At 35.5% G+C, this 288,358-nt stretch overlaps 1 protein-coding gene across 1 annotated transcript; it reads left to right on the top strand.

Moving 5' to 3' along the window:
* The first annotated feature begins 96,540 nt into the window (after positions 1-96,540).
* LOC149804167 (uncharacterized) lies at positions 96,541-273,879 on the top strand. Its single transcript, XM_089954054.1, has 29 exons — positions 96,541-96,761; positions 123,870-124,862; positions 147,835-148,023; positions 149,336-149,464; positions 149,820-149,920; positions 160,913-161,057; positions 165,791-165,962; positions 168,697-169,023; positions 173,630-173,720; positions 179,973-180,063; positions 181,148-181,270; positions 183,385-183,489; positions 185,449-185,548; positions 192,618-192,787; positions 194,735-194,880; positions 197,902-198,007; positions 205,723-205,859; positions 210,505-210,672; positions 216,083-216,176; positions 218,366-218,635; positions 225,610-225,765; positions 229,691-229,982; positions 241,700-241,819; positions 248,503-248,586; positions 252,933-253,117; positions 254,756-254,865; positions 257,935-258,097; positions 258,652-258,788; positions 260,309-273,879. Exons 2-29 carry the CDS (start codon positions 123,879-123,881, stop codon positions 260,481-260,483), a joined length of 5,070 nt encoding a protein of 1,689 aa, XP_089810180.1. The 5' UTR covers positions 96,541-96,761; positions 123,870-123,878; the 3' UTR covers positions 260,484-273,879.
* The last annotated feature ends 14,479 nt before the right edge of the window (positions 273,880-288,358 follow it).

Genomic DNA, 288,358 nt, shown 5'->3' with positions numbered 1-288,358 from the left:
TTTTGGCTTTCACATCACTTGTTCTTTGGTGAACAAGTTTATTTTTGCTGTTAAAAAGTATCTGTAAAATTAGAATATACAGTCCAGTCCCTAGACCGACCACATATCTTAATAAAATAATTATGTGGGGTATATTTCAAAAGAATCTAATTTATGTCTTGTAATATGGTCAAGTATTGTAAAGTAAAAGGAAACTAAACAAACAAACAAAACAAAACAGTTGGCATGATGTTTTAACTGATGTTGTAAAGGAAGCAACTCTTACTGTTACAATTCATACACAATTAGTTTTTCCCAGGAGTTGTCTCTCTTTGTGTTAAGCATTTAAGGGCATGTGACATTCCTGCCTTGAACTATCATTGGTTTTAAATAATAAAATTGACAAAATTTTCCCAAGTTTTTATGTCATATAATCTTTGGACATGTATTTCTACCTGAGTCTTTTTCCAGATTTTATGGCAACACTAAATGGTTTTGCTGTGAATATTCAGCTTCCATATCTTCTACAATTAATGAAATGTATATACATGTATTTATTTGGATTAACTGTGGTGTAGCCATAGAATTGAGCTTACTTGAGTTTGTAATATGTGTTCAGTATGGTGTAAATCATAGAATGCTATGCAGGTGTAAATCATGATATTTTCTGCAGGTATAAATTATGATATTTTGCACAGGTGTAAATCATAGCATGCTGTGCAGGTGTAAATCATGATATTTTGTGCAGGTGTAAATCATAGCATGATGTGCAGGTGTAAATCATGATATTTTGTGCAGGTTTAAATTATAGCATGATGTGCAGGTGACACACTGTATTTTCATGAAACCTTGGTAGGTATCATACAATTTGATTACAAGGGATCATTTATTCTGAAGTATTGTTTTTACTTCAAATCATATTTTTGGTTCAGGCTTTATCAGGCTGGATAAAAGATTGGACCTACCTTGTAAGCGATTTCGTTGTTGTGACTGACAATTCCATTTCATACCAAGAGTTCTAAAAGCCAATAATTGACATTGCCAAGTAAGTCATATATTCTTTAGAATAGACAGTACCTCATTTCTTTAAAAATTTATATTGTTATGGCTTAAATTGTAGCTCTTAAAAATAGAATTAGTGCATACACAGTAAAATAGAATTAATGCATACACAGTAAAATAGAATCATGCCTGTTATTTACAAGACTTAAAAATTATAAAACAAAATGTACTATATGGAAAAGTAAAATAATTTTGAAAAGTTAATCCTATCCTCCCAATTATTACAATTTATAATAATAATAATAGTACTACTACTACTACTACTACTACTACTGTTAATAATAATAATAATGTCTGTTGGGCAGCACTGCAGTTTTAAACATCGAGAATGTTGCAAAATCTGAAGCACAAAATTTTGGCACATGCGGCAAAAATAACTCAGTATAATGGGATGTATGGTACTCAGTTTTTATGGTACTCGTCAGATTTTTGGATTTATGGTATTCATGGATTTATGCTGTTGATGGTACTTGTGGAATTTATGGTATTCATGGGATTTATGGATTTATGCTGCTGATGGTAATTGTGGGATTTATGGTATTCATGGGATTTATGGATTTATGCTATTGATGGTACTTGTGGGATTTATGAATTTATGGGATTTGTGGTATTTATTGGGCTTGTGGAATTTATGGTGCTTGTGGAATTTATGGATTTAAGCTGTTTATGGTACTCATGAGATTTATGGATTTATGCTGTTGATGGTTCTTGTGGGGTTTATGGATTTATGTTTGTTTATAGTACTTATGGGATTTAAGGATTTATAGTATTTGTGGTATTTATGGATTTATGCTGTTGATGGTACTTGTGGGATTTATGGATTTATGGCACTTATTTGATTCATGAATTTATGCTGTTGATGGTTCTTGTGGGGTTTATGGATTTATATTGTTTATATTACTTATGGGATTTAAGGATTTATTGATTTATGGTATTCATAGGATTTATGGATTTATGCTTTTGATGGTACTTGTGGGATTTATGAATTTATGGTACTTGTGGGATTTCTGAATTTATGGTACTTGTGGGATTTATGAATTTATGGTACTTGTTGGATTTATTAATTTATGGTATTTATGATGCTTGTGGGATTGATGGATTTATGCTGCTTATGGTACTTATGGGATTTATGGTGTTTGTGGTATTCATGGTGCTCGTGGGATTTATGGTACTTGTGGGGTTTATGGATTTATGGTGCTTGTGGCATTTATGGATTTATTATATTTATGGTATATTGTATTATGGTACTTACAAGTTTTATGGATTTGTGCTATTTTTGGTATTTATGGATGTTTTGGTATTTATGTTACTCATGGGGTTTATGGTATTTATGGTACTCATGGGATTTATGGATTATGATACTTGTTGGATTTATGGTATTTATGGTACTCATGGGATTTATGGATTATGATACTTGTTGGATTTATGCATTTATGATATTTATGGTACTCGTGGGATTTATGGATTATGATACTTGTTGGATTTATGCATTTGTGGTATTTATGGCATTCATGGGATTTATGGATTATGATACTTGTTGGATTTATGGTATTTATGGTACTCATGGGATTTATGGATTATGGTACTTGTGGGATTTATGGTATTTATGGTACTCATGAGATTTATGGATTATGGTACTTGTGGGATTTATGGTATTTATGGTACTCATGGGATTTATGGTATTCATGGGATTTATGGATTATGGTACTTGTGGGATTTATGGGATTTATGATACTCATTGGATTTATGGATTATGATACTTGTGGGATTTATGGTATTTATGGTACTCATGGGATTTATGGTATTCATTGGATTTATGGATTATGGTACTTGTGGGATTTATGGTATTTATGATACTCATTGGATTTATGGATTATGATACTTGTGGGATTTATGGTATTTATGGTACTCATTGGATTTATGGATTATGATACTTGTGGGATTTATGGTATTTATGATACTCATTGGATTTATGGATTATGATACTTGTGGGATTTATGGTATTTATGGTACTCATGGGATTTATGTATTTATGGTACTCATCGGATTTATGGATTTATGGGTGTAAGGTTATGAATCTCATTGTTATGATGAGTGTTATGTGATCACCAAAAATAAAATAAAAAATCACATGAATGTATGTAGGGCAGTCCAGACTCTTTCCTTTCCTTATGCATATATAAATATGAGTTACATTTGTTTTTGTCATATCATTCAGTAACATTTCTCTCTTCCTCTTCTTTCTGTATTTCATTATTTTCCATTTTAATTGAATTTTCTTAATCCTTTATGTACACATGTAAGCATATATTTGTAGTAGGCAACACTGCAGATATGGAGTAGAGGGATTTTATAGGGGTAAGGTAGGGTTGGTGTTTTTGATATAATAGATAGATATGGAATAGTGGGATTTTATTTGGGTAAGGTCAGATTTGGTGTTTTTAATGTAATATATAGATATGGAGTAGTGGGATTTTATTGGGGTATGGTAGGATTAGATGTTTTTAATGTAATGCATCGATATGACATAATGGAATTTTATTGGGGTAAGGTCAGATTTGGTGTTTTTAATGTAATATATTGATATGATGTAGTGGGATTTTATTGGGGTAAGGTTGGGTTAGGTGTTTTTGATGTACAAATGTACAAATTACAAGTTATATTTGTCTTTTCTCAACTTGTTTTCACTTATTTTACACTTCATTGAAGATAAGGGAAGAGGAGTTTCAGCTTTGGCAACAATGAGGATATCATTTTGTAGGATATAAATCTTTACAATCATTGATGGTTGGGAAATCGGTTGGTCAGAACAGATATAAAACTGCAGAAACTAGTATGGCAGAATTATCTCCAACATAAAATAGAGATCTGTTGACCCAGTAAATGCATTATTTTTATTTTGTGGACAGCCCTACATACCTGTATCACATAATGACAATTAACATATCTGTATCACACAATGACAATCAACATACCTGTATCACACAATGACAATTAACATACCTGTATCACACAATGACAATTAACATACCTGTATCACACAATGACAATTAATACTGACATTAATGGAACCGTCCATAACATCCCTATTGCTGCACAGGATGGGTTCTTGCTTTATCTGTATTGAAAGTAAAATTACAGACTTGCGAGTCCACAATCTTAAACTGTACATATCCACATTATAAAACTGTACATATCCACAATATAAAACTGTACATATCCACATTCTAAAACTGTACATATCCACAATCTAAAACTGTACATATCTTATTTAATGGCTGTAAACAAAATGTATTATTTGCTGTATTGAACCTTACAAATAAAAAGTTTATTGTGATATGGTGCATTCATACATCTGTCAGTTACCAATTACATTTCCACATAATTACTCAAGTTGTCCAATATCTACAGCTGTCGAACTTTATGGCTGGCTTGCACTTAGGGTTAAGAACAAATCTTTTGCTCTCAGGGTCAAAAGGTCGAATATAGAGGTCATTGTGGCTGAAAGAAATAAAATGGTTTCTGCATATATATCTAGCATTCTTTACCATCAACAGGTACAAAAGTTTGTAGATGGATTGCACTTGGAGTAAGAGAAGGGACAGTTGATTTTTTTGTTAAAGTTATACAAGGACCTCTGATACAAAGAAGACAAATAGCTTCTTTAGAATGACATCAGTTTTACATCACAGACCTCATCTAAACTTTATTGTTGGCTTGCACTTGGGGTAAGGAGGAATCTAGTAGATTTGGGGGTCAAAAGGTCATATATCAAGGTCACTGTGACTGAAAGAAGAAACTAGTTTTGTACAAAATGGTCAGTTCTTGACTAGGTACCTTCACTAAAGTTTGTGGATATCTTACAGCTTGGTTAAGAAAGAAACCTATTCATCTTTGGATCAAAAGTCAAGGTCAGTTTAACTGAAGGAAAAAAAGCTCCTTTGTTTGCATTACTTCTTTAGTTTAGTGCAAGACTGCAATCCTTGACCAAAAGTCAGGTCATTCAAAATTCCTTGATCAGTAATCTCCCAAGTCAACCATACTGTACCAGTGTTTACATAAAAGGCTATTATATATGGGACATACTGTGTAATTTTCATTGTAATGAGCTGGGTTACCTTTGAGGAACAAAATGTCATATCTAGTACTCTTGCTATGATGTTATCTGTTACCAAATTTTCCTACACCTATTTATGGTTTAGTTATGGCACAAATATACAATTGTGATGTCAACTAATAAAAACTTCATTCAAAATTCATCCAATCAGAATACTGGGTTTACCTTCTTGTTTTGAAATGGGCTACTAACATATTTTAGGCCTAACAGGCTTTTGGGACATGACACCAGTCTGGTATGTGTATTTACAGGGAGGGGGGCAAATAAGAGGGACATGATACCAGTCTGGTATGTGTATTTACAGGGAGGGGGCAAAGAAGAGGGACATGATACCAGTCTGGTATGTGTAATTATGGGGGGGGGGGCATATAAGAGGACATGACACCAGTCTGGTATGTGTATTTACAGGGAGGGGGGAATATAAGAGGGGGCATGTGGTAAGAGAGCAATAAAATTTGAGGAAGATGTTTTTCTCCAGGCTTCTGAGTTACATCAGCTGATGTCTACTGAAAAGTTAGAGAAGCAATTAACATCCAAAGCAGATCTAACAGTTCCACAGTCTGTTGGGAAACTGGGGTTACAAGTGGGGGATGATGCACTGTTTGTTATGAGAGTGGAATGTTTTTGTTGAGAAATTGTTTTTATCATTGAATGTATCTAAATCAAGTTAGATCTATCAAGTCTCAGACCTAATATAATACTTAAAGAATCAGTTTTTATATAATGGGAGTTGGTGATGAAGGTGAACAGAATTCTCTCTCTCTCTCTCTCTCTCTCTCTCTCTCTCTCTCTCTCTCTCTCTCTCATTGTATGTTTGTTCTTTATCAGTTGTGTAGGAGGGTCCTATTGTAATATCCTTGTAGGGATTAGATTGGGGTGGGAAACCTTTGCTGCCATGGCATGCATCTAGAATAGACAGGAATCATCAACCCTTACACACGATGTTAGAGGCAACCAGCAACCCTTACACATGATGCTGCATGTAACCAGAAAGCAATACATATGATGTTACAAGGAACATGCAATTCATACACATGATGTTACAAACAACCAGTAACCCGTATGCATGATGTTGCAGGCAAACAGGAACCTTGACACATGATGTCACAGGGAACCAGAAATCTTTAATTATGATTTTACATGCAACCATCAGCCCTTACACATGATTTTGCATGGAACCAGCAACCCTTACACATGATGTTGCATGGAACCAGCAACCCTTACACATGATGTTACATGGAACAAGCAACCCTTACACATGATGTTACATGGAACCAGCAACCCTTACACATGATGTTACATGAAACCAACAAACCTTACACAGGATGTTACAAGCAATCATATGATATTACATGCAAGCCACAACCCTTACACATGATGATAACTGCAACCAGCAACCCTTACACATGATGCTAAATGCAGCCAGCAACCTTTATATGTGATGTTTTAGGCAATCAGCAACCTTTATACATTTTGTTACAAACAACCAGCAACCCTTATATATGATGTTATGGGAAACCAGCAACCATTATGCATAATGTTACAGTGAAATAAATCTTCAAGTAACCAGTAATGCAAAGCAAGCTCTTCACTTTTTCCCGTGTAATGTTAAAACTTTATGTTTAAAATGGTAAGATGGATACAGGTGTTTGATTCATTTTGTGACCTCAGCATTGATGTGTTTGTAATCCACCATCAGGCTTCATTTCTGATCAGATTTGGTCAGATTTGATATGCTATCATCTACATCTTGACTGAGCTTGATTATGAATGACATCCATGCTTACTAACAAAGTGACCTAGTATTGGCTGGGTTTTAAATTTTACCATCAATACCTTTGAATTTTGATTATCAATGGTATATACAGCATATTAATGAGGTGATCTAGCATCTGATTGCTAGTAAACACACCTGAGGCCATATTTCTGATTTTATTTGTGATCTTACCTTATCAAGATTTCTGTATAATAAGGAGGTGGTCATGAATCCAAGTGACTGAAATGTTATGTGTGATAAGGAGGTGGTCATGAATCCGAATGACTGAAATGTTATGTGTGATAAGGAGGTGGTCATGAATCCGAATGACTGAAATATTGTGTGATAAGGAGGTGGTCATGAATCCGAGTGACTGAAATGTTATGTGTGATAAGGAGGTGGTCATGAATCCGAGTGATTGAAATGTTATGTGTGATAAGGAGGTGGTCATGAATCCGAATGACTGAAATGTTGTGTGATAAGGAGGTGGTCATGAATCTGAGTGACTGAAATGTTATGTGAGATAAGGAGGTGGTCATGAATCCAAGTGATTGAAATGTTATGTGTGATAAGGAGGTGGTCATGAATCCGAATGACTGAAATGTTATGTGAGATAAGGAGGTGGTCATGAATCCGAATGACTGAAATGTTATGTGAGATAAGGAGGTGGTCATGAATCCGAGTGACTGAAATGTTATGTGAGATAAGGAGGTGGTCATGAATCTGAATGACTGAAATGTTATGTGAGATAAGGAGGTGGTCATGAATCCGAGTGATTGAAATGTTATGTGTGATAAGGAGGTGGTCATGAATCCGAATGACTGAAATGTTATGTGAGATAAGGAGGTGGTCATGAATCCGAATGACTGAAATGTTATGTGTGATAAGGAGGTGGTCATGAATCTGAATGACTGAAATGTTATGTGTGATAAGGAGGTGGTCATGAATCTGAATGACTGAAATTTTGGACAGCCATTTATCTGTTTTGATTTTGATTGGATTTGTTATGTAAGATTATATCAGCAAGACCAATGTGGAGTTCAGTTATGATTGACATCCACCCATATTAATGAGGTGGTATTGTATATGATTGACATCCAGTCATATTAATGAGGTGGTGTTGTATATGATTGACATCCAGCCATATTAATGAGGTGGTGTTGTATACAATTGACATCCAGCCATATTAATGAGGTGGTGTGGTATATGATTGACATCCAGCCATATTAATGAGTTGGTGTTGTAGACGATTGACATCCAGCCATATTAATGAGGTGGTGTTGTATAGGATTGACATCCAGCCATATTAATGAGGTGGTGTTGTATACGATTGACATACAGTAATATTAATGAGGTGGTATTGTATAGGATTGACATCCAGCCATATTAATGAGGTGGTGTTGTATATGATTGACATCCAGCCATATTAATGAGGTGGTGTTGTATAGGATTGACATCCAGCCATATTAATGAGGTGGTGTTGTATAGGATTGGCTGAAAACTCTAAAGGTCATGCTATGTAAGCTTATCCCATCAAGATCTTGGATGACTTCAGTTATGAGTAACATCCACTCATCAAGATCTTGGATGACTTCAGTTATGAGTAACATCCACTCATCAAGATCTTGGATGACTTCAGTTATGAGTAACATCCACTCATCAAGATCTTGGATGACTTCAGTTATGAGTAACATCCACTCATCAAGATCTTGGATGACTTTAGTTATGAGTAACATCCACTCAGATTAATGAAGTGATTTTGCATCTGGTTCACTAACATCATGAGCACTGTAGAGACCATGTTTCTGTTCAGATTTTGATGAGACTTGATGTATAAGAGGACCATGTTTCTCTTCAGATTTTGATCAGACTTGATATATAAGAGGACCATGTTTCTGTTCAGATTTTGATCAGACTTGATATATAAGAGGACCATGTTTCTGTTCAGATTTTGATCAGACTTGATATATAAGAGGACCATGTTTCTGTTCAGATTTTGATCAGACTTGATATATAAGAGGACCATGTTTCTGGTCAGATTTTGATCAGACTTGATATCTAAGATTTTCATATACACAGTGTAGAGACCATATTTCAGCTCACAGGTCAAATGTTCCCTTAGGTGGGTATCTCACTCACTTCTTAATGATGACTTCTGTGATTGGACTGAAAGGGATAAATGGAGACCCTGTAATCCATATTGACTGCTCAGATTAACTCCCTTTGTAATGCCAGGTAGGTTGGATATCCTTTAAGGATGTATTGAACAGCTTCTAAGCTATTAATTGGGGCCATGTCCCCAGGGGCAGGGTGAGACCTCTGGAACAATGTTGGTATTATAAATGGATTGTCCTTTGTATACCAGTACAGTGATCATATATATATATGTTCAAGCTTTTCTTCTTTTCTTCCCCACTACAGTTTGAAACATGAATTTGCATTCACAACAATACATGTCACCTAAGTGAACAATATCATGTCCACTAATGCCTCTTGTTTCAACATTTCTTCTGAATAGTTTGTTTCAGTTAGTGTAAAAGGAACATTTGGGCAAATTTTCATGTTTAATTGAAATAAATTTGTTATTTGCTGGTTCAAATTTCTTGTTTAATTGAAATAAATTTGTTATTTGCTGGTTCAAATTTTCATGTTTAATTGAAATAAATTTGTTACTTGCTGGTTCAAATTCTTTCCCTACATACAATGTCTGTGAGATTTAAATTGTCGTTTTTTTCACTGAACCACAAAAGAAGTTCAACATTTGTCAGTTGCTTGTATAAACGTATCAAAGGAATACATTAACTTTAGATGTATTATAAGCGACAATTAAAATGCAACTTGAACATAAAATATAAATGTGTTTGATTTACTAGGTTGAGTTTCTTTGTCAGACATCATCAAAGTTACACCCCACACTATTGCATGATTCAGTATTTGAGTTTTACTTTGTTCTGCTGTAGTCTTCAGTTTTACTGCCCCATAACACATAAAAGCTGTCTTTTTCAAAGTGAGGCATTGGAGAATTAGAGTTTTATCATGGTTGAGTTGGGCTTTCAAGCAGGCCAATACAAGCAGTTGTTACAAGGCTTTAAAATATGTTTTCATTAGCTTTGCTTGGTCCTTGTTGTAAAGTGATATCATATTGCATTCAAAACATTTAACTTGTGCATGTCTTTCATGTTGCACTTAATTGTGCAAATCCTATGAAAATAGGAAACTGTATGCATGAAAGATTCAGTGCACTTGATGCATTAATGTCACTACATTCTCATAAATAAGTTCTTAGTAACATGGCTGCAGCTTATGCAATGCAATTGATGAAATAATAATTTAAGTATAAAATCATACACAAGCTCTTAGTAATATGACTCTAGCTTATGCCAAATTGTTACTGTGCAGTTCTGTCAAGGGGATGTTCAGTTTGACAAGTTCTAAAATTATGGTGTCATAAGTTGACCCAGTCTCTACAGTGAACATTATCTGGTTGATTAATTGAGTGATTTCTGTTTAATTGCACATCAACACACACTAGGCTATATATTATTAAGGCAATTGGAGTAAAGTGTTTTGCTCAGAGACACCATGGTGTCTCTCCCAGCCAGGTCAGTGCAGGAAACCATAGTGTCTCTCCCAGCCAGGTCAGTGCAGGAAGTTCAGATTCTCTCTCTCTGTCTCTCTCTCTCTCTCTCTCTGTTCTCAGATTATGTGTTTGTTTTGTATCAATTGTGAAGGAGGGTCCTGTTGCCCCAATTCAATACCCATTTTGGGAGTAGAATGGGATGTGAAACCTTTGCTGCCAGTGCTAGTTGTGAGGCTGGCATGCAAGCCACTGCAGGTCAATCATACCCACAAAGAACACTGGCAGATCCAAGTGATATTATTCCAGGCTGACAGTCAGGTGTCATATATATATATATATATATATATATATATATATATATATATATATATATATATATATATATATATATATATATATATGGCAATTCTTCATTTCAACATTTTTTACACCCATAAAGTTATTATAGTGCTTATGTGTACAGCACTACTGCAGTTATATTTTCATACATTTTTCACTGAAAACAGCAATGCAGAATTATGACATCAGCATCTTGAAATTCAAGAATTGTAATTTGCAATTTAATGAAAATATTTTGCTGATAAATAATAATATACAGTGAAATATTGATTAATGAAAAAGTCTTCAGGTAGCAAATACTGAAGAAATTAAAGAAGGTTTGTCGAATTAAATTTGTGTTTTCATTTTTTTATTTCTAATTTGGTTTCAGTGTAATCATCATAAATGTTTTGGTCCCTCTTCTATTCTGATGTGAAAAAGTCATTTGGCTTCTATAGTGATGGCAAGGAGTCTTTTGGCTGCCATGGCGATGATGAGTCATTTGGCTGCCACAGTGATGGCAAGGAGTCATTTGGCTACCATGGTGATGGCAAGGAGTCATTTGGCTGCCATAGTGATGATGAGGAGTGCTTACATGAGAACCTAATTATTCAGTGACTAAGCTGGATACATTTTGTAAAAAGAATGTAATGGTCTTTTTGCCTGATGACACTAGCAAATTAACTTGTTTATCATCTCACTGTAATATCTGATTATTAGGGTCAGCCTTGTTCAAGCCACACTTTAGACTACTCCCAAGTTCTTGCCATTGGTTTATTTGTGGATTTTGTTTTTAAATGTGCTGTGACACTTTGATCTATACTGTAATTTGCAAGTTGTGATAAAACTCCTACATCTTTGTCTTTTCTCGTTTTTTCAATCAGCATGTAGTGTTCCAAGACATTGTAACTGTTGTGTTCCAAGACATTATAATTGCTGTGTTCCAAGATATTGTAACTGTTGTATTCCAAGACATTGTAACTGTTGTGTTCCAAGACATTGTAATTGCTGTGTTCCAAGACATTATAATTGCTGTGTTCTAAGACATTTTACAAGACATTGTAACTTCTTTGTTCCAAGACTGTTTTTATTTGTTCATATAACTTAAGGTTGAACTCATGTGCTGTTGATAAAGAATTGTGTGGTAATATTTAGAACCACTATATCGAGGAATTACCCAATCCATTGCATGAATATTTGTGTAGGACAGTGGAGATTAAAATCCATTACATGAATATTTGTGTAGGACAGTGGAGACTAAAATCTATTGCATGAATATTTGTGTAGGATGGTGGAGATTAAAATCCATTACATGAATATTTGTGTAGGACAGTGGAGATTAAAATCCATTGCATGAATATTTGTGTAGGATGGTGGAGATTAAAATCCATTACATGAATACTTGTGTAGGACGGTGGAGATTAAAATCCATTACATGAATATTTGTGTAGGATGGTGGAGATTAAAATCCATTACATGAATATTTGTGTAGGACAGTGGAGACTAAAATCCATTACATGAATATTTGTGTAGGATGGTGGAGACTAAAATCCATTACATGAATATTTGTGTAGGATGGTGGAGATTAAAATCCATTACATGAATATTTGTGTAGGATGGTGGAGATTAAAATCCATTACATGAATATTTGTGTAGGACAGTGGAGACTAAAATCCATTGCATGAATATTTATGTAGGATGGTGGAGATTAAAATCCATTACATGAATATTTGTGTAGGATGGTGGAGACTAAAATCCATTGCATGAATATTTGTGTAGGACGGTGGAGATTAAAATCCATTAGATGAATATTTGTGTAGGACAGTGGAGATTAAAATCCATTACATGAATATTTGTGTAGGACGGTGGAGACTAAAATCCATTACATGAATATTTGTGTAGGACGGTGGAGATTAAAATCCATTACATGAATATTTGTGTAGGACAGTGGAGACTAAAATCCTTTACATGAATATTTGTGTAGGACAGTGGAGACTAAAATCCATTACATGAATATTTGTGTAGGACAGTGGAGATTAAAATCCATTACATGAATATTTGTGTAGGACAGTGGAGACTAAAATCCATTCATTGAATATTTGTGTAGGATGGTGGAGATTAAAATCCATTACATGAATATTTGTGTAGGACAGTGGAGACTAAAATCCATTACATGAATATTTGTGTAGGACAGTGGAGACTAAAATCCATTACATGAATATTTGTGTAGGACAGTGGAGACTAAAATCCATTACATGAATATTTGTGTAGGACAGTGGAGATTAAAATCCATTACATGAATATTTGTGTAGGATGGTGGAGATTAAAATCCATTACATGAATATTTGTGTAGGACAGTGGAGACTAAAATCCATTACATGAATATTTGTGTAGGATGGTGGAGATTAAAATCCATTACATGAATATTTGTGTAGGACAGTGGAGATTAAAATCCATTGCATGAATATTTGTGTAGGATGGTGGAGATTAAAATCCATTACATGAATATTTGTGTAGGACAGTGAAGACTAAAATCCATTACATGAATATTTGTGTAGGACAGTGGAGATTAAAATCCATTACATGAATATTTGTGTAGGACAGTGGAGATAAAAATCCATTACATGAATATTTGTGTAGGATGGTGGAGATTAAAATCCATTACATGAATATTTGTGTAGGACAGTGGAGATTAAAATCCATTGCATGAATATTTGTGTAGGATGGTGGAGATTAAAATCCATTACATGAATATTTGTGTATGACAGTGAAGACTAAAATCCATTACATGAATATTTGTGTAGGACAGTGGAGATTAAAATCCATTACATGAATATTTGTGTAGGACAGTGGAGATAAAAATCCATTACATGAATATTTGTGTAGGATGGTGGAGATTAAAATCCATTACATGAATATTTGTGTAGGATGGTGGAGATTAAAATCCATTGCATGAATATTTGTGTAGGACAGTGGAGACTAAAATCCATTGCATGAATATTTGTGTAGGACGGTGGAGATTAAAATCCATTAGATGAATATTTGTGTAGGACAGTGGAGATTAAAATCCATTACATGAATATTTGTGTAGGACGGTGGAGACTAAAATCCATTACATGAATATTTGTGTAGGATGGTGGAGATTAAAATCCATTACATGAATATTTGTGTAGGACAGTGGAGACTAAAATCCTTTACATGAATATTTGTGTAGGACAGTGGAGACTAAAATCCATTACATGAATATTTGTGTAGGACAGTGGAGATTAAAATCCATTACATGAATATTTGTGTAGGACAGTGGAGACTAAAATCCATTCATTGAATATTTGTGTAGGATGGTGGAGATTAAAATCCATTACATGAATATTTGTGTAGGACAGTGGAGACTAAAATCCATTACATGAATATTTGTGTAGGACAGTGGAGACTAAAATCCATTACATGAATATTTGTGTAGGACAGTGGAGACTAAAATCCATTACATGAATATTTGTGTAGGGCAGTGGAGATTAAAATCCATTACATGAATATTTGTGTAGGATGGTGGAGATTAAAATCCATTACATGAATATTTGTGTAGGACAGTGGAGACTAAAATCCATTACATGAATATTTGTGTAGGACAGTGGAGATTAAAATCCATTACATGAATATTTGTGTAGGATGGTGGAGATTAAAATCCATTGCATGAATATTTGTGTAGGACAGTGGAGATTAAAATCCATTACATGAATATTTGTGTAGGACAGTGGAGACTAAAATCCATTACATGAATATTTGTGTAGGACAGTGGAGATTAAAATCCATTGCATGAATATTTGTGTAGTATGGTGGAGATTAAAATCCATTACATGAATATTTGTGTAGGACAGTGAAGACTAAAATCCATTACATGAATATTTGTGTAGGACAGTGGAGATTAAAATCCATTACATGAATATTTGTGTAGGACAGTGGAGATAAAAATCCATTACATGAATATTTGTGTAGGATGATGGAGATTAAAATCCATTGCATGAATATTTGTGTAGGATGGTGGAGACTAAAATCCATTACATGAATATTTGTGTAGGACGGTGGAGATTAAAATCCATTGCATGAATATTTGTGTAGGACAATGGAGACTAAAATCCATTACATGAATATTTGTGTAGGACAGTGGAGATTAAAATCCATTACATGAATATTTGTGTAGGATGGTGGAGATTAAAATCCATTGCATGAATATTTGTGTAGGACAGTGGAGATTAAAATCCATTACCTGAATATTTGTGTAGGATGGTGGAGATTAAAATCCATTGCATGAATATTTGTGTAGGACAGTGGAGACTAAAATCCATTACATGAATATTTGTGTAGGATGGTGGAGACTAAAATCCATTACATGAATATTTGTGTAGGATGGTGGAGATTAAAATCCATTACATGAATATTTGTGTAGGATGGTAGAGATTAAAATCCATTACATGAATATTTGTGTAGGATGGTGGAGACTAAAATCCATTGCATGAATATTTGTGTAGGTTGGTGGAGATTAAAATCCATTGCATGAATATTTGTGTAGGATGGTGGAGATTAAAATCCATTACATGAATATTTGTGTAGGACAGTGAAGACTAAAATCCATTACATGAATATTTGTGTAGGAGAGTGGGGATTAAAATCCATTACATGAATATTTGTGTAGGACAGTGGAGACTAAAATCCATTACATGAATATTTGTGTAGGACAGTGGAGATTAAAATCCATTGCATGAATATTTGTGTAGTATGGTGGAGATTAAAATCCATTACATGAATATTTGTGTAGGACAGTGAAGACTAAAATCCATTACATGAATATTTGTGTAGGACAGTGGAGACTAAAATCCATTACATGAATATTTGTGTAGGACAGTGGAGATTAAAATCCATTGCATGAATATTTGTGTAGGATGGTGGAGATTAAAATCCATTACATGAATATTTGTGTAGGACAGTGAAGACTAAAATCCATTACATGAATATTTGTGTAGGACAGTGGAGATTAAAATCCATTACATGAATATTTGTGTAGGACAGTGGAGATAAAAATCCATTACATGAATATTTGTGTAGGATGGTGGAGATTAAAGTCCATTGCATGAATATTTGTGTAGGATGGTGGAGACTAAAATCCATTACATGAATATTTGTGTAGGATGGTGGAGATTAAAATCCATTGCATGAATATTTGTGTAGGACAGTGGAGACTAAAATCCATTACATGAATATTTGTGTAGGACAGTGGAGATTAAAATCCATTACATGAATATTTGTGTAGGATGGTGGAGATTAAAATCCATTGCATGAATATTTGTGTAGGACAGTGGAGATTAAAATCCATTACATGAATATTTGTGTAGGATGGTGGAGATTAAAATCCATTGCATGAATATTTGTGTAGGACAGTGGAGATTAAAATCCATTACATGAATATTTGTGTAGGATGGTGGAGATTAAAATCCATTACATGAATATTTGTGTAGGACAGTGGAGACTAAAATCCATTACATGAATATTTGTGTAGGATGGTGGAGACTAAAATCCATTACATGAATATTTGTGTAGGATGGTGGAGATTAAAATCCATTACATGAATATTTGTGTAGGATGGTAGAGATTAAAATCCATTACATGAATATTTGTGTAGGATGGTGGAGACTAAAATCCATTGCATGAATATTTGTGTAGGATGGTGGAGATTAAAATCCATTGCATGAATATTTGTGTAGGATGGTGGAGATTAAAATCCATTACATGAATATTTGTGTAGGACAGTGAAGACTAAAATCCATTACATGAATATTTGTGTAGGAGAGTGGGGATTAAAATCCATTACATGAATATTTGTGTAGGACAGTGGGGATTAAAATCCATTGCATGAATATTTGTGTAGGACAGTGGAGACTAAAATCCATTGCATGAATATTTGTGTAGGACGGTGGAGATTAAAATCCATTACATGAATATTTGTGTAGGATGGTGGAGATTAAAATCCATTGCATGAATATTTGTGTAGGACAGTGGAGATTAAAATCCATTACATGAATATTTGTGTAGGATGGTGGAGACTAAAATCCATTGCATGAATATTTGTGTAGGACAATGGAGACTAAAATCCATTGCATGAATATTTGTGTAGGACGGTGGAGGTTAAAATCCATTACATGAATATTTGTGTAGGATGGTGGAGGTTAAAATCCATTGCATGAATATTTGTGTAGGATGGTGGAGATTAAAATCCATTACATGAATATTTGTGTAGGACAGTGGAGACTAAAATCCATTACATGAATATTTGTGTAGGATGGTGGAGATTAAAATCCATTGCATGAATATTTGTGTAGGACAGTGGAGATTAAAATCCATTACATGAATATTTGTGTAGGACAGTGGAGATTAAAATCCATTGCATGAATATTTGTGTAGGACAGTGGAGATTAAAATCCATTACATGAATATTTGTGTAGGACAGTGGAGATTAAAATCCATTACATGAATATTTGTGTAGGACAGTGAAGACTAAAATCCATTACATGAATATTTGTGTAGGACGGTGGAGACTAAAATCCATTACATGAATATTTGTGTAGGACGGTGGAGATTAAAATCCATTACATGAATATTTGTGTAGGATGGTGGAGATTAAAATCCATTACATGAATATTTGTGTAGGATGGTGGAGATTAAAATCCATTGCATGAATATTTGTGTAGGACAGTGGAGATCAAAATCCATTACATGAATATTTGTGTAGGACGGTGGAGACTAAAATCCATTGCATGAATATTTGTGTAGGACAGTGGAGACTAAAATCCATTGCATGAATATTTGTGTAGGACGGTGGAGATTAAAATCCATTACATGAATATTTGTGTAGGATGGTGGAGATTAAAATCCATTGCATGAATATTTGTGTAGGACAGTGGAGATTAAAATCCATTACATGAATATTTGTGTAGGATGGTGGAGACTAAAATCCATTGCATGAATATTTGTGTAGGACAATGGAGACTAAAATCCATTGCATGAATATTTGTGTAGGACGGTGGAGGTTAAAATCCATTACATGAATATTTGTGTAGGATGGTGGAGGTTAAAATCCGTTGCATGAATATTTGTGTAGGATGGTGGAGATTAAAATCCATTACATGAATATTTGTGTAGGACAGTGGAGACTAAAATCCATTACATGAATATTTGTGTAGGATGGTGGAGATTAAAATCCATTGCATGAATATTTGTGTAGGACAGTGGAGATTAAAATCCATTACATGAATATTTGTGTAGGACAGTGGAGATTAAAATCCATTGCATGAATATTTGTGTAGGACAGTGGAGATTAAAATCCATTACATTAATATTTGTGTAGGACAGTGGAGATTAAAATCCATTACATGAATATTTGTGTAGGACAGTGAAGACTAAAATCCATTACATGAATATTTGTGTAGGACGGTGGAGACTAAAATCCATTACATGAATATTTGTGTAGGACGGTGGAGATTAAAATCCATTACATGAATATTTGTGTAGGATGGTGGAGATTAAAATCCATTACATGAATATTTGTGTAGGATGGTGGAGATTAAAATCCATTGCATGAATATTTGTGTAGGACAGTGGAGATCAAAATCCATTACATGAATATTTGTGTAGGACGGTGGAGACTAAAATCCATTGCATGAATATTTGTGTAGGACAGTGGAGATTAAAATCCATTGCATGAATATTTGTGTAGGACAGTGGAGACTAAAATCCATTGCATGAATATTTGTGTAGGACGGTGGAGACTAAAATCCATTACATGAATATTTGTGTAGGACGGTGGAGATTAAAATCCATTGCATGAATATTTGTATAGGACAGTGGAGACTAAAATCCATTACATGAATATTTGTGTAGGATGGTGGAGATTAAAATCCATTGCATGATTATTTGTGTAGGACAGTGGAGACTAAAATCCATTAGATGAATATTTGTGTAGGACAGTGGAGATTAAAATCCATTGCATGAATATTTGTGTAGGACGGTGGAGATTAAAATCAATTGCATGAATATTTGTGTAGGACAGTGGAGATTAAAATCCATTACATGAATATTTGTGTAGGATGGTGGAGATTAAAATCCATTGCATGAATATTTGTGTAGGACAGTGGAGATTAAAATCCATTGCATGAATATTTGTGTAGGACGGTGGAGATTAAAATCCATTACATGAATATTTGTGTAGGACGGTGGAGATTAAAATCCATTGCATGAATATTTGTGTAGGATGGTGGAGATTAAAATCCATTGCATGAATATTTGTGTAGGACAGTGGAGATTAAAATCCATTGCATGAATAATTGTGTAGGACAGTGGAAATTAAAATCCATTACATGAATATTTGTGTGGAAGAGTGGAAATTAAAATCCATTACATGAATATTTGTGTAGGAGGGTGGAGATTAAAATCCATTACATGAATATTTGTGTAGGACGGTGGGGATTAAAATCCATTGCATGAATATTTGTGTAGGAGAGTGGGGATTAAAATCCATTACATGAATATTTGTGTAGGAGAGTGGGGATTAAAATCCATTGCATGAATATTTGTGTAGGAGAGTGGGGATTAAAATCCATTGCATGAATATTTGTGTAGGAGAGTGGGGATTAAAATCCATTACAGGAATATTTGTGTAGGAGGGTGGGGATTAAAATCCATTACATGAATATTTGTGTAAGACAAAGGGGATGGCAAGTCTCATATAAAGAAAAAGTTGCTACTACCCACTGCCCCTTTTATGCAACTGTTAGCCAAAGTTTAATAAATGAAATTGATAAAAGAGTTCATAACATGTATATCATCTTTTATAAGCAGGTGTCTGTTTATATGAAGGTGTCGACTTAATTTGTAAGTATTAATAATAAGTCTGAATAGTGATTTGGGTAAGTGTTGGAGTATTTCTTTTGAATAAATGACAAATCAGGTAAATATGTTAACACTTTGTCAGTACACTATTAATTTTTCTTACATATTTGTGTAGTCTGAAGTGGGTCCCCAAGTGGCTGAGTGTTCTAAAGTGCTTACCATTACAGATCACTGCCATCTCATCTCTTTCTGCATGGGTTCGAGTCTCAGATTTGGCCAGTATTTGTATGTGAGAAAGCTTCCAGTAGCTTCTCATGGGTCGGTGGTTCTTTCCGGGGTTTTCCCAGCTTTTTCCTCCACCATTTATACTGGCCGCCTTGTATAGCCTATATTGTGCTGAAAAATTGTGTTAAACCCTACAACAACAGCAACATAGGCTAAAGTGATGATAACTTTGTCAGTATTTTATTTTGTGTTTCTTACATTTATTGTATAGTCTACAGTAATTGTTAACTATATTGTCACTAGCAACAGAAGATACATATTTGAAATGCGTAAATCAATATTTTTCATCATAAATTTGCCAAACAAAGTAGCACATGCCACAGATGTACCTTTGAGGGACTCCTGTTACTTACTGGTCTAAAATTAAACATGTAAAAATTATTTCTGTCGAATTCTATGGGATGTCTATGACTGTATTTCTAATATTTTTGGGAAAAAATTCCACTCACAGGTAACAGAGAAAGAAAATATTGTGCTGAAACTCGCTGGTTTTGTAAGGTAACTTGTTAGATTGATACATGATGAAAAAAATGTTTAAATTGGTATATATAATTAATTTTTTTTTTAAATTACAAATTAATCTTGTAAATAGTTATCAAATATTAAATGAATGAAATCAACATTATTCATCATAGATTTTCCAAACAATGTAGGATATGCCACAGTTGTATCCATTTGCATTAAAATTAATTTTTAAATATTATTCTCAGTTTAAACATACCGGTGTCTTTTTCAAAATGTTCCTCACTGTCTCTGAATTGTGGCAGTTTGCAGTAATATATATTTTAAATAGCTTTTAAAAACAATTCCATTTACACAACAAAAGAATGTTGGGTTGGGGTGGGGGTGTTTTGGGTTGTTGAGTTTAGCCATGCTTTAATACATTATTATGTCATGCAGAGAAAATGAAAGCTTAAGTGCCTTTGCCAAAGATACACTGACCTGTGTTGGCTTTTGGCGGGTATCGAACCCACCACTCTTGAACTGAGTTTGACATTCAACCAACTGAGCCACTTTGTTTCCATAAAGAGAGCATTGTATTCATTAATGCCTTATTAAAACAATGTTTTGGGGGTATTTATATTAAAAAATTGTATATATTTTATATAAGAAAAATAAGTATTATTCATCAAAAATTTGTCAAAGAAGGTAATGCATGCTGCATGTTTATCTTTATGGTTTCTAAATCATTTTTTTTAATTGGTCAAATATTAAACACTGCAGAGTTGTTTTAAAAATTCTCTGAAGAGCATTCAATTAAGTACATCATTATTAATGCTATAAATTGCTGAAAGAAAGTCATTGATCGGCATCTTTCCTTTCAGGATCTAGCTTTGATATTTTTTTCCTGTTTACGCCTTTTAAAAAGTTCGACAGAGGGTCTCTGACATTTGTATTGCCATAATCAACAGATGCTTTTCATAAAGTATTGATCTTTATTGCAGTTTGTAGGATGTCGGTAGCCACCTGTGCAATCCCTTTGATGTATTTCACCATTTCATACAAGTTTTATTTCAAACATCTCTCCATTTTTTAGAAGCCTTTATTATCCTGATGGGACTATCCCATCCATTCCTAAAACTTTTGAACACCCCCCCCCCAACAAAAGACTGCCATCATTGGTACATCTCTTGTCATACAAAGGTCTTTTGTGCATTAACTCTATTTAATAATCTTGTATGCAGTTGTGCCATCACAAATAAAAAATCAGTTTTAGCTTTGAAGCTGCAAGTTGAATAGAGTCCATTTGTAAATAGCATCTCTTTTTTCAAAATTTTATTGTATATTAATGGATCAAAGAAGAATTACAGAATTATAAAAAAGAAATAAAAGCACTCTGCAAGTTAATGACATTATGCAATCCCAGAAATAATAAAACAAGTTTTTAAAAGCGTGATTCAGCTGTTGTGTTTGGAATTCTTTATTCATATGATGAACAGCTAATCTACTCTTTGCAGGGCAATTAAATATAAGGCATTGAAAGTTGACTGTGTTCACTGTATTGTACACTGCCAGATCTAGGTTAATGTTATTTGGGTAGCTTGATGTGGTGTTGCACACTGCCAGATCTAGAATGATGTTACTTGGTTACTTTGATGTGGCATTATACACTGCCATATCTAGGTTAATGTTATTTGGGTAGCTTGATGTGGCATTATACACTGCCATATCTAGGTTAATGCTGTTTTGGTAGTTAAATGTGGCATTATACACTGCCATATCTAGGTTAATGCTATTTTGGTAGTTAAATGTGGCATTATACACTGCCATATCTAGGTTAATGTTATTTTGGTAGTTAAATGTGGCATTATACATTGCCATATCTAGGTTAATGTTATTTTGGTAGTTAAATGTGGCATTATACACTGCCATATCTAGGTTAATGCTATTTTGGTAGTTAAATGTGGCATTATACACTGCCATATCTAGGTTAATGTTATTTTGGTAGTTAAATGTGGCATTATACATTGCCATATCTAGGTTAATGTTATTTTGGTAGTTAAATGTGGCATTATACACTGCCATATCTAGGTTAATGCTATTTGGGTATTTTGATGCCCCATTGTGCACTGCCATATCTAGGTTAATGTTATTTGGGTAGCTTGATGTGGCATTATACACTGCCATATCTAGGTTAATGCTATTTGGATAGTTTGATGTGGCACAATTTTTTTAACCTTTTCTCCTGAGTTCATTTAACTTTTATTTTGATGATGTGTAAAACATGTCTAGTAGTGGACACTGATTGTAGACCCAGACCTGTCATTGTATAATGGCAGCAGGTAATGATCAGTGGCATTTATTCTTATGATTTCTATCAATATATAGATTTTTGTTTTGAATAAAGATTAGCTGTACTACATGAACTTTTTCAACTTTAGATATTATTTGTATCGAATAATAAACACAAAAGTCTAGGAGTAACTTCTGTTACTTCCACTGAAGCTGTTGGAGCTGAACTGTGTGTAGTACAGCTGTCCCATTGGTGATGTTTGGCTTCTTTAATTCTCCCAGTCTTTGAGCCTTTCTCTTTCTCTGATCAGTTGAAAGCTATGACACATGGACTGAATCAATAAGGCTGACTCATAACAGTGGGTTTTCAATTCTGCATCCATCCCTTGATCTGCCTTATCATCGGATATCAACTTTACATAGTTAAAGAACACCCAACATCATAATTTGCTTACAGATTAAAGGAATCCAAGGTAAGTTTCTTCATTACTATAGGTACATGAATACTTTTTCAGTTCTTTGTGCTCTTTAAGAATTTTGAAAATTTTGCATGACCTGTAAAACTCAAAGACAAAGAATTAATATCAAAGGACTTCCTTAATTTAGTGCCATTCATTATAACACAATTCCTGTTATAATGGGCATGTAGTCAAGGGATCTCATTTCAGTATTCTGTAGCAGAATTATATCTATCATGTACTTAACATAAGGTAGTCTCATTATAAGGTGGTACATTATGGCTTCTATGGACAGCATTACAGTCAGGGAGAAATGTATCAGGCCCTTCATTATAAGGTGCACTCACTATCAAGTGGTACACTGTATGGCTTCCATGCACAGCATTATAGTCAGGGAGAACTTCATTATAAGGTGCACTCACTATCAAGCGGTACACTGTATGGCTTCTATGGACAGCATTATAGGCAGGGAGAAATGTATCAGGCCCTTCATTATAAGGTGCATTCACTATCAAGTGGTACACTGGATGGCTTCTATGGACAGCATTGTAATGAGGGAGTACTGTTTCATGTACTATAGTAGACAGTCTCACTGAAAGATGGTAAACTCTGGCTCCCTTGTATGGCATTATATTAAGGGAGTACTGTATCATGTACTATAGTAGACAGTCTCACTGAAAGATGGTAAACTCTGGCTCCCTTGTATGGCATTATAATAAGGGATTACTGTATCTCTTTTTTTTTTTTTTTTTTTTAAATTTTTTTTTATTAACTCTGTAATAGGTTGACCAATGGGTCGGGGAACCATCCCAGGGTCACCTTACAATCAAACATTTCTGGTTATCGGATAATCTAGGGATAATAAATATAATCTACAGAGAAAGTAAAAAAGAAAACACACACACACACACACACACACACGCATATACACATGCATATGGCACACAATCTAGGTGACATGGCCTTTGTGATATTACAATATTTTGTTCCTGTTTACCATCAAGACAGAGACAAGTTAAATGTTCATTGTTGAGGTCCATTTTTGAAGAAATTGGTCCTCTTTTTTATTTACCTTAGCATTGTATTTTTCAATGTTCTTATGCATTGCAACTATTTGCTTAAAGGCAAAAATAGAAGGATTTTTCATATTGAATCTGCAAGTATAAATATAATATTTTGCCAAAATAAGCAGAAAATTACCCAAACTGTCCAGTTGTTCACTTCCTAAAAATGTTTCTTTTTTGGACAGATGTACAATATTTGGGCAAAAAGGTGTAAAATCTTCAATAAAACGGTACCAAAACTGTGAAGTAATACTGCAGTCATAAAAGAGATGCTGAATACTTTCAGTTTCACTCTTACAGAAAGTACATTTGTTGTCATCAAATATGTTAATTCTTTTAAGAAAATCATTAGTAGCGATTATTCTATGGATTAATTTAAAGTTAAAAGAGATCAACTTGGTATCCTTGGTACAGCGTTTTGCCCGGCTGTAAACTCTGGCTCCCTTGTATGGCATTATAATAAGGGATTACTGTATCATGTACTATTGTAGACAATATCACTGAAAGATGGTAAACTCTGGCTCCCTTGTATGGCATTATAATGAGAGATCACTAGATAATGAAACATCTTTTTCTTCTTGGATTTTGTAATTGTATCTTCTCATTTGACATTACATTTTACAATGTTACATTTGTAGACTTTTTATAAATGTTATATGATCTACAATCAGTAGGAGAAACATTATTCATTACAAGCAGGAACATATATATATATATATATATATATATATATATATATATATATATATATATATATATATATATAAGTAAGTAAGTATATGTGTGTGTGTGTGTGTGTGTAATGTATATATGTACCTTTCCTTTGATTATCAGAATGCCTTATGGGAGAATAGCATTTATCTGTATTACTCTCTTTAAATAAAAGATTAATTATCATTATTAATTGAGATTAGCATCATTATTAATTGAGATTAGCATCACATCATTATTAATTGAGATTAGCATCATTATTAATGTAGAGTTCCGTAATGAGTATAAAATGGAACTCACATGTCAGTTTTACTGACACACCTGTCATTCAGGGTCAGTGTTTAATTTCTTCACAGTTATACTGACACACCTGTCATTCAGGGTCAGTGTTTAATTTCTTCACAGTTATACTGACACACCTGTCATTCAGGGTCAGTGTTTAATATCTTCACAGTTATACTGACTCACCTGTCATTCAAGGTCAGTGTTTAACTGCTTCACAGTTATACTGACACACCTGTCATTCAGGGTCAGTGTTTAATTTCTTTTCAGTTATACTGACACACCTGTCATTCAGGGTCAGTGTTTAATTGTTTCAAAGTAAATGAGTTACACAGCCAATCTTTTACTGCTAACTTGTGTGTGTGTGGGGGGGGGGAGAAGTGGAAGTTTATTCAAGAATAAACAGGATGTGTCAGATCACATCTGAACATGAACCCCACTACTTCTCTTTTTGATTTAATGTTTCACATTTTAGACTTTTCCAGATGTATGTTGCTACTGGGAGAACACTAAACAGCCTCTAGCTTTGAAACAGCTGTAGTTTGCCTGGTGATATTGCAATGGCAATCAAACATTACTAAAGATACAACAAAATTTTGGGGGACTGGCAGAGTTGTTTGTATATCTTGATGATTTCAAAATCTAACAGATACACTAAAGACCTACTTTACAGTTTTACAGATCATATTTTATGGATTTCTAATTATTGAAAGAAATTTATGGTGTTACATTGGGTCTGTGTCAAAAAAGGAATTTGTGGTGTTACATAGGGTCAGTGTCAAAAAAGGAATTTGTGGTGTTACATAGGGTCAGTGTCAAAAAAGGAATTTGTGGTGTTACATAGGGTCAGTGTCAAAAAAGGAATTTGTGGTGTTACATAGGGTCAGTGTCAAAAAAAGAATTTGTGGTGTTACATAGGGTCAGTGTCAAAAAAGGAATTTGAGGTGTTAGGTCGACCTTATCTGGAACAGCTTCAGCACATGCAGCAGTAAACTAATTAAGTCCAAATATTTCTTAGGTTTATTTTTCCACATAATTTTGATTTCATGGACAGTAAACTAGATTAAGTCCAAATAGTTTATAGGTTTATTTTTCCACATAATTTTGATTTTATGGACAGTAAACTAGATTAAGTCCAAATATTTTGTAGGTTTATTTTTCCACATAATTTTGATTTCATGGACAGTAAACTAGATCTAAAATGGTTTTTTTTATAGGTACATGTCTATTTTTTCATTGACAAGACATATTTGTGACCTTAAAAGTGAACTTAATTAGACAAAAAGAATGATGTAAAGATTAGACAAACAGAATGATGTAAAGGTTAGACAAATAGAATGATGTAACGATTAGACATATAGAATGATGTAAAGATTAGACAAATAGAATGATGTAAAGACTAGACAAATAGAATGATGTTAAGATTGAATTACAGCTTTGACTTGATCCTTTTTTAACTTCTTTAAGTTTTCATTTTTTACTTTAATGCATGGCTGTGATATTGTAATATGGTCATTTTTTTCAGGTGGAAATTACTAAGGTACATCTCATGTAATAACAAAGGTACATCTCGTGTAATAACAAAGGTACATCTCATGTAATAACAAAGGTACATCTCATGTAATAACAAAGGTACATCTCATGTAATTACAAAGGTACATCTCATGTAATAACAAAGGTACATCTCATGTAATAACAAAGGTACATCTCATATAATTGTAAGAAGGCGAAAATTTTGACTACATATAATTGTTATCTTTCATTAAATAAAATTGAAATTCAGAATTATCCACTGATAACCATTACTGCCCTGTTATATATCTAATTAGTGAACTTCACATAAGATATGCTGTTGTCAAAGTGTACTGAATGTTTCTGTTGTAGAAATTTGTGTTAAACTAAACCTTTAATATCTTAAATAATGATTTATCTAGATGTTGATTAGCATGTAAATGATTACTACATCTCTGATCACATTAACACTCAACCTGATCACATTCACACTCAACCTGATCACATTCACACTCAACCTGATCACATTCACATTCAGCCTGATCACATTCACACTCTACAAGAAAATATAAATTTGAAATAAATATGCTTAATAAGGTGTAGAGACCTGCAAAGATTTTCGGAGTTTAGGTATACAATTTCAGTTTCCTTTAAAATGTTTTATAAATTAATTTGTAAATAGACTTTTATTAATTTACATAAACATGCATACCTAATTTCTCTACTAAAAACAAATAAAAACCTGGAAACAGTTAAATCACATCAAATATAGCATGGCATCAATGCATGTAAGACACTAGATGATATATGGGTCACTTATTTCCAGACTCCTACTAATTAATGTCTTAATTTTGAGATGATGTGGGTCTTTGGAATTGACATTTAATATTGTATGTGTACAGTGAAATGTAGATCTTTTTAAAACAAAAAAACAATGGATTTCACAATTTGGTTGATGGGGTAACAACAACTTGCTCAGAGTAAAAGTGTATTTGAGATACACTCATTGGCTATATATATATGCATGTAATGTGAATGTCTGATCTAGGGGTTCAGATTAAACAAAACCATCTGGCCTTGGTGTCTTCTAAACATGTTTCTAAAACAAACATTATTACTAATTGCCCAAACAAAGGCTTTCCTCATTTTCCCTTTGACTTGACACACTTTGCCTAACACAGTGTCTGACACTCTAATAATGTTCTCATACATCCATTTGTTTAATCCAAACTTTTGCCTAACACAGAGTGTCCGACACTTTGAAAGTGATCTCATGCATCCATTTGTTTAATCCAAACTTTTGCCTAACACAGAGTGTCCGACACTCTGAAAGTCATCTCATGCATCCATTTGTTTAATCCAAACTTTTGCCTAACACAGAGTGTCCGACACTCAGAAAGTGATCTCATGCATCCATTTGTTTAATCCAAACTTTTGCCTAACACAGAGTGTCCGACACTCTGAAAGTCATCTCATGCATCCATTTGTTTAGTCCAAACCTTTGCCTAACACAGAGTGCCCGACACTCTGAAAGTGATCTCATGCATCCATTTGTTTAATCCAAACTTTTGCCTAACACAGTGTCCGACACTCTGAAAGTGATCTCATGCATCCATTTGTTTAATCCAAACTTTTGCCTAACACAGAGTGTCCGACACTCTGAAAGTGATCTCATGCATCCATTTGTTTAATCCAAACTTTTGCCTAACACAGTGTCCAACACTCTGAAAGTGATCTCATGCATCCATTTGTATATATCCACGCTTTGCCTAACACAGAGTGTCTGAAACACTGACAGTGATCGTAGCCATCCATTTATATAAGTACCATCAGGGTGGGACACAAAAGCAAAGCATGAAAGCATAGGACAAATTGACTATCGAGGACTATCAAATTATTGCAAAAGAGTGGCCATGAGGGGTCATCCTTGCTACAGGTGTTTGAATGACTGGTCACATGAGCTAATCCATTATACCTGAAATGTGTATTTATAGCATGGCTGGTCATATGACCTAATCCATTATACCTGGAATGCCTATTTATAGCTTTATTTACCGGCAAGCATGCAGTAAGATTTTATTTCACTTTGAGACAAAACATCCACTGTACCATTCGTAGTCTTACATGTATCATTTTGTTCAGATAAAAGATACTGAAATAACTGATTGTTTATTGCGACAGGTTAAAAATAAATGAAGAAAATAAGAACTTCACTGAGATTTGAACTAAATCATTTTCATATAATGTCCATTCACTCCATCCGTTGAGCTAATCAAAGCACACTGGAATTTTGCAAATTTGATAAATCATCAGAAATTTTCCAATTGTGTATTTGATTTACTTAATAAATAACTAATGCACAGCACAGATTGCTTCTCTAATTTATCTTGAAAATATAAAAACAATTGCTAAAAGATTCTAAAGGGCAAAAATTTGTCTTGGTACTCACTTGTACTCTTTAATAAATATTATGTTAAAGTCACAAAAAACTTTTAAAAACAAAGATTGAAGAAAGTTGCATATTTCCTCCTTAATTTTGGCTCAGATTAATGTTGCATTTTGAAAAATTTAACATTGTTGCAAAATATTCATAACAATTTTGTCTGTGTGAAATAACGTTTTGAGCTTCAAAACCTGGCCTCTTTTAGGATGAGTTGCCATTAAGTTCAGCCATGTCATTTAAGGAAGATGCGTATTTCAGAAAGTGAAACTTATGACACATTTGTGAAAATAGCATCATATTTAGCAATTGAAACTTTTTTATATAAAAAGACATGCAAGCATTGTAAAGACCGAAAGTTATGTTTGATTTTAATTCATGCAAGCATTGTAAATAAAGACAGAAAGTTATGTTTGACTGATTTTAATTCATGCAAGCATTGTTAACACAGAAAGTTACGTTTGACTGATTTTAATTCATGCAAGCATTGTAAACACAGAAAGTTATGTTTGACTGATTTTAATTTAAAAAAGTGCATGCAGCATAAACACAGACCTGCCATCTCTTATTGCAGATGCTGACATGCCCCTCACTATTAAGTATTTAATTATACCACTGTCTTCACTATAAATCCCCTGTTTGTATCATTGTCCCTCAATGTAAAGCCTCTGATTATATCATGGTTATCACTATAAATCCTTTTTGTAGCATTGTCCTTCACTTTATAGCCCCAGATTATATCACTGTCCCTCACTGTATAGCCCCTGATTATATCACTGACATCATTATAATACCACTGTTTGTAGCATTGTCCTTCACTATATAGCATCTGATTATATCACTTTCCCTCACTGTATAGCCCCTGATTATATCACTGCCATCACTATAAATCCCGTTTGTATCATTGTCCATCACTATAAAGCCCGTGATTATATCACTGTCCCTCACTATAAAGCCCCTGATTATCACTTTCCCTCACTGTATAGCCCCTGATTATAACACCGCCATTGCAATAAGTCATGTTTGTATCATTGTCCATCACTATAAAGCCCATGATTATATCACTGTCCCTCACTATAAAGCCCCTGATTATATCACTGTCCCTCACTGTATAGCCCCTGATTATATCACTGCCATCACAATAAATCCTGTTTGTATCATTGTCCACCACTATAAAGCCCGTGATTATATCACTGTCCCTCACTATAAAGCCCCTGATTATATCACTGTCCCTCACTGTATAGCCCCTGATTATATCACTGCCATCACAATAAATCCTGTTTGTATCATTGTCCATCGCTATAAAGCCTGTGATTATATCACTGTCCATCACTGTAAAACTCTTAGTACATTGCTGTCACTCACTATTTGTTTTTATGCACTATTATATGTCCTTGCTGAATCATACCTCATTATATGGTTCTCTCAATTGTAATGCAGACATTATAAAGAGGGAACACTGCAACATTATATGTGGGAGCTACAGTAGTTTATTTGATAGCATGTTGGACTCTTAATCCAAGGTTCAGTAGTTAAACATATGATCAGGTCACCTGCCTCGTTGTGTCCTTGGGATTGGCTTATACCATAATCCCCACTTCCTCAGCATCGTGTTGCCAGTAATGTATTAAAAGTGTCATTAGCAACCACAAAAACCCAAACCATTACAAGTTGTGTCCTCTTAGCATCAAAGGTTCTTGACAGTTTGTCATTCATTTCCTTTTAGCTGTAAGATTTTAGTGTCAATTTAATTAGAAAGGTGTTTCTCATAAAGGCCAACAGAATAAATTGATAAAGAAAGGAATATCTCACAAATATTTTTTTTTATGATTGTGCATAAGTGATGTAGTCCTGTAATTTTTTCTTACAATTGTGTTTTTTTATAATTGTGCATAAGTGATGTAGTCCTGTAATTTTTTCTTACAAATGTGTTTTTTTATGATTGTGCATAAGTGATGTAGTCCTGTAATTTTTTCTTACAAATGTGTTTTTTTTTATGATTGTGCATCAGTGATGTGGTCTTATCATATACTTATGTGTGGTATGTATATATCATGTTGACACCTTTTTAATGTATGAAATGTTTCTTTTCTTGAGCAAATCAAAATCAGAAAAAGAAAAGAGTCCCTTACATGCAGATATCTGATTTATGAAAATTTGTTTCATTTATTGAATTCAAGGACTTTAAATGTCCCAGGCAGCCAGGATTATTGAATTCAAGGACTTTAAATATCCCAGGCAGCTCGGATTATTGAATTATTTATAGGAGTCAACTTTTGTAAAGTCTGTACTTACTGCACAACTTATAATGATGTAATGACTACAGTATGACATACCTTTTGGCAGAGTGCATTATTCTATGACCCTGTCAACCTGTTCATTCATTTTTCTACATGATTACTAATTATAACTCTCCCTAATATGATTCTGCATTGCTTTATCAGATAGGATACTAAAAATAAATGGTCTGGAAACTCCAAAGGTCACCGTAACATGAACTTTTATTGGTGTCTGTTAGATTTACGCATTGGAATGATTCTATCAGATTGAAGGTCAAGGTCACAGTAACTGAGAGAAAAAATATGCTTTATGCACCAAAGTTTCAGTTTTTAGCAGCATATCTTCACCAAAGTTTGTTGATTTGCATGTAGGTCAAGGTGATTTAGGGGTCAAAAGGTAACATTTCAAGTCCACTGTGACTGAAAGAAGAAAAATGGTTTTTGCATATTAACTGCATAGTGTTGTATTGTAATGTTGTGGTACTTTTCCAGAGTTTTATATATATATATATATATATATATATATATATATATATATATATATATATATATATATATATATATATATATAACTTCAGAGATATATTGATATCAGGCAAACATCTTGTCACCACAATTTAATTCTTTTAGAGTTACCTTTTCGTATGACCACTCCAGTGGCCTAAGTAGTTAAAGCATGTGCCTCAGATGCAGGAGGTTGCAGGTTCAATCCAAGGCCAAGTCATACCAAGGACTTATAAAAATGGTACTCACAACTACCTCGCTTGGTGCTTAGCATTAAGAGGTTAGTGTTAGGACTGGTCGGCCTGGTATTAGGATAATGTGACTGGGTGGGACATGATGCTACATGTCTGTGGCATGATGCCCCTATGCTAGACATTGTTATAAACTGCCACAATACAGACATTGTAGCTTTATAACTGAAAAATTGTTAAAGCTACATTTTTTTTCTAAATCACACACATACACCTTTTCGTCCAATCTATCTTGAATGTTCTTATATGCATGTTTGTATAGTAACATGCATGCCAGCATTATCACTCTTTTCTATTTGTACCAATGATTCAAGTGTAGTGTTGGTGTTGGGATGAAGTATGATGGAACATGGGCATCCATGTCTTCTGAGCACATTTATTTCATATTGTTAGCTTTTAGTGGTGATGACATATTTCATAGGTTCCTGTATTAAAAGTATCCCCTCCACTCCCACCCCCCAAATTTAAACAAAACATACAAAATCTTGTACTATAATGTTAGGTCTGAGTCATCATTTTAAACATTTCTTCTTTTTTCTGTGAGTTAGAATGATGTCAAATTAGGTTGCTTTCCTTGATCATTTAGAAAATATGTAATATTTTTGCAAATCTAATGCAGATATTTTGAAGTCAATGTAATAGTACAGATATTTTGAAGTCAATGTAATAGTACAGACCGTATGAAGTCAATGTGATAGTCAGATAGTATGAAGTCAGTGTAATAGTACAGATAATTTGAAGTCAGTGTAATAGTACAGATAGTATGAAGTCAGTGTAATAGTACAGATAGTATGAAGTCAGTGTAATAGTACAGATAGTATGAAGTCAATGTAATAGTACAGATAGTATGAAGTCGATGTAATAGTACAGATAGTATGAAGTCAGTGTGATAGTACAGATAGTATGAAGTCAATGTAATAGTATAGATAGTATGAAGTCATTGTAATAGTACAGATAGTTTGAAGTCAGTGTAATAGTACAGATAGTATGAAGTCAGTGTAATAGTTCAGATAGTATGAAGTCAGTGTAATAGTACAGATAGTATGAAGTCAGTGTAATAGTTCAGATAGTATGAAGTCAGTATAATAGTACAGATAGTTTGAAGTCAATGTAATAGTACAGATAGTATGAAGTCAATGTGATAGATAGTATGAAGTCAGTGTAATAGTACAGATAATTTGAAGTCAGTGTAATAGTACAGATAGTATGAAGTCAGTGTAATATAGTATGAAGTCAGTGTAATAGGACAGATATTATGAAGTCAGTGTAATAGTACAGATAGTATGAAGTCAGTGTAATATAGTATGAAGTCAGTGTCATAGGACAGATAGTATGAAGTCAGTGTAATAGTACAGATAGTATGAAGTCATTGTAATAGTACAGATAGTATGAAGTCAGTGTAATAGTTCAGATAGTATGAAGTCAGTGTAATAGTTCAGATAGTATGAAGTCAGTGTAATAGTACAGATAGTATGAAGTCAGTATAATAGTTCAGATAGTATGAAGTCAGTGTAATAGTACAGATAGTTTGAAGTCAATGTAACAGTACAGATAGTATGAAGTCAATGTGATAGATAGTATGAAGTCAGTGTAATAGTACAGATAATTTGAAGTCAGTGTAATAGTACAGATAGTATGAAGTCAGTGTAATATAGTATGAAGTCAGTGTAATAGGACAGATATTATGAAGTCAGTGTAATAGTACAGATAGTATGAAGTCAGTGTAATATAGTATGAAGTCAGTGTCATAGGACAGATAGTATGAAGTCAGTGTAATAGTACAGATAGTATGAAGTCAGTGTAATAGTTCAGATAGTATGAAGTCAGTGTAATAGTACAGATAGTTTGAAGTCAATGTAATAGTACAGATAGTATGAAGTCAATGTGATAGTCAGATAGTATGAAGTTAGTGTAATAGTACAGATAATTTGAAGTCAGTGTAATAGTACAGATAGTATGAAGTCAGTGTAATAGTACAGATAGTATGAAGTCAGTGTGATAGTACAGATAGTATGAAGTTGATGTAATAGTACAGATAGTATGAAGTCAGTGTAATAGTACAGATAGTATGAAGTCGATGTAATAGTACAGATAGTATGAAGTCAATGTAATAGTACAGATAGTATGAAGTCAGTGTAATAGTACAGATAGTATGAAGTCGATGTAATAGTACAGATAGTATGTAGTCAGTGTAATAGTACAGATAGTATGAAGTCAGTGTAATGGTACAGATAGTATGAAGTCGGTGTAATAGTACAGATAGTATGAAGTGGATGTAATAGTACAGATAGTATGAAGTCAATGTGATAGTACAGATAGTATGAAGTCAGTGTAATAGTACAGATAGTATGAAGTCAATGTAATAGTACAGATAGTATGAAGTCAGTGTAATAGTACAGATAGTTTGAAGTCAGTGTAATAGTACAGATAGTATGAAGTCAGTGTAATAGTACAGATAGTATGAAGTCAGTGTAATATAGTATGAAGTCAGTGTAATAGGACAGATAGTTTGAAGTTAGTGTAATAGTACAGATAGTATGAAGTCAGTGTTATAGTACAGATAGTATGAAGTCAATACAATAGTACATATGTTTTGAAGTCAGTGTAATAGTACAGATAGTATGAAGTCGATGTGAACTGTTAGTAACCAGGAACTGAACCTATGATTTGTGGAATCTGTACAGATATCATCCCTTTGGTTGGGAGATATCTCTGGGATGTTGCAGAAAAGGCCTCAGCAATCAAAATCCAATTTGTATTTCTAGCCTTGCATGAATGATAGCTTCTGTTATCTTGCCTTGTTGCTTTAGCTGTTGGCTTCTGCCAGAAAGATTTGTGTTTGGATGGGAACTCTTCACCCCCTATCATAGATTGAGGGAATATTCAGAGTGTAAAATCAAATTAATATTCCTGTCAAAGGCTGCCATTCTGTTTCTCCCTCAGTATCTCAGCTACCAGTCTCTCATGGATTGTGAAATAGCATTATCAATAAAACCATAGTAGGTACTTCTTGGTTATGCATTGTGCAATGGCATTGCAATTAAACCATAGTAGGTACTTCTTGGTTATGCAATTAAACCCTAAGAAGTACATCTAGGTTATGCATTGTGCAATGGCATTGCAATTAAACCATAGTAGGTACTTCTTGGTTATGCATTGTGCAATGGCATTGCCAATTAAACCCTAAGAAGTACATCTAGGTTATGCATTATGCAATGGCATTGCCAATTAAACCATAACAGGTACTTCTTGGTTATTCAGAATATGGACCATGATTCCAACAGTAACATTTTTGAGGTGCCCATCCCTAGAATAGGGTAGTTTAAAAATTAGGTTGATGTGATGCAATGTGTAAATGTGTGAAAACCTAATGTCTAAATATAGCCCACATGGACAGTGTCATAAACTCTAAGGATAAACATTTGTAACACAGCAACTGAGTTTCAATATATAGAGTTAACTGTTCCAGGGTCAAACTTACCTTACAGCCTAATAAAAAGGTTACAATATCATCTCCCTACATTTCTGGAAATCTAAGTAAATTTGTATTTTTTCTTTCAGTAATTTAGGTGGTGCTCTAGAGCTTTGTATTTTGCATAGAGAAAGGATTTCCCCAGTTTTCCTCACAGGTTATTCTGGTTATTTAAAAAAAAAGACCTTATATACTTTAGGTTTTGTTCAAAGAACTTTTAACTCCCTTTAAGTTGGTGTATGATTGATGTGTGTAATATGTGTTATAGAGTATACTTACTTCAGATGTGCATCTTTCAAAAACTGCTAGCTCTGCTTGGTCATTTTCACTTTCTGGATTCCAGAAGTAAAGTCTAAAAGAAGGAGCTGTTATCTTTTTACATTTTACATATTTGGTAATTCATTAATTGCATTTTCAGAAGCTGGTTTTATCCAGACAAGCAAAATTCATTTTCCCTATTTTAATAACTGCTAAAAATAATGTACATTAGACTAATTCAGGCTGATGTTTTCAGCACAGGGGAGCAGTCATTTTAGTTAGCTGTGTGATTAGATCATTTACAAATTCCACAAGTACAATATCCAAGGACATTTCAGCCACAGTTCATGAAAGTAACATTGAGGTATGCCAACATTCTCTCCATAGTGTCTGTTGCAAATATAAGCAACTATACCATACACCTGCCACTCTTTCAGAAGTTCATAATATCTGTAGAGTGCCACTTTAGTCTACCATCCTATACATACCACAAAAAAATCACAGTGCACCTTGTATAATATAACTGTCAGACGTTAAGTACTATTTTTTGTCCAGCTAATAAATGGAATATAAACTGTTGACTTTGAGAAGAAATGAAGCCATAGAATTTGCCTAAAGGATGGACTGGAACTCCAATCTTTATTGTTATATTTTGCTATCTCTAATGTCTTTGTAAATTAAAAAATGCATAGTGTTTATAAACTAAAAGTACATTCCATGATGACCTATAGTCTGTATTGTGGATTTAGTTAACTTATTTATTTATTGATTTCAATGTTTGAAGAAGTTGTCACATGAAAAGTATTAAATCTCTCATATTTTTCAGTTAATACAATTTCAAATAATCTTCAGGAATTCATCCAAAATTTAGTTTTAATTATGTGCCTTACAATTTTTATGGCAATTTCTTTTTTCTAATAATTAATTTTCAGAAAAAAAATCCAATTTATTTAAGTTTTAATTGTACCAGTCAGTTTTACATTTCATAGGAATGCACAGTAAAATGGACACAGTGGCAGGTGAATATAAGTTGGCAAGTAAAAGAATAGACATTAAAACAAAATGAATGAACAATTGAATAAATGAACAATAAATAAGTCATAGAAAATGTTGACAAAAATAATTTTTTGATTTATGAATTTAAACACAAATAAAAATAAACAATAATAAAGAAACAACATTTCACAAAATGGACATTATAATTTTAGTGAAACTAGGAATGGAAATACACTATATGATGCAAATTACAACAATGATTTTTTTATTTTTTATTTCCTGTTTTTATTAGACTGAACAATTAAATAATTATCTTATTAGCCGATAAATCACTGATCCCCACCCCCCAAATTAGAGGACTTCAAGACTCTAAAACAAGACAATTGTTTGTTTTATATGCCAAATTTGGTTAATGTTTTATCTTTGGTGTTATTTTCTACATATTATTATGAGCAGAGTTCACACATCGTGTATAGTCCTGACTAATCAACACATTGAGTACACTCACTTGTGTTCAGTCTCTCTGAAACCAATATGGCAGTACACACCAGGTCTTGTGGGTAAATGACATCAATCCTATTTACAACAACAAAGTGAATTAGTAGGGTTCCAGTTGCTAACCTCCTATCCCTCACCTATTTATTTTCAGATGTTCATGTGTGATTGTGTGTGTGTGATTTGGATTTTTAAAGTAGCTTTGTACAATTTTTCAGTCTTTTTACTCGATGTCTGCAGTGTGGCAGTTCATAGTGATGTCTAGCACTGGGGCATCATGCCACAGACATGTAGCATGATGTCCCACCCAGTCATGTTATCCTGACACCAGGCCAACCAGTCCTAACACTAACCTCTTAACCGATTCGGTCCCGATCCCATCTGTAGGCGTGATGAGGCTGTACCCTATTTCAAAGCTCTGCAGCATCAAGGCCATTTAAGATACACCAACGTGGGTGGTATTAAAAAAAAAGCAGACAGATATAGCTCTAAAATGATATCAAATAATCTGGAAGTTCTGGTTGCACTACAAAATACAGAGAGAAAATCCTCATTTTTTGGACCCGGTTTGTTTTCAACCAAAATTTGCTCGAGATGGGAATGCAATTTGGGTCTGGATTTTAGACCTTTTGGCCGCAGATCTAAGGCATACCAGTCTTAACTGCACACAGACAGGTGAACCTTTGCAAAAACTAGGATAAGGTGGGCATTTGGAATAAATTGCAGTCTCCATACAAAAATGATGGGTCCATTAAGCAAAAAAAAAAAAAAAACTCCAACTTTTACCCTCCTGCTCAAGCAAAATAACCAATGGAAAATGATGTTTCTAATACAACTAGGCATTATTCTCATGGAAAATCTGTTGAAAACTGCTGTATTACGATGTATTCAGAAATAGCCCCCCAAATGTCTTTCCTGCACACATTTCAGGCAAAAACGACAAAAACCTCTGGTGCCAAATGAGTTAATGCTGAGCACCAAGCAAGGCAGCTGTTAGTACCATTCTTATGTCTTTGGTATGACTCGGCCGGGTTTCAAACCTGCGACCTCCTGCATCCAAGGCAGATGCTCTAACCACTAGACCACTGGAGCAGTCTTCAGATGTACATTTATTGCAGATGAAGAAGTTACAAGGGTTTATGTTTAGTGTATACCAAACTTAGTGTTCCAAGGGTTTATGTATAGTGTATACCAAGCTTAAACTTCCAAGGATTTATGTATAGTGTATACCAAACTTAGAGTTCCAAGGGTTTATGTATAGTGTATACCAAACATAGAGTTCCAAGGGTTTATGTATAGTGTATACCAAACTTAGACTTCCAAGGGTTTATGTAAAGTGCATACCAAACTTACAGTTCCAAGGGTTTTCTAAGAAACATTGGGTTCCATTTGCTAACCTCCTATCCCTCATCTATTTATTTTCAGATGTTCATGTGTGATTGTGTGTGTGTGATTTGGATTTTTAAAGTAGCTTTTTACATTTTTTCAATCATGTCACTCGATGTCTGCAGTGTGGCAGTCTAAAGTGATGTCTAGCACTGGGGCATCATGCCGCAGACATGTAGCATGATGTCCCACCCAGTCACATTATCCTGACACCAGGCCAACCAGTCCTAACACTAACCTCTTAATGCTGAGCACCAAGCAAGGCAACTGTTAGTACCATTCTTATGTCTTTGGTATGACAAGGCCAGGGTTTGAACCTGCGACCTCCCGCATCGGAGACAGATGCTCTAACCACTAGACCACTGGAGCAGTCTTCAGATGTACATTTATTGCAGATGAAGAAGTTACAAGGGTTTATGTATAGTGTATACCAAACTTAGTGTTCCAAGAGTTTATGTACAGTGTCTACCAAACTTAGTGTTTCAAGGGTTTATGTATAGTGTCTACCAAACTTAGTGTTCCAATGGCTTATGTATAGTGTATACCAAACTCTGAGATCCAAAGGTTAGTGTATACCAAACTTAGAGTTCCAAGGGTTTATGTATAGTGTATACTAAACTTAGTGTTCCAATGGTTTAAATATAGTGTATACCAAGCTTAGAGTTCCAAGGGTTTATGTATAGTGTATACCAGACTTAGTCACACAGTAATGAAGTTGCCTTATTGGTGATTAATATTAATAGCAGAGTCAAGTTGTTGCTGTTGTTGTTGTGCTGCTATTGTTATTATTGTCTTTGAGATCTTTGATAAAAAAACAGCTTTATTTATAAGACAGGACCAAGTATCTGCATCCCACATATTTATCTGTTTATCTAACATTATATCAATTTAGGCTGCATTGTAATACTTATGTTGATTACCTACATGTATACCTGTAATTAGAACAAAGTGCTTAATGAGCATATGGCACCTTTAGTTAGTTTCACAGCAAATTAAACTTTTTTTTCTGTTGGAAATGAATGTTCTGCAGCTTCTTCACCAAGTAAGTCAACAAACCTGACTTGAGCTTTGAACACTATTAAATCGTATATTCCCTTTACAGTAGAAAAGAGAGAAATAATATGTCATCAAACACATCATTCAGTCCATTAGAAGTAAAGTCCTCAGAAAAGTAATTTAGCATTCCAGGCTAGTCCACATGACTTCAAGCATTAGTCTACATGACTTCAAGCATTAGTCCACATGACTTCAAGCATACTTTAGCAGACAGATCTTAAGCAGTGTGTGCAATTAAATCACTTCAAAGTACAAAATGTGTGCCTCATTCATTATTGATGGGTACTATCAGCCATCAAATCAGTTGGTCCAAAATAAATGTTCAAATTTAAGAAAGAATCCATTGCTGTGATACTCCAGTTGTATGCTTCCTTGTCAGCTTTTGAAGCATCCTCAATGCACAGATGTTTGAGAATCTAAATGCTTGTTATGCATATATGCAAATAAAAAAGCAATGCCAAGCTTTTGTATGATGAAGATGATTTCAGGTTAGGAGAAAGGTAAAAGTAGGGTTCTGATTAGTGACATACATTGAGTATATGCATGGAATGAGAGTCAAGTTCTGGCAAGCAGGATTTACAAACTTTCACTGGCGCTTTATACTGAATTCTCATTTTTTCTAAAAATAGACCATGACATCACTTTGCCCGCCTGCCACCATGTTGTTTTTAGACAAAGCACAGAGAGTTGCTTAGAAACACGTAGTAATTCACGATATATAGGCAAAAATAAAGTTGTTTTTATTTGCTCTTCCCTCACTATTTAATGTTTTAATATATTCTGCTATAATACGAGTGTGTACAGTAATAATTTTGTGTATTTTATTTCTTTCACATCCTTTTGTATTGTTTTCAATCTACGTTGAGTGAAGCTCTTGTATGTACACATTAAAGGAATATATATGTGTGTGTGTGTGTGTGTGTCCTATATGAATGTGTTGAAACCAGTAATATTCATTTATATCTGCTTTGTTTCCTTTTCAGTTAGTTTTTGTGTGTAAAATGTGCATCATTTCAAGGGTGGCTGTTGTCATTAGGGACAGCAGTTTTTGTATTGCTGTTTCCATCAATACATGCATACAATTATACTTCCCGACAAAATGTAATTGTATACATCTTTTAATTAATTAAATGTATTATCCACATAGTATAAATATAATCAACCAGTACTGCTCTTTTCAACACCATAACTCTATTGAACATAATGTATTGTTATACGTTCTAAACTGTCATTCAAAATTACGATTTGTTTGTAAAACAAACATTGAAATAATCATACATTTTCTCTCTTTTGTTAACTTTTTTTTTACTGATTAACACATCACAATCAGAAAAGGTTTATAAAATCACTAATGCATAATACAAAAAACCCAAAACAAATTAAAAAAACCCAAACAAACATTGATACATTGTTTTTAAACTTATGGAATATATATGCAACATTTCTAGATTCTACATGCATAGTATCACATCAACTAAGCAGAATGTAATTTTATGGGCTAAACAAAATGTAAGAAATAGTCACTTTCCTACACACACCCCTCTCTGTTTATATGTTAAAACATGAATCACATATAAGAATATTTTATTGACATCATTTAAGGGGGGCGGGGCAGGCAGTTGCCCTGGAATTTTCATCTCAAAATATTCAGGGTATATCTATCGGTGATGAAATCCAGGCAATTTGTGTTTCATAGTAATCTAGAAAGATTCATCAAATTTGATTATATGTTTTATACAGTCTGCAGGCTTAAGCACCACTGTAACTAAATATTGGAATGTACATTTATATTCAGATGAACAAATTTAACGCCTGGTACATGCTTTTCAGTAACAACAATAATAAGAACAATAACACGGAAAAGAAGACTGAGCACCATTACGCAGGTTCGCCTTATCTGAATGGCTATTTTTAGAAAATTATCACTGCGTGTGACATTTCACAGAGGTAAAAAGTACAAGCGACATTTCTGGTTTTTGTTTTCTTGTTTTGATACCTTGAATATATTTTTGGTTTTCATTGTAAAGCTGTCAACATCAGGGCACATTGTTGGGTCATAGTGCTAAGTGAGTTTAGGTACAGGCCTGGCCCTATGATGTGTGTGGTCCAAGACAGCAAAAGCAATGAGCGGGGCCCCAAGCAAACAAATTGCATTGCGAGAAAGCGTGGGGCCCAAGACAGTTGCCTCATCTGCCTTACCCTAGGGCCAAGCCTGTTTAGGTATCACCAAAAAGGCATACAGTGACAAATAAGGTAAATACTTAAAATACAAAATAACATTTTTAGCTTAACCATGCCTTTCTGAAACATCTAAACCTTTTTCAGCATGTACATCATTATGGGACACATCCCAGGGCGTGAAAAGGTTGCCTCCAGTTCTTGCATTATTGCATCCTGTAGGATGGGCCTGATGCCCTGTGGGGTCATCTTTGTAGGATGGGCCTGATGCCTGTGGGGTCATCATTGTAGGATGGGCCTGATGCCCTGTGGGGTCAAGGTTGTAGGATGGGCCTGATGCCCTGTGGGGTCAATGTTGTAGGATGGGCCTGATGCCCTGTGGGGTCAAGGTTGTAGGATGGGCCTGATGCCTGTAGGGTCATGGTTGTAGAATGGACCTGATGCCAGTGGGGTCATCATTGTAGGATGGGTCTGATGCCCTGATGCACTCTACTGCAACTTGGGAGAGGCAACAACTAGGGGCAACCTTCTTATACCCTGGGATGTGTCCCGTAATGCAGCATCTAGAGGCATTTGTCATTGTAAGCCTTTTTTGGTGACACTTAAACTCACTTAGCTCTATATATAAACAGGATTATCCTGATGTCATTCAACTCTATACATACATGCCTACCTACCTACCTACTACCCACCTACCTACCTACCTACCTATATACATACATACATACATACATACATACATACATGGGTCAACAGTTCTAACATTGTTCATTTTCAGTTCATAATATAACACAAACAATAGAATATGTCTAAGTGAACACCTCAATATAAAGAAAATCTTCCTTCAGATGATAGTTTTTTAAAATCAATCCCATACTTCAAAAATGAGGGACAGCTATCTATTGAGGACAAAGTTGTATGGATACTTTGGGTGTCCTTTATAGACAGGTATCATTTCAATTGCATAGGCAACATGAGTTTCCTTTTCAAGCACATACTAAGAGTCTCCAGTTGCAATTCTCATTTGCATGCTTACATTTTTATGAGTCACCCCTGTATCACCAAGTAGATGCCAAATCAACTGCCATTAGTCACAATGCACAACTGCAGATAACATTCAACAAAGGTAAAAGGCGACAATACATCACCCGATGGCTTAGTCAACAAATCAATTAGCAAACAACTTACGTTACAGCTTTTGATAATTGAACAGTTTTTGCAGCCTAATTGACGCGGTTGTTTCATCATTTGAAACAGAAAATCTATAATTAATTCTCATAAATGCAACCAACTGTTTGCAGTTTCTGTATGCAAACTTTGGATGGGCTTTGATGATTAATTAAAGCTTCTCAATGGTCAGAATACTTGGAATAATTTATTAGGAATGATAAGGAATATTGGAGAACATTTATTTCTCTTCTCTCTTTTGATTGTTAAACATGTTAAACAGTGCCATAGTGTTCTTATCAATCCTCAAGTAATTACCTACTTAAAGACACTAAGTTCATCTTTAGGCAAAAGTTATTAAACAGTTGTATAGTGTTCTTATCAATCCTCAATTACCTACTTAAGGAAAATAAATACTTCTTCAGGCAAAAGTTATTAAGCAGTTTTCTAGTATTCTTATCATTTCTCAAGTAATTACCTACTTAAGGAAAATAAATATATCTTTAGGCAAAAGTTATTAAGCAGTTTTCTAGTGTTCTTATCAATCCTCAAGTAATTACCTACTTAAAGACACAAAGTGCATCTTTAGGCAAAAGTTATTAAGCAGTTTTCTGGTATTCTTATCAATCCTCAAGTAATTACCTACTTAAAGACACAAAGTGCATCTTTAGGCAAAAGTTATTAAACAGTTTTCTAGTGTTCTTATCAATCCTCAAGTAATTACCTACTTAAAGACACAAAGTGCATCTTTAGGTAAAAGTTATTAAGCAGTTTTCTAGTATTCTTATCATTCCTCAAGTAATTACCTACTTAAGGAAAATAAATACATATTTAGACAAAAGTTATTAAACAATTTTCTACTATTGTTATTAATCCTAAGTAATTACCTACTTATGGACAATACATACATCTTTAGACAAAAGTTATTAAGCAGTTTTCTAGTGTTCGTATCACACATAAAACAATTTACTAATTAAGGATAGTAAAGACATTTTTAGACAAAAATTTTTAAAAAGTGTCATAATTTTCGTATTACACCAGAAGTATTATTTGCCATTCAGGTAAATATAGACATCATTTTAGTTATTTTTCCTACTTTGTTTTCAACTCCATCAAGGATTTGTCAGTATTTCCTTAAATTTAGGCACAAAATAACAGTTTGGTAAATCCTGCAACTGTGCATATATACCAATTGCTTACTTTCAAAATGTGTCAAGTTTTCTTCATCTTTACAGGTTAGAATTAATTAAACTGGAACCTTGTAAATCCCAAAGTGAACATGCCAAGTTTTCTCATTAGAGTAGTATACAGTTAGAGTAGTATACAGTTGGAATATTATGTGGTTAGAATAGTATACTGTTAGAGTAGTATACAGGTAGAGTAGTATACAGTTGGAATATTATGTGGTTAGAATAGTATACTGTTAGAGTAGTATACAGTTAGAGTAGTATACAATTAGAGTAGTATACAGTTAGAGTAGGATACAGTTAGAGTAGTATACAGTTGGAATATTTTGTGGTTAGAATAGTATACTGTTAGAGTAGTATACAGTTGGAATATTATGTGGTTAGAATAGTATACAGATAGAGTAGTATACAGTTAGAGTAGTATACAGTTGGAATATTATGTGGTTAGAATAGTATACAGATATAGTAGTATACAGATAGAATAGTAGAGTAGTGTACATATAGAGTAGTATACAGTTAGAGTAGTATACAGTTGGAATATTATGTGGTTAGAATAGTATGCAGATAGAGTAGTATACAGATAGAATATTAGAGTAGTGTACATATAGAGTAGTATACAGTTAGAGTAATGTATCGTTAGAGTAGTATATGGTTAGAGTAGTGCACAGTTAAAATAGTATACAGTTAGAGTAGTATGCAGTTCTAGAAGTATACAGTTCTAGTAGTATACAGTTAGATTTGTATATACTTCAATTATTATACAGTTCAAGTAGTGTACACTTCAAGTAGTATACAGTTTGAATACACTCCTTTTAGAGAGACTTGGCTTGTTGTATATTTCTAGAGATTATGCTTGTTCTATATTTCTAGAGACTTGGCTTGTTTTATATTTCTAGATATTAGGCTTGTTCTATATTTCTAGAGACTTGGCTTGTTGTATATTTCTAGAGATTAGGCTTGTTCTATATTTCTAGAGACTTGGCTTTTTGTATATTTCTAGAGACTTGGCTTGTTCCATATTTCAGGAGAATTGACTTGTTGCATATTTCAAGAGACTTGTATATTTCTAGAGACTTGACTTGTATATTTCTAGAGACTTGGCTTGTTATATATTTCTAGAGATTTGGCTTGTTATATATTTCTAGAGGCTAGGTTAGTTGTATATTTCTAAAGACTTGACTGGTTGTATATTCCTAGAGACTAGACAAATTGTATATTTCTAGAGACTAGGCTAGTTGTATATTTCTAGAGACTAGGCTAGCTGTATATTCCTAGAGACTAGACAAGTTGTATATTTCTAGAGACTATCCTCTATTTCAAAATTCTGGTTTTACTGGAATTGCACAGAAGTCAGATTTAGTAGTGATGTATTGAGAGATAATCTCAGTTGGGCTTGTAAAATACTTAGATGTCAAGGTGTCTGTTTTTTGCTGTGACCAGTTTGAGTTTAAATTCTATTTTATGGCATTATTAATTCTTTCCCTTGGAATATTTAAGTGCTCATACAGACTCCTTGGACAAAGACATTTATTGAAATTTTATTTGGAATTCAAAACTGGAATATTATTTTCGATGGTTCAGCAAAGAACTGTAGATACATGAGTAATGTACTGGCTATAACATATGTCATTGCCTTCCATTTTGGATTTCATTGGGACTCAAACTCAATTTCATTAGAACATTTTATTACTAGGACTTCTAATTTGTAACTCTTGTTGGATTTTTTTTTTAATTCTTAAAACCATAAGTTCTTTTTCTCATTTGTATATTGTTTTTCTAGAGAAATACATTATTTGTTAAATTTTACAAAACTTGTTGTCTTCACTTTTTTCTTGTTACTGTTTACGAGAGCCTAAACATGTATCAGTAGTGTTAGTCCATTACATGGATAGTTATATTCCTTTACATGGATAGTGTTATTCCATTAAATGAGTTGTGTTAGCCCATTATATGGGTAGTGTTAGCCCATTACATGGATAGTGTTATTCCTTAACATGGATAGTGTTATTCCATTAAATCAGTTTTGTTAGCCCATTATATGGGTAATGTTAGTCCATTACATAGGTAGTGTTAGTCCATTAAATGAGTTGTGTTAGTCCATTACATGGGTAGTGTTAGTCCATTATATGTGTAATTTTAGTCCATTATATGGGTAGTATTAGTCCATTATATGGGTAATTTTAGTCCATTATATGGGTAGTGTTAGTCCATTATGTGGGTATGTTAGCCAATTACATGGGTAGTGTTAGTCCATTATATGGGTAATTTTAGTCCATTATATGGGTAGTGTTAGTCCATTATATGGGTAATTTTAGTCCATTATATGGGTAGTGTTAGTCCATTATATGTGTAATTTTAGTCCATTAAATGGGTAGTGTTAGTCCATTACATGGGTAGTGTTATCCCATTACATGGGTAGTGTTAGTCCATTATATGGGTAATTTTAATCCATTATATGGGTAGAGTTAGTCCATTATATGGGTAATTTTAGTCCATTATATGGGTAGTGTTAGCCCATTATATGTGTAATTTTAGTCCATTATATGGGTAGTGTTAGTCCATTAAATGGGTAATGTTAGCCCATTACATGGGTAGTGTTAGTCCATTATATGGGTAATTTTAGTCCATTATATGGGTAATTTTAGTCCATTACATGGGTAGTGTTAGTCCATTACATGGGTAGTGTTAGTCCATTAAATGGGTAGTGTTAGCCCATTACATGGGTAGTGTTAGTCCATTATATGGGTAATTTTAGTCCATTACATATGTAGTGTTAGCCCATTCCATGGGTAATGTTAGTCCATTATATGGGTAATTTTAGTCCATTACATAGGCAGTGTTAGCCCATTACATGGGTAGTGTTAGCCCATTACATGGGTAGTGTTAGTCCATTATATGGGTAATTTTAGTCCATTACATAAGTAGTGTTAGCCCATTACATGGGTAGTGTTAGTCCATTATATGGGTAATGTTAGTCCATTACATTGGTAGTGTAAGCCCATTACATAGGTAGTGTTAGTCCATTACATGGGTAGTGTTAGTCCATTACATAGGTAGTGTTAGCCCATTACATGGGTAGTGTTAGTCCATTAAATGGGTAGTGTTAGTCCATTACATGGGTAGTGTTAGTCCATTATATGGGTAATTTTAGTCCATTACATAGGTAGTATTAGCCCATTATATGGGTAGTGTTAGTCCATTACATAGGTAGTGTTAGTCCATTAAATGGGTAGTGTTAGTCCATTACATTTTTAGTGTTAGTCCATTATATGGCTAATTTTAGTCCATTATATGGGTAGTGTTAGTCCATTACATAGGTGGTGTTAGCCCATTACATTGGTAGTGTTAGTCCATTATATGGTTAATTTTAGTCCATTATATGGGTAATTTTAGTCCATTATATGGGTAATTTTAGTCCATTACATGGGTAGTGTTAGTCCATTATATGGGTAATTTTAGTCCATTACATGGGTAGTGTTAGCCCATTACATGGATAGTGTTAGTCCATTAAATGGGTAGTGGTAGTCCATTACATAGATAGTGTTAGCACATAACATGGGTAGTGTTAGTCCATTAAATGAGTTGTGTTAGTCCATTACATAGGTAGTGTTAGTCCATTACATGGGTAGCGTTAGTCCATTACATAACTAGTGTTAGTCCATTATATGGGTAATTTTAGTCCATTATATGGGTAATTTTAGTCCATTATATGGGTAATTTTAGTCCATTACATGAGTAGTGTTAGCCCATTGCATAGGTAGTGTTAGTCCATTATATGGGTAATTTTAGTCCATTAAATGGGTAGTGTTAGTCCATTAAATGGGTAATTTTAGTCCATTACATCGGTAGTGTTAGCCCATTACGTGGGTAGTGTTAGTCCATTATATGGGTAGTGTTAGTCCATTATATGCGTAATTTTAGTCCATTATATGGGTAGTGTTAGTCCATTAAATGAGTTGTGTTAGCCCATTACATGGGTAGTGCTAGTCCATTACATGGGTAGCATTAGTCCATTACATGGGTAGTGTTAGCCCATTACATGGGTAGTATTAGTCCATTACATGTGTAGTGTTAGTCCATTAAATGAGTTGTGTTAGCCCATTATATGGGTAGTGTTAGTCCATTAAATGGGTAGTGTTAGCCCATTACATGGGTAGTGTTAGTCCATTATATGGGTAACACTGGTCAACAGTGAAATCATTACTGACTTGAAAAGGCCCTAATCTGTAGTATTTTGGTGTGCCGAACACGAATATAACCGTGAAAAATTTGTATTGGCTCTCGTTTTGAAGATATTCATATACCTCATTTTCTATGTTTCACTGTGTAAATTTCTCCAGTAGGACTGCAGCAACATCCGGAATAATGATGTAACATTGCATAATACCATCATGCTCACATCATCCACAGTTGATTGCATCATTTTCTGATGCAATGCAATACTAATGCCATGCGGCTGCTGAAGTAAGTTGACGTCAGCAGTGTACTATACATGTGTAGGCCTATTATACTAATGCCAGGCGGCTGCTGAAGCTGACGTAAGCAGTGTACTATATAAAGCCCAATCAGATAGGTTCAGCATTTAAAATATTTTAGACGTTGTGCGAGACAGTTCAAGCTACTGTTACATAAAACTTATTATTTTATCCATTTACGTACAATAAAGAACAGTAATGCCTCGAAAGTGTGTTAATACCGCGGACAATTTTTGCTATATTTGTGGGGAAGTGACATTTGCCAACCAGAAGAAAAGTATCAATTCTCAAGTGAAGAAGGCATATCATCTTTACTTCGGATGCAAGGTTGGTGACCAAGACAAGCCTTGGGCTCCGCATATATGCTGTGCTACATGTACAACACAGCTTTCACAGTGGTTGAATTGCAAAAGTTCATCAATGCCGTTTGTAGTCCCAATGGTGTGGAGAGAGCCAAGCAACCACCTAAATGACTGTTACTTCTGCTTGGTTCCTCCTCTTTCCGGTGGAATAACGAAGCGAAAGAAGTCGAGAATAGTCTACCCAAACATTCCGTCTGCATTGAGACCAGTTCCACATGGTGAGGGACTTCCTATTCCAGAACCTCCAGCAGAATATTCTCTTGATTCATCTGACGAAGACAAAGGTGAGTCGACCTGTTCTTCTCCTGGTCCATCAGCATGCAGTGATCCAGATTTTCACTGTGGTGCATCATCAACCCCACACAGAATAACACAGGAAGAACTAAATGACCTGATTCGTGATTTGGACTTATCAAAGAACAAGGCAGAATTGCTAGGATCAAGACTCCAACAATGGAATCTTCTAGAAGAAGATGTCACAATTACTGCATATCGAAAGCGCCACCAGCAATTGGAGCCTTTCTTCAGAAAGGAAAGTAATCTGATATTCTGTTCCGATATTGAGGGCCTCATGAATGCTTTAAAAATCACTCATGACCCACAAGAATGGAGACTATTTGTGGACTCTTCGAAACTGAGTCTCAAGGCTGTGCTTTTGCACAATGGAAACATTCTTCCATCTATTCCAGTAGCGTATGCTGTCCACATGAAAGAGACATACGATAACTTAAGGCAGCTACTGAATTCCATTGAGTATAACAAGTACAGCTGGCACCTCTGTGGTGATTTGAAGGTAGTTGCCCTTTTAATGGGACTGCAGCAAGGATATACAAAATACATGTGTTTCTTATGCGAGTGGGATAGCCGAGCAAGAGAAATGCACTACATGAGGAAGGAATGGACTCACAGGCAGAATGTAGCCATTGGAGAGAAGAATATCCAACACCCAGCTCTGGTTGAGGCTCAGAAAATCTTGCTACCACCCCTTCACATCAAACTAGGTTTGATGAAGAACTTCGTGAAAGCCATTGACCGGACTTTGCCAGCATTCCGATACCTGCATGAAAAATTCCCTCGACTCAGCGAAGCAAAGATTAAAGAGGGAGTTTTTGTGGGTCCTCAGATTCGAGAGCTTTTCAAAGATGACCGGTTCAACAACTTGCTGGAAGGTGACGCGAAACAAGCATGGAATGCTTTTCGCCTAGTTTCTACAAACTTCCTCGGAAATGTTAGGGCAGAAAACTATAAGGAACTAGTAGAAGACATGTTGATGAAGTATAAGAAACTTGGCTGCAATATGTCTCTAAAGATTCACTTCCTTCATTCCCATTTGGATTTCTTTCCTAGCAACTGTGGTGTTGTTAGTGATGAACACGGCGAACGTTTTCATCAAGATATCGCAACAATGGAACAAAGATACCAGGGAAAATGGTCCACTACAATGCTGGCTGACTACTGCTGGACACTCCTCAGAGATGCTCCCGAACAGCTGTACAAGAGACAGGCGAAGAAATCTAAGATGTAGTCAATGACTTGATTTTTTATAGGTAGGCTATTACAGTTGACCTTTTACTATTGGAATGCATTTCGTTATGTAAACATTAATTTCTTGCAGATTACAAAAAAACTAGAGCCAATTTTGCAATTTGACTGTCATATTCGTGTTCAGCACATAAAAATTGATAAGAATTGACTAATTTTATTTCAGTAACATGACTTTTGTAAAAATTTGTTGTCCAGTGTAATTTTAGTCCATTACATGGGTAATATTAGTCCATTACATGGGTAATGTTAGTCCATTACATAGGTAGTGTTAGTCTATTACATGGGTAGTGTTAGTCCATTATATGGGTAATTTTAGTCCATTACATGGGTAGTGTTAACCCATTACATGGGTAGTGTTAGTCCATTATATGGGTAATTTTAGTCCATTACATGGGTAGTGTTAACCCATTACATGGGTAGTGTTAGTCCATTATATGGGTAATTTTAGTCCATTACATGAGTAGTGTTAGCCCATTGCATAGGTAGTGTTAGTCCATTATATGGGTAATTTTAGTCCATTACATGGGTAGTGTTAGTCCATTATATGGGTAGTGTTAGTCCATTATATGCGTAATTTTAGTCCATTATATGGGTAGTGTTAGTCCATTAAATGAGTTGTGTTAGCCCATTACATGGGTAGTGCTAGTCCATTACATGGGTAGCATTAGTCCATTACATGGGTAGTGTTAGCCCATTACATGGGTAGTATTAGTCCATTACATGTGTAGTGTTAGTCCATTAAATGAGTTGTGTTAGCCCATTATATGGGTAGTGTTAGTCCATTAAATGGGTAGTGTTAGCCCATTACATGGGTAGTGTTAGTCCATTATATGGGTAATTTTAGTCCATTACATGGGTAATATTAGTCCATTACATGGGTAATGTTAGTCCATTACATAGGTAGTGTTAGTCTATTACATGGGTAGTGTTAGTCCATTATATGGGTAATTTTAGTCCATTACATGGGTAGTGTTAACCCATTACATGGGTAGTGTTAGTCCATTATATGGGTAATTTTAGTCCATTACATGGGTAGTGTTAACCCATTACATGGGTAGTGTTAGTCCATTATATGGGTAATTTTAGTCCATTACATGAGTAGTGTTAGCCCATTGCATAGGTAGTGTTAGTCCATTATATGGGTAATTTTAGTCCATTACATGGGTAGTGTTAGTCCATTATATGGGTAGTGTTAGTCCATTACATAGGTAGTGTTAGCCCATTACATGGGTAGTGTTAGTCCATTATATGGGTAGTGTTAGTCCATTATATGCATAATTTTAGTCCATTATATGGGTAGTGTTAGTCCATTAAATGAGTTGTGTTAGCCCATTACATGGGTAATGTTAGTCCATTACATGGGTAATGTTAGTCCATTACATAGGTAGTGTTAGTCTATTACATGGGTAGTGTTAGTCCATTACATGGGTAGTGTTAGCCCATTACATAGGTAGTGCTAGTCCATTATATTGGTAATTTTAGTCCATTACATGGGTAGCGTTAGTTCATTACATAGGTAGTGTTAGCCCATTACATGGGTAGTGTTAGTCCATTACATGTGTAGTGTTAGTCCATTAAATGAGTTGTGTTAGCCCATTACATGGGTAGTGTTAGTCTGTTACATGGGTAGTGTTAGCCCATTGCATAGGTAGTGTTAGTCCATTATATGGGTAATTTTAGTCCATTACATGGGTAGTGTTAGTCCATTATATGGGTAGTGTTAGTCCATTACATAGGTAGTGTTAGCCCATTACATGGGTAGTGTTAGTCCATTATATGGGTAGTGTTAGTCCATTATATGCGTAATTTTAGTCCATTATATGGGTAGTGTTAGTCCATTAAATGAGTTGTGTTAGCCCATTACATGGGTAATGTTAGTCCATTACATGGGTAATGTTAGTCCATTACATAGGTAGTGTTAGTCTATTACATGGGTAGTGTTAGTCCATTACATGGGTAGTGTTAGTCCATTAAATGGGTAGTGTTAGCCCATTACATAGGTAGTGCTAGTCCATTATATTGGTAATTTTAGTCCATTACATGGGTAGCGTTAGTCCATTACATAGGTAGTGTTAGCCCATTACATGGGTAGTGTTAGTCCATTACATGTGTAGTGTTAGTCCATTAAATGAGTTGTGTTAGCCCATTACATGGGTAGTGTTAGTCTATTACATGGGTAGTGTTAGCCCATTACATGGGTAGTGTTAGTCTATTACATGGGTAGTGTTAGCCCATTACATGGGTAGTGTTAGCCCATTACATGGGTAGTGTTAGTCGATTATATGAAATATTACTTGGAAATAAGTAGCTACATTTACCAATACAACAGTTTGAATTCATTGTGTTAAACATGTATTATTTTTTATAATAATTTGAATTAATTGTCCTAGACAGGTCATAACTTTTATAACAATTTAAATTGATTGTTTCAGTCATGTCATAAATTGTATAATGATTTAAATTCATTGTGTTAGACATGTTATAATTTTCCTTAATTACCATATTCAGTGAAGATGCAAAACTTGCATAGGCAATATTGTACATGTACTGATTCTGTAATATTTTAGTATAATTAAATTTTCAGGAATTTAAAAAATTTCACATATCTTTAAAATGAATTATATCAAATAATGTTACAAAGATCAAGTGGAAGGAACATTTTTCTGCAGTGCTGTTAATTTTCCATTGGTACCACAGTACTATTTTTTATCAGATTGTAGTGAATAATGCCAGATAATCCAGAATATCAGATGCCAGTAAATGGGTTTTACTGCAACTCCTGTTACATTATTTCTGCAATCTTGTTGTATTCTAGTTCATTTATGCAATATTGAACCTGGATTAATCAGGGTTGACTGTACTCTTTTTCCCATGTGTCTGTGAATTCATGTACCATTGAGTTATGCATGGTAACTGGTCTGAAATACTATTTTGATTTAATTTAAATTGGAGAGCCATCTTAGCTCAGTTTTTATAGCAACAGAGTCGCTGGATTAATACTCACTCAAGTCAGCCAGGGTCACTTGCCTTAATATGTCCCTGGGAACGGTCTCACCTAAGCCAGCCATGCAGGGTCAGTTGCCTTCATGTGTCTCTTGGAACGGTCTCACCTAAGCCAGCCATGCAGGGTCAGTTGCCTTCATGTGTCCCTGGGAACGGTCTCACCTGAGCCAGCCATGCAGGGTCAGTTGCCTTCATGTGTCCCTGGGAACGGTCTCACCTAAGCCAGCCATGCAGGGTCACTTGCTTTAATGTTTCCTTGGGAATGGTGCTTAGGTCCCATTTTCTTGGCATGATATAGCCAATAATGTCTCAAAACTGCCTTTAAAACAAACATGTACATACTTTTTGGGGTATCCTTAACTTAAATATACGACATATTTTTTTTGGGGGGTATCCTTAACTAAATATACGGCATATTTGTTTGGGGGTATCCTTAACTAAATATACAGCATATTTTTTGGGGGGTATCCTTAACTTAAATATACGGTATATTTGGAATCAAATCTGACATTTTGTACACTAATTTTATTTTAAACCATGAATCATCCAAATTTTTGGAAGAACTAGATCAATGCTTGCAAATTTGATAAAAGAGAAATAAATGGATTGTGTTCCATGCAGGATGTGGGAGTCAAGGAAAATACATTCAGGCTCCAGTAAGGTTTTCAGTCTGCTAATTTCAGTCGGTGTTGGTCTGTTCTGAATTCCACCTTCAGCAAAAGAAGTGTAAAAGCTAATGTATTCTGCCCATAATAAATGGTTTGGAATCATTTCTCAAGAGAAATCAGTACAAGTTTTTGCATTATCTTATATTCTACTAAAATGTCATGATGATTCACTTTGCTATATCAGTCAAGTACTTTGCTTATTTTTTCCCCATTTGGGTCTCAGTTGTACATATATATATATATATATATATATATATATATATATATATATATATATATATATATATATATATATATATATATATTCATTCATTCAAATTTCCCATTTAGGCCTCAATTGTAGAGATAGGTGTTTGAAATTTATATTGTCTGTTTTAGAAATCAAGGTAAAATATCCATTGGTTAAGAGTGATTAACCAGAGGTGGGGGGTCGTCTCTGTTGAATTTACTTTTGTGTTATGAACAAATTGAAAGGGCAAATTTTTTAAATTTTAAGACTTGAACCTTTTGATTCACGTATCATATTAATGTTTTTGATATTGAATAAAAAGGAAGAAAGTTACAATTAAACTGATACTGCTTTGGATATATATAGCCACCACCATCTTGAAAATCTCGTTAACTGTACAGGTCCTGAATAGATGGTCCTAACAAAATGAGGTTTTCGCTAAAAGACTTGCTGTAATGAAAATCTGATAGTTAACATGACTGTAACAGCAGCCATTATTAAAATCTTGTTATTACTTCTTCTGAACAAAAGGTCATACTAACATGGTTTTCACTATATAATGTGCTATGCCATCTAGCTTAAGTTCTAAAGGAAAAAGCCAATTTGCTGATAATGGAGTCTCATTCAATAAAGCAATGATGTACAAATTGAGATAATGTTCTCATTCAGCAAAGCATTGATGTACAAATTGAGACAATGTTCTCATTCAATAAAGCAATGATGTACAAATCGAGACAATGTTCTCATTCAGTAAAGTAATGATGTACAAATTGAGACAGTGTTCTCATTCAGCAAAGCAATGATGTACAAATCAAGACAATGTTCTCATTCAAGAAAGCAATGATGTACAAATCGAGACAATGTTCTCATTCAGTAAAGCAATGATGTACAAATTGAGACAGTGTTCTCATTCAGCAAAGCAATGATGTACAAATCAAGACAATGTTCTCATTCAATAAAGCAATGATGTACAAATTGAGACTGTTCTCATTCAGCAAAGCAATGATGTACAAATCAAGACAATGTTCTCATTCAATAAAGCAATGATGTACAAATTGAGACAATGTTCTCATTCAGCAAAGCAATGATGTACAAATTGACACAATGTTCTCATTCAATAAAGCAATAATGTACAAATCGAGACAATGTTCTCATTCAGCAAAGCAATGATGTACAAATTGAGACAATGTTCTCATTCAATAAAGCAATGATGTACAGATTGAGAAAATGTTCTCATTCAATAAAGCAGTGATGTACAAATCAGGACAATGTTCTCATTCAATAAAGCAATGATGTACAAATTGAGGCAATGTTCTCATTCAATAAAGCAATGATGTACAAATCAAGACAATGTTCTCATTCAGCAAAGCAATGATATACAAATTGAGACAATGTTCTCATTCAGCAAAGCAATGATGTACAAATTGAGACAATGTTCTCATTCAATAAAGCAATGATGTACAAATTGTGACAATGTTCTCATTCAGCAAAGCAATGACGTACAAATTGAGACAATGTTCTCATTCAGTAAAGCAATGATGTACAAATTGAGACAATGTTCTCATTCAATAAAGCAATGATGTACAAATTGAGATGAATTCTCATTCAGCAGAGCAATGATGTCCAAAATTGAGACAATGTTCAAACATAAGAAGCTTTCATACACATCAAGTTTTGAGTTAAAACAGATTCCATCTTTTTTCTTTATCTTCTTCCTCTTCCAGTAATGTGCTGGGTTCCTCTGGAACATACTCGCACATGGTGTGAACTATGAATATGTGGTGGGAGGTCCAAGTGCAGCTAAGAGCAGGTTAAAGATATCCTTAATCTGGAGCTAAGCGATCCCCATGCCAACCCCTGCTCTGAAAGCATTGTTGGAATTGGCATTGACTAGGGTGGCCTGGAGCTAAGCGATCCCCATGCCAACCCCTGCTCAGAAATCATTGATGGAATTGGCATTGACTAGGGTGGCCTGGAGCTAAGCGATCCCCATGCCAACCCCTGCTCAGAAAGCATTGATGGAATTGGCATTGCTTAGGGTGGCCTGGAGTTAAGAGATCCCCATGTCAACCCCTGCTCAGAAAGCATTGATGGAATTGGTATTGACTAGGGTGGTCTGGATCTAAGCGATCCCCATGCCAACCCCTGCTCAGAAAGCATTGATGGAATTGGCATTGCTTAGGATGGCCTGGAGCTAAGTGATCCCCATGCCAACCCCTGCTCAGAAAGCATTGATGGAATTGGTATTGACTAGGGTGGCCTGGAACTAAGCGATCCCCATGCCAACTCCTGCTCAGAAAGCATTGATGAAATTGGCATTGCTTAGGGTGGCCTGGAGCTAAGCAATCCCCATGCCAACCCCTGCTCTGAAAGCATTGATGGAATTGGCATTGACTAGGGTGGCCTGGAGCTAAGCAATTCCCGTGCCAATCCCTGCTCAGAAAGCATTGATGGATATGGTATTGACTAGGGTGGCCTGGATCTAAGCGATCCCCATGCCAACCCCTGCTCTGAAAGCGTAGATGGAATTGGCATTGACTAGGGTGGCCTGGAGCTAAGCGATCCCCATGCCAGCCCCTGCTCAGAAAGCATTGATGGAATTGGCATTGACTAGGGTAGCCTGGAGCTAAGCGATCCCCATGCCAACCCCTGCTCTGAAAGCATTGATGGAATTGGCATTGCTTAGGGTGGCCTGGAGCTAAGCAATCCCCATGCCAACCCCTGCTCTGAAAGCATTGATATAATTGGTATTGACTAGGGTGGCTGGTAAGGAGATCCACAGGCAAATTCCTGATTAGAAGAAGGAGTCTTTGTATGCTTTGACTCTGATGAAGGGGATGAGAAATCTGCATAAATGTCCTCTAGTGTAAGATCCCATCTGTTGGTGGTATGGTGCTGATGGGATGTAAACTACAATCCGGTATATCAAAACAGCATTTGCTTGCTCGTGTTGAGCTTGAAGCTTTTCCCATCCCAAATGTTGGAGCATGGTGGAGACACTACTGGTTCATTGATAATCCCCAACAGTAAACTGTGCTGCCCTTTGCCATACTGCTTCAGGTTTTTTGATGTTTGTTTTGGTAGATGCATCCCAAACAGTATGTTAGCATGCAATTCTTAATCGAGTAGGAAACGCATTTTGAAAGCTATTTTTGAATAGACTCGAAAACACCAAATATCCGGTCATCTTTCAATAACACACTGCCTCATTGTGTTAGAAACATTGTTTTTCGTTGGCTATTTGACTCGAGCATTAGCAGAAGGGTAAAAGTTGGAGTTATTTTTTTTTAATTTTTTTTTTTTGCTAAACGGAGCCATTATTTTTGTATGGAGACCACTCTTTATTCCAAATGTCCATCTTATCCTACTTTTTTGGAAAGGCTCATCTGTCTGTTTGCAGTTCATACTGGTTTGCCTTAGATCTGAGACCAAAAAGTCTAAAATCCGGACACAAAATTAGATTCCGACCACGGGCGAATTTTGGTTTAAAAAAATGAGGTTTTTCTATCTGTATGTTTGTAGTGCAACTAGATATTCCAGATTATTTGGTATCATTGTAGAGCTAAATCTGTCTACCTTTCTATAATACCACCCACTTTAGTGTATCTTGCATGACCATGATGCTACAGAGCTTGGCAGTAGGCTGCAACCTCCTGCCCCGTAAAAAGTCGTCGCTAGGGGTTGATGTGTTAAGAGGTTAATATTAGGACTGGATATCTTGATAACAGGATAATGAGACTGGGACATGATGCTACATGTCTGTGGCATGATGCCCAGTGCTAGACATCACTTTAAACTTCCACACTGCAGACATCATAACAATATGACTGAAAAATTGTTAAAGCTACATTAAAAATCCAAATCACAAACACACACACACACACACACACACACACACACACACTAATTGGTTAGTAACAATGATATTATCATAGAACATACTGTATGCATTGTAGGATTTAGAATTTTCATTAAAGGAGTCTTGTCTTATCTCTGAGGGCATTTTGTGGATTTCCTCATATTTTAGTCATTCCAGTTTAGTTTTTTTTTTCAAGATTAAAAAGGTTTCCATGTGTTAAATTTGAAGCTAAAATGTGATTTGTATCCTCTCCACAATCTCCCCTCTTACAAAATGACTGATATTGTCTGAACTCTGATGATAAGCCAGATCAGGTACAGTCTCAATTAGAGAAGAAATGCTGAGAATTTCAGTGAAATCAGGACCGGGTTTTTTTCTCTGTCTGATTTTAAAAGTTGAACCCAGTATTTGTAAATAGTGTTGACCAAGATCTTTCATGACATAAATATACCAGCAGATCCAGGTGTTTACAGTTTGCTTGAAATAATATGAAGCAGTAACTTTAGAGACCCCGATCTGCCAAGCTCATTGAGAATGGTACATCTGAGTCATTGATGTTTTTTTAATGGAAAACACTGTACATAACAAATTAGGTAATATCGCTCCTTTAGCATTTGTTGCTGTTTTTACTGGCACATACACACATTATTGAGTGGTATTTTATTTTCCTCAGCAGACAAATATCTTTTTCCAAATTATGAGTGTGACAGTCTGGAAATTTTGAGCCAGATAAATTAATGGTTTGGAAAATGAGTCATATAGGAATGAACTGCATGCATTGTTTACACAAAATATACCTTTGAATTTAGAAAGAAGTATTTATTTCTTTTTTTCTGCAACATGTGTGAAAAAATACAAAATTATTTATTTCTTTCTCAGCAGACTTGTAGTTCCTTGTAACTGGCATAAAAATGACATATAATAAGGAAATAATTTAGAAAATTGCTACTTCTCTGTTCCTCTGCTTGTCTGTCTTTATGTAAATATTGTCATTTCCAGAGCATAAATCTCAAACCATTCAAGATATGAAAGTTGATATACATATCAGGCCAGTGGTCAAGATATCTCAATGAAACTTGATATACACTTCAGACCAGTGGTCAAAATATCTTAATTAAATTTGATGTATATATCAGACCAGAGGTCAACATATCTCTGTGAAATGTAATAAACATATTTGATCCATGGTCAGTATATCTCTATAAAAATTTTTGCACACACACGCAGGCACACACACACAGAGGGGCCCCGAGTGTCCAAGTGGAGTAAAGCGTTCACTGTTATGGATCCCTGCCAACTCGCCTCTGTCTGCGTGGGTTCGTGTCATGGATTAGGCTAATGTGGTTATGTGAGAAAGCTTGCCAATAGCTTCTCGTGGGTTGGTGTTCTTTCCGGGGTTTTCCCAGATTCTTCCTCCACCATTTATACTGTCCGCCATGTATAGCCTATCTTGTGCTGCAAAATGGCATTAAACCCTACAATAATATAACATAACATAACATAACATAACACACAGAGAAAAACTACTCATCCTCTCTTGGTCTAAGATAGGGTACAAAGTTGGTTTGCCTGAGTTAAACTGTACTACACACACTGAGTTAAACTTTACTATGCACAGAATTAAACTTTACTAAACTCGGAGTCAAGCTTTACTACACACTGAGTTAAACATTACAAAACATTGAGTCAAACTTTACTACACACTAAGTCAAACATTACTACACATTGAGTCAAACTTTACTACACACAAAGTCAAACTTTACTATACACTGAGTCAAACTTTACTACACACTAAGTCAAACTTTACTATACACTGAGTCAAACTTTACTATACACTGAGTCAAACTTTACTATACACTGAGTCAAACTTTACTATACACTGAGTCAAACTGTACTACCTATTCATCCCTGGCCAAGTAAATACAGATTTTCCCCTTTAGAAAAATTACAAGCAACAAAATTCAGCATTGCTTAATATAAATGATAAATATATCCTATGTCTAATTTGCCAACTTGTCAGTGTAGAACACATTGCAAAGAAGATGACTAGAGTTGCTATTTATGAGGCTTTTTCACACACATACCTATTATAGCTTGATACTAAAATCTGCAGATATTCAGACCATATTATGTTGCAGTTAACCATTGATTTCTTAATGGTGTTTGCCTTTTCAGGGACACTTTTCAGTAATTTAGGTGTCATTGTAATGTGGAGAAAGATTTCCTCTCAATGAGCTATCACACATCTTTATAGGTCAAACCTCAGAGAGACAGTGTGTCAACACATTGTTATAAGTCAGACCTCAGAGAGACAGTGTGGCAACACAATCTTTATAAGTCAGGCCTCAGAGAGACATTGTGTCAAAATGTATGTGATGTTCAGGCATTGTTACTTTCCCCAGGTCACCAGTATTTTCTAGACTGATGCTGTATTGATACATTGTCATGCCAAACTGAAGACTGATGCTGTATTGATACATTGTCATGCCAAACTGAAGACTGATGCTGTATTGATACATTGTCATGCAAAACAGAAGACTGATGCTGTATTGATACATTGTCATGCCAAATTAAAGACTGATACTGTATTGATACATTGTCCTGCCAATGGAAGACTGATACTGTATTTATACATTGTCCTCTCAAATGAAAGATTGCTTCGGGTAGATGGGACTCGTAAACCTTGGATGGTAGCTCATCTAGGAGAAGGAAAACTCCGATTCCAAACCTCTGCTGCCTTGTGGCTATACCCACTCATGGGAAAGGCTAAGGGAGTAAACCCCGACAGAAAATCCGGAGATGGAGTCCCTAAGGCGGTATGACATTGACTTCAACGTCATTCCGGCAACTCCTGCGACGCCGTTGGTGCCAAGCTGTATCGGCATTCGTCGTTCCCTTGGGCACACCAGCTGCATGGAGAGGGGGGATCTGCTGCATGGGCAACAGCTGATTCTCCATACCACCCTGCCCAGGCTTCATAGCTCCACTGGAGAGGACACTCCAGCGTCGTCGTACGGCGTCGGCACAACACGAGAAGTAGCAGTTTACCGGTTCTAAGTCAAAGCTCGATTGGCGTAGAGCTTGGCGCCAGGGGTTACTTCTGACGGTGGGAGAGATCATCAGGTCTCACTGGACAGCTACCGCCCGCCTCAAGCTGGGCAGCCCCCAGTCAGTAAGGTGCTGCCCGCCATGGCCTGCCTGCTTCACTGGGTGCGTGGAGCTTAGAGAACCATCTCGACAAGTGGGCCACAAAACTCTGCACCAGGAAAGACTAAAAGAAGAAATAAACAGACTCCAACTCTTCGTTTTGCAACCTGGAACATCAGGACCATGTGTCCTGGATTGACCACTGACCTACAGCAGATCGACGATGCACGGAAGACTGCCGTCATTGACAGAGAACTCTCCCGACTGAACATCGACATTGCCTGCCTCCAGGAGACCCGACTGGCTGACAGCGGCACCATCAGGGAAGCCAATTACACATTCTTTTGGCAGGGGAAGCCCTTGGATGAACCTAGGCAGCATGGTGTAGGCTTTGCCGTCAAGAACACGCTAATCGCCTTCATTGAACCTCCATCATCAGGTACTGAGAGAATCCTTGCCCTCCGGCTGTCAACATCCTTAGGCCCGGTCAACATCTTCAGTGTGTATGCCCCAACCCTCTACTCCACCTACGAGGAGAAAGACAAGTTTTATGAGGCTCTGGATCAGGCAATATCCAGTATCCCCAACAATGAAAGCCTTTACTTACTAGGAGACTTCAATGCTAGAGTGGGAGCTGACCATGAGGCCTGGTCCACCTGTCTCGGTTTTTACGGAAGGGGCAAGATCAACGAGAATGGTCAGCGACTGCTGGAGATGTGCTGCTCCCACAGCCTATGTGTGACAAACACTTTCTTCAAATGCAAGGAGATCCACCAGGTGTCGTGGAGACACCCACGTTCACGCCACTGGCACCAGCTAGACCTCGTCATCACCAGGCGTGCAGAACTGGCCAGTGTCCTCCTTACCCGCAGCTACCACAATGCCGATTGTGACACGGACCATTCCCTGGTGGCCAGCAAGGTGCGAATATTACCCAAGAAGCTGCACCACGCCAAGAAGAAGGGTCACCCACGTATCAACACCTACTGTGCAAGCAACCCAGAGAAAACACAGCAGTTCATCAGCAAACTGAAGGAAGCCCTCACCAAAGTGACACCTGATGACACCATTGATTCCAAGTGGTCCCATATCCGTGACTCTGTGTACAAATCAGCCATCACAGCTTACGGGAAGAGGGAGCGAAAGAATGTCGACTGGTATGAGGCAAACTGGGAGGAGATGGAGCCCGTGACTGAGGCAAAGAGGAAAGCCCTTCTGGCATACAAGGCTGCACCTAGCCCCAGAACACTACAAGCCATCAGGATTGCAAGGAATAACGCCCAGAAGACCGCCCGCCGCTGTGCCAACACCTACTGGCTGAACCTTTGCAACAGTATACAGACAGCTGCTGACACCGGGGATACAAGAGGAATGTATGAGGGTATCAAAAAAGCGACAGGCCCCCCCAGCTACAAGACCGCCCCCCTCAAGTCCAAGACGGGCGAAGTCATCACAGACCAGGGGAAACAACTGCAGCGATGGGTTGAGCACTATCTTGAGCTATATGCAACCCAAAACAATGTCACTGGAACTGCCCTGGACGCCATTCCAGACCTGCCTGTCATGGAGGAGCTAGACACACAGCCCACCCTGGAAGAGCTCGGAAAAGCCATCGATTGCCTTGCCTGTGGGAAGGCTCCTGGAAGCGACGGCATTCCGCCTGAAGTCCTCAAGAGCGGAAAACCAGCACTGCTCCAGCCCCTACACACACTCCTCTGCCTTTGCTGGGAACAGGGATACATCCCACAGGACATGCGTGATGCCAACATCGTCACTTTGTACAAAAACAAAGGAGACCGTAGCGACTGTAACAACTATCGGGGCATCTCCCTCCTCAGCATCGTCGGAAAGGCCTTCGCCCGTGTTGCCTTGGCACGCTTGCAGATCCTAGCCTCCCGCGTCTACCCAGAATCCCAGTGTGGATTTCGAGCCGGCAGGTCAACTGTAGACATGATCTTCTCACTACGTCAGCTGCAGGAGAAGTGTCGCGAGCAGCGGATGCCCCTCTACATTGCCTTCATAGACCTGACGAAGGCGTTTGACATGGTTAGTCGGAGTGGACTCTTCAGACTCCTGCAGAAGATCGGCTGCCCCCCACGTCTGCTTGCTGTCATTATGTCGTTCCACGAGAACATGCACAGCACAGTGTGCTTCAATGGCGCAACATCTGAAGCATTCCCAGTCGTTAGCGGAGTCAAACAAGGCTGTGTCCTTGCACCGACGCTCTTTGCCATCTTCTTCTCCATGCTTCTCCAGTACGCATTCAAGGACTGCAGCGAGGGAGTGTACATCCATACCAGGGCTGACGGCAAGCTGTTCAACATCGCCCGTCTCCGTGCTAAGACTAAAGTCACAGAGGTACTCATCCGTGAATTGCTCTTTGCCGACGATGCAGCCTTGACATCACACACGGAAGATGGACTCCAGCAGCTGGTATGCTGCCTCTCCCATGCATGTAAGGAATTTGGACTGACCATCAGTTTGAAGAAAACAAATGTCATGGCACAGGACACAGACTCCCCTCCCTCTGTCTCCATCGATGGGTACAATTTGGAAGTTGTCGAGAACTTCACATACCTCGGGTCTAACATCTCCAGCTCACTCTCCGTTGATTCTGAGGTGGGCAGCAGGATTGCCAAGGCAGCAGCAGTGATGGCCAGACTTAACCAGAGGGTCTGGAACAACCCCAACCTCACAGAGAAGACCAAACTGCGTGTCTACCAAGCGTGCGTGCTCAGCTCACTTCTCTACAGCAGCGAAACATGGACCACCTATGCAAGACACGAGAGGAAACTCAACAGCTTCCACCTGAGATGTCTGAGGCGCATTCTGCACATCCAGTGGCAGGACAAAGTACCCAACACAGAGGTTCTAGAACGCGCCAACATGAACAGCATGTTCTCCATACTCAGCGAGAGGCGCCTTCGCTGGCTCGGCCATGTCAAGAGAATGGACCCAGGTCGCATTCCCAAGGACCTGTTATATGGGGAGTTAGCAGAAGGTGCACGACCAACTGGACGACCACATCTGCGCTACAAAGATGTTTGCAAGAAGGATATGAAGACAGCAAACATCAATGTCAACGACTGGGAGAGCTGTGCAAACAACCGTTCCAGCTGGCATCTAGCTGTCAGGCAGGGAGTTCAAAACACAGAGGAAAAGAGAAGAATAAAGCAAGCTGAAAAGAGAGCTAAAAAGAAGGATAAGCAAAAGCGTACTTTGGAGCTATGCCATCGTCTCTCGTAGATGGACGGATGCCAAGAGACTGTATTTATACATTGTCCTCTCAAATGAAAGATTGATGCTGTATTGATACGTTGTCCTGCCAAACTGAAGACTGATGCTGTATTGATGCATTGTCATGTCAGTGAAAGACTGATACAGTATTGATATGTTGTCCTGCCAGTGGAAGACTGACACTGTATTAATACATTGTCCTGCCAATGGAAGACTGACACTGTATTGATACATTGTCCTGCCAATGGAAGACTGATGCTGAATTGATACATTGTCCTGCCAATGGAAGACTGATACAGTATTGATACATTGTTCCTGCCAATGGAAGACTGATGCTGTATTAATACATTGTTATGCCAAATCTAAGACTGATGCTGTATTGATACATTGTCCTGCCAATGGAAGACTGATATTGTATTGATACATTGTCCTGCCAATGGAAGACTGATGCTGTATTGATACATTGTCCTGCCAATGGAAGACTGGTGCTGTATTGATACATTATCATGCCAAATGGAAGACTCATGCTGTATTGATACATGGTCATACCAAATGGAAGACTCATGCTGTATTGATATTTTGTCATGCCAACTGGAAGACACTATCATATATTCTGTAAGGACTAGACTACTTTTCACAAGAAAGGTGTTGATTGGTCACAATGTAGTTGAGGTAATTACCTAGAAATTTTCCAAGTCTTTTGACCAATCAGCAATCTTCCTTTTTACAAAACCTGTCTGTAGCTGTTTAAAATGTGGGTTTGACTGAAATGAAGGTTTGAAGGTTTGGTATGAAACATAATGTTTTTGTGGTTTTTACCCACTTTTGTATCAAGTTTGCATCAGGTACTGACCATGCAGGTGGCCTAAGTGGTTAGAGCATCTGCCTCAGATATGGAAGGTTGCAAGATCAGACCTCAACCGGGTCATACCAAAGACATATAAAAAATGGTACTAACAGCTGCCTTACTAAGTGTTTAGCATTAAGAGGTTAGTGTTAGGACTGGCCGGCCTGGTGTCAGGATAATGGGACTGGGTGGGGCATGATGCTACATGTCTACTGCATGATGTCCCTTTGCTAGACATCTCTATAAACTGCCACACTGCAGACATCTTAGTGATATAACTGAATTTTTTAAAAAGCTACAGGGGCCCCGAGTGGCCGAGTGGCCTAAAGCACTCTCCGTTACATATCACTGCCATCTCACCTCTGTCTGCGTGGGTTCGAGTCTAGGATTCGGCCAATGTGGGTATGTGAGAAAGCTTGCCAGTAGCTTCTCGTGGGTCGGTGGTTCTTCCCGGGGTTTTCCCGGGTTCTTCCTCCACCATTAATACTGGCTGCCATGCATAGCCTATCGTGTGCTGAAAAATGGCGTTAAACCCAACAACAACAACAACAACAATAGAAAGCTACATTAAAAAGCCAAATCACACACAATTACACACACACACACACAAACACACACACACACACACACACACACACTGTGATCCTTTAATAAAAACATAAGCTTAGTGTAAAAATGTATTATGTTGAGTATAATGAGAACAGGGGAAAGTAACTCTTGCAACACACTCATCCCAGGAACTATAGCACTCCAGAAATGTTTTTCCAGAGTACTGCTTATATTCCAGGGACTATAGTCTTTGAGAAAATCTTTTCCTGGTCCAGATTTTGTCACATTACAAATCTTGATGCACCTTTTGGCATTGAAAAATAGCCTGTTTCAATAATATTTTGGTGGGGGCATACAGATTACACTTACAAGTCTATGATAATGGATGGAACTACACTGTGATGAAGTACAATAGAAATATCAAAAGTTTATTAAGACAATCCAACAAGTTTAATTGAAACATTATAGCTATCAGTAACGATAGTTGGCGTTAGCATTGAAAACCCTATTACAATCTGGCAGTTAAGGTTTATTAATGTATCATTGGAAGAGTGTCATATATTTGGATCCTAGATATGTAATGCAAGGGGATATAGTTAACACTATGCCCATCTGTCTTATAGTTACCATTATGATCATCTGTCTTATAGTTAGCACTATGCCCATCTGTCTTATAGTTACCAATCTGCCCATCTGTCTTATAGTTACCAATCTGCCCATCTGCCATATAGTTACCAATCTGCCCATCTGTCTTATAGTTAGCACCATGCCTATCTGTCTTATAGTTACCACTATGCCCAACTGTCTTATAGTTACCACTATGCCCATCTGTCTTATAGTTACCATTATGCCAGTCTGTCTTTTTGTAAACATAGTCATGTGGAACATAATTTTCAAACTATTTAAAGCCTTTCAACAAAAGTTGGTCCACATGTCAAGCAAGTTGCATAGAAGTTTGATTGCATATTTTGAATGTTCCATGTTCATTTTTTGTTGTTGTGTTTTGTCACCATGGAAACAAAGTGTTGCATATGTAAAATAAAAATTGAAGTTGGTGGACTGTAGGATTCTTTTCAGTTGGAACAGAGTTTACATCAGTTGAGGGGGGAAGAAAGAAAAATTACTGTTCAGACTCAGCTCTTCTATGCTTATAATGCAGGTCATGGGTCAGGATAACAGTGACTCTGATTTCCACATTATGTCTTAGGTCAGGATAACAGTGACTGATTTCCACACTAGATTATAGGTCAGGATAACAGTGGCAATGATATCAACACTAGGTCATAGGTCAGGATAACAGTGACTGTGATATCAACACTAGGTCATAGGTCAGGATAACAGTGACCATCATATCAACACTAGGTCATAGGTCAGGATAACAGTGGCAGTGATATCAACACTAGGTCATAGGTCAGGATAACAGTGACTGTGATATCAACACTAGGTCATAGGTCAGGATAACAGTGGCAATTATATCAACACTAGACCATAGGTCAGGATAACAGTGGCTTTATATGAACACTAGGTCTTAGGTCAGGATAACAGTGACTCAGATTTCCACACTAGGTCATAGGTCAGGATAACAGTGGCTATGATATCAACACTAGGTCATAAGTCAGGATGACAGTGACTGTGATTTTTATGCTATAATTTTATTTCTAGACGACATACCTTTGCCAGACATTTTATTTGCCATGTACATTGGTCAAACATTTTATTTGCCTTGTACTTTGGTCAAACATTTTATTTGCCTTGTGCTTTGGTCAAACATTTTATTTGCCATGTACATTGGTCAAACATTTTATTTGCCTTCTACTTTGGTCAAACATTTTATTTGCCTTGTGCTTTGGTCAAACATTTTATTTGCCTTGTACTTTGGTCAAACATTTTATTTGCCTTGTGCTTTGGTCAAACATTTTATTTGCCTTGTACTTTGGTCAAACATTGTATTTGCCTTGTGCTTTGGTCAAACATTTTATTTGCCTTGTGCTTTGGTCAAACATTTTGTTTGCCTTGTACTTTGGTCAAACATTGTATTTGCCTTGTGCTTTGGTCAAACATTTTATTTGCCTTGTGCTTTGGTCAAACATTTTGTTTGCCTTGTACTTTGGTCAAACATTTTGTTTGCCTTGTACTTTGGTCAAACATTTTATTTGACTTGTACTTTGGTCAAACATTTTATTTGACTTGTACTTTGGTCAGCGGGATACTGATGAATTTCATGACCCATCACTATTTTGTAGCAGATTTTTTTGTGTGATTAAAAAATCTCAGTTTGATGTGAATACATCCACCAAATAAAAAACCTCATTGATTTGATGCAGATCTATCTTCCTGGTGAAAACCCTCATTGATCTGATGTGAACAGAACTTCCTGATGAAAAACCTCATTCATTTGATGTGAATAGATCTTCCTGATGAGAAACCTCATTGATCTGATGTGAATAGATCTTCCTGGTGAAAATCCTCATTGATCTGATGTAAATAGGTCTTCCTGATGAGAAACCTCATTGATCTGATGTCAGTAGATCTTCCTAGTGAAAAACTTCATTGATCTGAGGTAAATAGATCTTCCTGGTAAAAACCTCACTGATCTGATGTAAATAGATCTTCCTGATGAAAAACCTCATTGATTTGATGTAAATAGATCTTCCTGATGAAAAACCTCATTCATTTGATGTGAACAGATCTTCCTGATGAAAAACCTCACTTTTTATGTGAATAGATCTTCCTGATGAGAAACCTCATTCATTTGATGTAAATAGATCTTGCTGGTGAAAAATCTCATTGATCTGATATAAATAGATCTTCCTGGTGAAAAACCTCATTGATCTGATGTAAATAGATCTTCCTGATGAAAAACCTCATTCATCTGACGTAAATAGATCTTCGTGATGAAAAACCTCATTCATTTGATTTGAATACTGTTATGTATATTTAATTTGCATTGTTTGTTAGTTTCTTTATATTTTTTATTTCATTATATGCCGTTGATAATGTAACATTGTATGTTAGACCATCTCCAAATTAATTTCGTTTTCTAATGGACCTGAATCATTGATTTTTTAAAATTAATTCTCTAAACAACATAGCTAAATAGTTCATGTATGAATATGATTTAACTAGGTGTATGAAGATTATTATTTTTGCCTGTGTCAGGGACATTGTGTTTACTACATTTTGTAATCTAATTATAACCACACCACTCCCTTGATAACTCACACCCTGATAACTTGCGGATCCACTTATGTCAAGTGTGGATTCCATTTTTTAAACCCGAAAATATCCTTAAAATTGATCTCTTTTTGTTGAACTTGAAGAAAATTGCAATCAAAATTTGTAAAGGAAACTTTTGATGTATCGTTCATTTTATTGTCGAAAATGGTTGATAGGACATGGAAATTTTAATCAACACTATGAAATATCAAATTTAAAAATAGGTCATACAATTTTGTACATTTTCTTTCCAAATGACATTCCTAGTACACCACAATTAACATATGTAAGAAAATTTTTATCAATGAAAATGTCACTTACGCAGAGTGGAGGCAGTACTTTTATAAATACAAATTAAATTTAAAAAATGCTATCAATTGAAATTTGTGTTATAGTTCTATCTTTTAGTTCCTTTTAAGCCTAATTGCCATAAATGCAATGTGTCCTCTTGTAATTAAACGTAAAATGCGTCAAAATGCAGTAAAAGCTATGTCGCAAGCATTTCTCTGAGAACCTAATTAAATGCTGACCATGTTTTGATAACTGACTTGCAGAAGTATTTGTTCTATTGTTGCACTGAATCAAAAGCTGGCCTCCTTTGTATTACTACGTTAATTATGTCTTTTGAATAAAAATGGAGGTGGAACAAAAGAAAAGTTAAAAGGCATGAAAATCCTACAAACTTAAAATCTAGCATCCCAGGTCATATGTCGGATGAACTCACTTCATTTGATCAATCAAACATTGTAAAAATGTTATTTTGTATGTAACATAAACTACCTTAAATTAACTGACTCTTGGATAACTGTGATCAAACATAACATGGCAGCCAAGCGAAAGGAATACTTCATAAAATAAAGAGCTTGATTTCACAGATACGGACCATTGTGGGCAAGCAAGTTTCAGAGAATTCTTGAAATGGTACTTAGAGATCTCCTTGGGGGTGATAAGAAATTTCATTATTACTTCCAGTGAAATCACAACATCAGTATTGTACTAATTGAATAATACAAAAAATTGAGTTTTGACGTAGACGATTTCTCATGAAATAAATCTTGCATGTTTATGAAAAAAGGAATCTTGTTTGGTGGTGTATCAACAGTTAGTCTAGTTCCCTGATTGTAGACTCCCGATTTGGCTGGATATTTATTAAACACCATTACAGGAACCAGACTTATCAAGAAAACAAAAAGCAGTGACGTAATACATAGATTTTTCTCGTACACGTGACGGTTGTTCAAACCAGTTGGAATGATCTTTCATATGTTGGATATTTTGAAAATAAATGTTACTTAAACATGATAACGAACAGCTTCTTTAGAAAAAGCACGTTATTAAGAATTATTATCGACGTGATTGTAAAATGAGGATTCAGTCATTAAACAGCCCAGTTCCCTAATGCCGCTCCCACCCCTAATGGTTTTTTCGATGTCAAAGCCATTTTTTAAAATTTTTGGAGGTCCCTTGGTAACTTGCGCCTCGCTTATTGTGCTGTCTGTGTTTGTGGACCCAGTTGTGAGCGAGTTATCAACTGAAATGTGTATCTTATAAACATTAGGAAACTTCTAGAAGGTAATTTTCCATTAGGTAATAGTTTTTATTTGAAACTATTAATTGTAACCTGAGGTCAAGTAGAGGACTATATAGCTTTGTTTTTCTAGAAAATATTCATTGCTTTGAGATCTGACAGAATTGGTTGTATTATTGGGTGTGTCAAGTAGTGCATTTTGACTGGAATTTTTTAATTAATTCACTGGAAATACAAAGTGCTCATCAAAAATAACATTGTTGTAAATAGAGACTTGAATTTATGGAAGATAATTCAATAAGGATGTCTTCTTAGATTGTTTTTTTGTGATCCAGCAAAAAGACTGTTGGTACATCACCACTACACAGGTCACCTCTATAACATCAACACTTTGGATTTCCACTAATGTTTATTGAGAACTTTAATCAGAGTCTGTCATATACAGTCTTACTGCCGACATAGTGTTGCCTGTGTCTGCCATATACTCTCCTACTGCCTACATACAAAGTTGTCTGGGGGGCCCCGAGTGGCCGAGTGGTCTAAAGCATTTTCAGTTACAGATCACAGCCATCTCACCTCTGTCTGCGTGGGTTCGAGTCTTGGATTCTGCTAATGTGGGTATTTGAGAAAGCTTGCCAGTAGCTTCTTGAGGGTCAGTGGTTCTTTCTGGAGATTTCCCAGGTTCTCCTCCACCATTAATACTGGCCACCATGAATAGCCTATCGTGTGCTGAAAAATGGTGTTAAACCCTACAACAACAACAACAACAGAGTTGTCTGGAGTCTGCCATATACTGTCTTACTGCCTACATAGTATTGCCAAGAGTCTGCCTATACTGTCCTACTGCCTACATACAGTGTTGCCAGAGTCTGCCATATACTGTCTTACTGCCTACATACAGTGTTGCCCAGAGTCTGCCATATACTGTCTTACTGCCTACATAGTATTGCCAAGAGTCTGCCTATACTGTCCTACTGCCTACATACAGTGTTGCCAGAGTCTGCCATATACTGTCTTACTGCCTACATACAGTGTTGCCCAGAGTCTGCCATATACTGTCTTACTGCCTACATAGTATTGCCAAGAGTCTGCCTATACTGTCCTACTGCCTACATACAGTGTTGCCAGAGTCTGCCATATACTGTCTTACTGCCTACATACAGTGTTGCCAAGAGTCTGCCTATACTGTCCTACTGCCTACATACAGTGTTGCCAGAGTCTGCCATATACTGTCTTACTGCCTACATACAGTGTTGCCCAGAGTCTGCCATATACTGTCTTAATGCCTACGTACAGTGTTTCCCAGTGTGCCATATACTATTTTACTGCCTACGTACAGTGTTGCCCAGTGTGCCATATACTGTCATACTGCCTTAACATACAGTGTTGCTAGAGTCTGCCATGTAATGTCATACTGCCTACATACAGTGTTGCCAGAGTCTGCCATATACTGTCTTACTGCCTTCATACAGAAGTGGTAAACAGTAATGTGAGCGTAATGTACAATAATTGATACTTTTGTTTTTCTTTGAAATCCACATGAAATTCTGTATACATGTATATACAGTGAAATGTATCCGTAATTATATATACATGCATATACAGTGAAACATGTTAACTGTATAAAACAAAAATCTCACAAAGGCAAGTTTTCATTTGCAGTGCAGCAGTACAAATTAATTTGAATTTATATATACTGATGGGATTTATTGGTTTTTTAAAATTAATATATACCCATTATAAGCATTAGTATATACTTATTAAATATATTTATTAATAAGCATTAGTTTTGAATTAATATGTACCCAATATAAGAATTAGTTTGAATTAATACATACTCATTATTAGCATTAGCTTTAATTGATATATACTTGTTAACAGGGGCCCCGAGTGGTCTAAGGCGCTATCCGTTACGGACCACTGCCATCTCGCCTCTATCTGTATGGGTTTGAGTCTTGGATTCGGCCAATGTTAGTATGTGGGAAAGCTTGCCAGTAGCTTCTCATGGGTTATGGTTCTTTCCAGGGGTTTTCTGGGTTTTCCTCCACCATTAATACTGACCGCCATGTATAGCCTATCATGTGCTGAAAACTGGCGTTAATAACAACAACAACAACATATTAACAAGCATTAGTTTGAATTTATATATAATAATTGTTTACTTTTTGTATCTATGCATTATTTTGAATTAAATAATATACTGGTTACATTTTTTTAAATAAATATATACATTGGTTTAATTAATATATACTAATTGCATTTATTATAATTATTGTATAATAATTTCATATTATTTTTATATGTGCATTATTTTGAATTAATATATACTCATTGTATTTATTTTTTATTTATGCATTATTTTGAATTAATATTTATTTCAGCAATATATAAATAAGTAACTGGATCATTTTGGACTTGCTTTATACAGTATTCATTGAACTGATTTGATATTTTAGTAATGGAAATATTGTTTTGAACAAAATATATATATTTTTTTACACATGTTCCATCTTCATTACTGCATTAAAATATGTGGATACTATAAAAGAAGAAGAAAAAAAAGTATTTTATTTTATTTTTAAACAAATTGTAGCAAAACATGCTGGAGACATAACACCTGTCAGGCTACCTAGGATACTCAGCAGGAACTGACAGGTGACTTCTTTAATCTACCCATCTTTTAGATTTCCCTGACAACAGGCATCGCCAGGGGACTTCTTTAATCTACCCATCTTTTAGATTTCCCTGACAACAGGCATTGACAGGTGACTTCTTTAATCTACCCATCTTTTAGATTTCCCTGACAACAGGCATCAGGTGTGTGTTTGCACATGAATCATGGACTTTATGAGTTATCTGAGTGCACAAAACAGCTGCACACCATTAACACAATAAATGTTCCATTGCAGCATTTAATGGGAAATAAAAATCATTAAGATTTTGCAGGGAACTTGATGGATACTTGTTTGCTCAGATTTTTCTACCCCCCCCCCTTGGTTTATGAGGTACCAGTGTAGCTGAGACTGCCTGGAGAATTTCTGTAATAAAAGTCAGTGGAATAGAAAATTGTGGTTATGCTCAGATAAGTTTGAATTTCCATGCAACACAAACTTCAATCATTTCAAATTATCAAATAATTGTAATGGCAGAGAAATTAGTCTCACTGACAGAGTTAATGGTAGCTAGCTGTGTGTTGAAACCGTTCAGAATAACTGAATGTTGTAATTAGAGACTGTAAGTTTATAATTAAATAATTATCTAATATCCAAATCTACCAGGCGGATTTCATAAAATGAAGTTTACCATTTAAAGTCATCTGGATTAGGAGACAGATATAAGGTTGTACTTAAGATGAGCAAGATCATCGGAGGGGGTTAGGGTTAGCAATATCATCGGAGGGGGTTAGGGTTAGCAATATCATTGGAGGGGGTTAGGGTTAGCAATATCATCGGAGGGGGTTAGGGTTAGCAATATCATCGGAGGGGGTTAAAAATGAATTATACAATGAATATGAGTTTGTTGTTGAGTGTATTCTTTCATCATTGTTCCTAAGCATCCACTTTAATTTTGTAAGCATACAATTTTTATAATGATGGCTTGATGATCTTTTAAAAGGACAAAGTATGACTCAGTTAATGCATATGATTTTGTAATATAGCTCGTCTGATGTATTGTCCAAATTAAGTACTCGAGCATGGCTGTTCTATGTAATGAGGATAATTATTGCATTGTTGCACTTAATGACACAGTATACAATCAATATTCACAGCTTTATAATCAAGCTTTAAGAAGGAAGCAATTTTCCATGATTTTCCTAATACAAAATATGGAAGCATGCTTTTGTGCAGTGGGATTATTGTAGGTTTACAATACATAATTTTGACATTAACATCGTTCTGACATAATTTTGGTTAATTTGATCAGGCAGTTTTCTTTAATCTATTTCACTTAGAACCAAACAACCTGCTTGTGTTGCGTTGTTGTCAAATACAGAACTAATAAAATAAACTACAATACTGACACAAAGCTGTAGCATATGTGTTTTGTTCTGTGGAAAGAATGAACTTGATATAGCCTAAACCTAGATGGCCTTGACCTCTCAGTGTAGTTTTTTAATTATTACACCCCATTCTTGATGGCCTTTTCCTATTTCATATGCCATCTCAATGTGGTTTTTAATTATTACACTCCATTCTTGATGACATTGACCTATATCATATGCCATCTCAATAGGGTTTTGTAATTATTACACCCAATTCTTAATGGCCTTGACCTGTTCATATGCCATCTCAATGTGGTTTTGTAATTATTACACCTCATTCTTGATGACCTTGACCTATTTCATATGCCATTTCAGTGTGGTTTTGTAATTATTGCACCCCATTCTTGATGGCCTTGACATATTCATATGCCATCTCAATCTGGTTTTGTAATTATTACACCCCATTCTTGATGGCCTTGACCTATTTCATATGCCATATCAATGCGTTTTTATAATTATTACACCCCATTCTTGATGACTTTGACCAATTCATATGCAGTATGAATATGTGTGATTTTTGTATTTATTACATTACCCATCTTTGATGTTTTTAAACTATTGCTATACAGTATGAATGGAATTTTTAAAAATTACAATACATAAAGTTTATTATCACCACAATGATATCAGTGAAAAGATCTAAACAGATGCTTTTTATGTTTTGTTTTTTGTTTGTTTTAACAGCATGTTCAACACATTATGAATGTATCTTGCTTTGGAGAGCTAAGTGCCTTTCTCAAGGACACACCAAGGCAGTTGTGATCCAGCCTGGCCATTGGGGATCAAACCTGCAACCAGTTGATAAAGAGTACAACACTCTGTCAACTTAGCTTCCATAGTTCCCCCAAATTAATGCATTGGTTGTGTTATATGAAATTGGGGATTAAACGTCCACATCAAATACCAGATTAACCATGCATGACTAATTGGACACGTAATACAATACAGAAACAGTATTATATTGCTCAAAGAAAAATCTATCATTAGAAAAGTATGATTGTATTTATTCTCTTAGTTTTTTAAACCTTGTTTTGAAAATGCTTACAGCTATTTTAAGTTTGAAGTTTAAAATCAGACAGGATAATTACTGAATAAACTGAATGTTCTTACCTACCAAAAAACCAGTTTCTCTTTTACCTGTATATTATTACCTATCAAACAAACAGGATTCTTTTATACCTGTATGTTATTACATACAAAAAAAAACCCATTTCTCTTTTACCTGTATGTTATTACATACCAAAAAAAACATTTCTCTTTTACCTGAATGTTATTACCTACCAAAAAACCAGTTTTTCTTTTACCTGTATGTTATTACCTACCAAAAAAGTTTTTCTTTTGCCTGTATGTTATTACCTACCAAACAACCGGTTTCTCTTTTACCTGTATGTTATTACCTACCAAAACGCCATTTTTTCTTTTACCTGTATGTTATTACCTATCAAAGAAACAAGATTATTTTATACCTGTACGTTATTACCTATCAAAAAACCAGTTCTCTTTTACCTGTATGTTATTACCTACCAAAAAAACATTTTTTCTTTTACCTGTATCTTATTACCTATCAAAGAAACAGGATTCTTTTATACTTTATGTTATTACCTATCAAAAAACCAGTTTCTCTTTTACCTGTATGTTATTACCTATCAAAACACCAGTTTCTTTTTTACCTGTATTTTATTTCCTATCAAACAAATGGGATTCTTTTATACCAGTGTGTAATATTACCTACCAAAGAAACAGGATTCCTTTTTGTCTATATGTTATCATGAATACAGGTTCCTTTCACACTTTTCATATAAAAAAATTGAAGCTAATGATTACCATGCCTACTGTTAATTGCTAGCCCTATGATTACCAGGCCTATTGCTAATTACTAGCCCTATGGTTACCAGGCCTACTGTTAATTACTAGCCCTATGGTTACCATGCCTATTGCTAATTTCCAGGCCTACTGTTAATTACTAGCCATATGGTTACCAGGCCTATTGCTAATTTCCAGGCCTATTGTTAATTACTAGCCCTATGGTTACCAGGCCTATTGCTAATTTCCAGGCCTACTGTTAATTACTAGGCCTATGGTTACCAGGCCTATGGTTAACTGCTAGTTACTGTTAATTGCTAGGCCTACTGTTACCAGGCATACTGTTAATTACTAGGCTTATGGTTACCAGGCTTACTGTTACTTACCAGGCCTGTGGCTACCAAGTCTATAATGTCACCCACCTATGATTACCAGCATGGTATTTTCTTGAATTCCAGGAAATTCATTTCAGCCAGGAGAGTGCCAGGACTCTAGATATTTTTAAGAATTTGTTTTGAATTTTATCTCAGTGGCAAACCACTGAAGAAAGTTGTCTTTCTTTCCAATAGTCAAGATTCCTCCTATAATAGTCAAATGGAAGAAAGTCTGCCATTACGTGTGCACATCATTGAATAAATTACATTTTATATTCAGTATTTGGTAGCAATTTTATAGCTTTCTGGCCAGAGGCAACTAATTTATTTTAGTTTTATTTCAAATACATGTACTTAGAACAAATATTAAACAGATGGAAACCATATACCAGTGAGTGATTTTCATTTCAAAAGCAAAATATTTTTTCATTTATTTATAGGGATTGCCCCATCCATTATGCCATCAGAAGCCTATGTTTTGTCTTTGCCTCATGAGAGAGGTAATAGGAGTTATCCTTTTATCATTTTGTCTTTGCCTCATGAGAGAGGTAATAGGAGTTACCCTTTTATCATTTTGTCTTTGCCTCATGAGAGAGGTAATAGGAGTTACCCTTTTATCATTTTGTCTTTGTCTCATGAGAGAGGTAATAGGAGTTATCCTTTTGTCATTTTGTCTTTGCCTCATGAGAGAGGTAATAGGAGTTACCCTTTTATCATTTTCTCTGCCTCATGAGAGAGGTAATATGAGTTATCCTTTTATCATTTTGTCTTTGCCTCATGAGAGAGGTAATAGGAGTTAACCTTTTATCATTTTGTCTTTGCCTCATGAGAGAGGTAATAGGAGTTATCCTTCTATCATTTTGTCTTTGCCTCATGAGAGAGGTAATAAGAGTTATCCTTTTATCATTTTGTCTTTGCCTCATGAGAGAGGTAATAAGAGTTATCCTTTTATCATTTTGTCTGTGCCTCATGAGAGAGGTAATAGGAGTTACCCTTTTGTCATTTTGTCTTTGCCTCATGAGAGAAGTAATATGAGTTACCCTTTTGTCATTTTGTCTTTGCCTCTTGAGAGAGGTAATAGGAGTTAACCTTTTGTCATTTTGTCTTTGCCTCATGAGAGAGGTAATAGGAGTTACCCTTTTATCATTTTGTCTTTGCCTCATGAGAGAGGTAATATGAGTTATCCTTTTATCATTTTGTCTTTGCCTCATGAGAGAGGTAATAGGAGTTAACCTTTTATCATGTTGTCTTTGCCTCATGAGAGAGGTAATAGGTGTTCCCCTTTTGTCATTGCCTCATGAGAGGTAATAGGAGTTTCCCTTTTGTCATTTTGTCTTTGCCTCATGAGAGAGGTAATATGAGTTATCCTTTTATCATTTTGTCTTTGCCTGATGAGAGTGGTAATAGGAGTTACCCTTTTATCATTTTGTCTTTGCCTCATGAGAGAGGTAATAAGAGTTATCCTTTTATCATTTTGTCTTTGCCTCATGAGAGAGGTAATAGGAGTTACCCTTTTATCATTTTGTCTTTGCCTCATGAGAGAGGTAATAGGAGTTACCCTTTTGTCATTTTGTCTTTGCCTCATGAGCGAGGTAATAGGAGTTATCCTTTTGTCATTTTGTCTTTGCCTCATGAGAGAGGTAATAGGAGTTACCCTTTTATCATTTTGTCTTTGCCTCATGAGAGAGGTAATAGGAGTTACCCTTTTATCATTTTGTCTTTGCCTCATGAGAGAGGTAATAGGAGTTATCATTTTGTCTTTGCCTCATGAGAGAGGTAATAGGAGTTATCATTTTATCATTCTGTCTTTGCCTCATGAGAGAGGTAATAGGAATTATTCTTTTATCATTTTGTTTTGCCTCATGAGAGAGGTAATATGAGTTACCCTTTTATCATTTTGTCTTTGCCTCATGAGAGAGGTAATAGGTGTTACCCTTTTATCATTTTGACTTTGTGTTATGAGAGAGACAATAGGAGTTACCCTTTTATCATATTTTCTTTGCCTCATGAGAGAAGTAATGGTTGGTTACCCCTTTGCCATCAGAAGCACTAGCTTTGTCATTTCTGCTATCAGAAATATTGACTTGTCTTACCTCATCAGAGAGGTAATGGAGCTTACCCAGTTAGCATCAGAGGTATTTGTTTTCATTATGAAAGTGATCCATACTTTGTACTGGGGAAATATGGCTCTTGCCTGCAAAAAATTGATATTTTTATTTACACTTAAAAATTACTAAAGATCAGCAATAAGTTTTTTAAAATATTCTAAAAAGTTAATGCCAGCATCATTTTTTTCAGATTGAAAATATGTAGAGTTTGTATTGCCTAATGTTGTAGGAAAGTGCATTCAATACATAACTAGGTAAACACCTTTTCAGTACTTTCACTTGATAGAGACCCTTTTAATGGAAAGCACAGAAATTATTGTAACAGACTGAGAATCAGACAGCTGTGAGTGAGTGTACTACTATGAAACTAAATGGGAAACCTATGAAAGAAAGATTTAATGCTGGATTAATTGATTTATAACTATAACATGTGGAAACTGTGGTCTTTTTTGCTATGGAAACCAATTTAGAATTCACTGTCCCAAATGTTGATGTCAGAAGTATAATTCATGTACACATGTGTAAGGTAATGCTAATTCCAGTGTATGGGTTTAATTCATGTACACAAGTAAAGTGTAAGGTAATGATAACTCAAGAGTAGGGGTTTAATTCATGTACACAAGTGTAAGGTAATGATAACTCAAGAGTAGGGGTATAATTCATGTACACAAGTGTAATGTAATGATAACTCAAGAGTGGGGGTATAATTCATGTACACATGTATAAGGTAATAATAACTCGAGAGTAAGGGTATAGTTCATGTACACAAGTGTAAGGTAATGATAACTCAAGAGTAGGGGTTTAATTCATGTACACAAGTGTAATGTAATGATAACTCAAGAGTAGGGGTATAATTCAGGTACACAAGTGTAATGTAATGATAACTCAAGAGTAGGGGTTTAATTCATGTACACAAGTGTAAGGTAATGATAACTCAAGAGTAGGGGTATAATTCATGTACACAAGTGTAATGTAATGATAACTCAAGAGTAGGGGTATAGTTCATGTACACAAGTGTAAGGTAATGATAACTCAAGAGTAGGGGTTTAATTCATGTACACAAGTGTAATGTAATGATAACTCAAGAGTAGGGGTATAATTCAGGTACACAAGTGTAATGTAATGATAACTCAAGAGTAGGGGTTTAATTCATGTACACAAGTGTAAGGTAATGATAACTCAAGAGTAGGGGTATAATTCATGTACACAAGTGTAATGTAATGATAACTCAAGAGTAGGGGTATAGTTCATGTACACAAGTGTAAGGTAATGATAACTCAAGAGTAAGGGTATAGTTCATGTACACAAGTGTAAGGTAATGATAACTCAAGAGTAGGGGTTTAATTCATGTACACAAGTGTAAGGTAATGATAACTCAAGAGTAAGGGTATAGTTCATGTACACAAGTGTAAGGTAATGATAACTCAAGAGTAGGGGTATAATTCATGTACACAAGTGTAAGGTAATGATAACTCAAGAGTAGGAGTATAGTTCATATACACAAGTGTAAGGTAATGATAACTCAAGAGTAGGGGTATAATTCAGGTACACAAGTGTAATGTAATGATAACTCAAGAGTAAGGGTATAATTCATGTACACAAGTGTAATGTAATGATAACTCAAGAGTAAGGGTATAGTTCATGTACACAAGTGTAAGGTAATGATAACTCAAGAGTAGGGGTATAATTCATGTACACAAGTGTAATGTAATGATAACTCAAGGGTAAGGGTTTAATTCATGTACACAAGTGTAAGGTAATGATAACTCAAGTATTTTGTTCAAAGACTTAGTGGATAATATTTGTCATTAATTAGAGGCAGTTGTAGAATGTTGCAGCTGGGCAATAATTTGTCTTTAATAAGTTCTAAGATATTAGGTTTAATTAAACTTTTTTGAAGAAATACTTAGCTGAAATTAAGGATAACAATATCACCTTGCCATGGTTATTTTGATGTCTAATGTACCAAAGTGAAGTAGACCTAAGCTCAGGCTATACTCACAAGGGACATTACTCCTGATAGAACTTGGAACTCGTGCTGATTCCATGTTTATTTCATAAATAATTTAGCTTTACCTTGGAAGAACCAGTCACAAAATAGCAGTCCGTCAGATATTTAGTAGCACACAGTAGCAGGTAGAGAGACACATAGCAATCCCTATTCTTGACACTGGCATCATCAGAAGTGTCATTCTTGATGGTGGCATCATCAGAAGTGTCATTCTTGAAACTGGTATCATCAGAAGTGTCATTCTTGATGGTGGCATCATCAGAAGTGTCATTCTTGATGGTGGCATCATCAGAAGTGTCATTCTTGATAGTGGCATCATCAGAAGTGTCAGTCTTGATGGTGGCATCATCAGAAGTGTCAATCTTGACAATTTGTTATGGTTTTGGTTAAAAATTGTCATTGATGCTTAGATCATGGACTCAACATACAGGCCCTGGCAGTGTTGTTCTACTTTTTTCATGGACTAACCTACAGGACCTGGCAGTGTTGTTCTACTTTTTTCATGGACTAATATATAGGCCCTGGCAGTGTTGTTCTACTTTTTTCATGGACTAACATACAGGCCCTGGCAATGTTGTTCTACTTTTTTCATGGACTAACATATAGGCCCTGGCAATGTTGTTCTACTTTTTTCATGGACTAACATACAGGCCCTTGCAATGTTGTTCTACTTTTGTGATGGACTAACATACAGGCCCTGGCAATCTTGTTCAGCATTTGGGCTAAAATTTTAGGCTCTTTTCATCTTGTTATATTTTTATTATGGACTCAGCATACAGGCCTTGTCCATCTTGTTCTACTTTTATCATGGAATCAGCATGCAGGCCCTGCCCATCTTGTTCTACTTTTATCATGGACTTGGAATGTAGGCCTTGCTAATCTAGTTCTAATCAACATGCAGGCCTCACCCATCTTGTTCTACTTTTATTATGGACTCAGCATGCAGGCCCTGCCATCTTGTACTACTTTTATCATGGACTCGGGATGTAGGCCTCACCCATCTTGTTCTAATCAACATGCAGGCCTTGCCTATCTTGTTCTAATTTTATCATGAACTCAGGATGCAGGCCCTGCCAATCTTGTTCTACTGTTATCATGGACTGAGCATGCAGGCCCTGCCAATCTTGTTCTACTTTTATCATGGACTCTGCACATAGGCCATGCCCATCTTGTTCTACTTTTATCATGGAATCAGCATATAGGCCCTGCCCATCTTGTTCTACCTTTATCATGGACTGAGCATGCAGGCCTTGCAATCTTGTTCTACTTGTATCATGGAATCAGCATATAGACCCTGCCCATCTTGTTCTACCTTTATCATGGACTGAGCATGCAGGCCCTGCAATCTTGTTCTACTTTTATCATGGACTGAGCATGCAGGCCCTGCCAATCTTGTTCTACTTTTATCACGGACTCAGCACATAGGCCATGCCCATCTTGTTCTACTTTTATCATGGAATCAGCATATAGGCCCTGCCCATCTTGTTCTACCTTTATCATGGACTGAGCATGCAGGCCCTGCAATCTTGTTCTACTTGTATCATGGAATCAGCATATAGACCCTGCCCATCTTGTTCTACTTTTATCATGGAATCAGCATATAGGCCCTGCCCATCTTGTTCTACCTTTATCATGGACTGAACATGCAGGCCCTGCAATCTTGTTCTACTTTTATCATGGACTGAGCATGCAGGCCCTGCCAATCTTGTTCTACTTTTATCACGGACTCAGCACATAGGCCATGCCCATCTTGTTCTACTTTTATCATGGAATCAGCATATAGGCCCTGCCCATCTTGTTCTACCTTTATCATGGACTGAGCATGCAGGCCCTGCAATCTTGTTCTACTTGTATCATGGAATCAGCATATAGACCCTGCCCATCTTGTTCTACTTTTATCATGGAATCAGCATATAGGCCCTGCCCATCTTCTTCTACCTTTATCATGGACTGAGCATGCAGGCCCTGCAATCTTTTTCTACTTGTATCATGGAATCAGCATATTGACCCTGCCCATCTTGTTCTACTTTTATCTTGGAATCAGCATATAGGCCCTGCGCATTTTGTTCTACCTTTATCATGGACTGAGCATGCAGGCCCTGCAGTCTTGTTCTACCTTTACCATAGACTGAGCATGCAGGCCCTGCCCATCTTGTTCTACTTTTATCATGGACTCAGGATGTATGCCATGCCCATACTTTTGGACTCAACATGCAGGCCTTGCCTACCTTGTTCAGTTTTTATTAGCCATGCATAACATGCACACAGAATACATGTTTGTCTAGAATTTTAGGGCAACAATGTATATTAACTTATAGCTGGAATTATTCTACCATGAACACACCATAGTGTGATACTGTTTGTATGTTAGAGTTAGGTTATTCAGTATATCATTAAAGCACTGGCCAAGGGAGAATTACTCAAGACATTATATTACTAGGTTTATTTTTAAATTTATTTTTTTAATTATTCCCCATGGGTAACAGATCTAGGGACCTTGATTACTGCAAACACACCCAAGTGCTGAACAAGCAAATCAATAATTTGTTCCATGTTAGAATTTAAACCTGTGTTCTCTTAGGTGAGATATTGCAACTACCTCCTTCCTGTAGGTTCCAAAACTACAGAGATATCACCAAAGAATGATGTTCTATAGCCGTTCATATAGGCTTTAGAATGTGACAGACACTCTTAAAACTCAGATATGTTTGTCATAAAACCTTGGCACTGGCTCGGTTAGGTTATTATTATTATTAAGAGAGTAAGATATCATTACTCTAAGCACTGATCCTGAGGATTGCTATGATAACAAACATCAGCCAATACTCCATACATGCACCATAGGAAGTGGATATGAAGTATATGGGCATAATAGTTGAGTAGATTTAAGTACTGACCTAAATTGGGGTCAAAAGCAAAGCTGTGAATGCATGAAGCTTGGCAATGGCAATAACATTAAGTGAGGGGAGCCCTTTGACTATGGCACAGTGCGACTGTAACAAAGGCACCCAGTTACAATTTTGAGGTAGAGCAAGGTTCCCATGACTGTCATTAGCTTGAGGTAGAGCAGGGTTACCATGACTTTCATTAGCTTGAGGAAGAGCAGGGTTACCATAACTTTCATTAGCTTGAGGTTAAGCAGGGTTCCCATGACTGTCATTAGCTTGAGGTAGAAGTAGGATTCCATGATGGCTGACATTAACTTGAGGTAGAAGTAGGATTCCCATGACTGTCATTAACTTGAGGTAGAAGTAGGATTTCCATGATTGACATTAACTTGAGGTAGAAGTAGGATTCCATGATGGCTGACATTAACTTGAGGTAGAAGTAGGATTCCCATGACTGTCATTAACTTGAGGTATAAGTAGGATTTCCATGATTGACATTAACTTGAGGTAGAAGTAGGATTCCCATGATTGATATTAACTTGAGGTAGAAGTAGGATTCCCATGGCTGACATTAACTTGAGGTAGAAGTAGGACTCCCATGGCTGACATTAACTTGAGATAGAAGTAGGATTCCCATGACAGTCATTAACTTGAGGTAGAAGTAGGATTCCCATGATTGACATTAACTTGAGGTAGAAGTAGGATTCCCATGGCTGACATTAACTTAAGGTAAAACAGGAGTCCCATGACTGTTATTAACTTGAGGTAGAAGTAGGATTCCCATGGCTGACATTAACTTGACTTAAAGGCAGGATTCCCAGATAATGACTTTAACTTGAGTGCAAGTCTTAGCTATCATAGGAGTCTGAGTTTACTCTGTGCATTAAGCAGTGTGTGCCAAAGACATATATGTTTTAGATCACTTGATTTCCCCAAATAATGTTTTTGAAATGCTTGCTTTGCATGTGAAACTTCATAAATTTGCGTACAGAAACTTGTGTTATTAAGTGAATCATATGTCAGATTCCTGGACTGCCTTTGTAGCTAAATTTTAAAGAGACTTCCAGGATGAAAGCATATTTTAATACAAGAAGATTATTATATAAAAACTATTGCTTGAGGCAGATGTTATGATCCAACATCTCTCTTTATTCAGAATCTTTATGGAAGTGAACTTGTTAGAGTTGGCTGGAGAACAGAGACGTTTAGTAAGAAACTAACAGCAATGTTTCAGTTATCAGTATTTCATGGTAAAAAAAACCCAGTATTAGTTGTTAGGTCTGTGCCAGACATTCTATTTTAACATGGAATAAATGTTTGACATAAAAATGTAAAGTACATACCTGCATCAGGAGGAGAGATCTAAGATACAGTAGAATGTTTAATCTGGCTCTTGGGTAACCTGGATCCCTTTCCACTTCCTGTTGCAATTTTGTATCAGACTCTTGGGTAACCTGGATCCCTTTCCACTTCCTGTTGCACATTTGTATCAGGCTCATGGCTAAACTGGATCCCTTTCCAGTTCCTGTTGCAAATTTGTATCAGGCTCATGGGTAAACTGGATCCCTTTCCACTTCCTGTTGCAATTTTGTATCAGGCTGATGAGTAAACTGGATCCCTTTCCAGTTCCTGTTGCAAATTTGTATCAGGCTCATGGGTAAACTGGATCCCTTTCCACTTCCTGTTGCAAATTTGTATCAGGCTCATGGGTAACATAGATCCCTTTCCACTTCCTGTTGCACATTTGTATCAGGCTCATGGATAAACTGGATCCCTTTCCAGTTCCTGTTGCAAATTTGTATCAGGCTCATGGGTAAACTGGATCCCTTTCCACTTCCTGTTGCAAATTTGAATTTATTTTGTTTATAATTACCCTGTCACCTCATGTCACTTTTATAACACACATGTCCAGTGATGAACTGCTGGCCAGTAGTAATGTTGGACAATGTAAGGCAGAACCAGGTGCATTGTGATGGACTATTGGCCTGTAGTAATGCTGGACGACATGAGGCAGACCAAGGTGCATTGTGATGGGCTGTTGTCCAGTAGTAATGTTGGACAATGTAAGGCAATCCCAGGCATATTTTGATGGACTATTGGCCAGTAGTAATGCTGAATGATGTGAGGCAGTCCCAGGCATATTGTGATGGACTATTGTCCAGTAGTAATGTTGGACAATGTAAGGCAATCCCAGGCATATTTTGATGGACTATTGGCCAGTAGCCAGTAGTAATGCTGAATGATGTGAGGCAGACCCAGGTGCATTGTGATGGACTGTTGGCCAGTAGTAATGCTGGACAAGGTGAGACAGTCCCAGGCACATTGTGATGGACTGCTGGACAAAATGCAGCTGAGTCCCAGGCATATTGAATTCCTGTTGTACATTCCCATTTGATGCTTCAACACATGCAGTTTAGCCGACTCTCACTGTAAATCATGTTGAGATTCATAGCTTCAACATTATTCAACAATTGAAAAATAATGTTGAGCATGTAATCTAACTTTATATTATTTTGTATGGGTGTAATTGTCACATGAAAATGAAAGGTCACAAGTATTACACCATATGACAGAAGTGAAAAAATGAAAATATAGTTTTTTATGTTATCTTTGGTCCATACTGGGGAATGGCTAATAGATTTTGGTAGGTCTTTGTTGGTCCATAGTGGGAATGTCTCTATAGGTTTTGGTAGGTCTTTGTTGATCTATAGTGGGAATGTCTAATAGATTTTGGTAGGTCTTTGTTGGTCCATAGTGGGAATGTCTAATAGACTTTGGTAGGTCTTTGTTGGTCCATAGTGGGAATGTCTCTATAGGTTTTGGTAGGTCTTTGTTGATCTATAGTGGGAATGTCTAATAGATTTTGGTAGGTCTTTGTTGGTCCATAGTGGGAATGTCTAATAGACTTTGGTAGGTCTTTGTTGGTCCATAGTGGGAATGTCTAATAGATTTTGGTAGGTCTTTGTTGGTCCATAGTGGGAATGTCTAATAGGTTTTGGTAGGTCTTTGTTGGTCCATAGTGGGAATGTCTAATAGGTTTTGGTAGGTCTTTGTTGGTCCATACTGGGGTATGGCTAATAGATTTTGGTAGGTCTTTGTTGGTCCATAGTGGGAGTGTCTAATAGATTTTGGTAGGTCTTTGTTGGTCCATAGTGGGAATGTCTAATAGGTTTTGGTAGGTCTTTGTTGGTCCATAGTGGGAATGTCTAATAGATTTTGGTAGGTCTTTGTTGGTCCATAGTGGGAATGTCTAATAGATTTTGGTAGGTCTTTGTTGGTCCATAGTGGGAATGTCTAATAGACTTTGGTAGGTCTTTATTGGTCCATACTGGGATATGGCTAATATATTTTGGTAGGTCTTTGTTGGTCCATAGTGGGAATGTCTAATAGATTTTGGTAGGTATTTGTTGGTCCACAGTGGGAATGTCTTAATAGATTTTGGTAGGTCTTTGTTGGTCCACAGTGGGAATGTCTAATAGATTTTGGTAGGTCTTTGTTGGTCCATAGTGGGAATGTCTCTGTAGGTTTTGGTAGGCCTTTGTTGGTCCATACTGGGGTATGGCTAATAGATTTTGGTAGGTCTTTGTTGGTCCATAGTGGGACTGTCTAATAGGTTTTGGTAGGTGTTTGTTGTTCCATAGTGGGAATGTCTAATAGATTTTGGTAGGTCTTTGTTGGTCCATACTGGGGTATGGCTAATAGATTTTGGTAGGTCATTGTTGGTCCATAGTGGGAGTGTCTAATAGATTTTGGTAGGTCTTTGTTGGTCCATAGTGGTAATGTCTAATAGATTTTGGTAGGTCTTTATTGGTCCATAGTGGGACTGTCTAATAGGTTTTGGTAGGTCTTTGTTGTTCCATAGTGGGAATGTCTAATAGATTTTGGTAGGTCTTTGTTGGTCTATAGTGGGAATGTCTAATAGGTTTTGGTAGGTGTTTGTTGGTCCATAGTGGGAATGTCTAATAGATTTTGGTAGGTCTTTGTTGGTCCATAGTGGGAATGTCTGATAGACTTTGGTAGGTCTTTGTTGGTCCATACTGGGGTATGGCTAATAGATTTTGGTAGGTGTTTGTTGGTCCATAGTGGGAATGTCTTAATATATTTTGGTAGGTCTTTGTTGGTCCATAGTGGGAATGTCTTTATAGATTTTGGTAGGTCTTTGTTGGTCCACAGTGGGAATGTCTAATAGATATTGGTAGGTCTTTGTTGGTCCATAGTGTGAATGTCTCTATAGGTTTTGGTAGGTCTTTGTTGGTCCATAGTGGGAATGTCTAATAGATTTTGATAGGTCTTTGTTGGTCCATAGTGGGAATGTCTAATAGGTTTTGGTAGGTCTTTGTTGGTCCATAGTGGGAATGTCTAATAGATTTTGGTAGGTGTTTGTTGTTCCATAGTGGGAATGTCTAATAGATTTTGGTAGGTATTTGTTGGTCCATACTGGGGTATGGCTAATAGATTTTGGTAGGTCATTGTTGGTCCATATTGGGAGTGTCTAATAGATTTTGGTAGGTCTTTGTTGGTCCATAGTGGTAATGTCTAATAGATTTTGGTAGGTCTTTATTGGTCCATAGTGGGACTGTCTAATAGGTTTTGGTAGGTCTTTGTTGTTCCATAGTGGGAATGTCTAATAGATTTTGGTAGGTCTTTGTTGGTCTATAGTGGGAATGTCTAATAGGTTTTGGTAGGTGTTTGTTGGTCCATAGTGGGAATGTCTAATAGATTTTGGTAGGTCTTTGTTGGTCCATAGTGGGAATGTCTGATAGACTTTGGTAGGTCTTTGTTGGTCCATACTGGGGTATGGCTAATAGATTTTGGTAGGTCTTTGTTGGTCCATAGTGGGAATGTCTTAATAGATTTTGGTAGGTCTTTGTTGGTCCATAGTGGGAATGTCTTTATAGATTTTGGTAGGTCTTTGTTGGTCCACAGTGGGAATGTCTAATAGATATTGGTAGGTCTTTGTTGGTCCATAGTGTGAATGTCTCTATAGGTTTTGGTAGGTCTTTGTTGGTCCATAGTGGGAATGTCTAATAGATTTTGATAGGTCTTTGTTGGTCCATAGTGGGAATGTCTAATAGGTTTTGGTAGGTCTTTGTTGGTCCATAGTGGGAATGTCTAATAGATTTTGGTAGGTGTTTGTTGGTCCACAGTGGGAATGTCTAATAGATTTTGGTAGGTCTTTGTTGGTCCATATTGGGAATGTCTAATAGGTTTTGGTAGGTCTTTGTTGGTCCGTAGTGGGAATGTCTAATAGATTTTGGTAGGTGTTTGTTGGTCCATAGTGAGAATGTCTAATAGATTTTGGTAGGTCATCAGTTGTTCATCCTGGTGGACATCTGATATATTTTGTATATCATCAGTGATCCACACAGGGGGTGGGGGACATCTACTAAATTTTGTTATGTCCTCAGTGGTCCATTCTGGGGATGTCTCAAAGGTTTTGGTATGTCATCAGTGGTCTATACTGCAGAATGTCAAATAGAATTTGGTATATCATTGGTGATCCATACTGCGGAATGTCAAATAGATTTTGGTATATCATTGGTGATCCATACTGCGGAATGTCAAATAGATTTTGGTATATCACTGGTGATCCATACTGGGACAAATCTATTAGATTTTGGTATGTCATTGGTGATTCATACTGGGACAAATCTATTAGATTTTGGTATATCATTGGTGATCCATACTGGGACAAATCTATTAGATTTTGGTATATCATTGGTGATCCATACTGGGACAAATCTATTAGATTTTAATGATGGTTATTTATAGTATTCGATAATTGAAAGAAAAAATTTGAATCTCAGAAAAAATGAAACATTTTTGTATACCAGGGCCCAGCAACGTGGAATGAATTGCCCACTGAACTTAGACACAAAAACACAGTGATCCCATTCAAGAGGGCTCTCAAAACTCACTTATTTCGACTGCAAGAACAAATATAAAGACCTAATAATGTTTCCTACCTTAAATATTTTCAGCATGTTTTTTTTGTGTTCTAATTTCATGGTGTTTTCTTTTGTAATCATATCATTATATGTTTTTTATCTTATAGGTGTTGTCTAATGTTGTAAAGCGCTTAGAGCTTCTAAAGATTAGGCACTATACAAAGTCCTCATTCACTATTATTATTATTATTATTATTATATAATGCAATAAAGGCACATGCTCATAGGTATATAATGTAATACTGACACATGATCATAGGCATATACTGTAATACAGACATGCTCATAGGTATAGTATGTAATACTGACATGTACTCATAGATATATTATGTAAAACTGACATGTACTCATAGATGTATTATGTAATACAGACACATATTCATAGGTATATAATGTAATACTGACACATGATCATAGGCATATACTGTAATACAGACACCTGTTCATAGGTATATTATGTAATACTGACATGTACTCATAGATATATTGTGTAAAACAGACACATGTTCATAGGTATATTATGTATTACAGACACATGTTCATATATATATGTAATACAGACACATGTTCATATATATATATGTAATAGATACATGCTTGTAGGTATATTATGTAATACAGACACATGTTCATATATATATGTATGTAATACAGACACATGTTCATATATATATATATGTATGTAATACAGACACATGTTCATATATATATGTATGTAATACAGACACATGTTCATATATATATATATATGTAATACAGACATGCTTGTAGGTAAATAATGTAATGCAGACACAGGCTCATAGGTACAAATTATAATAATGTACTGCTCATAGGTGTATAACACCTGTTTATTACCAACATGTTGCAAGATAAGTAATCTGCATCCATCAAAGTAAAATTTCATATATCAAGGACTGCATGAGCACAGTTTGTCAAACAAGTGTGTTGATATTCTGTTCTTTTGAAAGTTTTTTAAACCTGAACATTACTGTTTTGAACACAAGGCATTACCTGTACATTACTGTTTTGACTACACTGCATTACTTGTACATTACTGTTTTGACTAGATGGCATTACCTGTACATTACTCTTTTGACTACATCACATTACCTGTACATTACTCTTTTGACTATATGGTATTACCTGTACATTACTCTTTTGACCACATGGTATTACCTGTACATTATTATTTTGACTACATGACATTACCTGTACATTACTCTTTTGACTACATGGCATTACCTGTACATTACTCTTTTGACCACATGGTATTACCTGTACATTATTATTTTGACTACATGACATTACCTGTACATTACTCTTTTGACTACATGGTATTACCTGTACATTATTATTTTGACTACATGACATTACCTGTACATTACTCTTTTGACTACATGGTATTACCTGTACATTACTCTTTTGACTACATGGTATTACCTGTACATCACTCTTTTGACTACATGACATTACCTGTACATTACTATTTTGACTACATGACATTATCTGTACATTACTCTTTTGACTACATGGTATTACCTGTACATTACTCTTTTGACCACATGGTATTACCTGTACATTATTATTTTGACTACATGACATTACCTGTACATTACTCTTTTGACTACATGGTATTACCTGTACATTACTCTTTTGACTACATGACATTACCTGTACATTACTCTTTTGACTACATGGTATTACCTGTACATTACTCTTTTGACTACATGGTATTACCTGTACATTACTTTTTTGACTACATGGTATTACCTGTACATCACTCTTTTGACTACATGACATTACCTGTACATTACTCTTTTGACTACATGACATTACCTGTACATTACTCTTTTGACTACATGGTATTACCTGTACATCACTCTTTTGACTACATGACATTACCTGTACATTACTCTTTTGACTACATGACATTACCTGTACATTACTCTTTTGACTACATGGTATTACCTGTACATTACTCTTTTGGCTACATGACATTACCTGTACATTACTCTTTTGACTACATGGTATTACCTGTACATTACTCTTTTGACTATATGACATTACCTGTACATTACTCTTTTGACTACATGACATTACTTGTACATTACTCTTTTGACTACATGACATTACCTGTACATTACTCTTTTGACTATATGACATTACCTGTACATTACTCTTTTGACTACATGACATTACTTGTACATTACTCTTTTGACTACATGACATTACCTGTACATTACTCTTTTGACTATATGGTATTACCTGTACATTACTCTTTTGACTACATGGTATTACCTGTACATTACTCTTTTGACTACATGGCATTACCTGTACATTACTCTTTTGACTACATGGCATTACCTGTACATTACTCTTTTGACTACATGGCATTACCTGTACATTACTCTTTTGACTACATGGTATTACCTGTACATTACTCTTTTGACTACATGGCATTACCTGTACATTACTCTTTTGACTACATGGCATTACCTGTACATTACTCTTTTGACTACATGGTATTACCTGTACATCACTCTTTTGACTACATGGTATTACCTGTACATTACTCTTTTGACTACATGGTATTAACTGTACATCACTCTTTTGATTACATGGTATTACCTGTACATTACTCTTTAGACTAAATGGTATTACCTGTACATTACTCTTTTGACTACATGGTATTACCTGTACATTACTCTTTTGACTACATGACATTACCTGTACATTACTCTTTTGACTACATGGCATTACCTGTACATTACTCTTTTGACTACATGGCATTACCTGTACATTACTCTTTTGACTACATGGTATTACCTGTATATTACTCTTTTGACTACATGGTATTACCTGTACATTACTCTTTTGACTACATGGTATTACCTGTACATTACTCTTTTGACTACATGGTATTACTTGTACATTACTCTTTTGACTACATGGCATTACCTGTACATTACTCTTTTGACTACATGGTATTACTTGTACATTACTCTTTTGACTACATGGCATTACCTGTACATTACTCTTTTGACTACATGACATTACCTGTACATTAAACATGTAGATGCCTAGGAGCAATACAGAGAAATTGAATTCCTACTCATTGTAGAATTAAACATTTTATGTGTTCTTGGAGCTGATAATACCTGAGGTGATCAAGTGATCAAGTAAATAGGACCAGCCTGTCATCTAGCAATCATTGTATGTACTCAGATGTTAAAGTCATCGACTTAAAAGCATTGAAAAGTACATCTTTAGTGATTAAGGTTATATTGATAAGGGTTGTATACATTTCTGAAAGTGATTTACAGTTTAGAGTAAGGTTTGATATTGCACAATTTATTACACAACTTTATTTCATGACATCATAAAGTCATGCATGTTATGTTGTGATAGAACAGTTAGATACATTATATGACATTGCCAAGTTATCACACTGTAACAGAACACTTAACAATATTGCATGGCACTGAAAAGTCATGCACATCACACTGTAAAAGAACACTTAGCAGTATCTCATGGCACTGAAAAGTCATGCATATCACATTGTTATGGAACACTTAGCAATATCTCATGGCACTGAAAAGTCATGCATATCATGTTGTTATGGAACACTTAGCAATATCTCATGGCACTGAAAAGTCATGCATATCACATTGTTATGGAACGCTTAGCAATATCTCATGGCACTGAAAAGTCATGCATATCATATTGTTTTGGAACACTTGGCAGTATTTCATGACATTGAACAGTCATGCATATCACATTGTTATGGAACACTTAGCAATATCTCATGGCACTGAAAAGTCGTGCATATCACATTGTTATGGAACACTTAGCAATATCTCATGGCACTGAAAAGTCATGCATATCACATTGTTATGGAACACTTAGCAATATCTCATGGCACTGAAAAGTCATGCATATCACATTGTTATGGAACACTTAGCAATATCTCATGGCACTGAAAAGTCATGCATATCATATTGTTTTGGAACACTTGGCAGTATTTCATGACATTGAACAGTCATGCATGTCAGACTGTGATAATACACCTAACAACATTTAATGGATAGAAAGGTCATGTATGCCATGCTGTGATAAAATGCTTAGCAACCTTTCATGGCATTGAAAACTCATGCAGGTGACACTGTAATAGAACACTTAGCAATACTTCATGGCATGGAAAAGTCATACATTTCACATTGTGATATAACACTTAGCAACAGTTGATGGCATTGAAAAGTCATGCATGTTACATTGTGATAGAACACTTAGCAATAGTTCTTGGCATTAAAATTCATTATGTCACTCTTTCATAGAACACTTAACTACATTGCATAACATCAAAAAGTCATGTATATCACATTGTGATAGAACACCTGGCTGTATTTAATGGCATTAACAACTCATGCATGTCATGCTGAAAGAACATGCTAACGTCACATGGTATCAAAAAGTCACATGTCATATTGGTAAAACACTTAAGAACATTCATGTCATCAAAAAGTCAAGTATGTCACAGTGTGATAGAACATAAGCAACATTTTATGGAAAAACTCATCCACGTTGCACTGTGGTAGAATACTTAGCAACATCAATGAGTTCTAGAAATGTTTTTTTTTTTAATTATGTGATATATGAATGCAAAGTTATATTTGGTTTTTGGTGGTTTAATCCCATTTTTCAACACTTGATAAGCTACAAATTGCAGCCTTTATATTTGGTGGAGAAACAAAACACCTACGCTGGTTGAGCCAAGAGTCAAACCCACATGGACAGAGATGAGTTGTGAGTGATTTATAATGGCATTCACCTTGGACAACTCAGCCACCCAGAGCCCTGCAAATTATGGACCAATCAGCCACCCAGAGCCCTGCAAAGTATGGACGACTCCGCCACCCAGAGCCCTGCAAAGTATGGACGACTCAGCCACCCAGAATCCTGCAAAGTATGGATGACTCAGCCACCCAGAGCCCTGCAAAGTATGGACGACTCAGCCACCCAGAGCCCTGCAAAGTAATTTGTATCAGGCCTCTACCACTACACATATAAAAAATTGATAAATAATATTGTATGTGATTATCATTTTATCTTGCACTGATTTTTCTCCAGCTTTGAAAAATAAAATACATAGAGTAGAGCAGTTCAATGAGTGTTGACCAAAATTGACCAGTACATAGTAGACCAGTTCACCAAGTGTTGACCAAAATTGACCAGTACATAGTAGACCAGTTCACCGAGTGTTGACCAGAATTGACCAGTACATAATAGTCCAGCAGATCTCTTTTCAGATTAGTTTTTTTTTTTTTCTCCAGTTTGTAAGTTGGTTGTATAGTAGTATAAAGTGAAAACCTATTTTGCCAATCTGAGAAATATTAACGGTAGTTTTTACAGCAGTGGTAGACCAAGATAATCCTGTTTTATCTTATTTAGTACTGCAGTTGAACAGGTCTTATAATTGGACAGATACGGTATTAACTCAGTCATAAATGGTGAGATGCAAAATGTATTGTTCCCTCCCCATGTTTAACTCCACTTAAGGAATGTTTCCAGGTAGTAATGTACAATTCCTGCAAATTTAATTCAGCACTGCATCCACACTTTGCTTACATATAAATAGATAAGGTATCAGATGATTCCTTCTGTTTCAGTAGGTCCATGGAATGTGATCATTACCCATTGATCCTAGTCCTACAGTATTGATAGACCCTGATGTGACGTCTTAATTGTACTGCAAATCTCAGTTAGCATTGCATAAATGTGTTAGCTATTGGTCCCACACACCCCTTCATCAGATACAAAGATTGTTTTGGTGTCTTAATTATTTGTCATAGACCCTGATGCACACTCTTAATTGTACTGCAAATCTCAGCATTGCAGTAAGAGGCTGTGATATAAACATAAATGTGTTAGCTACTGGCCCCATTCATCAGATTCAAAAAATTGTACAGTCTTAATCTGTTGTCATAGACCCTGATCACTGCTTCAGTAGATCTGTTAATCCTATCCCAGTTACTAGGATAGGCTGTATATATGATGAAATATGGTAACCCCTTCAACTCATCTAATGAATTCAATCATAACCCAAGGACCTTTTTTTAGTCATACTGCAGCAGAAGTATAAGCTGATCTACAGTTTGATTTTCCTGCAATCTCAGTCACCATGTAAAAGGGGACTAGTGGTAATACAAGAATAAATACGGTACCCAATGATCCCTCCCCTTCAACAGATCCAAGTATGTGATAATAAATCACAGGTCTCAGTTTTATGCTGTCTGCAGAAGATGTTAGCTTTGTGTTCAGTAGAACCAACCAATAGAATACTGCTGTCTGCTTCAATATTCAAGCATGAGGCGGGGATTTTTCTACCATTGTTGCTGACCTAAACCTGCCTGCAGTTAGTACTGTGTGGTGATGGTGTGGGAATAACAGACCAGGCACTAGGATATCTTGCACTGGACTTTAACTTCCCTCATTTCACCTGTCTGGAGTGAACAAAAGAAGGTAACAGTGCATGAAACCCAATGACACCATTAGGTATTACCATACATTTTATTTTCTTTGTTTAGTTTACTTGGTAAACATCATGGTTAGTTTTCGATACATGCATCACTTTATGGTGAGCTTGTAGGTATTATGCCATATCTTGAATATCAAAGTCATTAAATATGTTTGCTTTCTTGCAAAAGGGTCTTAAATACTTTATATTTCTCAAAAATGTAAAGTAATTTTGTTTTCAGTTTTAAAAATAAAAATAAATTAAATTGTAAGTATGTGGGACACAAGACAGAATTTACTTTGTTGTCAAGATAGTAGTGCCAGACAAAGTACACACTGATATTGTATACACAAAGGCTGCAGTGTATCAGGATAAGGTTTGTCAGATAACATTTTTTGTGTGGAAATTTCTCACCTTTGCCAGCTCTCCTTACAGCTTTCTTTTGTTCCATTTTCACCTCTGGCACACACTGAACTGTATTTGTCAGTATTAAAGAACCATCTTTGAAATGTAGAAAACTAGTCTTTCCAAGTCATTTTTGTCCAGTACACACTCTCTCTCTCTCTCTCTCTCTCTCTCTCTCTCTCTCTCTCTCTCTCTCTCTCTCTCTCTCTCTGTGATTGTTATTACTGTATGTGGAGGGGGGTGGGGAGAAGAGAGAAAACAAATTTGTATGGCATAATGGATAGTTGAATAATGTAATATGTAATTCCATGTGTAAATCTAAATCCTTCCACATGCTGACCAATCTAATTACTGGCCATGTGCAAATTTAAATCCTTCCACATGCTGACCAATCTAATTACTGGCAATGGGTGTCAGGCACCACATTTTGTATAGATGCATTGGTCATTGGAACAAATTGTTATATTAAGATTCTTTGTTTCGCTATATCTTGTGAAAAAAAGACCAAGCTTTTGCCTTTGTCAGATTATAGATCACTTCAAAATGTCAAAATTGACCTATATATTATGTACAAATTCAGATCATCGTAATTTCAACATTATTTCAACATCTTTATCAAATTTTCAGTTTGCTCGAAAAATTTATCTATATTAATATGATTTATATGATATTGTACTTTGCTTCTAAGTAGATGTGGCACTCTGGCAGTCAGCCATTTTAAAGGGATGTTTTCAGTTATCCATTTAAAAAGACACCTCTTTTAATGACATTTATAAAACTAATTTCTAAATCTTACTTGTGTGTGATCACCAATATGTTAATGAAATGTATAATTAAAGGACAAAGTTTAATTGTCCCTGGAGGGGCCATTATTATGCAAGTTTCACTAGGATTGCATTGATCTAAAGTATTATGTTTAATATTTTATTTTTAATAATGTTTCCATGTTGTACTGTATTGTTTCTTCTTCTTGTTTATAATTTTACAAGTTTAACTTGTCTTACTCAGATAGATGTATTGCAGTTTTTCTGTTGTTGTCCTAAGCTTTACATTTGTTAGTGACGAACTGAGTTTCTTACAGCATTTGTTTTTAAAATCATCAAATTAGTCAAATAATTACATTTGTTTCCTGTAACCTGACCAACCCATCTTTTCCTACCTTGTATTTTTAAGTGAACATTTTTCTTGAAATTTTCACATCTAGTCTGTTCTGAATTTTTGTATCACTTTGGTATAAAGTACTGACCATTTGGAATATGTTGTAGTTCTTCAGTATGATTATAGGAAGTAACCAAAAATATACAATTTATATATGAAAAAAGATTCATTTAAAAAAAAATACCTACCATCCAATTGAACATTTTACAACCCAAGTATAGGAAAGAATTTTTGGACTTGATCTCATGCTACTTATGTGGGTAATTTGCTGTGGTACGTGATGGGTTAAAGTTAGGGACCCTGAGCTGCAAAGGCCTATCCACAAGTCTATCGGATTCTCTAGATACCCTCTCCTCCAGCCCTTCCTGCCATCTTGATGAGCTATGGTATCTCAGCTGGCCAAGTGCCAGACTTACAATGCACTGGTCTTTGGTTTGATACCTACCCAGGCCAACCAAGGTCTGCTGCCTCCATGTGTCCTTGGCTCCCATTTTCTCAGCATGATGTAGCAAATAATGTGTTAACAGTGCCATTAAAATTACGACACACACGCACACACATAGCTTTTATTGTATGAACACTCATGTAAGTCTTACCAAAGAGTACAGTGTGTTATCATTGGTATGCCATAATAAAGGATTATGGTTTCTTTGTATAATTGACTTAACACCTTGACCCCCAAGGAGATAAGACTTTTTCTTGGATATAGTTAGAAAATAGAGTTAACCCTCTGCAATTGTACTACACTTCTATTATTATTTGATGGATTTATGGTCCTTTGTATCTATTTTATGTTTTATTGCAGGTGTTCTTTCATTGGCTGGTATTTCAGTCCAACTGTGAATAAAATATTATTTGCTAATAGTGAATTTTCCTCTAAAAACAAGATTGATACAAAAGAATGTACCTTCAAAGTAATCAGCCATATTGAAATCACTGACCTCAGATTGATACAGAGCTGTGTATCCTGGCAGTAGTCAGACACAGTGATGTTAATAGGGGCCTTGATTTTTTGTTCATTCAAGCCTGTCCATTCAGTTTTCTAAGCATATATTGTTTGACTTTTTCTGTGATCTTAATTCATTTATCAGTTGGTCTTGACAGTCAAGTGCAACCAGTCTTTGTACAGTATTGCAGGGGTAGGGCAACCTTTTAAGATTCTTTAATATGGCGTCTGCTTCTTTTGAGTGGGACCAGACATCTTTAGCATTTGCATGTTCCAAGCAACTGTGTCTTATGAATTAGATAAATTTTCTGCTGGGGTTCTCCATTATAAGCCTCATTGCAGATGCTAATGTCTGGAGGTGGATTTTGTAGGCATTCACTTAAGTCTGGAGTTGGATTTTTATTGTTTATGGCCCAGCAAGTATGCAGAAGTTGATTAGTTCTAGGTCTGGATTATAGTGCAAAAACTTTAAAACCCTAAGTGCCTTACAAAAAAAAAGAATAACAGGGTTTTAGAAATTTGCCCAATATACATTTCAGTAAAGTTAGACAAGCTGAAATATTTGTATTTGCCAAGCTACTCCCATTGCCTGCTTTACCAACTAAATTCTCTTATTCAGGATATTTGGCCTAATGGACCAATAACACCTTCTGTATATTAAATTCCCAGTCTGTTTCCCTGGCAATTGCTTCAAGGAGTTGTAAATTAAAAAGTGAATATTTGTCTGATTTTCTCCATGGAGACATCCTTTCCTGTTTTTACTTTCCTATAGAATCTAATCCGGGAAATATTCCATTCCTGGCTCAAAAGACATTTAGAGGGAGACAACAAGGTAGTTTTATTTTGTAGATTTCATAGATGATAGATTATTTTTCAAGACTATGGGCCTTGAAGGCACAAAGGTAACATATTTGCTTTACCCCTCTAGAGCCTTGGGTTAGATTCCCAGCTGTTCAGTGGTTTTCCATGCAAGCAACTTACAGGTTTTCTTTATATAATGATGATATAGCCTTTGCTTTTGGTCATCCTTGTTTTGAAAAATGTAGTTTCTGCTAACTTCTATGATAGTATTTATCTTTGCCAAAAATTGTATGCAGTTTGCAGTTTTTAAGTCAAGACATGCTTTTGTTCACAATTTTTTTTTATGAGGGTGAACATTTTGCTTTCAAACCTTGTGTATATCTCAAATTTTTTTAAACCCTAACCCTAACCGTGTGTATATCCAACTAAAAAATAAGTAAAAGAAAATGTATGTATGAATGTAGTGTTTTATGGCACATCAGCACATTAGTGATTACATGGTGCCAACTAAAGGAAATTTAAAAATTAAGAATTGCTGAAAACCTTAAGGAATATAAAGTCTTTCAAATAATTGAATACATAAAGTACAGCAATATGAATGTTAAATGTAAAGTCAATAAATTATGACACATATATATATATATATATATATATATATATATATATATATATATATATATATATATATATGTAAAATGCATTCTCTCAAAAAGTTGATTTTCTTGGGTGAAACTTCATCCTACAATCTGAGGTTTGTTTTGTGGAGGTTTCATTTCATATATTTTTCAAAGCAGGATGAGCATGCTACTGGGCATAGAGTATTCAAAGTCAGCGTGTGCACTGTTGATTCACAGATTGTATGCACTGTTGAATAAGGTTGATCCACAGATACTATGCACTGTTGAATAAGGTTGATCCACAGATACTATGCACTGTTGAATAAGGTTGATCCACAGATTGTATGCACTGTTGAATAAGGTTGATCCACAGATTGTATGCACTCTTGTTTAAGGTTGATTCACAGATTGTATTCACTGTTGTATAAGGTTAATCCACAGATTGTATGCACTGTTGAATAAGGTTGATCCACAGATTGTATGCACTGTTGAATAAGGTTGATCCACAGATTGTATGCACTGTTGAGGAAGAGCTGATTCACAGAATGTATACATTGTTGAGGAAGGGTTGATCCACATAATGTGTGCACTATTGAGAAAGTGTCAATCCACAGGATGTATGCACTGTTGAGAAAGGGTTGATCCCCAAAATGTATGTACTGTTTGCGCCACATTAATAATGTTTAAGCATTTACACTGGTACAGGATTTTACATGGATTATGGGTACTGTTTGTACCACATTAATTATCTACAAGCATTAACACTGGTACAAGATTTTACATGGATTATGGGTACTGTTTGTAGAGATTTTACATGGATTATGGGTACTGATTGTACCACATTAATTATCTACAAGCATTAACACTGGTACGAGATTTTACATGGATTATGGGTACTGTTTGTACCACATTAATTATCTACAAGCATTTACACTGGTATGAGATTTTACATGGATTATGGGTACTGTTTGTACCACATTAATTAACTACAAGCATTAACACTGGTACGAGATTTTACATGGATTATGGGTACTGTTTGTACCACATTAATTATCTACAAGCATTAACACTGGTATGAGATTTTACATGGATTATGGGTACTGTTTGTACCACATTAATTATCTACAAGCATTTACACTGGTACCACGCTTTTTCGATTTGTTACGGGTACTGTTTGTGGCATATTTATCTTCAACTCGAATTACCTACAGATTATTCTTATTCAGGTAGATAATTAGTCTGGTCAATAGTAATTCAGGTAGATATTTTGTGGATATATTGCATTTAAAATTATTACTATTCATTTAAATTTTATTAACTTTGAAATTGTACTCTGCTCGCATGGGCTTACATTAATTCATTTTTTTAGTTCTTTGGCAGGTACTTTGTAACAATAAATTGGATATGCTGTTTTTAAGGTTGATATATTTTTTAAATAAGTCACAAGTTAAATGGGATTTTAAGTGTCTGGGGATTATGTAACCTTCATCTCATTTACAAAATTTTAGAATTTTAGTTGACTCACTGCTATTGTAATATAATGGTTTTTAAAGTATCAAATGCACAGGTATTAATTGAAATGGCCAGGGGTTCTGTTACATCAATTGTACATCTATCAACAATAGCTACTTGTATTTAGAAGTTTTCTAACAAGCCGATGAACCAGTTTTAAAGCAAACTGTGCAGAGAGCATCCTGGAATGAAGGCCTTTCAGTGGTGTACAAATGATACCAGTTGGCCATTAAATATGACATTTAAATAGCTTTTCAAACATAGCTCAATATAATTTCAAAACAATTTGACCAAAAGCATTTTTGTTTGAAGGCAGACCAAGCAAAAGTGGGTCTCTTGTACAATGATAACCAGGTAATATGGAATCCTTGTACAATGATAACCAGGTAATATGAAATCCTTGTACAATGATAACCAGGTAATATGGAATCCTTGTACAATAATAACCAGGTAATATGGAATCCTTGTACAATGATAACCAGGTAATATGGAATCCTTGTACAATGATAACCAGGTAATATGAAATCCTTGTACAATGATAACTAGGTAATATGAAATCCTTGTACAATGATAACCAGGTAATATGAAATCCTTGTACAATGAAAACCAGGTAATATGGAATCCTTGTACAATGATAACCAAGTAATATGGAATCCTTGTACAATGATAACCAGGTAATATGGAATCCTTGTACAATGATAACCAGGTAATATGGAATCCTTGTACAATGATAACCAGGTAATATGAAATCCTTGTACAATGATAACCAGGTAATATGGAATCCTTGTACAATGATAACCAGGTAATATGGAATCCTTGTACAATGATAACCAGGTAATATGAAATCCTTGTACAATGATAACCAGGTAATATGGAATCCTTGTACAATGAAAACCAGGTAATATGAAATCCTTGTACAATGAAAACCAGGTAATATGAAATCCTTGTACAATGATAACCAGGTAATATGGAATCCTTGTACAATGATAACCAGGTAATATGGAATCCTTGTACAATGATAACCAGGTAATATGAAATCCTTGTACAATGATAACCAGGTAATATGGAATCCTTGTACAATGATAACCAGGTAATATGGAATCCTTGTACAATGATAACCAGGTAATATGAAATCCTTGTACAATGATAACCAGGTAATATGAAATCCTTGTACAATGATAACCAGGTAATATGGAATCCTTGTACAATGATAACCAGGTAATATGAAATCCTTGTACAATGATAACCAGGTAATATGAAATCCTTGTACAATGATAACCAGGTAATATGAAATCCTCATTATATCAAACCACATGGTTGCCATAGTGATACCATTTGAACTGGTTTAGCTATTGTCTTTTTTGCATTAGCAAATGGTGCAACAATGGACATACAGTACTCCCTCAGTGTAACACTATGGGGGCCATAGAGTATACTGTGTTATAGTGGGACTACCTTATTGTGAAGTACATGATACGGTACTCACTGATTATAATACATTGTATGGAAGCAATAGAGTATACTGTGTTATAGTGGGACTACCTTATTATGAAGTACATGATACAGTACTCACTGATTATAATGCATCCATAGGAACCATGGAGTATAATGTGTTATAGTGAGACCACCTTATAACGAAGTACACACATGTAACTGTGCACAATGCTTTCAATGTTAAATAATAAAAAGGCTTTACAGCCATACCTTGTAACAGAAAATGTGTTGTAATAAAGATCACTATAATGAAGGAGTGGTATAACTCTTTTCTGGCAACTACAGCAGTGTCCTCAGCATGAAGGCAATTAGAGTGTTTGTACAGTGGTATAACTCTATTCTGGCAACCAAGTTAGTCAGCTTGAAGATAATCAGAGTGTTTGTATAGTAGTATAACTCTATTCTGGCAACTATAACAGTGTCCTGAGCTTCAAGATAGAGTGTTTGTATAGTGGTATAACTCTCTTCTGGCAACCACAGCAGTGTCCACAGCTTGAAGATAGAGTATTTGTATAGTGGTATAACTCTATTCTGGCAACAATAACAGTGTCCTGGGCTTTAAGATAATTAGAGTGTTTGTATAGTGGTATAACTCTCTTCTGGCAACCACAGCAGTGTCCACAGCTTGAAGATAGAGTATTTGTATAGTGGTATAACTCTATTCTGGCAACAATAACAGTGTCCTGGGCTTTAGGATAATTAGAGTGTTTGTATAGTGGTATAACTCTCTTCTGGCAACTCAGTGTCCTCAGCTTTAAGATAAATAGACTACAGTTGGATAGCAAAGTTAGTTACCAGATGACTTTATTAACATTACTATAAGGGTAAAACTTTAATTATTCAAATAATTAACCTGTTTTTGTTTCTTCACTCAACTGTATTCATAATTTCATTTATAATGCACGTGAAAATATATCAGTGTGATGAATGAAGCCATATAAAACATTGTTTGATGTCATAATGACATGATGTTTGTCCCTATCAGTGATTTTTTTTCTCCACTTGATTATATTCATGTACACAGGAGGTCCAAGAATTGTATATAAATATACTCATCTCATACAATTAATGTATGCAGGAAGTCCAACACGGGTACATAAATATACTCATACAGTTAATTGATGCAGGAAGTCCAACATGGGTACATAAATATACTCATCTCATACAATTAATTTATGCAGAAAGTCCAACACGAGTACATAAATATACTCATCTCATACAATTAATGTATGCTGGAAGTCCAATGTGGGTACATAAATATACTCATCTCATACAATTAATGTATGCAGGAAGTCCAACACGGGTACATAAATATACTCATCTCATACAATTAATTGATGCAGGAAGTCCAACACAGGTACATAAATATACTCGTCTCATACAATTAATTTATGCAGGAAGTCCAACACGGGTACATAAATATACTCATCTCATATAATTAATGTATGCAGGAAGTCCAACACGGGTACATAAATATACTCATCTCATACAATTAATTTATGCAGGAAGTCCATCATGGGTACATAAATATAGTCATCTCATACAATTAATGTATGCAGGAAGTCCAACACGGGTACATAAATATACTCATCTCATACAATTAATTTATGCAGGAAGTCCAACACGGGTACATAAATATACTCATCTCATACAACTAATTTATGCAGGAAGTCCAATACATGTATGGGTATATGAAAAATAAATATTTTATTTTTGTTTAGAGGTCTTTGCATGTTAAATACAGCAGTTAGAATCCCAGAATTATGTGTCTGTGCCACAACCTTTTCCATGGCACTCACTCAGCTTACAAATGGTGTCTGATTCCCTCTGACCTGCAGTAAGATGGTCATAATATTGTGCCATTCTAATTTCTCTTCAAGTTTAAAAGTTAGTCCAAGTTTAAAAGTTAGTCACAAGTTTGTTACAAAGACTTTGTTTGGCAGACCCTGACTAATTATCTCTTAGTGCTATCAGTTGGTTCCTCACTTTTCCAGGTCAGGATGTCTTACCTTCAATGCTAATTATGTGAAGTTGAAACCTAACCTTTTACAAAAGGGGGTGTAATTTTGTAAGTTCCAGCAGGTGCTAGTCATGGCTAATTTAACAAGTCATAAATTTCTCCTTAGATATTTCCAATTGGACAACAGTTCACCTCAGTGATAAATAATGCGGGAGTGCAAGCATGAAAAACGTTCTTGGCATCAGTTATTGCCAAAAAAAATCCAAGTTTATACATTATGTGTCTGTTCATTTGGCTAATTTTATTAGAAGTCTTCTTGCAAGGACATCTTTTTACAGGAATTAGTACACTTTCCATTCACTCTTATGTCGCTATTGATATTTGTTTCACTGGACATGTTGCTAAATTAGGTGTGGTGTTTGATGGCACAGCAACACAAGTGGTTTATTTAGTACTGAGTCAGTTGGAGTAAAGTGCCTTACTCAAGAACACAGGTAGTCAAACTGGGCTGATTCAAAGAAAAACTGTTCTCATATGATTGCACCAAGTATTACAGCTGCAAAGAAAATAAGCTTTTTCTTTAAAGCAAATTACAGTACATACAAATTTATGAAGTTGGGGACTGACCATTTTAATTTTATGGGGATGTCTGAGAGTTTCTTTCAAGCCTGGATATTTTTGTCTTTATTTTTTTTTAACTAGTGTAATGGACATATTTAGTTCTTCTTTTTTCACTACAATTCAGTGCAAGAATAGTTGTATGTAAGCTGTTTTGGGAACTGGAGTCGTAAAAAAAATCTGTGGCTTGCCCTCAACACACGTACAATGATCAGTCACAAAAGACCTGGGAAGTAACTTGACACTTCATCACAAACTTTTTACAGGAAACAGCATTTAGGAGATTCAAATATGAATAAGAATATTATTTCAAACCAAGCCTCCATAATTGGTTTTAATTAATTACCATAATTAAAATAGTTTATTTAAAAGCTAGTGTTATTAATACAACATTGTCATGTTAATGATGATACAACAGAAATAATATTGTACAGGTAAATAAAATCTCATTTACATAGAAATAATTTTTGTACAGGTAAATAAAATCTCATTTACATAGAAATAATTTTTGTACAGATAAATAAAATCTCATTTACATAGAAATAATTTTTGTACAGGTAAATAAAATCTCATTTACATAGAAATAATTTTTGTACAGGAAAATAAAATCTCATTTGTGTATCTAACATTTGGTTTAATGCTCATTGTGAAATAGCTTTAATAAAATGAACAAGATTAGACTGTACATTTTTTGTATTAATTAGTATCAATTAGGTAAACATGGGGTAATTAAGAACACCTCACCCCATTCAGATATGATAAATTATGATTGACAGGGGAACTGTTCCTCTGTAATTTATACAGGAAACAGCATCAGCAGCAGGAGGTAAGGAGATTTCACACTTCATTGACTCAGATATGAAAGCAAGCATTACCATGATGTGATCATTTTCTGCATAAAGATATAGCCAAATGGAGACCATATGTTGGGATTGGGATTTTTCCTGCTCCCTACTGTTTAAACTCTCTCTGTAGTCAATGTTGTTTTTTAAAAACTCCTTTGAACTGTATAACATGAACTTCGTTTTATTCAGCAAAAAATAAAGACCTTCACAGGCAGAAATATTAAGAGCAAGCTTTATTAAGTCCATCAGGATAACAGTTCTTGTTTTGTATTAGACCTGATTTAGAATCACCAAGATAAGCACTATACAATGTTCCCTCATTTTACAGTATTTCTCCTTGATAAGACCATTGTACCAGCCAAGAACATTTCCAGGGATGAGTTTATTATCAGTAAAAAGTCAGGGAATTTTATCAGTTTTCAGGACAGTCAGACAAAAGTCTGAGAATTTTATCAGTTTTCACAAAAGTCTGGGAATTTTATCAGTTTTCACAAAAGTCGGGGAATTATATCAGTTTTCAGGACAGTCAGACAAAAGTATGCAAAATTTTATCAGTTTTCACAAAAGTCAGGGAATTTTATTAATTTTCAGGACAGTCAGACAAAAGTCTGAGAATTTTATCAGTTTTCACAAAAGTCTGGCAATTTTATCAGTTTTCACAAAAGTCTGGGAGTTTTATCAGTTTTCACAAAAGTCTGGGAGTTTTATCAGTTTTCACAAAAGTCAGGGAATTATACAAGTTTTCAGGACAGTCAGACAAAAGTCTGCAAAATTTTATCAGTTTTCACAAAAGTCAGGGAATTTTATTAATTTTCAGGACAATCAGACAAAAGTCCAGGAATTTTATCCGTTTTTTGGACAGTCAGACAAAAGTCCAGGAATTTTATCCATTTTTTGGACAGTAACAAAAATCAGGGAATATTATCAGTTTTCAGGAAAGTCAGAATTTTATCAGTTTTCACAAAGGTCAGACAAAAATCGGAATTTTTTAATTTGTCTCAAAAGTCATTTTATCAGTTTTCAAGAAAGTCAGACAGAAGTCAGAGAATTTAATAAGTTTTCAGGAAAGTCGTACAAAAATCAGGGAATTTTATTCTGAGAATTTTGTTATTGCTACTCCTGAATGGATGGGGGAGCTATGGTGGCTCAGTGGTCTGTGTGCCATACTTAAGACCGAAGGAGTGCTGGTGTGAATCCTACCATCAGAATAGCCTGGGTCAGGTACAGTGGTTTACCCTTTGGCAAGTCACTAACTAACCACTGTCAACTTGCACCACAGTGACTGCAAACCAGCACTTCAAAAACCAACAACACTGGACCACTACAGCAATGGTAATATTGATACAGGCATATTAAAATAAATGATAATATTGATATAGAGCCACATTAAAATAAAGGGTGATATCACTATGGCAGCACGTTAAAATAAAGGGTGATATCAATATCGAGGCACATTAAAATAAAGAGGTGATATCAGTATGGAGGTACATTAAAATAAAGGGTGATATCACTATGGAGGCACATTAAAATAAAGGGTGATATCAATATGGCAGCACATTAAAATAAAAGGTGATATCAATATCGAGGCACATTAAAATAAAGAGGTGATATCAGTATGGAGGTACATTAAAATAAAGGGTAATATCACTATGGAGGCACATTAAAATAAAGGGATGATATCAATATGGAGGCACATTAAAAAAAGAGGTGATATCAATATGGAGGCACATTCAAATAAAGAGGTGATATCAATATGGAGGCACATTCAGATAAAGAGGTGATATCAATATGGAGGCACATTCAAATAAAGGGGTAATATTGACATAGAGGCACATTACAATTTCTTTCCACATTTATAAATGGTGTTCTTTGCTCTTGTTGTAAATGACATTTTATAAATTCATACATTTTCACGAAAACAAAGCTTCATCATTTTGAAGGGAAAAAAAAGACATTTTTGCTGGCACAGTACTCTGTTTGAACTTTTTGCTGGTACAGTACTCCATTTAAAATGTTTGCTAGCACAGTACTCTGCTCTCATAACACTATTCATGGGAACAATAAGAATGCCTGCCTTTCATGCCAGGTTACTGTTTATTAAGGATCTCTGTTTAATAAGGTATTTAACACTTAGTGTTAACATTAAAATAATGATATGGAATCCATCACCATACATTCCTTATCGAAGTTACTGTTTTTCCTGAGATGCATGAAAGTGAGGGAGTATTTTACTTGTGGATTTGAGATTTGGTTCTGTTATTTTCATAAAATGAGAAGGTTCAGTGTTCACTGACTCTGTAAGCAATCACAAAATGAATGTCTATGAGTCCGTTGTGAACAAATTGTAAATTCACTTTTTTCCCAGTAGTAAATCACATGTATAAAAGAATGATACTCTTTCAAATGTCTTTAAATACATCTGATCTATGTATAGACTTGTGAAGAGTATGAAAGGTTGTTGTTTACTGGTAATTTTGGTGTTTGGAACCCTAACACAAGTTTTCTGTCAGCTATGTATCTAAATCATTTCTTTCTCCTAATACCAGACTGAGCTTTTGTGTTATCACACTTTCATCTGTGACATAATCTCTGTATAACATCTGACTTGCACTTAGAACATTTTGATGAACCAGCTAGTATCACTGATACTTTTACCAATTGGGGATGTAGACTTCAAGATTGGATCTTTTTCTTCAAGGGGGGGCTTCAATTCTCAGTTCCCTATGGTCAAAGAAAAGAACTCCTTCTATGTTGGTACGTTTATTTTCAAACTGGAAGCTCTTTGATGATGTTGGCCAACAAATACATTCCTCATCGTACTATCTGAGGAATGTATTTCATACAATGTTTGCACAGATACAATTTTGGGATTAATGATATTTTGTTGTGCAAAATTTGCTTGTGACATGAAAATGGTTTGGATAATCAGTAACCAGGATAAAAGAGACATGACTATACAACCTTGAAGTATTAGTCATCAAATTACTATTGGTATATTTTGCTTTCATTTAAAAAAATATTTTACTCATTAACTAAAATAAACATTCTTTAGCTTTTTATTTATTCTGCAACACTGCTGTTAGTGTTTGTAAGTACATGTGGTATTAAATATTAGGACAGTATGAAATTTTGGAACAAACGACTCAATGTAAACAAATGAATCCATATATGCAGACAATTTAATGTAAGTAAATAAGGTGATATAAAGAGATGACTCAATATAAACAATTGATTCAGTGTGAACAAATTACCTGTACACCTAATGCAAACAAAGAGTGTATTTCAGCTCCTCAGACTTGTGCCACTGTTATGCATTGTGGTGATGCAATAGATGGCACCAATGGCAACCTATCCAGACCATAACTTGGAAACATTTGCAATCTTGAGGCTTAATTATACAAACTAAATAGAATTAATCATAAGTCACATATCAATCACACAATTTCTATAACTCAATTACTGATCTCTTTGTTACATATAGTTGAGTTCTCCACTTTGCATATTCGAATTCAAAGCATAATGGAGAGTCCCAATTTTGTGTTATAGACATAAAAAAATATCTTCTAATAACTTTGACCACTAAGGTGGCCTGGTGGGTAGAGTGGTTGCCTTGGATTCAGGAGGTCGTGGGGTAGATCCCCTGCCGAGTCATACCAAAGACTTATCAAAATGGTACTAACAGCTGCCTCACCTGGCGCTCAGCGTTAAGAGGTTAGTGTTAGGACTGGTCGGCCTGGTGTCAGGATAATGTGACTGGGTGGCATGATGCCCCAGTGCTAGACATCACTATAAACTGCCACATTGCAGACATCATAGCGATATGACTGAAAAATTGTTAAAGCTACGTTAAAAATCCGAATCACACACAAAAACTCTGATTAGTTCTCTTCAGTTTGTGTTAACAATCCTCAAGATCACAATGTATTTCAACATTATGGCCCTGATGGCTTGCCATAAACATAATTCATCAATACATGATAGAAGACACATTATGATTAGAGCACAAAAAGAAAGCATATCTTTCATAATCCTGCGATGTTAACAACCAGTCTAGCAATTCAAAATAACACAGTGTATTCCATGACCAAAATTAAACGATTGTATTTGAAATGATTTATCAGATTTATTATACTGTGGGCTGAATGAAAACAATGACAAAGATTATTTGAAATGAAAACAATGACAAAGATTATTTGACATGAAAACAATGACAAAGATTTTTTGACATGAAAACAGTGACAAAGATTATTTGACATGAAAACAATGACAAAGATTATTTGACATGAAAACAATGACAAAGATTATTTGGCATGAAAATAACTTTTTAGAGTTTATTTGGCATGAAAATACATGTACACAGTTTATTTGGCATGAAAATCAGGAACTATTTACTTATAAGGTATCAGTAAGTTGTCACTTCAACTTTAATGTTTTATTTACTGTCGGTTGCTGATATTAATGTACAAAAGCATTTCTTGACACCAAAAAATATAAAGTATTGTTAAACATCAGAAAGAGTAAAATCCAGTGTTCGGTCACAAATTTGTGATGTAATAATTTGTGATATAATTCTACAATTGTCCAAAAATAATTGTTTTGTCATAATAATTTGTGGGAGTTAATATCTTGACTGGCAAAGGGGCCATGAGTGGTCGAATGCACTCACCATTACTGATCACTGCCATCTCACTTCTGTCTGCGTGGGTTCGAGTCTTGGGGTTCTGCCAATGTGGGTATATGTAAAAGCTCGCCTGTAGCTTCTTGTGGGTCAGTGGTTCTTTCTGGGGTTTTCCTGGGTTCTTTCTCCACCATTTATACTGGCTGCTATGTATAGCCTGTCTTGTGCTGAAAAATGGCATTAAACTTACAACAACAACAACATATATTGGCTAACCTTTCATAAATATGTTTGAGATAACCATCTTGAATTATACTGTTTATTGTTGAAAATTTTAGGACATTAAAAGGCAGTTTTTCTATCCCATACTTAGTTTTACAGAGACATCCTAATTTAAAAATCCACATATCAGTAATTATTATGGTCTGTAACAATACCCTGCACTGCTTTATATGGATTGTCTGAACTCCCAAAGTGATTCAGCTACAATCCATGTGAAAGAAACAATTTAGGGCTGTTTTTGGTAGCATGTAAATTGCAAATTTCAATTTCACTTTGGTTTTTTTCCATTGCAGCATGTAAATCAGTAAATAAAGGTGCAGAATCCATTATTTTCTTTTTAGCATATGACCAAGAACATCGATTTAAAGAAACAAAATGTCCAGTCGAGTGTCATGCAAAATGCAAATTTCAGTTTCAGCAATTTCATCTCCATAACTTCAGAAAATCAGTAATGACAGAAAGAGATAGTATTTGTTAGTGAATTTCCATGGAGAATATCAGTACTATAAGAATTCTGTATGAAACCTTGCTTTTAGGCTTGGATCCACCTTCAGTTTACATGACAGATTATACCACTTTAATTGCACCATCAGCATAATTTTGTATGTTCATTGCTCAGTTAGTGCTTGGTAAGTTGTACATTGTAGTCAATGTACATTTTAAGTTGTTTTCCACTGTCTGTTCTTGATCATAAACTGCTGTCTTAATCAAACACTGGTATCTAGTCTTAATTATACACTGATATATAGTCTTAATCATAAACTGATATCTAGTCTTAATCATAGACTGATATCTAGTCTTAATCATAAACTACTGCCTAGTTTTAATAATAAACTGATATCTGGTCTTAATCATCAGCTGATATCCAGTCTTAATCATACACTGGTATCTAGTCTTAATCATAAACTGATATCTAGTCTTAACCATAAACTGATATATAGTGTAAGCGGTTGCTACTGGTGGTGTGGTATAATGAGGTTGTACCTTCTTACAAGGTGTTTGCTTTATTTGGCTATCATTATCTAGAGGGTGATCACCCTTGATATTGTTACTGACTGGATCGAGTAAATATTAAAATGAAGTGTGACATTTATATATGGAATAAATAGAGATCTGAGCAGATAAATAGAACAGAATGACACGAGCCACCATACATGGAAAAACAAAAATTTGATCAGTTACATAAACAACTGGGATAATACATTATGTTAGGAAGAAACACTTCTTTGGGAATAAATCTTTCACTGAATTTCAAACACAAATATATTTATCTAAATAACTGATCTGTTTTAAATGATATAATCATATAATCGAGTGAACGATCGAAGTCATTGCCTTGTACAACTTATTAACCTGCTTATTCCAGTCCTCTCCGACTTCACTATCATGATTCCTCCAGGTCCTTTCGCTTTTTCCCTTTTCTGACCTCCCTACTGTCTCACCTCTTTTTGGCCCTCAAACTTTGTGTGGGTAGTTGGATATGTAAGTAGGTTCGTCAGTGGATACGTCTGTGGATACTTCTCTGGATACATCCATGGATCTATTTCCTCTTTTGCTTTCAAGCTTTGTTCACTTCTACTGCCAAAATTGTGTCCATTGACTTTCCATACATCTGGTCCCTTTGACCAATTTCTTATGAGAGAATTTCTTCCAAATTCAGTCTCAGAGTCCCTTGTATTTTCACTCTTGCAGGAAAATTGCAGACTGACTAGATTTCTTTCGATGAGGGCAATTTAACCCCAAGGATTTTTCCTGTGGGAACCATGACCTTTATTTAGCATAACAAATCAGGATTAGATATATTTAATGCCAAAATTGCAATCAGCATGACTTATAGAATTCCAAACAACAGATCTGGAAAATTTCAAATCTGACAGTTCCGATACAAGGTCAAAGTTAACTGTTCCCTTTCTAGTCGTCTAACGGCTAAGTAAACAAAGGCTTAATTAAGAATCACTTCCTCTCCCGACACAGACATTAGAAATCATTGCAGTATAGCAATTTAGCAAGCACCATTAATTGTTCTGTGACCCAAATTAATGTGTTCTGCTTAGATCGACAGAAATTTGCATCCTTACATATAGTCTTAATCATAAACTGATATCTAGTCTTAATCATAAACTGCTGCCTAGTCTTAATCATAAACTGATATCTAGTCTTAATCATAAACTGTTGCCATGTCTTAATCATGCTCTACTGCAACCATAATATTATAATTTTATGTTTTGAAAAATGTCTTTGTATGTGGAGTGTTGGGTTCAAATACTACAGTATTAAATAGGGGTTAGGGGGATATTATGATACTATCCTTTTGAACGTCCATCCATCTGTCTGTAATTATTTTCTCCACCTACACTGCTGGTGTGAAATTCACCGAACTTCACCAGAAGTGTGGTATTATATGTGGTAATCATGTGCATGTAAGCAATTAACTTCTGAACTCGAGGAAAAATTGAAGATGAATTTAGAAGGAATGAATTCAACAAATGATTAATAAACTTTCATCAGTGAATATATACTGTATGCAGTTTAGACTAACCTTGTGCATTATTGAAGACTCACACCTTCTGTGAAGTTGAATCTCTTTCCCCACGCTCCACACTTCGTGACACGTGTCCTTTGACAATTTAATGAGAAATATTTATATTTCCCAGAGCTAAATTCAGTCTTGCCTCAGAATCTTGGACTGACTAATTTAATGAGTTTGATTTCTTAAAACACTGATTCCTTTCTGGGAACACACACACCCTGTTTTAGCATAGCCAGCCAGGATTACTTTTTTAACCACCAAAATTTTTATCACTCCCATCGAAGTCAGAATAATCCTCTCTAGACTCGTTTTTTTTTAATTATCATTTTATGACACCTGTTTCAAACGGCCCATGACTTCCAAAAAATGTTCCACTAGTTTGTCTCAGCTCTTGACATTTACTGCTATTGTCCTTGCATTAACATTGCACTCGATCTGTCTCTGACAGTTAACTGAGTGAGTCTTAATTAAAACTCATTTCATGCCCCAAATGTATGGTGAGCCTAACCCATACATCAAACTTAATGGGTAAGTTTTAATCATGCTGACCCCAACAGAATGTACTGCAAATTTATCCAAGAGAAAACACTTAGATTCCAAAATGTGTGTGTGTGATTTGGATTTTACGATGTCTGCAATGTGGCAGTTTATAGTGATGTCTAGCAATGGGGCATCATGCCGCAGACATGTAGCATGATGTCCCACCCAGTCACATTATCCTGACACCAGGCTGACCAGTCCTAACACTAACCTCTTGATGCTCAGTGCCGAGCATGGCAGCTGTTAGTACCATTTTTGTAAGTCTTTGGTATGACTCGACCGGGGATCAAACCCACAACCTCCCACATCCAAGGCGAACGCTCTCACCACTTGGCCACCGGAGTGGTCCAGAATGTGTAACAAGAAAGACAGGATAACCTGAAAAGGAACTTTAAATTCCTACTTTATAAAAAGAATGATGTTATTAATAAATCCTGATTACATCGTATATATTTCTTAAAGAGGCAAAGAGTAGGATATAAATATTTGCACCCTCTGACATATTAGCCTTTTCAGCCAATTGACCTATTAGCCTTTTCAGCCAATTGACCTATTAGCCTCTTCAGCCAATTGACCTATTAGCCTTTTCAGCCAATTGACCTATTGGCCTTTTCAGCCAATTGACCTAGTAACCTTTTCAGCCAATTGACCTATTAACCTTTTAGCTAATCAACTCATTAGAGTTGGCTCATCAATACTTGCTTCACTCATACTATATTTGGTTTTGAGCAGGTGTTGTAGGTTCTGATATTTTATTTGGTTTTGAGCAGTTATTATAGGTTATAATATTTTATTTGGCATTGAGCAGGCATTATAAGTTCCTTAAACATTTCTTCAGATTTTCAGGGTCATCTAGGAACAATAAAAGATGTGAACAGTTTGGTTTTTAAATATAAGATATTCAGGTATGTCAAGGTGTGCAAGTCTCCTATGATGTATACATGCTACATATTCACCTGGCATTTACCTTGATTTGCTAGAACACCATGAAACAAGTATGTCATGGTGTGTAAGTCTCCTATGATGTATACATATTCACCTGGCATTTACCTTAATTTGCCTGAACATCATGGAACAGGTATGTCATGGTATGCAAGTCTCCAGTGATTTATATATTCACCTGGCATTTACCTTGATTTGGCTGTAAATCATGGAACAGGTATGTCATGGTGTGTAAGTGTCCTGTGATGTGTATATTCACCTGGCATTCACCTTGATTTGCTAGAACACCATGGAACAAGTATTTCAGGGTGTGCATATCTTCAATGATCTGTCTTATTCACCAGGCATTTACCTTGAATTAGGATGTGCAAGTCTCCTTTGGTGTACATATTCACCTGGCATTAACCTGGATTTGCTAGAACATCATGGAACTGGTATGTCAGGGTGTGAAATCTCCTGTGATGAACATATTCACCTGGCATTTACCTTGATTTGCTCCAACATCATGGAACAGGTATGTCATGATGTGCAAGTTCCTGTGACGTACATATTCACCTGGCACTGACCTTGATTTGCTAGAACATGGAACAGAGCTTTGAAGCTATCTGTATGTAGGCTTTATCATTTTCAAAACCAGTCTGTAAATACGTGTACATCTATCCCAAAAAATAAATAAAAATTAGAGTGTAATACCAAGTTTTGAGATTGTTGGTATGTACATAGGGATAATTTTCTCCACATGTAGTACAAGATAGTTTCACATTGTGATCTATCCTGTGTCCATACAATCAGTCTGTTTGTCAATTATACAGGTAACATGATGTAATACCTGCATGTTCGCTGTAGTCAGATATGATGAATAGAAAAACAGGTTTGTACAACAAAATAATGTCTGAGAAGTTTTTACAAAATAATTTCTTTGTAAGGTTGCAAACTTTTGGACTAAATTTGCATGGAAGGAGTTATATCAAACTAGAGTGTGAAGTGAGACATACATGGAGCAGTCACTTTTCTGTCAGTATCAAGAATTTAAGGTTTTGCTTAAAGTTTTCATTTGCATATTTTCCTAAATACCTTAATCATTACTCATCATATTTGTCATGAATCGTTATGAAGCTAAGACTTATCTTTCATTGTCATGCTGTCTCGCACATTTGCTTTGTCATTGAAGCTTGCATAATGAAGGTTTTGGTTAAAGATTTTTCATTGGCTGTATTAGAATATTATATTTCTAAACTCCTTGACAGATTGTCTTCTTACCTACCATTATGAAGCTAAGACAATTCATTTTACAACATGCCACTCTACTTAAAGTCAGTCATAGAGCATTTGCATTATTGCTTTGATTACATTTTTTTATTTGCTTACATTTTTTTGAGGGATTTTCTTTATACTTGAGATGAATCATTATGTTGCCACGGTAATTAATTCTGCAACATGTACTCACTCCTTTGATGATGGGGACAGTGTCACATCCATTGGTTAAAGTTTTTTCATTGTCTTACCTTTGCTAAAACCCTTGATGGATTTTATTCATACCTTGGATGAATCGTTATGAAGCTGGGATAATTAATTCTAGGATTTACAAACTCGACCTTTTGACATTGAGATTAAGGTCACATATTTTACAGCAGTGCGGTAAGTTTGGACATACATGCCATGGACTTTTTGTCATGATGGTTCCATGTTCATGTAATGATGTTGGTGGATGAGAGTACATTTTCTTGGTCATATCCCACAGCTGACATTAGGAATAGTTTTGGGATGTTTGTGTGTTGTATGGCACAACAACTCAAGTAGGTTATTTTGTCCCAAGGCAATTGGAGTCAAACGCTGTGACCAAGGACGCACTACAGTAACCAGACTGTGCTGATCCAGTGATAGGATTTGAACCCACTCCCATTTGGTAATGAGTCTAGCTTGCTAACCACATACCTACTTTGGTTCTTGCCTCATCCCTAAAGCTGCAGGTGGTTGCCCTTTTGAAAAAAATAATAGACTGTCCTTTGGAACATGCATTTTCTTACAATGGAGTAGACTGCATAATTCATGTCATTTGAAACACTTTTGGTTGTTGAACACTTTCATGTTTTGTTCCTTTTTAATATAACATGGCTCAATGTTCACTTGTCTGTCAAGTTACTTACCTTTCAGTCTGTAAATAAATTAGAAGTTTCTCAAACCTGTGCTTGTAATCTATAGCAATTAATTATCCATTTGTCTTTCTCTACCAAAAGGTGACTTTATTTTAAATGCAAAGTTTTTATAATCTTTTTATTGCTATTGATAATTTTTTTAATAATAAGAGGTTATTGAAATGAGGTTTTACTTTTAATGCTTGACCAGTCCGGTCACCTAGTGGTTAGGAATGGTACTAGCAGCTGCCATGCTAGGTGCTCATCATTAAGAGGCTAGTGTTAGGACTGGTTGGCCCGGTGTCAGGATAGTGTGACTGGGTGAGACATGCTTCATTTCTGATTCATGATGCCCCAGTGCTAGACATCACTATAAACTGCCACACTGCAGAAATAAAATTGTTAAAGCTAGGTTAAAAATCCAGATCACACACACACTCACACACACACTTTGTAAGCTTAGATTTCTTCCAGACAAGTTGAGATTTGTTATCTTTTGATGATGTATCTTGAATTAGTCTCAAAACAAACAAGTCAACTGGATTGCTGTTACAATTCCTGAAAAGATGATAGAATTGATTACTTAGAAAGTTTGACAGCTGGTAGGGAATGTATCTGACACTCATTAGAATTGCTTCTAATGCAGAGAGTTGCATATGTTCAAAGTATCTTTATCACTGTGAGCTTCGCAACTGCAAACAAATTAAAGAATTTAAATGTTTGTACGCAGCTGGGCAGATCGCCACATCTAGTTGTATGTGTATGCTGATAGGAATATAACCCAAAATAATCACAGATAAGTTTCATTTGATCCTGTTAAGTAGGAAAGGAAACTTTTGATAAAACAGTAAGTTTGTGTATTTTGATTCCACTTATGAGACTGGAGGAAACTAATCAGTTTCACCAAACTGTAATAATATGAGGGCTTGCTGCCTTGCACTTTCTAGATATCATCATTAAGACTGGTCTTCTACCTAGCATCTGAGGGAGTGATGTCTGTTTGGTAAATAAATGGAACCAGTCAAGGCCCATTTTAATTTTCATCCCACTTAACATATTTGAGAAATGTATGGAAGGAGACTGAAGAAGGGGTATCTTTCAGGTTTTTTGCCAAGTACTCAGATATAATCAGAAAGGCTTGTCTTCTGTCTGGCATTCGAGGGAATAATGAGTGGGATAAAAAAAAAAAACATCTAACCAGTTGAGGCCCAGTTTAATTTTCATTCATTCTTACTTCACCTGTTTAAGTAATTCATGTAAGAATGAACCATCATTTTGTGCATTTAGAGTTCATAAATACAATCATCAAAAATGGTTTTCTCTCCAGGATCAGAGAAATAATTGCTGTGGTTAAAAGCATGGAGCTAGTGAATTCCCAATTTAATTTTGAACCCAATTAGCATGTTTTAGAATTTCATGTAAGAAGGGGCATCATTTGGGGATTTGTAGAGCTGACATGGAATTGTATTACTGTCTAAGCTGTGTTTCAATCATGCTTTTCGTTCAAGGTGATGCATATTACAAGAGCTGAAAATGCATAGACTACACAATGCAAGATGGATGCACAGTGCAAGATTGATACACAAGCCAAAGCTATTTCCTGTTCCGATCATCTTGTGCCAATTTTTAAGTTTTGTCTTTTGCCTGAAAAATATAAGGCTGTGAATCAGTTCGAAAACTCTTGTAATCATTTACTGCAGGAGTTTATAGCTAAGACATGAAAACCTTTAATGTTGGAAAGAAGACTCTCAGTTATTTGAACTCCCATTAAACAAATACCCTGTTTTATCCGAACTTTTCATCTGATAAATTTGTTCTTGTTTATATCTTTCTTAAATCTATTATTGGAACATCAATTATTTAAGTACACCCCTTAATGAAAGAATTGTAGCAATCAGAAATTCTCCAGTCCTACTGAAATCACCATGCATTATCTAAAGTATGAAAATTGTCACGAGCGGCATGTTTGATTTATTGAATTGTGACACCTGTTGGTCCAAACTGTGAGTACTGATTAATCAAAATGTTTGTTATGTTTATTGTTTGTCACTAATCCAGTAATTCACTCACCTTTTCATGACTCTTATTAATTCAATTAATGGTAGACTAAAGTTGCTATAATTGTGAATGCTTTAGATGCATTTGGCATTCTCAGCTCATCCCTGGAGTCATTGGAAAACACCAGTGAGCTCTTGGAAGGGCTAAGCAGAAAAGTGATTATGCATTGAAAGATGATTTCAATAAAAAATGGGCATAACAAACAAGATGATTTCAGTAAAAAATGGGCATAACAAACAATGTTGAAAGTTTCTTTGGGCATGTTGTTTAACAATGAGAAATATGGTTAAAGTGAAATGAAAAAGTAGCTTATCTAGTGAAATGAAAAAGTAGCTTATCTAGTGAAATGAAAAAAGTAGCTTATCTAGTGAATTGAAAAAGTAGCTTATCAAGTGAAATGAAAAAGTAGCTTATCAAGTGAAATGAAAAAGTAGCTTATCAAGTGAAATGAAAAAGTAGCTTATCTAGTGAAATGAAAAAGTAGCTTATCTAGTGAAATGAAAAAAGTAGCTTATCAAGTGAAATGAAAAAGTAGCTTATCAAGTGAAATGAAAAAGTAGCTTATCAAGTGAAATGAAAAAGTAGCTTATCTAGTGAAATGAAAAAGTAGCTTATCAAGTGAAATGAAAAAGTAGCTTATCAAGTGATCCATTGATTCATCCGATCTAAAATTTGTTAGATGTTGATCATTTTCATGCATATTGAAACGATGATGGCTTTTTTCTTTGTTGTATGCCATGCAGATTATTATAATGATAACAATGATAATTTTCACTATTGTTTTTTTCTTTGTTTTATGCTGTGCCAATGAAATGGTTTCCTAGATACATTTTGAGAAAAGAGAGTGCATGAATAACTGAGACATTGTTTTATTTCTGTGGATTGATGTACACTTGCAGTTATCTGAACCAGTTTTCTTCTAGTCTCCCAGACTTTGGATAATCCTGAGTCTAATGTATATATTTCTTCCAAATTGTTCCAATGACTGGGGTTCAGAACTATATAAGTAGGTTTTAAAATGAATAATCCTTTTCAAGGTAAATATTAAGGTAGGTTTTGAAAAGAACAGTTCATTTCAAGGTAGATATTCTGGTAGGATTTGAAAAGATCGGTCTTTTCAAGGTAGATATTCTGGTAGGATTTGAAAAGATCGGTCTTTTCAAGGTAGATATTAAGGTAGGTTTTGGAAAACGCATTCCTTTTCAAGGTAGATATTAGGGTAAGTTTTGGAAAATGTAGTCCTTTCCAAAATTATTATATAGATAGGTTTTTGAAAGAGCAGTCTTTTTCAAGTTAGGATATTTATTTAGATTTTGAGTAGAGCAGTTCTTTTCAAAGTACATATTTTCTCAATAAAATTCAAGATTGCAGTAATTTGATTAAAAGCGATAAGAAAATTTAATGAAGTTAGTCTAATCAGTCTAGGTTAAATTGAACCAATTGAATCTTTTTGTGTAATTAAGGCTTTTTGTGTAATTAAGGCATTTTGTGTAATTAAGGCATTGCTAATGACTTTTCATAGTAAATGTTGAACATATTTTTTTGGTCTTTTTTTAATTAAGGCATTAATAGCGATTTTTCATAGTAAATGTTGAACATGGTTTTTTGGTCTTTTTTTTTAAATTAAGGCATTACTGGCAGTTTTTCATAGTAAATGTTGAACATGGATTGTTTGATCTGTTTGTTCAATATATGCTTCTTCAATCTTTTGCCTCCACACAAAAAAGAAAATGGTAGAGAATCAAGGGCAGGTGATAAATCAAGGTTAATTCACAAGTAATGTATCAGTTCCATGCATTGTGAAAATGTGGGTGACTTCATAATTGCTTTGCGCAAAATGAAAATTAAAAACATGCTGAACTTTCAGGAAATTCTTACTCTGCACAGAGATTATGGAATAATACATGTACAATTTAAGAATTGGGTTGATTTTGGAATTTTCAAACTGCACAGCTTCATTTGTGCATGGTATGAGGATTTGATTGTTTAGGTATTTATGCATTAAACAGTCACCATATTTAATTGTAATATGAAACAGTCAGTTTCTATAGTATGAGGCAAGATAATTTAGGAATTGTTGGGCAGTTTGAGAATTCTCATTTTGTATAAGATGGTTCTGGAATTTTATGTACCCAAAATAGATATAATGACTGGGACAAGAACCGTACAGTTCCATTACTTGGATAATTTAGATATAGGAGTGCATACATATTAAATTGAATGCAGTATTTTAAAACTATATTATTTATGTTATTAAGGCTCAGTATTTGTGTTTTTAAGAGTAAATATTTTTTATCCTCCTAAATATGTATAACAATGACAAATAACACCAAATAAATGAAAGGAGAATTGAAAATTTATTTCTGGTCATTTTTCTTTCCTTCACATTTACTGTGCAGAATATAAAAATGTTTTTTTTTTCTACAAGATGACAAGAATGTTTGTCCCATATTTGAAAAGTTCACAAGGTTATATTAAAAGTAATTATACACGACTGTTCTTATCCATTTACACATAAAATGGAGAAATACACTTGTGCAAAGTAAAATAAAACATGTGACAAATAAATTCCCAAACTCTATTTAGGAATGAGGTGAGATAATTTAGGAAAGGCTGGGCAGTATGAGAATTCTTATTTTGTGCAAGATGATTCTGGAATTGTGCTTATTCTTATTTTGCACTGAAGATGCATATAATGACTGGGGCAAGAGACCTGGTAGTAAGCAAAAGCCATGAAAAACTGAGGGACCACTTTGTCGTAATTGTCACTGGGAAATTTATACATCACTGGTCGGAATGTAAGCATATCGGGACAGAATTCATCATTATGAAATACATATATATATAGCATAACAAGTTTCTCATTTTTTATGCCCACCGAAAGGTAGAACATATAATGTTTTGAGTTTGTCCAAATCCATTGTGACTAAAAGAAAGATGGCTTTTGAATAATAATTTTTGTCCTTGAGGTAAGTTCATTCACCAACGATGGTTTGCCCTGTAATAAAGAAATATTTAGCTTTTTAGGTCTAAAGGTCACAGGTCATCATCGTGGTAGGTGTATTAATACCAATTTAGTCAAGAACTACATGCCCTAACTAACCAAAAGCCATTGGACAGCAATCTTCTGAGTCATACACCCCTACTGTCTACATGGAGGATTCTTAAACATGGGACAGAAATATAATGTATCATGCAGAGTACTCTGGTTTATGTTTGTTTTTTTGCCATCCATATATAAACCATTCTGTTTGTGACTAAAAAAGTATGCCTATCTTTTCATGAAAGTACATCTTTTTCATGGCCTTTTCATGAGATTACATCAATTTCATGGCCTTTTCATGAGATTACATCAATTTCATGGCCCTTTGAAGCTTTGCCAATTTATTAAAATATTTTAATAAAAAATTAATTATGTGAACTTAGACATTTTTGGATCATTGCTTTAAAAATAAAATTGTTTTGGTTTAAAAATACCACAACGAGAAGTTTATATTCCTTGACGGTCATAAAATACATAAAAATCAGATGGATAACTGACATGGGAAATAACTCACAAGGTAATCATGTCAAAATGCCTTTATTGATGGCAACTGTTTAGTGACTTTTATTTTATATATGATATTGATTCACACTTCCTTTCTGATTTCAGACATTGAAGATGAAGTGTGGTACCTTTATTCAACTTGGAGTTTGTGTCATTGCTTTGTGTCTGACTCCGACAATCTCTGTAATGCACATCAGACGAACTTATATGGACCCAGTAGGTGCCAAATTACAACATTTTACAATGCACCCTGAAACAGGACAGATTTTCATTGGTGCAACAGATTCTATAGCAAAATTATCTTCAGACCTCAATCCTTTGGAGAGTGCTGTCATAAAGGGAGATAATTCTGATGTGTTCATTAAAAGTCTTCTCATCAACAACCACAGTGGTGATTTGATACTTTGCAGCACTCTAAACAAAGGATCTTGCCAAATCAGATCTTCTAGAAATATTCATATCATCCTGAAATCCAGTTCAGAGTCCATTGTGCCAAACAGTCATCATGATGACAACTTTGCATTCATTGGACCAAGTCTCGGTCAAAGGGATGCATTGTATTTTGCCAATACATTCATAAACAATAATTCAACAGTGTATTATCCGAGTATCAGCAGTCGTAACCTTGATGACCTTGACCTTATGAATATGGACTCACTTGGAAGCACCGCTAAGAGCATTCTTCCTAATGTTCCATTTGGATTTAATGTGCAATACATTTACGGATTTTCGTATGGCAAATTTATCTACATTATCACAACTCAGCACAAATCAATTGAGGACCCTAATGCAGGGTACACATCAAGGATTATACGCCTCTGTAGTGAGGACAAATATTTCAGATCTTATGTTGAACTTCCATTGGAATGTCTGACAAGCTCATTAGTTCCGCATAATGAAGCTCATTCAGTACACATGGAACAGCAGACAGCTATGTTGTTTGTCACATTCTCTGGAAGACACGGGGATTCAGCTATCTGTATATACAGTATTCATGATATTGATAGTCATTTTAATGATGCTGTCCAAGATTGTTACCATGGCAATGGCCTTATTGGACCACCGCATATTCACAGGAGGCAGTCGTGTGTAACCACGGTAAGTTTTCACCTTTTCTTGCAGAGAATGCGGTGTCAAAATGATTCCATTCTTATTGTCATAAATGTATATTCCATTCTTTTATTCATAACCGTATATTCCATTAATATCTTCATAACTTATAGTCTATTCTTATCGTCATAACCTTTTATTCCATTCTTATCTGCATAACGTTATATTCCATTCTTATCTTCATAACGTTATATTCCATTCTTATCTTCATAACGTTATGTTCCATTCTTATCTTCATAACGTTATATTCCATTCTTATCTGCATAACATTATATTCCATTCTTATCTTCATAACCTTATAATCCAGTCTTATCTCCATAATCTTTTTATTCCATTCTATCATCATAACCTTTTGTTCCATTCTTATTGTCATAATGTTACATTCCATTCTTATCGTCATAACGTTATATTCCATTCTTATCTGCAGAACGTTATATTCCATTCTTATCTTCATAACGTTATATTCCACTCTTATCTTCATAACGTTACATTCCATTCTTATCTTCATAACGTTATATTCCATTCTTATCTTCATAACGTTATATTCCATTCTTATCTGCATATTGTTATATTTTTTCTGTTTGTAGTATTACAAAGTATCATGGTAATATTGATTTCATGTGGCATCCTTCTTCCTGTCCATCTTCCTGTCCATCTTCTTGCCCATCTTCTTGTCCATCTTCTTGTCCATCTTCATGCCCATCTTCATGTCCATCTTCTTGTCCCTCTTCCTGTTCATCTTCATGCCCATCTTCCTGTCCATCTTCTTGCCCATCTTCTTGTCCATCTTCCTGCCCATCTTCTTGTCCATCTTCATGTCCATCTTCTTGTCCCTCTTCCTGTTCATCTTCATGCCCATCTTCTTGTCCCTCTTCCTGTTCATCTTCATGTCCATCTTCTTGTCCATCTTCTTGTCCATCTTCATGTCCATCTCCAGGTCCATCTTCATGTCCATCTTCATGTCCATCTTCTTGTCCCTCTTCCTGTTCATCTTCATGCCCATCTTCTTGTCCATCTTCTTGTCCATCTTCTTGTCCATCTTCATGCCCATCTTCATGTCCATCTTCATGTCCATCTTCTTGTCCATCTTCTTGTCCATCTTCATGTCCATCTTCTTGCCCATCTTCTTGTCCCTCTTCCTGTTCATCTTCATGCCCATCTTCCTGTCCATCTTCTTGCCCATCTTCCTGCCCATCTTCTTGCCCATCTTCATGTCCATCTTCTTGTCCATCTTCTTGTCCATCTTCTTGTCCATCTTCATGCCCATCTTCATGTCCATCTTCTTGTCTATCTTCTTGTCCATCTTCTTGTCCCTGTTCATGTCCATCTTCTTGTCCATCTTCATGTCCATCTTCTTGCCCATCTTCTTGTCCCTCTTCCTGTCCATCTTCTTGCCCATCTTCTTGTCCATCTTCCTGCCCATCTTCTTGTCCATCTTCTTGTCCATCTTCTTGTCCATCTTCATGTCCATCTTCATGTCCATCTTCTTGTCCATCTTCTTGTCCATCTTCATGCCCATCTTCATGTCCATCTTCTTGTCTATCTTCTTGTCCATCTTCTTGTCCCTGTTCATGTCCATCTTCTTGTCCATCTTCATGTCCATCTTCTTGCCCATCTTCTTGTCCCTCTTCCTGTCCATCTTCTTGCCCATCTTCTTGTCCATCTTCCTGCCCATCTTCTTGTCCATCTTCTTGTCCATCTTCTTGTCCATCTTCCTGCCCATCTTCTTGTCCATCTTCTTGTCCATCTTCATGTCCATCTTCATGTCCATCTTCATGCCCATCTTCATGTCCATCTTCTTGTCCATCATCTTGTCCATCTTCTTGTCCCTCTTCCTGTTCATTTTCTTGTCCATCTTCTTGTCCATCTTCATGTCCATCTTCGTGTCCATCTTCTAACCCCTTTGCATGACAATAATTTGGTTTCAGTTTGATATACCCGGTACTGCATTGAATTGCATCAGAAAATATTCTATAAATGAAATGATTTCAAAATTAAATCTTTTGTATATGTACATGTAGCGGCATGCAGGCCTCTTTAGAGGTTGAGAGAGACCTGGGCTAGTTCAGAGGTTGAGAGAGGCCTGGGCTAGTTTAGAGGTTGAGGGAGGCTTGGGCTTCTTTAAATGTTGAGAGAGGCTTGGGCTACTTTAGATGTTGAGAGAGGCCTGGCCTACTTTAGATGTTGAGAGAGGCTGGGCTAGTTTAGAGGTTGAGAGAAGCTTGGGCTACTTTAGATGTTGAGAGAGGCTTAGGCTACTTTAGATGTTGAGAGAGCCTTGGGCTACTTTAGATGTTGAGAGAGGCTGGGCTAGTTTAGAGGTTGAGAGAAGCTTGGGCTACTTTAGATGTTGAGAGAGGTTGGGCTAGTTTAAAGGTTGAGAGAGGCTTGGGCTACTTTAGATGTTGAGAGAGGCTGGGCTAGTTTAGAGGTTGAGGCCTCTAGGCCCAGCTTCCATTGAATTTTGGAAATGAATGCCAAAACAAGTCCATATAATTCACTGTATAAAGGTTTAGGACAACCAAGCACAACACAAAGTATATTTATTATTTTTGGAATTTTTTTTTTAAAAATTGCTTTTCGAGGCCTCTCAAGGGTTGAGGTCAAGGGCCATGTGGACCCTCTGGTGCCCCTCTGATTTTGCCTGGGAACATAGATTATAATCTGTGCCATTTTAAAATTGGTTTTAAGTGAAGATACCACAGTACAATGAAGTTACTGTACTGTCAGACCACAATTGCTAAACATAGGCCCTGCCAACATTACATCTTGTACAGACTTAATTTGGTATGGAAAGGTACTTTTTGTTTGGCTGCAAATATCAACAGTATCTAAGTAACAGTTGCAATGGTAAGAAGACTGGTAGAATATGTATGACTATGGAAGACAATGGTATGAAGACTATAGAAGATAATGGTAAGAAGACTGGAAGACTATTATATGACTATGGAAGACAATGGTAAGAAGACTGGAAGACTATATATGACTATGGAAGACAATGGTAAGATGACTGTGGAAGACAATGGTTGGAAGACTATGTATGACTGGAAGACAATGGTAATGAGACTGGAAGACAATTGTAAGAAGACTGGAAGACTATTATGACTATGGAAAACAATGGTAAGAAGACTGGAAGACTATTATGACTATGGAAGACAATGGTAAGAAGACTATGGAAGACAATGGTAAGAATACTATGGAAGACTATTATGACTATGGAAGACAATGGTAAGAAGCCTATGGAAGACAATTGTAAGAAGACTGGAAGACTATTATGACTATGGAAAACAATGGTAAGAAGACTGGAAGACTATTATGACTATGGAAGACAATGGTAAGAAGACTATGGAAGACAATGGTAAGAATACTATGGAAGACTATTATGACTATGGAAGACAATGGTAAGAAGACTATGGAAGACAATGGTAAGAAGACTGGAAGACTATTATGACTATGGAAGACAATGGTAAGAAGACTGGAAGACTATTATGACTATGGAAAACAATGGTAAGAGGACTATAAAAGAAATTACGTTTACGGTTTATCTTCACATTGGTATTCAGATGGCCTAGCCATTAAGACTCTATTGAGTAAGTTTGACAGAACTGTGGAAAGACCAGAGTTCCAACAATCAGATATCTGCAACTGATAACCCCCCGCCCCATCAAAACAACAGATTTTTCTCTGTGATCAGAGGAGGGAATCTAACCTGCCAGAACTGTTACAGCCAATTAACTGGTAGCTAAACATAACATTGCTTTATTTCATGGTGATCTTTGGGAAGAGGGTTTGGTCTGGACTTTATCAAGGGAAGAATGGGTTCATTTTAGCTACACATGCTGGAGAGGTACACAGGGGTTGTTTGGATTGTAGACCTCTTGCAAAGGATGTAACAGAGTGTTGTTTAGCAATCTGTCAACAGCCCTCTTGCTTGGGATGTTATTGGTTGTTTTTGTGTGAGGGGAAGTCTGTTAGATGATAAGCCCTTTCACCACTCTATCCCATTTTAACAGTTTTTGAAAATATTTACAGTACAATTTGTAAAAAATTCACTCTTAAAATATACAAAAATTTCAAATTTTATTGAAATTTTCTCTTTTGAATAAACTTGATGCTCAGCTTTTTAGGTCACATGACCAAATGCCAAGCTAAGCTATGGTATGGACAGCAGTACTAAAAATAGAATAACATCTTAATCCATTATAACACAATGCTCGGGGTCCAAAGAATAACATCATGATATAAGCGGGATCACATACATTTTTTTGGACAGATTTCCCCCATAGAAAATGTGAAGTGAAATGTCAATGTCATGAGTTTTAACTAACCTATTGATCATATAATCTGCTTGGGATAATTGGCTTTTCTAAGAGCATGTATTTACAATGTTGAAAAGAGAGGTCACCTTAAATTAAAAAATGAGAGCCTATTGCCATTGCATTATCTTTGGAATTGCATTATAACGAATCATGTTATAACGAATCATGTTATAATGGGTTTACCTGTATTATATCATGAAGACCTTTCAAATTTATACAAATCATGCTAATCTGCCAGTTTGACCACTATTAGTATAAACAGAAATACCTTTAAATGTCTTGTTCTCAAAAACTATGCAATAGAATTTAAGTTTGACAGAATCCATACTGGCATAGAGAGCTTTCAATTCTATGCAACTGATGTGATCACAGTTAATAAGCATAGGAAAAACATAAAACAACTTCTTAGAACTGTTGAACAGAATTTAATCTTATTATTGCATGAATAGCTAAAATTGTTTCCATATGATGCCAAACTGCTTTTAAATATGGCTGTCATTACTAAAAATAGAAAACCCCTTAAATAATTTCATTTCTTCATCTTAACAAAATTTGACAGAAAGCCTCCTGGCAAGAAGATATTTCAGATTTATTCTAATGATGCCAATCTGCCTTCAAATATTCTGTTACTGCTAAAAATAGAAAAACATTTAAATCACTTCTCCAAACCTTTTGAATACAATCTGATCAAACATAACAGAAAGCATCCAGGTTTGAAAACCTTTACTCCTACAGAAATGATACGGATCAACCATCAAATATAGCTGCTATTACTAAAACTAGAAAAACTTATAAGTAAATGTTTTCTCCAAAACCACTGCATATAATTTGACCAGTCTTGATGGAAATTATCATGGCATGAAAACCTATCAATCAGAGTTATATAAATGTTGTCAAATTATTATCAAATATGTTCACCATTACTTAAATAGTAGAACATTTTAAACAGCTTCTCCAAAACACACAAGTGAATTTGACTGAATTTGAAAGAGCACATCCTGACATAATTTGGCAAATTTGACACACATCTTGGTATAGGAGCATTTGATTGTTGTACAAATGATGCTGATACGACAAACATCATGGCGTGGGCATTTGATTGTTGTACAAATGATGCTGATTTGACACACATCTTGGCATGGACATTTGATTGTTGTACAAATGATGCTGATTTGACACACATCTTGGCATGGACATTTCATTGTTATACAAATGATGCTGATTTGACACCTTTCTTGTCATGGGCATTTCTATGTTGTACAAATGATGCTGATTTGACACATGTTGGCACAGGCATTTCAGTGCTGTACAGATGATGCTGATTTGACACACATCTTGTCACGGGCATTTCATTGTTGTACAAATGGTGCTGAATTGACACATTTTAGCATGGGCATTTCATTGTTGTACAAATGATGCTGAAGTGACACATTTTAGCATGGGCATTTCAGTGTTGTACAAATGATGCTGAATTGACACATTTTAGCATGGGCATTTAAATGTTGTACAAACGATGCTGATTTGACACACGTTGGCACAGGCATTTCAGTGTTGTACAAATGATGCTGATTTGACACACATCTTGGCACGGGACATTTCTATGTTGTACAAATGATGCTGATTTGTAATTGATTAAGGATGAAGATAGAATAAACTAGAGAAACCTTGAAACAGTTATTTAAGGACATTGAAAAAAAATTCAGTAGCATGAATTTCGTCTCATATTGATTTCATCACCAACTGCTCTTGAATTTGGCTTTTAGACAGATGTCAGCCAGCCAACTTGGACCTTATGTTTAATTTCTTGGAAATGATCATATTGAGATCACCAAAATTATTGAAATTCCAAGCATAGAAAAATGTTAGATCTTGGGTATATTGTATCACCAGCTGGGACTAACATACTGTGTTGATGTGTTGTGTATTCCAGTCCATAATAAACAGATGACTGAAAAGAAGAAATATATTTTTCTTCATAAAATGTATAATGAATTCCTACAACAGTGTGAATTTGCTATTTTTATTGAAACCTCAACATACTGCTTAATTTCATGATCTCTGTTACATTATACTTACTTAATTGGGCATTTGGCAAGGTGATGGAATATCCCAGCTTCATTTGAGAATAAATAGTCTTTGTTCTTTACCAGAGATTGCTCCATGGTGGTTTTTGTATACAAAGTTCTTTAACAGAAGGTACTTGAATGTCAGGTTATTACCAGATGTACCATATTTTATATACTAAACAAAGTCCCCATCCCCATGTGATTTGTGTAATTTACTATTATATGGAGTTTTGTACAAGTTAAAAATTATGCATTGTTCAGAACTGAACCAATTCATTTTCATAATCAAGTTCCCATATAAAAAAGTTCTGAAATTTACCCCTGTAGTCAGATAAAAGAATTCAGTTTCCAGGCTTGATTAAAGTTGGTTTGATAGGTACTAGGTTGGTTTCTTATTTTAAAGATTTTGTTTGATATATAAATTTTTGTATTCCCTATTAGTTCCAATTGTCAATCTGAAGAATTGCAAAGTATTTTGAGTAGTCACTAACTAAATACCAAAAGGAAAAAATATTTTTGAACACACCAGAAAATTTCTGGAAATAACTTTGATTCAAAAATATGTAAGAAAGAAATGAGTTGGTCAGAGGGTCAGTTGGGTTAATGAAAACATCATTTTTTTGTACATAGCCTGACAATGTTCAGTGGATTTCTTCCATTGTTCCCTTACATGATGTATATGGTACACTGGATATGGTTCAAACAGTCCCCACATCCATAAAGAACAAATTCTTTCCAGTCCTTCCCATTTGCTGACATATTTACGGGTATGTGTGTAGCCATGTAGCTTTGTTCAAGCTAACCTGGGAAAAAGATCTGTACATATCTCCTCCCTATACTGACAGATTTAAGCATTTTATTATTGCTTTTTGTTGGAAAAGTTCCTTCTACTTTTATTGTTTTCCTGCTGCACTATTGCCAAAACCAGCTTACAGCAGTAAGCACATGGAATCCAACACATTAAGGGTTGGGCATATTGTCCTGGAGTACAGTGATTTCCCACTGGGGATCCTCCCAGATTTTGCAGCATAAAGATTTACTGAGAAATGTCAAAAGCTTCAGCTCATGGCTTTTCAACACCGGGCTCAAATTAATCAGGTTACAAATTAAACACATCATAATTAAAAAGAAATAAAACTAGTTTCAGTCATGACAAAAAATGTTTGCCCAAGATTTCGTTTTTGTACCAATGATGAATAGCGCCTGTAGGAACATATCCTGCAGCTGCATAGAGGAATTATCAGACAATTTGAGTATGGAATGATAGATCTGAAAAAAACCTCAATCTAAAACATCTTCAACTTGTCTTGTTTCATTGAGTCAGCATCTCATTATTACAAAAACTATGCTTTGCACCCTACTTCTCCCCATCTCTCTCTCCCCCCCCCACTCTCTCGCATTTCCTGTTTTTGGATAAAATATTACTACTTCTGCAAAACTTCCTTTCCTTCTCCAAATCTGTTAAATGATAGATTATTTCTCCCATTTTTTATCTTTCTTGCCAAAGTAGTCAATGTGACAGCAACATTGACCACAGTGTCAATAATCAGATTCCAATTTCAACTTTGCATTCAAAGTTTTTGAAAATTGTAAATCAATCTGCATTTGACAGATGATACACTGTGCCCCAAGGAATTCTATTATTGTTAGACAGTATGTTGAATGAATTGGTCTTTGATGGAAATTCTACAGAACTTATTTTCAGGAACTGATAAAGGGATTTTATATTTTCGTTAAATCATGCTTTATTCACTTAGATGATTGCTCAGATGCAATTGACTGCCTCATATATCTTGTGAGAAATTACCAAATTATTTTTGCAGGTTGGTAAACAGCGGCTTCCATGAAAAGCCTGACTTCTCCTGGGAGCATTATCTGCTTCTTTACCTATTCTATTTTGCCTCATGTCTACCAGGCCTCTTGTCAGTCCTGGTCAGTACCATGACTGTATTTGACCTTAGGGGGTATATGCTTTCTAATCCCTATTTGTCTACTGTATACATGTATTTATCTACTGTATACATGTATTTATCTACTGTAGACATGTATTTTAATACATATTCCTGCACTCTTCTAGTCTCTATATAATATTCTGTCAGCTTATTTTTTTATACATTTTCCTACACTCTGTTAATCTTTACATACATGCTGTCAGTGTATTGTTTATACATTTTCCTACACTCTGTTAATCTCTATATAATATTATGTCAGTGTATTTTTTATACATTTTCCATCACTCTGCTAATCTCTACATACATGCTTTGTCAGTGTATTGTTTGTACATTTTCCTACACTCTGCTAATCTCTACATACATGCTTTGTCAGTGTATTTTTATACATTGTCCTACACTCTGCTAATCTCTACATACATGCTTTGTCAGTGTAATGTTTGTACATTTTCCTACATTCTGCTAATCTCTACATACATGCTTTGTCAATGTATTGTTTGTACATTTTCCTACACTCTGCTAATCTCTACATATATGCTTTGTCAGTGTATTGTTACACATTTTCCTATGCTTTGCTAATCTCTACATACATGCTGTCAGTGTATTGTTTATACATTTTCCTACACTCTGCTAATCTCTATATAATATTATGTCAGTGTATTTTTTATACATTGTCCTACACTCTGCTAATCTCTACATACATGCTTTGTCAGTGTAATGTTTGTACATTTTCCTACACTGTGCTAATCTCTACATACATGCTTTGTCAGTGTATTTTTTATACATTGTCCTACACTCTGCTAATCTCTACATACATGCTTTATCAGTGTAATGTTTGTACATTTTCCTACACTCTGCTAATCTCTACATACATGCTTTGTCAGTGTATTGTTTGTACATTTTCCTATACTGTGCTAATCTCTACATACATGCTTTGTCAGTGTATTGTTTGTACATTTTCCTACACTTTGCTAATCTCTACATACATGCTTTGTCGGTGTATTTTTTATACATTGTCCTACACTCTGCTAATCTCTACATACATGCTTTGTCAGTGTTTTTTTTATACATTTTCCTACACTGCTAATCTCTACATACATGCTTTGTCAGTGTATTGTTTATACATTTTCCTACACTCTGTTAATCTTTACATACATGCTGTCAGTGTATTGTTTGTACATTTTCCTTCACTGCTAATCTCTCTATGCCTACTGTATCAATATATTGTTTATACATTTTCCTTCACTTTTTATTATTTCTTCCTTTGGATCATTTTTTTAATAAAATGAAAAAGTTATTTCAATCAAAATAGGGCATGTAATAATTTTATGAATGTATGGTATATAAAAAATTAGAGAATGCAAAAATTCACATCATGGAATTTCCCATTTTCTTTGAATGTGTGATTTTTTCAATAAGACACAGAAAAGAAATAACCTCAGTTTCTTGGCACACATTGTTGGATGATAACCAGTTATTTGTCATCTGATAGAAGAAAAATTACTTTTAATTTTTCTTCAGAATGTCTACTGATAATTTTGCAGAAAGGTTCCTCCATTAGGATGATACCTTTTTCAGAGGTCAGTGGTATGCACCCTGAACAATCTTTGCCAATGGTACATTTTAAAAGATTACAAACATTTATGTTTGAGATATTTACAAAGATGTTATTAGACAGTTGAATTTTTTTTTTAAATTGGTGCTTGAAGAAACATAAAATGAGTGAAATGATGCAAAATAGGCATATTACCAACAATGCAAGAGAGCCATGAGTAAAACAGCCAAATTACCACCTACACAAGGGAGCCACAAGTAAAACAGGCAGATTACCACCAACACAAGGGAGCCATGGGAAAACAGGCAAATTACCACCAACACAAGAGAACCATGGGTAAAACAGGTAAATTACCACCAAGACAAGGGTGTCATGGATAAATAAGTCAAATTATAAACCAACACAAGGGTGTCATGGATAAATAAGGCAAATTACCACCAACACAAGGGAGTCATGGATAAATAAGGCAAATTACCACCAACACAAGGGAGTCATGGATAAATAAGGCAAATTACCACCAACACAAGGGAGTCATGGATAAGTAAGGCAAATTACCACCAACACAAGGGAGTCATGGATAAATAAGGCAAATTACCACCAACACAAGGGAACCATGGGCTTAGTGATCAGAATGCTGGATTTGTGACTAGAAAAATGTGTTCTCAGTTCCCACATAGCTGCTATGGTTTGCCATTGTACAGGTCATTTGACTCTAGTTACCTGACATGATACAAGGGAGCAGTGTTTCCCTTTACCCTCATTTGCGCTTCAGAGACCCCCACATTTTTAATTTGACCCCAAGTTCTAATATCAAAGTTAGTTTCTTACTCAGCCTGACCCCCAGTTTTGACACCAAGGAGAGTTTTGACTCTCAGTCTTGCACCCCTTGGGGATACACTGTAAGGGAGTGATCTTTTTATTGAGGGTGGGGATGGGCCTGAGCTTGTCTTTGCAAACAGGATTTTTTCCCTTGTATCTCAAGATATTTTTGTTTAATTATGGATATACAGTATAGAAGTAGTTAATTGGATGGATATAATTAGTTAATTGGATGGGTAGAATTAGGTTTTTCTGTTGTAAATCAGACAAGAGTATTTTTTTAAAGTCAGAAATTTACAAAAACATCCAGATCTTTCTTTGAAAAATTCAGTCTTTGACCTTTTGTGCTAATGTGTTGTAAAACAAGAAAAAAACAAGCCACTTGAGACCAAACAATGAAAATGACCAAGAAAACTGAAAAGCAGACCCATCATTTCCAAGGCATATCATTCAAGGTTCCTGCTACATTTGGTCAAATGAAGATTTCATACTCATCATTGCAAAACGCTGTGCCCTTAGAGAGCCTCAATAAAGGCACTTTGAAGACTGTGCCCTCACAGAGCCTCAATGAAGGAACTTGGAAAAGTGATGATGCATGGTGCCAGATAACCAAGAACCTGTTCACCTGTTCACAGATGGGGCAGTTCAAGACATGGAATTTAGCTTGTGTACTTGTCAATCACACTTGAATCTCCCCTTTGTGCTTCTGATTTCACCCTTCTCTTTTATGTGATTTTTTTACAACACCACTCTTTTTGCAGGAGAAATTGGGATTTTAGCTCGATTTATCTTTCAGAAAAATGCTGTTTGGTAAGAAAGGCTTTCCATCAGCACATGAGCCATACATTTCAGAGACCTGTAACAGTGATAGTATATTTTTTTTTAGCAAAGTACTGGTTTGCTGCATGTATTTGAAATTAGAGAATCATTATAAAACTGAAGCTGTAGATTTTATGTAATAAATTTGTAGAAAGAATTGTGCAGAATTAAGCCACTCTTAAAAGAGCAAAAGCAAATCTATTCTTGCTTTGATTCTGCATCCCCAGATCTTTCAAACCAGAACACTGTCACCTTATTAGTTCACTTGGATCTGCACCATTGTTGACCTGTCATCCACTTGTCAACAATTGATTGTTAGGCAACCCAAAAAAATAAGGTTTTTTGTTGGCCGATCATCCCTTTTTGTCATTGCTTACCTAGCACTTTTTTCTGCCCCATGGTTAAAAAAGAATCAAAACAAATCCCAGAATTGGTTTGTGCAGCCGGTTTTGCCCAGTGTAAGAAGCACTTAGTACATTATGTAACCTAATCATTATATATGTATATAGGAAACACATGTCTTTAGGCCTTACGGTACTGGAGGCCATATTTCTGATGCAGCATTCATTAGATTTAGATATGCGTTTAAACCTCAAAATCTTTGGAAAATTCAATAATGCATATTAATGAGTAAGATTCATGCATATTAATGAGTGAGATTCCCATATATTAATAAGTAATATTCATGCATATTAACTAGGTGATCTTGCACCTGACTGACTTTGTTACCACTCTGGAAGTCATATTTCTGACCCAATTTGATCAAACATGCAGTATGGTTTTATGCCATCCAGTTCTCAGATGAGTTTAATAATGAGTGAGTGTCATGCATATAAATGAGTATAGATTCATGCATATTAATGAGTGAGTTTCATAAATATTAATGAATATAGATTCATGCGTATTTATGAGTGAGTTTCATGCATATTAATGAATATAGTTTCATGCATATTAATGAGTGAGTTTCATAAATATTAATGAATATAGATTCATGCATAATTAATGAGTTTCATAAATATTAATAAATATAGATTCATGCATATTAATGAGTGAGTTTCATGCATATTAATGAGTGAGTTTCATGCATATTAATAAGGGGATTTAGGTAGCGTTTGATAGCTGAACTTTGTGCCAGTCTGGATTGAGGCCATATTTCTGACCCAGTTTAAATCAAATTGTCAATGTTGGTAAAAAAATAACTACTGTTCAGAGTTTAACCAAATGTTCCAAAAACTGTTTTTGCATAAAGGTCTTTCAAATTCATAAATGATGCATAGCCACTTTGCTAAAAATAAACATTTAAAAGAACAGAATTAAGTTGACTTCTGAATTTAATGAAATTTTTCTGACAAATCATACTTGCATGTAAACAATTCACTTTTGCTGATCCATGACCATTGTTTTTAAAAATAAAATACTAAAGTTTTAAATGACTTTAACAAAAACAGTCAGCATTCAAAACAACTTGACTAAATTTGATTGTTTCCTGGCATAATGTCTCTAAGTTCACACAAATGATACTTATAACTATATATCTTGGATGCCATTACTAAAATAGTTAAAATCCAGTCAGAAAGCATGCTAAGCCAGATTCCTTGGCCATGTGCCCTTGCATTTGTTTGTTAAATACGTCTCATTCAGATGAGCAATCTCATGCCTATTTGGGTCTCTTTTTATTTCAGCATAAGTATAACCTACTTTTTTTTATTTTTTTTCCTTCATTTTCTGGGCATAGGCCAGAACTACAAGGGTTTTGTCCTGTTGTCCATCATCCATCCTTCGGTCTGTTTTTTATCACTGCTTCTCATGAACTACGTGGAGGATTGCCATGAAACATTACACAAGCTTTCATCCCAAAGTCTAGTTGGTCTTAAATGAAAATGGTTCCCCCTGCATATCCAATATGGCTTCTACAGTTGTCATGTTGAAAATCTTGTTATCAGTACTTTTCCTGAATGGATGGTCATATCAACATGGGATTTCACCAAAAGACTCCGGGCTTGCTGATTCTAAATAAAAATAGTGACGATCTTAATTCCAATATGACCATCATGGTAGCTATCTTGAAAATCTTATTATATTTCAAGAATATCAGAGATATTTTAAGCCCCAAGCAGTTAAAAGAAGAAATGATCTATCTCAGATTCATGAAAATTCTTTTCATCCAGTAAATCATCAAACTCTTCAAAGGAACTTGTGCTTTAGCTGTACTAGTCATCGACTGTCCACCATCCATCCATGAAGGCCTGTTGTCCACCATCCATCCATAAAGGCCTGTTGTCCATCATCCATCCATGAAGGCATATTTGCCACCATCCATCCATAAAGGCCTGTTGTCCACCATCCATCCATGAAGGCCTGTTGTCCACCATCCATCATATGGAGGCATGTTGTCCACCATCCATCATATGGAGGCCTGTTGTCTGCCACCCATCCATGAAGGCCTGTTGTCCAACACCCATCCATTAGCACAATATTTTATTGCTACTTTTGCTTAACTGCTTGGAGAATTGCAATGAAATTTTAGCACACACACACAGCACACACACAAACACACACACACACAAACACATTCTAGCCAAGGTCTTATTGGTCCTTCTTGTTGTGTCTAGTTGTTCTTTAATGAAAATAATGCTGAGTTGACATCCAATATGGCCCCTAAGGTGACCATCTTGAAAATCTTGTAATAGCTACATGGACTTCTAAAAATATGATTTGTATTGACATGGACTTTTCAGCAAAAGACCTTGTAGTTTCTGATTTACCCTAGATAAAATTGGTGCCAGTCTAACAGTAAAAAAAGACATGAGTGGCCTGCATGGGTATAGAATCAGCAACCCTCAAATTGTGAGTCCCATGCTTTACCAACTGGGCCATACTTTCTCCCAATTTGGAATGAAAATCTTGGTTTATTGTGTTCTATGTTGACATTGTTGATGACTATTGACAAGAACATAGGGACAGATGTAAATGTCAACTGTTACATCCTTGGACCAAAACAGACTTAAATAATAGTCCTAGTTGTACTTTAAATATCAGACTTAAAACAATCCTAGTTGTCATTTAAATGTCAGACTTAAAAACAGTACTGGCTGTACTTTAAATGTCAGACTTAAATAACAGTCCTAACTGCACTATAAATGTCAGTCTTCAATAACAGTCCTAGCTGTACTATGTCAGACTTGTATAAGTCTTAGCTGCACTATAAATTTCAGACTTGCATAACAGTCCTAGCTGTACTATGTCAGACTTGTGTAACAGTCCTAGCTGTACTATAAATGTCAGATTTGTATAACAGTCCTAGTTGTACTATAAATGTGTCTTTAACAACAGTCCTAGCTGTACTATAAATGTGTCTTTAATAACAGTTCTAGCTGTACTATAAATGTATTTCACTGTGAATCTACTGTACTGAGTATTTCATCTAATAATATATACATTCATATTTAATTATGTGCATTATGTCAACAATTACCTTTGTAACATTGCTAAGACTTTTGTAAGATATTGTGCAAGGGACACTTCAATATTTTATCTCATGCTATTGTTATGACTCTTTGGTCTTAAACAGAAAAATATCAAAAACCAAAATGTTTTCTAAAATTTAGCAAATAATTTAGATCTGTAGAATATAATGTGATAACTTGAAAATAACTTCACTATTATAAATTAAGTCCCAAATAGTCCTAAAAGTTCTGTCATAAGTCCAAGAGTATAGAATATTCCAAACGAGTTCCAGTGGTGGTTGGAATGAAGTCCAAATGATTATGCTTATGTGCCAATAGCCTTATATAATGTTGATAACAGTCTTGATATATCACATTGATATAATCCAAAACATTTTTAAATGAATTCACAGTAATTCCAAAATAGTGATTTACCTCCTCAAGTTTATAAGCACCTTGTAATAACAATGAATAATTTGAAAGAAATCCTCTCAAATAATAATTGAACACAACTTAATGTCTCCACTACAGATGTTTAAAATAGGAATAAATAATTCTTTTACTCACTACCTTGTATAAAGATAAGAAACAGTTTCAGAACCAGGATGAGGGTCAAAAGTTCATTTTCAGATAATTCTAATTCATAAACAAGGTCTAGCCCTTTAACAGACAACCAGAGAGAAAAAAGATATATGTAACACTTGTAAGATATTGTGAGACACTTTAGTTTTTTCTTCAAAACTACAGTTCCAGTACCAGTCATAATTCAAAAATTGTTCCAAATCACGAATTTTCAGGAACTTCCAAAAAGTATCAATGCTGAATGTTCATTAAAAAATTGTGCATATTTAATGCAAAAATGAAAAAGAAAACTATGGTGACTTTTGTCAAATAGAACGTTTTTAAAAAACAAAAATTATTCTGTTGCCACAGTCACCAAAATGCAGAAATGGATATAATGATGATGAACAACTGAAAAAGGGCAAATTTGCATTTTGTGAAATATCCATCAAATTCAAAGAATATATTCTAACATATTTTGTAGGGAAAATATTGGTATGCATTTTGTGAGATATCAATCAAATTCACAAAGAAAATGATTGTACATATTTTGTAAAGCAGATTTGCAGGGAAAATATTGGTATGCATTTTGTGAGATATCAATCAAATTCACAAAGAAAATGATTGTACATATTTTGTAAAGCAGATTTGCAGGGAAAATATTGGTATGAATTTTGTGAGATATCAATCAAATTCACAAAGAAAATGATTGTACATATTTTGTAAAGCAGATTTGCAGGGAAAATATTGGTATGCATTTTGTGAGATATCAATCAAATTCACAAAGAAAATGATTGTACATATTTTGTAAAGCAGATTTGCAGGGAAAATATTGGTATGCATTTTGTGAGATATCAATCAAATTCACAAAGAAAATGATTGTACATATTTTGTAAAGCAGATTTGCAGGGAAAATATTGGTATGCATTTTGTGAGATATCAATCAAATTCACAAAGAAAATGATTGTACATATTTTGTAAAGCAAATTTGCAAGGAAATGTTGGTATATATTTTGTGAGATTTCCACGTACATGTACTTATTGTATTAAATAAGGACCATTCATGACCTATATTAATAAGGACCATTCATTTACATTCATGATGACCACTCATTTTTATTCATAAGGACTACTTTTGACATTCATAAGGACCACCCATGATCTATATTCATGATGACCACTCATTTTTATTCATAAGGACTACTTTTGACATTCATAAGGGCCACCCATGATCTATATTCATGAGGACCACTCATTATTTATATTCATAAAGACCACTCATAATTTATATTAATGAGGACCACTTATGACTATATTCATAAGGACCACTCATGACCTATATTCATAAGGACCACCATGATCTATATTCATAAGGACCACTCATTATTTATATTCATAAGGACCACTCATGATCTATATTCATAAGGACCACTCGTTATTTATATTCATAAGGACCATTCATGATCTCTGTTCATAAGTATCACCCATGATCTATATTCAGAAGGATCAGACAACTCATTATTTATATTCATAAGGACCATTCATGATCTATATTTATAAGGACCACTCATTATTTATGTGCATAAGGACCATTCATTCCCATTGCCCATCAATCTTTTAAAGTTATCTTCAAAATACATGATTCAAATGACTGATAAGCTGAGATCTCCATTGTTAATCAATATCAACTTGGAATTTCATCTAAACTAATAAGTCAGGAATTCTAAAAATATTTAAGATCCACCAAAATGCAGACATTTTGAAAATGTGCCAGTAGAGGAGCCATTTTAACATGCTGTATATACAAAATGTATATACAAAAACATCTATGTACAAAACAAACATGTATAAAACCATACATGTATACACAAAGCCATACATGTATACACAAAAACAAATGTATATACAAAAACAAACATATGTACAAAAAACAAACATTCAAAACCATAAATGTATACACAAAAACAAACATGTATACAAAAACAAACATTCAAAAGCATACATGTATACACAAAAACAAACATGTATACAAAAGTATAAATTGCAATAGGCCAACCCCTTCCTCATCCACATGAAAATATCAGATAATATAAATTGCAATAGGCCAACCCCTTTCAAGGCTTTCATTCACATTTCCTTGTGTACAAGTATGAAACTAACACAAACTTTAATTAATAAAATGTCACATTAGATATGGTGTTATTTGATATTGAAATTTTTTTATGGAGGGTGAGGGTGTAAAAGAATATTGTGCAAATGTTTAAATAAAAATTGTAAAAAAAAGGGAATCCTTTTGGATGTACAGAACACAAGCAAATAAAAATTGTAAAAAAAGGGAATCCTTTTGGAATTACAGAACACAAGCAAATAAACATTGTAAAAAAAAGGGAATCCTTCTGGAAGTACAGAACATAAGCAAATAAAAATTATAAAAAGGGAATCCTTTTGGAAGTACAGAATACAAGCAAATAAAAATTGTTAAAAAGGGAATCCTTTTGGATGTACAGAACACAAGCAAATAAAAATTGTAGAAAAGGGAATCCTTTTGAAAATACAGAACACAAGCAAATAAAATTGTGAAAAAACAAAATCCTTTTGGAAGTACAGAACACAAGCAAATAAGAATTGTAAAAAAGGGAATTCTTTTGGATGTAAAGAACACAACCAGATAAAAATTGTAAAAAAAAGGGAATCCTTTTGGAAGTACAGAACACAAGCAAATAAGATTTGTATAAAAGGGAATCCTTCTGGAAGTACAGAACACAAGCAAATAAACAAAAATGGCAGATTCAGTTTTAGTGCAAGTAAATCTGTTCTGGAAAGGTAATGGAACTTGCAATGCCCACCATAACCATTAGGAGTGCCCTACTTGGAACTTCCTGTTCAAACAAAGTGGCTGGGCTCATTAGTCCCAAAGGACCAACCAGTAAATATAGCCCTAGCCCTAACCCTGTTCAAACAAAGTGACTGGGCTTATTAGTCCCAAAGGACCAACCAGTAAATATAGCCTAACCCTAACCCTGTTTAAACAAAGTGACTAGGGTCACTAGTTTCTAAGGACCAACCAGTAAATATAGCCCTAACCCTAACCCTGTTCCAACAAAGTGACTGGGCTCATTAGTCCCAAAGGACCAACCAGTAAATATAGCAACAAAGTAACAAAATGCAATAACTTATAACTATCAGTGATGTTTGGCAGGAATGGTCTACAGGAAGCTGTGGCTGAAAAGATAGCTCATGCTGGTGTTTGCTGCTGACAGCTTGGTTAACTCTGTTTCCAAAGGTAGCCAGTTGCATGTGTCAAATGTGTCAAGCACACAGACTTAAGGATCTGATAGTGTACATTCCTGCAAGAAACTCCTGGTTCTTCTCTTTGATTCCTGTTGCATTCAACATGACAAGTTTAAAAGAAATTCTAGTGCCCAGTGGCCACTGTCAACTTGTTAAGCCATCCCCGTTGCAAGGTTCTTGTTGTTGTTGTAGGGTTTAATGCCATTTTTCAGCACATGATAGGCTATGCATGGTGTCCAGTATTTATGGTGGAGGAAGAACACGGGACAACCACGGGAATAACCACTAACTCACGAGAAGCTACTGGCAAGCATTCTCACATACCCACATTGGCCGAATCATAGACTAGAATCCACGCAGACAGAGGTGAGATGGCAGTGATAAGTAACAGAGAGCGCTTTAGACCACTCGGCCACTCGGGGCCCCCCATTGCAAGGTAATAGGCATGGATGTGCAAACTTATAAACAAAGCCATGACATTTTGTGACCTACAAATGGATGGACAAACATCATTGTGGAGTGGCAACTGTCTCGCTATTGATAAAGTGGACTGACAGAATATATTATTATTGCAATTAATTTGATTTGCTTTATAAGAAATCGATTACTATTTTGTATTACTGATACTACGTATTACTATTTTGATACTTTTATTGTTTATGACTTTATGTGTAGTAAAATCTTTAGATTGATTAAAAAGTCAAGGTTATTATAGTTATTTTTAGTACATATACCTAGCAGACAGATCATCAAAAATGGCCTTTTCCATTTGTTTGACAATATCCGAATCACTTTCCTGGACAGCTATAATATGGGACAGGAGCTTGCTTTATACCCTAGTTGTCTTCAAGTTTATAGTTCTTGTAATTTCTTGAAGCAGGATCAGACAATTTATAATGTCCTCTGCAAGGGTAACATCTTTCTCCAACATTGAACTTATGTTGCTGGCATTGTCCTTACTTCCTTAGTAACTAAAGCATCATAAACAGCAGGCTACATTTTCAGGAACCTTTCGATCAGTTTTATGTTGCAAGTCGTAGTAATTTAGTTTTGATCTTAAGTACAGCAGCTGATGTGAAATAAATGATACAGTCCTAATACGATACAATCCTAATACGATACAATCCTAATATGACCAAGACTTCTTATTTGGAACACCACTAGAGCTCATTTGGAATACTTTTGGACTTGTCTTAAAGTTTCAGGACTGTTTTGAATTTAATTCTTTGTGCTGTAAGTTCTTTTAAAATGTTCACTTTTAGAGAAATAAATTATTTGTTGAATTTTACAAAACTTTATGGTTTTTGTTTTTTCTGTTACTAAGTTTAAGACCATAGAGTTGTAACAACTTACAAATACAGACTCTTGAATACAATTCAATTAATTAACAACTTACAAATACAGTCTTGAATACTGTTCAGTTAATTAACAACTTACAAATACAGTCTTGAATACTATTCAATTAATTAACAACTTACAAATACAGACTCTTGAATACTATTCAGTTAATTAACAACTTACAAATACAGACTCTTGAATACTATTTAATTAATTAACAACTTACAAATACAGACTCTTGAATACTATTCAATTAATTAACAACTTACAAATACAGACTCTTGAATACTATTCAGTTAATTAACAACTTACAAATACAGACTCTTGAATACTTTTCAATTAATTAACAATTAATATACTTTGCCGAAGACTTAGAACAAATCTTCCTCATTATAATGTAGTAGATGGGATCCATAATGTTGACTTTATTACATACTGAACTGAAGTAAAAGCAAAAATAAGACAGTAATAGTATGGTAGTTGGGGACCAGATTGTACTGAACAACAGTTCGTTAGAATGTTTGAAAATTGGATGATATGTGATAATTCTTGTTTATGTAAATTCAGTGGTTTTTCACCTCAATGTGTATTTGCATATTTAATTATGTGAAATATTAATGTTTTGAAATGGAAATAAAGATACACTAAGCTTCTTGTTGTTTTCTCAATCCATATTGTCATACATTTGATAGACCAATTCAAGTACAAGAGTTTAATTGTCATGGGGTCCAAAACAATGCTGCATAAAAAACAAAAAACATGTTATAATGGAGGGTGTTATAACAAGTGAAAACTGTAACGCTTAAGTCGGAAAATTAAAATTTTTCCTAAATCAAATAATTTAATCAAACCATGTTATACATTAGATCTTTATGTTTTAGGTTTCTAAATTCAATTTCTAATTAAGAAAGATCCAATAACAGTACCCAAGATAAATCTGTTAGCATGCTTGAAGTATCAAATTTATCTTTTTAGTATCAGTGGTAGACTTGGACTTAAAATAATTTCTATACCAATCCATTTTAATTCAGCCTTCATGGCCAATAAGCATTTGGAAGAGAAATTGAAGATATTATTTTGAAGTATCTAATAGGATTTAGTGCTCCTTGCCCCATAAAGCAGATACCAAATTTCCCCACCTGCTCCATGTCTGACACTCCCAATGTCATTAGGGTAGCTGCAAGGCAGTATTTTCTGTCAATTAGACACAGACTTAGTAAAATACACCAACAAAATCAGATTCTGTTTCAAATAATTGCCTTTTAAAACCAACTGTGGCTGGAACTTGGAACAATGATAATTTAATTGAAAAACTACTCCATATTTTCTGTTGATTTTATTTACCAATTCCTCTATTTTCTCCATATTTCAATATTTACGTCTGTTTCTGTTTTTATTGCTCTGTCTTATTGGACCTGATGGAATTAAAGCAATGCAATTAAATAGAGCTCACCTGAAATTATAATATAGATTTTTTGGGGAGAAAATTGCTGTTGTTACCTGTCCTAGATTTCTACTGGAACAGGATGATCAAAGGTTATTGCAATTATTCCTGTATAGGGTATGTACATATTGACAATACTAGATCTATTAGTGCATAACACACTGGTTAATCATGGTCTCTTATGTTTACCTGAAATTACAGAACATATATCATATAATCTGATTTTCCAGCACATTAAATAACTGCAGATCAAGTCCTCTTGTCTTTGTCATCAGGTACAAGCAATATGTAACAACAATGTATATCATATATATATATATATATATCAAAACATCCATGTAGCCTTGTTTGTCTGTCCATTAAAGAGAGCAAGAAGTGTGTACTACCTTATAAGTGATATTGCCTTAACGGTGGATAGAATTTTGATCCACCTCTCGGTTAACATATATGGTCATTTTTGGTGAGATGTAGGCAGTGGGGAGAGTGAAAAACAAGCACCGGAATGTGCAGATAATTATGACGGTATTCCAATAGTTTTTTAAACAAATCTTTTTTTTGTAACAAGTACTAACATGTACAGTGTAATTTTTGTAATAAGTACTAACATGTACAGTATAATTTTTGCAATAAGTGCTAACATGTACAGTGTAATTTTTGTAATAAGTACTAACATGTACAGTGTAATTTTTGTAATAAGTACTAACATGTACAGTGTAATTTTTGTAATAATTACTAACATGTCCAGTGTAATTTTTGTAATAAGTACTAACATGTACAGTGTAATTTTTGTAATAAGTGCTAACATGTACAGTATAATTTTTGCAATAAGTACTAACATGTACCGTGTAATTTTTGTAATAAATACTAACATGTACAGTGTAATTTTTGTAATAAGTACTAACATGTACAGTGTAATTTTTGTAATAAGTACTAACATGTACAGTGTAATTTTTGTAATAATTACTAACATGTCCAGTGTAATTTTTGTAATAAGTACTAACATGTACAGTATAATTTTTGTAATAAGTACTAACATGTACAGTGTAATTTTTGTAATAAATACTAACATGTACAGTGTAATTTTTGTAATAAGTACTAACATGTACAGTGTAATTTTTGTAATAATTACTAACATGTCCAGTGTAATTTTTGTAATAAGTACTAACATGTACAGTGTAATTTTTGTAATAAGTACTAACATGTACAGTGTAATTTTTGTAATAATTACTAACATGTCCAGTGTAATTTTTGTAATAAGTTCTAACATGTACAGTATAATTTTTGTAATAAGTTCTAACATGTACAGTGTAATTTTTGTAATAAGTGCTAACATGTACAGTGTAATGTTTTCAGTCTGCTGAACCGGATTACTGTGCCCAGTCCGATGTCTCAGAAGCATTTCCTTCCATTGAGGGAACAACCCCAATATACCAGTCAGCAGTTGCAGTGTTCCCAGGTACCATTCTAACATCAGTTCTGACTCACACCCAAGGGGACTACACAGTTGTCTACCTCGGCACCAACCGGGGTACCATCAAAAAGGTAAGAACGGTGTGGCAATTGAGCATGAATCTGTCATAAAACCACATTCTCAGTTACCTGACCTGACTGCTTCAGGATTGATGGTATTTTAACATTGTGGTCTTGTACTTGTAACACATTAAATTTTTTATCATCTGTATTTATCCATTCTTAACAGTATTGTGTGCTAATTATATCAATGCTTAGGTAATAAGTTAAGATTGTGTCTAATATTGGCTCTAGGGGTGTCAGATTGAAGACTTAAAGTTTGCTCTGATAGTCATACCATATCTCATGTTACTGTCGACTGTTGGCTTGATTTGTTTTATACAGAGATCCAAATCTGCTATCCCTATAGAGGTAAAACAATTAGAAACTAATTTTAATATGAATACCAAATATTTGAAAACTGATTATACACATTTATATGCCAAGCACATGTCGGGTCTGTTATGGTCTTGTTTCCCGATGCATTGATATTAACTTGTCCAGCCCATGAAGTTTTGGAGAGATATTTTGATGCATTCATGATGCGCAGTTATATATGATGAATAGATGGTATGTCACATGTAAAGGTCAGTCCCAAGGTCAAATGTTAAGGAAAGAAAACAGGTATGTGGCCTGTAACTTTTGAAATGCAGAGGATATTTTGATAATGCTATATATATGTATATATATATGTATGTATATATATATATATATATATATATATATATATATATATATATATATATATATATATATATATATATATGTATGTATGTGTGTATATATATATGTATGTATGTATGTGTGTGTGTGTGTGTGTGTCTTGTGCACCAGTCTTATCCCTGCATCAAGGTCAAGGCCAAATTCCTGACAAGGGAAAATGAAAATGAATGACTTACATTCTTAATGGGATATTTATAAGCCCAGAACATCTTTCAATAATAATTTAGCCACATACATGACATGAATAGAATCTATATTGCATTCTATAGCAATGACCCCTGTTGCAAGGTCAAGGCATTAACAAGGATAAATGTAAATCAGTGATTTACATCCTTGTGCTGCATGTACCATTTGGACCAATGAAATTATTTTTAAAAGCTGTTATTTGTATATCATGACTAAATGCAGTCACATCACAATGGTGAAGGTAATGGTGTCATCTAGGTGAAGGTCACATAAAAGGAAAAAGTCTTTGATCAAACTTGAGGTATGGGTGTCCTCATATTGGTTGAAATCACACACACAGACACCCACACACCAGTGCAGTTTATAATTTTGTAAAGACAGGCATATAAGATGCATGTCTTTGTTTTTTTTATGCTTGAAATTTATGTGTTCCCAGCTGGTTCTCTCCCCTGGCAGCCATGTTGTCATGGTTGGTGACCTTGTTGTGGAAGATGGACAGCTAATCAGGAAGCAGATGTTTCTAAGCCATGATGGAAGAGAACTGTATGCCATGACAAGGTCAAAGGTCAGTAAAAGTTAAAGGATTAATACTCAGTTACTTCTTAGTATAACTTTGTAAAAGGTTATTAATACATGTACTGGTCATTTTCAACTTTTTTATAATGACTGCAAATTAAGTTTCTTACAAATGGATTATACTAGACTCTTTGTTTTTTTAACAGACAGATGGAGACAACATTAATTTTAGAGTAAACTGTTCATAATATGATAGTTTTGTGTAACTCACTTAAAATACTTCCATATTAATAGAAAAATAACAAATTATAATCTCATGTCCTTGTCCAGGATATATTTTAATCACAAATCATAATCTCATGTCTATGTCCAGGATACATTAATGATTTCTCTTTAAACTTCAGTTAGTACTAGTGGACACCAATCACTGTGAGGAGAGGAGTTCCTGTGACCTTTGCATGGTTGCCATGGATCCCATTTGTGGTTGGTGTGTCCTTGATAACAAGTAAGCAGCACTCCTCTTCATGGGTAGCATATATTGGTCAGTCACTAGTAGGGGGCAGGTAGCATCTACTTGATCAGTCACTAGTTGGGGGCAGGTAGCATCAACTGGTCAGTCACTAGTATCGGGCAGGTAGCATCTACTGGTCGGTCACTAGTAGGGTTTGGTACACAGCTGCATATGGAATAGGATTGGTCCTTCAGGTGGCATATTGCATAGTAGGTAATTAGTCTCTTTCTGTAGTTAATTAATATTTTCTGCTGGTCATTTACATTTCCACCTGTCAATCACTTTCAGATTGCTTCCTATGTGTAACAGCTAATCAGTTTACAAAAAGGAAATGTACATCAGCAAGAGTCTCATACAGACTGAAGGAAAAGTGCAACTCCCTCCTTTGTAGAGTGTGGCCCTGGCTTTTAATTTGGAAATTCAGTGGGTATTTCAAGTAAGAAACTCATTTAACTAAGTTTTGTAGCGTACTGCCGAGCTCTGTAGCGTCAAGGTCATGTATGATACACTAAAGTGGGTGGTATTATAGAAAGGTAGACAGATGTAGCTCTACAATGATACCAAATAATCTGGAAGTACTAGTTGCACTACAAAATACAAAATATTAAGCAACAAAATTTTTATTAAAAAAATCCCAAGTTCTTATAATAAGGTACTTAAATACTGATAAAACACAGTTTGCCAACTGAGCATTTTGTTTTGCAAGTCAGAACAAGAAGATTTTCCCTGTATGGAAAGAAACAGCTACTGTAGGAACATACATTTCTTATGGTGCTACCCACCCGATTCAAAGGAAGTACCAAAATTTATGCATGCATTTTTCATGTCCGAGGGTCATTTTTTACACAAAGTGATGCTCACAGTGCAAATATAAGCCATTTCCCTACATACCCCAGCCCCAAATTTATGCATGCATTTTTCATGTCCGAGGGTCATTTTTTACACAAAGTGATGCTCACAGTGCAAATATAAGCCATTTCCCTACATACCCCAGCCCCAAATTTATGCATGCATTTTTCATGTCCGAGGGTCATTTTTTTACACAAAGTGATGCTCACAGTGCAAATATAAGCCATTTCCCTACATGATAATTTTTCATGTCTGAGGGTCATTTTTTTACACAAAGTGATGCTCACAGTGCAAATATAAGCCATTTCCGTACATGATAATTTTTCATGTCCGAGGGTCATTTTTGACATAAAGTGATGCTCACAATGCAAATATAAGCCATTTCCGTACATGATAATTTTTCATGTCCGAGGGTCATTTTTGACATAAAGTGATGCTCACAATGCAAATATAAGCCATTTCCGTACATGATAATTTTTCATGTCCGAGGGTCATTTTTGACATAAAGTGATGCTCACAATGCAAATATAAGCCATTTCCGTACATGATAATTTTTCATGTCCGAGGGTCATTTTTGACATAAAGTGATGCTCACAATGCAAATATAAGCCATTTCCGTACATGATAATTTTTCATGTCCGAGGGTCATTTTTGACATAAAGTGATGCTCACAGTGCAAATTTAGGCCATTTCGCTACATGATAATTTTGAAAAACATTGTATAATAAGCAGCATGATGCCATTCAAAATTGTTGCCGTCCATGGCGTTTTTGAGGTAATCTACTTGCCCTGAACCCACATACCTGCTGCTGTGGGTGGCTAGCTCTGCATCTTAGATAGCAATTGGTATTGCATTGTCAAGATACAGTGAGGTAGCTATGGTAGGTGTAAATGTCTCACATCAATTTCAAGAACATTTCTGGCCAGAAATACAAAATTCAGAAATACATCCATATCTTCGACAGTTAAGCAATAATAAGTGAAAAGGTTGTATAATAGACTTAAGTTTAGAAATCTGACAGGGGCCAATTTATAAAACTATCCCCTGTTACCTCATATAAAGGGATCATATTTACAAAACTATCCCCTGTTACCTCATATAAAGGGATCCTATTTACAAAACTATCCCCTGTTACATCATATAAAGGGATCCTATTTACAAAACTATCTCCTGTTACCTCATATGAAGGGATCATATTTACAAAACTATCCCCTGTTACCTCACATAAAGGGATCCTATTTACAAAACTATCCCCTGTTACCTCATATAAAGGGATACTATTTACAAAACTATCCCCTGTTACCTCATATAAAGGGATCCTATTTACAAAACTATCCTGTTACCTCATATAAAGGGATACTATTTACAAAACTATCCCCTGTTACCTCATATAAAGGGATCCTGTTTACCTCATATAAAGGGATCCTATTTATCTCATATAAAGGGATCCTATTTACCTCATATAAATGGATCCTGTTTACCTCATATAAAGGGATCCTATTTACCTCATATAAAGGAATCCTATTTACCTCATATAAAGGGATACTGTTTACCTCACATTAAGGGATACTATTCTTGAGCAGTACTGACTACACATTCAGACAAAAACAGACCCATTCATACTGCCATTGCTTGTCAAGTTTGTGTTGGACTGCTGGTAACTTGGAGTGAATATTTTTCAGCATGGATAACTCATAAGTGACAGAGTCCATAAACAGTTAAAATGAAGAAATGGTCTTATCTTGAATTCCAGGAAATTCTTTTCAGCCAGTAGAGTGTCAGTCCTTCAAGGGACTTTTGCTTTCATAAAAAATTAAACTGCTCCTGGACTTGGATGTTGCTGTGATGTTGGCACATTTTATATATTGTAATTAGCTGGAGATAATTAACCTACTAATCAGCATGTGTCATATGACTATTGATTTCTCTACAGTTGTATAATGACAGCTTAGCCACTGAGTAAGGATTATGTTTAGTTATTACAAGGACTGTTTATTTATTACAGGGACTCTATTACATGGACTCTCCTTTTTACAAGGACTTTGCTCACTTATTACAAGGACTGTTTATTTATTACAAGGACTCTGTTCACTTATTGCAAGCACTCTATTACAAGGACTCTCCTTTTTACAAGGACTTTGCTCACTTATTACAAGGACTGTTTATTTATCATAATGACTCTGTTTGTTTATTACGAGGGCTCAGTTAACTTATTGCAACTATTTATCTGTTTGATTTTATAGTGCTGTCAATGTCTGATTATAAGAAATGACACTATTCATATATTTCTCCATTAACGATAAGCAGACTTTCTAACATTGAAAATTTGGAAATACTTAATGATCCCTTTATCACTATAATTGCCTTTTTGCAAAACAATCTCATTTTTTATTTTTGTTAAGAACTTCTTTTTCAAAAATGCATTCCATATATCTTGCTTTCTCACCCATGTGACAGAGAAATCTACTTATTTTGCTAACTTTACTTTTCTTGTCTCAGTCTAGTCATCTCAGACCAGTCGTCTACGTCAAGGTGTCCACGCGCTCAGAACTACTTTAAAAAAAAGAAGCCCTTGTTGTCTTCTGCTGTGCCTGACGTAGTTGTACTAAAATCAAACAACAATAAGAAATATATAACAAAAGCATAGTAACTTAAGTTAAATCCATTTTGAGAACACACCATACAAAAACATTTTGAGAGAGACAAAGACAAATGCCTATGATGTCTAGCTTTTTGGTATTATGCTTGTTCGTTCCACACAGCATGGTCAGTTTTATCCTATATGCAGGCCTAGCTCAGTACATTTTTAAATCAGCATCATTAAATGTAGTTAAAGCTACCTAACTAATTATAAATACTTTGTGGGAAACAAATTATATACTGTTAGCTACATTTAATGATGCTGTCCTGAAAATGACTGTGCTACAGATAGGATAAAATTCTCAATGCTGTGTGAAATGAACAATATAACAGGAAACTCTGATCCATGCATATAGACTATAGACCTATACACTTCATAGCCTCCCAACTTTCTTAACAACTACGGAAAACTTAGTAACAGCCAGAAAAGTGTTATATAAAACATGCTTTTTTCAAATTTTATTAAGCATCTCCACTGTGCCCCGGTTGAATAAAAAATATACCTAAAATATTTAATGACAAATAATACACTTACCAGCCAGAAGGAATCATTTATCCATCAGCACATAATTTCATAAGCAAATTTCAATGTAGCACTTGTCATATTTCCAGAACAGAAAAAATAAATGTTCAAAGAATCCGTGAACTTGAAAGTTCAGCACATGGTTATCCACTAGAGTCCATTTTTGGAGGGTCAATTATACACGGGGGTAATTTTACAATCAATATTAAGGACAACACAAGTATGTCACACACAGTTTCACCTCCTCCAAAGAAAAGAATAGTTATATACGATAGTGACAGATCTCTAATTACACATGACTAATCTAAAAAAAAAGATGTTACTCTTCGTTACAGCTTGTACCAAGTATAACTACAGTACTGCTGAGTAGCCAATATTGTTCTATTATTTGCAGTATAACCTTTCAAAATTGGAACTGATGAAAATAAAAGTTTCTTGTAATAAATATTAATTATTTATTGTCAATTTCATATAACATCCATATTTTAAATGTGATAATACCTCATTATTATGAGATGTTTTATGTTGTTAGTTTTCTTTGCTCACGCGTATAAACTGTGCACTTCGGACACAACAGTCACACCACAGCCCTCATTAACATATTTATATTCATGCGCGCATGTAAACATTGGACATAAACACTAGTGCAGAATTCTTTTAACTTTAAAAGAAAATATTTGGTGAGAAAAATAATCTGCGTTGGGGTTTGGACCGAGACAAGGAAATCCCAGTTGGGGGTTTATATTATATGGCTCCCCACTTGGGCAAGCCTTGTGGGGAGATAAATAATATAAACTGTTGATTGAGATTTCCTTGTCTCGTTCCAAACCCCAACATAGCCCACTTATGATACATGTAGAATCTAAGGAGTTATATGGGTACAGATTAAGAAGTGAGTGATGTAAGCACAATTGGTGCAATTAAGCCGGATGAAACTGCCTATGACTAGATTTTGGAAGCTGTTTAGGATTGCTTGGTACCTTCCATAAACCAAATAGAATATCATAAATTAGGCACAGGGAAAAACATGCCATTGCATAATAGCCAATAATTTTTGTCAGTTCCTGGTTTTCAAACGTTTTAAAGTAATTGAGATGTACCATACTATTAAATGATTTTTTTTTTAATGATAGTGCTTAGATTCTGCCCAGAATGAATCCAGAAAAATCACTAAATTCCAATCAAAAGCCAGTTAAGATGCAAAGCTGGAGTTGCATCCTGGAGTGAATCATTCTTAATTATGACATAAGTTGAAATCTGATGACTTGCACATCAATCTTTCATCCTTCTCTCTAAACAGTCTCATAAAGCAATCATCTCCATTTTAATGTGGCTGCAGTTCTTTGAACTGATAGCAAAAACTCTCCAAAAGAGAAAGCTGTGGATTGATGCAGTTTTTGCTCAAAGCAAAGAAGAGTTAGATTTATGGAAAGAATAATATTTCTGTTTTTATTTGGCAGACTCAGAAGCCTTTAATGTAATTAGTTTCATATTTTTGCAACAAATGTTTTGGCAATAAAGCCACGTGCAATGAAACTGTTGCATGAAACTGGAGAGTCTTAATTTTATTGTTTGTAATGAAATCCTCATCTGCACATGTGTGGAATTCTTTGCCAGTACAAACAGATGGAGGTGAAAGGAGGATAGGTTTAGTTTGTATTTTTCCATGAAGCCATTGATTGATGGTTGGTTTTTTGGTTGTAAGGGTATTTATAAAACATTATTGGTTATACCATGTCATGGAAATGGTAGTTAATTGCCTTTGCAAAGGACATACTGATGCACCCAACCTAGGCTGGCCTTCTCAGGTATTGAACCCCAAACCCCTGGATTATGAATTCAATGCTCATTCAACTGAGCTACCATGGTTCTACTGCAAATTAAGTTTCTTTCAAATGGATTATACTAGACTCTTTGTTTTTTTAACAGATAGATGGAGACAACATTAATTTTAGAGTAAACTGTTCATGATATGATAGTTTTGTGTAACTCACACATCATTTTAGACTTAAAAGATTAAAGTGTATAGGGTGTGGTAGGGTTTACTTTACAGATCAGTGTGCTTAGTTTTACTGTAGCATTTTATGCCCATTTGGCCCCCCCCCCCCCCGTTTTTTTAAATGCATGTTATACATTTTTAATGCACACTATTTTTACTAGATAATAAAAGAGACTGAATTCTCAAAACCATCCTTTTTTAAAACAAAATTTCATGAAATTTGCCAAAAATGGGTCATCATTGTCGGAGAAGTAATGACAAACTGAATTCAAAATACCCCTTTTTCCATACTTTTTGTACTTCCACCAGACATAGACCAGGAGAGCTTGCAGAATGGTCACTTGTCCTTTCATTAACACTGCAGTTTGCTATTGCTACTCCAAAACTACTTCGCCATGAAACACACACACCCATGGTCTAGTTGGTCCTAATGAAAATGGTCAGGCTTGGAAATATGGTCGCCGATTGCCATGAAACACACACACCCATGGTCTAGTTGGTCCTAATGAAAATGGTCAGGCTTGGAAATATGGTCGCCGATTGCCATGAAACACACACACCCATGGTCTAGTTGGTCCTAATGAAAATGGTCAGGCTTGGAAATATGGTCGCCGATTGCCATGAAACACACACACCCATGGTCTAGTTGGTCCTAATGAAAATGGTCAGGCTTGGAAATATGGTCGCCGATTGCCATGAAACACACACACCCATGGTCTAGTTGGTCCTAATGAAAATGGTCAGGCTTGGAAATATGGTCGCCGATTGCCATGAAACACACACACCCATGATCTAGTTGGTCCTAATGAAAATGGTCAGGCTTGGAAATATGGTCGCCGATTGCCATGAAACACACACACCCATGATGTAGTTGGTCCTAATGAAAATGGTCAGGCTTGGAAATATGGTCGCCAATTGCCATGAAACACACCCACCCATGATCTAGTTGGTCCTAATGAAAATGGTCATGCTTGGAAATATGGTCGCCGATTGCCATGAAACACACCCACCCATGATCTAGTTGGTCCTAATGAAAATGGTCAGGCTTGGAAATATGGTCGCCGATTGCCATGAAACACACACACCCATGATCTAGTTGGTCCTAATGAAAATGGTCAGGCTTGGAAATATGGTTGCCGATTGCCATGAAACACACACACCCATGGTCTAGTTGGTCCTAATGAAAATGGTCAGGCTTGGAAATATGGTCGCCGATTGCCATGAAACACACACACCCATGATCTAGTTGGTCCTAATGAAAATGGTCAGGCTTGGAAATATGGTCGCCGATTGCCATGAAACACACACACCCATGATGTAGTTGGTCCTAATGAAAATGGTAAGGCTTGGAAATATGGTTGCCACACAGGCCATTTTGAAAGTCGTCTAATTGCTCCTCATGAATGGATGATCATATCTGCATGGATTTTTCACTAAAATATATCTTATGATATCTAGTTAATCAAAAATGAAAGTGGGGCTGATATGATGTTCAGTAATGCCAACACAGCTATAAAATCTTGTTATCACTCCTCTTGAATGGAGAATCGTATTGACATGGGGTTTTCAGCAGACGACTTCATATGATGTCTAGTTGATCTTAAATGAAAATGGTTCTGATCTGACATCCATTATCTTGTTTTGCTACTCAACCTAAATGGATGGCCATATTAACATGAGGCTTTTCATAAAAAACGGGGAGTGGCCAAGTGGTCTAAAGTGCTCTCCATCATGGATCACTGCCATCTCACCTCTGTCTGCATGGGTTTGAGTCTCAGGCTCGGCCAATGTGGGTATGTGAGAAAGCTTACCGGTAGCTTCTCTTGGGTCCGTGGTTCTTTCTGGGGATTTTCCTGTTTTCTTCTTCCACCATTAATACTGGCTGCCATGTATAGCCTATCTTGTGCTGAAAAATGGCATTAAACCCTATAACAACAACAATAAAAAAAACTTCTTATGATGTCTAGTTGGTCCTAAAAGTAACTCATGCTGCAGACATATATTTTTTGGTGATAAATATATATAATTTAGTTCTCAAAGATGCCAATCTTCGATTTTGAATGCAAAAGGGGAGCTATGCATGAGTAAAAATAAGACCCCTGTGCTACCTATACAAGAAATCCACATTCATTTACTGATAAAGGGTACATACATTTACAGGGTACATACACTTACAGGGTACATACACTTACAGGGTACATACATTTACAGGGTACATACACTTACAGGGTACATACACTTACAGGGTACATAGATTTACTGAGAAATGGTACATGTACTTACTGATAATGGGTATACACTTATTGATAAAGGGCACATACACTTACTGATAAAGGGTACATGCACTTGCTGATGAAAGGTACATGCACTTGCAGATAAAGGGTACATGCGCTTGCTGATAAAGGGTACACACACTTGCTGAAAAAGGGTATTGTTTTTTGGTAGGAATAGGTTGTTGACATCATTTCACTTGCAGAGAAAACAATACTGGATTCAAATTCAGTAGAGTTCTTATTGAATATCCAAATTGGATTTAAACTCTTTTGAGTTCTTATGGATGTCAATATTGGATTTAAACTCTACAGAGTTCTTATTGATATCAGCATGGGATTTAAACTCTTTTGAGTTCTTATGGATGTCAATATTGGATTTAAACTCTCCAGAGTTCTTATTGATATCAGTATGGGATTTAAACTCTTTTGAGTTCTTATGGATGTCAATATTGGATTTAAACTCTACAGAGTTCTTATGGATATCAGTATTGGATTTAAACTCTACAGAGTTCTTATGGATGTCAGAGTTCTGATGGATATCAATATTGGATTTAAACTCTACAGAGTTCTTATTGATGTCAGTATTTAATTTAAACTCTACAGAGTTTGTATGGATATCAGTATTAGACTTAAACTCTACAGAGTTTTTATGGATATCAGTATTTAATTTAAACTCTACAGAGTTCTTATGGATATCAGTATTGGATTTAAACTCTACCGAGTTCATATTGATATCAGTATGGGATTTACATGCAGTGAGGTTCCTATGGATATCAACATTGTAAATATTTACTTCCAAAACTGTATTTCTTTGAAACAGAAGGTGCATGACATGTTTTATCATGTTTAGTCTTTGAGAAAAGCTTATGCTAAACAGGGACATTTAGAAAAAGGTACAATACTCTTTGCTAAACAGGGACATTTAGAATAAGGTACAATGCTCATTGCTAAACAGGGACATTTACAATAAGGTACAATGCTCATTGCTAAACAGGGACATTTACAATAAGGTACAATGCTCATTGCTAAACAGGGACATTTACAATAAGGTACAATGCTCATTGCTAAACAGGGACATTTACAATAAGGTACAATGCTCATTGCTAAACAGGGACGTTTAGAATAAGGTACAATGCCCATCATGGCAGGAAGAAAAGCCAGAATCTCTTTCTCTCTCTCTCTCTCTCTGGACATTGGGATACTTTTGTCTGAGTTGTATTGGACAATGAGATACTTATGTCTGAGCTGTATTGGACAGTGGGATACTTTTGTCTGAGTTGCATTGGACAATGAGATACTTATGTCTGAGCTGTATTGGACAGTGGGATACTTTTGTCTGAGTTGCATTGGACAATGAGATACTTATGTCTGAGCTGTATTTCACAGTGGGATACTTTTGTCTGAGTTGTATTGGAGAGTGGGATACTAATGTCTGAGCTTTATTGGACAGTGGGATACTTATGTCTGACTTGTATTTATCTGTTTTTGAAATTATCTAAAGCAACACCGATTTAGACACCATATTATACATGCAGCTTTTCGTGCAATTACATTTGATGCATGTCAATTTATTATTGATGATAATATCTGGAGTCCTTAATGATGGATATTTTATATTTTCATATATGTCTGGAGTCCTTATTGATGGATATTTTATATTTTCATATATGTCTGGAGTCCTTATTGATGGATATGTTATATTTTCATATATGTCTGGAGTCCTTATTGATGGATACTTTTAATACATGTCTGGAATCTTCATTCATAGATATAATTTGTTTTATTATACATGTATGGGATCTTCATTTATTGATATTTTATCTTTTCTTTCTTGTTTGGAGTCCTCATTGGCAAACATTTTATTTTATATACATGTCTGGAGTCCTCATTTATTTATATTTTATTTTGTATACATATATGGAGTCCTCGTTTATTTGTATTTTATTTTGTATATATGTCTGAAATCCTCATTGATGAACATTTTATTTTGTATACATGTCTGGAGTCCTCATTGACGAACATTTTATTTTGTATATGTCTGGAGTCCTTATTGATGGATATTTTATTTTTCCATACATGTCTGGAGTCCTTATTGATGAATATTTTTAAATATAAATTTCTCGATCTCATTTAGCTGCATATATGTCCAGAGTCCTCATTGATGGATGACTTCCCAAAATTGAAAAATAATTTTATTGCACATTATTTTCAGCACTTTGAGGAAAATAATTTTTTGGGTACAAAAATATATAATATTTGGTAGTTAAAAATGAAGAAATTCTGTGGTAAGTTTTTGAACATAATTTTGTAATGGTTTAGAAATTATGGTCAATAGTAATGTCAGATTGAAATCTGTATCAAAACTTTTGTAATATAATATTTATAGAGCAAAAGCAAAACTGAAATTTTATACCACTGTTATCATACAAGAGCTAAAATGGATAAGAGTCTAATTTCCAAGTCAATATTAGAAGAAAAAACATAACTAAATTCATGTACAAAATAGATGGAAAAAATTAACACAGATTGTAAAGAATTTATTTATTTTGTGTTATTTAGTATTGAATTTTCAGGAAATTTAAAATTTAAAAGTAGTTATGGAAAACAATTCAGCAGCCTTTGATAAAAATATTATTTTGCAACCTTGCTTGTAGCAGTACGTTACTGATAATTTAGAATTTGAATTCTTATAACTATCCAGGTGCAGCAGTCTGGAAGATTGCCCCAAGGGGTCAGTCAAGCCACACTGGTTGCAGGCTGGAAGAGGTGGTTGTGTACAAATGCAAGATATACAACCAGAGGTCATCAGCTATCAGATTCTAAAGGAACCCAGTCAACCTCATCAGGTAAAATGGCTATTCAAGTTTTTATCTTTTCATGCACACCAAATATTAAGTCAATAGTCAGGTTTGACTTTTGATGTATGCTGGATATATTAAGACAATAACTAGGTTTTGTGTTTGATGCATACTGGCTGCAATAAGTCCATAGCCAGGTTTTTTGTTTGCATACTTGCTATATTAAGTCAATAGCCAGGTTTGACTTTTGATGCATATTGGCTGTATTAAGTTAATATCCAGGTATTACTTTTGATGCATACTGGCTGTATTAAGTTAATATCCAGGTATTACTTTTGATGCATATTGGCTGTATTAAGTTAATATCCAGGTATTACTTTTGATGCATACTGGCTGTATTAAGTTAATATCCAGGTATTACTTTTGATGCATACTGGCTGTATTAAGTTAATATCCAGGTATTACTTTTGATGCATACTGGCTGTATTAAGTTAATATCCAGGTATTACTTTTGATGCATACTGGCTGTATTAAGTTAATATCCAGGTATTACTTTTGATGCATACTGGCTGTATTAAGTTAATATCCAGGTATTACTTTTGATGCATACTGGCTGTATTAAGTTAATATCCAGGTATTACTTTTGATGCATACTGGCTGTATTAAGTTAATATCCAGGTATTACTTTTGATGCATATTGGCTGTATTAAGTTAATATCCAGGTATTACTTTTGATGCATATTGGCTGTATTAAGTTATATCCAGGTATTACTTTTGATGCATATTGGCTGTATTAAGTTAATATCCAGGTATTACTTTTGATGCATATTGGCTGTATTAAGTTAATATCCAGGTATTACTTTTGATGCATACTGGCTGTATTAAGTTAATATCCAGGTATTACTTTTGATGCATACTGGCTGTATTAAGTTAATATCCAGGTATTACTTTTGATGCATACTGGCTGTATTAAGTTAATATCCAGGTATTACTTTTGATGCATATTGGCTGTATTAAGTTAATATCCAGGTATTACTTTTGATGCATACTGGCTGTATTAAGTTAATATCCAGGTATTACTTTTGATGCATATTGGCTGTATTAAGTTAATATCCAGGTATTACTTTTGATGCATACTGGCTGTATTAAGTTAATATCCAGGTATTACTTTTGATGCATATTGGCTGTATTAAGTTAATATCCAGGTATTACTTTTGATGCATACTGTCTGTATTAAGTTAATATCCAGGTATTACTTTTGATGCATACTGGCTGTATTAAGTTAATATCCAGGTATTACTTTTGATGCATACTGGCTGTATTAAGTTAATATCCAGGTATTACTTTTGATGCATACTGGCTGTATTTAGTTAATATCCAGGTATTACTTTTGATGCATACTGGCTGTATTAAGTTAATATCCAGGTATTACTTTTGATGCATACTGGCTGTATTAAGTTAATATCCAGGTATTACTTTTGATGCATAGTGGCTTTATTAAGTTAATATCCAGGTATTACTTTTGATGCATATTGGCTGTATTAAGTTAATATCCAGGTATTACTTTTGATGCATATTGGCTGTATTATGTCAGTAGAAGGTTTGACTTTTGATGCATACTGGCTGTATTAAGTTAATAGCCTGACTTTGCTTTTGATGCACACCAGCTATATTAAGTCAGTAACCATGTACTTTGTATCCCTACTCATTTCAAAGAAAATGTGTGGATTATGTTATTCTACTTAGCTGTCCTTGTGTGCTTGCATTTATAATGTTGTACAATTCCTTGATTGAATATTCTGACCTTGGGTCATAATTGAGTGGTCTATAGATGTCCACAATGAGTATGAGGCAGGGTTGGTGGGAATGGATTTAGCATACATTGAAATCACTCCCAAATTATGAAACCAAAATATATAAGAATTGATATGTGTCATCAGCAACCAGGAGTTGATGCATGCCAGGTAGAGTGTTAGAAAAAGACCTTTAAGTGTTGCCACAAATACATGTCAGAGTAGAGTGTTTTAAATCAGACTTCAGGCCATACCCCAAATGCATGTCAGAGTAGAATGTTTGAATGAGACCTTCAGGTCATGACCCAAATGAAAGTCAGAGTATAGTGTTTGAATGAGACCTTCAGGCCATACCCCCAGGACATATAGCTTTGGCCCCAGTTTCACAACTTTGAAATCATTGAGATCCTCACACTATAACCATAATTCAGACATGTAGCTGATTTGGCCACATGGTCTATTCTTACAACTAGGGACTTGACCCCATGGTCTATTCTTACAGCTAGGGACTTGACCCCATGGTCTATTCTTACAGCTAGGGACTTGGCCCCATGGTCTATTCTTACAGCTAGGGACTTGACCCCATGGTCTATTCTTACAGCTAGGGACTTGGCCCCATGGTCTATTCTTACAGCTAGGGACTTGGCCCCATGGTCTATTCTTACAGGTCTATTCTTAAGCTAGGGACTTGGCCCCTGGATCATAACGCAACAATATTGATTGAGATTAACATCCTGTAGGTATGAAAAAATGAATTCTGACATGCAACTAAAATTTGCCTCTCTGTCTGTTCTGAACCCTCCAGGATTTACATCTTGTATGTCTCCATTCACCTGTCTGTCTGTTACCACGTCTTCTCCTACAATGCGTGGTGGAATTTGACTAAATAAAACATTAGTTATGTTGCCCTTGTGGTAACCATGTGCAAGAGTGGTGTCACTTTTGTCTCCCTTACTGGGGTCACTTGGAGGAGGTCACAATTCAGATGTTCAAATATTGCAGTTACAGTGACAATTTAAAATATTTTCTGACCAAATGAAATCATAGCAGGAAGACATATTAAATGTGACAGATTTCTCATTCAGATCTCATGTCACTGTCTGGGGATGAGGAGTTAGATCAGAGGGTTTTCCTGTTGTTACCATCTGCTTTTGATTGGGAAAAATAATTGATTTCTCTCTGCTGTCCCAAAACAAACAAAGTATTTCATTAAGTGTCAAAGACATCTAAGTGCAGACAATAAATACTGTGTTACAACCATGGTCTGCATATTTCTGCTTATTTACATTAATCAATAAGAAAATGCAAGCATAGTAGCGAACACATCATCACCTGCAAAATAAAACTGCCATGTTTTAGATTCCTACCATCATTTATTGTCATGTAAATCTGCACCACCCCTGTTGCCAGATAATAATGGTCTCTCAAGACAGGTGGTCTCTGATGACAGGGAATAACACTATAAAGAATAAATCAATGCATTGAGAATTTAGTCTCCCAGGACAGGTGGTCTGTCATAGCAGTAGTCTTTCAATGTTTTACTGTAATAATGTATGTCTTGCCTGCAAAGCATAGATGATGCACGAGGGTAATGTTTCCATCATGGTTGCCATCTTCATTTTTATCATCTTCATCTTTAGAGGCCCTGAGTGGCAGAGTAGTCTAAAGCGTCACCGTTCCAGATCACTGCCATCTCACCTCTGCCTGCGTGTGTTCGAGTCCAAGGCTCAGCTAGCGTGGGTACGTGGGAAAGCCTGCCAGTAGCTTCTCATTGGTCGGTGGTTCTTCCCTGGGTTTTCCAGGGTTCTTCCTCCACCAGTTATACTGGCTGCCATGTATAGCCTATCTTGTGCTGAAAAATGGCATTAAACCCTGCATCAACATGATAGGAATCCAAGTTTTTGCATTAGGTCATTTACTCAGATACTGTTGTTTCTACAGCCTTGTGATCTTCTCATGCTCCAGTGATTTCTTACACTGTTGTATGATCAGTCATAAAAATTTGTACACTACACGTGTCAAAAGTAGGTCACATTTGTGAAATGTTTCAGTTCATTGATTATGTGAAAATATCACATTTAGCTCAGTTTCTCTCACACTGTTTTCTGTAAAGTCATGCAGCTTGATGGATGTCTTCATTTTGTAGGGTATTACTTACTGGAACAAGAGTAGGTCACATTGACCATACTTTTCATGCTTGAGTTCTCTATCATATACAGCAAACTTGTGGAGCTTGAACTTGGATTAAGGAATAACGCTGTTGGTTTTGGGATAAAAAATTCCAGGTCACAGTGACTGAAAAAAGAAAAATTATTTCAGCATACTAACATTAGTTCTGCATACATACTTGGACCAAATATTGTGGATTGGCTGGCAAATGGAAAAGGAAAAGTCATTTCATTTTGTGATCGAAAGGTCAAAGTTATAGCAACCAGGACATGTCCATAAATTCAAAATAAATATTTTGATTAGTAAACAATGTTGAATGCCCTGATAGAAGAAATTATGGGATGGAATGTGAAAGTAGAGAAGATTGCACATGGTATTTTATAAAAAAAGCTACACTATTGAGATTGCAGATGTTGTCAAGATGAATTCACACAAGCGTTAGGCATTTATGCAAAAAGATCAGCTCTAAAAGAGAACATACAAGCTAGTTCATTAGGTCTTAGTTGTTTCCCTAATTGTTTTCACGTCCAAGGGGCTTTGATTTCTAGAAATAAAATCTCATGTGTACTGAATTATTAGTCATTGTCAAAAAATAGAAATGACTGACTTATAATACAGGAGACTTAGTTTATCATATTTTCATTTGAATGTCATCTTGTAAAACATATCATTAATGGCTTGAATAAAAAGAATAAAACAACAAAACAGATTTATTTTTGATTCCTGGACCATTAGAGCTTCATTCCCCTCATGGGACTCTTGTTTCTAGATCAGAAAGAAGATTGAAGCTAATAAGAGTAAATTTACAAAAAATTTCAGCTGACCTTCAAATTGGATCCAGTTCAGGTGATGAATCCAGAATTACGCACTGTTCAATGTAGTTACACTATTGGGACCAAGCTAATGACCAGGATCGCAGTCATCAACAATGACCATGTAATGTGTCCACTTCCTTCGGTGGACGAGATACCAAACCTATCAGAACAAAAAGGTACTGTTCCAGCATCAAACATTACACCAATGCTACATGATACTGCAAGTTAAATATGGACCTCAACATCAATAGAATACATGGTTTTATCCTTCTAGTTATATATGGACCTCAACATTAATAGAATACATGGTTTATCCATGTAATTATATATGGACCTCAACATTAAGAGAATACATGTATCAAATTTTACCTTTGTAATTATATATGGACCTCAACATTAATAAAATATGATTTATCCGTGTAATTATATATGGACCTCAACATTAATAGAATATATGGTTTATCCATGTAATTATATATGGACCTCAACATTAAGAGAATACATGTATCAAATTTTACCTTTGTAATTATGTATGGACCTCAACATTAATAAAATATGATTTATCCATGTAATTATATATGGACCTCAACATTAATAGAATATATGGTTTTATCCATGTAATTATATATGGACCTCAACATTAAGAGAATACATGTATCAAATTTTACCTTTGTAATTATATATGGACCTCAACATTAATAAAATATGATTTATCCGTGTAATTATATATGGACCTCAACATTAATAGAATATATGGTTTTACCCTTGTAGTTATATATGGACCTCAACATTAATGGAACACATGTATACATTTTACCTTTGTAATTATATATGGATTTCACAGTAATAGAGTATATAGTTTTACCTTTGTAATTATATATGGATTTCACAGTAATATAGTATATAGTTTTACCTTTGTAATTATATATGGATTTCACAGTAATAGAGTATATAGTTTTACCTTTGTAATTATATATGGATTTCACAGTAATAGAGTATATAGTTTTACCTTTGTAATTATATATGGATTTCACACTAATATAGTATATAGTTTTACCTTTGTAATTATATATGGATTTCACTTTAATACAGTATATAGTTTTACCTTTGTAATTATATATGGATTTCACAGTAATACAGTATATAGTTTTACCTTTGTAATTATATATGGATTTCACAGCAATACAGTATATAGTTTTACCTTTGTAATTATATATGGATTTCACAGTAATATAGTATATAGTTTTACCTTTGTAATTATATATGGATTTCACAGCAATACAGTATATAGTTTTACCTTTGTAATTATATATAGATTTCACAGTAATACAGTATATAGTTTTCCTTTGTAATTATATATGGATTTCACAGTAATAGAGTATATAGTTTTACCTTTGTAATTACATATGGATTTCCACAGTAATAGAGTATATAGTTTTACCTTTGTAATTACATATGGATTTCCACAGTAATAGAGTATATAGTTTTACCCTTGTAATTATGTATGAATCTCAACAGTTAAATAGTGTATAGTTTTACTCTTGTCTTTCCATCCATGTGTCCATCATACATGTTTTTCTTTTGGGTCATTCTTCTGGCATTGTGGTCAGGCACCTGTCTTCCATGAACACATTTCTAGTTTTATTTGAACTGTCCATAAAGCCGAGTCAGTTTATGATATAGACCTGCATTCATTGTGTTACATTCATCAACAGTCAGTGATTGCTTATTACCACTCTGGAGTCTCCTGATCAGATTTCAATCGAACCTGGAATATGAATTTATGTTATCACAGATGTGTTCAATTATTAGCAAGTTTAATTTATATTAATGAAGTGATCTTGCAATTAACTCATGAACTTTGTTACCACTTTGGAGGCCATATTCTGAATCAGTTTTGATCAGACATGGAATATACACTTATTTCAGTAGGATCCATGACAAGTTCATTAAAGAGCCGATTAATATTGTGATCTTTTATTAATTAGCTGGTTTTTTTTAGCACTGTTATTTTTATATTTTAATCAGTCTTCAGTTGTATGCTTACATGGTCAAGATCATACATGAGTTCAGTGAGTGCAGGATCCATGCATATCATTGAGATCACCTTACTTGTGATTGTCTGGACTTGCTACCACTCTAGAGACCATATCCTAAATCAGGTTTTGATCAAACTTGGTATGTAGGCCAGGTTTGTTTAGTTACTGGCAACATTATGGCAGGAGCATCCACATTATATAAATACTCATAACTGTGCCCTTGTGTCATAGTGGCAGGGGCATCCACGTTATATAAATACTTATAACTGTGCCCTTGTGTCATTGTGGCAAGAGCATCCATGTTATATAAACACTTACAACTTTGCCCTTGTGTCATAGTGGCAGGAGCATCTATGCCAAATGGATACAGTTCTAGTGTGCAGTAAAACTTCCCTAACAAGCCTGTCTGTAACGTGGGTTTGTCTGTGGCTATGCATATAATTTGGTCAGTCTATGCTGTCAATAGCTATAAAACAGCATAATTTGGATTCTAACTTTATCCAATTTAGGGAAGTTCCACCAGTTTTACCACAGCTGTTTCAGCCACTATTGTCATTTCTACCACATCATTTTTATTCCTAATTGCTCATGTGACTTTTTCATAATTTTAGTAGTACCTGTCTTGAAAGACCACCACTTGTGCCAAATAAAAATGGTCTGTCAATCCAGGTGGTCTCTCATGATGGGTCACAACACTATATAATAAATAATCCATGCATTAAGAAGGTGATCTCACAAAGCAGGTGGTCTCTCATATCAGTGATATTTTTTACTGTACTTTTGCTTAGAGTACTAATTTAAACTGATATTTCCAAAAAGATCTATTGTTGGAGCTATAATGAATTGTACAGTCATCTCAACTTTATTTCAGTTTATGTGCCTAGTGGCAAGAGATTTTGGAGACAAAAGATTTCCCGCATATCTCGCTCTGCTAGAGACATCACTTACCAAGCAGAACCAATTCACTCTCGTCACAGACATGGGGTTCATGTCCCATCCATGTCCCGCAATCCTAGCAACCGAGATGTGTCAAATCCTAAATCTTCAACCTACCAATCTCGCGGCAGCAATCCAGCCTACCAGTCTAGTGGCATACTCGCATATTACCTTGACCAGGATCGTCAGTGTTTTTACGAGACTTTGACCAAACATAGATCAAACTCGCCACAGTTTACACGATACACTGGCTCCATATCAGGCAAGATTTTTTATTCCATTTTATAGATAATGACATTTTATACAGTTAATGAAGTTTCTACACAGTTAATGAAGTTTCTACACAGTTAATGAAGTTTCTACACAGCTAATGAAGTTTCTACACAGTTAACGAAGTTTCTACACAGTTAACGAAGTTTCTATACAGTTAATGAAGTTTCTATACAGTTAATGAAGTTTCTATACAGTTAATGAAGTTTCTACACAGTTAATGAAGTTTCTATACATTTTATGGAGTTTCTATATAGATAATAAAGTTTCTATACAGTTCATGAAGTTTCTATATGAAATTTCCAATGAATCATGCAGTGATTATATACAAACAAGAGTCCTTTAGTCGTATTTAGGTACTGAATAGAATTAGGTAGATAGGTAGGTAGGTAATGTATTGCTTATAATCTCCAGTACACTTTTTATTTATTTTATGTATACAGATTATTATACGTAAAATTTAAGTATCAGTTTCTTAGGTATAAAAATTGGAGGAAATAAAATAATTAAAATTTGTATGGATTGGTGGTGTATGGAAAACTGGAGATTATACAGAAGGAAAGTATAGAGACAATGCAAGATGCATTTTAATATATATATATATATATATATATATATATATATATATATATATATATATATATATATATATATTGATTAATTGATCAATTTCAAAAGAATAAAGTATTTAAAGGAGAGTCCTGTATCAATTTGCAAATAACTATTACATTGCCAAATAATACAGCTTTTTACATTGCTAGATGGTGCAGTTTATTACATTGCTAGATGGTGCAGTTTATTACATTGTTAGATGGTGCAGTTTATTACATTGCTCGATCCATTGCCCGATGGTGCAGTTTATTATATTGCCAAATCATGCATTTATTACATTGCCAGATCATGCATTTATTACGTTGCCAGATGATGCAGTTTATTATATTGATAGATCATGCAGTTTATTACATATCCATATAATGCAATTTATTACATTGCCCTATGGTGTAGTTTATTACATTACCAGATGGTCTTGTTTATTACTTTACCAGATGACATAGTTTATTTTACATTGCCAGAAATGCAGTTTATAACATTTCCATATGGTGCAGTTTATTACTTTGCCAGATAGTGTGGTTTATTACACTGCCAGGTAGTGTGGTTTATTACACTGCCAGATGGTGTGGTTTATTACACTGCCAGATGGTGTGGTTTATTACACTGCCAGGTAGTGTGGTTTATTACACAGCCAGATGGTGCAATTCAATATAATTTCAGTGCAGATATCATCATTAATGTAGGAATGATAATGATTTGGTTCTTGAAGTTGAAATATTTATGAACCTACAGACAAGACTTGGAATCCAAAGCCTTTCATAAAGATCTTGTTAAGCAATGGAATTTTGTTACCCATGTACACTGAAACCTGTCAGTAGCGGTGACCCATGGGAATATAACCATCTGGCTTTTGTACCCAGATACACAGGTGTCCTTTCAATACGGGTTTACATTTTAGACTTTGTTTTTGAACGAATATCATGCCCCAAAATTATTATTATATCCCATGCCCCAAAGTTGTTATTATTATTATTATTATTATTATTATTATTATGATATCATTTAATAAGCATAATTTCCATTTGAGAGAAATCATGGTATAAATTTATCATTCAGAAATTTTATTGGAAAAGGGTTTCATTTGTAGATTTCTTCAAGCTTTCCCTCTAAAGTCTATATATCAGTCATAACACTACATTGTGTCATTATTTAAGGCTTTACTGATGGGGATGCATTGTATCATTATTGAGGACTATACTGAGGGGAATACATTATATCATTATTGAAGGCTATACTGATGGTGATACATTGTATCATTATTGAAGGCTATGCTGATGGTGATACATTGTATCATTATTGAAGGCTATACTGAGGGGGATGCATTGTATCATTAATGAAGGCAATACTGATGGGGATACAGTGTATCATTATTGAAGGCTATACAGAGAGGGGATAGATTGTATCATTATTAAAGGCTATACTGAGGGGGATGCATTGTATCATTAATGAAGGCTATACTGAGGGGGATATATTGTATCATTATTGAAGGCTATACTGAGGGGGATGCATTGTATCATTAATGAAGGCTATACTGAGGGGGATGGATTGTATCATTATTGAAGGCTATGCTGAGGAGGATGCATTGTATCATTATTGAAGGCTATACTGAGGGGGATAGATTGTATCATTATTGAAGGCTATACTGAGGGGGATAGATTGCATCATTATTGAAGGCTATGCTGAGGGGGATGCATTGTATCATTATTGAAGGCTATACTTAGGGGGATGCATTGTATCATTAATGAAGGCTATACTGAGGGGGATAGATTGTATCATTATTGAAGGCTATACTGAGGGAGATGCATTGTATCATTATTGAAGGTTATACTTAGGGGGATGCATTGTATCATTAATGAAGGCTGTACTGAGGGGGATATATTTTATCATTATTGAAGGCTATACTGAGGGGGATGCATTGTATCATTAATGAAGGCTATACTGAGGGGGATAGATTGTATCATTATTGAAGGCTATACAGAGGGGGATAGACTTTATCATTATTGAAGGCTATACTGAGGGGAATACATTGTATCATTATTGAAGGCTATTCTGAGGGTTAGTTACTTGAAATTCGGTTCCCATTGGATATTTAGTCAAATGTGCACAAGATTTTCATCATCAGTTCTTATCCATCCTACGTAAGTCGATTATAATTGTTTTATTTAGGCTATATTCCGGTTTAAGCACAATAAAGCATAGGTCCACAAATCTACTCTACATCATTTTTCTCTTGTTTAGTTTGTTGCATGGTCCTTAAACAAGCACATCTAAAACAGCACTTGCTTTCAGTAGCATACTGTGCTTACACACAAATGCACATGTGTAATTTAGAAAAATCAAAGTACCCTGTTTTTAAGTTCCTCGACCCTTACTCCTCTTCCTTTCAGCCCCCATCCTCCTTGTACATCAGACTCTTCCTTCCTGCCCCCTCATGCATAGAACTTCTGTTCCTTCCAGCTCTCTCATGCATCAAACTTCTGTTCCCTCCAGCCCCCTTATTCATCAAATGTCTCTTCTTTACAGCCCCCTCATGCATCCAACATGTTCCTTCCAGCCCCCTCATGCATCCAAATTATGTTCCTTCCAACCCCCTCATGCATTGAACTTCTGTTCCCTCGAGCCCCCTTATTCATCAAATGTCTCTTCTTTCCAGCCCCCTCATGCATCCAACTTCTGTTCATTCCAGCCCTCTCATGCATCAAACTTCTATTCTTTCCAGCCACCTCATACATCAGACTCCTCTTCCTTCCAGCCCCATTGGTTCATCAGACTCCTCTTCCTTATAGCCCCCCTTGTACATCAGACTCCTCTTCCTTCTAGCCCCATTTGTACATCAAAATCCAATTCCTTCCAGCCCCCTTGGTACATTAGACTTCTCTTCATTCCAAACCCCTCATACATCATTAGATTGCCTGGCAACATCTCAAGTGTTTATTTGCTTTTAAAAATCATGATGTTTGAATATAGCTTATGATATTAAATCCCATGCCCTGAACTATTTGTAATATTCTATTGAAAATATCTGATGATGTTAAGTCTCAAGCTACAACTATTAATAATATGCCATTGAAAATATCTCATGATGTTAAGTCTCAAGCTACAACTATTAATAATATGCCTTTGAAAATATCTCATGATGTTAAGTCTCAAGCTACAACTATTAATAATATGCCATTGAAACTATCTCATAATGTTAAATCCCATGCCCCAGACTGTTTGTAATATGCCATATAATGTAGGTTTTACATTTTAAAACATCACATAATGTTGTGTGACCTCCAGATTTGAAGAAAAGGGAGAAAGATGGTCCCCTACGCAGGGGATTCTTGGTGAACCACTGCTTAAAGTGAGTTTAATACAATGTTTCGTCTTTATACATGTAGTGTGATTTATAGGTATAGTAGACATAATCTCCATCCTATAAATGGGTGTAGTAGAGGCATTCTGCATTGTCAAGGGGTTGGAAAGTCTATAAAAATCCACTTGCCCAGTCATGCAAACATTAAACACTCAATAAACCCTCGCTCAACCAGGTATTCAAGAAAAATAAAAGTTGACAATGTTAACAACCTATATTCAGTTGTGTGAAAGGTTGTTTTTCAGTTCTTATTCCGTGACCCTTATATCACTAGTTGTAAGAAATTATAAACTGAGACCAGTCTGTTCTCCTTCAAGTAAGTGTTTATTAGTGTTGAAGAGTGAGAGTGAAGTTCTTGTATCAGTTTGATCAAAACAAAAGGAAAAGAAATTTCCAATAGAAACATTTAATGAACAAACTCAGCAGTATTCTTGACAAAACCTTTATTTCATTAATGAAACCTTGGTGCTAAATATTTTCATTGGCCATTTTGTGTTGGGTTAATTAATTTTCAACCGCAGGTTATATAATGTTACCTTCTACTGAGGTCAGGTGCAGATAAAGTTACATCATGAGATTACTAAACCCTATTAGTAACATTCATTATGAATATAAATGTATCTTTCAGATCATCAATATATGGATGTGGACTTCCAGGTGGAAGGAAGATCCATAGTCAAGAGACAGGTGCCTATCTTTGACTGCCGTGTTCATGCCAGGTGAGTACATCTATACTGCGAGTCCTTATAATGATATGGTTTATAGGAGCAAAATGACTGTATATTATTGTGTGAGTCCAGATTTTATTGAGGTATAATGATTAAAAATGCAAGGTAAAGTCATAATGGGAATTGTGTTAATAAATCCAGAAACTGTATAATGAAAAACAACACATGTTGTTAGGACTCTTTGGTCTTACACTAAAAAACGAAGCAACACCAAAAAGTTTTGTAAAAATTAACACATAATTTAATTCCCTAAGACACGAAATGAAATTTAAGAGGAACTTAAAGTATTATGAATTAATCCAAAATAATCCTAAATAATTCCTTCACAAGTCCAGTAGAGTGTTCCAAATGAATTTCAAGTCCTGAGTGTATTATTGAGCCATTATCTTTGAATACAATGAAATGACAATGTTCTTGATGTATTACAATGGCATTGTCCTGTCTGCTTGGGTTCGAGTCTCTGATTCAACTTATGTGGGAATGTGAGAAAGCTTGCCGGTAGCTTCTTGTAGGTAGGTGATTCTTCCCTGGTTTTTCATGGGTTCTTCCTCCACCATTAATAATGGCTGCCATGTATATGTGCTGAAAAATGGTATTAAAACCTACAACAACAAAAGAAACAACAACAGCATTATCCAAAATTTTCTTTGAATGGATTCTTAATAATCCCAGAAAATTATTGTATCCAAAGTCTATGAGCACTTTGTAATTACAATGAATAATTCAAATAAATGTTTCCTCTCAGATTAAATCTAAACACACCATTAAATGCATCTGCAGACTGATTTTAAAACAAGAACATAGGATATTCTCCATCTTTATATATACCCTACATTGCAATATTTTCCTAATAAAACTAAATTTAGCCAAAGGAACATGAACAGTTACAGTTAGAGGGGTTGCAGTACACTTAGGGGCTTTATTGTGATGACCTCACTATTTGAAAACCTATAGGGGTTGCAGTACACTTAGGGGATTTATGGTGATGACCTCACTATTTGAAAACCTATAGGGGTTGCAGTACACTTAGGGGCTTTATTGTGATAACCTCACTATTTGAAAACCTATAGGGGTTGCAGTACACTTAGGGGCTTTATTGTGATGACCTCACTATTTGAAAACCTATAGGGGTTGCAGTACACTTAGGGGCTTTATTGTGATGACCTCACTATTTGAAAACCTATAGGGGTTGCAGTACACTTAGGGGCTTTACTGTGAAAACCTCACTATTTGAAAACCTATAGGGGTTGCAGTACACTTAGGGGCTTTATTGTGATAACCTCACTATTTGAAAACCTATAGGGGTTGCAGTACACTTAGGGGATTTATTGTGATGACCTCACTATTTGAAAACCTATAGGGGTTGCAGTACACTTAGGGGATTTATTGTGATGACCTCACTATTTGAAAACCTATAGGGGTTGCAGTACACTTAGGGGCTTTACTGTGATGACCTCACTATTTGAAAACCTATAGGGGTTGCAGTACACTTAGGGGCTTTACTGTGATGACCTCACTATTTGAAAACCTATAGGGGTCGCAGTACACTTAGGGGCTTTATTATGATAACCTCACTATTTGAAAACCTATAGGGGTTGCAGTACACTTAGGGGCTTTACTGTGATAACCTCACTATTTGAAAACCTATAGGGGTCGCAGTACACTTAGGGGCTTTACTGTGATGACCTCCCTTTTTGAAAACCTATAGGGGTTGCAGTACACTTAGGGGCTTTACTGTGATGACCTCACTATTTGAAAACCTATAGGGGTCGCAGTACACTTAGGGGCTTTACTGTGATGACCTCCCTTTTTGAAAACCTATAGGGGTCGCAGTACACTTTGGGGCTTTATTGTGATAACCTCACTATTTGAAAACCTATAGGGGTTGCAGTACACTTAGGGGCTTTATTGTGAAAACCTCACTATTTGAAAACCTATAGGGGTTGCAGTACACTTAGGGGCTTTACTGTGAAAACCTCACTATTTGAAAACCTATAGGGGTTGCAGTACACTTAGGGGCTTTACTGTGATAACCTCACTATTTGAAAACCTATAGGGGTCGCAGTACACTTAGGGGCTTTACTGTGATAACCTCACTATTTGAAAACCTATAGGGGTCGCAGTACACTTAGGGGCTTTACTGTGATAACCTCACTATTTGAAAACCTATAGGGGTTGCAGTACACTTAGGGGCTTTATTATGATGACCTCACTATTTGAAAACCTATAGGGGTCGCAGTACACTTAGGGGCTTTACTGTGATGACCTCACTATTTGAAAACCTATAGGGGTTGCAGTACACTTAGGGGCTTTATTGTGATGACCTCACTATTTGAAAACCTATAGGGGTTGCAGTACACTTAGGGGCTTTATTGTGATGACCTCACTATTTGAAAACCTATAGGGGTTGCAGTACACTTAGGGGCTTTATTGTGATGACCTCACTATTTGAAAACCTATAGGGGTTGCAGTACACTTAGGGGCTTTACTGTGATAACCTCACTATTTGAAGACCTATAAGGGTTGCAGTACACTTAGGGGCTTTATTGTGATAACCTCACTATTTGAAAACCTATAGGGGTTGCAGTACACTTAGGGGCTTTATTGTGATGACCTCACTATTTGAAAACCTATAGGGGTTGCAGTACACTTAGGGGCTTTATTGTGATAACCTCACTATTTGAAAACCTATAGGGGTTGCAGTACACTTAGGGGCTTTATTGTGATTACCTCACTATTTGAAAACCTATAGGGGTTGCAGTACACTTAGGGGCTTTATTGTGAAAACCTCACTATTTGAAAACCTATAGGGGTCGCAGTGCACTTAGGGGCTTTATTGTGATGACCTCACTATTTGAAAACCTATAGGGGTCGCAGTACACTTAGGGGCTTTATTGTGATGACCTCACTATTTGAAAACCTATAGGGGTTGCAGTACACTTAGGGGCTTTATTGTGAAAACCTCACTATTTGAAAACCTATAGGGGTCGCAGTACACTTAGGGGCTTTATTGTGATGACCTCACTATTTGAAAACCTATAGGGGTTGCAGTACACTTAGGGGCTTTATTGTGATGACCTCACTATTTGAAAACCTATAGGGGTTGCAGTACACTTAGGGGCTTTATTGTGATGACCTCACTATTTGAAAACCTATAGGGGTTGCAGTACGCTTAGGGGCTTTATTGTGATGACCTCACTATTTGAAAACCTATAGGGGTTGCAGTACGCTTAGGGGCTTTATTGCGATGACCTCACTATTTGAAAACCTACAGGGGTTGCAGTACACTTAGGGGCTTTATTGTGATGACCTCACTATTTGAAAACCTATATTGGTTGCAGTACACTTAGGGGCTCATTATTGAGAACCTATAGGGGTTGCAGTACACTTAGGGGCTTTATTGTGATGACCTCACTATTTGAAAACCTATAGGGGTTGCAGTACACTTAGGGGCTTTATTGTGATGACCTCACTATTTGAAAACCTATAGGGGTTGCAGTATGCTTAGGGGCTTTATTGTGATGACCTCACTATTTGAAAACCTATAGGGGTTGCAGTACGCTTAGGGGCTTTATTGTGATGACCTCACTATTTGAAAACCTACAGGGGTTGCAGTACACTTAGGGGCTTTATTGTGATGACCTCACTATTTGAAAACCTATAGGGGTTGCAGTACACTTAGGGGCTTTATTGTGATGACCTCACTATTTGAAAACCTATAGGGGTTGCAGTACACTTAGGGGCTTTATTGTGATAACCTCACTATTTGAAAACCTATAGGGGTTGCAGTACACTTAGGGGCTTTATTGTGATGACCTCACTATTTGAAAACCTACAGGGGTTGCAGTACACTTAGGGGCTTTATTGTGATGACCTCACTATTTGAAAACCTACAGGGGTTGCAGTACACTTAGGGGCTTTATTGTGATGACCTCACTATTTGAAAACCTATAGGGGTTGCAGTACACTTAGGGGCTCACTATTGAGAACCTATAGGGGTTGCAGTACACTTAGGGGCTTTATTGTGATGACCTCACTATTTGAAAATCTATAGGGGTTGCAGTACACTTAGGGGCTTTATTGTGATGACCTCACTATTTGAAAACCTATAGGGGTTACATGATACTTAGGGGCTTTATTGTGATGACCTCACTATTTGAAAACCTACAGGGGTTGCAGTACACTTAGGGGCTTTATTGTGATGACCTCACTATTTGAAAACCTACAGGGGTTGCAGTACACTTAGGGGCTTTATTGTGATGACCTCACTATTTGAAAACCTATATTGGTTGCAGTACACTTAGGGGCTCACTATTGAGAACCTATAGGGGTTGCAGTACACTTAGGGGCTTTATTGTGATGACCTCACTATTTGAAAACCTATAGGGGTTGCAGTACACTTAGGGGCTTTATTGTGATGACCTCACTATTTGAAAACCTATAGAGGTTGCAGTACACTTAGGCGCTCACTATTTGAAAACCTATATTGGTTGCAGTACACTTAGGGAATTTATTGTGATAACCTCACTATTTGAAAACCTATAGGGGTTGCAGTACACTTAGGGGCTTTATTGTGATGACCTCACTATTTGAAAACCTATAGGGGTTGCAATACACTTAGGGGCTTTATTGTGATGACCTGACTATTTGAAACCCTACAGGGGTTGCAGTACACTTAGGGGCTCACTATTTGAAAACCTATAGGGGTTGCAGTACACTTAGGGGTTTATTGTGATGACCTCACTATTTGAAAACCTATAGGGGTTGCAGTACACTTAGGGGCTCGCTATTTGAAAACCTATAGGGGTTGCAGCACACTTAGGGGCTTTATTGTGATAACCTCACTATTTGAAAACCTATAGGGGTTGCAGTACACTTAGGGGATTTATTGTGATGACCTCACTATTTGAAAACCTACAGGGGTTGCAGTACACTTAGGGGCTCACTATTTGAAAACCTATATTGGTTGCAGTACACTTAGGGGCTTTATTGTGATGACCTCACTATTTGAAATCTTATAGGGGTTGCAGTACACTTAGGGGCTTTATTGTGATGACCTTACTATTTGAAAACCTATAGGGGTTGCAGTACACTTAGGGGCTTTATTGTGATGACCTCACTATTTGAAAACCTATAGGGGTTGCAGTACACTTAGGGGCTCACTATTTGAAAACCTATAGGGGTTGCAGTACACTTAGGGGCTTTATTGTGATAACCTCACTATTTGAAAACCTGTAGTGGTTGAAGTACACTGAGGGATATTATGGTGATAACATATTAATGAAAGGTTCCAGACAACTTTAGTAGATAGACATATGTGTCACTTATATGCCTTACCTAGTAGTTCTGACAGCATCAACAGTGCTAGGAATTTTGGCCAGCTTACAAAGCTATTCCAGATTATGGATTATGGTACCTGCCTATCTGTCCATCCATCTGGCATGAACTCTAAGATTAGAATCTGCATTTAGGTCATTTTCTGTGACACCATAGAGTCGCAATATTTGATATGCAAATGTTTCGTGAGCAGCACTACAGCTGTTTGTAACAAGTAGGTTCCTGTGACCTGCATTGCATGGTTTGTAAACAAAATGTATGCCTGTCATACATCCAGTGTAGCTACACGAAGACTCTTTTAAAATCCTGTCACTATTCCTTCTGATTAGATGATCATTCTGTCAGTGAGTTTTCACCAAATGACATCTAATAACATCTACTTTGTCCTGAATGAAATGGTGCCAACGTACAATATATATATATATATATATATATATATATATATATATATATATATATACTACATCAACTAATTTGAAAATCTTCTTGTAGCTGAAGACTATTTGAGAAAATAAAAAAATAAAAAGAAGAAATGGTTTTATCTTGATTTTTCTGGAAATTGTTTTCCCCCAGTAGTGTTGTTGTTGTTGTTGTTGTAGAGCTTAATGACATTTTTCAGCACACAATAGGCTATATATAGCGACATGTATTAATGGTGGAGGAAGAACCCAGGAAAAACCCGGAAAGAACCACCGACCCACGAGAAGCTACTGGCAGGCTTTCTCACATAGCCACATTGGCTGAATCCGAGACTTGAACCCACGCAGACAGAGGTGATATGGCAGTGATCCGTAACAGAGAGCGCTTTAGACCACTTGGTCCCCCCCACCCCCAGTAGTGTGTCAGTCACATGTACAATTTACATACTTTTTTTCTGTAAGTAATTCACATATATTCCTTCCACAGCTGTACAAGTTGCATTGACAGTAGCTTTGGCTGTAAGTGGTGCTACAAAGAGGGAATTTGTATGGAGACCAGTGCTGGAGCATGCCCAAAGGTGATATTTTTTACATCACTCTCTATTTTTATATCCTCAATCTTTACACTTGTTTTTGATTTTATGCCAATTTATGTTTCATCCTTCTGAAATTAATATATACATATGAAGTCACATTTATGTCCAGCATGAAATTATGTTCACAAAACTGTACTCAACATTTCAGTAATGTTATATTTCCCAACTGTACTCAACATTTCAGTAATGGTATATTTCCCAACTGTACTCGACATTTCAGTAATGTTATATTTCCCAACTGTACTCAACATTTCAGTAATGTTATATTTCCCAACTGTACTCAACATTTCAGTAATGTTATAGTTCCCAACTGTACTCAACATTTCAGTAATGTTATATTTCCCAACTGTACTCAACATTTCAGTAATGTTATATTTCCCAACTGTACTCAACATTTCAGTAATGTTATATTTCCAAACTGCAAATGCTGTGTCTTGCTGTGCTAACACTTCAGTATGCAAACAGTTTTCAACATATTTTGAGCCAATGGAGATTGTATTATTGCTACTTAGAACAATTATACTTGGAGCATTTCTGTTCTTAATCTTGGAGAAGTTTGATCTGTAATAAAGTCTTAATTATATAATGTGTATTTATCTTGTACAGTCTAGCCCAGGCATAGAAAAGTCTTCATTATATAGTGTGTATTGTTTTGTATTGTCTAGCCCAGGCATTGAAAATTCTTAGTTATATAGTGTGTATTTATCTTGTACAGTCTAGCCCAGGCATAGAAAAGACTTCATTATATAGTGTGCATTTATCTTGTACAGTCTAGCCTAGGCATTGAAAAGTTTTAGTTATATATTGTGCATTGTCTTGGACAGTCTAGTCCAGACATTGAAATGTGTGCATTGTCTTGTATTGTCTAGCCCAAGCATTGAAAAGTCTTGGTTATATATTGTGCATTATCTTGGACAGTCTAGTCCAGACATTGAAATGTGTGCATTGTCTTGTATTGTCTAGCCCAAGCATTGAAAAGTCTTGGTTATATAGTGTGTATTATCTTGGACAATCTAGCCCAGGCATTTAAATGTCTTGGTTATATATTGTGTATTATCTTATACAGTCTAGCCCAGGCATTGAAAAGTCTGATTCTTGTCCACGACTTGAAAGCCCAGCCCAGGACACAGACATTCTAGTCCATTCTGGAGAGAGTAAAACCATTGCTGTACGGGTTGTTAATCTTCAGGTATTGTATATTGTATTCATATACGGGTTGTTAATCTACAGGTATTGTATTCATGTTTGGGTTGTTAATCTACAGGTATTGTATTCATGTACGGGTTGTTAATCTACAGGTATTGTTTTCACGTACGGGTTGTTAATCTACAGGTATTGTATTCATGTACGGGTTGTTAATCTACAGGTATTGTATTCATGTACGGGTTGTTAATCTACAGGTATTGTATTCATCAAAGCTAACGTCATCAAATGATTTCCCTACATATGCAATGACTTGTCATACAATAATAGAATACTTTCATACTCCTCCTTCTCTTCACTACCAACATCAGGAAAAAAGTCTTGTTTTCACACTGAAGTTAAAGGAAAGAAATACCTTGAGTGAGGTCTCTCTTTCCATAACCAAAAGCTCCCCAAAATACATTTTTTTAAGAGTAAGACATTTTTATGAATTTTAGTTGGTGAATTTCAAATGAATTACATTCAAGAACTTAAAGACATGATAAACAAGTGTTTGTCTGTAGAGACAATAATATTCCTTCTGTCTGTATAGACAATAGCACTCTGTCTGTCTGTATAGAGAATATCAGTCTGTCTAGATAATAGCACTCTGTATAGATAATAGCACTCTGTATAGACAGTAGCACTCTATATACAATATCACTCTGTATAGACAAAAGCACTCTGTATAGACAATAACACTGTCTGTCTGTATAGACAATAGCACACTCTGTATACAATAACACTGTCTGTGGCATCTGCAGGGACAATAGGACTCCATCTTTCTGTAGACACAATAAGACTTCTTTTGGAAGAGACAATAGCACTCTGTCAGCAGAGGCAATATGACTGTATCTGTCTGTAGAGACAATAAGACTCCAGTATGTTGAGACAGTAAGACTCCATCTGTCTGCAGAGAAAATAGGACACCTCCCTGCCGAGACAAAAGGACTACATCTGTCTGTAAAGACAATAAGACTCCATCAGTCTGCAGAGACAATAGGACTCTGTCAGTAGAGACAACAGGACTCCTATTTGTAGAGACAATAAGACTCCTTTTCTGCAGAGACGATAACACTATCTGTCTCTAGAGAAAGGAGGACTCCATCTGTCTGTAGACACATTAATACTCCTTTTGTCTGTATAGACAATAAAACTGTCAGTAGAGAAAATAAGATTCCAGTATGTAGAGACAATAAGACTTCTGTCTTCAGACAGTAGGACTCCATCTTTCTGTAGAGACAGTAGGACTCCATCTGTCTGCAGAGACAATAGGACTCCATTTGTCTGTAGAGACAACACGACTCCTGTTTGTAGAGATGGTAAGACTTCTGTCTGCAGAGACATTAGGACTTCTATATAACACTAAAGACATTAGGACTTTTTTGCTAATCAGAATTTAAGTACTATAATTTAGTCATTTTGTACAGAAATTGTATCCCTTAAAAATATATAAATTTGCTGCAGTTAGCTGTATTGTGTACCATAAACCCTTGTTACATACTGGAAACCCATATTATGTAATGAAAACTCATGTTAGGTACTGGAAACCCATGTTAGGCCCTGGAAGCCCATGTTAAGTACAGGAAACCCTTTTTGACATGGAAAACACATGTTAGGTACAGGAAACCCATGTTAGACTCTGGAAAGTTATGTTACATACAGCAGACCGATGTTAGGTACTGGAAAGCAATGTTAGACACTGGAAAGCCATGTTAGGTGCTGGAAACCTTTCTTACTGGAAAATATTACCATTTATTTCATATCACATACAACTTCAATTCATTGGCTAAAAGATCATCATATGTTATGAACATTTCTGCAATATTTACAGTCACTCTAATCTCGTGATACCAGTTGGTCCATCTGCACCATGAGAATTTATTAAAGGTTTCAGTGTTTTCCAGTCCATCTGTATAATGAGATAAATTAGCTTAAAGGTTTCAATGTTTTCCAGTCCATCTGTATAATGAGATACATTAGCTTAAAGGTTTCAGTGTTTTCCAGCCCATCTGTATGATGAAATACATTAGCTTAAAGGTTTCAGTGTTTTCCAGCCCATCTGTACAAGACACATTAGTTTAAATGTTTTAATGTGATTTTTAATTGGATACATTTCAGCCTGAACAGACAGAAAATGTGAAGTGTCTATTTAACTACCTAGCACAAACAAAGCAAGTTACTGGAAGCATTACTTCATCCAGTCTTGTGTGTGAGCCTATTAAGGTGAGACTTTTAATGTATTTTATATCTATGTGTACGTGTCAGTGTATGGGTGTTTGTTAATGTATTTTATATCTATGTGTACGTGTCAGTGTATGGGTGTTTGTTAATGTATTTTATATCTATGTGTACGTGTCAGTGTATGGGTGTTTGTTAATGTATTTTATATCTATGTGTACGTGTCAGTGTATGGGTGTTTGTTAATGTATTTTATATCTATGTGTACGTGTCAGTGTATGGGTGTTTGTTAATGTATGTATGTCAAATCATGTATATATTTGTCATTGTATGTGTTTGTGTAAGTTTTTGTCACTATATGTATGGGTTTCATTGTATGTATGGGTGTCAGCATATGTGTGTCATATCATGTATATATGTGTCATTGTATGTATTTGTTGAAGTTTGTGTCACTGCATGTTTGGGGATCAGTGTATGTATGCCTGTGAATGTATGTGGTGGCGGTATGTAAGTGTATAAATGTGCTTATGTGTGTCATTGTATGTAATTTTGTATGTTTATGTATCTTTATTTATGTCTTTCAGTATATGAATGCATGTAAATGTATGTATGTCAGTGTATGTATATAAATGTATGTGTGTCAGTTTATGTATACAAATGTGTGTGTTGGTGTAAGTATATATGTAAATGTATGTGTGTCAATATATGTCTGTAAATGTATGTGTGTTGGTGCAAGTATATGTTTGTAAATTGTATGTGTGTTGATGTAAATGTATGTATGTCAATGTATGTACACGTATGTGTGTTGGTGTAAGTGTATGTATGTAAATGTGTGTTAGTGTATGTATGTAAATGTGTGTTAGTGTATGTATGTGTGTCGGTGTATGTATGTAAATGTGTCACTGTATGTATGTAAAGGTATGTGTGTCAGTGTATGCATGTAAATACATTTGTGTCAGTGTATGCATGTAAATGTATGTATGTATGTCATTATATGTATATATATGTATGTGTGTCAGTGTATGCATGTAAATACATGTGTGTCGGTGTATGCATGTAAATAGATGTGTGTCAGTGTATGCATGTAAATGTATGTATGTATGTCATTATATGTATATATATGTATGTGTGTCAGTGTATGTAAATGTATGTATGTCAGTGTATGTATGTAAATATATGTGTCAACATATGACAGGTCCATGTGAATCCATTACCAGTTGTGGATATTTTCACTGTCATGGCTTTGTTGAAGCAAATATAAATGCATAAAACGTCTTTGATGTGGTAAAAGCTTTCCAAAAACTAATTCAACAAATTGATGAGGTCTTGTGTACGCCTGTTTGAAAGATGCCCAGATGTCACAGATAACATTGATGAGGTATTGTGTGTGCCTGTGTGAAAGATGCCCAAATGTCACAGATAGCACTGATGAGGTCTTGTATAGGCCTGTGTGAAAGATGCCCAGACGTCACAGATAACATTGATGAGGTATTGTGTATGCCTGTTTGAAAGATGCCCAAATGTCACAGATAACATTGATGAGGTATTGTATAGGCCTGTGTGAAAGATGCTCAGATGTCACAGATAACACTGATGAGGTCTTGTACAGGCCTGTGTGAAAGATGCCCCGATGTCACAGATAACATTGATGAGGTCTTGTATAGGCCTGTTTGAAAGATGTAAGTATATTACAGACATGTGATGAATACATACATGTGATAAATATGTTTATTACATACATTAATAGATACAATTTTTGCTGAGACCTAATTTCAAAAGGCAAACAATTAAAACTGTGTAGAGACTTGAAGCTAACATTTGGTGCAAATATAGAAGGGTTGAAACTATCGCCACAACTTGTAATATGTACTGCATTTATATTCGGAATGCATCATCACTAATTCAATCTGTTGGGCATTCTCTTTGAAAGCATTGATTAAGGGTTCAGGTTTTGGGTTTTAGACTTCCTTTACCAGTATATATGTAGTGTATTTGTATTTTCAGCTTTCATTCAATGACACAGAGAAACCATATGTAACAGCAGCCTTTACTGTGACCTGGGGACCCATGAACAAACCTCTGGACAATCCTAATGAAATTAAAGGTAGCAAGATGCCCCATACAACAATGAAAAAAAAATATCTTGACATTTTAATCAAATTAGATAATTTCCTATACCCAGATTCCTCCATCAAGTACATTACCGAATCACATTAACAATATGGAAATGACATGTTATATCTAAAATCCAGCCGTCCCTCATACCATATAGACAAAAATAAATAACTCCTACAGATGATCTCATCTTGTCCCCCTATGGTGGCCACTCATATCCCAGACGTGTACCAGTTTAAAACTTTTGCTCAAACTGTTAACAGTCCTCTGTGAATCCATTGCAGTTTATCAGAATCTTATACCAGCCAACATTTTTTTCCTGGTGCAGTAAGTCAGAAGGCTGATACACTATGTATGCAACATTGTTCCAGTGAATTTATTGATATTTATTGCCAGTTGGTATTGTCTGTGTGATACCAATCAGTAGCAGTCACATGTAGTTTTTACCGACGTATTTCTGTTGTGCTCTTAAACTTCATTTAATATGCGTTTCATCCAGGTCATTTCGGTAATGATAGTTGGCTTAATAGAATAGTTCCTTTATTTGTTGTATGCATATTTTTTTTCTCCCTCTGTCATTTTCAACATGTTAAGGAAGTAAAAGAAATAGAAGTTTCATAAATTCGCTATTGATAATCCCAGTATATGCCTTGCCTGTGGAAAACATACACAATCACACACATGAAAATCATCAAATTCATGTACATTATTTTCAAGCCCCTATTTCTTTGCATCCTTGTCAGATGCCATACCAAGGAAGGGATGATCAATGACATTGAGAGACTGCAGGGATAATTCTTTGCAAAGACAACCTGCTCATTGTCATGAGATTTAGGGGTTTGTCAAATACACCTAACTTAACAGGTAGAGTGAGAAGGAGAAAAGAAAAGAAAATTTCATCACCCCTGCTTCTTGCCAACCAACAGTGACTTATTTCCCTCTTTGCTAGCAGCCTTACAATGAGCGACAGACTCCTTCTGTTATACTTTACAGCTGGGTGATTCAGATTGCCTCAGAGGGTTTCTGGATCTCATTCATTCCTTTCAACATTTGTCACCCTCTTCATGATGGAGATACCAAGCAAGTCCATGAAGGCAAACATGTTACAGAAGACAGAGCATTTATTCTTAATGCAGGTGATTGTTTTCTAATCCTGACTTTTTCAGGTTACAAACCCAATGGAAAATTGAGACCCATCATTGACCTGAGCAGGCTGAATCAGTTGATTGCAGCCTTAATGGCAAGGTCCATTCATCTGTCCATATGGCACAATGAATATGCAGTTAGAATTGGCCTATCCAGTGCATATATTTCCAAATTGCTATTCACCTGGTTACTCACAAGATTTTTCACTTTGGCTTCCATGGCGTAGTGTGCCAATTCCATACCTTACGATTCAGCTTCAAGCTCAACACTAAGGCCTTCATGAAGACATTGGCTTGCACCATATGACACTTCAGGACACCCCTCCCACAGCCTGTAGCATATCACACTTCAGGACATCCCTCCCCCCACAGCCTGTACCATATCACACTTCAGGACATCCCTCTCCCCACAGCCTGTACCATATCCCACTTCAGGACATCCTCCCTCCACAGCCTGTACCATATCCCACTTCAGGACATCCACCATCATCCCCCACAGTCTGTAACATATCCCACTTCAACACATCCTCCCTCCACAGCCTGTACCATATCCCACTTCAGGATATCCCTGTCCCCACAGCCTGTACCATATCCCACTTCAGGATATCCTTCTCCCTACAACCTGTTCCATATCCCACTTCAGGATATCCCTCTCCCCACAGCCTGTACCATATCCCACTTCAGGACATCCCTCTCCCCACAGCCTGTTCCATATCCCACTTCAGGATATCCCTCTCCCCACAGCCTGTACCATACCCACTTCAGGACATCTTCCCCCCACAGCCTGTACCATATCCCACTTCAGGACATCCCTCTCCCCACAGCCTGTTCCATACCCACTTCAGGACATCCTCCCCCACAGCCTGTACCATATCCCACTTCAGGACATCCCTCTCCCCACAGCCTGATCCATACCCACTTCAGGACATCTACCCCCACAGCCTGTATCATATCCCACTTCAGGACATCCTCCCTCCACAGCCTGTACCATATCCCACTTCAGGACACCCTCCCCCACAGCCTGTACCATATCCCACTTCAGGACATCCTCCCCCACAGCCTGTACTATATTCCACTTCAGGACATCCCTCTCCCCACAGCCTGATCCATACCCACTTCAGGACATCTACCCCCACAGTCTGTACCATATCCCACTTCAGGACATCTACCCCCACAGCCTGTACTATATTCCACTTCAGAACATCCTCCCTCCACAGCCTGTACCATATCCCACTTCAGGACATCCTCCATCCTCCCCCACAGCCTGTACCATATCCTACTTCAGCACATACCTATCCCCACAGCCTGTACCATATTCCACTTCAGAACATCTTCCACCACAGCAACAGCAGTATACCTGGATAATATTTTACAATAACACCTGGCAAGTGTACCTGGATAATATTTTCACAAACACTTTGCATATTGTTCAAGAACTGGAGATGTCATCTACAAGGACATTCATTTTGGCAATTGTGTTTCTTCAACTCCTCAGCCTTTTCATTGTGACAGTGGACCTTTCTTTGTCAACCACTGTTATATATCAGTGGACCTTTCTTTGTCAACCACTGTTATATATCAGTGGACCTTTCTTTGTCAACCACTGTTATATATCAGTGGACTTTTCTTTGTCAACCACTGTTATATATGTGCTTCAGTGAGATGGCTATACTGGCACAGTGGTCCCCAATATTGAGTTGTTTAGATGTTCAAATTATGATCACCACCATAAAGAAACAGTTCCTGCTTCAATTTCAAGACAGTGGCTGGTAGCTTGTAGTTAAAATACCTTTGGAAGACCCAAAACTGGGAGTCACAATTTGCACAGATACCAGTTTGGAGAGTTAAGGAACACACTTGTTACTGAGTTTGCAATGTTCAGCTGAGTTATGGTACACACTTGTTACTGAGTTTGCGATGTTCATCAGAGTTATGGTACACACTTGTTACTGAGTTTGCAATGTTCAGCTGAGTTATGGTACACACTTGTTACTGAGTTTGCGATGTTCATCAGAGTTAAGGAACACACTTGTTACTGAGTTTGCAATGTTCAGCTGAGTTATGGTACACACTTGTTACTGAGTTTGCGATGTTCATCAGAGTTATGGTACACACTTGTTACTGAGTTTGCAATGTTCAGCTGAGTTATGGTACACACTTGTTACTGAGTTTGCAATGTTCAGCTGAGTTATGGTACACACTTGTTACTGAGTTTGCAATGTTCAGCTGAGTTATGGTACACACTTGTTACTGAGTTTGCGATGTTCAGCTGAGTTATAGTACACACTTGTTACTGAGTTTGCGATGTTCAGCTGAGTTAAGGGACACATATGCTACCAGACCTTGCAATGGTCAAAGCAAGTAGACGTTGCAAGAGGAGGCTCTTCACCAATTGAGCCTCATAGAAATGAAGGCCATTCTCCATGCCTCCTACAATGAAGGAGCACTTCCAGAGGAAGGTAGTTATGATAGTGTTGGACAGTTTGATCCTAGTGAAGCACCTCTTCAAAGAAGGAGGGACAAAATTTCCAGATTTCCATGTATTGGTATGGGAAATCATTGAATATATCCTATTCAGTGGTGTGCCCAAATACTATATATATGCATGAAAGTCCAGTACATCCCAGGTAGACACAATGTCCTTGTCGTTTCATTAACAAGGAGAGGCCAACTGCTTCATACACAGTGGTCTCTCCGTCTGTCTGTCTGTCATCTAATTTGTGCTCTATGATGCTGACTAATGCTAGACCTATTTGCAACATGGTGGAACAAAGACCGCCCGCTTTCATTTCTTCATTCCCTGATGCAGAGGCAACAGTTGTTGATGCTCTTTTAATCTGCTGAGAATGGATGTGACCCAAAGGGCAGCTAATTCAGACAGGCAGAGCATGCAAATAGTTCTGATTGCCTGATGGGGACAGGTCCTGAATCAGCAACTTAAGTACAAAAGTCTTTTATATGCACACAGCTTTTTGTTAGGTTAAACTTTAGTACAAACTTACCAAGGAAACTTAAGTGACCAGCATGTTGCTTAAATTTCCACCTTCACACCTGGCTCTTATCAGGGATGTATTTTGGCAAAAGAGGCTTTGTGTCAGTCATGGACAGGATCCCAACAGCTAGATGGCCCTCCCAGGGTTATAAGTGGACCTCAAAAACCTTGAAAAACCTAACATTTTATTTTGACCTAAGAAACCTAAAAAAAGCCTTAAAAATGAAGGAAACCTAAATAAATAATAAAAACCTAAAAATGGTGAACAGCTGTATCCCAGCCCCACAAAAGTGCTTTATATGCACACAGTTTTTCGTTAGGTTAAGCTGACAGTCTAGAAAATGCATGTACTGTGCAAATTAAAGACATCCGCTCATTTTAAGTATTTATTAATGTTCACTTTATTTTCATTATATTCAGGAACAAACTCAAAATAATACTTGATCAGATTTGTGATAAATATAACAATGGAATTAATCTTTGTTGTGTGTCTTAAACCACAAAAATATTTTAAAACCTTGAATAAAACCTAATAATAACATACTTTTGAAATTCATTTCTAACCCTGCCCTCCATGTTCAAAGCATATGAAGGGAGGTGGTGTCAGATTAACGATGTAATACCACTTTTACGTTTTGATTTGTTGTCCAGTTTCAACATGTCTAGGCCCTGACCATACACATGGTTCCAAAATGGAACCTTTCCTTGGTCTTGACATGGCTCAACTCATCCAAATTTGAGTATCTGAGTCAATATCACTGAGTCAATATCATACAAGACTTGCTTCCTGATAACACTAGCTTCAGATTGCAGGCTGAGTAAGCTGCATGTATGTGTGTGGATCTGAAATACATGAATTTCTATTCCAGTGTTCAGTCATACTAATGACACAACCTGGATTATAAGCTGCATGTATGTGTGTGGATCTGAAATACATGAATTTCTATTCCAGTGTTCAGTCATACTAATGACACAACCTGGATTATAAGCTGCATGTATGTGTGTGGATCTGAAATACATGAATTTCTATTCCAGTGTTCAGTCATACTAATGACACAACCTGGATTATAAGCTGCATGTATGTGTGTGGATCTGAAATACATGAATTTCTATTCCATTGTTCAGTCATACTAATGACACAACCTGGATTATAAGCTGCATGTATGTGTGTGGATCTGAAATACATGAATTTCTATTCCAGTGGTTCAGTCATACTAATGACACAAACTGGATTAATTTCTTAGGACAGGTTGTTCAGTCATAGGCAACCTGCAAAAATCTCTTCTCTCTCCTTAATTGACCTATCATAAGAGGCAAACCTTCAGGACTCATATTGTGTCCTCAGATTCTATCTGAGACTTGCAGAGAATGTCATTAAAGGATCTTCTTCCCAGTGGGAAAGCAAAATATAATCCCACAAGTGCTGGGCCCATGGCTAAAGTGGGTTATTAGATAGACATGCTCAAAATTTTCGTGGGATCAGGTAATTTCCATGAGTCTGGCCATCAAAACATGATGTCTCGATTCAAGACACAGTGGAGTCAGATAGCTCGCTCAATCCAATTTTCTTCAGCTTCTTTTTATGTGGTATGGTCTTGTAATGGAGTTGCCCCAGTAGTTAACTATGTTATGTACTTATTCTCCTAATGTTAAAGTGACAGATTGGATGGAGTAGGGTAAGTTTGTTGTAGATTGTAAATTAGGTTTCTACAATAATACTTATCTAATCACTTTACTGTTAATCCCTCCCACCCTTCCTTGCAAATGTGAGCATCCAGTTATCCAGCTCCATCTTAAACTATATGCAGGAGACCAATCTCCATGGTCAAGGGGAGTTAATCTGTAAGAGTTACTTCCCTTATCTATCTGCTGATCATTTAGGCAGGATTGGGTCCAGAGGTAGCATAGGTTATTTCCCTAATTAGATAAATATTATCAGAGGCAGATAATTGGCACAACAAAATGTCTTCAAATTACCATAAAGTGTTTATGTAATCAACCTTCTAGGGTTGTCCTTGCTACTTCATTTTATTTATAATTATATACCACATAATAACTTTAAACGTGATATTACTCAGCATGTTCTTCATTCCTTTCAAAATATGTAGAATGAAAATTCAGCGTGTTCTTCATACCTGGCAAAATATGTAGAATGAAAACTCAGCATGTTCTTCATACCTGGCAAAATATGTAGAATGAAAACTCAGTGTGTTCTTCATACCTGGCAAAATATGTAGAATGAAAACTCGGCGTGTTCTTCATACCTGGCAAAATATGTAGAATGAAAACTCCCATAACTTCTGAACCTAAAACCAATCGTTTAATACTCCCACCATGTACAGGATCACAGGTCAACTTGTAACTGCAGGATTTGAACCAACACCTTATGAAGGTTTAGTTTGATGGCACATTAACATAGGCAGGTTATTTATTGCCAAGGCAATTGGAATAAAATGCCATGCCAGTGGGTATACCACAATAGCTGACATGGGCTGATCCACTGGTATGATTTGAACTCACACCCTTTTGGTTGTGCGTTCAGCATGCTGACCACTGTGCCCCCACGCTTCCCATGTTTCAAAGGACTTTTGCATGGAAGCCAAGTGTAGTATAAAGTTTGATATAAAATGATTTGTTCGTAGTTTGATTTTCAACTTTTTTCAGAAGACATGACATAGTTTTGGACCACTTTGACTTAAAATTTTGTATTTTGTATTCTACCATATCAAAAAAAATCGTTTTGACACATTTCTATGATATTTTGTAAGCTTTATTTTACTGAGATGTGTAGTTTGAATTGCAAATGGAAGCCTTGACAATGCCTCTGATGAAATGTGATCCAAGAACTTACTTCATTATCTTCCTTTACATTGCAGAGTAGATGTGTGGCCATTGCATTTTGATATAAATTTCTGTTTCAGTACGTATTTACAAGTGTCCACTGATGGTGACAAATTGTGGCCAGTGCCTTAGTATGGATCCAGAATATGAATGTGGCTGGTGTGATACAAAATGCACATTACAGAAACACTGCACTGCAGGACAGTGGCTTGACAGATCAGGAACTTGCCCCAACCCGCATATTCTTAGGGTAAGTTAGCTTGGTTTGACAAATCAGGAACTTACCCGAATCCACACATTTTCAGGGCAAGTTAACTTGGCCTAAATATTTATCCATTACAGCTTTTACCGAACCAAACCATATGACCTTGTGAGCCATTGGTATGGCCATGTGTCCATAAATCAGTGTTGCCAGTCTGGAGGCCATGTTTTTGATCAAACTTAGGATGTGTACTTGTTTTCTAGATTTCCAAAATGTTTGACAATGAGAGAGATACGTGCATATTAATGAGGTGATTTTGCATGTGTGTTTAATAATGAGTGAGATCCACTCACATTTATTAGGTAATCTAGTATCTCATTGACTGGACTTTTTACAACTCCAAAGCATGTATATTTATCCAATTTAGACAGAATTTCATAATTGAACTGAAATCATCAAGATGGCCAAGTGACTTTATCATGAGTAAAATCTGCACATATTAAAATTTTTTGCTGCAGTTAAAAAGATATTTCAAATCATATACAATTTTTAAAAAATTGATTTTCATTTAAAGTACCTCCTCTCTCTCTGTCTCTGTCTCTGTCTCTCTCTCTCTCAAATAAAGCAAGGAAAATAATCCTTTATATTAACAATTGAGAATTACAAGTTGGGGTTACAGTTCTCACCTTGCAAAATTATGAAAACCAGATATAAAAATATATTTTAGAACATATAATACATAATTTTAATAGAACAGTTTAGACAGTTTAGCAAAACAATGCACTTTAGCAGTGTTTCACTATGAGCAAGCCCAAGTAACATTTATTTTGCCAGAGACTACCTGAGTCCTGTTAGATTTAATAAATCCACATATCTTGATCATTGTAGTGGGATAGAGGTACATAAAATGTATCCATGATAGCCTGGCCAAAATGCAACACTCTCTTAGTGATTCCAGTGAATCATTTTCTATTTACAACTGAAGACGAAGTATGAAATGGGAATATTGTTCGAGAAAATGTAGCATAAACTATGTGTAATGTTGACTAATGTTATCACCTTTACTGTTTAATTTTTTATGTGCTCCAGCTGAAAAAATCTTGGACATTTTAAAAGTTTATATCAGATTTTTTTACTTTTTTTTGTCATTATGTTTGTTATGCATACCCTTATTTTACTCAGCAATAGATAGCTAGGATTATTTGAATGTGCCATTAAACAACACACACACACACACACACACACACACACGCACACACAAAAAGAAACTTCAGTTTTGAGGTTATAAGGTCAAAAGTTATAGTGGCTGAGGTGATAATAATCTTCTTTGCACAATGATATTATTTCGTCATAATTACCTGGACCAAACATTATAGTTAGATTGCAGCTGAGGTATGAAAGAAACTTATGCATTTTGGGGTTAAAAGGTCAAAGGTCAGGGTCACTGTTACTGAAAGAAGAACCGACTTCTGCACTGGAATTTCAGCTCTCAACCTTAACCAAAAGTAAGTGGATGATTGGGTAACAAAGAAGCCTACAGATGTTGGGCTCTAAAACGGTTAAATGGCAAGGAAAATGAAAGAGACCTTTTTGTGCAAAATAACATTTGTTTTAGAGCAAAGATTTTGCCCAGATTGTGTGGATGCCTTATTCTTAGGGTAATAAAGAAACCTATAGATTATGCAGTCTAAAGATCAGAGGTCATGGTTGTAGTAAGTCTAATAAGAAAATAAGGGTTTCCAGAAAATTGATTTGGAGTGTTGCATACCTGCAGAGAGGATTAATAAATGATTGGGGGTGGGGGGGGGGTGGGGGTAGATTTAATGTACTGTTCATGGTTCCTGAGTTGTATTATGATTTCACATGGTTACATTTTCATGACTTTAACCAGTTGACAAAAGTTATAATAATTGTACCATGCAGAAATGTACAGTATTATCCTGACAGTGTAGACAGAATGTAAGGTACTTACTGAATCTTTCCATCTTGTTGCAGTTCAGCCCAAGCACAGGACCCATCCTTGGAAAGACCAACATCTCTGTGACAGGCTTCAACCTAGGTAAAGATTACACCAACCTGGAGGTCACAGTGGCAGGAGTCAAATGTCTCATTCATGCAGAGCACTACGAGTCCTCATCCAGGTAAGTTCTTTGTAATCTTGTTTTACCCATTGCTGACCTTGACATCAGTGTCCTGATCATCCCATAACCGACCTTGACACTCATGGCAATATTTCTGGTATAAGATTAAAATGAGGTAATGTTTACCTTGACCTAAAGGTCACAGTGTCAGGAGTCAAATGTCTCACGCTTGCCGAGTAATACATGTCATCATCTTGATAACTACTAAATGACTGTTGACCCTTTATTGACCTTGACATCAGTTCCCTGTCCATCCATTCACTGAATTATCACTTTGGCATGTCTGCAAAATATATGTAATGAACTGTCTGATTTGTCTGACATCAAAATTTATGACAGCAAAATTGCTTTCAGATTTTTGTATACATTTGTGCATAATATACTGATGTCACAAAGAAATTAATTTTTTGTTTGTTTGAGTATTTTAAAATGGGGAGAGGGGGCTCCAAGTGGTCTAAAGCACTCAGTGTTACGGATCACTGGGTTTAACGCCATTTTTCAGCACACAATAGGCTATGCATGGTGGCCAGTATTAATGGTGGAGAAAGAACCTGGGAAAACCCTGGGAAGAACCACTGACCCACGAGAAGCTACTGGCAAGCTTTCTCACATACCCACATTGGCCAAATCCTAGACTTGAACCCACACTGACAGAGGTGAGATGGCAGTGATCCATAACTTAGAGCAATTTAGACCACTTATACAGTTAGTAATGACCACATTGAACTGTCGACCATATACAATATGCACTGACCATATTGAACTGTTGACCATATACAGTTAGCAATGATCACATTGAACTGTTGACCATATGCAGTTAGCACTGACCACATTGAACTGTTGACGTTATACAGTTAGCAATGATCACATTGAACTACAGGTAACATAGACCAAATTGAGCTGTTGACCATATACAGTTAGCACTGACCATATTGAACTGTTGACCATATTCAGGTAACATAGACCAAATTGAACTGTTGACCATATAGAGGTAGCACTGACCAAATTGAACTGTTGACCATAAACAGTTAGCAATGATCACATTGAACTGTTGACCATATACAGTTAGCACTGACCATATTGAACTGTTGACCATATACAGGTAGCACTGACCACATTGAACTGTTGACCATATACAGGTAGCACTGACCACATTGAACTGTTGACGATATACAGTTAGCAATGATCACATTGAACTGTTTACCATATACAGGTAACATAGACCAAATTAAGCTGTTGACCATATACAGTTAGCAATGACTACATTGAACTGTTGACCATATACAGTTAGCACTGACCACATTGAACTGTTGACCATATACAGGTAGCACTGACCACATTGAACTGTTGACCACATACATTTAGCAATGACCACATTGAACTGTTCACTATATTCAGAATATTTATTAAGATGATGGGACAAAGTAATAAAGACATTGCTGTATTTTATCTAATAAAGACATTACTGTGTTTTATTTAATAAAGACATTACCGTATTATATCCAATAAAGACATTACCGTATTATATTTACTAAAGATATTACTGTATTATATCTAATTAATAGACATTACTGTATTATATGTAATAAAGTCATTACTGTATTATATCTAATAAAGACATTACTGTATTATATCTAATAAAGACATTACTGTATTTTATCTAATAAAGACATTACTGTATTATATCTAATAAAGACATAACTGTATTATATCTAATAAAGACATCACTGTATTATATCTAATAAAGACATATATGTAATAAAGACATTACTGTATTATATCTAATAAAGACATTAATATACTATATTTAATTAATAGACATTACTGTATTATATCTAATTAATAGACATTACTGTATTATATCTAATAAAAACATTATCATATTATATCTAATAAAGACATTACTGTATTATATATTATAAAGACATTACTGTATTATATCTAATAAAGACATTGCTGTATTATATGTAATAAAGTCATTACTGTATTATATGTAATAAAGACATTACTGTGTTATATCTAATAAAGACATCACTGTATTATATCTAATAAAGCCATTACTGTATTATATCTAATTAATAGACATTACTGTATTATATCTAATTAATAGACATTACTGTATTATATCTAATAAAAACATTATCATATTATATCTAATAAAGACATTACTGTAATATATATTATAAAGACATTACTGTATTATATCTAATAAAGACGTTACTGTATTATATGTAATAAAGACATTACTATATCATATCTAATAAAGACATTACCATATTATATCTAATAAAGACATTACTATATTATATCTAATAAAGACATTACCGTATTATATCTGATAAAGATATTGCTATATTATATCTGATAAAGACATTACTATATTATATCAAATAAAGACATTACCGTATTATATCTGATAAAGACATTGCTTTATTATATCTGATAAAGACATTACCGTATTATATCTAATAAAAATATTACTGTATTATATCTAATAAAGACATTACTGTATTATATCTAATAAAGACATTACCGTATTATATCTGATAAAGACATTGCTGTATTATATCTAATAAAGACATTACCATATTATATCTAATAAAGACATTACCGTATTATATCTGATAAAGATATTACTGTATTATATATAATAAAGACATTACCATATTATATCTAATAAAGACATTACCATATTATATCTAATAAAGACATTACTATATTATATCTAATAAAGACATTACCGTATTATATCTGATAAAGACATTGCTATATTATATCTGATAAAGACATTACCGTATTATATCTAATAAAGACATTACCGTATTATATCTGATAAAGATATTGCTATATTATATCTAATAAAGACATTACCGTATTATATCTAATAAATCTAATAAAGTCATTACTGTATTATATCTAATAAAGACATTATTGTATTTTATCCAGAAATCTTATGATTATGATAATATCTGCACCATACAAACTTTGTCTTACATCTAAGGATGGTATGTAAATTTAAAGGTTTATCTGTGAGACTGGTTCCCAGCCAAAAGTGAAAGATGGAGTCATCAAAGTCACAGTCGACAAGCTGTATGATACCACCTCCAATGGACTTTTCTCCTTTGTGGTAAGTACCATATGAAATTATTGCACCCACCTTTTTTTTCCATACAATGTCCAGACACAATTTCATTAAGTACAAGTTATATTATTGTTTGATGAGAGGAAACAACCAATTAGCTATATGACTAGATATTACTATATATCAACTCAGATCAGTCCGTTTCACTTACAGAGAGTTTCGTTAGATACCATGTTTCCCTGATAAAGCAGAAGTAAATTGTGGTAGTAATATCCCATAATATACTGTTTACAATTGTGTTACCATTGTAACATCATAATGCTCATTATAAAATCATGATGTTCATTTCAAGGTGAAGCTGCCATTGTGATATCATGATGTTCATTGCAAGATCAAGATGCCATTGTGACATCATGATGCCAGTGTGATATGATGTTCATTGTGACATCATCAGGCCTATTGTGACATCATGATGCCATTTTGATATGATGTTCACTGTGAGATCAAGATGCCATTTTGACAGTATACTGACATGGTCTGTATGGTCATTAGGTCATTGAAAGTAATTGAGAAATGAACACATTAATTCAAGGCCATGAAGGTCATTGATATTTCACCTAGGTCATTGAAAGTCATTAAAGTTTAGAGATTTTGCTTAAAAATAAAATATGATGGAAAATTTTACTTCTGAGCCATTTTATTAACATTGTTTGACAGATGGAAGCACGGTTTGATATTCTGTAAAGTTCGATTTTCTGAATGGTTTGAGTTTCCATACGGTTTTCAATTCACAGTCATGTGCTAGCAATTCCACCATTACCATTATCCACAGGAGGTAATTGGATATCATGCACAGCGCCCCTTTCATGTTATGTCTTTAACACATGAACACTCTTTCACATCACTAAGTTTAATTTGCACATTGGTTCCTGGACAAAGCATTCTGTCTTGGTTTGAATCATGCATGAAGCAAGTTTTACAAATGCATGTTTTAAAAATGGGCTACCTAGAAAACCCCAAATGGCTGAATCCCAGCATGGTTCATTTTTGGATTACGCTTGTCTTCAGCAAATATAGCTGATGTTACTGATGATGGTAGTTTATTTTTTTAAATCTATGTAGTATATCAGATTATTGGAGCTGGAAAAGTTTTAAAAGTAATCATTTTAGCTGATGTGCCTTTCCTAAAAATGAATTTTCAGAACCAAAAGATGCATTGCCAAGATGACTGAAGGAGTACATATAGTTAGCAACATCATTCTGAAAGCTCAAAAATATGTTACACTGCAAATGTACATTTTAACCAAAATTGGCACCATATATCAAATTCATAACTTTTCAAACACTAGATATGCAATTTTAATGCACATGATCACCAGTTTCAGAGGTATAAACTTCTGGAATAGTCATTTGGCAATTATTAATGCCAACCAATGGACTTATAAACTTATAAACATTTAGAAACATCTTTGTGTCCTTGCTAAGTATTGTTAAGTATTGTCTCAAATTTTAATTTACTACTCAGTTTTCAAATATGTAATGTTTGCAATAGAAACAATGACTAGTAACACAAATTTATATTGTTTGATATCACCTGGATTACGTCTTTATTTCACAGTAAATAAGTGCAAGGTGAATACTAATGTATAGTCAGTGACAATTTGCTACCAGATTATCCTAGATAGGAAACATGGAGATATGTATTTTCGCTGTCTTTTTAATTCACATGAAGAAATGCTGGTATATCACAACATTTAGATTAATACAAAGGTTTTACCATTTTAACAGATACCTTTTTTGCTGACAGAAAAACTGCTGATCTCCAATTTCCAGAAATTTTGACTACATGCTATTTTTTAATTTTAATTTTTAATCTGCTCCTTGTATAATCCCTTAGGATTTATGAGTGAAATAGCAACAAAAATATAATAATGAGACCCTGATAAATCCAAACAAGTTAACAGTTCTTATTAAAATTGCATATTTAAAAATCCCTTGAGCATAGCTACATATAACCCTATAAGGGTTCAGATAAATTGAATAAATAAGAATCTAAATATGAAATTAGGAAATAAAGATCTTTATTTGGTCAGAGTACCTCTTGTCTGAACAGACTTTATGGACTTAAAATCCATATACATCACTATGGAAATGATAGTAAATAAGTAGTCAGGAAAGTTCTAATTGAAGAAAGAGAAACTCTAGCAGAACTTGTGTTAGTGAAAATCTTATTTTGAAGCAAAAGTATTCAAAAGATAATACCTGTGAGCTGTGAAAAATTGTACATAACAACCACAAAGAATAAATTTTATAAAACCGGTTATAGCTGATTATGCCCCTGCATGACACAAAGTTATGACATTATCACTTTGCATGGTCTTAAGAGACTAGATTCTCAGTGTGCAGGTTGCTTGATTATACAGTGTTGTGACCTGTCTTGAGAGACCACTTTTTTGGGAGAAGGATTGGTCTTTTAAACAGGTTCTGCTGTATAGACCTTTGTTTGGATGAATGTGGAATTTTATTCACCAGACAAACTATTGTATATTGATCTGCATTTCCTGTCAGTTGATACCAGGTTTGATTGTGTATATTTACCTCAACAAGACCATATAATTGTATAACATCATCTTTATCTATATTTTTCTATTAAAATAAATATTGCAGTATTTATTGCTTAATTTCTTCACAAACATATTTCATTTATCTTTAGTTGCACAAGCTCAATTCACCAGACATTTCATTACCCAATACTTTAAATTGCTAAATTTTCACAATAAATGTTTTCAACTTTAACTACACAACTGTATTCATAAAACTTATATGTATTCCCCAAGGACTTTATAAAAGTATGCTGAATGTACAGTACTTAAATAATTGTAATATACAGTACTTAAATAATTGTAATATACAGTACTTAAATAATTGTAATATACAGTACTTAAATAATTGTAATGTTCAGTACTTAAATAATTGTAATGTACAGTACTTAAATAATTGTAATGTACAGTACTTAGATAATTGTAATGTACAGTACTTAAATAATTGTAATATACATACAGTACTTAAATAATTGTAATGTACAGTACTTAAATAATTGTAACGTACAGTACTTAAATAATTGTAATATACAGTACTTAGATAATTGTAATGTACAGTACTTAGATAATTGTAATGTACAGTACTTAAATAATTGTAATATACAGTACTTAAATAATTGTAATGTACAGTACTTAAATAATTGTAATATACAGTACTTAAATAATTGTAATATACAGTACTTAAATAATTGTAATGTACAGTACTTAAATAATTGTAATATACAGTACTTAGATAATTGTAATGTACAGTAATTAGATAATTGTAATGTACAGTACTTAAATAATTGTAATATACAGTACTTAAATAATTGTAATATACAGTACTTAAATAATTGTAATATACAGTACTTACATAATTGTAATGTACAGTACTTAAATAATTGTAACATACAGTACTTAAATAATTGTAATGTACAGTACTTAGATAATTGTAATGTACAGTACTTAAATAATTGTAATATACAGTACTTAAATAATTGTAATATACAGTACTTAAATAATTGTAATGTTCAGTACTTAAATAATTGTAACATACAGTACTTAAATAATTGTAATGTACAGTACCTAAATAATTGTAATGTACAGTACTTAGATAATTGTAATGTACAGTACTTAAATAATTGTAATATACAGTACTTAAATAATTGTAATATACAGTACTTAAATAATTGTAATGTACAGTATTTAAATAATTGTAATGTACAGTACTTAAATAATTGTAACATACAGTACTTAAATAATTGTAATGTACAGTACTTAGATAATTGTAATGTACAGTACTTAAATAATTGTAATATACAGTACTTAAATAATTGTAATGTACAGTACTTAAATAATTGTAATATACAGTACTTAAATAATTGTAATGTACAGTACTTAAATAATTGTAATGTACAGTACTTAAATAATTGTAATGTACAGTACTTAGATAATTGTAATGTACAGTACTTAAATAATTGTAATATACAGTACTTAAATAATTGTAATATACAGTACTTAAATAATTGTAATGTTCAGTACTTAAATAATTGTAACATACAGTACTTAAATAATTGTAATGTACAGTACTTAAATAATTGTAATGTACAATACTTAAATAATTGCAATGTACAGTACTTAAATAATTGTAATGTACAGTACTTAAATAATTGTAATATACAGTACTTAAATAATTGTAATGTACAGTACTTAAATAATTGTAATCTACAGTACTTAAATAATTGTAATGTACAGTACTTAAATAATTGTAATGTTCAGTACTTAAATAATTGTAACATACAGTACTTAGATAATTGTAATGTACAGTACTTAAATAATTGTAATGTACAGTACTTAAATAATTGTAATATACAGTACTTAAATAATTGTAATGTTCAGTACTTAAATAATTGTAATATACAGTACTTAAATAATTGTACTATACAGTACTTAAATAATTGTAATATACAGTACTTAAATAATTGTAATGTACAGTACTTAAATAATTGTAATATACAGTACTTAAATAATTGTAATGTACAGTACTTAAATAATTGTAATATACAGTACTTAAATAATTGTAATATACAGTACTTAAATAATTGTAATGTACAGTACTTAAATAATTGTAATATACAGTACTTAAATAATTGTAATGTACAGTACTTAAATAATTGTAATGTACAATACTTAAATAATTGCAATGTACAGTACTTAAATAATTGTAATGTACAGTACTTAAATAATTGTAATATACAGTACTTAAATAATTGTAACATACAGTACTTAAATAATTGTAATGTTCAGTACTTAAATAATTGTAACATACAGTACTTAAATAATTGTAATGTACAGTACTTAAATAATTGTAATGTACAGTACTTAGATAATTGTAATGTACAGTACTTAAATAATTGTAATGTACAGTACTTAAATAATTGTAATATACAGTACTTAAATAATTGTAATGTACAGTACTTAGATAATTGTAATGTACAATACTTAAATAATTGTAAGATACAGTACTTAAATAATTGTAATGTACAGTACTTAAATAATTGTAATATACAGTACTTAAATAATTGTAATGTACAGTACTTAAATAATTGCAATGTACAGTACTTAAATAATTGTAATGTTCAGTACTTAAATAATTGTAACATACAGTACTTAGATAATTGTAATGTACAGTACTTAAATAATTGTAATGTACAGTACTTAAATAATTGTAATATTCAGTACTTAAATAATTGTAATGTTCAGTACTTAAATAATTGTAATATACAGTACTTAAATAATTGTAATATACAGTACTTAAATAATTGTAATATACAGTACTTAAATAATTGTAATGTACAGTACTTAAATAATTGTAATATACAGTACTTAAATAATTGTAATGTACAGTACTTAAATAATTGTAATGTACAGTACTTAAATAATTGTAATGTACAGTACTTAGATAATTGTAATGTACAGTACTTAAATAATTGTAATATACAGTACTTAAATAATTGTAATATACAGTACTTAAATAATTGTAATGTTCAGTACTTAAATAATTGTAACATACAGTATTTAAATAATTGTAATGTACAGTACTTAAATAATTGTAATGTACAATACTTAAATAATTGCAATGTACAGTACTTAAATAATTGTAATGTACAGTACTTAAATAATTGTAATATACAGTACTTAAATAATTGTAACATACAGTACTTAAATAATTGTAATGTTCAGTACTTAAATAATTGTAACATACAGTACTTAAATAATTGTAATGTACAGTACTTAAATAATTGTAATGTACAGTACTTAGATAATTGTAATGTACAGTACTTAAATAATTGTAATGTACAGTACTTAAATAATTGTAATATACAGTACTTAAATAATTGCAATGTACAGTACTTAAATAATTGTAATGTACAGTACTTAAATAATTGTAACATACAGTACTTAAATAATTGTAATATACAGTACTTAAATAATTGTAACATACAGTACTTAAATAATTGTAATGTACAGTACTTAAATAATTGTAATGTACAGTACTTAAATAATTGTAATGTACAGTACTTAAATAATTGCAATGTACAGTACTTAAATGATTGTAATGTACAATACTTAAATAATTGTAATGTTCAGTACTTAAATAATTGTAACATACAGTACTTAAATAATTGTAATGTACAGTACTTAAATAATTGTAATGTACAGTACTTAGATAATTGTAATGTACAGTACTTAAATAATTGTAATGTACAGTACTTAAATAATTGTAATATACAGTACTTAAATAATTGCAATGTACAGTACTTAAATAATTGTAATGTACAGTACTTAAATAATTGTAACATACAGTACTTAAATAATTGTAATATACAGTAATTTAATAATTGTAACATACAGTACTTAAATAATTGTAATGTACAGTACTTAAATAATTGTAATGTACAGTACTTAAATAATTGTAATGTACAGTACTTAAATAATTGCAATGTACAGTACTTAAATGATTGTAATGTACAATACTTAAATAATTGTAATATACAGTACTTAAATGATTGTAATGTACAATACTTAAATAATTGCAATGTTGCTAAAGTAAGATGATTCATACTTGTTGGATTTATAGTTCATACTTGCTGGATTTATAGTTCATACTTGCAAGATTTGTAGTTCATACTTGCAGGATTTATAGTACATACTTGCAGAATTTTTAGTTCATACTTGCTGGAATTATAGTTCATATTTTCTGGATTTATAGTCTATACTTGTTGGATTTATAGTCCATACTTGCTGGATTTATAGTTCATACTTCCTGGATTTATAGTCCATACTTGTTGGATTTATAGTCCATACTTACTGGATTTGTAGTTCATACTTGCTGGATTTATAATTTATACTTGCTGGATTTATAGTCCATACTTGCAAGATTTATAGTTCATACTTGCTGGATTTGTAGTTCATACTTGCTGGATTTATAGTACATACTTGCAGAATTTATAGTTCATACTTGCTGGAATTATAGTTCATATTTTCTGGATTTATAGTCTATACTTGTTTGATTTATTGTCCATACTTGCTGGATTTATAATTCATACTTCCTGGATTTTTAGTCCATACTTGTTGGATTTATAGTCCATACTTACTGGATTTGTAGTTCATACTTGCTGGATTTGTAGTTCATACTTGCTGGATTTATAGTCCATACTTGTTGGATTTATAGTCCATACTTGCTGGATTTGTAGTTCATACTTGCTGGAATTATAGGTCATACTTGCTGGATTTATAGTCCATACTTGCTGGATTTATAGTCCATACTTTCTGGAATTATACATATTTTCTGGATTTATAGTTCATACTTGCTGGATTTATAGTCCATACTTGCTGGAATTATAGGTCATACTTGCTGGATTTATAGTCCTTACTTGCTGGATTTATAGTCCATACTTGCTGGATTTGAAGTCCATACTTGCTGGATACCTGTTCTTTATGTCAGATTGGATTTAAAATAAGATTCCTATAAAGTTTGGAAAATGTATGTCTTAGTCTTTATGTTTCTGCTGTATCTGTCACTATGTCTTAACTCAAAAGTGTGTTCAATCATGTATTCCTGTCTGTAAGCATTTATCTCAACTGATTCAAAGCTCATTGTAAATGTAATTCTTTCAGGACCCCCAGGTTGGTGGTATAAATCCCACACGTGGACCCAGATCAGGGGGGACAACTCTTACAATATTTGGGACCCACATGAACACAGGTTCCATAAGGGCAGTGGATGTTGGGGGCAGCTCCTGTAGTGTGATCAGGTGAGTGGTAAAAAGACATTTTTCACACTGAATTAGAAAAGGAAGGGTCAATTTAATCCCTTATTGAATCCAAGTTTCTCATTGAAAACAATTACATCTCTCCTTTATAAAAATATGATTCAGGATTTAACAGGGATTTGCTATGGCATCCGGCAAGCGATGCATGTGAAGATGAAAGGGAAAAAGCCTCTTGAAAAGTGTTAATAATCAGCACAGAAGAATAAAAAAGAATATTCAGATTCTTGTGAATAAAAGCAGGAAGGGACAGAGTTATGTTTATTAGACACCACATGTCAGTTTAAATATGTCTCATGGTGGGAGATATGATTGCCATTAACATTTGCAGTGGAAACAGATTCCAAGAATTACATCAAGTTTAGAGATGGCAACAAGCCATTGAGCTGCATAGGGTTTGCAGCTGAGGTTTATGCAACTGTACCAGAAGTAAATAAGGTCTACATGTACTTTACAAATTGTTCATTTGAACATATTGTTTACCAGAGCTACATGATTCGAATACCAAATTTTTAAATATGTTTATATTTTGTTGCACCTTACTGAAAACTGGTCAAACATATGGAAAAAATCAACTGCCTTACTGAGACAGTCTCGGCAAGGTTTGGCAGGTCTGAGAAATATTTTATTCCTAAGCATGATTTACCAGAATAACCTTAATTAGCCACTATTACTTTGACCAGTGTCAGCTGTTGGCATTCTTTGCCTGCTAAGGTGCCAGTACCAGCTGTTGGCATGCTTTGTCTGCTAAGGTAACAGTACCAGCTGTTGGCATTCTTTGTCTGCTAAGGTACCAGTACCAGCTGTTGGTATTCTTTGCCTGCTAAGGTACCAGTACCAGCTGTTGGCATTCTTTGTCTGCTAAGGTACCAGTACCAGCTGTTGGCATTCTTTGCTTGCTAAGGTGCCAGTATCAGCTGTTGGCATTCTTTGCCTGCTAAGGTACCAGTACCAGCTGTTGGCATTCTTTGTCTGCTAAGGTACCAGTACCAGCTGTTGGCATTCTTTGCTTGCTAAGGTGCCAGTACCAGCTGTTGGCATTCTTTGTCTGCTAAGGTACCAGTACCAGCTGTTGGCATTCTTTGCTTGCTAAGGTACCAGTACCAGCTGTTGGCACTCTTTGTCTGCTAAGGTACCAGTACCAGCTGTTGGCATTCTTTGTCTGCTAAGGTAACAGTACCAGCTGTTGGCATTCTTTGCTTGCTAAGGTGCCAGTATCAGCTGTTGGCATTGTTTGCCTGCTAAGGTACCAGTACCAGCTGTTGGCATTCTTTGCCTGCTAAGGTACCAGTACCAGCTGTTGGCATTCTTTGTCTGTTAAGGTACCAGTACCAGCTGTTGGCATTCTTTGTCTGCTAAGGTACCAGTACCAGCTGTTGGCATTCTTTGTCTGCTAAGGTAACAGTACCAGCTGTTGGCATTCTTTGCTTGCTAAGGTGCCAGTATCAGCTGTTGGCATTCTTTGCCTGCTAAGGTACCAGTACCAGCTGTTGGCATTCTTTGCCTGCTAAGGTAACAGTACCAGCTGTTGACATTCTTTGTCTGCTAAGGTACCAGTACCAGCTGTTGGCATTCTTTGCTTGCTAAGGTGCCAGTACCAGCTGTTGGCATTCTTTGTCTGCTAAGGTACCAGTATCAGCTGTTGGTATTCTTTGCTTGCTAAGGTGCCAGTACCAGCTGTTGGCATTCTTTGTCTGCTAAGGTACCAGTACCAGCTGTTGGCATTCTTTGCTTGCTAAGGTGCCAGTATCAGCTGTTGGCATTCTTTGCCTGCTAAGGTACCAGTACCAGCTGTTGGCATTCTTTGTCTCCTAAGGTACCAGTACCAGCTGTTGGCATTCTTTGCCTGCTAAGGTACCAGTACCAGCTGTTGGCACTCTTTGTCTGCTAAGGTACCAGTACCAGCTGTTGGCATTCTTTGTCTGCTAAGGTAACAGTACCAGCTGTTGGCATTCTTTGCTTGCTAAGGTGCCAGTATCAGCTGTTGGCATTGTTTGCCTGCTAAGGTACCAGTACCAGCTGTTGGCATTCTTTGCCTGCTAAGGTACCAGTACCAGCTGTTGGCATTCTTTGTCTGCTAAGGTACCAGTACCAGCTGTTGGCATTCTTTGTCTGCTAAGGTACCAGTACCAGCTGTTGGCATTCTTTGTCTGCTAAGGTAACAGTACCAGCTGTTGGCATTCTTTGCTTGCTAAGGTGCCAGTATCAGCTGTTGGCATTCTTTGCCTGCTAAGGTACCAGTACCAGCTGTTGGCATTCTTTGTCTCCTAAGGTACCAGTACCAGCTGTTGGCATTCTTTGCCTGCTAAGGTACCAGTACCAGCTGTTGGCATTCTTTGCCTGCTAAGGTGCCAAGTCAGCAGCTCATCTGTTCATCCGTAACATGCCAATCAACCAGTATTTAGCTTGACTGGTCATCGACAAGAAGAGCTTATGGGATGGTCTTTTTTCCATCATCTATCATCCGTTAACACAAGTTTGTTATCACTACTTCTCCTAAACTACTTGGAGGATTACCATGAAACTTTACACGTACATTCATCCCATGGTCATGTCAGTCCTTAATGATAATGGTGATGCTCTCACATTCAATATGGAAAACACAGTGACCATCCCAGGGCTCGAAATTAGTGGTAGTCCGCTAGCCCGAGGCTAGCAGATTTCCTGTTGGACTAGTAACTTTCATAATGTTAATAGTCCGATGGGCTAGTAAGTTTGGGTTGTCAATAGTCAGCATTTGTTTATGCCATTTCCTAATAGAGACATTACTTAGCAGATGTTCTGTAGAATCAAAGCAGTGGCCATTGTAAACACAGTCCTAACATATTAGCATGAGAAGATGAAGTCAATTTCTGCCTCAGAAAGGTGCGTCTATAACAAGAATCCATTTGATTTTGGGCATTTAACTTAACAGCACAAATTATGGTATTGTCATTAACAACAGAAGTTTGGTAATTAATCCTAATTTATCTGGTAATGAATTAAATGAAAAAATGACGTGGTATCACACTTTATTCACTCGAACACAGTAACAAACTACAAAGCAGTATACCACACAAAAGAACACGGCAAAAACTTTTCAAAGAAATTAGTGTGCATGTTTTTTTGTGTAAGGTTCTTTTTTATTTGCTCGTTACCCAAACGCTCCAACAGTCACGAACAGGAAATTACATATTTGACATTTCCATCGAAATAATTATAAGAGTTAGATCAATTTTTTATGATTACATTATTGACACATCCTTTGCATACAACTACTTTTTCTATGATGATAGAATAGTTTTTATATTTTTTCCTTACAAGAATAAAAAATAATTGAATACACATGGAGATATCCAAGCAGAATGCCATACATTTGTTGGGAATTAAAATCTTCTTATGCTGTCTAGTTTGTCCTAAATCAGAATGGTATTACCTGATATGCAAAATGGCTACAGCATTGGCCATCTTTAAAATCTTATCACTACTCTTCTTGAAAAGAAAGTCGTATTGAAATGAGGTCTTACCAGAAGACTTCATATCATATCTAGTTGAGTTTAAATGAAAATGGTGCCAGTCTGATGTCCATTGGATGTCACATGGTTGTAAATAAAAATGGTGCCAGTCTGATGTTCATTATGGTAGCTACAATCTTGAAAATCTTGTCATCTGAAAGAATGATCATATCAACAATTGGTTTTCACCTAAAAGACTTCTTATGCTGTGGATTTGGGCCTGATGGTGCCATTCAGATATTTAGTGTCCCTGCCACGATAGCCATCTTGCAAATCTTATCACTTTTTCTCCAGATTGAATGGTCATATCAGCATGGGGTTTTAACTGAAAGATTTTTTTTGATGTTTTGTTGGCTATAAATGAAAATAGTGCAAATCTTAGTTCTAATATGGTGGCCATCTTGAAAATCTTGTTATCACAATTTCTTCTAGATGACTGATCATATTTTCAGTGTATTTTCCTAAGGTCTCTTGTTGTACTAAGTAGAAATGGTGCCAGTCTAATTTGAATGTGGCCACCATTGCACCCAACTTCAAAATATTGTTATTGCTTCTCCTTCAAAATGGAAAGGCATATTATCATAGGGTTTCCACTAAATGGCTTTGTACGATGCCTTTTAGGGCCAAAATGAAAATTCTGTCAAGTTGACATCCAGTATGTCCACAGCAGCTAATTTGAAAATCCTGCTCTCTCTAAGGAATATTAAAGTGTGTGTGTGTGTGTCTGTCTGTCTGTCTGTGTGTGTGTGTGACTTGGATTTTTAACATAGCTTTAACAAAAATTCAGTCATATCGTTACGATGTCTGCAGTGTGGCAGTTTATCACGATGTCTAGCACTGGGGCATCATGCTGCAGACATGTAGCATGATGTCCCACCCAGTCACATTATCCTGACACCAGGCTGACCAGTCTTAACACTAACCTCTTAATGCTGAGCACCAAGCGAGGCAGCTGTTAGTACCATTTTTGTAAATCTTTGGTATGACTCGGCTGGGTATTGAACCCTTGACCTCCCACATCCGAGGCAGACACTCTAACCACTAGGCCACAGGAGTTGTTGAATATTAAAGAAGTTTCTTACTTGATAATTGATATACTTTGATTTCACTCATAGTACACTCTAATTAAATTACAGCTACAATGCCACTTCAATAGAGTGTTTGACATCTCAGCAGACAGCCAGTGTGGACAAAGTGGACATAGAGGTCAGTTTTGGTGGCCTGAGGCGCCTTGCAACTGATAAATTCACATACATTGATGATCCTGAGATTACCAACATTGAGCCAACCAAAACAATTGTCAGGTAGGTAGAGTAATGTAATTTTTGTATGATCCTGCCATATTCTGTAAAGGGACTAGTTTGGTTTAGGGTTTTATGGCATCGCAGGACTAAAGTAAGTTTGGAAGAGGACATCATAAATGTGTATTTTATGATTTTGTTGAATAATACACATAACCAAAATCTTTTCATAATGGAAAGCAATAATAATAATAATGTACATAGTAAGAATAATATTAATAATACTGATGTATTCAGTAAATGGTGATTTCTTGACAAGCAAGTTTGAATGGTGCACCTGCATACAAAGATCACCCTTGACAAAGGACAGTTTGATATCCAGGTGTGACCATATCAACAATTATTTGGAAGGGTTTAACTCCCGATTTTTTTATTTTTATTTTGCATTTTGTTGTCATAACATTTTTAAATGTACCTTTTAATCAGCATAATATAGCCAGTATTGTGCTTGTTTGCCATCAAATGTGCATAAATACATACTTTTGGCAATGAATTATATTTCTGTTCAATAACTTTTGAAGCACTCATTGAATTGAAACAAATTATGCATGAGGCCTACTATTAAGAAGACCTATGAGATCAGAAATGTTGTTTTTTTTCCATCTATATCCTGACAAAACTACCGGATAGATTGGAATACAGCCCTTGTTGATTTAAAAATTTGCCCTTGCATATTGAACCAAACATTCCTGACTTGTACTGTATTTGCACTGGCATTATATGGACACATTTTATTTGCTTTTGTTGATTTTGCTGTTCTGTCCAGTAGTCAGATGACTCTGTTCACTTTTATATTGAATATTGTGTTAGCTCACCTTGCCATAAATCTATAAAACATGGCCCATGTGGTCTAAAACATGACCCATGTGGTCTAAAACATGAACCATGTGATCTAAAACATGACCTGTGTGATCTAAAACATGGTCCATGTGGTCTAAAACACAGCCCATGTGGTCTAAAACATGGCCCATGTGGTCTAAAACACAGCCAATGTGGTCTAAAACATGGCCCATGTGGTCTAAAACACAGCCCATGTGATCTAAAACACAGCCCATGTGGTCTAAAGCACAGCCCATGTGGCCTCAAACATGACCCATGTGATCTAAAACATGGCCCATGTGATCTAAAACACAGCCCATGTGGTCTAAAACACGGCCCATGTGGTCTAAAACACAGCCCATGTGGTCTAAAACATGGCCCATGTGGTATAAAACACAGCCCATGTGATCTAAAACACAGTCCATGTGGTCTAAAACATGGCCCATGTGGTCTAAAACACAGCCCATGTGGCCTAAAACACAGCACACGTGGTCAAAAGCACAGCCCATGTGGCCTGAAACATGACCCATGTGATCTAAAACATGGCCCATGTGATCTAAAACACAGCCCATGAGGTCTAAAACATAGCCAATGTGGTCTAAAACACAGCCCATGTGGTCTAAAACATGGCCCATGTGATCTAAAACACAGCCCATGTGGTCTAAAACATGACCCATGTGATCTAAAACAGCCCATGTGGTGTAAAACACAGCCCATGTGATCTAAAACGCAGCCCATGAGGGTGGTCTAAAACATGGCCCATGTGGTCTAAAACACAGCCCATGTGGTCTAAAACACAGCCCATGTGATCTAAAACATGGTCCATGTGATCTAAAACACAGCCCATGTGGTCTAAAACATAGCCAATGTGGTCTAAAACACAGCCCATGTGGTCTAAAACATGGCCCATGTGATCTAAAACACAGCCCATGTTATCTAAAACATGGCCCATGTGATCCAAAACAGCCCATGTGGTTTAAAACATGGCCCATGTGATCTAAAACACAGCCCATGTGGTCTAAAACACAGCCCATGTGATCTAAAACATGGCCCATGTGGTCTAAAACAGCCCATGTGGTCTAAAATATGGCCCATGTGATCTAAAACATGGCCCATATGATCTAAAACATGGCCCATGTGGTCTAAAACATGGCCCATGTGACCTAAAACATGGCCCATTTCATCTAAAACATGGCCCATGTGATCTATTACACGACCCATGTGATCAAAAACATGACCCATGTGATCTAAAACACAGCCCATGTGGTCTAAAACACAGCCCATGTGATCTAAAACATGGCCCATATGGTCTAAAACATGACCCATGTGGTCTAAAACAGCCCATGTGGTCTAAAACATGGCCCATGTGGTCCAAAACATGGCTCATGTGGTCTTAAACACAGCCCATGTGATCTAAAACACGGTCCATGTTATCTAAAACACAGCCCATGTGATCTAAAACAGCCCATGTGGTCTAAAAGACAGCCAATGTGGTCTAAAACATGGCTCATGTGGTCCAAAACATGGCCCATGTGGTCTAAAACATGGCCCATGTGATCTAAAACATGGTCCATGTGATCTAAAACACAGCCCATGTGGTCTAAAACACAGCCCATGTGGTCTAAAACATGGCCCATGTGACCTAAAACACGGCCCATTTCGTCTAAAGCACGGCCCATGTGATCTATAACACAACCCATGTGATCAAAAACATGACCCATGTGATCTAAAACATAGCCCATGTGGCCCAAAACATAGCCCATGTGGTCCAAAACATAGTTCATGTGGTCTTAAACACAGCCCATGCAATCGATAACATGGTCCATATGGTCTAAAACATGGCCCATGTGGTCCAAAAGACAGCCCATGTGGTCTAAAACAGTCCATGTGGTCTTAAACACAGTCCATGTGATCTAAAACATGGCCCATGTGGTCTAAAACATGGCCCATGTGGTCTAAAACATGGCCCATGTGATCTAAAACACAGCCCATGTGATCTAAAACATGGCCCATGTGGTCTAAAACATGGCCCATGTGATCTAAAACACAGCCCATGTGTCTAAAACAGCCCATGTGGTCTAAAACATTGCCCATGTGGTCCAAAACACAGCCCATGTGATCTAAAACACAGCCCATGTGGTCTAAAACATGGCCCATATGGTCTAAAACATGGCCCATGTGATCTGAAACATGGCCCATATGGTCTAAAACACAGCCCATATGGTCCAAAACATGGCCCATGTGGTCCAAAACACAGCCCATGTGATCTAAGACACAGCCCATGTGATGTGTCTAAAACACAGCCCATGTGGTGTAAAACATGGCCCATGTGATCTAAAGCACAGCCCATGTGTCTAAAACAGCCCATGTGGTCCAAAACACAGCCCATGTGGTCTAAAACACAGTCCATGTGGTCTTAAACACAGTCCATGTGATCTAAAACACAGCCCATGTGGTCTAAAATATGGCCCATGTGGTCTAAAACATGGCTCATGTGATCTAAAACATGGCCCATATAGTCTAAAACATGGCCCATGTGATCTAAAACATGGCCGATGTGGTCTAACATGCTTTTACTGTTATTTTTCACCTCTGCTTGGATGTGAGTCTCGGGCATGGCCATTGTGGGTACAGAGGAAGCTTGCCAGTAGCTTCCCATGAATCTGTGGTTCTTTCCAGGGTTTCCTGGGTTTTTTTCTCCACTAGTGTGTATAGCCTATCTTGTGCTGAAAAATTTCATTAAACCCATAACAGCAACTAAATATAGAAAAAAACTTTATATGACTTCTCAAAAAATTCTGAAGAGAATGTGAACAAATCATAAAGAAATCGTTCTGGCATGATCATCTTTTATTTTTACACAATGGATTATAATCAGCCATCATATATGACAGCTTGCTTTTAATTGTACATACATACATTCTCAAAACTGCAATTTGTTGTGATGTATCCTGGCCTGAAAAGGTTTCAGATTTGTACACATAATGATCTAATCACAGATATGGCCTCTGTTACTAAAAATAGAAGAACCTTTCAAAAACTCCATCCCAAACACCACTGAGAGAAATTGACTAAATTTTACAGAAAGCAATGTAACATGAAGGTCTTTAAAATTTTTACAAAACATGTCAAACCCACATCAAATACAATTATATATATAGATAAACCTTATTGATTTTTCTCAAAACCACTCAACAGAATTTAACCAAATTCAGCTGAAAGAACTTAACATGAAGCCATTAAAGTTTATGCAAATGATGCCAATGTGCTATCAGATGTGGCTCAGTTATTGAAAACTGAATATTGGTAGCTACAGTATCTCAAAAGACACTCAACAAAACTTGACATCAACAAAACTTAACCTCAACAAAACTTGACATCAACTTGACATCAACAGAACTTGACATCAACAAAACTTGACATCAACAAAACTTGACTAACTTTAAATGGAAACTGGATTGATTTGTTCCTGTTAATATGGAAACTGGATTGATTTGTACCTGTTAATATGGAAGCTGGATTGATTTGTACCAGTTGATATGGAAACTGGATTGATTTGTACCAGCTAATATGGAAACTAGATTGATTGTACCAATTGAAGTGGAAACTAGATTGATTTGTACCAGTTAAAATGGAAACTGGATTGATTTGTACCTGTTAATATGGAAACTGAATTGATTGTACCAATTAAAATGGAAACTAGATTGATTTGTACCAGTTAAAATGGAAACTGGATTGATTTGTACCAGTTAATATGGAAACTAGATTGATTTGTACCAGTTAAAATGGAAACTACATTGATTTGTACCAGATAAAATGGAAACTGGATTGATAATTAAGATTTTCCTAAGACTTAAAATATTTAGTGAAAGAGCTTTTCAGTTTTAAAAATAAATGTTCGTGTCCAAACTGCATATCTTGCATTTATGTTGACAGTGGAAACATTCCTGTAAAGTGTATTGACTTGCCTCCTGTGAGACAAAAATGTTTTAATATGAACTCAGGTAAGATGGTTTCTGATGATGTCAGTTGGAAAAAATGTAGTTTTAGACTTGATCTTTAAAGACTTGATGTTTGTTTATTTGAAATTTGTTTTTTTTTACCTTAATATTTTGGGACATTCCTTTTTTGGCACTGTATAACCAGGACTGTGCTGACATGCTATTAAATGACACTCACACACACTTTACCTGTGCAAGATGAATCACATGTTTTAGGGAACTGTTTGGTTGTTGATGTTGTTGTAGGGTTTAACGCCATTTTTCAGCACACGATAGGCTATACATGGCGGCCAGTATTAATGGTGGAGGAAGAACCCGGGAAAACCCCGGAAAGAACCACCAACCCACGAGAAGCTACTGGCAAGCTTCCTCACATACCCACATTAGCTGAATCCGAGACTCGAACCCACGCAGACAGAGGTGAGATGGCAGTGATCCGTAACGGAGAACGCTTTAGACCACTCGGCCACTCGGGGCCCCGGAACTGTTTGGCATTTTTGGAATGCAAGGAAGATTTAGATTGTTCTGTATTTCTCTAGAGGATTTTTTTCACCCTTGTTTTTTTTAAGAATGGAAGTATAAATATTTTTCAGTGGAGGAACAACAATTACAGTGATGTCTACCCACATGGAGATCATTCAGAATCCAGAATTCTTTGTGGAAATAAACAACAAAAAAATCACAAGGGTAAGCATAAAGATTAATCTTAACAAGTTAATTAATGTTAAACTGCACATAAGATTATGAAAGACTAATTAGTATGGCATTGGGATTAGAGAGGGTTGTCCTAGGAAGGATTGAATCCTACAGACTGGAGTTATATCATTCGCTACTTCCAAGCTTGATCAAAATCATTTAATGTATTCAGTGATTTTTTTGAAAATAAGGGTTGAGTGTTAAGTTGTCTGTCTTCCAAATATTCTAGTGTCTCATAAGGGTTGAGTGTTAAGTTGTCTGTCTTCCCAAACATTCTGTGTCTCATAAGGGTTGAGTGTTAAGTTGTCTGTCTTCCAAAATATTCTAGTGTCTCATAAGGGTTGAATTTATGCTTTTATCTGTGATGAGTGTGTTACACCACCAACCTTTCTGGATGGAATCTCAGTCGATGTCAATATTTATGTGGGGAAACAAACCAAACGTATTGTTCTATTGTCTGCAGTAACAATTACTCGGGACCAAAACTGAAACTATTGATCCATAGTTTTCAGTGCCAATTATGCAAGACCCAAATCCAACCTAAAGATACATAGCATGCAGTGCCATTTACATGGGACCCAAATCCAACCTAAAGATGCATAGCATGCAGTGCCATTTACATGGGACCCAAATCCAACCTAAAGATGCATAGCATGCAGTGCCATTTACATGGGACCCAAATCCAACCTAAAGATGCATAGCATGCAGTGCCGTTTACATGGGACCCAATTCCAAGATAAAGATGCATAGCATGCAGTGCCATTTACATGGGACCCAAATCCAAGATAAAGATGCATAGCATGCAGTGCCATTTACATGGGACCTAAATCCAAGATAAAGATGCATAGCATGCAGTGCCATTTACATGGGACCCAAATCCAAGATAAAGATGCATAGCATGCATTGCCATTTACATGGGACCCAAATCCAACCTAAAGATACATAGCATGCAGTGCCATTTACATGGGACCCAAATCCAACCTAAAGATGCATAGCATGCATTGCCATTTACATGGGACCCAAATCCAACCTAAAGATGCATAGCATGCAGTGCCATTTACATGGGATCCAAATCCAACCTAAAGATGCATAGCATGCAGTGACATTTACATGGGACCCAAATCCAACACAAAGATGCATGGCATGCAGTGCCATTTACATGGGACCCAAATCCAAGATAAAGATGCATAGCATGCATTGCCATTTACATGGGACCCAAATCCAACCTAAAGATCCATAGCATGCAGTGCCAATAATGTGGGGCCCAAAAGCCAACCTATTTTTCCATAGTTTGCAGTGCCAGTTACTGTTACTTCATTTTGGTTTTGTGGGTATCCATTTTCCTGGATAGAAATTGTCATGATCTGTTACAAAAATTGTATTATCTTTGGTACTTGATTTTATGGTCTTTAAATTTGTGGTTAAAGCATCCATGACATCTACACAAATTATGAATTCACTGTATTAGGTCACACTGCCTCACATTTCAAATTTAGTCCTTGATATTGTGATACTCATTCTTGCATTTCTTTTAATATTTTTGAGAGACAGTGTGCTTCTCCTTTACAAATGCCAGTTTTACTGGCAAATCTACTAGTTAATGATATGATGTCATTGCCATAAATCTTAAATAGCATACTTCTCTTATAAATGCCATATTTCTCTTATAAATACCATATATCTCTTATAAATAGCACATTTCTCTTATAAATAGCATATATCTCTTATAAATACCATATTTCTCTTATAAATAGTGTATTTCTCTTATAAATGCATGTGGGAAGAATTTGTTAATGTTTCAAAGGTAGGGTTGGGCTTTAAGAACATTATTGTATTATTAAATTAAAACTTGAAAAATACAGAATTGTCTAACGGAGGAATGGGATTATTAACAGGTATGAATGTTTAAAGAGAAAATTACAGTAATTAGTCATATTGCTTTGTTTTGTTCAGTAGCAAATGAAAAGTCTTTGTTCAGTGTGTTTGTGTTTATATATATACAAACACACACACACATACACACACACACACACACACACACACACACACAGACATATCCAAGCTGCATATTTTGGAAAATTGAAACCAATTGTATATTGCATGCAACAAAAATGAAATGCAAATATTTGCTTAGAAAATTATATTTTGTTTAAATATTTTTTACCAATTATCTTCAACAGAAATGCAGCCCACTAAATGACCTTTTGGCATGGTTGGTATGTCCCACTCCACCACTTGATATCTTCTCGGGAGAAAACATTACTCAGACTAGTCCCAAGGAAGTCCATTATGGTTTCAACCTGGATGGGGTGATCAAATACAGGAACATTTCACATGACCCCATGTTTGGACCTCTTCTGTACTATCCAGACCCCATGGTGGACCTCTTTCCTTCCCCTAGTGGTAAGGGAATGAAAAAGTACCAGAAGGATAGTCAACTTGTTATCAAGGTAATTGAAATGTATTTACATCAGGCTAATTGTCAAAGTAATTGAAATGTACTTACATCAGGCTAATTGTCAAAGTAATTGAAATGTACTTACATCAGGCCAGTTGTCAAAGTAATTGAAATGTCCTTACATCAGGCTAATTGTCAAAGTAATTGAAATGTCCTTACATCAGGCTAATTGTCAAAGTAATTGAAATGTCCTCACATCAGGCTAATTGTCAAAGTAATTGAAATGTAGTTACATCAGGGCAATTGTTAAGGCAGTTGAAATATTGTACATGAGGCCAATTATCAAGGTAATTGAAATGTCCTTACATCATGGCAATTATCAAGGTAGTTGAAATCTTGTACAACAGGCCAATTATCAAGGTACACTTCTCCCTCGATAACCCATGCACAACAGGGTCCATAAACATAAACCGCACTATAAGGGAGGGTGTGAGTTACCAAGGGACATCCAGTAATTGAAAAAAAATACTTTAGATATCAAGAAAGCCATGGGGGGAAGGTAGGGAACTGGGCTGTTTAATCACTAAATCCTCGTTTTACAATCACATTGGTAATAATTGTCAATAACATGCTTTTTCAAATGAAGTTGTTCATTATTCTGTATAAATAACATTTACTTTCAAAATGTCGAAGGGCTCCCGAGTGGCCGAGTGGTCTAAAGCACTCTCCGTTATGGATCACTGCCATCTCACCTCTGTCTGCGTGGGTTTGAGTCTCAGATTCGGCCAATATGGGTATGCGAGAAAGCTTGCCAGTAGCTTTTTGAGGGTCAATGGTTCTTTCCGGGGATTTCCCAGGTTCTTCCTCCACCAATTATACTGGCTGCCATATATAGCCTATCTTGTGCTGAAAAATGGCGTTAAACCCTACAACAACAACAACAACAAAATGTCAAATGTGTGAAAGATCATTCCATCTAGTTTCAACAACCATCACGTGTTCACAAAAACATGTTTATTATGTCACTGCTTTTGTTGATTAGTCTAGTTCCTGCAGTGGTATTTAATAATATAGTACCAAGTCGTGAGTCAAAGTAGCAGGGAATTCGGCTAACTGTTGATACACCTCAAAACAAGTATCCTTTTATTAAAAATTAGTGATATTTATTTCATGAAACAATTGTCTACATCAAAAGCTTAATCGTTGTATTGTTCATTTAGTACAATATTAATGTCATGATTTCATTGCAAGTAATAAATGAAACTTTGTTTCATCCTAGTGGATATCTCTGAGTGCCAGTTCAGGAATTCTCTGAAACTCATTTGCCCACAATGGTCCGTATATATGAAACCAAGCTCTTTATTTTGCGAAGTATTTGCTTTGCTTGGTTGCCTTGTTATCTTTGATCACATTTATGAATGAGTCAGTTAATTTAAGGTAGTTTAATTATATACACAATAATATGTTTATAACTGTTTGATTGATTAGCTGAAGTGAGTTCACCAGACAAACGACTGGGGCTGCTAGATTTTAAGTATGTAGCATTTACATGCCTTTTAAACTTTTCTTTTATTCCACCCCCTTTATTTGATTAAAAAGATGTAATTAATGTGATAAGGAGGCCAGCTTTTAATTCAGTGCAACAATACAACAAATTCTTCCGCAAGTCAGTTATCAAAACAGAGTCAGCACTTAATTAGGTTATCAGAGAAACTTTTGTGGACATATCTGTTACAGTAGATTGACACATTTTGCAGTTAAATACACACTGTATTTATTATGATTACACTTAAGAAGAACTAAGAGATAGAATTAAAATGCAAATTTCACTTGATAAAAAATATTTAATTGGCATTTAAATATTAATGCACTGCCTACACTAGGTGTGAGTAAAATTTTCAGTGACCAAAATTTCCTTGAATATCTTTACTTGCGGTGTACTAAAAAAACATTTGGAAAGAATATGTAACCAATTATTTGACTTCTTAAAAGTTGATAATTTCAAAATTTTGATTAAAATTTCCAGGTCCTATATACCATTTTCAACCATAAAACGTGTGCTATAACAATAATTTTCTTCATGTTCAAGAAATAGGGATCAGTTTTTGGGGTATTTTCTGGTAAAATAAATGGGATCCATGCCTGAAGCAGCATTATAAGTGAGTTTGCGAGTCATCAGGGTGCGAGTTATTGAGGGATTGGTGTAATTAAAAGATACTGTACACTAGGCCAGAGCCGGATAAAAAAATGTAAAAACTAATAAATAAAACAGCTCCTTTGAGTCACTGAAAAATGAGACAACACAGCTTTCTAGGCTATTCCATTAATGAAAATTAACCTCTGATGTGTGCGTGAGACAACCATATTTGGAAATGTATAGCAGTCTGCAAAGATCACCATTTTGAATTTGGCACTTGGAATACCTAGTTTATTAATAACAGCTTAATAGTCAAACTGAGAGTATTCCTATCATAAACTGAGAGTATTGCCATCATATTCTGAGAGAGTATTCCATCCATATTCTGAGAGTATTCCAACCATATTCTGAGAGAGTATTCCATCCATATTCTGAGAGTATTCCAACCATATTCTGAGAGTATTCCATCCATATTCTGAGAGTATTCCAACCATATTCTGAGAGTATTCCATCCATATTCTGAGAGTATTCCAACCATATTCTGAGAGTATTCCATCCATATTCTGAGAGAGTATTCCATCCATATTCTGAGAGTATTCCATCCATATTCTGAGAGTATTCCAACCATATTCTGAGAGTATTCCAACCATATTCTGAGAGTATTCCAATCATATTCCAAACATATTCTGAGAGTATTCCAATCATATTCTGAGAGTATTCCAATCATATTCTGAGAGAGTATTCCAACTGTATTCTGAGAGTATTGCAGTCATATTCTGAGAGAGTATTCCAACCATGTTCTGAGAGAGTATTCCAACCATATTCTGAGAGTATTGCAGTCATATTCTGAGAGAGTATTCCAACCATGTTCTGAGAGTATTGCAATCATATTCTGAGAGAGTATTCCAACCATGTTCTGAGAGAGTATTCCAACCATATTCTGAGAGTATTCCATCCATATTCTGAGAGAGTATTCCATCCATATTCTGAGAGTATTCCATCCATATTCTGAGAGTATTCCAACCATATTCTGAGAGTATTCCAACCATATTCTGAGAGTATTCCAATCATATTCCAAACATATTCTGAGAGTATTCCAATCATATTCTGAGAGTATTCCAATCATATTCTGAGAGAGTATTCCAACTGTATTCTGAGAGTATTGCAGTCATATTCTGAGAGAGTATTCCAACCATGTTCTGAGAGAGTATTCCAACCATGTTCTGAGAGTATTGCAGTCATATTCTGAGAGAGTATTCCAACCATGTTCTGAGAGAGTATTCCAACCATATTCTGAGAGTATTCCATCCATATTCTGAGAGAGTATTCCATCCATATTCTGAGAGTATTCCATCCATATTCTGAGAGTATTCCAACCATATTCTGAGAGTATTCCAACCATATTCTGAGAGTATTCCAATCATATTCCAAACATATTCTGAGAGTATTCCAATCATATTCTGAGAGTATTCCAATCATATTCTGAGAGAGTATTCCAACTGTATTCTGAGAGTATTGCAGTCATATTCTGAGAGAGTATTCCAACCATGTTCTGAGAGAGTATTCCAACCATGTTCTGAGAGTATTCCATCCATATTCTGAGAGAGTATTCCATCCATATTCTGAGAGTATTCCATCCATATTCTGAGAGTATTCCATCCATATTCTGAGAGTATTCCAACCATATTCTGAGAGTATTCCAACCATATTCTGAGAGTATTCCAATCATATTCCAAACATATTCTGAGAGTATTCCAATCATATTCTGAGAGTATTCCAATCATATTCTGAGAGAGTATTCCAACTGTATTCTGAGAGTATTGCAGTCATATTCTGAGAGAGTATTCCAACCATGTTCTGAGAGAGTATTCCAACCATATTCTGAGAGTATTCCAATCATATTCTGAGAGAGTATTCCAACTGTATTCTGAGAGTATTGCAGTCATATTCTGAGTATTCTAATCATACTGTGAATAATTCACTCATATACATAGAGTATTTCATTCACAATGAGTGTTCCAGCCGGTTCTTGAAGTGATATGCCAAAATAAACATTATACTTTGTTGTTGTGTTGGATTAAAGTGGTGTTTGCTCGCATTGAGCATGTACCACTGGTTAATGGTGCCACAGGCACCTTTTTGATTACTCCTGGGGGAAGGAATGGTGCCACATCCCCCAGGCTTTAATGTACTCACAAAGTACTTTTTGATTATAGCCGTTAGTTTGTAGGACTATTTGTCCCTAACAACCTAAATGTAAGGCTCTTACATGAGTGGGAACAATGAAAGCACGCACTCATGTTAGTAAAGTTGGATTGAACTGCCCCAGGTGTCAACCCAAGCAGTATGTAACACCCTCTGCGATTGGTCAGCAGCGATGACATCACATTAGAACACCTGGGCTAGTGGCAGGTGGAAATCATTCCACATTCTGCCACGTGTCCGATGTCCAAGTGTGGAAAAGGAGGAAAAGGCACTCGGCAAGCCAGCCACAGATGTCGAATACTCTCTGAAATGCCAGACCATACTTATTTCAAATTAAGTCCAGTTGTACTAATGGACAATGATGATACCAATAATGTGTTAGCCACCTGTGCAATTAGTTCAATTCATATGAGTCTAATAATTTTCCTACTTTCCTAGTTAATATATCTAATCTAGTACAGGGTGTACATGAGAAGTCCCTACTTTCCCTATTTAGAGTAATATGTCTAAGCGACATTTAAGAGTTGTGTCACTGTTAGGTTTTTGGTAGTTGTAAGTTTTGAGCGGTGGTCCAATGGTTCAAATTTGTAAGTTTTTGGTTAAATCAAGGAGGGAAACCAAGCCAATTTAGGTTTCCCTATTATATAAGAGGCAATCTTTTAGCCCTTGAAAGGGCTGTTTAGGTGGGGCACCTCTGTATGGTAATCCACCCACATTGATGAAGCTTCTTGGTGGTGAGTAGCGTCTCCGGGGGTAGTCTTTTGATGGGCCTGGTTCAGTTAGATCTTTCAAAATCTAGTCTTTTATTCGAACCTGGTATGCTGTGTTATAAGACATTGAGTATGTAGTATGGCTATAAGACACAGTGAGTATGTAGTATGGCTATAAGACACAGTATGTAGTATGGCTCTAAGACACAGTGAGTATGTAGTATGGCTATAAGACACAGTATGTAGTATGGCTATAAGACACAGTGAGCATGTAATATGGCTTTAAGACTATGTAATATGGCTGTAATACATTGAGTATGTAATATGGATAAAAGACAGTGTTTAATATGACTCTAATACATTTAGTATGTAATATGTCTATAAGACATTGAGTATGTAATATGTCTATAAGACATTGAGTATGTAATATGTCTATAAGACACAGTGAGTATGTAGTATGGCTATAAGACACAGTGAGTATGTAGTATGGCTATAAGACACAGTGAGTATGTAGTATGGCTATAAGACACAGTGAGTATGTAGTATGGCTATAAGACACAGTGAGTATGTAATATGGCTATAAGACACAGTGAGTATGTAGTATGGCTATAAGACACAGTGAGTATGTATGGCTATAAGACACAGTGAGTATGTAGTATGGCTATAAGACAGTGAGTATGTAGTATGGCTATAAGACAGTGAGTATGTAGTATGGCTATAAGACACAGTGAGTATGTAGTATGGCTATAAGACACAGTGAGTATGTAGTATGGCTATAAGACACATTGAGTATGTAGTATGGCTATAAGACACATTGAGTATGTAGTATGGCTATAAGACACAGTGAGTATGTAGTATGGCTATAAGACACAGTGAGTATGTAGTATGGCTATAAGACACAGTGAGTATGTAGTACGGCTATAAGACACAGTGAGTATGTAGTATGGCTATAAGACACAGTATGTAGTATGGCTATAAGACACAGTGAGTATGTAGTATGGCTATAAGACACAGTGAGTATGTAGTATGGCTATAAGACACATTGAGTATGTAGTATGGCTATAAGACACAGTGAGTATGTAGTATGGCTATAAGACACATTGAGTATGTAGTATGGCTATAAGACACAGTGAGTATGTAGTATGGCTATAAGACACAGTGAGTATGTAGTATGGCTATAAGAATGGCTATAAGACACTGAGTATGTAGTATGGCTATAAGACACAGTGAGTATGTAGTATGGCTATAAGACACAGTGAGTATGTAGTATGGCTATAAGACACATTGAGTATGTAGTATGGCTATAAGACACAGTGAGTATGTGGTATGGCTATAAGACACAGTGAGCATGTAATATGGCCTTAAGACTATGTAATATGGCTGTAATACATTGAGTATGTAATATGGATAAAAGACAGTGTTTAATATGACTCTAATACATTGAGTATGCAATATATCTATAATACATTGAGTATGTAATATGTCTATAAGACATTGAGTATGTTATATGTTTATAATACATTGAGTATGTAATATGTCTATAAGACAGTATGTAGTATGTCTATAAGACATTGTGAGTAGGTAGTTTGGCTATAAGACAGAGTGAGTATGTAATATGGCTATAAGACACAGTGAGTATATGATATGTCTACAACATACAGTATGTAATATGGCTATAAGACATACTATTTCATCCACCAGCATGCTGTTTCCATCTTGTAGTCAGTATCAATGTCAGCCACACAGTTTCTTGCTCAGACATGATAGATCAGTTTTGAATATCAAAATGCATAATGTAGTAGCAACCCACAAGCACACACACACACACACACATACATACATACATACAGACATATATATATATATATATATATATATATATATATATATATAATGTGTGTGTGTAGTTTTTTTACACCATAAGGAGTTGGGTGCATCGTTAAGGATATGTCATTAGTTTTATCTGTATTTTAGGGTAAGTTCCGTAGCATAAGCCCCTTGATGGCAGACCTTATGGTGATGGTTGGTGAGGAGAAATGCATGGGCCCTGCTTCTACTGATGATGCAATTACATGCACACCTCCCAAGGACCCAAAAGGGATTGATGGAAAAGGCAATGCCTTGGTGGAAGTAAGTGCAAACTTTCTAACTTCTGCATTGTAATTTAAATATCAGCTGTTCAAAAAGTATGATACACAGTGGTACAACATGTTTTTGCATGGTAAACGATAGTACTGTCATTTTTTAAATGGTAAACAATGATACAACCAGTTTTTTGTATGGTACGTGATGATACAACCAGTTTTTGTATGGTACAAAATGTTACAATAGTACCAGTTTTTGGGTGGTAAACAATGATAGAACCAGTTTTTGTATGGTACACAATGGTACAACAGTTTTGTATGGTAAACAATGGTACAACTAGTTTTAGTATGGTAGACAATGGTGGCCCTCACTCACACATAAGTATATGTGTGTGTGTGTGTGTAGGTAGGTAGGTAGGTAGGTACTTATATGTATGTATGATACACAAACTTTACACTTTTGGTCCATGTGACACATGGTGTTGAAGATGCTGGACCACTATGCTCTAGATGATTAAACAGCATGCATTAAATGTCCATCTGTCTTCTAAAAGCACTTGTTTGGGCTTCCATAGGCATTGTTCTTGTCCTTAAAGGACCAACTGTCTTTTAAAAGCACTTGTTTGGCTTCCATAGGCATTGTCCTTGTCCTTAAAGGACCATCTGTCTTCTAAAAGCACTTGTTTGGGCTTCCATAGGCATTGTTCTTGTTCTTAAAGGACCATCTGTCTTCTAAAAGCACTTGTTTGGGCTTCCATAGGCATTGTCCTTGTTCTTAAAGGACCATCTGTCTTCGAAAAGCACTTGTTTGGGCTTCCATAGGCATTGTCCTTGTTCTTAAAGGACCATCTGTTTTCTAAAAGCACTTGTTTGGGTTTCCATAGGCATTGTTCTTGTCCTTAAAGGACCATCTGTCTTCTAAAAGCACTTGTTTGGGCTTCCAAAGGCATTGTCCTTGTCCTTAAAGGACCATCTGTCTTCTAAAAGCACTTGTTTGGGCTTCCATAGACATTGTCCTTGTTCTTAAAGGACCATCTGTCTTCTAAAAGCACTTGTTTGAGCTTCCATAGGCATTGTCCTTGTTCTTAAAGGACCATCTGTTTTCTAAAAGCACTTGTTTGGGCTTCCATAGGCATTGTCCTTGTTCTTAAAGGACCATCTGTCTTCTAAAAGCACTTGTTTGGGCTTCCATAGGCATTGTCCTTGTCCTTAAAGGACCATCTGTCTTCTAAAAGCACTTGTTTGGGCTTCCATAGGCATTGTCCTTGTCCTTAAAGGACCATCTGTCTTCTAAAAGCACTTGTTTGGGTTTCCATAGGCATTGTCCTTGTCCTTAAAGGACCATCTGTCTTCTAAAAGCACTTGTTTGGGCTTCCATAGGCATTGTCCTTGTTCTTAAAGGACCATCTGTCTTCTAAAAGCACTTGTTTGGGCTTCCATAGGCATTGTCCTTGTTCTTAAAGGACCATCTATCTTCTAAAAGCACTTGTTTGGGTTTCCATAGGCATTGTCCTTGTCCTTAAAGGACCATCTATCTTCTAAAAGCACTTGTTTGGGCTTCCATAGGCATTGTCCTTGTTCTTAAAGGACCATCTGTCTTCTAAAAGCACTTGTTTGGGCTTCCATAGGCATTGTTCTTGTCTTGAAAGGACCATCTGTCTTCTAAAAGCACTTGTTTTGGCTTCCATAGGCATTGTTCTTGTCCTTAAAGGACCATCTGTCTTCTAAAAGCACTTGTTTGGGCTTCCATAGGCATTGTCCTTGTTCTTAAAGGACCATCTGTCTTCTAAAAGCACTTGTTTGGGTTTCCATAGGCATTGTCCTTGTCCTTAAAGGACCATCTGTTTTCTAAAAGCACTTGTTTGGGCTTCCATAGGCATTGTCCTTGTTCTTAAAGGACCAACTGTTTTCTAAAAGCACTTGTTTGGGCTTCCATAGGCATTGTCCTTGTTCTTAAAGGACCATCTGTCTTCTAAAAGCACTTGTTTGGGCTTCCATAGGCATTGTCCTTGTCCTTAAAGGACCATCTGTCTTCTAAAAGCACTTGTTTGGGCTTCCATAGGCATTGTCCTTGTCCTTAAAGGACCATCTGTCTTCTAAAAGCACTTGTTTGGGTTTCCATAGGCATTGTCCTTGTCCTTAAAGGACCATCTGTCTTCTAAAAGCAATTGTTTGGGTTTCAATAGGCATTGTCCTTGTCCTTAAAGGACCATCTGTCTTCTAAAAGCACTTGTTTGGGCTTCCATAGGCATTGTCCTTGTCCTTAAAGGACCATCTGTCTTCTAAAAGCACTTGTTTGGGCTTCCATAGGCATTGTCCTTGTTCTTAAAGGACCATCTGTCTTCTAAAAGCACTTGTTTTGGCTTCCATAGGCATTGTTCTTGTCCTTAAAGGACCATCTGTCTTCTAAAAGCACTTGTTTGGGCTTCCATAGGCATTGTCCTTGTTCTTAAAGGACCATCTGTCTTCTAAAAGCACTTGTTTGGGTTTCCATAGGCATTGTCCTTGTCCTTAAAGGACCATCTGTCTTCTAGAAGCACTTGTTTGGGCTTCCATAGGCATTGCCCTTGTTCTTAAAGGACCATCTGTCTTCTAAAAGCACTTGTTTGGGCTTCCATAGGCATTGTCCTTGTTCTTAAATGTCCATCTGTCTTCTAGAAGCACTTGTTTGGGCTTCCATAGGCATTGCCCTTGTTCTTAAAGGACCATCTGTCTTCTAAAAGCACTTGTTTGGGCTTCCATAGGCATTGTCCTTGTTCTTAAAGGACCATCTGTCTTCTAAAAGCACTTGTTTGGGCTTCCATAGGCATTGTTCTTGTTCTTAAAGGACCATCTGTCTTCTAAAAGCATTTGTTTGGGCTTCCATAGGCATTGTCCTTGTTCTTAAATGTCCATCTGTCTTCTAAAAGCACTTGTTTGGGCTTCCATAGGCATTGTTCTTGTTCTTAAAGGACCATCTATCTTCTAAAAGCTCTTGTTTGGGCTTCCATAGGCATTGTTCTTGTTCCTAAAGGACCATCTGTCTTCTAAAAGCACTTGTTTGGGCTTCCAAAGGCATTGTCCTTGTCCTTAAAGGACCATCTGTCTTCTAAAAGCACTTGTTTGGGCTTCCATAGGCATTGTTCTTGTCATTAAAGGACCATTTATCTTCTAAAAGCACTTGTTTGGGCTTCCATAGGCATTGTTCTTGTTCTTAAATGTCCATCTGTCTTCTAAAAGCACTTGTTTGGGCTTCCATAGGCATTGTCCTTGTCCTTAGACAGGTTTCAATGTTCTTTTGCAAATATCAGCATATTCAAAATGAAAACCATGGCAACTAAGTGGTTTGGATGTCTGACTAATGACTAGAAGAATGTGGGTTTAAATCCTGTCCTTGCATCAGCCCAGGTCAGCTGCCTTGGGCAAGGAAGTTTATTTCATTTGCCTTGACACTAAATAACCATCATGTAATAATCTGCCTTCAAAAAGAAAAGTTCTTACATTCTTGCAAAGTTGATTTTGTGATGTCATCTAACTCAAGTTGATTTAATGATGTCATCTAACTTGAGATGACTTAATGATGTCATCTAACTCAAGTTGATTTAATGATGTCATTTAACTCAAGTTGACATAATGATGTCATCGAATTCAAGTTGCCTTAATGATGTCATCTAGCTTAAGTTGCGTTAATGATATCATCTAACTTGAGTTGCATTAATGGTGTCATTTAACTCAATTTGACATAATGATGTCATCTAACTCAAGTTGATTTAATGATGTCATCTAACTTGAGATGACTTAATGATGTCATTGAACTCAAGTTGACTTAATGATGTCATCTAACTTAAGTTGCGTTAATGAAGTCATCTAACTCAAGTTTATTTAACGATGTCATCTGATTTAAGTTGCCTTAATGATGTCATCTAACTTAAGTTGATTTAATGATGTCATCTAAATTTAAGTTGCCTTAATGATGTCATCTAACTCTGTAGATTCAGATTGGAAACTTCCAAGAGACAGTGGGTTACCTGAGCTACCATGAAATAGAGGAGGCAAGTAAACCTATTGCCTTGGGCATTATACTGGGTGTGGTGTTGCCCATCATTGCAATCATCATCTTACTTGCCATCTGCGTCATCAGGCGACATCGCAAACACAAGCCTAGCAAGAACTACATCCCGGATGTCCTCAAGGATTATGAAGGAAAGAAGGAAGAAGAGGAAGTAGGGATGAATCATGTATCAGTAAAAGCTGATTTGAATGGCCAGATACCAGATGAAAAAGGTAACTTAAGGAAGTCTCAGTATGATTTGTACTCAGGATTTGTGTATTTTGAAACATTAGGTAATGTAAGGAAGTCTCAATACGATTTGTGGTCAGGATTTTTTTATTTTGAAACATTAGGTAAAGTAAGGAAGTCTCAATGCGATTTGTACTCAGGATTTTTGTATTTTGAAAAGTTGGAATGAAAATCTTGGAACCAGTTACAAGATTAACTAAAAGATTAATTTATCAATTCCTATGAATTATATCATATACTTTTATCAAGAATAATGTTTGCTATAAATAAAATCATGGAAGATTTGACTTGGTATTTATTGCAAAGCCTGAGTTTTTGTTGCTTCCTTAAAAAGGTCCTTATTCTTTTGACATACCTTGACCAATCCAAATGCATGAAATTCATCAAAGATGTGGTTATTTGAGAATTCAGAATTTGATAAACTGGTAGATAGCAATGTACCTATTTTTATTATTGCATCTATCCATTTTTAACTGATATTGCCACAATGCCAGGTGAGATTTTATATGATCCTGTGTCTGATATCTGGCATCAGTCATCTGTCAGCAATTGCTATTTAATGTGACCTTGCTTTGAGGCCAGATGTTAATAATTAACATTATATGAGGCATTGCTTTACGCCAGGTGTTAGTAATTGCCATTTTATGAGACATTGCTTTAAGCCAGGTATTAGTAATTGCCATTTTATGAGTCCTTGCTTTAAGGCCAGGTGTTATCAATTGCTGTTTTCAAAACCTACTAGACCAATTTCAAGCAAACTTGACAGAGAGCATTCTGGCATGGAGGCTTTTACAGTTTGTCCAGATGTTACCAATCTGTCTTGCAATATGGCTGCCTTTATTAAAAAATGAAGAAAAGACAGAAAGGTTAAAAAGAGTCATACTAACTCATCTCCCTGGCCAACTGCCCCTTGGAGCACCCCAATTACCTTTAAAGTTTTAGTAGTCATAGCATGACCAATGTTACAATTTTAGTAGTCATTTCATATGTTAGGCTGCCAAGCAATAATATTTTGATCATCAAGAAATTTAGTACAGAATCTGGAGAATTAACATTAGAAGAAGGCAGAAAGTGACGGCACATAAGGAGTAATTATGGCAAGGTGAGACAAATTAAAAGTGTCTGATATAATTCATGGGAACTTTTACACAATTAAGTCATTAAAAGTGTCTGATATCATTCATAGGAACTTTTATACAGTTATGTCATTAAAAGTATGTGATTTAATTCATAGGAACTTTTATACAGTTATGTCATCAAAAGTATGTGATTTAATTCATAGGAATATTAGTGTATTTAAACCACTGAGAGTGTGTGATACTGGTCAAAGGAACTTTATAAAAATGAAGCCATCAAAAGTATGTGATATTAGTAAAAGGAACTTTGGTACAGTTAATCCATCAAGAATATGTGATACAAGTCATATCAACATTAAAACGGCAAAGCCATCAAGAATATGTGATACAAGTCATATCAACATTAAAACAATTAAGCCATCACAAAAATGTGATACAAGTCATGTCAACATTAAAACAGCAAAGCCATCAAGGATATGTGATCCAAGTCATATCAACATTAAAACAGCAAAGCCATCAAGAATATGTGATACAAGTCATATCAACATTAAAACAGCAAGGCCATCACGAATATGTGATACAAGTCATATCAACATTAAAACAATTAAGCCATCAAGAATATGTGATACAAGTCATATCAACATTAAAACAGCAAAGCCATCAAGAATATGTGATACAAGTCGTATCAACATTAAAACAATTAATCCATCACAAAAATGTGATACAAGTCATATCAACATTAAAACAGCAAAGCCATCAAGGATATGTGATCCAAGTCATATCAACATTAAAACAGCAAAGCCATCAAGAATATGTGATACAAGTCATATCAACATTAAAACAGCAAGGCCATCACGAATATGTGATACAAGTCATATCAACATTAAAACAATTAAGCCATCAAGGATATGTGATCCAAGTCATATCAACATTAAAACAGCAAAGCCATCAAGAATATGTGATACAAGTCATATCAACATTAAAACAGCAAGGCCATCACGAATATGTGATACAAGTCATATCAACATTAAAACAGCAAAGCCATCAAGAATATGTGATACAAGTCATATCAACATTAAAACAATTAAGCCATCAAGGATATGTGATCCAAGTCATATCAACATTAAAACAGCAAAGCCATCAAGAATATGTGATACAAGTCATATCAACGTTAAAACAGCAAGGCCATCACGAATATGTGATACAAGTCATGACAACATTAAAACAGCAAAGCCATCAAGAATATGTGATACAAGTCATATCAACATTAAAACAGCAAAGCCATCAAGAATATGTGATACAAGTCATATCAACATTAAAACAATTAAGCCATCACGAATATGTGATACAAGTTGTATCAACATTAAAACAATTAAGCCATCACGAATATGTGATACAAGTCATATCAACATTAAAACAGCAAAGCCATCAAGAATATGTGATACAAGTCATATCAACATTAAAACAGCAAGGCCATCACGAATATGTGATACAAGTCATATCAACATTAAAACAATTAAGCCATCAAGAATATGTGATACAAGTCATATCAACATTAAAACAATTAAGCCATCAAGAATATGTGATGCAAGTTATATCAACATTAAAACAGCAAAGCCATCAAGAATATGTGATACAAGTTGTATCAACATTAAAACAATTAAGCCATCAAGAATATGTGATCCAAATCATATCAACATTAAAACAGCAAAGCCATCAAGAATATGTGATACAAATCATATCAACATTAAAACAGCAAAGCCATCAAGAATATGTGACACAAATCATATCAACATTAAAACAGCAAAGCCATCAAGAATATGTGATACAAATCATATCAACATTAAAACAGCAAAGCCATCAAGAATATGTGATACAAATCATATCAACATTAAAACAGCAAAGCCATCAAGAATATGTGATACAAGTCATATCAACATTAAAACAATTAAGCCATCAAGAATATGTGATACAAGTCATATCAACATTAAAACAATTAAGCCATCAAGAATATGTGATACAAGTCATATCAACATTAAAACAATTAAGCCATCAAGAATATGTGATACAAGTCATATCAACATCAAAACAATTAAGCCATCAAGAATATGTGATACAAGTCATATCAACATCAAAACAATTAAGCCATCAAGAATATGTGATACAAGTCATATCAACATTAGAACAATTAAGCCATCAAGAATATGTGATACAAGTCATATCAACATCAAAACAATTAAGCCATCAAGAATATGTGATACAAGTCATATCAACATTAAAACAATTAAGCCATCAAGAATATGTGATACAAGTCATATCAACATTAAAACAATTAAGCCATCAAGAATATGTGATACAAGTCATATCAACATCAAAACAAAATATGTGATCCAAATCATATCAACATTAAAACAGCAAAGCCATCAAGAATATGTGATACAAATCATATCAACATTAAAACAGCAAAGCCATCAAGAATATGTGATACAAATCATATCAACATTAAAACAGCAAAGCCATCAAGAATATGTGATACAAATCATATCAACATTAAAACAGCAAAGCCATCAAGAATATGTGATACAAGTCATATCAACATTAAAACAATTAAGCCATCAAGAATATGTGATACAAGTCATATCAACATTAAAACAATTAAGCCATCAAGAATATGTGATACAAGTCATATCAACATTAAAACAATTAAGCCATCAAGAATATGTGATACAAGTCATATCAACATCAAAACAATTAAGCCATCAAGAATATGTGATACAAGTCATATCAACATCAAAACAATTAAGCCATCAAGAATATGTGATACAAGTCATATCAACATTAAAACAATTAAGCCATCAAGAATATGTGATACAAGTCATATCAACATCAAAACAATTAAGCCATCAAGAATATGTGATACAAGTCATATCAACAATTAAGCCATCAGGAATATGTGATACAAGTCATATCAACATTAAAACAATTAAGCCATCAAGAATATCTGATACAAGTCATATCAACATCAAAACAATTAAGCCATCAAGAATATGTGATACAAGTCATATCAACATTAAAACAATTAAGCCATCAAGAATATCTGATACAAGTCATATCAACATCAAAACAATTAAGCCATCAAGAATATCTGATACAAGTCATATCAACATCAAAACAATTAAGCCATCAAGAATATGTGATACAAGTCATATCAACATTAAAACAATTAAGCCATCACGAATATGTGATACAAGTCATATCAACATTAAAACAATTAAGCCATCAAGAATATCTGATACAAGTCATATCAACATCAAAACAATTAAGCCATCAAGAATATGTGATACAAATCATATCAACATTAAAACAGCAAAGCCATCAAGAATATGTGATACAAGTCATATCAACATTAAAACAATTAAGCCATCAAGGATATGTGATACAAATCATATCAACATTAAAATTGCAAAGCCATCAAGAATATGTGATACAAGTCATATCAACATTAAAACAGCAAAGCCATCAAGAATATGTGATACAAATCGTATCAACATTAAAACAATTAAGCCATCAAGAATATGTGATACAAGTCATATCAACATTAAAACAGCAAAGCCATCAAGAATATGTGATACAAATCATATCAACATTAAAACAGCAAAGCCATCAAGAATATGTGATACAAGTTATATCAACATTAAAACAATTAAGCCATCAAGAATATGTGATACAAATCATATCAACATTAAAACAGCAAAGCCATCAAGAATATGTGATACAAGTCATATCAACATTAAAACAATTAAGCCATCAAGGATATGTGATACAAATCATATCAACATTAAAATTGCAAAGCCATCAAGAATATGTGATACAAGTCATATCAACATTAAAACAGCAAAGCCATCAAGAATATGTGATACAAATCATATCAACATTAAAACAATTAAGCCATCAAGAATATGTGATACAAGTCATATCAACATTAAAACAGCAAAGCCATCAAGAATATGTGATACAAGTTGTATCAACATTAAAACAATTAAGCCATCAAGAATATGTGATACAAGTCATATCAACATTAAAACAATTAAGCCATCAAGAATATGTGATACAAGTCATATCAACATTAAAACAATTAAGCCATCAAGAATATGTGATCCAAATCATATCAACATTAAAACAGCAAAGCCATCAAGAATATGTGATACAAATCATATCAACATTAAAACAGCAAAGCCATCAAGAATATGTGATACAAATGATATCAACATTAAAACAGCAAAGCCATCAAGAATATGTGATACAAGTCATATCAACATTAAAACAGCAAAGCCATCAAGAATATGTGATACAAATCATATCAACATTAAAACAGCAAAGCCATCAAGAATATGTGATACAAATCATATCAACATTAAAACAGCAAAGCCATCAAGAATATGTGATACAAATCATATCAACATTAAAACAGCAAAGCCATCAAGAATATGTGATACAAGTCATATCAACATTAAAACAATTAAGCCATCACAAAAATGTGATACAAGTCATATCAACATTAAAACAATTAAGCCATCAAGAATATGTGATCCAAATCATATCAACATTAAAACAGCAAAGCCATCAAGAATATGTGATACAAATCTTATCAGCATTAAAACAGCAAAGCCATCAAGAATATGTGATACAAATCATATCAACATTAAAACAGCAAAGCCATCAAGAATATGTGATACAAATCATATCAACATTAAAACAATTAAGCCATCACAAAAATGTGATACAAGTCATATCAACATTAAAACAATTAAGCCATCAAGAATATGTGATCCAAATCATATCAACATTAAAACAGCAAAGCCATGAAGAATATGTGATACAAATCATATCAACATTAAAACAGCAAAGCCATCAAGAATATGTGATACAAATCATATCAACATTAAAACAGCAAAGCCATCACAAAAATGTGGTACAAGTCATATCAACATCAAAACAATTAAGCCATCAAGAATATGTGATACAAGTCATATCAACATCAAAACAATTAAGCCATCAAGAATATGTGATACAAGTCATATCAACATTAAAACAATTAAGCCATCAAGAATATGTGATACAAGTCATATCAACATCAAAACAATTAAGCCATCAAGAATATGTGATACAAGTCATATCAACAATTAAGCCATCAGGAATATGTGATACAAGTCATATCAACATTAAAACAATTAAGCCATCAAGAATATCTGATACAAGTCATATCAACATCAAAACAATTAAGCCATCAAGAATATGTGATACAAGTCATATCAACATTAAAACAATTAAGCCATCAAGAATATCTGATACAAATCATATCAACATTAAAACAGCAAAGCCATCAAGAATATGTGATACAAATCATATCAACATTAAAACAGCAAAGCTATCAAGAATATGTGATACAAATCATATCAACATTAAAACAGCAAAGCCATCAAGAATATGTGATACAAATCATATCAACATTAAAACAGCAAAGCCATCAAGAATATGTGATACAAGTCATATCAACATTAAAACAATTAAGCCATCAAGAATATGTGATACAAGTCATATCAACATCAAAACAATTAAGCCATCAAGAATATGTGATACAAGTCATATCAACATTAAAACAATTAAGGCATCAAGAATATGTGATACAAGTCATATCAACATTAAAACAGCAAAGCCATCAAGAATATGTGATCCAAGTCATATCAACATTAAAACAATTAAGCCATCAAGAATATGTGATACAAGTCATATCAACATTAAAACAATTAAGCCATCAAGAATATGTGATACAAGTCATATCAACATTAAAACAATTAAGCTATCAAGAATATGTGATACAAGTCATATCAACATTAAAACAGCAAAGCCATCAAGAATATGTGATACAAATCATATCAACATTAAAACAATTAAGCCATCAAGAATATGTGATACAAGTCATATCAACATTAAAACAGCAAAGCCATCAAGAATATGTGATACAAGTCATATCAACATTAAAACAGCAAAGCCATCAAGAATATGTGATACAAGTCATATCAACATTAAAACAATTAAGCCATCAAGAATATGTGATACAAGTCATATCAACATTAAAACAATTAAGCCATCAAGAATATGTGATACAAGTCATATCAACATTAAAACAATTAAGCCATCAAGAATATGTGATACAAGTCATATCAACATTAAAACAATTAAGCCATCAAGAATATGTGATACAAGTCATATCAAGATTAAAACAGCAAAGCCATCAAGAATATGTGATCCAAGTCATATCAACATTAAAACAATTAAGCCATCAAGAATATGTGATACAAGTCATATCAACATTAAAACAATTAAGCCATCAAGAATATGTGATACAAGTCATATCAACATTAAAACAATTAAGCCATCAAGAATATGTGATACAAGTCATATCAACATTAAAACAATTAAGCCATCAAGAATATGTGATACAAGTCATATCAACATCAAAACAATTAAGCCATCAAGAATATGTGATACAAGTCATATCAACATTAAAACAATTAAGCCATCAAGAATATGTGATACAAGTCACATCAAGATTAAAACAGCAAAGCCATCATGAATATGTGATACAAGTCATATCAACATTAAAACAATTAAGTCATCAAGAATATGTGATACAAGTCATATCAACATTAAAACAGCAAAGCCATCAAGAATGTGATACAAGTCATATCAGCATTAAAACAGCAAAGCCATCAAGAATATGTGATACAAGTCATATCAACATTAAAACAGCAAAGCCATCAAGAATATGTGATACAAGTCATATCAACATTGAAACAATTAAGCCATCACAAAAATGTGATACAAGTCATATCAACATTAAAACAATTAAGCCATCAAGAATATGTGATACAAGTCATATCAACATTAAAACAGCAAAGCCATCAAGAATATGTGATATAAGTCATATCAACATTATAACAATTAAGCCATCACAAAAATGTGATACAAGTCATATCAACATTAAAACAATTAAGCCATCAAGAATATGTGATATAAGTCATATCAACATTATAACAATTAAGCCATCACAAAAATGTGATACAAGTCATATCAACATTAAAATTGCAAAGCCATCAAGAATATGTGATACAAGTCATATCAACATTAAAACAGCAAAGCCATCAAGAATATGTGATATAAGTCATATCAACATTAAAACAATTAAGCCATCACGAATATGTGATACAAGTTGTATCGACATTAAAACAGCAAAGCCATCAAGAATATGTGATACAAATCATATCAACATTAAAACAGCAAAGCCATCACGAATATGATACAAGTCATATCAACATTAAAACAGCAAAGCCGTCACGAATATGTGATACAAGTCAAATCAACATTAAAACAATTAAACCATCAGGAATATGTGATACAAGTCATATTAACATCAAAACAATTAAGCCATCAAGAATATCTGATACAAGTCATATCAACATTAAAACAATTAGGCCATCAAGAATATGTGATACAAGTCATATGAACATTAAAACAGCAAAGCCATCACGAATATGTGATACAAGTCATATCAAGATTAAAACAGCAAAGCCATCAAGAATATGTGATACAAGTCATATCAACATTAAAACAATTAAGCCATCACAAAAATGTGATACAAGTCATATCAACATTAAAACAATTAAGCCATCAAGGATATGTGATACAAGTCATATCAACATTAAAACAGCAAAGCCATCACGAATATGTGATACAAGTCATATCAACATTAAAACAGCAAAGCCATCAAGAATATGTGATACAAGTCATATCAACATTAAAACAGCAAAGCCATCAAGAATATGTGATACAAGTCATATCAACATTAAAACAATTAAGCCATCAAGAATATGTGATACAAGTTGTATCAACATTAAAACAGCAAAGCCATCAAGAATATGTGATCCAAATCATATCAACATTAAAACAGCAAAGCCATCAAGAATATGTGATCCAAATCATATCAACATTAAAACAGCAAAGCCATCAAGAATATGTGATCCAAATCATATCAACATTAAAACAGCAAAGCCATCAAGAATGTGATCCAAGTCATATCAACATTAAAACAGCAAAGCCATCAAGAATATGTGATACAAGTCATATCAACATTAAAACAGCAAAGCCATCATGAATATGTGATACAAGTCATATCAACATTAAAACAGCAAAGCCATCATGAATATGTGATACAAGTCATATCAACATTAAAACAGCAAAGCCATGAAGAATATCTGATACAAGTCATATCAACATCAAAACAATTAAGCCATCACAAAAATGTGGTACAAGTCATATCAACATTAAAACAATTAAGCCATCAAGAATATCTGATACAGGTCATATCAACATCAAAACAATTAAGCCATCAAGAATATGTGATACAAGTCATATCAACATTAAAACAATTAAGCCATCAAGAATATGTGATACAAGTCATATCAAGATTAAAACAGCAAAGCCATCATGAATATGTGATACAAGTCATATCAACATTAAAACAATTAGGCCATCAAGAATATGTGATACAAGTCATATCAACATTAAAACAGCAAAGCCATCAAGAATGTGATACAAGTCATATCAACATTAAAACAGCAAAGCCATCAAGAATATGTGATACAAGTCATATCAACATTAAAACAGCAAAGCCATTAAGAATATGTGATACAAGTCATATCAACATTAAAACAGCAAAGCCATCATGAATATGTGATACAAGTCATATCAACATTGAAACAATTAAGCCATCAAGAATATGTGATATAAGTCATATCAACATTATAACAATTAAGCCATCACAAAAATGTGATACAAGTCATATCAACATTAAAATTGCAAAGCCATCAAGAATATGTGATACAAGTCATATCAACATTAAAACAGCAAAGCCATCAAGAATATGTGATATAAGTCATATCAACATTAAAACAGCAAAGCCATCACAAAAATGTGATACAAGTCATATCAACATTAAAACAATTAAGCCATCACGAATATGTGATACAAGTTGTATCAACATTAAAACAGCAAAGCCATCAAGAATATGTGATACAAATCATATCAACATTAAAACAGCAAAGCCATCACGAATATGATACAAGTCATATCAACATTAAAACAGCAAAGCCATCACGAATATGTGATACAAGTCAAATCAACATTAAAACAATTAAACCATCAGGAATATGTGATACAAGTCATATTAACATCAAAACAATTAAGCCATCAAGAATATCTGATACAAGTCATATCAACATTAAAACAATTAAGCCATCAAGAATATGTGATACAAGTCATATCAACATTAAAACAGCAAAGCCATCACGAATATGTGATACAAGTCATATCAACATTAAAACAGCAAAGCCATCACGAATATGTGATCCAGGTCATATCAACATTAAAACAATTAAGCCATCACAAAAATGTGATACAAGTCGTATTGTCATTAAAACAATTAAGCCATCACAAAAATGTGATACAAGTCATATCAACATTAAAACAATTAAGCCATCACAAAAATGTGATACAAGTCATATCAACATTAAAACAATTATGCTATCAAGAATATGTGATACAAGTCATATCAACATTAAAACAGCAAAGCCATCACGAATATGTGATACAAGTCATATCAACATTAAAACAGCAAAGCCATCACGAATATGTGATACAAGTCGTATTGTCATTAAAACAATTAAGCCATCACAAAAATGTGATACAAGTCATATCAATATTAAAACAATTAAGCCATCAAGAATATCTGATACAAGTCATATCAACATCAAAACAATTATGCCATCAGATGGATGGAAATTTTAGAACAATTGGGCTTTCAAGAGTATGTGATATAAGCCATAGGGACTTTAGAACAATGAAACATTCAGAAGTATGTGTTGTAAGGAATAGGGACTTGAGTACAATTAAGTTTCTAGTTTGTACAATTGATGCTTAATAAGGACTATCATAGGACCCTTTGTACAATTGACAGTTAATAAGAACTGTCATAGGACCCTTTGTGCAAGTGACAGTTGATAAGGACTATCATAGGACCCTTTGTACAACTGACAGTTAATAAGAACTGTCATAGGACCCTTTGTACATGTGACAGTTGATAAGGACTATCATTGGACCCTTTGTACAACTGACAGTTAATAAGACCTGTGATAGAACCCTTTGTACATGTGACAGTTAATATGGACTATCATAGGACCCTTTGTACAAGTGACAGTTAATAAGAACTGTCATAGGACCCTTTGTACAAGTGACAGTTAATAAGGACTGTCATAGGACCCTTTGTACAAGTGACAGTTAACAAGAACTGTCATATGACCCTTTGTACAAGTGACAGTTAATAAGAACTGTCATAGGACCCTTTGTACAAGTGACAGTTAATAAGGACTATCGTAGGACCCTTTGTACAAGTGACAGTTAATAAGGACTATCAGAGGACCCTTTGTACAAGTGACAGTTAATATGGACTATCATAGGACCCTTTATACAAGTGACAGTTAATATGGACTATAATTCTTTTTCTTCAGACTCGGGACCATACATAGAAGAGCTTTTGTCCAAGATTGAAGATGAGGCAACTAGACAAAATGTGGCAAATTTCCTCATCCCAAGAAGAAGACTGGATATTGGAGATCTTCTTGGAAAAGGTACATTAACACTCTGCAAAGGTATAAAGGTACATTAAAACACTACAAAAGTATCAAATGTACATTAAAAACACCCTACAAAGGTACATAAAAAACACTCTACAAAGGTATCAAAGGTACATTAAAACACTCTACAAAGGTACATTAAAACACTCTACAAAGGTGTCAAAGGTACATTAAAACACCCTGCAAAGGTACATTAAAAACACTACAAAGGTATCAATGATACATTAAAAACACTCTACAAAGGTACATTAAAATACTCTACAAAGTGCATTAAAAAACTCTACAGAGGTACCAAAGGTACATTAACATTCTACAACAGTACATCAACACTGTACAAAAGGTACATTAACACTCTACAAAGGATATGTTTAGGCAAAGAAAAGTTGAAAAACTTAGCTATCTACAGTGAAAGTAGATAATAAACATAGACTTGCATGTTTCTATTTAATGTAGTATAAAATATTCACATCTAGTGACACAATGCAAAGTTAAATTTAATGCATGCATTAGTGTGCAGTTTCACAAACTGACAAGTCACGTGATCACAAATTGTATATCCATCTACAGAGTATGGTAATTTCTTTTAATTACATGACTACAGCTGGATATTACATGTAATAGCTCATTTGACATCACATGTTATTAATCTGTAATCAAGGTGATTTCACATGTCTTTAATCTGTAATCAAGGTGATTTCACATGTCTTTAATCTGTAATCAAGGTGATTTCACAGGACTCTGATCTGTAATCAAGGTGATTTCAAATGTCACTAATCTGTAATCAAGGTGATTTCACATGTCTCTAATCTGTAATCAAAGTGATTTCACATGTCTCTAATCTGTAATCAAGGTGATTTCACATGTCTCTAATCTGTAATCAAGGTGATTTCACATGTCTCTAATCTAATCAAGGTGATTTCACATGTCTTTAATCTATAATCAAGGTGATTTCACATGTCTCTAATCTGTAATCAAGGTGATTTCACATGTCTCTTATCTGTAATCAAGGTGATTTCACATGTCTCTAATCTAATCAAGGTGATTTCACATGTCTTTAATCTATAATCAAGGTGATTTCACATGTCTCTAATCTGTAATCAAGGTGATTTCACATGTCTCTGATCTGTAATCAAGGTGATTTCACATGTCTCTAATCTAATCAAGGTGATTTCACATGTCTTTAATCTAATCATGGTGATTTCACATGTCTCTAATCTGTAATCAAGGTGATTTCACATGTCTTTAATCTGTAATCAAGGTGATTTCGCTTGTCTTTAATCTGTAATCAAGGTGATTTCACTTGTCTTTAATCTGTAATCAAGGTGATTTCACATGTCTCTGATCTGTAATCAAGGTGATTTCACATGTCTCTAATCTGTAATCAAGGTGATTTCACATGTCTCTGATCTGTAATCAAGGTGATTTCACATGTCTCTAATCTAATCAAGGTGATTTCACATGTCTCTAATCTAATCAAGGTGATTTCACATGTCTCTAATCTAATCAAGGTGATTTCACATGTCTCTGATCTGTAATCAAGGTGATTTCACATGTCTTTAATCTGTAATCAAGGTGATTTCACATGTCTTTAATCTAATCAAGGTGATTTCACATGTCTCTAATCTGTAATCAAGGTGATTTCACATGTCTCTGATCTGTAATCAAGGTGATTTCACATGTCTTTAATCTGTAATCAAGGTGATTTCACATGTCTCTGATCTGTAATCAAGGTGATTTCACATGTCTCTAATCTAATCAAGGTGATTTCAGATGTCTCTAATCTAATCAAGGTGATTTCACATGTCTCTAATCTAATCAAGGTGATTTCACATGTCTCTGGTCTAATCAAGGTGATTTCACATGTCTCTAATCTAATCAAGGTGATTTCACATGTCTCTGATCTAATCAAGGTGATTTCACATGTCTCTAATCTAATCAAGGTGATTTCACATGTCTCTGATCTGTAATCAAGGTGATTTCACATGTCTCTAATCTTATCAAGGTGATTTCACATGTCTCTAATCTAATCAAGGTGATTTCACATGTCTCTGATATGTAATCAAGGTGATTTCACATGTCTCTAATCTGTAATCAAGGTGATTTCACATGTCTCTAATCTGTAATCAAGGTGATTTCACATGTCTTTAATCTGTAATCAAGGTGATTTCACATGTCTCTGATCTGTAATCAAGGTGATTTCACATGTCTTTAGTCTATAATCAAGGTGATTTCCCATGTCTTTAATCTAATCAAGGTGATTTCACATGTCTCTGACCTGTAATCAAGGTGATTTCACATGTCTCTGATCTGTAATCAAGATGGTTTCACATGTCTCTAATCTAATCAAGGTGATTTCACATGTCTCTCATCTAATCAAGGTGATTTCACATGTCTCTAATCTTATCAAGGTGATTTCACATGTCTCTAATCTAACAAAGGTGATTTCACATGTCTCTAATCTGTAATCAAGGTGATTTCACATGTCTCTAATCTAATCAAGGTGATTTCACATGTCTCTAATCTGTAATCAAGGTGATTTCACATGTCTTTAATCTGTAATCAAGGTGATTTCACATGTCTCTGATCCGTAATCAAGGTGATTTCACATGTCTTTAATCTATAATCAAGGTGATTTCCCATGTCTTTAATCTAATCAAGGTGATTTCACATGTCTCTAATCTGTAATCAAGGTGATTTCACATGTCTCTGATCTGTAATCAAGGTGATTTCACATGTCTTTAATCTGTAATCAAGGTGATTTCACTTGTCTTTAATCTGTAATCAAGGTGATTTCACATGTCTCTGATCTGTAATCAAGGTGATTTCACATGTCTCTAATCTGTAATCATGGTGATTTCACGTCTCTTATCTAATCAAGGTGATTTCACATGTCTCTGATATGTAATCAAGGTGATTTCACATGTCTCTAATCTAATCAAGGTGATTTCACATGTCTCTGATCTAATCAAGGTGATTTCACATGTCTCTAATCTAATCATGGTGATTTCACATGTCTCTAATCTGTAATCAAGGTGATTTCACATGTCTTTAATCTGTAATCAAGGTGATTTCACTTGTCTTTAATCTGTAATCAAGGTGATTTCACATGTCTCTGATCTGTAATCAAGGTGATTTCACATGTCTCTAATCTGTAATCAAGGTGATTTCACATGTCTCTGATCTGTAATCAAGGTGATTTCACATGTCTCTTATCTGTAATCAAGGTGATTTCACATGTCTCTAATCTAATCAAGGTGATTTCACATGTCTTTAATCTGTAATCAAGGTGATTTCACATGTCTCTGATCTGTAATCAAGGTGATTTCACATGTCTCTAATCTAATCAAGGTGATTTCACATGTCTCTAATCTAATCAATGTGATTTCACACATCTTTAATCTAATCATGGTGATTTCACATGTCTCTAATCTGTAATCAAGGTGATTTCACATGTCTTTAATCTGTAATCAAGGTGAGTTCACTTGTCTTTAATCTGTAATCAAGGTGATTTCACTTGTCTTTAATCTGTAATCAAGGTGATTTCACATGTCTCTGATCTGTAATCAAGGTGACTTCACATGTCTCTAATCTGTAATCAAGGTGATTTCACATGTCTCTGATCTGTAATCAAGGTGATTTCACATGTCTCTTATCTGTAATCAAGGTGATTTCACATGTCTCTAATCTAATCAAGGTGGTTTCACATGTCTCTGATCTGTAATCAAGGTGATTTCACATGTCTCTAATCTAATCAAGGTGACTTCACATGTCTCTAATCTAATCAAGGTGATTTCACATGTCTTTAATCTGTAATCAAGGTGATTTCACATGTCTCTGATCTGTAATCAAGGTGATTTCACATGTCTCTAATCTAATCAAGGTGATTTCACATATCTCTAATCTGTAATCAAGGTGATTTCACATGTCTTTAATCTGTAATCAAGGTGATTTCACATGTCTCTGATCTGTAATCAAGGTGATTTCACATGTCTTTAATCTAATCAAGGTGATTTCACATGTCTCTAATCTAATCAAGGTGATTTCACATGTCTCTCATCTAATCAAGGTGATTTCACATGTCTCTAATCTTATGAAGGTGATTTCACATGTCTCCAATCTAATCAAGGTGATTTCACATGTCTCTGATCTGTAATCAAGGTGATTTCACATGTCTCTAATCTAATCAAGGTGATTTCACATGTCTTTAATCTGTAATCAAGGTGATTTCACATGTCTCTGATCTGTAATCAAGGTGATTTCACATGTCTTTAATCTGTAATCAAGGTGATTTCACATGTCTTTAATCTAATCAAGGTGATTTCACATGTCTCTAATCTAATCAAGGTGATTTCACATGTCTTTAATCTGTAATCAAGGTGATTTCACATTTCTCTGATCTGTAATCAAGATGGTTTCACATGTCACTAATCTGTAATCAAGGTGATTTCACATGTCTTTAATCTGTAATCAAGGTGATTTCACATGTCTCTGATCTGTAATCAAGGTGATTTCACATGTCTCTAATCTTATCAAGGTGATTTCACAGGTCTCTAATCTAATCAAGGTGATTTCACATGTCTCTGATATGTAATCAAGGTGATTTCACATGTCTCTAATCTAATCAAGGTGATTTCACATGTCTCTGATCTAATCAAGGTGATTTCACATGTCTCTAATCTAATCAAGGTGATTTCACATGTCTCTAATCTAATCAAGGTGATTTCACATGTCTCTAATCTAATCAAGGTGATTTCACGTCTCTGATCTGTAATCAAGGTGATTTCACATGTCTCTAATCTTATCAAGGTGATTTCACATGTCTCTAATCTAATCAAGGTGATTTCACATGTCTCTGATATGTAATCAAGGTGATTTCACATGTCTCTAATCTAATCAAGGTGATTTCACATGTCTCTAATCTGTAATCAAGGTGATTTCACATGTCTTTAATCTGTAATCAAGGTGATTTCACATGTCTTTAATCTAATCAAGGTGATTTCACATGTCTTTAATCTAATCAAGGTGATTTCACATATCTCTCATCTAATCAAGGTGATTTCACATGTCTCTAATCTTATCAAGGTGATTTCACATGTCTCTAATCTAATCAAGGTGATTTCACATGTCTCTAATCTGTAATCAAGGTGATTTCACATGTCTTTAATCTGTAATCAAGGTGATTTCACATGTCTCTGATCCGCAATCAAGGTTATTTCACATGTCTTTAATCTATAATCAAGGTGATTTCCCATGTCTTTAATCTAATCAAGGTGATTTCACATGTCTCTAATCTGTAGTCAATGTGATTTCACATGTCTCTAATCTGTAATCAAGGTGATTTCACATGTCTCTGATCTGTAATCAAGATGATTTCACATGTCTCTAATCTAATCAAGGTGATTTCACATGTTTCTGATCTGTAATCAAGGTGATTTCACATGTCTCTAATCTAATCAAGGTGATTTCACATGTCTCTAATCTGTAATCAAGCTGATTTCACATGTCTTTAATCTGTAATCAAGGTGATTTCACATGTCTCTGATCTGTAATCAAGGTGATTTCACATGTCTTTAATCTGTAATCAAGGTGATTTCACATGTCTTTAATCTAATCAAGGTGATTTCACATGTCTTTAATCTAATCAAGGTGATTTCACATGTCTCTAATCAAGGTGATTTCACATGTCTCTAATCTAATCAAGGTGATTTCACATGTCTCTGATCTGTAATCAGGGTGATTTCACATGTCTCTAATCTAATCAAGGTGATTTCACATGTCTCTAATTTGTAATCAAGGTGATTTCACATGTCTTTAATCTGTAATCAAGGTGATTTCACATGTCTCTGATCTGTAATCAATGTGATTTCACATGTCTTTAATCTGTAATCAAGGTGATTTCACATGTCTCTAATCTGTAATCAAGGTGATTTCACATGTCTTTAATCTAATCAAGGTGATTTCACATGTCTCTAATCTGTAATCAAGGTGATTTCACATGTCTCTAATCTGTAATCAAGGTGATTTCACATGTCTCTAATCTGTAATCAAGGTGATTTCACATGTCTTTAATCTGTAATCAAGAAATATATCCAAGATTTGTATTGAAAAATGTAAAGATTCTAATAATGCAATAAAGTACAACATTTTTATGATGGCTGAATCATAAGGAGAGAAAGACAGATATAATGCTGTTGAAATGATAGATCAATCAGAAGGAGAGAAGTAGATTGCTGTTGAAATAATAGACCAATCAGAAGGTAAGAAGTGGATTGCCATTGAAATAATAGACCAATCAGAAGGCGAGAGATAGATTGCCATTGAAATAATAGACCAATCAGAAGGTAAGAGATAGATTGCCATTGAAATAATAGACCAATCATAAGGATAGATAATAGATTGCCATTGAAGTAATAGATCATTCAGAAGGAGAGAGAAATGCTTTTGAAATAATATCTACAAGAAAATCAAATGCATCATAGTGCCATTGTAAGTTGTTTTGATAGGCTACCTGCTGTGTAATTTAATTAGACAGATGGTCTGCTCTATAAGTTATTGAGATAGTCTGCCAGCTGTATAAGTTATTTGGATAGTTTGTCTGCTGTGTAAGTTATTTAGATTGTTTGTCTGCTTTGTTAGGGTCATTTTCATAATATTTTCTTTTGTGTATATTTTTGTAGGTAACTTTGGAGTGACATATAAAGCAACATATTCCAGGAATGATGAAGAAAATCCAGTAGATGTCGCTGTTACAATGATGCAAGGTGAGTTAGGGTTACCGTTACAATGATGCAAGGTGAGTTAGGGTTACCATTACAATGATGCAAGGTGAGTTAGGGTTACCGTTACAATGATGCAAGGTGAGTTAGGGTTACCATTACAGTGATGCAAGGTGAGTTAGGGTTACCGTTACAATGATGCAAGGTGAGTTAGTGTTAGGGTTACAGTGATGCAAGGTGAGTTAGGGTTACCGTTACAATGATGCAAGGTGAGTTAGGGTTACCGTTACAATGATGCAAGGTGAGTTAGGGTTACCATTACAATGATGCAAGGTGAGTTAGGGTTACCGTTACAATGATGCAAGGTGAGTTAGGGTTACTGTTACAATGATGCAAGGTGAGTTAGGGTTACCATTACAATGATGCAAGGTGAGTTAGTGTTAGGGTTACAATGATGCAAGGTGAGTTAGGGTTACCGTTACAACGATGCAAGGTGAGTTAGGGTTACCGTTACAATGATGCAAGGTGAGTTAGGGTTACCGTTACAATGATGCAAGGTGAGTTAGGGGTAGGGTTACAATGATGCAAGGTGAGTTAGGGTTACCGTTACATTGATGCAAGGTGAGTTAGGGGTAGGGTTACAATGATGCAAGGTGAGTTAGGGGTAGGGTTACAATGATGCAAAGTGAATTAGGGTTAGGGTTACAATGATGCAAGGTGAGTTAGGGGTAGGGTTACAATGATGCAAGGTGAGTTAGGGGTAGGGTTACAATGATGCAAGGTGAATTAGGGGTAGGGTTACAATGATGCAAGGTGAGTTAGGGGTAGGGTTACAATGATGCAAGGTGAGTTAGGGGTAGGGTTACAATGATGCAAGTTGAGTTAAGGGTAGGGTTACAATTATGCAAGGTGAGTTAGGGGTAGGGTTACAATGATGCATGGCAAGTAGTGCCTTCTTTATGGAGAAAGAAAATCCCCAGTTGTGGATATAAAATATTACTTTTTCATTAGTTAGTACATTAATCCTGTCCACAGTCAGGAAATGTAATTTTCACCTCCACTTGAAAACAGAGTTACCATTCTTACCTGTAACATCAAATGATGCTCTTGCAAGTAAAATTCATGTGACACAATCAGCTAGATTTCACTTTGAAATGGTATTTACTACTCTTCCTCAAAATTTTACCTTCCTCACTCGCGCTTTGAATCAAACATTGAAAAGGAAGGAAACGAAAGATATTGTATACACCATGTGCATACAGTACAAAGATTATAAGATGTTGTATACACTATGTGCATACAGTACAAAGATTATAAGATGTTGTATACACCATGTGCATACAGTACAAAGATTATAAGATGTTGTATACACCATGAGCATACAGTACAAAGATTATAAGATGTTGTATACACCACGTGCATACAGTACAAAGATTATAAGATGTTGTATACACCATGTGCATACAGTACAAAGATTATAAGATGTTGTATACACCATGAGCATACAATACAAAGATTATAAGATGTATACACCATGTGCATACAGTACAAAGATTATAAGATGTTGTATACACCATGTGCATACAGTACAAAGATTATAAGATGTTATATACACCATGTGCATACAATACAAAGATTAAAAGATGTTATATACACCATGTACATACAGTACAAAGATTGTAAGATGTTGTATACACCATGTGCATACAATACAAAGATTATAATATGCTGTATACACCATGTGCATTCAGTACAAAGATTATTATATGTTGTATACACCATGTGCATACAATACAAAGATTGAAGGATGTTATATACACACCATGTGCATACAATACAAAGATTATAAGATGTTGTATACACCATGTGCATACAGTACAAAGATTCTAAGATGTTATATACACCATGTGCATACAGTACAAAGATTATAAGATGTTGTATACACCATGTGCATACAGTACAAAGATTATAAGATGTTATATACACCATGTGCATACGATACAAAGATTGAAAGATGTTATATACACCATGTGCATACAGTACAAAGATTATTATATGTTGTATACACCATGTGCATACAATACAAAGATTGAAGGATGTTATATACACCATGTGCATACAATACAAAGATTATAAGATGTTGTATACACCATGTGCATACAGTACAAAGATTATAAGATGTTATATACACCATGTGCATACAATACAAAGATTATAATATGCTGTATACACCATGTGCATACAGTACAAAGATTATTATATGTTGTATACACCATGTGCATACTATACAAAGATTGAAGGATGTTATATACACCATGTGCATACAATACAAAGATTATAAATGTTGTATACACCATGTGCATACAGTACAAAGATTGAAGGATGTTATATACACCATGTGCATACAATACAAAGATTATAAATGTTGTATACACCATGTGCATACAGTACAAAGATTGAAGGATGTTATATACACCATGTACATACAGTACAAAGATTATAAATGTATACACCATGTGCATACAGTACAAAGATTGAAGGATGTTATATACACCATGTGCATACAATACAAAGATTATAAATGTTGTATACACCATGTGCATACAGTACAAAGATTGAAGGATGTTATATACACCATGTGCATACAGTACAAAGATTATAAATGTTGTATACACCATGTGCATACAGTACAAAGATTGAAGGATGTTATATACACCATGTGCATACAATACAAAGATTATAAATGTTGTATATACCATGTGCATACAGTACAAAGATTGAAGGATGTCATATACACCATGTGCATACAGTACAAAGATTATAAATGTTGTATACACCATGTGCATACAGTACAAAGATTATTATATGTTGTATACACCATGCGCATATAATAGAAAGATTTAAGGATGTTATATATGCCATGTGCATACAATACAAAGATTGAAGGATGTTATATACACCATGTGTATACAATACAAAGATTATAAATGTTGTATACACCATGTGCATACAATACAGAGATTATAAGATGTTGTATACACCATGTGCATACAGTACAAAGATTATTATATGTTGTATACACGATGTGCATACAATACAAAGATTGAAGGATGTTATATACACCATGTGCATACAATACAAAGATTATAAATGTTGTATACACCATGTGCATACAGTACAAAGATTATTATATGTTGTATACACCATGTGCATACAATACAAAGATTGAAGGATGTTATATACACCATGTGAATACAATACAAAGATTATAATATGCTGTATACACCATGTGCATACGGTACAATATTATTATATGTTGTATACACCATGTGCATACAATACAAAGATTGAAGGATGTTATATACACCATGTGCATACAATACAAAGATTATAAATGTTGTATACACCATGTGCATACAGTACAAAGATTATTATATGTTGTATACACCATGTGCATACAATACAAAGATTGAAGGATGTTATATACACTATGTGCAAAGAATACAAAGATTATAAGATGTTGTATACACCACGAGCATACAATACAAAGATTGAAAGATGTTATATACACCATGTGCGTACAGTACAAAGATTGTAAGATGTTGTATACACCATGTGCATACAGTACAAAGATTGTAAGATGTTGTATACACCATGTCCATACAATACAAAGATTGTAAGATGTTGTATACACCATGTGCATACAATACAAAGATTAAAAGATGTTGTATACACTATGTGCATACAATACAAAGATTGTAAGATGTTGTATACACCATGTGCATGCAATACAAAGATTATAAGATATTGTATACACCATGTTCATCCAATACAAAGAATATAAGATGTTGTATACACCATATGCATACAGTACAAAGATTGTAAGATGTTGTATACACCATGTGCATACAGTACAAAGATTATAAGATGTTGTATACACCATGTGCCTACAATAGAAAGATTAAAAGATGTATTCACCTTGTGCATGCAATACAAAGATTATAAGATATTGTATACACCATGTGCATGCAGTCCACAGATTGTAAGATGTTGTATACACCATATGCATACAGTACAAAGATTGTAAGATGTTGTATACACCATATGTATGCAATACAAAGATTATAAAATGTTGAATACACCATGTGCATACAGTACAAAGATTATAAGATGTTGTATACACCATGTGCATACAGTACAAAGATTATAAGATGTATACACTATGTGCATACAGTACAAAGATTGTAAGATGTTGTATACACCATGTGCATACAGTACAAAGATTATAAGATGTATACAACATGTGCATGCAATACAAAGATTATAAGATGTTGAATACACCATGTGCATACAGTACAAATATTCTTTTATTAACTGCTGATCTTTTACAGGAAATCAGACAGATGCAGATAGTGTATCCAAATTTCTTCAGACCTGTGTCAGATACAGGGATCTTCAACATCCAGGGGTCTTACCACTTTTGGGGGCTTGTGTCAGCCCCTCAGACGACCCTACGATCATTGCACCATATGCTCAAAATGGGGATCTAAAAACATACGTCAGGGATTCTAACAAGGTAACTAGTGCTAAGCCGTACTTCTGAATCTCAGTCAAAGAGTAAATATATTAAACTGATTCTAGACTATTTCTGAATCACATTCCGGGTACTTGATTAAATATAGCAGACTGATTTTCGGTTATATTTCTGAATCTCAGTCTCAGAGTAAATATATTAAACTGAACTGCATTTCAGGTACTTGTATAACTATAGCAGACTGATTCTCGGTTGTATTTCTGAATTACATCCTCAGAGTACTTGTATAAATACATCAGACGGATTCATTGATGTATTTTGTTATCTCATCATTAGGGTTGTATAAATATATCACTTATTTTTGGCTGTACTTCTTAATCTCATTCTCAGATTACTTTTATAAATACATCAAACAGATTTTATACTGGTTCCGCTGAAGAAACTTTGAATCCATGGAATCACAAATAAAAGGGGTGCAGTGTATATGTGTTAAGGTCAATAAGAAAACAGATTATCAATTATAAAAACTTTAGAAGCTATTTTGAACATTTCACTTGACTTAAGTAGTTATTTGTGTCATTGTGGATCTCTGCTTTCAGTTTTATCACATTAAAGAATGACATGAAAACATCAAATCTTAATTTCATCAATTTTAGATGAGAGGAACTTTGAGTGCCATGAATAATGAACTTGGAGATTTCAGATTGATGTGAAATAATGAACTTATTGATCTTTGAGTGATTCAGATAATTATCTTTGTGATCTTAGATTGATTCCAATAATTCTTTTTGTGAAAATAGAGTGATATGACAAATGAACTAACCATATATATCTTTATTGGTGCATATATCTGTAATAGTTTCTTTCTCTCTCTCTCCTTTATATACAGGTTAGATAATGAAATAATTAGGTCACTTTGGTATCAATTATTTTATACTTTAAAAAGACAATGCAGTAAGTAGGTCACTTTGGTATACATTATTTTATACATTAAAAAGACAATTTAGTAATTAGGTCACTTTGGTATATATTTTGTACATTAAAAAGACTTGTAATTAGGTCACTTTGGTCTATATTATTTTATACATTAAAAAGACAATGTTGTAATTAGGTCAGTTTGGTGTATATTATTTTATACATTAAAAAGACAATGTTGTAATTAGGTCAGTTTGGTATATTTTATATATTGATATGTTAATTTCTTGGAAGATAGCCATACCATATTTATCTAATTATAAATCCATTTTTGATGATAAGCCAACCTGATGCATTTACAATTTGTTTTGAAATATTTACTTAAAATTTCATGCTTTATAAACCCATCTGGTACTCTTTAAATAATTGATTGATGTAATGTTGTCAGTTTATATTATTTAATGTTGTCAGCATATATTATGTAATGTTGTCAGTTCATATTATGTAATGTTGTCAGTTGGTATTGTGTAATGTTGTCAGTTGGTATTATGTAATGTTGTCAGTTGATATTATGTAATGTCTGTTGATATTATGTAATGTCAGTTGGTATTGTGCAATGTTGTCAGTTAATATTATGTAATGTTGTCAGTTGATATTATGTAATGTTGTCAGTTGATATTGTGTAATATTGTCATTTCATATCATGTATTGTTGTTGTTTGGTATTATTTAGGTTGACACTTGTCTTGTTTATTTCTTTCCTCAGAATTTGATAGTACTAGAGTTGTTGGAAATGGGCGTCCAGGTGGCAGAGGGAATGGCTTACCTGGAAGGATTATACATTGTCCACAGGAATCTGAGTGCAAGGAACTGTCTGTAAGTCTGTAATGTGTCTTTTTATATTTGTTTATGTGTCTTTTTGTGTAAATTTGCATAATGGGGAACCTAAAGTGGCTGCACTTTTAGGACTCTGGGACAGAGTCTGAATGCATTACCATTACACTTTCCAACCTCCAGTAACTTTTAGAACTCAGAGACACAGTTTGAATGCATTACTATTACACTTTCCAACCTCCAATAACTTTTAGAACTCATGGACACAGTCTGAATGCATTACTATTACACTTTCCAACCTCCAGTAACTTTTAGAACTCATGGACAAAGTATGAATGCATTACTGTTACACTTTCCAACCTCCAATAACTTTTAGAACTAATGGACACAGTCTGAATGCATTACTATTACACTTTCCAACCTCCAATAACTTTTAGAACTCATGGACACAGTCTGAATGCATTAACATTACACTTTCCAACCTCCAATAACTTTTAGGACTCAGGGACACAGTCTGAATGCATTACTATTACACTTTCCAACCTTCAATAACTTTTAGAACTCATGGACACAGTCTGAACGCATTACTATTACACTTTCCAACCTTCAGTAACTTTTAGAACTCAGGGACACAGTCTAAATGCATTAACATTACACTTTCTAACCTCCAGTAACTTTTAGAACTCGGGGACACAGTCTGAATGCATTACTATTACACTTTCCAACCTTCAATAACTTTTAGAACTCATGGACATAGTCTGAATGCATTACTATTACACTTTCCAACCTTCAATAACTTTTGTTACTCAGGGACACAGTCTGAATGCATTACTATTACACTTTCCAACCTTCAATAACTTTTAGAACTCAGGGACACAGTCTGAATGCATTACTATTACACTTTCCAACATCCACTATCTTTTAGAACTCAGGGACACAGTCTGAATGCATTACTATTACACTTTCCAACCATCAATAACTTTTGTTACTCAGGGACACAGTCTGAATGCATTAATATTACACCTTCCAACCTTCAGTAACTTTTAGAACTCTGGGACACAGTCTGAATACATTACCATTACACTTTCCAACCTTCAATAACTTTTAGAACTCAGGGACACAGTCTGAATGCATTACTATTACACTTTCCAACCTTCAATAACTTTTGTTACTCAGGAACACAGTCTGAATGCATTACTATTACACTTTCCAACCTTCAATAACTTTTAGAACTCAGGGACACAGTCTGAATACATTGCCATTACACTTTCCAACCTTCAATAACTTTTGTTACTCAGGGACACAGTCTGAATGCATTACTATTACACTTTCCAACCTTCAATAACTTTTAGAACTCAGGGACACAGTCTGAATGCATTACTATTACACTTTCCAACATCCACTATCTTTTAGAACTCGGGGACATAATCTAAATGCATTACTATTACACTTTCCAACCTTCAATAACTTTTAGAACTCAGGGACACAGTCTGAATGCATTACTATTACACTTTCCAACATCCACTATCTTTTAGAACTCAGGGACATAGTCTGAATGCATTACTATTACACTTTCCAACCTTCAGTAACTTTTAGAACTCAGGGACACAGGCTGAATGCATTACTGTTACACTTTCCAACCTTCAGTAACTTTTGTTACTCAGGGACACAGTCTGAATGCATTACTGTTACACTTTCCAACCTTCAATAACTTTTGTTACTCAGGGACACAGTCTGAATGCATTACTATTACACTTTCCAACCTTCAATAACTTTTAGAACTCTGGGACACAGTCTGAATGCATTACTATTACACTTTCCAACATCCACTATCTTTTAGAACTCAGGGACACAGTCTGAATGCATTAACATTACACTTTCCAACCATCAATAACTTTTGTTACTCAGGGACACAGTCTGAATGCATTACTATTACACTTTCCAACCTTCAGTAACTTTTAGAACTCTGGGACACAGTCTGAATACATTACCATTACACTTTCCAACCTTCAATAACTTTTAGAACTCAGGGACACTGTCTGAATGCATTACTGTTACACTTTCCAACATCCACTATCTTTTAAAAGTCAGGGACACAGTCTGAATGCATTACTATTACACTTTCCAACCTTGAATAACTTTTGTTACTCATGGACATGGTCTGAATGCATTACTATTACACTTTCCAACCTTCAATAACTTTTGTTACTCATGGACACAATCTGAATGCATTAGCATTACACTTTCCAACCTCCAGTAACTTTTGCTACTCAGGGACACAGTCTGAATGCATTAGCATTACACTTTCCAGGCCACTGTTAATTTTAGAACTCTGCTGTCTAAGGCTGCACATGCACCAGTGATTTGCCATATCTGTCATTTTTATTTTTGATGACTGTTTCTAAATGAAGTCTACAAGGCAAACCAACAACCATTTTTGTGGGACAAATAATCCCACTGCTCACTAATGAAGTCAATAAAACAAATAAACAACCATTTGCATGGGACAAGTAACCGTGCCTTTCAGTCAAACTTAACTGGTAGGAACGTCACCAATTCTGGCTCTGAGATCTCCTGCACTCAGCTCTAAGCCCTAGTTTGAGTGTAAGAATTGTAATGTTTATAATTTGAGGACTTGTTCCTTGTGGATTTCTCAAACCTGTTTTAATGCAACTAGGCAGGCCCCATTCTCACTGATGCATTGATAGCAGTGCTCCAGCTACCAAATGGAGCACAACAATGCCTAAAACATACAACTCAGAAAACCCATATTTGTGACCAATTTTAAACTGATAGTTGAGGACAGAATCAGTTGTTATATATTTTAAGCTGAATTACATATATGTGAACAATCAGCATGGAAGACATTGACATGGCCAGTTGGAGTGAAATAGAATGGCCTCATGAAAAATTGATCCTTTAGGTTCGTCCGACACATACACTCCCATTCATACATAATTTTGTCAAGTATAAACTATTGATGTATTTGTCTAATAATAAAGCCACATCCCCACACCCAGGTTTTTGACACATATTTTTAGGTTGGAGGTTAAGTCATGTCATGAGAGAAATAATGTGTATTGATTGCTTTTATCAATCTCCAAATTTCAGTGTCACCCTGGAAAAGAAGGTGGTAGTATCGGGATATGGGCTGACAGCAGAGCTTTATTCATCGGAACAGTACCACACAGATGGTGTAAAACCCTCTACGTTGATTAAATGGTTGGCACCTGAGAGTATAGACAACCTGGAATTCACCAGTAGAAGTGATTCGGTATGTAAACATTGGCATTAAAATCTGCCTCAGAGAATCCATTATTTTGCAGAAGTTGTCAATGGGTTTGCTCTCAAGATAAACCTCAAGTCAGTGTACTAGCAAATGGCATTCAATTAATGATAAAAACAGACTAAGCATCCTTCAGTGTACCAGCAAATGGCATTTAATTAATGATAATATTAGACTGGGCATCCTTCAGTGTACCAGCAAATGGCATTCAATTAATGATAAAAACAGACTAAGCATCCTTTATTGTGCTAACTATAGGAGAACTATACAAACCACAGAAAAATAAGATCATTTATTTTACTTATAAGAAACTTTAGCAGTAAAACAACATTACTTTTAAATACAAGACTATTCTTACCTAAAAGTTATTTATTTTTAATGAAAGTAGGGATTTTTCTGTTACTATGGGAGACAGTAACTAAAGTTTTCATTGTTAACTGAATTTTGCTAATCAAAATGTAGCTGTCCCCAAATTATATGGCATAAAATTAAAAATAATAAGAACATTAAACCATGGTTTTTACATGCATCCTATTTTTCAGTGGTCATATGGAGTGTTGCTATGGGAACTTTTGACAAGGGGAGTAACCCCATATCCAGATGTAGATAATGGTGATCTCCGAAATTATTTAGAAGGTGGAAACAGATTGAAAAAACCAAGAGAGTGCCCAGAAAACATGTACGTCTGCTCTCTCCATCTCTCTCTCTGTCTTTCTTTCTTGTTATATTCTCTAAGAAAAGCTATGCAACACTTCTGAATTTGTTTAGAATTTTATTGGTGCATCTTATGTTATCAAACATCATGCACTGTGATTACATTTGGATGTTATCAGACATCATGCACTGTGATTACATTTGGATGTTATCAAACATCATGCACTGTGATTATATTTGGATGTTATCAAACATCATGCACTTTGATTACATTTGGATGTTATCAAACATCATGCACTGTGATTACATTTGGATGTTATCAAACATCATGCACTGCAGTTACATTTGGATGTTATCAAACATGCATTGTGATTACATTTGGATGTTATCAAACATCATGCACTTTGATTACATTTGGATGTTATCAAACATCATGCACTGTGATTACATTTGGATGTTATCAAACATCATGCACTGTGATTACATTTGGATGTTATCAAACATGCATTGTGATTACATTTGGATGTTATCAAACATCATGCACTTTGATTACATTTGGATGTTATCAAACATCATGCACTGTGATTACATTTGGATGTTATCAAACATCATGCACTGTGATTACATTTGGATGTTATCAAACATCACGCACTGTGATTACATTTGGATGTTATCAAACATCATGCACTGTGATTACATTTGGATGTTATCAAACATCATGCACTGTGATTACATTTGGATGTTATCAAACATCATGCACTGTGATTACATTTGGATGTTATCAAACATCATGCACTGTGATTACATTTGGATGTTTTCAAACATGCACTCTGATTACATTTGGATGTTATCAAACATCATGCACTGTGATTACATTTGGATGTTATCAAACATCATGCACTGTGATTACATTTGGATGTTATCAAACATCATGAACTGTGATTACATTTGGATGTTATCAAACATCACGCACTGTGATTACATTTGGATGTTATCAAACATCATGCACTGTGATTACATTTGTATGTTATCAAACATCATGTGCTGTGATTACATTTGGATGTTATCAAACATCATGAACTGCAATTACATTTGGATGTTATCAAACATCATGAACTGTGATTACATTTGGATGTTATCAAACATCATGCACTGTGATTACATTTGGATGTTATCAAACATCACGCACTGTGATTACATTTGTATGTTATCAAACATCACGCACTGTGATTACATTTGTATGATTAGATTTTGTGGACAAGAGTGATAAAACTTTGCTGCACTTCATGTTTTACTGAAAGCAAAATGACCAACAGAAATAACAGAAGAATGACTGATTTTTTTTTATACTTAATTTTTTTTGGACAATGTTGAATGACAGTTTGAATGGAAATTCCTCATTAACAACAGTGAAAACAAGAACAGAACAAATTGGAAATAACAATCAGCCAGATTCACGTTCACTTAGAATGTTTGGGAAACATTAAATATTACTGACTAGATTTTCTCTAAAAATAAATATTAAACATGTTTTATAACTTTCAGTTACCAGCTCATGTTGCAGTGTTGGGTTATGAACCCCTATGATAGGCCCACGTTCCGACAGATTGCAGATGAAATCCAGTCCTTCATTTCTACAGAGAACGATTCTCCTAGTGGTGATGTTAGTCAGCCACTTAAGACAAATATAGAGGTCATGGAGTCAGCAGAGTTTGTGTGATGCACATCTTTTTCTAATACATGTAGAGAGACCTGGTCAATACAGATCTGCCTTTTCTAACACATGTACCAATGTAGGGAGACCTGAACAAGCCATGCATTGAGTAGATATATTGCATATGTACCAATATAGGGAGACCTGAACAAGCCATGCATTGAGTAGATATATTGCTTATTTCATAGAGTTAAAGCAATGGCATAGTTACATGTATGTCAATGTGTTCATTTATATGCATGGTTTAATGATAGTTCAACAGTCACTTGAAAAAATGTATTTTCCCCCCAGAATATGACCTTCATAGAATATGACCTTCATATAATATGGCCTTTATGTAATATGACCTTCATATAATATTGGAAGTGCTCTAGCTATGTACTTTAAAATAAATCTGGGTATTCTAAGTGTGCACTTGATAATAGAGTATACATGTATAATATGTCTAGCACAATTTAACATATGTCATAATGTGTCTAGAACATTCTAACAAATGCCATATAAGTGTCTAGCACATTCTAACATATGCCATGTAATGTTTCTAGTGCATTCTAACTTATACCAGGGAATTTGTCTACCACATTCTAACATATGTAATGTGTCTAGCACTCTAACATATGCTATGTAATGTGTCTAGCACACTCTAATATATGCCATGTAATGTGTCTAGCACACTCTAATATATGCCATGTAACAGCTTCAGATACAATTGAGTCTGACATCTTTCCATTTGACATATTCATATAGATCTTCATTTGACTTTGTGAAAGGTGTGTGTTGTTTGACATAAATTTGAACGTATAAGGCAGCCATAATGTTTGGATAGTGAAATCCATTTCATCACACGTGTACAAAGTAATTAAATCATTTAATCTTCCATTCATTAATAGTAACATGCAATTGACCATGGGACTTGTATACAATCCCTAATATGATTTTCCTGTAAATGCAAAGAATGGTATGATGCATACAAAATGTAATATTATTATTAAAATAGTATGATTCACACTAAATATAATATTAGTATTAAAATAGTATGATTCATACTAATATACTATTAGTATTAAAATAGTATGATTCATACTAATATACTATTAGTATTAAAATAGTATGATCCATACTAATATACTATTAGTATTAAAATAGTATGATTCATGCCAAATGTAATGAAAGTATTAAAAAAGCAATGGTATTTTTGAAAAGACTTAAAATTACTAATTTTATCCAAAATTGTGAGTTTTTAATTTTGGCAAATTATATTTTGGTAATTGAACAAGTGGGGAATTATAAGATATATATGATGATAAATGTTGATTGAAATTATTTGGGGTTTTGTACAATTTTACTGGTACATAACTAACACTGCTGTCTGTTACAGGTTTAATATCAAAATCTTAGTCAAATTTTTAATTAAAGTTTGACAAAACCATGATATAGAGGACAAGTCCATGTCAATCATTTTTGTATGTCTTAATTTTTTTATATTTTTGCTTATAAACTATACATTTTTGACATGAGACATGTTTTTCTTGATGTGATGACTTCATTTTCATGATTCAAATATCATCAGAAACCTTGCTATTTTTTTGACATTTATGTACTAAAGATCACTTTCATTTTAAAATGATTTAGATGGGGGTGGGGGTGAGAGGGCAAATTTAAGGCATTTTCTTTTGCATGAAAATTTGTATTGATAGGGTAATTCCTCTGCGACCAAGAGTAAGCTTCCAACAGAAGATTTAATATAAACTGTCAATAATTTATAAAGTTTTGTTTCTAAGTAGCAGTGTAAGAAAGCAACATGTTGAAATGGAAGGGGGGGGGGGCATAACTCTTGCTTCCTCACTGATGAGATCATATTATTGTATGATATTGATATTTTAATATTGGTAATGTAATAATATTGGAGAATAATTCTATAATGAAAACAAGAAATAGAGAAACACATTTTATTTTTATATTCATCTCAGTGATTTTTGTATGGGTATTATGTTTACTGGAGCTTGATGGAATAAATTGAGTCTTGAATTTCATGGTTTCCAAAGTGCTGTAACAAATATTATACACAGCAAACCATGTATCATCACCATTCTAACAGCAGGCCATATATGGTCACCATTCTTACAGCAAGCCATGCATAATCACCATTCTAACAGCAAGCCATGCATACTCACCATTTTTACAGCAAACCATGTATGGTCACCATTCTTATAGTAAACCATGTATGATCACCATTCTTACAGCAAACCATGTATGGTCACCATTCTTACAGCAAATCATGTATGGTCACCATTCTAACAGCAAGCCATGTATGGTCACCAGTCTTACAGCAGTCTATATATGGTCACCATTTTTACAGCAAACCATGTATGGTCACCATTCTTACAGCAAACCATGTATGGTCACCATTCTTACAGCAGACCATGTATGTTTACCATTCTTACAGCAAACCATGCATGGTCACCATTCTTACAGCAAATCAGGTATGTTTACCATTATTACAGCAAACAATGTATGTTCACCATTCTTACAGCAAACCATGCATGGTCACCATACTTACAGAAAACCATGTATGGTCACCATTCATACAGCAAACATGTATGGTCACCAATCATACAGCAAGCATGTATGGTCACCATTCATACAGCAAGCATGTATGGTCACCAATCTTATAGCAATCCATGTATCATCACCATTCTTACAGCAAATCATGTATGGTTACCATTCTAACAGCAAGCCATGTATGGTCACCATTCTAACAGCAAATCATGTATACTCACCATTCTTACAGCAAATCATGTATGGTCACCATTCATACAGCAAACCATGTATGGTCACCATTCTTACAGCAAATCATGTATACTCACCATTCTAACAGCAAGCCATGCATACTCACCATTCTTACAGCAAATCATGTATCATCACCATTCTTACAGCAAACCATGTATGGTCACCATTCTAACAGAAAATGGGGCCCCAAGTGGCCGAGTGGTCTAAAGCGGTCTCCGTTACGGATCACTGCCATCTCACCTCTGTCTGCGTGGGTTCGAGTCTCAATTCAGCCAATGTGGGTATGTGAGAAAGCTTGCCAGTAGCTTCTCGTGGGTCGGTGGTTCTTTCCGGTATTTTCCCGGGTTCTTCCTCAACCATTAATACTGGCTGCCATGTATAGCCTATCTTGTGCTGAAAAATGGCGTTAAACCCTACAACAACTACAAAATCTAACAGAAAACCATGTATCACCACCATTCTAACAGCAATCCATGTATCATCACCATTCTAACAGCAAACTATGTATGGTCACCATTCTAATAGCAAGCCATGTGTGGTCACCATTCTTACAGCAATCCATGTATCATCACCATTCATACAGCAAGCCATGCATACTCACCATTCTTACAGCAAACCATGTATGGTCACCATCTTTACCGCAAGCATATATGGTCACCATTCTTACAGCAATCCATGTATCATCACCATTCTTACAGCAAGCCATGTATCACCACCATTCTAACAGCAATCCATGTATCATCAGCATTCTACAGCAAGCACCGCTCCGGTGGCCTTGTGGTTAGATCATTTGCCTTGGCTGAGGGAGGTCATGGGCTTGATCCCTGTTTGAGTCATACCAAAGACTTACAAAAATGGTACTAACAGTTGCCTCACTTGGCGCTCAGCATTAAGAGGCTAGTATTAGGACTGGTCTGCTTGATGTCAGGATAATGTGACTTGGTGGGACATAATGCTACATGTCTGCAGCATGATGCCCCAGTGCTAGACATCACCATCAACTTTCACAATGCAGACATGACTGAAAAATTGTTAAAGCTATGTGAAAAATCCAAATCACACACACACTTACAGCAAGCCATGTATCATCACCATTCATACAACAAGCCATGTATCATCACCATTCACACAGCAAACTATGTATCATCACCATTCATACAACAAGCCATGTATCATCACCATTCATACAACAAGCCATGTATCATCACCATTCACACAGCAAACTATGTATCATCACCATTCATACAACAAGCCATGTATCATCACCATTCATACAACAAGCCATGTATCATCACCATTCTAACAACAAGCCATGTATCATCACCATTCATACAGCAAATCATGTATCATCACCATTCATACAGCAAGCCATGTATCATCACCATTCACACAGCAAGCCATGTACCATCACCATTCTTACAGTAAACAATGTAGGATCACAATTCTGCTCTGATCAGTCACAGTCAAATACATGACCCAGTACTCAAGCACTGTTCATAAGTGCTATAAAAGTGGACCATATTATAAGTCATCACCTTGTATATGAGGTATTTGGTGAATAATAGTACTATATAGTGAAATGGGATCCATGACAATACCAGTCTTATAAATGGGATCCATGACTATACCTGTCTTATAAAAGGGATCCACAACTATACCAGTCTTATAAATGGGATGCATGACTGTGTCTGTCTTATAAAAGGTATCCATGACTATACCTGTCTTATAAAAGGGATCCATGACTATACCAGTCTTATAAAAGGTGTATATGACTATACCAGTCTTATAAAAGGTATCCACGACTTTACCAGTCTTATAAAAGCTATCCATGACTATACCAGTCTTATAAATGGTATCCATGACTATACCAGTCTTATAAATGGTATCCATGACTATACCAGTCTTATAAAAGGTATCCATGACTATACCTGTCTTATAAAAGGTATCCACGATTATACCTGTCTTATAAAAGGTATCCACGACTATACCTGTCTTATAAAAGGTATCCACTACTATACCAGTCTTATAAAAGGTATCCACGACTATACCTGTCTTATAAAAGGTATCCACGACTATACCAGTCTTATAAAAGGTATCCATGACTATACCTGTCTTATAAATGGGATGCATGACTGTGTCTGTCTTATTAAAGGGATCCATTACTATATCTGTCTTATAAAAAGGGATCCATGACTGTCTGTCTTATAAAAGGGATCCAGGACAATACCTGTCTTATAAAAGGGATCCAGGATTATACCTATCTTATCAAAGGGATCCAGGATTATACCTGTCTTATTAACGGGATCCATCACTATTTCCATCTTAAAAATGTGATTCATCACTATGTCTGTCTTATAAAAGGTGTCCAGGATTATACATATCTAATCAAATAGATTCATCACTATGTCTGTCTTATAAAAGGGGTCCAAGACTATACATGTCTAATCAAACATGTCTTATATAAGGGGTCCAGGACTATACATGTATGATGAAATAGATCCATCACAGTGTCTGTCTTGTAAAAGGCATCCAGGACTATACCTGTCTTATAAAGGGGATCACATGTAATGAGCTGCCGTAAAAATGAAGGAATACTGTACTTTACAATTAAAAAAATACAAATATAGACTGTATGCAAACATAACATGAAATTTTGATGTCTGAGTACAGATGATGTCTTAATAGTGCACATCAAACAAGCCAGAACTGGTGGTCTTAATAGTGTACACCAAACAGGCCAGAACTGGTCGTCTTGTACGCAAAACAAGCCAGAACTAGCCCCATCATGTACGAAGAAATTTCATCGTCATGACAGACCTTAAAGTCTGAACATGATCACATGTTCTAGACTTTATCTGACCTCTGAGAAGAATTCAGAATGCTGCATTCATAAGCTACAATTACTTTATTTAAACTGTGTATTTTGTCTTTAAAAGTAAACAACAAACATATGGTGATTGATATTGGGCTTTTAAGGATGATGTGAAGTTGTGAAAAATTGACAAAAATTTGTGAAGAGATGTTGAATACAAAATTACTTGAAATGTGATGTAGCAAAATCCTCTTTGGTGACTAGCTAGGCTATGACTAACTAGGCTTCTGTCCAATGGCTTGACCAACTAGGCCATGATGAACTAGGCTTCTGTCCAATGGCTTGACCAACTAGGCCATGATGAACTAGGCTTCTGTCCAATGGCTTGACCAACTAGGCCATGATGAACTAGGCTTCTGTCCAATGGCTTGACCAACTGGGTCATGATGAACTAGGCTTCTGTCCAATGGCTTGACCAACTAGGCCATGATGAACTAGGCTTCTGTCCAACGGCTTGACCAACTAGGCCATGATGAACTAGGCTTCTATCCTACTGCTTGATCACATGTTACAAACTTTCATCTGACCTCTTAGAACACCTAAGGAAGTTCCATTCATAAGCTACAATTACTTTATTTAAACTGTGTCTTTTGTCTTTAAAAGTAAACAGGAAACCTATGGTGATTGATATTGGGCTTTTAAGTATGATGTGAAGTTGTGAAAATTTAACAAAAATTGGTCAAGAAATGTTAAATAAAAAAATTACTTGAAATGTGATGTAACATAAGCCTCTTTGGTGACTAACTAGGCTCGTTTCCAACTGCTTGACCAAGAAGACCATGACTAACTAGGATTCTGTCCAATGGCTTGACCAACTAGGCCATGATGAACTAGGCTTCTGTCCTGCTGCTTAAATAACCTGGCCATCACTAACTAGGCTTCTGCCCAACAGCTTGACCAACTAAGGCCATGATGAACTAGGCTTCTGTCCAAATGCTTGACCAACTAGCCATGATGAACTAGGCTTCTGTCCTACTGCTTGAATAACCTGGCCATCACTAACTAGGCTTCTGTCCAATGGCTTGACCAACTAGGCCATGATGAACTAGGCTTCTGTCCAACTGCTTGACCAACTAGGCCATGATGAACTAGGCTTCTGTCCAACTGCTTGACCAACTAGGCTTCTGTCCAACTGCTTGACCAACTAGGCCCTGATGAACTAGGCTTCTGTCCAACTGCTTGACCAACTAGGCCATGATGAACTAGGCTTCTGTCCAACTGCTTGCCCAACTAGGCCATGATGAACTAGGCTTCTGTCCAGCTGCTTGCCCAACTAGGCCATGATGAACTAGGCTTCTGTCCTACTGCTTGAATAACCTGGCCATCACTAACTAGGCTTCTGTCCAATGGCTTAGGCCATGATGAACTAGGCTTCTGTCCAACTGCTTGCCCAACTAGGCCATGATGAACTAGGCTTCTGTCCAACTGCTTGCCCAACTAGGCCATGATGAACTAGGCTTCTGTCCAACTGCTTGAATAACCTGGCCATCACTAACTAGGCTTCTGTCCTACTGCTTGACTGACTAGTTCATGAGTAACTGGGCTTCTTTCCAAATGCTTGACTAACTAGGCCATCACTAACTAGGCTTATGTCATACTGCTTGACTAACTAGGTCATGACTAACTGGGCTCCTGTCCAGCTTCTTCACTAACTAAGCAATAACCAACTAGACTCCTGTCCAACTGCTTGACAAACCAAACATGGAAATCAAAATGCAATTTTTACCTGATAGGTGGACTTTCACACCTAAATGGGTCAGGAGGATATCATAATATATGTTCATTAACAGCTAGACTTTATGAATAGGTGAATTCTGGGTGAGAATGTACACACAGATAAGTACAGCAGTAACAACCCCTACATTTGGACTATTAGTAATTATATTAATTAAATACCAACCCCTTAAAGTTGGACTGCTTGTAATTATACTAATTATATACCAACCACTCCTCTTCTGGGATGATAGTACTTATACTAATTAAATACCAACTCTTCTTTATTTGGGCTGATAGTAATTATACTAATTATATTAAATAGCTTTACCAATGAAAAAATAATTATATTTAATAAAATACCCTTGACATGCAGCTGTTAGACACAGATATCACTATTAGTAATGACAGCAGCTGTAATGTTAGAATGCGTGTTATGTACATTGTATACCAGTGGCTGTATTTAGCTGAAATTTAGCTGTATCACTTTCATACGCACAGCTAGAATTTCCCATCTCACCTTCATATGCACAGTTATTTGCTGATGCATATTCATACACACAGAGTTGCATATTAATACATACACAGCTAGTATTAGCTGTCACACCTTCCTACACACAGGGCTAGTATTAGCTGTTGCACTTTCATGCACACAGAGCTAGTGTTTGCTGTCTCACATTCATACACACAGATCTAGTATTTCCTATCTCACCTTCATAAACACAGAGCTATTATTTCATGTCTTATGCTAGTATTTGCGGTCTCACCTTCATACATGCAGAGCTAGAATTTCCTGTCATACCTTAATACACACAGCTAGTATTTGCTACCTCATCTTCATACACACAGATCTAGTATTTCCTATCTTACTGTCATACACACAGAGTTTGATATTTGCTGTCTCACCATCATACACACAGAACCTGTATTTCCCATCTTGACTTCATATACACACATCTGGTATTTCGTATCTCACCTTCATACACACAGAGTTGGTATTTCCTATCTCACCTTCATACACATAGAGGTAGTATTTGCTGTCTCGCCTTCATACACATAGAACTTGTATTTCCTGTCTTAACTTCTTACACACAGAGCTGGTATTTCCTATCTCACCTTCATACACATAGAGATATTATTTGCTGTCTCACCTTCGTACACACAGAACTTGTATTTCCTGTCTTAACTTCTTACACAGAGAGCTGGTATTTCCTATCTCACCTTCATACACTAAGAGATATGTCATCATGATACCCATCACAGATAAGAGACATAAATCCATGGAACCTTTGAGTTTATTACAAATTAGAGTTCATTATACCAAGTTCATATTTTCGTGTCTTATCCTTTTTTATCATTTGTAATGTACATTGGAGTCAACTTTACCCTGTTTCTGTTATTATGTCTTATCCTTCTTTTTATGTTCAATGCAAATTGGAGTTCACTTTATCCTGTTTTATTCTTTATTCATGTGAAATGGAAATTTAAGTTCACTTTACCAATCTTTTTATTTTTATGACTTATCTTTTGATCATATATAATAGAAATTGACGATCACTTTATCCTGTTCCTATTTTCATGTTTTATCTGTTTTTCAGGAGTTATTGAAAATATTGATAAGTGTTTTACAGCTCTAATTGATATGGTGGGATTGGTTTATGTGTATAATCATTGTGATCATTCTGTAATGAATGAAATTTGAAATCTGTTTAAATAACTATTCTAGCATGGCATTATCATGAAGCACAAATCACATAAGCCATTATCCATAATTTTCATCATCATGAACAAGAATGATTATGTGGGAATATTTTTGTTCTTCACTCAGTTATGACTGTTTTCAGGGTATTAGCCTTGCACGACTCGTTCCAGATCAAGTTTTGTGCTAAATCTAGTCATTGTTTTCATATTAACAAATCCTTAATGTATGATTATTTAATCCAGACCTTGTGCTTGCCATTAGTCTCTTCTAATCTATCATGGCTAAATTCAGGAATAAGAAACAAAAATAAAACACTATTCTTCGTTATTATGACTAGAGACATTCAGAAATATTTACTTTGGCAAGCTATGTCCAAGTTTGCTATCTCACTTGTGAAGCACAAGTCAAACTGTATTAAGTTAATTACAGTATTCCATCACTTCAGACAGTATTAGGTTAATTACTGTACTTAGTCACTTCAGAATATATTAAGTTAATTACAGTAATCCATCACTTCAGACAGTATTATATTAATTACAATACTCTGTCACTTCAGACTGTATTAAGTTAATTACTGTACTTCATCACTTCAGACTGTATTAAGTTAATTACAGTAATCCATCACTTCAGACAGTATTATATTAATTACAATACTCTGTCACTTCAGACTGTATTAAGTTAATTACTGTACTTCATCACTTCAGACTGTATTAAGTTAATTACAGTACTCCATCACTTCAGACTGTATTAAGTTAATTACAATACTCTGCTGGTTAAATTATATTAAGTTCTTTAAATATACTTCATAGGTGTGACTATTAAACTCTGTACAGTACTCAATAGGTCAGACTATATTAAGTGTTGTACAGTACTCCACCATTTCAGACTATTACTATCTATACAGTGCTTTATTATTGTGTACAGTAGTAAGTTTTATGCAGTACTTCATAGGTCAAACTGTATTGAGTACTGTACAGTACTTCATCATTTCAGACTATTAAGTTCTGTACAGTACTCCTTTTTTCAGACAACAATAAGCTCTGTATAGTACATCATTGGTCTGACTGTATTACATTTTGTAAAGTACTCCATCACTTTAGATTGTATTACAAAATTTCATCACAATTACACTATGCATGGGAGTTATAAATGTGGATGACCTAGTAGGTTTGATCATAAAAATGGATGGTCATACAGGTTTGGTCATAAAAATGGATGGCCTGGTAGGCTTGATTTTAAAAATGGATGGCCTGGTAGGCTTTTGATTTTAAAAATGGATGGCCAAACAGGTTTGATCATAAAAATGGATGGTCATACAGGTTTGGTCATAAAAATGGATGGCCTGGTAGGCTTGATTTTAAAAATGGATGGCCTGGTAGGCTTGATTTTAAAAATGGATGGCCAAACAGGTTTGATTATAAAAATGGATGGCCATACAGGTTTGATCATAAAATTGGATGGCCTAGTAGGTTTGATCATAAAATTGGATGGCCTAGTAGGTTTGATCATAAAATGGATGGCCTAGTAGGTTTGATCATAAAATTGGATGGCTGTACAGGTTTGATCATAAAATTGGATGGCTGTACAGGTTTGATTATAAAAATGGATGGCCATACAGGTTTGATCATAAAATTGGATGGCCTAGTAGGTTTGATCATAAAATTGGATGGCCTAGTAGGTTTGATCATAAAATTGGATGGCCTAGTAGGTTTGATCATAAAATTGGATGGCCTTGTAGGTTTGATCATAAAATTGGATGGCTGTACAGGTTTGATCATAAAAAGGGATGGCCTTACAGGTTTGATCAAAAAAATGGATGGCCATACAGGTTTGATCATAAAAATGGATGGCCTTACAGGTTTGATCATAAAAGTGGATGGCCATACAGGTTTGATCATAAAAATGGATGGCCATACAGGTTTGGTCATAAAAATGGATGGCCATACAGGTTTGATCATTTTCTTATGTAGATATTTCATTCACAATATTACTAAGTATTTACAAGATTTCATTGCTAACAGGTACATAGAGTCATACCTTTACAAGAGTTCATTGCTAACATGTAAATACAGTCATACCTTTACAAGAGCTCATTGCTAACAGGTAAATACAGTCATACCTTTACAAGAGCTCATTGCAAACAGGTAAATAGAGTCATACCTTTACAAGAGTTCATTGTTAATATTTCCACATATCGTCATATGTCATCACATGTATTTTAACTCTTTATATTATTTTCCTTTGTTTTATTTATTTACGTTTTGCATTCTTGAAGTAACTTTACAGGAAACAATTTCCCAATGTTTAATAAAACCCTGATTTGTATTCACTGCTCCAAGCTAGGTATCTATATAGGTTAGGCAGGTTTTTAGACTTTTTCATCATGCCACGAAAAAACAAATGTGTTTTCTTAATACCTGTATATGAACAAAAGGCCATGGAAAACCAAATTTATTCTCTCAATACCTGTGTGTTTACTATAATCTTAATGTGAGACACACTCTGATTTGAAGATCTGCCATGTATGATATTATTCCGAAACCTTGTACATAGAAATTATTGTAAATACAGCAAATTGCACATATTTATGGCTTCTTTATGTTAATGTAGGATAATTAAACAAGTGTGCATATCTCATAGCATTATTATATATAAGCTTGTGATGCTTATGTATTGTAGACAAGAAATCGAGCATTAAATGCATGTGTTGTCAATTCCCTTGCCATTTGTAAAACATTTATTGACTTTGTACTGTAATTTCCATTGGTGAAGTAATCGTTGACTTTGTACTGTAATTACCATTGGTAAAACATTTTTTTATTATTTTGTACTGTAATTACCATTGGTAAAATAATTGTTTACTTTGTACTGTAATTATCTATTGTATCAGTTAGCTTCTTGGTTTAATAATGATGACCAAAATGATGCCATTATAAATTTATATAAAAAAATGTTTCACTGATTCATAAAATTTAGAATTACATAAATATGTTCACCAATACCACTTAATAAGGTACATGTATTCAATTACTATATAGGTTTTACACTTAATAAGGTACATGTATTCGATTACTATATAGGTTTTACACTTAATAAGGTACATGTATTCAATTACTATATAGGTTTTACACTTAATAAGGTACATGTATTCAATTACTATATAGGTTTTACACTTAATAGGGTATTTAAGTATTAATTAGGTTTTACACTTAATAGGGTGTTTGAGTACTAACTAGGTTTCACACTTAATATGGTATTTGAGTACTAACTAGGTTTCACACTTAATAGGGTATTTGAGTACTAACTAGGTTTCACACTTAATATGGTATTTGAGTACTAACTAGGTTTCACACTTAATAGGGTATTTGAGTACTAACTAGTTTTCACACTTAATAGGGTATTTGAGTACTAACTAGGTTTCACACTTAATAGGGTATTTGAGTACAAACTAGGTTTCACACTTAATAGGATATTTAAGTACTAACTAGGTTTGACACTTAATAGGGTATTTGAGTACTAACTAGGTTTCACACTTAATATGGTATTTGAGTACTAACTAGGTTTCACACATAATAGGGTATTTGAGTACTAACTAGGTTTGACACTTAATAGGGTGTTTGAGTACTAACTAGGTTTCACACTTAATATGGTATTTGAGTACTAACTAGGTTTCACACTTAATAGGGTATTTGAGTACTAACTAGGTTTCACACTTAATAGGGTATTTGAGTACTAACTAGGTTTGACACTTAATAGGGTATTTGAGTACAAACTAGGTTTCACACTTAATAGGGTATTTGAGTACTAACTAGATTTCACACTTAATAGGGTATTTGAGTACTAACTAGGTTTCACACTTGTTAGGTTATTTTAGTACTAATTAATCTTTACACTTAATAAGGTATATGAGTACTAACTAGGTTTTACACAAAGGTTTTGTGTGAGAATTTTAACAGAAATTGTAATTATTTGGTTATCATTTTTAATGTGTTCAAAAAATATTATTTAATGCTACATGCATTGTTTCATGCTTAAACCAAATTACTTTAAGTTTTGATCATCAACATAGTAGTATTAAAGGAGACAATTTTCACATGACTCCCAAAGTGGAATTATATTCAAGCTGAAGTAGCTGGCATCTTTATATGTTTATAATTTTATCCAACGTTCTTTTTTTCTTCATGTTTTTTCTTTTATTACAGACGTGACGCTTTCCTGAGTATTTTTGAATCTTAGTACTTGAATTTTGCATTTTGGTAAAACTTTTAAGGATCATGTAATTATAATTGTAAGTAAAATATTAATAAAATAGCATTTTTGCTTCACAGCCTTTTTGTAAATTAAAATTTTCTGCACAGCATTATGGTTTAAACTGGTAAAATAGTATACTTTATTAGATCAACCCTTATATTAATGAAACTGTTTAGATAGAAGGAGAAACTTATACCAGTCATACCCATAAAAGCTCGAAGAAATTGGACAGTTGCGAAAACATGGATGGAAAAGAGAAAATGGATTCTTTAACTGTTCAAAGTTGTTTATTTTCATATTTCTTTTAAAATCTTTCCTTTATGGCAGCTGAATTGTCATTTCAGTATTTATTTAGTAATATTAATTGCTTGAACATCATCCATTAATCAATAACAGTTCGTAATTGGACTTGATAAACTATGATAATGTTCACAAGACAAGACATTCATCACATGACAATCACATGAAAAATTCAAAGATCATTGAATAACATGACCATAACCATTTTGAAAGAGAGAAGTCGCTTCTGAGTGATTCGTTATTAGTAGTAAAGTGGGCCACCCTAGCGACAATGGAAATTAGCATTACAGAGACCCCTGGGCCACTCTAGCGACAATGGAAATTTAACATGGAGAAAAATCGTGGGCCACTCTAGCGACAAGGGAAATTAACATGGGGAATAGACTTTGGGCTTGTCTAGCGACAAGGGAAATTGAACATGGGATTTTTTGTTTGTTTTTTTTTTTTTAAAAAAAATTTTAAAAAAAAATTTAAAAAAGGGGTAGGCAATGGAAAGGCTATCTTTTTTCGAGAAATATGGCTGGCCCTGAAAAGGGCCTTTGGGTTTTCTTCTTCTTCTAATTTCTTCTTTTTCTCCACCAAGTTCTTATTTTATCTCCTACACTCTTCTTCCCTTTCTTTTTTTTCTTCTCCTCCTCTTCTTTCTTCTCTTCCTCCTCTTCTTTCTTCCTCTTTTCATTTTCTTCTTCTTTTTCAATTTTTTCGTTCCATTTGCGTATTCTTATTCTTTCCTCTTCATCCTCTTTCTCCTCCTTTATCTCTTTCATTACACCACTAATCTTGTCCTTTGCTTTTCTTAAGTTATTAATTTCCATCTTTACACGATGGGGACTATAGGAATAATGGTCTTCAACGAGTCTTATTAGCATCTGTTCCATTATTCCTAAGTTGTCTAAAACGTCTTGCAAGGTTTGTATTTTGTCCATTTGGTTTGACGCCATCTTCTTTTTATTCTTTGCAGAATGGTTTGAACAACGAACACTTTGGGTTCTTATAGTGAATGCGCGGACGTGAAGGAAAACATCCCCTAATAACATAAAATTGATCTTACCTAGATCATGACCTAACATCGCGCGTATGTGAAGGAAAACATCCCCTACTTTCTCATTTCATATAATATAACCACAACTATACTCTCTACATACGCTAAGAATCAATAAATAAACCCATAATCTACTATTCACACAAACTTACTTCAGCATTTACAAACACAAACACATACACTTCCACTATTAATAAAGAGTTAGTGTTTATATTCACACTACTCTACCTACACACATTGGCAAATCGATCGTTATTTCTTTTCTAGAGTATTGGGTAGCCCTGAAAAGGGCTGTTTTGTTTGGAACTTCATGGACACCTGGTTAATGGTGGCACCTTCCAGGCCTGGCGCCACATACACATCTTATCCCCCAGTTACTTTTTACCTTTTGGGGGGAGAGAGCAGAGGCAGGATATGTGGCTTCAGAATCCCAATTTTCGGTTTCTGGGATTCTGAAATTTTTTCTTCTTCTCTCCTTTTCCTCCTCCTCTTCTTTGTATCTTCTCTCCTCCTCTTTGTATCTTCTTTCCTCTTCTTCTTCTTTATATCTTCTCTCCTCCTCTTCTTTTTTTCTTCTTTCCTCCTCTCTTATCCTTCCCTCCTCGACAATGGCTTCCGCGGCCAGTTCATTTAATATGCGCCTGGCATATTCCAGATGCACATGAAGTTCCAACAGTTTCTCCAGTCTCGTGTTCATTTTTGGTGTTGATCAATCAACAAGGGTAGCTGGACTGCCGAACGAGTTTCAATTTATACTGAAAGCGCGGACGTGAAGGAAAACATCCCCTAAAAACATAAAATTCATCTTACCTAGATCATGACCAAAAAACAACAACAACGCGCGGACCTAAAAGAAACACTCACTCACTTTTTTATGCTACCCATCACTATTGTAAAAATTTTTATAAATCACTTCAATAGACTATCCACATAAGCAAAGCAATCCAATCTAACCCCAAATATACACCTCAAACACCAAAAAAGACATCATTTTAATCTACTATCCACACCAACTTACGTTAGCTCTTACAAACACAAACACACAAACACATACCCTCACATTTTTTATAAAAGAGTTAGTGTTTATTTTCACACTACTCTACCTACTCACATTGGCAAATTAATAGTTATTTCTTTTCTAGAGTATTGGGTAGCCCTGAAAAGGGCTGTTTTTTTGTTTGCTATGGCATTCTTTTTTTAGTTTCTAAGAATGCGATGTCCTCTGAGGATAGACTTTCTGGCGATAGGTCTGCTTCTTCGGAAAGAGAAGAAGAACTCTTTAGTGTCGATACGACAATCGACAAAGCCTCTGTCAGCTTCAGGTTGCTGCTGCTGTTGTTGTTGTTGTTGCTGCTGTTGCTGCTGTCTCTGAAGTCTGTACTTCTCTGTCCATTCTTCTTTCTCCCTGTTCATTTCTTCTCTGAAGAGCTCTTCTGTCAGGTCTTCAGTGATTTTTAACATTCTCACATTCTCTATTTCTTCTGGCTTCGGTATCAGACTGTGTCTGACCCTGTGCAAATTCACGTAGGCTTCGTGGAGCTTAGCTAGTTTGGAGCACATCTTCGTAGGAGGATGAGTCGACAATGGATGGTTAGACTGGGAACAAACCGGTTCTTAAAGTCAAAGCGCGGACGTGAAGGAAAACATCCCCCACACGGTTTTTCGAGCCGCAACGTTCATGAGAGGGATAGTAAGAAATGAAAGAGCATCAATCCAACATTCTTATAGCTAAACAAAAGACAAAAGCATTTTTTCAAAACACAACATTTTTTATTCAAAAATCACTTAACACTAAACAACAACAACTCTAACATTTTTTTAACAATAATCCAACACTATAACATCAAACAATTTTTTTCAAATCACAAACATTTTTTTCTCATTTTACAACCTACTTTAAACAGGGCTGACAACGTTGTGAATGAAATTGTGATTTCCACTGTTGGAAATCATTAGGCCATTGATGGACACTACGTTTCCTAGCTTGAGACAAAAGATAAGCATAATGGTCACAAAACCATCGATCTACTTTCACATCGTTTCTAGCAGAAGAACGAGGATCGAAATGAGTCACTAAATGTTCTAAGGAATAGTCCAGGCTGCGATGATGCAGAAAATACACACAGTACTGTCCACACACCAAGGAATCTGTGCCTTGTAATTTCACATTATTGAATCGGGTGGTTTGAGCATTTCTTCTCATAAAGTCGATGATATCGTCTTCCAAAGGGGGCAATCCGTACGAATCGAAATATTCCACACATCCTTCTTGAGGAAAGTAGACGGCTACCCAGTGGGTTCCTGGGAGATGACTGTCGTCCGTGTTGATCACGTAAGCTTGATGGTCTTTAGGTTTGCGATGAGGGAGTTCATCTTTAGCACAGACGACAGGATTCCAAGAAGCCGTATACGAACTGTGGTTCAAAAGGTAATAAAGTTCCCAGGTATCCATTGTTTTGTGTTTTCTTCTTCACAGGTAATAATAAGTCGTCAATTCGATCCTGACTTTTTGCTTGAAAATGTCTGACGAATAAACGGTTATTCGTTCTGTTTCCTCACTCTGATTCAGGAGAGCTTCGATACGATGGATCTCTTGAGTGGTTAATGGTGGACAAGAATGTTCACGCAAGTCTTTATACCACTGGTGCAACACGTCTTTGTTCGAGATGAGACTCCAAGCTTCGTCCAGATACTCGTCCAATTTTTCTTCTTGACTTAACATTAGGCATTTATCGTGTTGAATTTGACTGGGATGATCGTTTTGACATCCATAGCAATTTTTCTTGATCAATTCCGTCATTTTATCGACCAAGTGTTTGGCAAAACAGGAGACTAAATGGGCTTCTTGTTCTGGCCATCTCGACTTCATTATGATCACTTCTTCTTCTTCCACAGTCTCCTCACATTTCATGTCCAAAGTTTCTCCACTAGGTAAAGAGGGATAACAGTCTTCCATGACTTCTAGTAATCTAGAATGACTTCTCTCAAACTGTTGATTTCTATGGTATTGTCAAATTCTGCATACAGGATGACGTTCACTGTGTGATCTGGAGGTGGATTTGCAAACTGAAGTTCCACACGAATCTGGCCTGATTTTATAGGGTGGAAATGTCCCTCGTCGCTGCCTTGGTCTGGAGTGAAATCAAAACCCCACAAAGCATAGCCTCCTGCATAATCGTCGTACGAAATACCGTGACTGGTGTTGGTTCCTAACTGTCCCGTGGCTTCGTACAGGGACAAGTACGATCTCAAATAATTCTTTGCGACACCAAAGTTGGGCTCAAAGGGTCGGGTACACAAGGTCTTGCCGTCGCGACTGACTTCGATCTTGGACACATTGTAATGTTGAAACTCAAAAGGATTTTGATCGTGGGTTCCGTTGAAGGCTGAATTCCTGACGATACCAACAATCAAACGTTTGGGTAACTGTCCTTGGAACAGATGATCTTCGATCATAGATCGCTGTCCAGCAGGAATGGTGAACGTTTTCACTTCTACGCGTCGTATCGGATACTTGGCGGTCGTTCTGCTCAACGTCTGACTGACGTCGTTTCCCACTTTAGGTAACACTTCCACACGACGCACGTAAAGTCGGGCTTCTTGAATGATAGTTTTGTATTCGTTGGCATGGGCCATCAAATGGAAAGTGGCACTGCTACGATTCAGTCTCAGACGGATATCCACCCCGTTGAGCAAATACTTTTCTTGTAACCACATGTCCAAATGCAAACGATCCATCAGTTCTAAACTTCGCCCTTGCAGAATTTTCTTACGACGGTCGTTAAACCCCACATTGTGAGGATTGTCATCTTCTGTCAGTACTGTGTCGCTAAACGTGCCTACACCTGCTGTGTCAGGTTTCCATACCACGCAAGCATCCAGATGAGTATTCTTGGCTTCTTTTCCGTACGTCAAGAGATTTTCCAAGTAGGCACGATATGGGTAAGTATCCATGCTGCTGCTGACCAGTTTGTTATTCAAGTACAAGTCCACTTCGCTAAATAAGGAATGCATGAAATTGTTGACAGGAGCTACTCTAGCATCGCCTCCTGGATTGGTGTTGTCCGTTTTGATCACTTTCACTTTCAAATACAGGTAACTGCTATTCAGATCGATGTAATCTTCGGGTTGTCCTTTGATTTCAAACTCGATGGGAGCTGATTCCGTCAAAGAGGAGACGGGATGAAATTCCACCCACTGGGATTCTTGCATGGTCATCATGGTGGGGGGCATGGCAAACAGGTCCAGTTCCGTCTTGGAACAAGCGCAAGACTCTCGGTGCATCATTTTTTTCTCTTTCTCAATAATCGAAAACGTCTAAGTCTCGAACGGTTCTTCTTTTCTTGGCCTTTCTCGCTTGAAGTCTGGTGAAAGGGTGTTTTCTTCGTCGTCTCTTTCTGCCTTGTCCTTGCTGAATGCCTGACTCGGTAGCGTGCAGGGCATTTATAGGTGTGTCTCGTCGGCCCAAAATGTCTTTACCCGTTTGCAGCAAGACATTTTTGCCTGCCCTCATGAAGGCTTCTTTAGGGTTTTGTTTGTCGATGATGACATTTTGGAGAAATTCTTTGCCTTGCGTCAGTGCCGCATCTTTCAAGGCGTGCAATCCGCGTGTCACCATCGGTTTCAACACCGGAGCCACCGAACGAAAGGCCGATTTCAGCATGTCTCCTAAACCGTGTCCTCGCTGTCGAGCAACCCCTCGGTACACTGGATACATGACTTACTTACGAATCGTGAGAGAACCGTTTTCGAAAATGGAGTTTCACCGTGACTTTTCCTTTGGTGAATGGAATATTTTGTCCCAAATCTCCTTTTATAGTAATGTTGACCGTGTCCAAAAACGACTTGCTGACAGGCAAATAGTGAGGATGGACAAATTCGCGGTGGACGTGATAAGTGTTTCCACCTTTCTCGTCAGCGATCGTGGCAGAATCCACTTTGAAAGGAATGACACGCAGTAACGGTACAGAGGTGTGTCCCACCACGTTATACTCCACCACATCGGAGTACACAAACATCAAATTCAGTCCTTGGTTCAGTTCTACCGGGGCACGAAATAACTTGCTAAAAGACTCGTTGTCGTAAACGATGGGTGATTCGTTTTTCTTCATCATGGCCATTCTCATGTCCATGTCTCCGCCCAACATGTCAAACAATTCAGGACAAAATAAAATGGACAGGATTTTACTCCCGTCAAATTTCATCAAGAAGCGACGAGCTGTTTTGTGGTATTCCATGGTGACACTTTTTTTGACACTTTCCAAAGCTTTCAGAAACACGACATTAAACCTGGAGGTAATGGTGCTCACCAAATGTTGACCACTAAAATAATAGCCTGGGGGAATGAACAAGTGATAGGTGGTGTACTTTTGATTTTTTGTGCCAGGGGTTTTCTTGTCATATTTGCCATAGGTATCCAAGTACTGTTGCAATTGTTCGTCATGAACTTCCACATCAAAAACATTTTGATTGGGAAGGACATTGAGGACTTGGGTCGGGTGAATCATTTCCACTAAAGCCACTTCCCAATGGGCTTCGTGATCTAAGGGGATGGTCTGAGGTAATTTGACCGTGTAACAGCACAACGTGTTGTGGGCAAACACCTCCATGGAACTGTCACTGGGTAAGGTTAAGTAAAATTGGTTTTGGTGACTCATAATTCCAGAGTTCTGTGGCTGTCCGAGGGGTTATTAATGGACGTGAGAGGCGTGTCTCCGCCCAAAATGGGGTTCTGATTGTGGTTGGAGTGGTGACTGGCACTGGCACTGGACACAACGTTCCCGTTCGAGGAGAATTTCAGGGAGGGATTGGGAAGCAGGTAACCGATGCAACTGCTCAATAAAATGGTCCACAATTGTTTGTCTCCTTGTTGCAAACTCAAATTGGCAATGGCTGCCCCGATGACACAATACACCACGAAGATTTGGCAGAAAAAGACGATTTGCGTTTTAGGCACACGTTCTCCACACCACACCCACAAGGGTTGTTTTTGTAAATCTTGCACAGAAGAACTGGGTGAAGAAGGACTGGTCGACGTAGCTGCGTCTGCTGTGTGAAAGGGCATGATGGTCACTTCTTCTTTTTATAGTCGATGACTTGCGAAGCGTCGATCCAAGAATCGAAACTGGGTGGATATCCTTTCCAACGTACTTTGACTTCTTTGACACGTCGTTTGCCCACTGTACGGGTTCTGCGTTCGAGAATGCTTTCGATGTCGTACACGTCGTCTTCTTTTTTGGTGACACGTTGTAACTCGGGCAAATAAAACGTTCCTTTGAGCACTTCTCCGTTCATGTCGTCCAATTTATAGACGGCAGGATGACGGCCATGCACTCGTCCAGTGACGCGAAACAATTCGGTCGTCCAGTTAGGTAAGTAACCTTTGTCGAAAGTGCGTTTGGTTTTGCCAATGCGCACCCAATCTCCTACGGCCAACACTCCACTTTTCTTGGGGACAGCCCTCGTCGGGGACGTACCAAACAGACGCTCAAACACCAGCACTTCGTTGTCGGGAGTCACGTCTTGCGGGGCACGTCCGATGCTTCGATGGTAAGATTGGTTGTACGCTTGCACCAGGTGCGGTAAGATGTCGATGTACTTCAGAGTGTGGTGATGCGTAAAATATTTCCACATGCGTTCTTTCAAAGTGCGTTGAAAACGTTCCACGATGCTGGCTTTGGTTTCGGGATTCTCGGTGGTAAAAAAATGAATGTCACGTTTCTTTAATTCTTTTTGGAAAGCTTGGTTCAGAAATTCGGTGCCTTTGTCCGTTTGCCATCGAAAAGGGTGACGACCGCTTTGTTTCAACACCCGTTGCAGGGCTCGCACTAACTCGCTGCTCGATTTGGAAGTCAAGGGTACGACCCAGGCAAATTTGGAAAAGACGTCGATGACACAAAACAAATATTTGTAACCACGATTGTAGCTGGCCAAGTGAGAGACATCGGCTAAATCGGCTTGCCATTGATGATCGATGCCTTCCACTCGGGTGCGACTTCTGGCAAACTTGCGTCGAATGGGTTTGTGTAAAGTGTAGGTAGCTTGTTCTTGTAACCATCGTTGCACTTGAGGTAAACGGAGACTTTTCAGTCGAGTTTTGGCAGCACGATACAATTTTTGAACTCCTGCGTAACCTGCAGGATGGGAGGGATCGTAGTAAATGCTGGCTAAGACTTTTTCCATTTTTTGTGTTGGTTGGTGTGTTAATAAGACACCCACTCTTGGAGGATGCTACTCTTTTTCTCTTGGGGTACTTTCTTGGATTGCAATGCTTTGCGTCTGCGGCCGGCAATAGGTGTCGAAGAGGAGAAGGATGTCTGAGCGGGGGATATCGGTTCTTGTTTCACTTCTGTCTTCACTTCTGTCTTCACTTTCTTTTTCTCTTGTGAGGAAGAAGGGGTGGCCATCATCTTTTTAATCCATCCAATTCTGGAGGTAGGTGGTGTTGTTAACTTGCGTACTTTTTCTGGTGGAGTTTGAAACCCTTCCTCTTCTTCTCCTTTTTCTGTCTTGGTCACGGGTACTGGTGGTACTGGTGCTGGTACTGGTGATGGTGCTGGACTTTTCATCAAGGTCTTAAAATCTTTCAAAGTGGGTAGAGCTGTTTCGTCTAAAGCTTTCTGGTGAAAGAGTTGCAGTCGTTGCAAGAGTTGACCGTACTTTTGCGATTTTTCTGTTTCGGACAAATCTTGGCGATCCATCAAGGACTGCAATTCGTGTTGTAACTGGGACATCTCGCTCAAATTGGGATTGGGAGGTAAATGCGGGGTGCGTTGTTCTTGCCACCGATGGTATTCCATCCATCGTTTGTAAGGCACTAAAGCTAGTTTTCGTCCTTCCATGGGGTTGTCAGGGGTCGATTCTGAGATCTTGGGACTTTCGAAGGCCTTTTTATCTTGCTCCCACCAGTCCTCCCAACATGGTTCCCAAGACTCCTTTCAGTATGGGGCCTAGCAAGAGAGGCAAAATGCCTCCACGTCGCACTAACATCTTCTTTTTTTGACGAATGGGAATTTTCTTTCGAACCATTTGGCGAAGAACGTGACGATGTTTGCTTAAGCATTGTTTCTGGTGTTTGGACAAAGGGATCGTGCCTTTCAAAACGTTCAAACAACATTCGCACACGGTATCGATGACCTCTTTGGAGGCCGTTTGAATGAGTTTTTTTCGTAGGGGTGGAGAAGCTTTGGACAGGACAGATAACAGGTCCCCATGTTTGGCTAAACGTGGTGGCAGTCCTTTCCTTTTCTTTCCTTGGGGTTTTCTGGAGGGTGACATCTTTGAGTCTTTAGGAGCACCTAAAAAACACTGATACCCTACTCGGTCACAGGCCTTTTTTATACTGGAACGCGTCGCCACTGATTGTCTTTACGGCGTATCAGTTTGAGGACAGGCATGACACGTCGTGCAGGGGTACGTAACGGACTAAATCGAGCCAGTTCTTGCTTGGACAAATCCAGTAAACTTTGTAACATGCCCGATCTTTCATGGACTTTGATTTTGGGAGAAGGTACTTTGTGAGCAGCAGCCACTGCCACTAAATTGGAGGGTCCTGCCACTGGGGAAGTTCTTTTGGGGGTCATCAACGGAGAAGTTCTTGGTGTGATCAACGTCTCCAAGTACTCTTCAGTTCCTGGTGACATCAACGGAGAAGTGGATAAACGTGAGGCTGCCGGAGACGCAGTCACCGCTGTGGCAGGTCGTGGTTTGCGAGTGTAAGGTTGCGTCCTGGCCGAAGTGCCTCTCTTGCGACTAGTTTTCTTCTGTGGACTTTTCTTTTTCTGAGGACTTTTTCTCTGTTTCTTTTTCTGGGGGCTTCTTTTCTTTTTCCGGGGTGGTGGTGTCTGGTAAGAGAAGGGTCCTGCCACTGGAGAAGTTATTCTTCTTGGGGACCTGGTCTTTTTCTTTTTCTTCTTGGGGCTTCGTTGGACTTTTGTCTTGGGGATAACTTTGGGGGCATTAGGATCCCATCTTAAGAGTGAGCGAATGATGACCCCTCCTAGAGTACCGCTCCCTCCAGGTTTCAAAATGATTTGTTTTTTGGTTTGAGTGTCGATGAGGCGATCAGCCAGTTGGACCAAAGCGACTTTGTTTCGATCGAAAAAGCGTTGGGTTTGATGAGGAATCTGAATGATTCCTTGGAGTAATTGACGTGCCGTCACCGTGAACCATCGTAAGACTTCTTTGAGACTAGCTTCTAAGACACGAGCTCGTGTTTGTGGATCTTTTTCTCGACTGATGCCATACAAGGCACGAATCAATTTGACGGGAAGATGCGACTGAAGGGGCGTCATGTTCACACTGTGTGAGACAGACGAAAAAGGGTCTGAGGTTTTTATAGATTTTTTCATGGGGAATGAAATGAAGTCGAGGACGGAGAAGAGTACAGGACAGGCCCTCCGTCTTGGCACCAGTGGTGAAACAAGTGGGTACGAAATCGCAAATCCTCGGGGGTCGTAGGTTTCAAATCGACGAGTAAATAGGCGTGTGGTGTTTGAGTGGCATCGTCGTACGCCTGAGTCAGCCAAGGCGATCCTAACTGTTTGGCTAAGACTTGCACTTGCGATTTATCTCGAGGGCTTTTAAACAAGACCACGTAATGAGCATTGAGACTGATGGTGCGATGGGCTTTACTTTGTTGAAACAAATTTTGGGTGATGTAAACGACACTGGCATTACGGTGATGCCCTTTGCGCGTGAACCACAATTTAATTTCTTCTTCGTCTTCTCCTAACATGTCGTCGAAAATGACCAAATGGGTTTGACAGGAGTCAGAGACGATGCCGTCGTCTTCTTTAGGAATGCCTTCCACAAACACGATGGAATCGCCTTGACTTTCTCGCAAGAGGTTGTACGCCGATTGCCACTCTTTGTAACACCACACGATCCGTTGAGGTGGCCGATCGATCAAATGATGTTTATGTTCGATCAAACGTTTGACGAATTCGGTTTTGCCTGAACCGCTAGGTCCAGCAATGAGCATGTTAAAGGGATGGCGAAGATACAAAGCCTCCCAACTGGCACGATCTAAGTGTTCGTCGATGACTTTGACAGTAGAGGAAGAGGGAGCAGAGACAGTAGAGGTAGCCATGGTGTGAGAAATGTCACTTGTGACACGAAAACAAACAAGACAAGAGTTTATATACTTTTTCAGAACACGTTTATTGAATGTTTCTTTTTTTCAAACATGAATACGAAAGACAAAAATACATAAAAGCCAAAGGCTTAAGTACAAGGATAAAAGGCACATGATAACGATGAAAGTGGAATAAACACAAGTGTCTGTACAACATGTTTTGGGTAATGTTCTAACCAGTTCTATAGTAGGGGGTAAGGTCACACAAGTGTCCTCCCGAAAGGGTCTTTCAGGTCTGTCCACGACAGTCCTGTCCTGGGTGACGGGTTCTTCTGGCACCGTCACGAACACGGGTTGAAAAGTAACTTTTTTCCTTGAACAACTCTCGTGCATACTGGGCCACTTCTTGGGTCCAAGCCTCAAAACCCCATTCTTTCCAGGCACGGACATCTGTCCAATGGGAGTAGTGAAAGGGGTCACCCTACGTACAATGGGAATTAGCATTACAGGGACCCCTGGGTCACTCTACGTACAATGGAAATTTAACATGGCAATAAATCGTGGGTCACTCTACGTACAAGGGGAATTTAACATGGGATTTTTTTTTTAAATTTTAAAAAAAATTTTTTAAAAAAAGGGGTAGGCAATGGAAAGGCTATCTCTTTTCGAGATATATGGCTGGCCCTGAAACGGGCCTTTGGTTTATGTTAATATGCCCTTAACATAAAGGGCATTTGCGACATCTTCTTTTCCTCAAACTTCGTCTTACAGCAGGGCCATACATCAGAGTCCTCTTGAGGCAACCTTGTCTCTCTATATAGACTCTTCTTATCCACAGGCTGCTGTTGGTCCTGTGGACAACGGTCCACTTGGATCGGACATACATGAGCATGTCCGTCCTGAACATCATTGTTGACACAAGGGTTGAAGATTGAACGTCGGTCCACATGTTGAGGCTCCGAGAATAGGTGAATCAATCCAGTGAACTGCGCTTATTTATAGGGACAGAAAGGATTGAAACGGATTGAATTCATTCACCAATCCGAACACGCGTTACAGAATTCAGTCAGCCCGCATCCAATCCGAAGAGAGCAGTCTGTGACGTCACGTAGTCAATATAGATTCGCTAGCGCTTGTGTGCAGTCAATCTATGCGATAGTGATTCAACATGACGGAAACTCAGAAAACGATCCAGTGGGGTGCACCAGCAGGGGAGACCGCCCAAGGGAACCCGGACTTACTTTCAGAAGAGGTGAATTGGGATTTTGTGGATTTTCTCTCCTCGCAAGAATTTGTTCCGGAACCTTCGTTACGTTCTTCATTACCGCAAGTGGAGAATTTTAGACAGAGACAGAAAGAAGAATTGGAGAAATTTATACAACGACAAAAGGAAGCGGAACAGGCTTTTCTCCTACAGCAACAGCAACAAGAAGAAGAGGTAAGAAAAAAACAACAGCAAGAAGAAGTAGCAGCAAAGAAACAAGAGGGTGAAAATCAAACGGTCACGGTACTGTTGGACATTTTAGCGGAGTTAAGAAGTCTGAAACAAATGTATCAGACTTCTTTATCACGACCGAAGAGAATACGACCTTCCCGAGCCAAACATGTCAACCCTGTGACTAAGCCTACCGTACCACCCTTAGTGATTTCAACCCAATCATCATCAACATTACGCAGTCCAGAAGTAGGCCTTGGCCGTGGCAAAGGCTTAAGGCAGTTAAAATTGATTGCTTAAACTCACCCCTACACCATGAAGAAAAAAGGCCCTTTTCAGGGCCACCCACATTTCTCGAAAAGAAATACAATTTCAATTTGCCAATAACTCAAAAAAAACTCACCCATGTTAACCTTATAGTACGTGTCTGTGTATGTGTGCGTGAGTGTAGCTTCTTATTTTAAAATCAAAACTCAATGACTCTTACCTTATATCATTAATTTATTCTTTTCTCCATTTTTTACAATCCAATTCACAATTCACAACACAACACTTTAATAAAAAGTTCATTGATTTCTTCTTTTCTCCTTGTTTAGTCACTCTGTTTTTTGAATTTCTTTACCGTCACACTCTTTTCCTCTTCTTCCTCCTCGCTTTCTTCCCTTCTTCTTTTTTTCTCCTGTTTCTTTTTCTTCACCTGTCTTCTTTCTTCCTCAGAAGAATCCCTCTCTTCCTCTGAAGAATCCCTCTCTTCTTCTGAAGAATTCCTCTTTTCTTCTGACTCCTCTTGTTTCTTTTTTGGGCAATCTGGAGACCAATGTCCTTTTTCTTTACAATAATAACAGGTATCTTGACTTTTGTCTTTTTTATCCCCTGTTTTTTTTCTTTTTTGACGGTCTGGACACTCTGAAGACCAATGCCCTTTCTTCTGACAGATATAGCAAGTATCTTGACTTTTATCTCTAAAGGAAGGAGAGTAGTCCGTAGGCTGGTCTGAAGAGAATTTTCTAATGACCCCTCGCAAAGCTCTGACGAAACGTTCCATCTGGTTAGTCTCTTCCATCGTTGTGCTCGGCTTGAGAGTGAAATGAATAGTGAAAGGACAAGACACACACCCTTTTATATACGCTGGTCTGCTATGACTATAAAGTAGTTTATGGTGTTTGAACTTGAGTCATTTGACTTTTTGCTTTCAAGATGAAACGATCCCATTCATTCGAGAAGAAAGAAGAAGAAAGTAAGAGGCAGAAACGTGATCTATCGCCTCGTACCAGGGCTGAAATCTTGGCACAAATTCATGCCAGTGATTTTGAAGAGGACATGAGTGAACCAGAATCCGAACCCTCTAAACCAAGTTCACCACCCTTTGTCAACCCTGAAAAGTACTATTCCATTCGAGAGACGGAAAAGCGCTCCTCTAGAAAATTTAGAACCACGGCTTACAAATACACGGTGAAGTTTAAAGATTTCAAGTCCGAAGTACCGTTAGAGAAAGCAGAAGTGTTCATCACTGAGGTGTGGGATTCTTTGCTCACTGCACTTAAGCGACAATGTCAACCCAAAGAAGACGATCGCTTGAGACTTTCCATACAACACGACGGTTTGAAATCCCCTGTTTGGATCGAGTTTAGCACCCCTGCAGAATTGACTGCTTCCAAAGTCATGGACAAGATTCAACACGTACAACAATCTAATGATCAG

Source organism: Sinohyriopsis cumingii, chromosome 3 (assembly GCF_028554795.1).
Source record: "Sinohyriopsis cumingii isolate HCF-2022 chromosome 3, ASM2855479v2, whole genome shotgun sequence".
Taxonomy (NCBI): domain Eukaryota; kingdom Metazoa; phylum Mollusca; class Bivalvia; order Unionida; family Unionidae; genus Sinohyriopsis; species Sinohyriopsis cumingii.
Note: the sequence above shows the minus strand (reverse complement) of the source record. Positions and strands in the feature narration are given on the sequence as shown.

Excerpts from the sequence above, each read along its gene's own strand:
- LOC149804167 (XM_089954054.1), top strand. The coding sequence starts at position 123,879 with ATGAAGTGTGGTACCTTTATTCAACTTGGAGTTTGTGTCATTGCTTTG. Across the intron at positions 149,465-149,819 it reads ATGCCATGACAAGGTCAAAG|TTAGTACTAGTGGACACCAA; the intron begins GTCAGTAAAAGT and ends TTTAAACTTCAG. Across the intron at positions 229,983-241,699 it reads CCAGATACCAGATGAAAAAG|ACTCGGGACCATACATAGAA; the intron begins GTAACTTAAGGA and ends CTTTTTCTTCAG.